Source organism: Capricornis sumatraensis, chromosome 1 (genome assembly GCF_032405125.1).
Source record: "Capricornis sumatraensis isolate serow.1 chromosome 1, serow.2, whole genome shotgun sequence".
Taxonomy (NCBI): Eukaryota; Metazoa; Chordata; class Mammalia; order Artiodactyla; family Bovidae; genus Capricornis; species Capricornis sumatraensis.
In genome coordinates this window covers 60,591,036-60,845,252 of record NC_091069.1, presented here as the reverse complement: position 1 = coordinate 60,845,252, position 254,217 = coordinate 60,591,036, and the positions used below count along the sequence as shown (strand labels likewise).

Genomic DNA, 254,217 nt, shown 5'->3' with positions numbered 1-254,217 from the left:
TTAATATTTTAATACTTACAGTCCCTGTCCTTTTAGCCATAGCATTCTTAACACTAGTCGAACGGAAAGTTTTAGGTTAGATTCATTTTGAAAAGGCCCAAATGTCATAGGACCACATGGTTTACTTCAACCCATTGCCAATGCAGTCAAGCACTTTATTAAAGAACCATTATCACCAGCCACATCTAGCCTAAGTTAGCCCAGACCTTTGGATCTCCTACCTACCTATACCTGACTCTCTCACTGACATAGACTTAGAAGTCCTATTTATACCAGCCACACCAAGTTTAGGCGTGTATTCTACTGTATGATCTGGAAGGGCCTCCAACTCACATATGCACCAACTGGAGCCTTATGAACATAACAGACCGTCTCATATGGAGTAACACTAGCAATCATTCTCCTGTCAGTCTGTCTAATAAATGGGTCCTTGACCCTTTATGCCCTCATCATCACCCAAGAACAACTGTGACTAATTTTTCCATCATGACCCCTAGTCATAATATGACCCATCTCCACTTCACCAGAAACCAGCCGAGCCCCACTTGATCTAATAGAAGGGGAATCCAAACTCGCACCAGGCTTTAATGTAGAATATGCAACAGGCCTATTTGCCTTATTATTTACAGCAGAATATGCAGATACTATTATAGTAGGTATTTTCACAACAGTCTTATTCTTATGAACATTCCACAACCCACATGTGCCAGCATTGCATACAATTTATTCTGTTGTTAGGTCACTATTATTAACAATTTTCCTTCCTATAAATTTGAGCATCTTACCCCCGACTCTGGTATGACCAACTAATACATTTACTCTGAAAAAATTTCCTACCCCTAACACTAGCCCTATGCATATGACATGTTTCATTATCCATTATATTATCAAGTATTCCCTCACAAACATAAGAAATACATCTGATAAAGGAGTTACTTTGATAGAGTAAATAATAGCAGTTTAAATCCTTTTATTTCTAGAGTTACAGGAATTGAACCTACCCCAAAGAATCCAGAATTCTTGGTGCTACCACATTACACTACCTTTTATAAGTAAGGTCAGCTAAATAAGCTATCGGGCCCATACCCCTATTGAAAATGTTGATTTATACTCTTCCTGTACTAATAAATCCCATCATTTCTATTATCATTTTATCAACCATTATTTCAGAAACTATAATCATTATTAGTTTCCACTGACTACTCATCTGAATTGACTTTGAAATAAATATATTGGCCATTATTCCTATTGTGATACAAAATTTTTAACACACAAGTCATAGAAGCTAAAATATTTCTTAACACAACCTGCCAAATCACTATTACTTATCATAGCTGCTATCATTAACTTATTATTCTCCAGTCAATGAACTATTACAAAAATGTTTAACCCAATAGCATGAATAATAACAACAATGGGCCTTATTGGGGCTTCCCAGATGGCACTATTGGTAAAGAACCTGCCTGCCAGTGCAGGAGACTTAAGAGACACGGGTTTGATCTCTGAGTCAGGAAGATTCCCTGGAGAAGGAAATGGCAACCCACTCCAGTATTCTTGCCTGAAGAACCTTGTGGACAAGGGAGTCTGACAGGCTACAGTCCAGGAGATCACATAGAGTCAGACACACACAACTGAAGCAATTTAGCACAACACAATTAGCATTGGGCCGAATTTTATCAACATGACAAAAACTTGCACATATATCCATACTGTGTCAAATCTCACCATCATTAACTTAAGCCTAATAGTAACTGTATCCAAACTATCTATCCTAACTGGGGGCTGAGGAGGGCTAAACCAAACACAGCTATGAAAAAATCATAGCCTATCCATCAATTGCCCATATAGGATGAATAACAGCTATCTTATCACATAATCCCAGTGTAACACTACTAAGCCTAGTCATTTATATTTTAACTTTGACTATATTCATGGTGAAGAAGGGTAAGTGTTGGTGGATCAGTCATATTTGACTATTTGCAACTCAGTGGGCTATAGCCTGCCAGGCTCCTTTGTCCAAGGAATTCTCCAGGCAAGAATACTGGAGTGTGTTGCCATTCCCTTCTCCAGAGGATCTTCTTGACCCAGGGATCGAACCTGAGTCTCTTACATTGCAGGCGGATTCTTTACCATCTGAGCCACCAGGGAATCCCCATATTCACAATACTTACATGCAAGTCAACCACTACCACATTATCATTATCACACAGGAAACAAAATACCCATCATTACAACTCACATCCTCGTTACTTTACTATCAATAGGAGGTCTCCCTGCACCATCAGGATTCGTACCTAAGTGAATAATCATTCAAGAAATAATAAAGAATAATAACATTATATTACCTATACTTATTTACAGCACTAATCAACCTGTATTTCTGTATGTGACTTACATACGCCACAGCACTAACCAGGTTTCCTTCCACAAACAGCATAAAAATAAAATGATGACTTGATCTCACAAAACAAATAATTCTTCTACCAACAATTGTAGTATCTACAATAATCCTACCCCTAACACCAGTTCTCTCAGTACTGGAATAGAAATTTAGGTTAAATAGACCAAGAGCCTTCAAAGCCCTAAGCAAGAGTAATTTACTTAATTTCTGCTTAATAAGGATTGCAAGATTATATCTTACATCAATTGAATGCAAATCAAACACTTTACTTAAGCTAAATCCTCTCTAGATTTGTAGGCTAATTTTCCCACAAATTTTTAGTTAGCAGCTAAATACTCTAGTCAACTGGATTCAATTTACTCCAGCCACAGAAAATTCAAATTCAAAGCTCCTTCTTTCAATTTGCAATTCAACATGTAAAATTCACCATAGGACTTGGAATAAAGGGGAATAGATCCCTGTCTTTAGATTTACAGTCTAGTGGTTACTCAGTCATTCTACTTATGATCATTAATCACTGATTATTCTCAACTAATCATGAAGATGTAGGTACTTTTCATTTACTATTTGGAGCTTGAGCTGGAATAGTAGACACAGCCCTAAGTTTATTAATCTGTGCCGAGTTAAGCCAACCTGGAACCACACTTGAAGATGGCCAGATCTATAATGTGATTGTAAAAGTACATGCATTTGTAATCATTTTCTTTATAGTAATGCCTATTATACCTGGGTTTTTAGAAAACTGGCTAGTTCTTCCGATAATTGGAGCTTTTGATATAGCCTTTCCCCATGTAAATAACATTTAAGCTTCTGATTACTTCCACCCTCTTTCTTATTTCTGCTTATATCATCTATAGTTGAAGCAGGTACTGGTACAGGGTGAACTGTCTACCCACCTTTGGCTGGAAACTTAGTAGTTTCCACTGAAGCTTCAGTAGACCTTATCACTTTTTACCTATATCTAGCAGGCATTTCTTAAATTTTAGGTGCTATCAACTTTATAACTACAATCATTAATATGAAACCCCTGCAGTATCCCAGTATCAAACACCATTATTTGTATGATCAGTCCTAGTTACTGCCATATACTACTATTATCACTACCTACATGAGTGGCTGGTATGCCTGGCGTGCTGCAGTCCATGGGGTCGCAAAGAGTCAGACACACCTGAGTGACTGAACTGAACTGAACTGACTGATTACTACATAACTAACAGACTAAAACCTAAATACAACTTTCTTTTGATCCTGCAGGAGGAGGTAACCCAATCCCGTACCAACATTTATTTTGATTTTTCAGACACCCTGAAGTGTACATTTCACTTTAACTTGGGTTTGGAATAATTTCACATATTGTAACCTATTATTCAGGGAACAGAGAGCCTCTGGGGTATATAGGGATGGTATGAGCTATGGTATCAATTGGATTCTTAGATTTATCTTATGGCCCCACCATATAGTCACATCAGGAATAGATGCTGACGCCCGAGCACATTTTACATCAGCCACTATGATTGCTGCCATTCTTACACAAGTAAGTGTCCAGCTGACTAGCCGTGTTTCATGGGGATAATATTAAACGTTCTCTGGCCGTGACATGAGCCCTGGGTTTCGCTTTTCTTTTTACAGTAGGAGGACTAACAGGCACTGTCCTGGCTGACTCACCTTTAGATACTGTACTCATGATATGCATTAGGTAGCTGCCCATTTCCACTCTCAATAGGAGCTTTATTTGCCCTTATCAGAGGCTTCATACACTTATTTCCACTCTTCTCAGGATATGCTCTTAACTCCACATGACCAAAAATTCACTTCATGATAATAAGTATCCATGATTATAAAGGACAGACTAGAGCATTAATACTAATATTACCCAATTTATTGGATCAACAAACTTACTAAGATTATTACTTCACTCATTCACACCAACTACCTAACTATCAATAAACTTGGGAATAGCAATTCCCTTATGAGTAGGGACTGTCATTACTGGTTTTTGCAATAAAACAAAAGCATGCTTAACTCACTTTTTACCACAAGGAACATCAGCTCCTCTGATTCCTATATTAATTATCATCGAAACTATTAGCTTTTTTATTCAGCCAATGGCCTTAGCCCGACGACTAACAGCCAATATCACAGCAGGTCACTAACTAATTCATTGATTGGGGGAGCCATTCTGGCACTAATGAGCATCAGCACCCTCATGACCCTCATTACATTTATTATTCTCATTTTTATTATTCTTGAATTTGCTGTTGCCATAATCCACCCCTGTGTGTTTATTAGTAAGACTTTACTTACATCACAATGCATAATGACCCACTAAACCCACACCTATCATATACATATTAAACCCCAGCCCCTGACCCCTCACAGGAGTCCTTTCAGCTCTTTTAATAACATCTGGCCTAGTTATATGATTTCATTTTAATTCAACAGTATTATTACTACTCAATCTACTAACTAATGTCCTCACGATATATCAATGATAACAAGACATCATTGGAGAGAGTACTTCTCAAGGTCACCACACACCAACCAAACAAAAAGGACTTTGGTATGGAATAGTTCTATTCATCATTTCAGAAGTCCTCTTTTTTTTTTACCAGCTCCTTTGGGGCTTCCCAATGACTCACTGGAAAAGACCCTGATGTTGGGAAAGATTGAGGGCAAGAGGAGAAGGGGGCGACAGAGGATGAGATGGCTGGATGGCATCACCAATACAAAGGAAATGAACTTGGGCAAACCTCGGGAGATGGTGAGGGACAGGGAGGCCTGGTGTGCTGCAGTCCACGGGTCTGCAGAGTCAGACACTGACTGAGTGACTGGGCAACAGTGGCTCAGCGGTAGAGAATCTTCCTGCAGTTTGGGAGACACAGGTTCGATCCCTGGGTGGGGAAAATCTCCTGGAGGCGGAAACGACAACCCACTCCTGTATTCTTGCCTGAAATGTCCCATGGACAGAGGAGTCTGAAGGGCTACAGTCCATGGGGTCACAAGGAGTTGGACACAACTGAGTACTGGGCTTTTTACCACTCTCAAGTCTTGCCCCAACACCCAAGCTGGGTGGATGCTGACCACCCACAGGGACCTTCCTTCTTAATCCCTCAGAAGTCCTACTCTTAAATTCTTGTGTATTATTAGCCTCCAGGGTATCTATCACCTGAGCTCATCATAGCTTTATGGAAAGAAACCAGAAACATATACTCGAAGCCCTTCTTATTACAATTGCCTCATGCCTCTGCTTCACACTCCTACAAGCCTCAGAATATTATGAAACGTCATTTACCATTTCAGATGGATTGTCTGGCTCAACCTTCTTTGTGGCCACAGGATTTCATGGGCTTCATGTAATTCTTGAATCTGCCTCTCTTATTGTCCGATTTTTACGTCAATTAAAATACCATTTTACATCCAACCACCTCTTTGGCTTCGAAGCTGCTGCCTCAGCTTTGACCCTAGGATCAGCTCATCTTCCTTTCTCTACAAAATTATTTATAGTAGCCATTACATCTCTTTTCTTTGGTTTAGAAATTGCACTCCTCTTAGCACTCCCTTGAGCATCATGAACATAACTTAAACACTATACTCAATATAGCCCTTTTCCTAATTTTATTCTTAGCAATTAAGCCTAGCCTAAAAATGAACTCAAAAAGGACTAGAATGAGCCAAATATGGTATCTAGTTTAAAATAAACTATTTCAACTCATTAGATTATGGTTAAATTGATAATTATCAAGTGTCTTTACTACATATAAATATTATTGTAGTACAGTATCCCTTATAAGACTATTAATATATCCATTTTGTTTAATATCATTATTATGCTTAGAAGGCACAATATTATCCCTATTTCATTATAGGAACCCTAATAATCCTAAATACAATACTTAAGTTATCCATACTAGTAATAGTATCAAATACTGACTATGTACAAAAATCTCAACTTACCACAACGCTAAAAATCGTTATTCCCACAGGAACATTAATTATATTAATACCCTTAATTCAGTTATCAAACAATAGTATAATCTGGATCAATACTACTACTCACAGCTTATTAACTAGTCTTATAAGCCTACTTCTTAAACAATTCAATGATAATACTCTTAATATTTCATTAGTTTTTTCCTCTGACTCCTTATCTATACCACTACTAATTTTAACGACATAATTATTGCCTCTGATAATAAAAGCTAGCCAATATCACCTATTAAAAGAATCATTAACCCCCAAATTGTATATTACATTAATTATAGTTGACACTATATTAGTTATACCTACAATTATTTCTAATCATAACTATGCACAAAATTTATTGCTACAGAATTAATTCTCTTCTACATCTTATTTGAAGCAACACTAATCCCAACATTTATTATTATTTCTCGATGAGATAATTAAACAGAACATCTTAACTCAGGCCTCTATTTCTTATTTTATATACTAGTAGAATCCCTCCCCCTTGTAGTAACACTGGTCCCTATCCAAAATACCGCAGGGTTCCTGAATTTCTTAATACTTTAATACTGAACCCAAACAATATCCAGCTCTTGATCCAGCGTTTTTGTATGATTAGCATGCATCCTAGCCTTTATGGTAAAAGTATCACTCACTGTCTTCATCTTTGATCACCTAAGCACATGTAGACGCCCCATTGCAGGTTCCACTGTTCTTGCAGCCGTGCTACTAAACCTTGGAAGCTACAGCATATTATGAATTACAATAATACTAAATTCACTAACAGACTTCACAGGATATCCTTTTATTATATTATCTTCTTGAGGTATGATCGTTACTAGCTCAATTTGCTTACGTCAAACAGACCTAAAATCACCCATTGCATATTCTTCTGACAACCATATAGCACTAATAATTGTAGCTAGCCTTATCTAAATACCTTGAAGCTATATATGGGGTGAAAATGAAATCATTAATCACAGCCGTGTCCAACTCTTTGCTACCCCATGGACTGTAACCTGCCAGGCTCCTCTATCCGTGGGATTTCCACGTAAGAATACTGCAGTGGGTTGCCATTTCCTTCTCCAGAGGATCTTTCCAACCAAGGAATCAAACCAGGGTCTCTTGCATTGCAGGCAGATTCTTTACCATCAGAGGCCACAGGGAAGCCGTTATATAGGGGTTACCATTCTAATAACTGCCCACGGCCTTGCATCGTCTATTACTATTCCGTTTGGCAAATTCAAATTATGAACAAATTTACAGCCAAACAATAATTCTAGCCCAAGACCTAGAAATATTTCTCTCATTAATAGCAACATGGTGGGTATTACCAAACCTGGCAAACCTACCTCTCTACCATTAATTTAATTGAATAATTAATTATAGTAGTATCTTTCTCATGATCAAACATTACAATTTTTCTAATATGAGTCAATAGAGTAATTACTGCCTTATACTCCCTATACATATTAATCATAACACAGCAAGTTAAATACACACACCATACCAACAACATCTCATCATCCTTTACATGAGAAAATGACCTCATATCATGCCACATCTTACCCTTCCTACTCCTATCACTAAATCCCAAAATTGTTTTAGGTCCCTATACTGTAAACATAGTTTTTAAAAATGCTAGATTGTGAATCTAGTAACACAAGATTATCCCCTTCCTATTTACCAAAAAAGTCTGCAAGAACTGTTAATCATGCCTCCTTGTCTAATAACATGGCTTTTTCAAACTTTTAAAGGATGGTAGTCATCCATTCGGAGAAGGCAATGGCACCCCACTCCAGTACTCTTGCCTGGAAAATCCCATGGACGGAGAAGCCTTGTGGGCTGCAGTCCATGGGTCACTAAGATTCGGACATGACTGAGTGACTTCTGCTGGAGACGGAATGAAACACCAACACTGCAGAGTGGTTTAAATCTTTATATTTTAACCTTTGCTTCTTACAGCTGCTTGCACAACAACCTACAGGGCAAGCTGCCAAGCACTATGATTCAGAGACTATACAGTGCGCAGGCACAGGGCGAGATAACCTTTACCTTGACTTATTTACTGCAGCTAAGACTTTGTTTGGGGGAACTTCCTTATCAACTTAGAATCCGTTTTGTCCCAGGGTCTGTTCCTTTTGAGTAATCAGAGAAACATCCTTGTGTGCAAGAAATGTTCTTTTCCCACGGGAACAAACAGGATTCTTAGCTGAAGTTCTCGTTTGCAAGAATGTTCAGCTCAGGCTGAGAGTCTCGTTTGCAAGCACTTCTCAACCTTCCTTAAACCTAGTTCCCTACACTGGGCAGAACATCTCATTTGCAAGAATGTTCAGCCCTGGTTGAAAGTCTCGTTTGCAAGCACTTCTCAACCTTCTTTATACCTTGTTCCCTACAGACTTCACTTTCACTTTTCACTTTCATGCATTGAAGAAGGAAATGGCAACCCACTCCAGTGTTCTTGCCTGGAGAATCCCAGGGACGGGGGAGCTTGGTGAAAGGCTGTCTATGGGGTCGCAAAGAGTTGGACACAACTGAAACGACTTAGCAGCAGCAGCAGCAGTCATCCATTGGTCTTAGGAACCGGTGCAACTTCAAATAAAAGTGATAAACTTACTCTCCTCTTTCACACTAGCCACTCTATCTACATTAATTATACCAATCATAATGACAAGTAGCAATATCTATAAAGCTAACATATACCAATCAAATGTAAAAACCACTATTTCATATACCTTAATTATTAGCATAATCTTAACAATAATATTTATTCATACAGGCCAAGAAATAATTATTTCAAACTGATGCTGAATTACTATCCATCCAAACTCTTAAATTATCACTCAGCTTCAAAAAAGATTATTTCTCAATAGTATTCATACTAGAAGCACTATGTGTCACACGATCAATCATAGAATTCTTAATAGGATATATGCACTCAGACTCCAATATCAATCAATTCTTTAAGTATCTTCTCCTTATTACAATGTTAATTCTTGTTACTGCTAAAAACCTCTTCCAGCTTTTCATGGGATGAGTAGGAGTAGGAATTTTATCTTTCCTACTTATCAGATGATGAGAAAGATGAGCAGAGGCAAACACAGCAGCCCTACAAGCAATCTTATATAACTGTATTGGAGATACTGGATTTATCAGAGCACTAGCATGATGCCTAGTCAGCAAAAATTCACGGGATTTGTAAGTTTTTGTGCTTGACTTAAATGACTCCAGTTTACCTCTGCTAGCTGCAACTGGAAAATCCACTCAGTTCGGCCTCCACCCATCACCTTCAGCAGTAGAAGGCACTACCTCAGTCTCAGCCCTCCCCCACTCCAGTCCGCTAGTGGTAGCAGGTCATCTTTTTTACTCATTCATCTTTATCCTTTGACAGAAAATAACAGCTTTACTCAAACAATTATACTATGTTTAAGAGCCATTACCACACTATTTACAGCAATATGTACTCTTACCCAAAATGATATCCAAAAATTGTTGCCTTCTCCACCTCTAGTCGTTCAGGCCTTATAATAGTAACAACTGGCACTAACTAACTTTACCTAGCATTTCTTCATATTTGACTCACACTTTTCTTAAAGTTGTATTACTCATAAGCTCTGAATCTATCATCCACAGCCTGAATCAGAAAAGCAGGACATCTATTTAAGGCAATACCATTTACCAGGATGCAGGAGGTCTGGGTTCAGTTCCCTGGGTCGGGAAGATCCCCTGGAGGAGGGCATCTAACCCACTCCAGTATTCCTGCCTAGAAAATCCCATGGACAGAGGAAAGAGGAGCCTGGTGGGCTAGAGGAAAGAGGAGCCTGGTGGGCTACAGTCCATGGGATTTCAGAGTCGGACATGACTAGGCGACGAACACTTTTACCAGGATAGCCCTCATTATTGGCAGCCCAGCACCAACAGGAGTACCTTTTCTCACTGGATTTTATTCCAAAGACCTAATCATTGAAACCCCCAGCATGTTTTATATTAATGCCTGACCCCTTTTAATAATTCGAATCACTGCCTCCCTCACAGCCATATACAATACACACATTATCTTCTTTGAACCTCTAGGGCAACCTTGATTTTCTGCCTTAGCTATCATTAATGGAAACAACTCCCTCCTAATTAATTCTATTAGATGCCTACTGATTGGAAGTGTTTTCACTGGTTTTATTATTATCAACAACATTCCTCCAACAATTCCACAAATAATTATACCTTCAGTTCAGTTCAGTCGCTCAGTCGTGTCCGACTTTTTGTGACCCCATGAATCACAGCATGCCAGGCCTCCCTGTCCATCACCATCTCCCAGAGTTTACTCAGACTCACGTCCATCGAGTCCGTGATGCCATCCAGCCATCTCATCCTCTGTCGTCCCCTTTTCCTCCTGCCCCCAATTCCTCCCAGCATCAGAGTCTTTTCCAACGAGTCAACTCTTCGCATGAGGTGGCCAAAGTACTAGAGTTTCAGCTTTAGCATCATTCCCTCCAAAGAACACCCAGAACTGATCTCCTTTAGAATAGACTGGCTGGATATCCTTGCAGTCCAAGGACTCTCAAGAGTCTTCTCCAACACCACAGTTCAAAAGCATCAATTCTTTGGCACTCAGCTTTCTTCACAGTCCAACTCTCACATCCATACATGACTACTGGAAAAACCATAGCCTTGACTAGACAGACCTTTGTTGGCAAAGTAATGTCTCTGCTTTTGGATATGCTATCTAGGTTGGTGCTGGGGGCCAGCGTGAGGAACTCCGCCCATGGCAAAAGTCATGAGGAAGGAGGCTTGGCATACACAAAGGCGTGATCAAGCCTCAGGAAACCGCGTGTTCCCGAGCATCTACCCCAAAACCAGAGTCTGTTTTATGCTCTCCCCCATAACCATTTCTCTCGGAGAAGGAGTTAACTTGCAGCCCCAAGTCAATAAAAATTCCTGGGCATGACAAGAGTGTTTCAGCTTAGGGACTCCTCTGAAGGTTATCTAGCCCACCTGTATAGGTTCGTCCAGCCACATGTGATTGTTTACAGCCTCCCAATCTGAGAGGCACGAGATGTTTTAGACTTACTAAAGGCAAATTCTTTCGGGAACTTAGAAATTTTTAGTATAGTGGGTTGGTTAGGAATTATATTGGTGAAGGGTTTTTTTCATTTGTTGTGCCAATAATTGCTGCTAATTCCCTGCCCTGGGTGTGACAAGGTTGTCTTAGGTCAAACCTCTCTGCTGACAGACTAGCTTGTGTGACAGGATTATCCATACTCTTGCCACTACGCACATGATTGTTTACTACCTCTCAACCGTAAACAGCACAGAGAGTTTTGGAGCATTTTGAGAGTCTTAATTAGCATAGGGCTTTTCTCAATGTTGAGTCAATGATTGCCGCCAGGCCTCCATATCCTTAGGCACCTGGGAATATATTAATCAATGTATTTGGAATATAGAAAAGGAAATACAGTAGTTTTTAAGGTTAGCAATACTAGACTTTTTGAGTTAATGAATTTTCTCTTTTGTAATAGATCACTGTACTTTGCTATAAATCACTGTGTCCTTGTTATGTAAAAATGTAACTTTATCACTATCTAAAGACTAAATAGATCTTAAGGGGAACATTGGTGAAAGGATTTTCATTTGTTGGGTTGATGTTTGCTGCTAAATCTCCATGTTCCCTGCCCTGATAATGAATATAACTAGCATATAGGAGAAATAAGCATTAACCTTTAAGCATATAGGAGAAATAAGTATTAACCTTTAAGATTAATCATGTTAACCTTGGGTTAAATAAATTCCTTTCTTGATTGTAACTCACTACACCCTCACCCTATAGGAATGCAACTTTATTTGGAGGGTGGTGCCTGGTTTAAGAAAAAACACCCTTGGAAGAAATAAGTTTTTTGGTTATCAGAAAGAAAGGATCATGAAATGTCAGTCTCATGGCCAGAAGATGATGTAAAATCCCTAAGACCTTTTTATGTGAAGAACCTGATTTTGATAAAGGTCAGGACTGCTGACTCCCATGTGACTCTGTATTCATCCCTATGTGTAACAAAAGGTATATAAGCAAACCCAGAAATAAAGAAATTGGATCAGTTTCCAGAAAGACTGATTCCCCCATGTCACTTCTTTCTTGCTCCACATCTGGAGCATGGATGCTATTCCACGTAAACCAAGTTATTCAGCCTCTTTTTCTCCACTAATTTTCCTACTACACTATTAGTTTCTAATTTCTCTATATATCTGTAATTAAATATGTATTTTTCCAAGGACGCCGACTCCATCCCCACCTTCAAATCACCCTGGAACCAAGTAAGTGTCTTTTAATTTCATGGTTGCAATCACCATCTGCAGTATTTTGGAGCCCCCCAAAATAAAGTCTGACACTGTTTCCACTGTTTCCCCATCGATTTCCCATGAAGTGATGAGACCAGATGCCATGATCTTCATTTTCTGAATGTTGAGCTTTAAGCCAACGTTTTCACTCTTCTCTTTCACTTTCATCAAGAGGCTTTTTAGTTCCTCTTCACTTTCTGCCATAAGGGTGGTGTCATCTGCATATCTGAGGTTATTGAGATTTCTCCCAGCAATCTTGATTCCAGCTTGTGCTTCTTCCAGCCCAGCGTTTCTCATGATGTACTCTGCATAGAAGTTAAATAAGCAGGGTGACAATATACAGCCTTGATGTACTCCTTTTCCTATTTGGAACCCGTCTGTTGTTCCATGTCCAGTTCTAATTGTTGCTTCCTGACCTGCATATAGGTTTCTCAAGAGGCAGTTCAGGTGGTCTGGTATTCCCATCTCTTTCAGAATTTTCCACAGTTTATTGTGAGCCACACAGTCAAAGGCTTTGGCATAGTCAATAAAGCAGAAATAGATGTGTTTCCGGAACTCTCTTGCTTTTTCCATGATCCAGCAGATGTTGGCAATTTGATCTCTGGTTCCTCTGACTTTTCTAAAACCAGCTTGAACATCTGGAAGGTCACAGTTCATGTATTGCTGAAGCCTGGCTTGGAGAATTTTGAGCATTACTTTCCTAGCATGTGAGATGATTGCAATTGTGCAGTAGTTTGAGCATTCTTTGGCATTGTCTTTCTCTGGGCTTGGAACTGTACAAAAAAGATCTTCACAACCAAGATAATCATGATGGTATGATCACTCACTTAGAGCCAGACATCCTGGAATGTAAAGTCAAGTGGACCTTAGAAAGCATCACTATGAACAAAGCTAGTGGAGGAGATGGAATTCCAGTTGAGCTATTTCAAATCCTGAAAGATGATGCTGTGAAAGTGCTGCACTCAATATGCCAGCAAATTTGGAAAACTGGTCAGGAAGCAACAGTTAGAACTGGACATGGAACAACAGATGGGTTCCAAATAGGAAAAGGAGTATGTCAAGGCTGTTTATTGTCACCCTGCTTATTTAACTTCTATGCAGAGTACATCATGAGAAACACTGGGCTGGAAGAAGCACAAGCCGGAATCAAGATTGCCAGAAGAAATCTCAATAACCTCAGATATGCAGATGACACCACCCTTATGGCAGAAAGTGAAGAGGAACTAAAAAGCCTCTTGATGAAATTGAAAGAGAAGAGTGAAAACGTTGGCTTAAAGCTCAACATTCAGAAAACGAAGATCATGGCATCTGGTCTCATCACTTCATGGGAAATCGATGGGGAAACAGTAGAAACAGTGCTGGACTTTATTTTTTGGGGCTCCATAATACTGCAGATGGTGATTGCAACCATGAAATTAAAAGACGCTTACTCCTCGGAAGGTAAGTTATGACCAACCTAGACAGCATATCCAAAAGCAGAGACATTACTTTGCCAACAAAGGTCCATCTAGTCAAGGCTGTGGTTTTTCCAGTAGTCATGTATGGATGTGAGAGTTGGACTGTGAAGAAAGCTGAGCGCCAAAGAATTGATGCTTCTGAACTGTGGTGTTGGAGAAGACTCTTGAGAGTCCCATGGACTGCAAGGAAATCCAACCAGTCCATTCTAAAGGAGATCAGTCCTGGGTGTTCTTTGGAAGGAATGATGCTAAAGCTGAAACTCTAGTACTTTGGCCACCTCACGCGAAGAGTTGACTCGTTGGAAAAGACTCTGATGCTGGGAGGAATTGGGGGCAGGAGGAAAAGGGGATGACAGAGGATGAGATGGCTGGATGGCATCATGGACTCGATGGACGTGAGTTTGGGTGAACTCCAGGTGTTGGAGATGGACAGGGAGGCCTGGCGTGCTTCAATTCATGGGGTCACAAAGAGTTGGACACGACTGAGTGAATGAATTGAACTGAACAGACTGACTGATACTACCTACAATTTCTGTAACCATTCTAGGTTTCACTCCAGCACTTGAAGTTAATAGCATTACATAAAACCTAAAATCAGTTATCCATCAAATACATTTGAGTTCTTCAGTCTCTTAGGATATTTCCCCATCATTATTCACTGCCTTGCACCCTATCTAAATCTATCAACAGCCAAAAATCAGCATTCATCTTTCTAGACTTAATCTGATTATAAAATATTTTACCAAAAGCCACCTCCCTTACTCTAATAAAAATCTCCATGTTAGTATTAGATCAGAAAGGCTTTAATTAAATTATATTTCCTTTCATTCTTCATCACCCTTCTCCTTAGCACGATTCTAATTTATTTCCATGGGTAATTTTCATAATCACCACAACACCAATTAACAATGACTAACCAGTGGCAATCACCAATCATTCCTATAGCTTCTTAACTAAAAAATCCAGAATCCCCTATATCATAAATTACTCAGTCCTCTAAATCATTAAATTTATGCACAATCTCCACCTGCTCATCCTTTAAGGCATAAAAAAACTATTGAAAATCCATAGTTAAACCAGAAAGAAATGCCCCCAGTACAGCCTTACTGGAGACCCAAACCTTACCACTAACATCCCTGCCAAATAAATTAAAAGTGCTATTAAATGTAAAAATAACCCACCAAAATTTAATACAATACTACAACCAGTACTACCACACACAACCAAACCAAGCCCACCATAAATAGGTAGTTTTTAAGAGAAACCCACAAAACCAATCACAAAAATAGTACCTAAAATAAATACAATGTATGTTATCATTGTTCTTATTAATCTAACTATGACCAATAACATGAAAAATCATCATTGTTATTCAACTGCAAGAATACTGATGACCAATTCAAAGATCACACCTGCCAGAAGATAAGGGCTTACTTCACGTGGTAAAGAATCTGCTTCCCAATATAGGAGATTCAGGTTCAATCCCTGAGTCAGGAAGACTCCCTGGAGAAGGGAATGGCTACCCACTCCAATATTCTTGCCTGGATTATCCTATGATCAGAGGAGCCTGGTGAGCTACAGTCCACAGGGTCACAAAGAGTTGGACATGACTGAGCAAATAACACTACTTACTTGCAGAAGACAATGGCATAATAATAGCAAAATAATGAAGGAAAATGATTGTTGACCCAAATTCTAAGCTCAGGTAAACAACAATTCAAAAGAGAGAGCATACTTGGACACTATAAAGGAGAAAGAATTTGCCACTAACTAAACCTCACGACCAAGATAGTCACAATGGTGTAATCACTCACCTAGAGCCAGACATCCTGGAATGTGAAGTCAAGTGAGCCTTAGAAAGCATCACTACGAACAAAGCTAGTGGAGGTGATGGAATTCCAGTTGAACTATTTCAAATCCTGAAAGATGATGCTGTGAAAGTGCTGCACTCAATATGCCAGCAAATTTGGAAAACTCAGCAGTGGCTAAGTTTTCTGCAGCCTACCAGGCTTCTCTGTCCGTGGGATTTTCCAGGCAAGAATACTGGAGTGGGGTTCCTGCCTTCTCCAATACCAAAGAAAGGCAATGCCAAAGAATGTCAAACTACCACACAATTGCACTCATTTCACACGCTAGTAAAGTAATGCTCAAAATTCTCCAAGCCAGGCTTCAGCAATATGTGAACTGTGAACTTCCAGACGTTCAATCTGGTTTTAGAAAAGGCAGAGGAACCAGAGATCAAATTGCCAACATCTGCTGGATCATGGAAAAAGCAAGAGAGTTCCGGAAACACATCTATTTCTGCTTTATTGACTATGCCAAAGCCTTTGACTGTGTGGCTCACAATAAACTGTGGAAAATTCTGAAAGAGATGGGAATACCAGACCACCTGAACTGCCTCTTGAGAAACCTATATGCAGGTCAGGAAGCAACAATTAGAACTGGACATGGAACAACAGATGGGTTCCAAATAGGAAAAGGAGTATGTCAAGGCTGTTTATTGTCACCCTGCTTATTTAACTTCTATGCAGAGTACATCATGAGAAACACTGGGCTGGAAGAAGCACAAGCCGGAATCAAGATTGCCAGAAGAAATCTCAATAACCTCAGATATGCAGATGACACCACCCTTATGGCAGAAAGTGAAGAGGAACTAAAAAGCCTCTTGATGAAATTGAAAGAGAAGAGTGAAAACGTTGGCTTAAAGCTCAACATTCAGAAAACGAAGATCATGGCATCTGGTCTCATCACTTCATGGGAAATCGATGGGGAAACAGTAGAAACAGTGCTGGACTTTATTTTTTGGGGCTCCATAATACTGCAGATGGTGATTGCAACCATGAAATTAAAAGACGCTTACTCCTCGGAAGGTAAGTTATGACCAACCTAGACAGCATATCCAAAAGCAGAGACATTACTTTGCCAACAAAGGTCCATCTAGTCAAGGCTGTGGTTTTTCCAGTAGTCATGTATGGATGTGAGAGTTGGACTGTGAAGAAAGCTGAGCGCCAAAGAATTGATGCTTCTGAACTGTGGTGTTGGAGAAGACTCTTGAGAGTCCCATGGACTGCAAGGAAATCCAACCAGTCCATTCTAAAGGAGATCAGTCCTGGGTGTTCTTTGGAAGGAATGATGCTAAAGCTGAAACTCTAGTACTTTGGCCACCTCACGCGAAGAGTTGACTCGTTGGAAAAGACTCTGATGCTGGGAGGAATTGGGGGCAGGAGGAAAAGGGGATGACAGAGGATGAGATGGCTGGATGGCATCATGGACTCGATGGACGTGAGTTTGGGTGAACTCCAGGTGTTGGAGATGGACAGGGAGGCCTGGCGTGCTTCAATTCATGGGGTCACAAAGAGTTGGACACGACTGAGTGAATGAATTGAACTGAACAGACTGACTGATACTACCTACAATTTCTGTAACCATTCTAGGTTTCACTCCAGCACTTGAAGTTAATAGCATTACATAAAACCTAAAATCAGTTATCCATCAAATACATTTGAGTTCTTCAGTCTCTTAGGATATTTCCCCATCATTATTCACTGCCTTGCACCCTATCTAAATCTATCAACAGCCAAAAATCAGCATTCATCTTTCTAGACTTAATCTGATTATAAAATATTTTACCAAAAGCCACCTCCCTTACTCTAATAAAAATCTCCATGTTAGTATTAGATCAGAAAGGCTTTAATTAAATTATATTTCCTTTCATTCTTCATCACCCTTCTCCTTAGCACGATTCTAATTTATTTCCATGGGTAATTTTCATAATCACCACAACACCAATTAACAATGACTAACCAGTGGCAATCACCAATCATTCCTATAGCTTCTTAACTAAAAAATCCAGAATCCCCTATATCATAAATTACTCAGTCCTCTAAATCATTAAATTTATGCACAATCTCCACCTGCTCATCCTTTAAGGCATAAAAAAACTATTGAAAATCCATAGTTAAACCAGAAAGAAATGCCCCCAGTACAGCCTTACTGGAGACCCAAACCTTACCACTAACATCCCTGCCAAATAAATTAAAAGTGCTATTAAATGTAAAAATAACCCACCAAAATTTAATACAATACTACAACCAGTACTACCACACACAACCAAACCAAGCCCACCATAAATAGGTAGTTTTTAAGAGAAACCCACAAAACCAATCACAAAAATAGTACCTAAAATAAATACAATGTATGTTATCATTGTTCTTATTAATCTAACTATGACCAATAACATGAAAAATCATCATTGTTATTCAACTGCAAGAATACTGATGACCAATTCAAAGATCACACCTGCCAGAAGATAAGGGCTTACTTCACGTGGTAAAGAATCTGCTTCCCAATATAGGAGATTCAGGTTCAATCCCTGAGTCAGGAAGACTCCCTGGAGAAGGGAATGGCTACCCACTCCAATATTCTTGCCTGGATTATCCTATGATCAGAGGAGCCTGGTGAGCTACAGTCCACAGGGTCACAAAGAGTTGGACATGACTGAGCAAATAACACTACTTACTTGCAGAAGACAATGGCATAATAATAGCAAAATAATGAAGGAAAATGATTGTTGACCCAAATTCTAAGCTCAGGTAAACAACAATTCAAAAGAGAGAGCATACTTGGACACTATAAAGGAGAAAGAATTTGCCACTAACTAAACCTCACGACCAAGATAGTCACAATGGTGTAATCACTCACCTAGAGCCAGACATCCTGGAATGTGAAGTCAAGTGAGCCTTAGAAAGCATCACTACGAACAAAGCTAGTGGAGGTGATGGAATTCCAGTTGAACTATTTCAAATCCTGAAAGATGATGCTGTGAAAGTGCTGCACTCAATATGCCAGCAAATTTGGAAAACTCAGCAGTGGCTAAGTTTTCTGCAGCCTACCAGGCTTCTCTGTCCGTGGGATTTTCCAGGCAAGAATACTGGAGTGGGGTTCCTGCCTTCTCCAATACCAAAGAAAGGCAATGCCAAAGAATGTCAAACTACCACACAATTGCACTCATTTCACACGCTAGTAAAGTAATGCTCAAAATTCTCCAAGCCAGGCTTCAGCAATATGTGAACTGTGAACTTCCAGACGTTCAATCTGGTTTTAGAAAAGGCAGAGGAACCAGAGATCAAATTGCCAACATCTGCTGGATCATGGAAAAAGCAAGAGAGTTCCGGAAACACATCTATTTCTGCTTTATTGACTATGCCAAAGCCTTTGACTGTGTGGCTCACAATAAACTGTGGAAAATTCTGAAAGAGATGGGAATACCAGACCACCTGAACTGCCTCTTGAGAAACCTATATGCAGGTCAGGAAGCAACAATTAGAACTGGACATGGAACAACAGACGGGTTCCAAATAGGAAAAGGAGTACATCAAGGCTGTATATTGTCACCCTGCTTATTTAACTTCTATGCAGAGTACATCATGAGAAACGCTGGGCTGGAAGAAGCACAAGCTGGAATCAAGATTGCTGGGAGAAATCTCAATAACCTCAGATATGCAGATGACACCACCCTTATGGCAGAAAGTGAAGAGGAACTAAAAAGCCTCTTGATGAAAGTGAAAGGGAGAGTGAAAAAGTTGGCTTAAAGCTCAACATTCAGAAAACAAAGATCATGGCATTTGGTCCCATCACTTCATAGGAAACCGATGGGGAAACAGTGGAAACAGTGTCAGACTTTATTTTTGGGGGCTCCAAAGTCACTGCAGATGGTGATTGCAGCCATGAAATTAAAGGACGCTTACTCCTTGGAAGGAAAGTTATGACCAACCTAGACAGCATATCCAAAAGCAGAGACATTACTTTGCCAACAAAGGTCCATCTAGTCAAGGCTATGGTTTTTCCAGTGGTCATGTATGGATGTGAGAGTTGGACTGTGAAGAAAGCTGAGCACCAAAGAATTGATGCTTTTGGACTGTGGTACTGGAGAAGACTCCTGAGAGTCCCTTGGACTGCAAGGAGATCCAGCCAGTCCGTTCTAAAGGAGATCAGTCCTGGGTGTTTTTTGGAAGGACTGATGCTAAAGCCAAAACTCCAATACTTTGGCCACCTCATGCGAAGAGTTGACTCATTGGAAAAGACTCTGATGCTGGGAGGGATTGGGGGCAGGGGGAGAAGGGGACAACAGAGGAAGAGATGGCTGGATGGCATCACCAACTCGATGGACATGAGTTTGGGTGAACTCCGGGAGTTGGCGATGGACAGGGAGGCCTGGCGTGCTGCAATTCATGGAGTCGCAAATAGTCAGACATGACTGAGTGACTGAACTGAACTGAATTGAAACCTCACTAGAAAAATTACTAAAGGATAAACTCCAGAAAGAAGGAATTTCAACTCAGAAGGAACAAATAAGACCAAAAAATAAAAGTAAAAAAGAAAAGAGTTGACCAAATAAATCAGTAAATATGTGAACTGATCTAACTATAATCAGTTGTATAAACTGATAATAACGCCTTGAAGAGTTTGAAAACAAATTGGAAATACAATAACATAAAAAAAGAAAATCACACCCGCTACTAAAAATTATTAATAATACATTTATTGACCTCCTAGCTCCATCAAACATCTCATCACGATGGAATTTTGATTCTCTGCTAGATATCTGTTTAATTTTATAAATCTTAACAGGGGTACCTAGCAAAATGCTACACATCAGATAAAATAATCACCTCATCAATCACACACATTTGCTAAAACGTAAATTACAGATAAATTAGCCAATATATACGTGTAAACAGGGCTCCCGTTTTCTTTATCTGCCTGTTCATCCAGGTAAGACGGCCTATACTATGCCTTCTTAGAAACGTGAAACATTGGGGCTATTCTATTAATACTCGTCACAGTCATAGCAACAGCCTTTATAGGCTATGTACTACCTGGAGTACAAATATCATTCTGAGGAGCAATAGTAGTTGCTAATCTCCTTTCAGCAATCCCATGTATTGGCACAGATCTTGTTGCGGGAATCTGAGGTGAGTTTTCAGTAGATAAAGCAACTCTCACCCAATTCTTCCTTTGCCTTTCACTTTATTTTTCTATTTGTTATTGCAGCACTAGCTGTCATCCATTTAACTATCCCTCCATGAAACAGGATCCAATAATCCAAAAGGAATTTCATCTGACATAGACAAGAAACCATTTCACCCATATTATACAATTAAAGCTATTTTAGGTGCCTTGTTACTAGTCCTGATATTAATAATAGTAGCCCTATTTTCACCTGACTTATGAGGAGACCCTGATAACTATACCCCAGCAAACACCCTCAATACACTACCCCATATTAAACATGAATGGTATTTCCTATTCATATATTCAATCCTTCGATCGATCCCTAAAAAACTAGGAAGGGTTTTAGCCCTTATCTTTTCTATCCTGATCAGTACTAATATCATTGCTTCATACATCTAAACAATGAAGCATAACATTCTGACCCCTTGTGCTTAGTTGCTCAGTCACGTCTGACTCTTTGTGACCCCATGGTCTGTAGCCTGCCAGACCCCTCTGTCCATGGGATTCTTCAGGCAATAATATTGGAGTCAGTTGCCATGACCTCCTCCAGAGAATCTTCCCCACCCAGGAACTGAACCCACATCTCCTTTGTTTTCTGCGTTGCAGGTGGATTCTTTACCTGACCCCTTATCCCATATCTATTCTAAATTCTAATAGCAGACCTATTAACACTAACAGAAATTGGAGGACAAGCAGTAGAACAGGGTCATCATTACGATCAGACAGTTAGCATCAATCCTGTATTTTTCCCTAATTCTAGTACTAACACCAGTAACTAGTATCATGGAAAACAGTCTCCTAAAACGAAGAGTCTTCATAGTTTATTTATTACCTCAGTCTTGTAAATCAAAAAAGGGGAAAAATAAATCTCCCTGACTTGAGGAAGAAGCTAAAGCTCCATCATCAGCACCAAAGCTGAAATTCTATTTAAACTAGTCCCTGAAATTTTGTTGTAATACATTGTCAAGATTTTTAAGTACTATGTCAGTGTTGAAATAACCTAATTCCTCCAAACCCCTCATGTACTTCATCAATACGTATATCTCTTTCATCTATTATAGCTATATAAAAAAATATAATTATATATTGTATTATATAGGTTAAAGCGTCTGCCTGCAATGCAGGAGACCTGGGTTCAATCCCTGGGTTGGGAAGATCTCCTGGAGAAGGAAATGGCAACCCACTCCAGTATTCTTGCCTGGAGAATCCCATGGACGGAGGAGCCTGGTAGACTACAGTCCACGGGGTTGCAAAGAGTCGGACACGACTGGGCAATTTCACTTCACTTCACTTTACATATATAATTATATTAACTATATATAATTTTATATACTTGTTTTAGCACTCCAGGCTTCCTTGTCTTTATCATCTCCTGGAGCTTACTCAAACTCATGTCCTTTGAGTCAGTGATGCCATCCAAGCATCTCATCCTCTGTCATCCCCTTCTTTCTCCTCCTGCCTTCAAGCTTTATCAGCATTGGGGTCTTTTCTATTATATATTAAATATATATATATAATTATGTTAACTATTTAATATATATTAAATATACATAATTATATTAGCTATGTATAAGTACATTAACTGTAACATCTGCCTCATACATGGGCTGCTTCTTGGTTTCATTTTTTAAATTTCTTAAAAATATAAATTTATTTATTTTAATTGGAGGCTAATTACTTTACAATATTGTATTGGTTTTGCCATACATCAACATGAATCTGCCACGGGTGTACACATGTTCCCCATCCTGAACCCCCTCCCACTTCCCTCCCCATACCATCCCTCTGGGTCATCCCAGTGCACCAGTTTCATATTTAAAGTAATGTTACTTATTTATTTTTGGCGGGGTTGGGTCTTTGTTGCTATGTGGACTTTTCCCTAGGTGTAGAGAGCAAGGGTTTCTCACAGCAGTGGCTTCTCTTGCTGTGGCTCCCAGGCTCTGGAGCACAGGCTCAATAGTTGTGGCACAAGGGCCCGGCTGCTCCACGGTATGTGGGATCTTCTTGGATCAGGGATTGAACCCATGTCTCCTGTACTGGCACGCAGGTTCTTTATCACTGAGCCACCAGGGAAGCCCCTGGTGGTGGCAGCTGTGGTATCTCTGCTCTCTCCCCAGACCAGCTTATATTAGGTGTGATAGGTGCTTGTTTAATGAGAAAAAGGAATGTACATTCCATGGAAAGACAGCTCTTTATAAATCTCAGTTCCCTGGCTTTACGCACCTGTTTCACCCCCCAAATGCTTCAGCCTGATTTGAGAAGCAGATAAATCACCAAACTATTGGGTTGGCCCAAAGGTTCATTTGAGGTTTTCCAGAAGATCTTGTGAAAAAACCCAAACAAACTTTTGGGTCAACCCAAAAGTTAGAAACATTAGAAAATTTTAGAAAAGCACTGGCCTGTTGTAAGCAAGACTCTTCAGCCTTAACTCTTTGCTCTGCAGCGTGAATGAGGTGAATTCCTTTGGCCCTAACATTTCCCCCAGTATCTAGTCTTGCCTGTGCTCCTTTTGTGTGAACACTGTTGCAGTTTTATCCCAGAGAAACGTTTCATCAGTTTCAGAGGGATCAGGTGCCAGGTCCCTTCACAAAGGCTCTGTAGGGGTGGAGGACGGTGTGTTGCCCATGAAGAACGCCAATGGATGTCCATCCCGTGACCTCAAACTGTAAGAGATCTTCATTTGCAAGTGCAGAATTTTCAATAAACAATCTTGACAAAGGTTCGCTTACTCTTTAGGGGGTGCTTTCACTCTGTGAAGCAGCCTATTCCAACTTTGGAATTCTGAGCTAACCTCAGTGTCCCTGAGCATCCAGGCATGGGCTCTGGTTGTGCCCTCGGGCTCTCCAAGGACAAGACTCCTTCTCCATACAGCCTTCAGTTGTTTGTAAATGAGTGACCAGGTCACTCTGGGTGTGACATCCCCAGCAGGGGTCCCCTGAATGACCTGGTCATCCTCTCTCATGTGTCATATGCTTCTTAAAAATATGAGAAGAGTCAACACCTATCCTTCTGAAACTATTCCCAAAACATGCTGAAGAAGGAACATTTCCAAACTCATTCTATGAGGCCATTATCATCCTGGTATCAAAACCAGACAAAGGTAACACACACAAAAAGAAAATTATAGGCCAGCATCACTGATGAGCATAGATACAAAAATACTCAAAAAAATACTAGTAAATCAAATCCAGCAATACATTAAAAGGATCATACACCATGATCAAGTAGGACTTATCACAGGAATGCAAGAATTTTTCAATACCTACAAATTAGTGTGAAACACCACATCAACAAATTGAATAAAAACCACATGATCATCTCAATACTTTTGATAAAAACAGTCAACATCCATTTATGATATCAGCTCTCTAGAAAGCAGGTATGGAGAGAACCTACCTCGACGTGATACAGGCCATGTGTAACAAACCCACAGTTAAAATCATACTTGAAACAATGAAAAGCTAAAAGCACTTTCTCTAAGATCAAGAACAAGACAAGGACGTCCACTCTCGCCACATCTATTTAACATAGTTTAGGAAGTGCTATCTTCAGAAATCAAAGAAAAAGAAATAAAAGGAATCTAAATTGGAAAAGAATTAAAACTGCCACTGTTTGCAAATGACATGATACTATACACAGAAAATCCTACAGATGCCAACTAGAGCTCAGGAATGAATTCAGTAAATTTGCAGGATACAAAGTTAATACACAGAAATCTGGCGCATTTCTATACACTAATGACAAAAGATCAGAAAGAGAAATTAAAGAGATAATCCCATTTACCGTTCCATCAAAAATAATAAACTACCTAGGAATAAACTTACCCAAGGAGACAAAAGATCTATACTCTGAAACCTGTAAGATGCTGATGAAAGAACTCAGAGAAGACACAAACAGATGGAAAGATATACTGTGTTTCTGGATTGGAAGAATCGGTACTGTCAGTACTGTCAGAATGACAGTTCTACCCAAGGCAATACACAGATTCAATACGATCTCTATCAAATGAACAATGGCTTTTTTTTTTTTTTTACAGAACTAGAACAAAATTTTTTAAATTTGTGTGGAAACACAAAAGACTTTGAATAGCCAAAGCAATCTTGAGAAAGAAAAACAGAGCTGGAGGAATCCGGCTCCCTGATTTCAAACTATACTCTGTGTGTGTGTTAGTCACACAATTGTGTTCAACTCTTAGCGACCCCATGGACTGTAACCCACTAGGCTCCTCTGTCCATGGAATTCTCTAGGCAAGGATATTGGAGTGGGTAGCCATCCCCTTCTCCAGGGGATCTTCCCGACCCAGAGATCAGACTATACTACATAGCTACAAAGTAATCAAAACATTATGGTACTGTCATAGAATCAGAAACATGAATCAATGGAACAGGACAGAAAACCCAGAAATAAACTCACACAATCTACAATTGACAAAGGAGGCAAGAATATACAATGGAGAAAAAGTCTCTTCAATAAGTGGCTCTGGGAAAATTGGACATGCAAAAGAATGAAATTAGAACACTTCCTGACACCATACACAAAAATAAACTCAGAATGGATTAAAGACCTAAATGTAAGACTGGATAGTTTATAGAAGACAAAAATCAATATCTTTTTGGATCCATTTCCTAGAGAAATGAAAATAAAAATGGTGGGACCTGATTAAACATAAAAGCTTTTGCACAGCAAAGGAAACTGTAAACAAATGAAAAGACAACTACAGAATGCAAGAAAATATTTGCAAAATCATCATTTGCAAATAATGCCACCACCAAGGGATTAATTTCCAAAATATATAAACAGTTCCATTGCAGAAAAAAAATAAACAACCCAATCAAGAAGTGGGCAGACGATCTAAAGAGACTTTTCTCCAGAGAAGACAAATGAATGGCCAATAGACAACATGAAAATAAGCTCAACATTGCTAATAATTAGAGAAATACAAGTCGAAACTACCATGAGGTATCACCTTACTCCAGTCAGAATGGCCACCATTAAAAAATCTATAAACAACAAATGCTGGAGAGAGCATGGAGATAAGGGAACCCTCCTGCACTATTGATGGGAATGTAAATTAGTGCAGTCACTATGGAAAACAGTACAGAGGTCCTTAAGAAACTAAAAGTAGAGTTGCCACACGATGCAGCAATCTCACTCCTGGGCCTATATCAGAGAAAGCTCTAATTTGAAAAGATATATGAACTTCAATGTTCTTCTATTTACAACAGCCAGGACACGGAAGCAATCTGTATGTCCATATACAGATGAATGGATAAAGAAGATATGGTATATAGATATATACAAGTGAAATATTACTCAGCCATAAAAAGGAATGAAATATGCCATTTGCAGCAACATGGATGGACCCAGAGATGCTCCTACTAAGTGAAGTAAGTCAGAGAAAGACACCTACCATATCACTTATATGTGGAATCTAAAATATGACAAAAATGTACTTATTTACAAAACGGACTCACAGACATAGAGAACAAAACTATGATTACCAAAGGGGAAGGGGGTGGAGGGATAAATTAGGAGTTGGAGATTGACATACACACACTATTATATATAGTATTGATGAGGCTTCCCAGGTGATGCTCATGGTAAAGAACCTGCCTGCCAATCAGGAGATGCCTGAGACAAGCGTTCCATCCCTAGGTCAGGGAAAGTACTGCATTATTTGCTTTTGTGTGTGCATGCTCAGTCGCTAAGTTGTGTCTGACTCTTTGCGACCCCATGGACTGTAGCCTGCCAGGCTCCTCTGTCAACAGGATTTCCCAGCAAGAATACTGGAGTGGGTTGCCATTTCCTCCTCCAGGGAATATTCCCGACCCAGGGATCAAACCTGCGTCTCCTACATTGCAGGCAGTTTCTTTACCGCTGAGCCACCAGGGAAGTCCATTATTTGTTTTTACTAACCCTCAACTCAAATTTAGCTTTTTGTTCATTATAATGGTAGACAACAAACTGCAATAGTATTGGTTCTTACCTGGGAGTTTTTCACCTAGTATACCTGTCACCTGGGTTTGATCCCTGGGTTGGGAAGATTCGCTGGAGGAGGGCATGGCAACCCACTTCAGGTTGTGAAGATCCCCTGGAGGAGGGCATGGCAACCCACTCCAGTATTCTTGCCTGGAGAATCCCCATGGACAGAGGAGCCTGGCAGGCTACAGTCCATGGGGTCACAAAGATTTGGACACGACTGAGCAACTAAGCACGTACTTGTCAGCAGACCTTGTTATTTGTATCATTCAGAAGCACACTTGTTACTATATCACTACTTCATGTTTTAAAGTGTTAATAACTCTTTTAATATAATTGTTTTCATCTGTAATATTGTGCATTTTAGTTTAGGCATTAAAAAGCATTAGTTTTAGAAGAGATTTCCCAGACACACAAAAATGGTGGAGACCATAGGATTTTAAGTGAATGGGCAGGGGACATCACTAGTGGTCCAGTGGTTGAGAATCCGCCTGCCAATGCATAGAACATGGGTTCGATCCCTGGTCCTGAAAGACCCCACATGGCTTGGAGCAGCTGGGCCAGTACACCACAACTACTGAGACGGAACTCTGGAGCCCACACGCTGCTGCTACTGAAGCCCATACGCCTGGAGCCCACGCTCCCCAACAAGAGAAGCCACCGCGATGAGAAGCCCATGCACCACCACTAGAGAGTACCCCCACTTGCTGCAACTAGAGAAAAGCCCGTGCAGCAATGAAGACCCAGTGCAACCAAAAATAAATAAGTATTACTTATTAAAACCTCACCTTCCATTGCAGGGGTTCTCATCTGATCCCTAGTTAGGGAGCTAAGATCCCACATGCCTCAAAAACATAAAACAGAAGGAACATTGTAACAAATTCAATAAAGACTTTAAAAGTAGTCCACATCAAAAAAAATTTTTTTAAGAAATAATCAACCGGGAATCAACCGGGAGTCTCTAGCAGTAGGGCAGATTAGATAACCTGGGCTATCAATGCTCCAATGGGAGCAAATGAAATGCCACATATGATTTTTTTAAATCTTTTTTAAATGCATCTCTTAGAAAGAAGGGATTCCCAACCTCTGGGATCTAATGCCTGATGATCTGAGGTATAGCTGATGTAAAAATAATAGAAACAAAGTACACCATAAATGTAACATACTTGAATTATTCAAATACCAACTCCCCCAAACCCTAGTCTGTGGAAAAACTGTCTTCCAAGAAATCCATCCCCAGTGCCAAAAAGGTTAGGGACACTGTCTGAGATGATAAAAAGTCAGTGATTTGCAGATTCCCAAGATGAACTTGTCTTCCCCGATGGCTCAGCGGTAAAGAATTCACCTGCAATGCCAGAGACACAGGCTCGATCCCTGGGTGGGGAAGATCCCTGCAGGAGCAAATGGCAACCCACTCCGGCACTCTTGCCTGGAGAATCCCATGGACAGAGGAGCCTGGCAGGCGAGAGTCCATGGGGGTTACAAAGTGTCAGACACGACCACGCAAGCATACACATTATTGCCAAGATGAAGGGCACGCAGAATTTGCCTGGAGGAGTCTGCAGAGTCCCACAGAGCCTATTCTTCTCTGAAGTCTGCCCAGCACTTGGGACAGGAGACAAAGGCCCGATTTTATGACCCAGATCAGGCTGAACCACCAGAGGCTCCACCATGATGTGGGGTCAGTGTCAAATCAGTCCATCACACTGAAACGTACAGTGAGGATGCTCTGGGAGGGGTGGACGCATGGGTGGGGAGAGGGCATCAGGAGAACAGGAACCGCAAGGGGAGGGTCTGCAGATACACACGTGGAGTTAATCTACACTGAGGGGTCCCAGTTAGCAGATGCCCACATTCTAGCCCTGGCACCTGCACTCTGGGCCTCAAGCAACAAGAAATCCAAGTGCTGATTGGAAGAGTCCAACTAATTCAGGCTTCGGTTATTCATGAACAAAACAGTTCCAAAAACAATGAGCACGTTATGGATAGAAATCACAGGACATCCAACCAGGTCCAGGAAGCACAGAGAGTTCCAGGCAGGATAAACCCAAGGAGGAACACACAAAGACACATAGTAATCAAACCAACAAAGATTAAAGCCAGAGATAAAATACTAAAAGCAACAAGGAAAAACAACAAATAACATGGAAGGGAACTCCCATCAAGCTATCTATCAGCTGATTTCTCAGCAGAAATTCTACAGGCCAGAAGGGAATGGCATGATATATTTAAAGTGATGAAAGGAAAGAACCTACAACCAAGAATACTCTACCCAGAAAGACTCTCCTTCAGATTTGATGGAGAAATCAGAAGCCTTTCAGGCAAGCAAAAGTTAAGCAAATTCAGCACCACCACCAAACCAGCTGTACAACAAGCGCTAAAGGAACTTCTCTAGGCAGGAAACAAGAGAGGGAAAAGACTTACCTACAGAAAATAAACCCAAAACAATTAAGAAAATGATAATAAGATCATACATATTGATAATTATTTTAAATGTAAATGGATTAAATGCACCAACCATAAGACATAGACTGGCTGTGGACGAAAGCATGTGTGCACTTCTACTTACCACATCACTCTGCTTGACCACCCAAAATTGTATGTAATTATTTTATATTGTTAGGTTAATCATGTTCCCCTTATGGCTTGCAATTGTAATTATCTTTTATTTTTGATCTACCTATTGATTATGAAAACTGATAAACATCTTTCACTGTTGTGATTATGTAACCGTTACTCACTTAATACCATTGTATCATGATTGGTCAACAGAAAAATTACAGAATTCTATATCATCAAAACTACCATTTAATAGAAGAAAACTGTAATCACTTTTTAAAACCCAGATGATATCAGAATTATCTTGGAATTTTTTGAGAAATATAAATGTCTAGGTATTACTTTTATTTCACTAGAGCTCCAGATATGTTTCTAAGGAGCAGCCACGTTTACAAACAACTGGATTATGTGAGGATCTTTTACTTTTGTCTAGTTTGTTTCACTTTTTCTATTTCATATTCAGTGCTGCCATTTTGTTTAGTTTTTGTCTTACAATTTCTCCATCTCTTTTTCTCATGTTCTTTCTTAAGCCTTTATCAAGTATAGTACAAAAGCTCTTGTATACATATATATATAAATAATATCTATTTTAGAAAACTTATGAATTTTTGCCTAACAAAAATTAATGATATTTTGTTTCCACTTGTTTGACTTAGTATGAACACAATGCTAGATTTCTAATTTTAAATAATAGACATGCAACAAGCAAATGTTTAGCACAGGGAACTGCAGTTAATATGTGTAATAATATATAATGGAAAATAATTTCAAAAATAATATATGTGTATATGTACAACTGAATCACAAAATAAAGAATTATGCTTTTTTAAGTTTAGTAATGTTTACCCTTTTGCCAGTTTTACTAAATACTCTATGGATATTTAACAATGTATGAGATACAAAAATTTAAATATATTTGTGTAGGATATAAGATTAATATAAATAGAAATCTGTTATATTTAAATTATTAATGACATAATTCAAGATGCTCCTATTCTTATTTTTTCTGCACTTGATAAAATATTCTCAGAGAAATGTTAAGATGTCACTATATTTTTTCCCCCTTATATTTCTGCTGATTTTTGCTTTATGTATCTTTGGTTTTTTGTTGTTAGGTGTTTATGATGTCTGTCTTCTTTGTGAATTGTACCTTTTATCATTAAAAACATCCATCTTTGTTTCATTTAAAAATAAATAAATTTAATTTAAGAAAAAAAGAAATCACATGACATCAAGAAGGCAGGACACCATGAGTAAGAAGCAGTGGGGCCAGCCGGAATTGACCTGCAAAGACTTCAGAGGCTGGAATCTGCCTGCAATGCAGGGGACCGGGGTTCAATCCCTTGGTAGGGAAGAACCCCCAGAGAATGGAATGGCAACCCACTCCAGTATTCTTGCCAGGAAATCCCATGGACAGAGCAGCCTGGCAGGCTACAGTCCATGGGGTTGCAAAGAGTCAGACACGACTAAGTGACTAACACTTTCATCTCTTTCAAGCATATTTTTAAAAGGGAGCATAGTAAAATTTATAACCTGAATAAAGTTCAGGAAATAATGGAATAGGGGAGAAGTAACATTCAAATGAACAGAATTTTTCCAAATTTGTTGAAAAACAGCAACCCTGAGATGAAGCCCAATAACCCCAAGCAGTACAAATACACAGACATAGATGTAAGTAATCGAGGTGCATCTGTTATATAAAGCAGTGGGGAGGACAAGTGTAGTATAAAAGCTGTTGTATACATATATATGGAAAATATGTATAATATATATATTTCAGAAAACATGAATTTTTGCCTAAGATGACAGGTTATGGTGAAACCCTTCACACAGCAGTGGAGGCCACACAGCTGTAGCATAGTGTCTCCAAAGTGCTGATTAACTCAACCAAAACCCTGACCCAAGCAACACAAGGGAACATGTGGACTTGGGGAGTTGACCATCAAAGGACCCGCACTAAAGGGGTTTTAGAGGATGGTATTAAAGTCAAATGAAGAGGAGCTCAAATGTAGGGTCTGAGTCTCAAGGAGAGATAGTAAGCCATGCTGGATATGACATGTGACATTAAACAAGCCAGTGACTGTAAATGAGGCAAAGGTAACTAACATGGGGCAATAAAGAAGACAAGATTTTTATTTGTTTATTTAGGCCGTGCTAGGGCTTTGTTGCTGCGCACGGGCTTTTCTCTAGTTGAGGCAAGCAGGGGCTACTCTTCATTGCAGTACTCAGGCTTCTCGTTGCAGTGGCTTCTCTTGCGGTGGCTTCTCTTGCTGCAGAGCATAGGCTCTAGGGCACACAGCCTTCAACAGTTGCGGCACGTGAACTCATTACCTGTGGTGCACGGGCTTAGTTGCCCCATGGCACGGGGGATCTTCCTGGACCAGGGATTGAATCCATATCCCCTGCTTTGGAAGGCAAATTCTTAACTACTGAGCCACCAGGGAAGTGCCCAGTAGACTAGATTTTAAATGCTGAGTTATTGGAGCTTATAAATTGGGAGAGGAGATCACAAAATGAAGTATTTGGGGGTCCTTGTATTGTCCAGGAGATGACTGTGGCTATTGACTGCCTATAACTTGTTAAACATGGATTAAATGGGCAAACACTAATAGAACAGATCCAAATAACCTTCAAAGGAAGTGAAAGGAAAAGAAAGATGTAAAGGAAAACCAAAGAGTCCAAATGATGGCAAGACAGGAGGAAAGGGGAGGAGAGGAACAGGTAAAATGGGACAAGTTCAAAGTGTAATGTTATATACAAAAATCACTAATCATACATGTCAATGAACTAAATTCTCCTGTTCAGACCTTAAAAGTTATACCCTATTTTAAAAAAGCAAAAAACAATTTCAGTGATGTACTCTTTACAAAAAACATGCCTAAAGCACACAGGAAGATAAAAAGTCAAACTATGGAAAAGAGAGAACAGGCAATTAGTAGTCAACAGAAGGCAAATATTAATAGCAAAAGAGAATCCAGGCAAAAAGCATTATTAGAAATAAGGCAATGTGATGCATAAATATAAGTAACTCCATTCACTGGAAAAATTTATCATGTCCCATGTGAATATGTATATACATGTTAAGTCACTTCATTCATGTCCAACTCTTTGTGACCTTATGGACTGTAGCCCACCAGGCTCCTCTGTCCATGGGATTCTCCAGACAAGAATACTGGAGTGGGTCACCATGCCCTCCTCCAAGGAATCTTCCAGACCCAGGGATCAAACATGCGTCTCTTACGTCCCCTGCACTGGCAGGCGGGTTCTTTACCACTAGAACCACCTGGGAAGACCATAGCTTTCTATGAAGCCAGATTGACAGAAATTAAACAAAAAACTAGTTAAATCCAACGTTGGATTTCAACATACCTATCAGAGTCAGTAGATCAAATGGACCAAAAATATTAGTAAGAAAATAGAGTATATGAACAATGTCAAAACAGGGCTTGAGCTAATGGATTGACTACATTTGATGTCTGGGAAACACACATTCCTTTCAGGCACACGGGAACCCTTGCTGGGCTGGCACAAGCTCAGATGTAAAGCTGGCCTTGGTATACTTCAAAGAATTAGGATCTGACTACATTAAAAACACACAGACACAATGCAATTAAGTAGGAAAACAAAGCCAATAAGATAATTAGAAAAATTCATTCACTTGGAAATTTAATAACACTTATAATTAACTCATGGGTCAAAGGAGAAATTATAATTGAAATTAGGTGATTTCATCATCTAGATTTTCACATCAAGCTCATGGAATACAGTTCTTGAAGAGGAAACTTAGAATAGTAAGTATTTGCCTTTGGAAAAAAATAAGCCTCAAAACTGAGATAAATCAAAGACCCACAGATGCAGAAGAAAGGAAAATGAGTGAACAGAAATTTGTGACATAGATGTACCAAAGAGCACATCAACAAGGCAAAAACTGAATGTTTGAAAAGATTCATTAAAAACAAAGGCACAAGTGTTTGAAAAGATTTTCTTAAAGGCACAAATGGAATGAAAAACAACCACAGATGCTACAGAGAAATAAAGATTAAAGGATATTAAAAGCAATTCTCAACACACTTCTAAACTTTCATATAATCAATGACTACCTAGACAGATAGAATTTTTCAAAACAAATTCAAGGAAAGAAACAAAATTAGAATAAAATTAAAATAATCCTTAACCTGTAAAATAAATGCATTCAAATAGTCAAAAATTTTATTAATACCATGAAGAAAACACTCCATCCAAATGGCTTTATCAGAATGCTCCCATTTCAGAGAATTCCATCCTTATATGGAGAAATATCAGAAAGTAATTCATTTTAGGAATCCGGTATAAGCCAGACACCCAAACTGATCACAACAGAACCAGAAACAAAACTACAGGCCAATCTTCCTCATGAATATGGATGTAAAAATTCTGAACTAATATTATCCAACCAGATCTGACAATGAAAAAAAGCATCATCAAGTTAGTTTTATTCCACTTCACTGATGACTCAGAAGTAAAGAATCTGCCTGCAATGCAGGAAACTTGAGTTCAATCCCTGGGTCGGGAAGATACCCTGGAGAAGGGAATGGCAACCCATTTCAGTATTCTTGCCTGAAGAATCCCATGGACAGAGGAGCCTGGCCAGCTACAGTCCATGGGGTCACAATTCAATTGCTTAATATTAAAATTCTATTAATTTGTTAATTAACAGATTTTAAAGGATGATTTATCAACAGATAATCTAGGATTCAGCATCCATATGACATTTTAAAATCTTCTTAGCATATTTTTAAAAGAATAGTAACTTTCTTGAGAAAAGGCATCTACCAAAAATGCCCAGCAAGCATAATTTATGGAGAAGCACAGCAACATTTAACATTAGGAATGAAACTAAGACATGCTCTCCATCACTGCCCAGCCCCCTCCCCAACACCGCACTGGGGTTAGAACAGCACCATAGTGGTTAAGAAACAGAAGCAAAAGTCTGAATGTAACTCTATTACAGAGTCCAATCTCGTACCCAAAGGACAGGCCAATAAGTCAAGAGACGACTTGCTGGGGCAAAGAATTGTGACTTTATCCAGAAAGCCAGCAGACGCAGGAGATGGTGGAGTTACACCCCCAGAGAACCATCTTGCCTGAGTTAGCGGCAGGCTCCTTTTATCCTAAGGGGGAGGGACTACAGCCACACATTTCCGGTTCCACCTCCCCATTCCCCCACCAGCAGCCTCTGGAGGCGGCATGTGAATTTCATCTTCCTGTAGACACTCACAGGTGGGCCTAGTCAGGAAGTTTCCTGGGAGGTAAACAAAGGTATTTTAGCTTCATGCTCATTATCTGGGAAGCAGGGGTGCCCAAGATGGGCCATTATATGTAATATAGGCTTAAAGGCAACATCCCTTCAGTGACTAACTTGTACAGAATACAAAAGCTCTTTCCTATTACAACTCTTGGGCTTCCCTGATGGTAAATAGCAAAGACATTACTTTGCTAACAAAGGTCCGTCTAGTCAAGGCTATGGTTTTACCAGCAGTCATATATGGATGTGAGAGTTGGACTATAAAGAAAGCTGAGTGCCAAAAAATTGATGCTTTTGAGCTGTGGTTTTGGAGAAGACTCTTGAGCATCCCCTGGACTGCAAGGAGATCAAACTAGTCAATCCTAAAGGAAATCAGTCCTGAATATTCATTGGAAGGACTGATGCTGAAGCTCCAATAGTTAGGCCACCTGATATGAAGAGCTGATTCATTAGAAAAGATCCTAATGCTGGGAAAGATTGAAGGCAAGAAGAGAGGGGTACAACAGAGGATGAGATGGTTGGATGGTATCACCAACTCAAGTGGACATGAGTTTGAGCAAGCTCTGGGAGTTGGAGATGGACAGCGAAGCCTGGCGTGCTGCAATCCATGGGGTCGCAAAGAATCAGACATGACTGAGCGACTGAACAGCAAATTACAACTCTTTTATATTAAAATATAAAGTAGTACAGCTGATTTGGAAAACAAATGGTGGTTCCTCAAAAAACAAAACAAATTACTTTATGATCCAATAATTCTACTTTTGGGTATGTGCCCCAAAGAACTGAAAGTGGGGACAGAAAGAGGTATTTGCAGACTGTGTTCACAACATTAGTCACACCAGCTGGGAGGTGGAAGGAACCCAGTGTCTGTTGGTAGATAAACAAAGAGTGGTCTGCACACAAAATAGAATATTCCTCAGCCTTAAAAAGGGAAGAAATGCAGTATGCTACAAGGGGGATGAAGCTTGAGGACATAATACTCAGTGAAATATTGAGTTAGTAACAAAAGATGAATACTGTGTGATTCCACTTACAGGAGGTCTCTAGAGGAGTCAAATCCATGCAGACAGAAAGAAGGGGGAGCAGGGCTGGGGACTTATGGTTTCATGCACAGACTACCTATTTGGGGAAGATGAGATGGCTCTGGAGATGGAGATTGGTAAGAGTTGCACAACAATGTGAATGAACTTAATGTACCTGAACTGTGCACCAAAAAATGCTCAAAACGGGAGATTTTATGTTGTGTGTGTTTTACCACCAATTTTTAAAAGTTGTAGGGATTCCAAAGGATTGTCCAGAAACACTGCCCTCCTGAAGGCGGTATCTGCCACCAAGCCCGGGGGTTCATTACCTGCAGCCTGTGAATATCGGGGTGTCTCAGAGATTATGTACAAATCACGTGGCAGTTTTGTGAGAAAGCTTCCAGCAGGCTGTCAGAGGGTCTGTGAGTACAAGAACCATGCTGAGGGCCCCTCCCCTCTGCAGGGGTCACCTCCCCATCTTCCTCCCCTCCCTTCGCCCAACCCCCCTTTTCCATTCACTCAGGTTGTTTAAACACGATGCAAAGGATATTCTTAAATCTTGGATTCATTAGACAAGGTTTAATTTCTTAACGTAAGTGAAGCTCTGAAATCAACCGAACTTTAGTGGTTTTTCTATTACCCATTTTTCCTGCCTAATAATACTAAACAGGTCCAGTTCTGGCTCAGGCCATGGAAGAGCAATCAAACTTGCAAAACCACATCAATGATTAGATCCTCCAAACTGTGTTCTGTGATCTTAAATGATTTCCAATAAATTTTCTTGCTGGGTTTTGCTTGTTTGTTTGCATTTAGTGTGGACTGAATTCTAACACACTGAAGACCCCTGCTCCATCCCATATCTTGGGATGGTAGGGACTCTTTGAAGGGTCACACTTGGTGCCTCTGAGAGGTTGAGAAACATCCAGGGAAGGAAAACTCTCATCAGCTTAAGTTTCATTCAGACTTTCAAACTCAGACTTTTAAACAAAATGCTTTTATTTCTAGTTTTAAATGGAATACAGTGTTAGGAACTTGCATGGACTCTCGAAAGGCCTCTATATTTTCTGTGTTAATGCTTCCTTTCTGGCCATAGAAAGCGAGTAGGGAAGATGGGCCAAGACTAGACATGGCAGACACAGCCCGAGTGCTGAGCAGAGCCCACGGCCTGAACCTGCCCGGAGGGATGGTCAGTAGTCGTCGTAGTTCACGCTGGCTCCGTGCCGGAAGCTGTGGGCGCTCCGGGGGCCGATGGCCGCGTCCTCATCATAGTGGCGCTGGTAGTAATCGTAGTAGTCGTGCCCATTCCGATTTCTGTTCAGCCAATAGCTGATGTCATGCTCAAATTTCTGGAGAAGAGGGTGAGAAAGGATGGGATTAAGGACACCAATTCCCAGAGCACATTTTACTGGTGGTGTTTCTCTGGTGTTTTTCTTCAACAATAAATGACCCCTAATAGAAACTCCTGCAACAAGGTCCTACCGTACAGCACAAGGAGGAACTATATTCAATATCCTGTAGTCACTATAAGGGAAAAGACCCCGAAAAAGAACATATATATGTGCGTGTGTATCTGAAACTAACACAACATTGTAAATCAGCTGTTGCTGCTCAGTCACTAAGTCATGTCCAACTCCCTGTGACCCCGTGACCTGCAGCACGCCAGCTTTTCCTGACCCTCACTATCTCCTGGAGCTTGCTCAAATTCATGTCTATTGAGTCGGTGATGCTGTCTAACCATCTCATCCTCTGTTTCCCCCTTCTCCTCTTGCCCTCAATCTTTCCCAGCATCAGGGTCTTTTCCAGTGAGTCATCAGGTGGCCAAAGTACTGGAGCTTCAGCTTCAGCATCAGTCCTTCCAGTGAATATTTTAGGTTAATTTCCTTTAGGATTGACTGGTTTGATCCCCTTGCAGTTCAAGGGACTTTCAAGCGTACTTCAATAAAAGAGTACTTCTCAACTATACTTCAATAAAAAATAATAAATAGTACTTAAAAAAATAATTACTCCTGGCTACAGCATCCCTGGGCCAGAGGTCAGTTCTAACCAGCAGGAGAGCACTGCTGAAAGCCTAGTCCCCAAAGGCATATGCACCCCTTCCCTTGAACCCCTACCTCTGAGTTCTGAATATACCCCAGACTTCAGCATTCTTCTTTTTTGGTAAAGAAAGTGGACATCTGCCCAATGCAGTAACAACTGGGCCCGCCCCCAGCACTAGGTGTCTAGTGTGGCAGATGCTGACCCCAAGTCCTGCCTGGGCTGCTGCACAGGCTATGGGCTTAGTAAATGGTGGTGAACAGAATCACACTGCAGCCTCAGGGCGTGTCTGGTGGTGACTCTCTCACAACTGTAGTGATGCTCAAACAGGTCTGGTGTGCCGACTCAGGCCGCAAACATTGACTACGTGGGCACAATTCCACCCTCTTCATCTGCTTGGCCTGGGGTTCTGACCTCTACCACCCTCACCACCCCCACCAGTCTCTGCTTTCAAAAGAAGATGGCTTGCTTGACTCACAATACTGCAGTTTGTCACACGGAGTAGTAGCCTCATTCTTTGGTTTTCCTCATTTTATAATCTTGTTTAAGGTTTTGCCTTAAAATGATTTTTTTTTCAAAAAGCTTAAAAAATGTTTTATAAATACAGAAATAATGCAAACTCACCTTTTAAAAAAGCATGGTGGAAGGGAGACAAAGAGAAAGGGGCTATTTCCACTGCCAATCCCTACTGGTGTCTGGGTGCATGTCCTTCTAGTCCCATCTGTGCACATGTTAGAAACTTACTGGATCCTCACATTTACTCACACTCAGATAAAACCGTACAGGTACGGTCAGAGAGTTCCTAAAAAAATCAGACTCTCCCTGAATCTAAGTCCCAGCCTCTCTGGGCAGGGAAGTCTCTGGAATTCTGCTACCAAACCCTGATGGGAGGGATCCCATTGGGCACAGCAGGGTGGAAAATTCCAGCCAACACCCTTACACCTGATGGTCACATGGTCCAGTGCCTGGCAGCTCTGGCTTTGACTTCAGAGCAAATAGCAGAACTTCATTCTCTGCTCATTTCCCTGCATGCCCTCCCACCATCTGGTGGGAATCCAAGCCTCTCCTCCACCCCCAACCCTCATCCTCCCAGGGAGAGCCAGGCCTCTGCCCCCCAACCCTGCCCTGTAGGAAGCCAGCCTCCTTTCCCCACCTCCATCCTCAACCCCCATGGGAATCAGGCCTCTGCACCCCAACCCTCATTTCCCCAGGAAGATCCAGGCTTCTGCCTCTCAACTCCACTCTGCCTTGTAAGAAGCCAGCCCTCTGTCCCACCCACCCCCATGGGATCCAGGCCTCTGCCCCCCAACCCTCATCCCCACCAGGGGAAGCCAGGCCTCTGCACCAGCCCCCACTCTCCCAGGCCCCGCCCCTCCTGCCAAAGGAGCCAAGACACCCACCGCCTCGTCGAAGCCCAGGTACAGGAAGTGCTGGTACCATTGCTGCACCTCTGGCCTCGAGCGGTCCCACAGCTGCCGCTTGGGCCTCCTAAGGCTGCTCAGGAACTCCTTGGCTCTGCTCTCCTGGACAGCCACCGGGGTCGTAGTAGGAGCAGGGGCTGAAACGAGGGGATTCCCCGCCCCCCCACCAAGTACAAAGATGATTTCTTTCCTCACTGGGGTGAATCGCTCTTCCACATCCCCTCCCACCCCACCTGGCAGGAGATGCTCTGTCTGGCACATCCTTCCTGCAGGACGCGGCTACAGTGCGGGCTCCCTCACTAGCTCCCACCCTGGGCTCTGGGGTAGCCAGCCCTGCCCTCTGGGCACTGCCATATCACAGGCCTGGGGTTGGGGCAGGAACCGAATTCAGCTCCTCCTCTGCAGCCCCTGGCTACCCCAGACCCAGGTCCAGCCCTGGATAGGGGCTGGTACTTCCTTGTGGGCTCTGCTGTCAGGAAACCACGGTGGATCCAGTGCTGCCCGGTGGGTGTTCACTGTCCAAGTAAACTAGAGCCCTCTGGGCCTGCTTAGGAGTCCAGGGGAGAGAGAGCTGAACAAGGGGCCCTGGGCAGGCCAGCCGGGTGAGTCCAGCAGGGCTGCGGGGACAAGCGGTGCCACCTGGGGTCCCACTGTGTGACCACCGATGATTGGACTGCCTCTTAATGGGGTGACCCTTGCTTTCCCACGGCTTCCCAGAATGCCTTCTGTTATGGGCTCAGTGCTGAAAGGACCCCACTCCTGCAGATACACTCAGGGAAGCTCTGGGTCCTGGGCTGGCCCTGCTGACCAGCTCTGAGCCCCTGTCCCCTCATCTGTGACGCTGGCTGAATGGTCTTTGTCTTGAGGTTGGCATGGAGGCCGCACAGGAAAAGGAAGTCAAGTGCCCTTGTGTCCTTGCTCACATGGGTAAATACCAGCACGTTTGTATTCTCACCGCCTGCTTGTCTGGGCATTTTCCTCTGGGCCTGTCACACTGTTTCGCACACAGTAGGTGCTCAATATGTGTTTCTTGGCTTGAGCTGGATAAACGCTGAAGGTATACACAGAGGAGTCCTCATTTTCTCGGTCACTTTCTCTCTGGTATCCCTTCCACAGGTAGCCCTGCCAGAACTCCCGTCAGCCCTGGTATCCCTGGGAGATGGCTGCCCTGCCCAGGGAGGGGGCCGTCTGAGGGGCCTGGAGGTCAGGGGTGGACGAGGGCCTCAGGAGCGGCTGGAAGAGCTGGGGAGACGCTGGGAGTCCCTCTCCATACCGAGAGGGGCCACATGTGCTCAGGTGGAGGGGGGGGTCACTGCAGACCCCCTGGGAAGTAGCTGCATGAGCACCGGGGCCCCACAGCGGGGAACAGACTTCAAATTCAACCTCCTGAAGCCCCGTTAACTTAGGGAAAAGAATAAGTGGCAAAAGTTCACCTCAGAAATTTAGTCTCCATTCTAAGGGACAGATAACTTCCTGTTTTCCAGGTGAAGACACATGTTCCGAGGGAGAATGGTGTTGACAGGACCACAGGATGATGGATCCCATTGCAGGGGCCGGGACTCACCTGCATGGCTCCCAGACTGTTCATGTGCTACCACCACTACCTGAGGCATGCTCTTCACAACAGGTGTCAGCAACACAATGGTCTTTCCGGTTAACCCTCTCCCACGGGCCACTCGGGTATGGAGGACGCCCACAAGCCCGCTCTGCGCTGCCCCAGGACTAAGGCTGTGTGTGCTCTAGACTCAGGCATGTGCTCTAAGGGGCATCAGGGCTCTAAAACAGCCTTCCCTGAACACTGCCGCTCCGTTCCTTTTATTTCTGAACCTACACTGACAGCTTTCAGAGAAGCATTAACTGGCACTCATATTTAGCTGATGAAATACCGCTCCACATCTCCACAGAACCAACCCTTCTATCTGCTAACCTTTTAAGGAGTAAACACTTCTCATTTTCCAAACACAAGCCTCCAGTGAACAGATCAACATCCCTGTTTCCCTGCAACCCGCTGAAGAATGCCCCCTTATCCATGTAGGCTGTATTTACCTTCTCGTTTCCGAAGCAGCAACTTGAGTTTATTTCCACTTATGCCGCCTAAAGGAATGAAGACAGAAATCATTTCAGGGTTGTACTGCACCCTTAAATTTCTCACATGCAAAAATCCACATTGGAAAAAACTCACTTCATACCCCTATCCTGCTTTGGCAGCTTGGTATTCAATGCTTGCTGCATTTCCTGTTGTGTAGAAAAGGCCATTCAGGCTGCCTGTTGCTCAAACTGGTGACAAGGACTATGGCTGAGCAGGACACTTTGAGCTACTGGAGACCATCTGAACTGTTCTCCAGGAAAAATAACGTTGTTCTTTGAGCCCTTCTATCATAGTATTCAGGCAGTCACCAGGAGTTAGGGGTATGCATGGCTGAGTCCCTCTGTTGTTCACCTGAAACTATCACAACATTGTTAACTGGCTATGTATACATGCGTGCTCAGTTGTTGAGTCGTGTCCGACTCTTTGTGACCCTATGGACTGTAGCCTACCAGACTCCTCTGTCCATGCAATTCTCTAGACAAGGATACTGGAGTGAGGAGCTGCCATTTCTTCCTCCAGGAGATCTTCCCCACCCAGGGATTGAACCCTGGATCAAATCCTACATTGGCAGGCTGAAACCTTATCACTGAGCCACCTGGGAAGCCCATATTCTAGTATAAAACTTAAAAAAAATTAAATAATATTCAGGCAGCTATCTGTCATATGTACCTGCCTGCAGACTTTACTTTTCATGGTACAGTCTACTGAATAGAGTCCCCCCAAATTCATACCACCCAGAATCTCACCGTGGGAACTTATTTGAAAATAAGGTCTTTGCAGATGTAATGAGTTATGGATCTGGAGGTAACATGATGCTGGGTTTAGGCTGGGCTCTAAATCCAACGACTGACGTCCTTACAAGAAGAGGTGACACCACACAGATGGCAGTCATGAGAAGATGAAGGCAGAAGTGGAGTTTCTCCACCACAAGCCAAGGAACGTGCCTCACTGCTCTCAAAGTTCAGCCCTGTATTGTTACTTGCCCTGACTGTCTTATAATCAGGCATAATTTGTACCATTTACTGTGGTTTGTATTCAGATCTAGAAGTGTTTATAACCTGCCCAATCATTTAATAGGAAATGATGAGTTTGATCACATGGAAGGCCCCTTCTGGCCTGTGAACTGGTTTGAAAACTGTGGAAGCCTCTGGTCTCTAAGTGCTACTTACAGGAATGAGGCTTGTCCTGTGGAGGGGGAACCAGAGACCCTGGGAGAGAGCACAGCCTTGTAAAGACTGAGCAGAGCATCCTTAGGTGTATTAGCCACAGTCTGGCCCAAGGATGGAGATGCTGAGATGGTGGTATCTTCGGCAGGTCCTGCCCTCCCCAACTGTGGACCAATTTGCAACTGCAAAGGTGTGGTCTTCTGGGAATAGGAGCCAGAGCTCTGGCCAGACTTTCAGAAGTGTGTGGGGCCCAAAGAAAACTAAGAAACTCTGCTTTAAGAATTTATTATGTAGCTGGGGAGAAAAAAAACACATTTGTAGCCAAAAGTCACAACCGAACGTGACCAGCAAGTGTGTTTTCTTAGTGTGCCCCATGTTTACAGATTTAGTATTTGAATGTTCCCAGATTCAGGTCACTTGGCAGACCCCAGACACTTTACCTCTCAAGCTCCCCACAGGTGTTTGGATTTGGGTGCCTCCTACCTGCCTTTAGAATAGGGAGCCAGGTTTGGGGGGAACTCTAGGGGTCCCAGCGCAAGACGAGAACACAGTGGGGCCACCCTCATGTCTTCAGAGGAGGGGTGGTGTCTCTGGGCAGTGGGCTAAGTGGGCAGTGGTCTGAATTCGGAATCATCATCTATACTTCCAGTCAGTCTACAGAGATGTGGTTGTTTAAAAAGCAGGTACAATTTTAGGTAGCATAAATAAAAGGAAAGTGTCTTGCAGAAAGGAAATATTTGTCCTGCCTGTGTTTCAGCTTGTCTCTGATCAGCCCACCTCTTTTACTATTTGGTTCAGGTGCTAACATGTGACCTTCAGACAGTCACAGAAAAATAGGAGTTCTGGCGAACGGAAAAAGTTTTAGAAGGAGGAAAAAGTCCAGGAGGAACAAATGGCCTGTGTGTGTGTATGACAAATTAAAGGAATTTAGATCTTAACTGGGGCTTCCCTGGTGCCTCAGACGGTAAAGGATCTGCCTGCCAATGCAGGAGACCCGGGTTTGATCCCTGGGTTGGGAAGATCCCCTGGAGGAGGGCATGGCAACCCACTCCAGTATTCTTGCCTGGAGAATTCCATGGACAGAGGAGCCTGGTGGGCTACAGGGCTGTAGCCCTGTAGAAAGTTGGACATGACTGAGTGACTAACACACACACACACACACACACACACACGCACATAGATGTTTAACTAGAGAAAAGAAACTTCTGGGAGCAGAGTGATGGATGGCTCTAGGATGCCACTGGGCCATAGATTAGGGTGGGCAGCAGGCTGCCAGCACCGGACAGCCACCCAAGGCTGGAGCAAATCACCAGAGAAGCTTCCCATCCAGAGTCGCTAGAGGTATCTGAGCATCACAGGAGGTTCAGTTACACGGAGTGGGACCACTTTCAGTCTGTGCTTCCCTCCCAACCTCAAGAGCCAGCGAAGGAATCTACATTTGCCAACATGGACAGGGCACGAATCTGAGCATATTTTAGTATCTTAATACACGTGCGTCTCCAATGACTCAGAGTAGCCTGCCGAATTAAGTACCACCCCTCTGTCTGTATTCTGTAAGAGCGCTTTAATACTGATGAATCGAAAAGTGAAAAGTATTAGTCGCTCAGTCATGCCCGGCTCTTTGCGTCCCCTTGGACTGGAGCCTGCCAGGCTCCTCTGTCTGTGGAATTCTCCAGGCAAGAATGCTGGAATGAGTTGCCGTGCTCTCCTGCAGGGGATCTTCCTGACCCAGCGATTGAACCTGGCTCTTCTGCGTTGCAGGCAGATTCTTTACCATCTGAGTGGCATTTGTGCTGAAGCTGCAATTTCTCCTAGCAAATCTGTGTCACTACTACCCGAGAAAGGTGAGCCTCATCAGATTCAGCTACACAATTGAAAAGGGTGAACAAGTCCTAAAATGATAAATAGCAGCGGTGCCATGGTGCCAATTACTGCCCACTGAACTGTAAATATCAATGCGTGAACGTGGACAACACGATAACTTTATTTGAAGAAAGGAATAAAGAATGAATGAGCCGCTGTGGGGTTTGTCTTGTAGCATTATGGAGTTCTACCCCAACACCACTGGTCACCATTTCCAGGCCGTGCTCATATGCACTCCTGAGTTGATCAAGTTTAGCTCCCTGGCATTTCATCTCCCAGCAGGTTTGGAATTTCAAGATGCCCCCTTTGAAGCTCATGATAAACTGATCAAGAAAGGGCAATGGTCCCTTTCTCCATTAAATGCTTTTGGGTGTCATAAAATCACCTTGGGGACTTTACATAAAGATTTTTATTTGGTGTCATAAGAACTTTCACATTCCAGCTCAATGACCATAATATTTTAACCAACTCCTATCACTGCAGTCTTGGTATAGATGAAATAAAATACAAGTCCTGAAAAGAATGGGTTTCTAGCTCATGTCCACTTGCTGTATTCAGATGTGGTTCTTAAAATGGGAGGAACGAGTGGGAGGTGATAAATCAGGTGATGGGGAGTGATTGACTGGCCTCCCTTGTGGTCCTAAATTAGAAAAGCAGTCACCCCAGCCCCTCTGTTGTGCTGATGCCCCGCAGGGCTCCCATTGCTCCTCTGGCCCATGTTTGCTATTCCCCACTTGTGCTGACCACCCAAAACACAGAGGTTCAGCAACCAACGGGGTCCTGCCTTTCCACCCACCTTGCTTGGCTGCTTTGTGGTGCAAGAAACTTCAGTCTCAGGCTCTTGAGCAGGTCACCCTACCACCTTCCGGCCCTTGCATCTTCCCAGTAGACCTGGGGTCACCACCCCACCTCTCATACCTGCAAAGGCACCCCTGCCTGCAGGAGGCCACTCCTGAGCCATAAAGGATGGCAAGAGGGAAGAGAGCGCTCAGGGTGAAACCTCCCTAAGGTGGGCTCTGTGGGCTCCCAGGGTTCAGAAGTCCACACCCCACCCACTTCATCTGCAGCCTGTGCGTGAATTCGCGCATTTGCTAGGGAAAGAACTGGGATCCAATCCATTCAAAAGGGCCTCCAAGAAGTAGAGACGTTGAAGAATTTCTCCTTTCAGAGCTTTTCTCCAGCGAGGAGGTGAGGCCCTGCTCCTGCTCGTGCAGGTTTGCAGGCTTGGAACTTAACTGAGCAGAGGCGCCTGGAAGGGAACCCCTGGAAGGGACCGTGGGGATGAAGGCCCTTTGATTCCTCTGAGTTCTGGGTGCCGCCTGCCTACAGCGCCCACTGCGCCTTGCCCCTAGCGTTCTGTCCAAGGCTCCTCCGCCTCTTTTCCCACGGTTGCCGCGAACCGCTGAGACCCTGCCCTTGACCCTGAACTCTGCCGCTTCCCGCCGCGCAAGGGCAGAACCCAAGACCGCTTTCAACTCTTGGTCCTTGCCAGGACTCGGGATGTACGCCTTGGTATCCGCGCCCTCCTCTGGGCGTTAGCGCCGTGAAATCGCCCCCTTACCTGGGCCCACGCACAGCAGCAGCAGCAGCGCCAGTGCGGTCATGACCAGGAAGGCGGGCCGCGCGGAGGAGGGGGCCATGGGTGCAGCGGATGCGCTGGAGAGAGATGAGCGCGCCTTGGCCACTGCGCGGGAAGGATAAGGAAGACGCTTGTTCTGGAGAACCCGGCGCCGGCGGACTGCGCCCTGGAGAACTGCGCTCAAGGGTACTGGACGCGCGGGCGGTCCCCGAGTCCGGGCCGGGGCGGGACCCGACAGGCGGGCGCTGTGCCGACGGGCCGCGGGCCAAGCGTCCGTGCCAAGTCTCCGCGCCCCTCTCTCCGGCCTCGGCTCCTCCAAGGCTGCGGGGCTGCGGGCGCCTGGGCCGCCAAAGACCATGGGCGAAGGGCAAGAGAGGTCCGGCTGCCTCGGGAAGGGACGCGCATCCAGCGGGGGAAGGGCTGGGTGCTGAGGGTCCCCGCTCAGGATCTCGCCGCTACCGGCCCTCCCGACCACAGTCCCCTCCCCTGCGCACCGCGGGCCTTGGTCCCCCCAGCCCTCTCCCTCCCTCCCGCTCAGGCCTTCGGAATGTCCTGGCTTTGCGTCGCAGCTCTGAAGATGCCTTTGGCAGCTCTGTGCTTCGTGCTGTTTAAGTCTCCACGCTCTGGGCTCAGAGCTGCATTCCAGGAAAACAGCTCGCTCCAGAGACTCCAACAGACGAGCCTTTCAGTAATCAGGAGAGAATGAGCCCCGCAAGTGTTCACACGTCTCCATCGTGTGCCCCATCCACGCACACTAAAGAGGCACCTGGCACCCGCGTGAGGCCACGGGAGCTGGAGCCGGCCTCCCCCGTCCCTGACCTGTGCACAGAGGAGGACCCCCGCGGGCGGCGCGGCTTCTGGGAACTAACCCTTCTAGGCCCATCTACACTGCGGCCACCTCTCCTCTAACACCTCAGCACCCTGTACCTGTACCAATAGTTCACCAGGTAAAGAATCCGCTTGCCAGTACAGAAGAGACACGGATTCGATCTCTGGGTTGGGAAGATCCCCTGAAGAAGGAAATGGCAACCGGTTCCAGTATTCTTGTCTGGAGAATCCCATGAACAGAGGAGCCTGGTGGGCTAGAGTCCATGGGGTATAAAAGAGTCGAACAGGACTTAAGGACTAAACAACAACATAATACAGAAAAGTGTGCAGATCAAATATATAACTTCACAATAGAGATGTTGCTACCTTCCCAATTCTGCAGGAGCTGGTGTTCCTCCCAGCTTCTTACCCCCACATGTAGCTTAATAGTTTAGTTTGAGGCAATCCTCTTGTTTTGAGGGGGGAAGATTGTTTAAAGTCTTTACTGAATTTGTTACAATACTGCTCCTGTTTTATGTTTTGGGTTTTTTGGCGTGAATGCATGTGAAATCTTAGCTTCCCAACCAGGGATCGAACCCGCACCACCTGCATTGAAAGGTGAAGTCTTAACCACTGGACTGCCAGGCAGTCCCTTAGGTAATCCTCTTTTAAAAACTTCATTGGTATTTTATTTTCATTTTCTTAAAGAGGAAAAACAACAACAACAACAACCTCAAACACTTTTGGTTACCGGGAGGAAGACACTAATGATTAAAAGGATTAAGAGGATCAGATTCATTACTGTCAATTGAATCCAATTTAATTCATTTAAGTCCTTATCAATATCTGTTTCTCAAGATGCTCAGTGGACATTCCTATAAACAGTCTTCCGGAGTGACATGTCTTTGGCTCCCATGTTCACGTCTGCCTTACATGTTGTCAGTACCGTTTATCAACACGAGTAACAGTACACAGAGCCCTGCATCCTCCTGTCTCTCTGTCTTTTGTCTGTTTCCATCAGTGCCAGGTCTTTGATTGCTTGGGTCCTACTGACTGGGCTTTCTCTCGCTCTTTCTCTTTCTCCTGCACAAACACAGAAGGGTTCCCTTGTAGAGGAGGGCAGGGGAGGGAAGGTGACTTTGATGGCCCTAGGAGCCATAACTGATGCTTCAGTAAGAGGCTCAGGTGTGATGAGTGATGAAATCCCCCATGTTCATTCACAGGGAGACAGCCCTGTGTCAGCAGCAGGACTCTCTCCCCCCCACCACCTTCCTGGGATCTGCCAAGCTCAAGTGCCCAGCTGGAGATACTGTGCCTGTTCCAACATCCACTTTCCTTTCTGTTTACTTCTTCAACTGCTACTGCTGCTGCTAAGTCACTTCAGTCGTGTCCGACTCTGTGCGACCCCAGAGATGACAGCCCACCAGGCTCCCCCATCCCTGGGATTCTCCAGGCAAGAACACTGGAGTGGGTTGCCATTTCCTTCTCCAAGGCATGAAAGTGAAAAGTGAAAGTGGAGTCACTCAGTCGTGTCCGACTCTTCGCAACCCCATGGACTGTAGCCTACCAGGCTCCTCCATGCATGGGATTTTCCAGGCAAGAGTACTGGAGTGGGTTGCCATTGCCTTCTCCTGTTCAACTGCACTTGCTTATAAAATGAAGTGCTTCGAAAAGTCCTTTTCTTCCTATTTACTTAAACCCACCTTCCCCTTCTTCCCTCTACTGAAGCTGGTCTATTCCTCATTCCACTGTTTCTTAGATTGGGTCTAAAAGTCCCAAGGTGCTTGTTAAGGCAGGTTCCTGGGCTACATTCCTTGGAATTCTGATCCACTTTGTCCTGAGTGGAGCTCAGGGGTCTTTGTTTTTCTGGGGGATGCTGATGCAAGCAGTGCTCAGGGCGCTTTCTGGGTCCCCATCCCCACCAAAACCCACTTGCCACCTTCAGCCTCTGCTCCACTGACATGCCTACGTGCGGCCTGTCCAGCATGGGGGCCTTAGGGTAGGTGCGACAGGGAGGCTCAGGGCTCCCAGAGAGAGCATTCTAAGATCAGCTGCTCCAAAAGACAAGAAGAGGAAGCAGCTGACACCTTAGGGGCTTGGCCTGGAAACTGACCTGCGTCAATGCCACCATGCTCTTGATGGGAGCAGTCACAGAGCCCACCACCTGGGGAAATTCTGCGGAGGGTCAAAGGTGCCATTTCTCAGTGGGAGGATGTCAAAGAATGTGTGGCTGTCTTTAATCCACTGCCCTCCCCACTTCTCAAGCCTAAGTTCAGATGCTGCCTCCTCCAGGAAGTCTCTCCTGCTTCCCCCTTGGGGCCAGGCGCATACTGCCCTCTGAGTTCCTCCAGGCCTATTTTCCCCCTCAAAGTTTCTTTCTTCTGCTTTATTTCTCTTTGACCTCTTCAAGTTGTTTATTTTCTTTATTTCCTCATAAAACTGACACCCAGTAAATATTTGGTGAATGAATAAATGTTGCCATCGAGAGGTGAATCTGTAGTTACACAGGTCTTGTATAAATGAGATCGTTTCATATGTTTCTGTCTATTTTAGGTTTACTATTTAAAAAGTACATAATTACGTATAACAAAAGCTCATAGCAGCCCAGGGACAGTATAAGGAAAGCCCCCTGAGTAGAGACCCTCCTCCAAGGCCAGTGTAGAAACTGCCAACACCCCAGAACTGGGGAGTGCAGGGTTAATCTGCATACGCAGTGGTGGGTCTTCAAAACTCCCTTCCTGTTTATTAAGCGAATTCCCACATTGGAATTTTAATAACTTTTGCCATTTCAAATAACTAACCGAAGCCAAAGGCAGGGAATGCAGGAAATGCAGGAGAGTTTCCTTTCAGCCTAAAAAAATACTGAAAGGACAGAGTCTTTATTATGCACAGTTCAGCTCCTGGGAAGGCTCATTGAGCAGGGTTCTGGAGGGGCCAAGGACCCCACAGACAGATGTGATCTTAGCAATGTGTCCCTCAGGAGGACAGGTCCTTAGTGATGGGTTCCCTCAGGAGGACATGGTCTTTAGTGATGGGACCCCTCAGGAGGACGTGGACCTTAGTGATAGGACCCCCTCAGGAGGACATGGTCCTTCATGATGGTGTTCCAAAGGTCACATGGTCCTTAGTGATGGGGCCCCTCAGGAGGATGTGGACCTTAATGATGGTGCCTCATAGACAGACGTGGTCTTTAGTGATGGGGCCACTCAGGCCACGTGGTTCTTAGTGAAGATGAACATAGGCGAATGTGGACCTTAGTGATGGGACCCTTTGGGCCACATGGTCTTTAGTGAAGGTGAACTGAGATCCCCAGCCTTGGTATAAAGACAGTCAATATCTTGAAGAAATGGGCTTCAGATCCCTAAGGGGCCTCTGGTGAAAAAGAGATGACGCTACTAAAACATATTTGCACATTAAATGGAGCCAGTTTCCAGTCTCTTCCTGCATTAAATTTGCAGCATTTTAACCAAAGCTGAGGAGACCCCAGAGACCTGGAGCAGATCACTGAGGTGGAGTGTAGCCCAGCTGCCCACGATGGAGCAAGCCCCCTGCACTTTGCTTGAAGTCCTTTGTCCTGTGGAGAAGGGAGAATGCATGTTCTCAGTATAAAACCAGAGCAGTGGCTCGATGACCTGGATGCAAAGGATGATGTCATTGTGGGGGCATCATGATGGGGGACAGCTGCTCCAGGCAGGAGGGGTCCCAGCCCTGGGCACCAAGACCACAGCCAGAGGCTTGCTCTCTACACCTGGTCCTGGGGTTACCTGGCCTCATAGTGGGTGTCCAGGGACTGGGCACAGATGGGGCAGGGGTCACAGGACCCACAGGGCCATCAACCAGTGTGACATTCCTTAAGGAATGACTCAAAATAGTCTCGTCACTTTCGACAGAGACACCCTGAATCCCAGAGCGGTGGGACAAGATCTTGCTGTGGCCTCGCTCCTGTGGTCAGGCGTCAGCAGTCACTGAGCACTGCTGGGGTCTTTTGGGGGCCCAATTAGAGCATCATCACCACATGGTCCACAGAGTTCCCCCAGGCCGCTGGGGCTCTTCCAGTTTCCTTTTGTTCTTGCTGTTATCTCATTTCATTGTTTGTTGATGCTATGAATTACTGAGCACAGAATTTTAAGTCAGCCGCGTGGGTGCCTTATATGTGTGTGTGTGTTTCATCACTCAGTGTGCCCTACTCTTTGTGACCCCATGGAAGATAAGGTTTCCCAGGCAGCAATACTGGAGTGGGTTGCCGTTTCCTCTGCCAGGGGATGCTCCTGACCCAGGGGTGGAACGTGCATCTCCTGTGTCTCCTGAACTGGCAGGTGGATTCTACGCCACCGAGCCATCAGGGAAGCCCTAGGGCCTTACGGGTAGATTGAAAATGTGATTCAAACAAGCTCCCTCCAGCCCCCTCGTGAGCATCCGGGATCATTCCTTCTGCTAAGGCAGCGTACTTTCAAGATGCTCTGCTCAAATACAAATATTCTTGATTAGGTGACAGCAGTATGATATCCTCCATTCACAGAGATGGAGAAGCAGCCGTGGTACCATCACAGGCAGCCTCTGTCCCCTCCGAGGGTGTAGACACCTGTTAGGCATAAAGGGCCGCCCTTGGAAACCGAACCTACAACTAAACGGTGTTTTCCGATTCCCAAGTCCTTCTCAGGATCTGCGGGGCTTGCAGGAGTGATCTTTCCCCCTTTTACAGATCAGGAACCTGGGTCTCAGAGGCTGTGACTTGCCAGTCAGTCAGTGGGCTGACTCAGCCCGGGCTCTGACACTCCTCTGGTCTCTATGCATCCTCAGATGGCCCAGAGACAAGAGCCCGTGCTGGGTGCCCTGCGTGGGGATGTGTAGGGGCAGATTCAAGTCCTCAGGACACTGTCAGTCTAGCGAGGGAAGCAGGACACACACTGAAGTGTCAGGAGCTGTGGACTGTAGATAGATTTGCAGCTGTTTGAAAGCTATCTCCAAATCGGCATTTTAAGGTCCTCAAACCATGAAGGTTACTATTGTTAGGAACAAGAACGATAAAGCTTTATGTAAGTGATTGATGGTTTATCAACACCTTCACATGGAGTTCTTTATTTTAAACTCGTGATTTGGGGTGAGGATCAAGTCTCTGCCAAATCTTGTCCCTCCATCTTAAGATTCTACTCAAGAATCTTGTCACCTGATAAATTTACGCAGGAAATTTCCTGTTACCTTTGATCGGTATAAACCTGTTTATATCATCTTGGCATGCTAGTTTGAACTCATTTAGCTATTTCCTTTGGGAGATTTGGTCTTTGCTCTATTTTTTTCTCCCCTGTGTGTGTGTGTGTGTGTTGCACGCCAGGAGGGAGGCAGCTTAAAGTCATTTTTGTATTTCATTCGTCAGACCCTCCAAGCTGGGGATGTGTATCCTGAGTCATTGTTTACTGCCCAGCAGGAGCTGGCCCTTGCAGAGCTGCCTGCAGACGCAGGAAGGGGTGGGGTGGCCCCCGGATGCTGGGGTGGCTCAAGGACTGGGGGGAGGGGAAGGGGCTTGTCACAGGGATGGACCCCAGTTACCCTTATTCACTATTCATGTTTCTCCTTGAAGGGCCCTGCCCCACGTGGGAGCAACAACATTCACAAGGCACGGCCGTAAGATGAGCCCCTGCAAGACCATGGTGGGTGTGATCATGCTGTGACCTTCCCTCCATCCGGAAGCCCAGGCACCAGTCAGTGGACATAAAGTGTTTATTAGGGCCCCACTCCCTATCATGCAACCTGAGTTATTCTTAAATATTTTCATTAAAGTACAGCTGACTTACAAAGTTGTGTTAATCTCTGGTGAAAAGCCAAGTGATTCCATCATGCACATACCTCTATCCATTCTTTCTCGTATTCTTTTCCGTTCTGGTTTATTACAAGCTACTGAACATAGTTCCCTGTGCTATACGGTAGGAGCTCGTTGTTTATTTTGCACAGAGCTGTGTATCTGCCATAGCATCATGGGTGGACCTAGAGATGAGCAGGCCAAGTGAACTAAGTCAGAGAAAGACAAACACCTTTTGAGTTACTCACATATAACTTTCCCCTGCTTCCCCTTGAAGAAGGAATTCATAGGCCCTGGACTCCATCTTAGGCCTGTTCGTGCTGATCATGCTCAGCCACCTTTCCAATGGACTCTGAACTCTGTGTTTAGTGCCTATGAAAATAACAACAGAAGGATAAGACCCCTCCAGCCATGGGAACCTTGAAGATTGTATCCAGGTTACTCATCCCCTAAGAGAAAACATACACTAATCAGCCCTTCCTCCAGACAGGCCATACATTTTTCTGTATCAGTTGGAGTGTAACCTCGGGTTTATTGATTATTGGCTAATTGTTTGACTGTTTGAGCACATGAGCACACAGCATGTGAATGATGGGGTTATTGGGATTGTATTTTCCTTGGTTTATGTAAGTCTCAAGGAATTTGGAGTGATTTTCACAAATGCTGTTCGGGGTCTTTGGCTAAGAGGAGACTCTGCCTTGGGCCTGCTGGTGTAATAAACTGCATTCCACTATCTGCATTGTCCTTCTGAGTGAGTTTGTTTCCCGGAATGTGTGGCTACAACACCCTGACTGTCTAAGCCTGAAAACAGAGGCTAATCACATCCATGTTTTCTCCTGACTGCACTAGGGCGAAACTGAAGTCAAAGCAACAGCACACTGTTTAATGTGCAGTTCAAAGGGGTCTGAGGAATGTGTGCAGCTGTGTGTCCAGCACACGTCACTCCAGAACAGACTAACCCGCTGCCCACTCCTAGGTTCACCAGCTGAGGCCTGAGAGCAGGTCACCTCGGAGGGGAGCACACGTGTTTGATTTGAGGGAGGTAGTTTTAACTCCCATGTCAGCCATGTGGAGTTCGTGCCTGCAGCCGTGGAGGGGGACAGGGGTGACACACAGGCCCCCACAGCTCAGCTGGGTCCATGACCTTCCTGGGCCTGTGTGATACCGCACCAGTCCAAGCCCTGGCTGAGTTAGGGCTTAAGACCCAAAGTGGCCCAATGCACAGAAATTTCCAGAGACAGGCTGCTCCTGACTCAACACAGAACCCTCCCACAGAGCGTTCTCTGTCAGGGTTCACGTTGCTACACTTGGGCCAAAACCACTCTGCACTTCCTCTCTTACCCCAACAAGGCTGGCATCTTGGAGGATTCGGATGTTCTGACTCCAGGCAGCTGACAGGGCTGAGGCTGCCAGCCAGGTAATGGAGCCTGTCTCATCAGTGACAGGCAAAAAGCCTTCTCACTGAATAGTGGGGCCTTCATGAAATTTTAACATTAAAGCATTTTGTGCCTCTCTGGGAAGGGGGACATCTTTCTAATAACTGTTTTCCTGCCCCTCACATACCCCCAGACCCCTGTTTCCAAGATTGGACTTATACCCTCAAAACTAACACAACGTTGCAAATCAACTTTACTCCAATAAAATATTTTAAAAATTGGACTTGGCTATAATGATTGGTTCCACCTCTTCTAAGCTCCCAAGGACATGCAGCAGTGGTGATTATACCAAGCATTTATATTAACTGGTTTTTATACAGATCAAATCATATTTTGCACAGCATGAAAGAGGGCCAGAAATATTCCAATACTCTGCAAGAAAATAAAATTCTAGGGGTGAAATGTTTCCTTACAGCTCCAAGCAGCTCAAAGAATGTATAGGTAAAACTGTACATAGTTTTGAGGTCATAGTTTGAAGCTTTTTCAGGGTAGGGGATGGGCTTCCCTGGTGGCTAAGTCAGTAAAGAATTTGCCTGCAATGCAGGAGACCCTGGTTTGATCCCTTGGTCAGAAAGATCCCCTGGAGGAGGAAATGGCAACCCACTCCAGTATTCTTGCCTGGAGAATCCCATGGACAGAGGAGGCTGTTGGAGTCTCAAAAGAGTCAGACACATGATTTTGCAACTAAATCATCAAGGTGGGGAGGATATGTCTGCCTCTGGTATGGAGGGTGACTTAAATAACTTTGGTGAAATTTCAGAGAAAAACACATTGGCCCCAAATTGCTCTGTTTAAAAGAACCTGCTTCAATACCATGAAATCTAATACCTAAACCAACTAGATATTTAGTTGACGCAAGATATATTATCAAATATTTTGGTGAAAAGGACTTCAATTAAATACTACTGATAACGGAATTCAAGTGAAACTAATTATATTTACAAAGCTTAGATGCGCATTTTTTTCTGGGTCAGTTCTTTTTCCTTCATCAAAATTCCTAATGATGGCAAACATGCGAAGATACCCATAGAGAAGATTCAGTCATTCATACTCTGCTCTGCATGTCTCATTACTTCCAACAAGGCAACCCCTCTCACTTCCTCAAGCCCATTAGATGCTCAAACACTCAGGAGATTACTTAAACATCAATGATTAAAGGTATGCAGGCTATGCTTTGCAGATAAACCATCTTCCTGCCTGTAGAAGCAGGAGGATTTAAAGTTTGTTCATTGATAGAATCAACTCCAGATCAAACAAGAATGACAAATTCTTCAGAATGTAAAACAGTCACTTCCAGGACTACTCTTTTTCTGTTGTTTAAATGTTACTCTTTTTTTTTTTTTTTTTTTTTTTTGGCCGAGGGATGTGGGATCTTAATTCTCAGACCAGGACCTGCATCCCTTGCATTGGGAGTGTGGGGTCCTAACCACTGCACCACCAGGGAAGTCCCCCAGGACTACTCTTAAGCTCTCAAATGTACTGTTAAAGGGACCGCTCTCATTCAAGGAAGTCATGTGTCTTTTGGTAAATGCCATGGAGCTGACTGTCCTCTGAATCCATTATCAGGATGAAAAAGGCAGAGATGAAGGAGGAGAAAGAGCCCGTCTGGTGAAGATTAGTCCCTTAGACAACTATTTGGCCCCTTCCAGTGCCGAAATGTTGACCAGACTCATTTCCTTGGGCTTCTTGTCCATTGACCCTATCTGTCCTGTGATGAAACAGCTGGAGGGCCACAGGCTCAGTCACTCTTGATTATCCCTCTTTAGGACCACTGGTTGTCCATGGTGCGATCAGAATTTGAAGGAAATGGCTGGAGAGTAGCTGAGCTTGCCAGGAGCTGGGAAGTCTGTGCAGAAAGGACCTGGCTGGACTTGTTAGGAGCTGTATTAGGAGGGCTGATCCCACCAGGCTGGGGAGCTGATTCTGGTATCCGGCGGGGGCGGAGGTCAAGAAACAAAGGTGTCATGGGAGGAGAGCTTGGATGTGTGGGTGGGGCTCCACATACTCCTCTCCTCTAGGACCAGCTCAGGGGAGAAAAACACAGGAGGACTCATGGTGAAAATCAGTGAATAAATAAACTCAGCCAACCTTGAATCTCATCATCAAGGTAGTGGTTGGGAGCCAAGAGACAAAAACCCACAAAAACAACCAAAGCAGAGACTCAAGAGGAGAAAAGTGGGGACAGGACTATAATGAATAAATAAACATGGGTGGCAGGGTCATCAAAGCTCCAGCTGGGGGTGAACCAAAGCAGTGCTACAAACACGGTGACCTTCACTGCTGCCAACAGAGCCCAAGTGTCGTGGGTGCGGGTGGAGAGGGGGCTTCAGCCAGACTCCTGTTATTACCGGGACTTATTGTAGAAACTGTAGTGCACTTCCACCATGAAGATTCCACTACAAACACACACACACACCCAAAAAGCCCAGAACAACAACAAAAACCTTAACAAGAGACCTCTTTATGGGATGGAAATGAAACCTACAGACTGTGCTAGCAAGTGGACATGGCCTGTGAGAGATGCTCCTCCCATGAGTTTTTTTTTTAAAAAAAAGTATTTCTTTAAAAAAATTATTATATTATTCTTATTGTCATTTTATCTATTTTTATTTTTTGACTGTGCCACACAGCATGTTGGATCTTAGTTCCCTGACCAAGGATTGAGCCTGTGCTCCCTGCATTGGAAGCATGGAGTCCTAACCACTGAGCCACCAGGGAAGTACCCCTCATAAGTCTTCTAAGGAATTTAAAGCAATTGTCATGTTCAGAGATGTCATTCTGCACATTTTCAAGTTCAGTTGTGCACATCACAACTTATCCACTATTGTAAAAGGGGATAAATATATAGAAAATAAGTTTTAAGAATCACTGTGGCTTCACTGGTGGCTCAGATGGTAAAGAATCCACCTGCAATACGGGAGACCTGGATTTGATCCCTGGGTTGGGAAGATCCCCTGGAGGAGGGCATGGCAAGTATTCCTGCCTGGAGAATCCTATGGACAGAGGAGCCTGATGGGCTACTATCCATGGGATTGCAGAGTTGGACAAGACTGAGTGAATAAGCATACAGAGGCTTTTGTGTCTTGAATCCCCTGATGAAGACACAGAAGTCTAATCAGGAAGCCCTGAGCTGTTTCAGGTGAGATATGAGAGAGGTAGACGAGGGTAGTGTTGGGAGGGGCAGAGAGATGTACACAGACCTCAGAATACAGGGTGGAGAATGGACAAGAGTTGGTGATAGGTTGTGGAGGATGAGATGGAGAGAGGGGCAAGAGGGTGAAGTTGAAAGACCTGTGACTGACCCAACAGGAGTGCCTAGTGGGTAGCCAGATCTCCACTGCAGGTGTGGAGCTCAAGAGAGAGCAGGCTGGAGATGGTTCAGGGGCTGTCAGTATACAGGGGTCTCTGACTCCACATAACTGGAGAGATTCACCCAGGGAGGTGGCCTGAAGTGGGAAGGTGAGTGCCTAAGAGAGAACCTACAAAGAAACTGACATTTAAGGGCACTGTGGTACCATAGAAGACTCTTGAGAGTTCCTTGGATGGCAAGATCAAACCAGTCAAAGGTCTGAAAGGAAATCAACCCTGAATATTCACTGGAAGGACTGATGCTGAAGCTGAAGGTCCAGTGCTTTAGCCAGCTGACATGAAGGGCTGACTCATTGGAAGACACCCTGATGCTGGGAAAGATTGAGGGCAGGAGGAAAAGAGGGATGATAGAGGATGAGATGGTTGAATGGCATCACAAACTCAATGGGCATGAGTTTGAGCAAACTCCAGGAGATAGTGAAGGACACGGGAGCCTGGCTTGCTAGGCCATGGGGTCAGAAAGAGTTGGACATGAGTTAGCTACTGAACAAGAACAACCAAAGAGAAACCTAGAAATGAGATGGAGGTGGAGAGGGTTTGGCTATTTCGAAAAATTTAGGTACTCCTGGAAAGGACCAGTTATTAAATTCTCATCCCTTTAATACAAAGTGAAATATCAACTGTTCTTTTTCCTGAGAGGAAAAGGCATGAACACAGCAATCACTAAAATGGAGAAAGACCCATGGAAGGGCTGGAGGGAGAAGTCCCAGTTGCCTGCTACTCATAATGGAACAGTGGCCAACAGTGCTCATCTGTGGAGTGGGGGCCCTGCCAATGCCTGCCCACTCACCCCAGGGCTGTGGAGAGAAAGGGGGATACAGGAAAATCCTACCTGCGAGCTCTGATCCTCTCAGTACTATGTATATTGTGTGTGTGTGTGTGTGTGTGTGTGTGTCCCCCTAGACCTGCTGTAACAAATTACCGCAACTCACTGGCTTAATTTAACACACACTTGCTCTCTTACAGTTCTGGGGGACAGAAGTCTTCAGTTAGTCTCACTGGTTCAATATCAAAGTGTGGGCAGGAACGTGCTCCCCCCAGAGGCTGCGGAGAGAGCCCGGTTCCCAGCCTTTCACAGTGCCCTGAGCTTCGTGCCTTGGATTCCTTGGCTCCGGGCTCAATGTTCCATCTTCTAATCCATTAGCATAGCATCTCACTCTGCGGTCACATCTCTGTGTGATCTTGCCTCTGAGCCCCCCTTGGAAGGACCCTTGAAGTCCCACCGGGCCCACCCCGGGGATCCAGGACAGCAGGCCTCCCCCTCATCTCAAGAGCCCTGAGTTAATCACATAGCACTGTCTCTCTTACCAAATAAGAAAACAGAGGATGCAGAGCTTAGTACATGGGCATCTTCAGGACCATTATTCAGGCAAACACACCACGTGTGCCCTCCGGGGTGCGGGCAGGGGACTGATAACATCTCAGGTCAAATCCAGCCCGATATCCCCTGGCCCCTCTGTGTCCCATGTTCCCGCCTGAATGTGAGACCAGCAGTGCTCCGAGGGTGGTCCCAGGAACTGCAGTATCAGTGTGGGGGAACTTGTTAGGAATGTACCATTTTGACCCCACTCCAGGCCCCTAAGACAGAAGCTCTGAGGTGTTGGACAAGTCCTGCTGAAGGTTGGGATACAGGCTCTTGGTAGCTCAGGTCTGAGCAGGGTCTGGAAGGAGGAGGGAAGCCAGCTTTTCAGCAAAACCACTCAGAGCTTTAAGCAGGTAACATACTAAGATCACGACATCCGGTCCTATCATTTCATGGCAAATAGATGGGGAAAAGATGGAGACAATGATAGACTTTATTTTGGGGGCTCTAAAATCACTGCGGACAGTGACTGCAGTCATGAAATTAAAAGATGCTTGCTTCTTGGAAGGAAAGCTATGACAAACCTAGACAGTGTATTAAAAAGCAGACATATCACTTTGCCAACAAAGGTTTGTCTAGTCAAAGCTATGGTTTTTCCAGTAGTCATGTATGAATGTAAGAGTTGGACCATAAAGGAGGCTGAGTGCTGAAGAATTCATGCTTTCAAATTGTGGTGTTGAAGAAGACTCTTGAGAGTCCCTTGGACTGCAAGGAGATCAAACCAGTCAATCCTAAAGGAAATCAGTCCTGAATATTCACTGGAAGGACTAATGCTGAAGCTAAAGCTCCAATACTTTGGCCACCTGATGGGAAGAGCCTGGAAAAGACCCTGGTGCTGGGGAAAATTGAGGGCTGGAGGAGAAGGAGGTGGTAGAAGATGAGATGGTTGGATGGCATCACTGATTCAGTGGACATGAGTTTGAGCGAACTCTGGGAGATAGCGAAGGACAGGGAAGCCTGGCGTGCTGCAGTCCATGGGGGTTCCTAACAGTTGGACACAACTGAGCACCTGAACAGCAACTACAGATCAGAACCCAAGGGGGAGGCCCTGGTAGGGTGTTAAGTTCCCAAGTGATTCTGAAGTGCACCCACTGCTAGTGCTGGGACCCTGCCATGAAACTTAGCCTTGTAAGGAGGAATCAGGGCTTCTAAATCAGAGCTTCTCAAACTTGAGGAGGGTCAGAATCACTGGCGGGCTTGCTGAGACTCAGATTCTCGCCCCCTCTCCCTCCCAGTGCTGGGCCAGCAGGTCTGGGCAGACCTGGCTATGTGCATTTCTGACCAGTTCCCAGGCAATGTCCATAGCGCTGGTCAGGACCCCACTTGGAGGATCTCTGCACCAGTGTGTGACTGTAACACCATCAGTGCACCCCAAATACACTCCCAGCCCTAGTTAAGACTACCGAGTCTAGAAGCATTAGAAGTAAATTTATGAGATAATTTCCTCTCCCCTTTTTAGGGCAATGCCACTCGAACTTAACTATCAAAATTGTGGTATCTGTGACTTAAAGAAGATGAAAGAAATGGGGTGGAAATGGAGTTTAAGGGGGAAGAGAAGGGAGAAGGACACTGAAAATAGGTGGAGGACTTCCCTGGTGGTCTAGTGGCTAAGACTGCACTTCCAATGCAGGCGGGCTGGGTTTAATCCCTGGTCAGGGAAATAGATTCCACATGCTGCAACTAAGACCCAGAGTCACCAAATAAATAAAGTAAATAAATATTTTTTTCAATGGATGGGATGGAGACTTCCCTAGTGGTCCAATGGCTAAGGTTCCATATTCCCAGTGCAGGGGGATTGGGTTTGATTCCTGGTCAGGGAACTAGATCGCACATGCCACAGTGAAAATCGAAGGTCCTGTGTGCCACAACTATGACCTGGCACAGTCAAATAAATAAATAAAATATTTTAAAAACGCACAAACACAGGCGGGATGGAGGACTAAAACCCCAAATAATTCTAACTGGCTTCTCGAAGTGCCAACGCCTGACTGTGGTGTGTGAGTGTGTGTGTCTGTGTGTGTGTGACAGGCCAGAACACTGAAAACAGTGAATAACCCTCCAATGTTCAGGGACAGTTCTCTGAGCATAACGCATTCAAGATTCCTCCCCCACGTGGTGTGGTTTGAGTGTCTCTTCTCTTTCAATCTCTGAATGCTATTCCACTGTCTGCATGGACCACACTCTCTTTATCCATCTCCTACTAAAGAGCATCTTGCTTGTCCACCAGGTTTGGCAGTTATGAATAAAGTTGCTATAAACGTGTATGCACAGGTTTTGAGTTAAGTTTTCAAATCAGCAGGGTAGATACCTAGGCGTGATTGTAGGATAATGTACTGAGTTTGTCTAGCTTTGTAGAAACTTGTCAGACTGTCTCCTAATGTGGCTGCACCATTTTGCCCCCAGCCCACCAGCCACCTCCCAGCCATGATCAAGGATTCCTGCTGCTCCATATCCTCCCCAGAAGTTACTATTGTCAGTGTTCTGGACCCTGAGGCTGGGAAAGATTGAGGGCAGGAGGAGAAGGGGGTGACAGAGGATGAGATTGTTGGATGGCATCACTGACTCAATGCACATGAGTTTGAGCAAACTCCAGGAGATGGTGAAGGACAGGGAAGCCTGGCGTGCTGCAGTTCATGGGGTCACAAAGAGTTGGACACAACTTAGCAACTGAACAACAACAAAAGAAGTGTGTACCGATATTTCGTTCTTTTTTTTTCAACCCACATTGGAGCATGGCCAATTTGGAACATGGAGCAGTTTTTCCCTGGCCCTGGATTTTGTGTTAATTTTTAAAAATCTGTGATTCGTCGAGGTCAGAGGGCTTAGTGGGAAGCAGCAGCCCTCAGTTCCTCAGCTGAACCTGTGGAGTTTGTATATCGACAGAAGCATCGACTCGTGTTAACGGGGATCTGGGGAGAGATCAGGGGAAAACAGAACACAACCATGTAAAGTAATTATCCTCCAATTAAAAATTAAAATGAAAAAGTTACCCCCTCCTCAAAGTATTGATGACTGCTGCTGCTGCTGCTGCTAAGTCGCTTCAGTTGTGTCCGACTCTGTGCGACTCCATAGACGGCAGCCCACCAGGCTCCCACGTCCCTGGGATTCTCCAGGCAAGAGCACATTCCAAAAAAACAGAAAAAGAAAAGAAAGTGACCACAGTGGAGTGGAACATAGGCAGCTCTGGTCAGGCAGAAGAATGGCTTTAAATACCCCATCAAAATATGTACAGTTAAACAAATAGCTAAAGTGGTAAAAATCTATCACCTTAGGAGGTGGTGGTTGAGAGTGGAGTTCCCAGTGTGTCCCCACTGCTCACATCTGTGTGCACGCAGGGCCAGGAAAAGGGAGGCTAACCCCACAGGTGTGTGACCGGTCTGCACCGGGCATCCTACTGTCTGCACTGGGTCTGACTCTCACGCCTGATGACTTCCCCAGGAGCCCCGCACTGCAGGAGTGAGCGCTTCTATTTCAGCCCAAATCTTCCTGTTTTTCCAGCATCTCTGCCTCCTTGGCTCCCTGATCCTGCCTCACATTTAGCACAGATCTGTTTATGCAACTCTGCTTGTCTCAGAGGCGACTTCACAGCCAGAAAATGCTGGAACATCAGACTCCCGCCTGGAGCCAGCGCCTTCTCCTTCCATCTTCCCTCCCCTCCCCTCCCTCCTCCCATCACTCTGATCCTTGATGGAATCTTTGAAAGTCCTGGAATCACACCCCACAGCTGACGCCAAGATTGCTGATCCGGGGGGAGATGTCGCTGGCCCCTCTGCTGATCTAGAAAATCTCCCTGTTCTCTGGTCTATGCCCTGTATCTAATTTTAAAAGACAGCAATACTTTTCCGTTCCTAAATGATCAATTCCAGTTTTTCGAGTCCATCGACAATGATTTGGCTGATTCTCAAAATACTATGTTATATTGTAATCGAGCTGGACGCTGTGGGACCTTCCCAGAACAGAGCCCCCCTCTATGTCCATGCCTGAGTTTTGTCTGTAGAAAAATTTTAGACAAAGAATACATTTAATCAGAGAAGTGAGAAAATGCAGAAAGGAAAACAAGCAAGACAAAATCATAATATAATAGTTTAGCCATTAAATGAAGTCAAGGACCTTTAGTATGTTATCAGGGACTACAGATAACATCCTGAGCCATGTCCTTTGAGCTGTTTTTCAGATACTGAAACCCTCACCAGGTGGGAGAAGTTGACTCTATTCTGCCTACCAGCATGGAGACCCCAGACCAGTTGGAACCAGAAGAGTCACGATGCTGATTCCTGATGACCTCACCACCAACCTCACTCCCTCACCTCGGCTTTAAAAACCTTTCATTTTAGCACGAGCTCCCTGGATTCCTTTCTTGGCGCCTGCAATAAACACCACGCTTTACTTCACCACAGTCAGCGTAAGTAGACTGGCTTTACTGCAGCTCTGAGGTGTGGAATTTATTTGAACTGAAGGTATCAGTGGTCAGCCATGATTTAGAAATACGTGTTACATCTCTCTCTCCAAAGAAAGAATGGGAAGTAATGATGACCCAGGAGCAAAGTTAGTGCCCAGATTTTAATCTAAGAATGAAAGTGTTAGTTGCTCCGTCATGTCCGACTCTTTGCAACCCTATGGACTGTGGCCTACCAGGCTCCTCTGTCCATGGAAATCTCCTGGCAACCAATGGAGCGGGTTGCCATTTTCTTCTCCAGGGGATCTTCCCGACCCAGAGATCAAACCCAGGTCTACATGCGCTGCAGGCAGATTCCTTACCATCTGAGCCACTAGTCCAAGAATCCCTCTCCATTAAAACCTTGATTCCTTGGCAAAGTGGCTGGTTTGGGCCTGGAGCAGGGGAAACGTGAGATGAGCCTGGAAGCCTCTCAGATCACCAATGACTTGCAGGAGTTTCTCAGTTATCATGTGAGCCCTTCCAGGAACTGACACCAAAGCTGGCCATCCTATCCATCTCCCTCCGTGTTCTCTGTCGTGAACTCTCATTCTGCAGAGTCTGCATATTGGTGTCTCTTTAATTTTGAAATTTTGTCCCAGTTGTCAAAACAAAGCCTTCCTCACCTCGTCTTCTTCTTTACGATAAATAAGTCTTTTGTTTGTTTCTGGCCATACTATGAGGCTTTTGGGGTCTCAGTTCCCTGACCAGGGATCCAACCTGGGCCCCCAGCAGTGAGAGTGCCCCGAGTCCTAACCACTGGACCGCCAGGGAATTCTCCAATAAATAAGGCTTTTAAAAAGCCAGTCACAGTCTGCCAGAGGATCTGGGCTTAGGCTCAGAGCTTGTTTTATGTTGGCAAAGCTTGCAAAGCTTCTCTGTTAAAACCCTCTGTGGATGTCCAGACCAGAGCTGACTTGGGGCAATGTGTCTTTCTGCAGCCTGTCCTTCCTGCCCCAAGAGGTCCCTCCCTTCTTCTTCTCCTGGGAAGGAGCCAATGAGGAGAGAGGGCAGGGGGTAAGGGGAGTGCAAGGAGCTGGAATGGAAAATACACTTTTTTCAATGAATGTTGAACCTGTGATAGAAATGTTTTTGGCAGTGCAAGCTGAATTGCATTCCTGACATGGCCTGGAGGCACCTTACACGTATCAAATGCACAGAATCCAAAAATGCATCCCTCAAGATTTTCCAATGTTCTCAGGAGACTGCTCCCTCTTAAAATAGAGGGGGGTCGGGGTCCTTTCCTCAGTATGGGTGCTCTGTTGTCGCTCACTCATATTTGATTCTTTGTGGCCTTGTGGATTGCAGCACGCCAGGCTTTCCTGTCCATCACCATCTCCTGGAGCATGGTCAAACTCATGTTCATTGAGTTGGTGATGCCATTCAACCATCTCATCCTCGGTTGACCCCCTTTCCTCCTGCCTTCAACCTTTTCCAGCATCAGTGTCTTTCCCATGGGTGCTGTATGGGCATCAGACTTTATCTCCAGACCATTATTTTCAACGTGTATCTGCTCTGGGGTTTTTTCCTGCTCCCTTGGCACATTCATCTCCATCTAATTCACATCTTATTCCCTGTCTTTGTGCTACAAGCATTGTCAGGTGCTGTAAACATTCTGGGGCCCTTGCCAGCTCCCTGGGGTTCCAGGCAGTACTTACAGCTTTCATTTTCAGTCCGATGTGATTCAGGATCATGAACAGCTAGCTCATGGCCAGGAAGCTCCTTGCCAGTAGCTCCTAATTTACCGAGTTTGTGCAAACAACACTGTGACTTGGAAGTGAAGTAAAGCCACTGACATTCTTCCTGCTCTTTCTGGGTCCTCTGGGTCACTGAGCAGCTGAATCAACACTGAGGAGGGCTGTTCCTATCCCCCGAGGCCTGGCAAGGACCCCAAAGCCAGTTTCCATCCCCTGCAGCATGAAGGCCCGAGAGCCCTGCAGAAATGGCCCCTGTTGGACTGCTCACCCTCTTCCAGCCAGCACTTCTCACATGGGCCATTTAAAGGGGGAAGATCACGCACAGTTGAGGGTCCCACTCAAAGGATGCTCTCTGAACAGCACTGCAGGAAAAACAGCATTTCCTTCCCTAAAACTTTTGTGGCAGATTTGCATTTGCAAATTGTTCTATCTGCACATTGTTGTTGTTTAGTCACTAAGTCCTTGTTGTTTAGTCACTAAGTTGTGACTGACTCTTTGTGACCCCATGGACTGCAGCTCACCAGGCTCCTCTGTCCATGGTATTCTCCAGGCAAGAATACTGGAGAGGGTTGCCATTCCCTTCTCCAGGGGATCTTGCCAACCCAGGGATGGAACCCACATCTTCTGCATTGGCAGGTGGATTCTTTACCACTGAGCCACTGGGGAAGCCTTCTATATACAACTGGAGTAATTTAGGGTGTGTCTGCAGCCCTAGCAGCTGGGGAATGGATCGTCTTGTTTTAAGAATTGTTCTTTGAAGAGTTAAGAGGATTACACTCTTACCTCCTCTCTCTGCTTCTGTGTGATGGAATCTCATCAAACCTCTGTTGCCCAGCTAGTCTCTGATCCTCAAAACCATCCCCAGAGTCTGGAGGGGTCCTCTGGGCTTTTCAGTGATGGGGGTGAGGCTCCCCCAGGGTCACAAGAGTGACCACAAGAGGCCAGTCCACATGCATGGCTGTGTCGGAGATCAAAGAGCCAGGGCAGGCAGCAGAGAGAGCCATGGTGTGTCCTGGGGGCAACTTCATGCCATCCATGTCATCCACACCAGACCACCCAGAACAGAGCCAGGCTGCTCCCACCCTATCCAGACCAGAAAGGGAGAGGACAAAGCTGAGCTCTGCCCACTCCCCACCCCTTTGCTGAGCCCTGGAGACACAGGTCAGACCTGCTCCGGAAGAGGAACATTTTGTATCAGGTATGAGAATGCAGTGTTCCCTGGGGACTGAACTATTACAACAGGAAGTGACTTTTCTCAGGTTGTCATTGATGGAGGCATGACCCAGCTGGAGGAAGAGATTTGATATCACATAGCTGTGTGTGTGGAGGGGGTGACTGGAAATTTCAAGGCCCTCACATGTCTGTGCTGACAATGAAAACATCGTGATCATGTACTGAAGGATCAAGTCCATGGGATCTGGTGAACAGACTTACCTGGGCCTCCATGATCTCATGTTCCAGGTGCCCTCGGCCTGGAATGTAGGTCCGTCCCACTTGGTGGGTGGTCACTGCTGGACATGGTCTTGATCAATGACCCTGTCGTCAGCCAGGTGACCCAGGAGCACACTAAGCTCCATGGTTGACCAGAACCAAACGTTGTCTTTTTAGCCACATCAGACACTGGCTTGTCTAGAGTCCTTCCTAGAATCACACTCTCAGTTCTCCCCCCTGCCCCCGCCCTTTTTTTTAACTTCCAAAAAAGTGGCTTTAAGTGAATTACAGACACATTTTTTAAAACTGGGGCATAATTGCCTTATGATGTCGTGTTGGTTTCTGCTGTGCCACATCAGCTCTATACTTGCATATGTCCCCTCCCTCTTGCTTCTCCCCTCTATCCTAACCCCACCCCACTCCTCTAGGTCATCACAGAGCGCTGAACTGAACTCCCTGTGCTAAACAGCAGCTTCCCACCGAGTGAGTGAAAATCGTTCAGTCATGCTGGACTCTGTGACCCCATGGACTGTAGCCTGCCAGGCTCCTCTGTCCATGTGAGTTTCCATGCAAGAATACTGGAGTGGGTTGCCATTCCTTTCTCCAGGGGATCTTCTGGACCTGGGGATCGAACCCAGGTCTCCCTCATTGCAGGCGGATTCTTTACCATCTGAGCCACCAGGGGAGCCCAAATCCGAGCCCCACCCCATCCCTCTAGGTCATCACAGAGCACCGAGGTGAGCTCCCTGTGCCGTACAGCAGCTTTCCACCATGGGCTATCTGTTCTACACACTGCAGTGCGTATATGTCAGGCTACCCTTCCAATCCATCCACCTTCTCCTTCCCTCGCTGTGTCCTCAAGTCCCCTCTCTCTGTCTGTGTCTCCAATGCTGCCCTGTAAATAGGCTCATCCATATCATCTTTCTAGATTCCATATATACACCTTAATATATGATATTTATTTCCCTTATTTGAACATAATACTGCACGACAAAGGCATCCACATTCTCAAACATAAGAGCTGAGCAAACCAGTGTGTGCTTTGTGAGTTAATTCCTGCAGAACAAACCACACATACAGTCACACCCCACCACCCCCAGTCATACTACTGGAACCAAAATAGTGGAGTTTTCAGTGGAGAGGTGGAACTCTAGATGATTTTTCTTCCTTTAAAAAAAAAAATGTGGACAATTTTTTAAAGTTTTTATTGAGCCTGTTACAGTACTGCTTTTGTTTTGACTTTTTGGCCATAAGGCATGTGGGCTTTTAGCTCCCCGACTAGGAACTGAACCTGTACACCCTGCATTGGAAGGTGAAGTCTTAACCACAGGACCACTGGGAAAGTCCCATGCCTTCTTTTTATTAACATATATATTGTCTAATTTTTTATTTAGTGAAAATTTTTTCCAATAAATGGTATTATTTAATGACATTATTCTCATTAGACATGGAGGAGGAACTGGCAATCCACTCCATTATTCTTGCCTGGAAAAAATCTATGGTCAGAGGAGATTGGTGGGGCTACAGTCCATGGGATTGCAAAGAGTCGGACACAACTGAGTGACTGAGTATTTTCCTATTAGAGGAATTTTGTTCCCTTTGCCTTGAAAGAGGAGCAGCATTCAAGTCCAACAGATGGATCCCCACGGGGTCAGCAAACCATCCCCTGCAGTGGACATCAGAGGAGATGGACATTAACCTGAGTTCTGTTAAAGAAGGGTTTAAGACACCCAGCTAATATTTGGCCCAGGGTGCAAAATGCACAATTTTACCACTTCTCTGTGGGTTTGCTTTCTAGGTTTACAGTCATTTCCTGCTGTGAAGTTATGTCTTTACAAGGAAAAATTACATTAAGATAATATTGAAGATTTCAATCCGTCACCTGAAGTGAGCACTGCCTCTTTGTGACATCATAACTGCTCGATGGAGACCCGATTATCATGTCACCAACAGAGGATGAAGCCCGCAGGTAAGGAGGAAGCTGCAGGAGCAGAGGAAGCCCCAGGAAACCAGGATGCCATCTTCATGCAAATGTCAAAGTTAATCAAGGAGAAGCAGGAGAGGGTGGCAATTTCACTTTCATGGTATATCTGTCATCCTCACTGCATGGGCTCACACTATTTTCTATGCTGCTGCCGCTGCAGTTCCACTGATTCCTGGGATGGGATGATCCCCTGGAGGAGGAAATGGCAACCCACTCCAATATTCTTGCCTGGAAAATCCCATGGACAGAGGAGCCTGCAGGGGCAGCAAAACGTCAGACACGACTGAGCTACAGCAAAGCCAACATGCTCTCCAACCTCTCCATCCTTAACGCAGTGATGGAACACACAGGGCCCACATCCTTTCTGGTGCAGGGAGTGATGGTGAGGATGGGAGAGGCAGGGGCAGGGACACAAGCTTGACGAAGCTGTGTATCTTTAAGGCTATTAGTCAATGTTTAAAGATAAAATGTAACCAGCAATATTTAGTTAAGCTACTGTTTCCCCAAGAGAGCTCTACATATTTCCCTGCTGAAAGGAATTTTACTGGTTTTGTTTGTTCTTTTTCCATTATGAAGCATGCCGTTTATTTTCTTCCTGTGTAGTATTTGGATATTGTTGAAAGCACTGCATACAAGGTAAAACCTCAAATAATGACAAGGCTCAGGGTTTAGGCTGTGGGTTCCAGTTAATGAAATATGCTGGCTCACTGAAGATTAAAATCAAAGACTCTTGTTTTTACCTTTAGGGTTGAGAATATTTTTACAAGTGAAGGTTCTGGGTAGATGAGCTCTAGTTAATTGACACTTTATTATATCTGTCCTTTAGATTAGGTCTAAGACATTGTTTTTCATTTAAAAGGTCAGATCTTAACAAGGACAGGAAAGGCATGTGGAATGTGAATACTTCTTTATCGTCCAAAGAGCTGGACCAAATGACACACAAGTTTGCCAGTCACTCATTTCTGAAAGTGTAGGCTTCCTGCAAAGAGCATTTTCATTCATCAAAACTTTGTGCTGCTTCAGAAGGTAATTTCACTGTTGCCCTTTCTGTAAACCTAAATTAGCCTAGCTTAGTAGGAGTGGCGAGCGGCCCAAAGGAGATAACCCACGTCCAAGGTGAGTAGTGGTGGCCATGAGGAGATAGTCCACATCCAAGGTAAGGAGCAGCAGCTGCACTTAGCTAGAGCAGCTGTGAAGAGATACCCAACTTCCAAGGTAAGAGAAACCCCAGCAAGACAGCATGCACTGGGAGAGGGCATCAAAGGGCAGACAGACTGAAACCACAATCACAGAAAACTAACCAGTCTAATCACATGAATTACAGCCTTGTCTAACTCAACGAAACTAAGCTATGCCGTGTGGGGCCACCCAAGACGGACGGGTCATGGTGGAGAGGTCTGACAGATGTGGTCCACTGGAGAAGGGAATGGCAAACCACTTCAGTATTCTTGCCCTGAGAACCCCAGGAACAGTATGAAAAGGCAGAAAGATAGGACACTGAAAGAGGAACTCCCCAGGTCGGTAGGTGCCCAATATGCTACTGGAGAAGAGTGGAGAAATAACTCCAGAAAGAATGAAGAGATGGAACCAAAGTAAAAACAACACCCAGTTGTGGATGTGACTGATGACAGAAGCAAGGTCCTAATCCTAATCCTAACCATAACCCTCTGGAATGTCAGGTCCATGAATCAAGGCAAATTGGAAATGGTCAAATAGGAGATGGCAAGAGTGAACATCTACATTTTAGGAATCCCTGAACTAAAATGGGCTGGAATGGGTGAATTTAACTCAGATGACCATTATGTCTACTACTGTGGGCAAGAATCCCTCAGAAGAAATGGAGTAGCCATCATAGTCAGAAAGAGTCCAAAATGCAGTACTTGGATGCAATCTCAAAAATGACAGAATGATCTCTGTTCGTTTCCAAGGCAAGCCATTCAGTATCATAGTAATCCAAGTCTATGCCCTGACCAGTAACACTGAAAAAGCTGAAGTTGAATGGTTCTGTGAAGACCTACAAGACCTTTTAGAACTAACTCCCAAAAAAGATGTCCTTTTCATTATAGGGGACTGAAACGCAAAAATAGAAGGTCAAGAAACACCTGGAGTAACAGGCAAATTTGGCCTTGGAGTAGAGAATGAAGCAGGGCAAATGCTAATAGAGTTTTGCCAAGAGAACGCACTGGTCATAGCAAACACTTTCTTCCAACAACACAAGAGAAGAATCTACACATGGACGTCACCAGATGGCCAATACCGAGATCATACTGATTATATTCTTTGCAGCCAAAGATGGAGAAGCTCTATACAGTCAGCAAAAACAAGACCGGGAGCGGACTATGGCTCAGATCATGAACTCCTTATTGCCAAATTCAGACTTAAATTGAAGAAAGTAGGGAAAACCGCTAGACCATTCTGGTATGACCTAAATCAAATCCCTTACGATTAAACAGTGGAAGTGAGAAATAGATTTAAGGGCCTAGATCTGATAGACAAAGTGCCTGATGAACTATAGATGGAGGTTCATGACATTGTACAGGAGAAGGGATCAAGACCACCCCCAAGACAAAGAAATGCAAAAAAGCAAAATGGCTGTCTGAGGAGGCCTTACAAATAGCTGTGAAAAGAAGAAAAGTAAAGGAGAAAAGGGAAGATATACCCATTTGAATGGAGAGTTTTGAAGAATAGCAAGGAGAGATAAAGCATTCCTCAGTGATCAGTGCAAAGAAATAGAGGAAAACAATAGAATGGGAAGGACTAGACATCTCTTCAAGAAAATTAGAGATACCAAGGGAACATTTCATGCAAAGATGGGCTTGATAAAGGACAGAAATGGTATGGACCTAACAGAAGCAGAAGATATTAAGAAGAGGTGGCAAGAATACACAGAAGAACTACACAAAAAAGATCTTCACAACCCAGATAATCACAATGGTGTGATCACTCACCTAGAGCCAGACATCCTGGAATGTGAAGTCAAGTGAACCTTAGGAAACATCACTATGAACAAAGCTGGTGAAGGTGATGGAATTTCGGTTGAGCTATTTCAAATCCTAAAAGATGATGCTGTGAAAGTGTTGTATTCAATATGCCAGCAACTTTGGAAAACTCAGCAGTGGCCACAGGACTGGAAAAGGTCAGTTTTCATTCCAATCCCAAAGAAAGGCAATACCAAAGAATGCTCAAACTACCACACAATTGCGCTCATCTCACACGCTAGTAAAGTAATGCTCAAAATTCTCCAAGCCAGGCTTCAGCAATATGTGAACCGTGAACTTCCAGATGTTCAAGCTGGTTTTAGAAAAGGCAGAGGAACCAGAGATCAAATTGCCAACATCCTTTTGATCATCAAAAGAGCAAGAGAGTTCTAGAAAAACATCTATTTCTGCTTTATTGACTATGCCAAAATGTATGAATCACAATAAACTGTGGAAAATTCTTCAAGAGATGGGAATACCAGACCACCTGATCTGCCTTCTGAGAAATCTATATGTAGGTCAGGAAGCAACAGTTAGAACTAGACATGGAACAACAGACTGGTTCCAAATAGGAAAAGGAGTATGTTGAGGCTGTATATTGTCACCCTGCTTATTTAACTTATATGCAGAGTACATCATGAGAAATGCTGGGCTGGAGGAAGCACAAGCCGGAATCAAGATTGCCGGGAGAAATATCAGTAACCTCAGATATGCAGATGACACCACTCTTATGGCAGAAAGTGAAGGAGAACTAAAGAGCCTCTTGATGAAAGTAAAAGAGGAGAGTGAAAAAGTTGGCTTAAAGCTCAACATTCAGGAAACTAAGATCATGGCATCTGGTCCCATCACTTCATGGCAGATAGATGGGGAAACAGTGGAAGCAGTGGCAGACTTCATTTTTGGGGGTTTCAAAATCACTGCAGACAGTGATTGCAGCCATGAAATTAAAAGAGGCTTACTTCTTGGAAGCAAAGTTATGACCAACATAGACAAATATCCAAAAGCAGAGACATTACTTTGCCAACAAAGGTCCATCTAGTCAAGGCTATGGTTTTTCCAGTAGTCATGTATAGATGTGAGAGTTGAACTATAAAGAAAGCTGTGTGCTGAAGAATTGATGCTTTTGAAGAGTGGTGTTGGAGAAGATTCTTAAGAGTCCCTTGGACTGAAAGGAGTTCCAACCAGCCCATCCTAAAGTAGATCAGTCCTGAATATTCATTGGAAGGACTGATGTTGAAGCTGAGACTCCAACACTTTGGCCACCTGATCTGAAGAGCTGACTTATTTGAAAAGACCCTGATGCTGGGAAAGATTGAAGGTTGGAGGAGAAGGGCATGACAGAGGGTGAGATGATTGGATGGCATCACTGACTCAATGGACATGAGTTTGGGTAAACTCCAGAAGTTGGTAATGAACAGGGAGGCCTGATGTGCCATGGGCCATGGGGTCACAAAGAGTCAGACATGACTGAGCTACTGAACTGAACTGAACTGAGGTTCATGACATGGAAATAAACAACTCTAAATCTCAGTGGCTTCAAACTTCAGTGCTCATTTCTGGTTCGTTCAAAGTCTTTTACTGTCCAAAGGCAGGTGTTGCCAAAGTGAGGTTGAGGGATCAAGACTTTATCAGACTTGCAACCCTGCTATCTTCATACAGGGCACTCCCAGCCCCTCCCTGGGAGGCAAGAGATTGAAGAACAGGTGAGCTTTCCAGTCCCCCTCACTTCTGGGTGTGAATCTGTGGCCAGATCTAGACATGGGGCCCCATCCGACTATAAGATGCTGAGAGGTATATTTTTCTGTGTTATCATCAGATAGGGTGTGGAAGCAGACTTTGGGTACCATCTCTTCTGTGTCAGCTGCTTCAGACATTGTAAGAAGAAAATGTCTTTTGCTGAGAAAATCTGAGACCTTGACATTTTATATATATGTTCAGTGCTCGGTTGCCCAGTTGTGTCCGACTCTTCACTACCTGGACTGCCACCTATGAGGCTCCTCTGTGCATGGGATTTCCCAGGCAAGAATACTGGAGTGGGTTGCCATTCCCTTCTCCAGGAGATCTTCCCAACACAGGGTTCAAACCCATGTCTCTTGCATCTCCTGCATTGGCAGGAAGATTCTTTACCACTAGCATCAGCTTGGAAGTCCATATTATATATATAATTATATGTAAATATATACATATTATATAAATAACATAATACATAGTATATGTAATATGAAATATATATTTCAAGGTGTTCCTGAAAAAAGAGGGGGGTTCCACTGCCAAAGAGGCTGAAGAACACTGAATTGTGCCTTTCACAGTTGGTTATTCACAAAACACTCTGATGTATAAGGACCACGACCAAGAGCCTTTAGAAGGAGTTCCAGTTATGGGAGCTCAAAGACGTCCATAGGTCCTCCAGGGAAGAACGTCTGTAAAGCCAAACAAAAGTGTCTGAAATATCCATTTCAAGGTACCAGAAACCAAAGACAGACAAGTTTAGATGCATTCTTGAAAAAAGTGCTAGAGTTTCGAGAAAGGGTCTGTGGTCTTGTCACCCAGGGGTGGGCTGCTCTCTGACTCTCAAAGACAGCTGCTCTGTTGTAAGGATTTACAATTCCTGGGTGGGGTTGGGGAGACTCCTGTGACTGCTGGTGGGAATGTACACACTTTGTGGGCTGGGGGACACCTGTGACTGCTAGTGTGAAGTGGAGGGCTTTGCAGATGAATGAGGAGGGTAGAGACTGTCCTTGACTAGACTCCAGACAGCCTCCCCCAACTCTTCTCCTAACAGGGCCTCATCCTCAGGTCTTGTCCATATCTCAGGCCTGCAGAGCCCAATTTTAGCAAGAAGCCTCCCATGTCAGGTTGGCACAAACCCCCCACCGCCCTTATCTGATCACCCCCAGTATCTGATCAAACTCCTCATTCCCTACCATGTCTGTGGTGATAGCTGATCATTCTGGTTTGTCTTCAGCAAGAAATCTGTTAAGTCAGGTTAGCAGAAATTTCCCCCACCCTGGTCTCTCTCAGTAATTTTCCAGCCACTGAGCCCCATAACCTGCCCCTTTCTCATAAAGCCCTGCCTGTCCTTGCTGCTTTTGGAATCGAGCCCAGTTCTATATCGGGGGCTCCTCCCCCCACCCACCTCACCATTGCAACAGCTCCTGAATAAAATCTATATTTACTGCTTTGACTCCTGTCCAGCTCTGGTTTCTTTAGCAAAGGAAAGCCTGCAGCTTTAATAACCTGAGATCAGAGACCTCAGTTAGGACAAGCAGCAGACCTGTGAGAAATTTAACAAGGAAATTCCAGAAATGGGAGAGCTATAGAAGGGCTGAGGTGAGCCTCTACACACCCCTGAGTGACTGGAAAACTGTTCTGTGCAGAAAAGACTCCAGTGAGCCTGAGGAAAAGTGAAACGTGAGATGTAGCTGTAACTCGTAATGCATTCTCCAGCCCACACACTGGTCCTTCAGAGAGGACTTGAGTCTCACAGAAAGGCAGACCAAAAAAAACAACAACAACAAACCTTAGCAGAGACATCGACTAAGTATCACAGAGGAGGCAATTCCAGGCTTTCAGTCCAGATGAGGAGGAAGAAGAATCACAGTCTGAAGAAGAGTGGAACAGGATATAGAATTATTATAACGCATTGCCTAAAATGTCCAGCTTCAGTGTAAAACTTTAAGAGACTGAGAAGAAAATAGGAAAGTATGATTCATACTCGGGGGGAAAGGCAATATAAGCTGTCTCTGAATGGGCCCAGATTTGGGGTTTGGCAGATAGACTTCAAAGCCCCTTTTATAAATATGTTCAAAGAGTTAAAGGAAAATATAACAATGAATCAAAGAATCTCAATAATGAAGTAGAAACTATGAAAACAGTAAAAATTAATCCTAAAGCTGAAAATATTTTTAAAATGAAAGAAATCACCAGATGGGTCTAGCAGTAGATTTCAGACAGCCAAAAGATGAATCAGTGAATTCAAAGACTGCTTAATAGAAACTATCCAATATGAAGAATAGAATAAAAGAGGTTGAAAAAAAAAAAGAACAGTTTTAGCAATCTGTAAGGCAAAATCAAGTATACTAGGAGAGAAGAGGGAGAAAAAATAATTGCTGAAAACTTCAGAAATTACTTAGAAACAACCTGTAGATTCAAGCTGCTCAATAACCCTCAAATAGGAAAAACAAAGAAATCCCCAACTAGACCTTCAGACTTACCACTCTAGGCAAAGGAAAAAGAGAAAATTTGAAAGCAGAAAAAGAAGACAACATATAATGAACCATTGTTAAGATTAGCATCTGTATTTTCAGACAATGCAAGCCAAAGGCCTTGGAATTGCATATCCAAAGTGCAAAGGTCAGCTGTGGACCAAGAATTCTATGTGCAATGAAATTCTTCACAAATAAAGATGAAATTAAGATTCTCAAATAAACAAAAACTGAGCCCCAATCTACAGGATATTTATAAACAGTCCTTCAGGATGAAAGGAGATTGATATATAGGAATGCATAGAGAATACCAGAAGTGGTAAATATGTGGGCAAGTATAGGAGTGCATAAAGCAGTAATTGTAACATTGGTCTTGTGTTAGGTAAAGCCTTCTCAGATATGACACCAAAAAAAAAAAAAAGGCATGATAAAAAATAAATAAATTGGACTTTCTCAAATTCTAAAACTTGTATGCTTCAATGAACACCCTGAAAAAAAGTGAAAAGACAGAAATAGAATAATAGAAAATATGAAAGAAAAAATGGCCAAAAGATCATGATAAGAATTTCTCCAAAGAATTTATTGCTGTTGTTTATTTGCTAAGTTGTGTCCAACTCTTTGTGACCCCATGGATTGCAACACACCAGGCTTCCCTGTCATTCACTATCTCCCCGAGTTAGCTCAGACTCACATCCACTGAGTCGGTGATGCCATCCAACAATCTCATCCTGTCGCCCCCTTCTTCTCCTGCCTTCAATCTTTCCGAGCATCAGGGTCTTTTCTAGAAATGGCCAATAAGCTCAAGAAAAGATGCTCAACACCATTTGCCATCAGAGAAACTTAACTCAAAATCACACCAAGATACCACTTCACACTTCTTGCTGCTACTGCTAAGTCACTTCAGTCGTGTCCGACTCTGTGCGACCCCATAGACGGCAGCCCACCAGGCTCCCCTGTCCCTGGGATTCTCCAGGGAAGAACACTGGAGTGGGTTGCCATTTCCTTCTCCAGTGCATGAGAGGGAAAAGTGAAAGTGAAGTCGCTCAGTCGTGTCCAACCCTCAGCGACCTCATGCACTGCAGCCTTCCAGGCTCCTCCGTCCATGGGATTTTCCAGGCAAGAGTACTGGAGTGGGGTGCCATTGCCTTCTCCTCACACTTGTTAGAATGGCATAATTAAAAAGACAGTTATAACAAGCACTGACAAGGACATCAGAGATGGGAACCCTCATACACTGTTGACAAGAATGTAAAATGGTGCAGGCATCGTGGAAAATAGTCTGGTAGTTCTGCAAAAGTTTGAACATAGAATTACCACATGGCCCAGCAATTCTACTGCCCAAATTGTTCCCACCTCAGATCGACCCTAAAGGAATGAAAACACATGTCCACACAAAAATGTATACATAAGTACTCATAGCAGAATCATAACAGTGAAGATGACTCAAACTGATGAATGGTTAAGTAAAACATGTTGCATCTACAAAGTAGAATATTATTTAGCAATAAAAAGAATATTATTTAGCAATAAAAAACACTACAGCATGGGTGAAATTTGCAAACACGCTCAGTGAAAGAAACCAGTTACAGAAGACCACATGTGGTATTATTTCCTGGGTATAAAATGTCCACAGCAGGCAAATCCAAAGAGAGAAGGCATGTAGTGATTGCCTGGGCTGGGGAAGGGGGAACTGGGCTGCAATAGGGAGTGATTCTCAGTGGGGCTGCATTTGGGGGTGGGGGGTAAAGAAGACATTGGGGGGCTTCCCAAGTGGCTCGGTGGTAAAGAGTCTGCCTGCCAATGCAGGAGATACAGGAGACAGGGTTTAATCCCTGGGTCGAGAAGGTCTCGTGGAGAAGGAAATGGCAACCAGTATTCTTGCCTGGAGAAATCCCATGGACTGAGGAGCTTGGTGGGCTACAGTCCATGGGGGTCACAGAGAGTCAGACACAGCTGAACACACACGCAGGAAGACATTCTAAAATTGATTGTGATGATTGTCACACAACTCTAAATGCACTAAAAATTATTGCATTGTTAAAAAGAAAAGCCAAGTGAGTGCATAGATGCGGTGTACATTTCACACTCTAGTTGGTGGTATAGGGTCTAAATACCGAGCTCCAGATGTCCACACAGTGCACTAGGAGATGAGGACAGATAGACAGGCTTGTCCTTTGCAGAGCCCAGAGCCGGACTTAGCACATGACAGACAAGCAGTCAAATTGACCGTGGACAATCTCAAAATAGAGAATTTAAAACAGAACAAATCCCGTGCTTTCCTTGTGCTTCATTCTATCTCTTGTCTGTTCACTGATTGATGGAGACCTTTCAGAATCCTTCTGCCCTCTGAAGTTAATTGTATGAACTACATAAAGCCAAGGTTTCCAGGTGCTGGAACCCACATACCACAGGGAACCTGTAATGAGCAAGACCTATGTGTCCAGGTGTGGAGGATTTATTTCAACTCCCCAGGGAGTATTTTGGCTTGGATATGCTGGGTTGCTTTATGCATTTTCCAGATTGCATTGACCATAAATTACCATTGGCTTGGAGCGGTTCCCATTCTTCTTGGCAGGCTGCTGATCTAGATCGTAAATGCGCCAGCCTGACCTGAACTCACCGGCCACTGAAAACACAGCTGCTCACAAATGCACCAACAGCCTGTGGCCCCAGCAGGGGCCAAACCATGGGTCTCATCTCCATCAATTGCTCTTTCCATGTCAGCTTGGAAGATGGTTCCCTCCGATGTGTTCCCTGTTTACCTGACTGCTGCCTGCTTCTTGCATCTAGGAGCCTTGACTAGATCTTCAACAAATCCTCCTTCAATACTCATGCCTTCCTCTCATAAAACTGCAAGGTTCTTTAGGAAGAGATGCCTCCCTTTAGCACTTCCCAGGTAGCTCAAATGGTGAAAAACAAAACAAAACAAAACAAAAAACCCTGCCTGCCAATGCAGGAGATGCAGGTTCAGTCCCTGGGTTAGGAAGATCCCCTGAAGAAAGAAATGGCAATCCATTCCAGTATTCTTGCCAAGACAATCCCATGGACAGAGGAGCCTGGTGGGCTACAGTCTGTGGGGTTGCAGAGAGTCGGAGCTGACTGCAGGTCCCTCGTTACATGTTTCTGTACTGAGACTCACACAGCACTTTCCATACAATGAGCACAGGCAATGTAACTCTTGGTATAGCTACCACCAAGACACTAGTTGGGACTTTAGAAAACAAACTGGACTTTTCCTGCCAACTATATCTGGTAAGGGGCTTCCCCGATGGTTTAGTGGTAAAGAATCTGCCTGCCAAAGCAGGAGACTCGAGTTACATCCCTTGGTCAGGAAGATCCCCTGGAGAAGGAAATGGCAACCCACGCCAGTATTCTTGCCTAGAGAATCCCATGGACAGTGGAGCTTGGCAGGTGAAAAGTCCATGAGGTCGCAAAGAGTCAGACATGACTTAGCGACTGAGTATACACCTTGCTGGTGAAAGTAGATTGTAATAACCAAAAGAACTGTGAGAGGGATTCAAAAAAAAAGGTTTTGTAAAACAAAAACCTTCTGGGATGTGTCCAGGATGAGTAGAAGTGATCCTTACCTTTGGAGAGGAGTGGACATGTGCCACATTTTCGTGAAATTTCACCCCTAGAAACTCATCTTTTAATTGCACTTTTCCTACTGTGAAAATGTAAATTCGCGCAAGATAGAGAGTACACTGAAGTCACATGGTTTTTACTAAAGTAGTGTGGATTAGTTGACTGGTTTCTCATGTGACAGCTCACAACTCCTGAGAATCCGTTTTTGAAGGAGACACAAAGACATGGCCTGCAAGTTTATTGTGGAAGCGGGTGAGCAGACCCAGCTGTGCAGCGATGGTGAAGGTGTAGAGTCCGCAGGTGGGCTGGGGTGCTGGCAACCCGCCGGAGGAAATAAGGGAAACAAGTGTCTCTCAGGAGAGGGGGCAAAGCGAGAAAAGCAGAAAAGCGGGGAGCGGGTGCTGAAAGGAAGGAGGAGGCACCCATCCCATAGCACGTGCGGAGAGGCCCGGGGCTGCTGGAGCACGCGCCCTTTGGGAAACACTCCATTGTATACCTGGCTGGCACAGCTGCTGCCCGGGCCCTGTCCTGCTGAGAGGTTCCTTCTTCAAGCTGTTAGAGTTTCCTTAAAGTCGGCTGATGTGTCCTCCATGTCCCCAACCCTTTCTCCCCGCCAGTCCCTACCTACATAACAGAATTTCGCTTCTCCTCCACATCCACAGCAGCCCGCTCTCAGGACCCCGCCCTTCACTGCCTCCTGCCTCTCCAGCAACCCGTCCCCTAATTAGACCACGAGGGCCTGGTGACAACGCAGTCACCTTCACAGACTCTGTGGCCGGCAGAGAGGAGACCCTCAAAAAATAGTAACAAAAACAAACGAATAGTTTAAGGTACTATGTTTACAAAAATACAGCCATGAATCAGTATTTCTCCAAGTAAATAAACCACTGAACTTGAGAAAATTATTCTCTCTCAAGGGCTTTGCCGCAGATGGGTTCTTCTCAAGGGCAGAGAGTGATTTATGAAAGCAGGGCATTTCCACCAGGGGTAGGATCCCACTCTGTCTCCAAGAATGCTCCAGCAGGTCAAGAGGAAGAAGTGGGGATGTATGTGTTGCCCGGGTGATGGATAAAGCAACTGGAGAAAGGACACTGAAACGTACTCAACACGCACAACCTGACCATGCGGGACCTGGAGTTCTTCACAGAAGCAGCAGAGCCTGGGCAGATGCTCAGCACCTACCAGGACCCACCTGCAACCAGCATCCTCTGGTGATAGGGGCATAGTAGGGTGGGATGCAGAGAACCAGGGGGAGGGGTGATGGAGGGCACACAGAAATTGCACTTTCTGCTGTAAAGGGCCTTGGAAGTGAGATATTCCTGCCCCGCCTCCCCCAGCCTCCCTGCCACCCTTTTCTCCTAGAGAGTTCAGAGTCCCTACACACAGACATTATCAATTTCCAGAGCACTCAAGCAAGACAAAATAGATCTTTCCCGTCTGTAGTTTCATGGACGAATGATTCACGAAGCTGAAAGGCTCTTTGCCCAGCCCTTTGAAGAGGCTCCTTCTGTTCTCTGCCGCACAACTGAAATTAAGGGCAGATCCGCAGCTCCGCCGTGCGCCTCGTGGGTCAGATGATGCTCGGCATTTCGGGCCTCTGGGCCCTTTCCATGTGAAATGGTTCTTGGCTAACAGAGACAGATGAGCTGTGGGCTCGGGGCTTGGTCTGGCAGCACTGTAGTCACAAGGAACAGGGCGCCGAGGCTGAATTCCTCCTGTGTCTTCCCTGTGAGGCAGGGGGGTTCCTCCAGCTGGGAGCCGTGGACCAGTGAGAAGGCCAAACCTCTCCTGAAACCAGGCTCCCCTGGGCTCATGGGGGGCCCTGTCTCTTAGACTAGCCTTTTCTGTAGGGGTTCCCTGCCCTGTCCAGTCTGGGAAAATCAAACCGCACACTAGCAGACTACAGCACTAATACTATAGAGTGAAGGATTTCCAAATCTCCAAGGATAACATCCAATCAGGGATCAGGGATCATGACTAATTCATCCTTTTTCGAAGTGATTTTTAAGCTTGATAACTTAGATTAAAAAAATAGGATGAAATGATATAAAAGCAAATAAATAAATAGGTACACAAACTGGAAAAAGTCATTTTGCATAGGGATTCCAATCCTGCATAAGTTTTGTTTGTTCAGTCACTCAGTTGTGTCTGACTCTGTGACCGCATGGACTACAGCATGCCAGGCTTCCCTGTCCTTTACTATCTGGAGTATGCTCACATCATGTCCATTCAGTCAGTGATAATATCTAACCATCTCATCCTCTGCCACTCTGCTCTCCAATGCACAAACCAGTTTACTAGAACTCTAAACTAGCTAGCATTTTTAATATCCCAATATGTATATATAATCATGTGTCATTAATTTTGGTCTGTCTACATCTTTATCTAAAATGTGACAATGGCTGAATTTCTATAGCCCTCCATTTTAGAAAGCTGGGATTCACTGATAAATTTACCATATAAGCATCTTTTTCTTTCAACTAATCCATTTAAAGATAGCTTATATACATATTTTAAAATAGCATATACATGCCTTTTTTTTTTTTTACAAAATAGCTTATATGTACCCCACTAAGGGAAGTTTGATGGAGACAGCCACGTTTAGAAGGTGTGCAACACCGCAATGCAGTGCTCACACTGAACAGGCAGAGTGAGCACAGACTTCAGATTTCAGAAGACTCTCCCCACTTCAGACACCAGCCACAAGTTCCAGGACTCCCAAGCCCCCACCCTTCTGACCAACAGGCTACAAAGACTCGCAGCCCTCTCAGGTTCAATAACTCCTTGGCACAGCTCACAAAATTTGGGAAAACACGATACCCATGATGCCTGATCATTATAAAGAGCACAAATCAGGACCGGCCATAGGGTAGTCCACGGGGTTGCAAAGAGTCAGACACAACTTAGCAACTGAACAATAATAAACAACCACCCTCCTGGCACACTGATGAATGGTCACCAGTCAGGAAGCTGAACGGAGCTGTGTCCAGAGTACTTATTCTGATTTCATTACATAGGCATGATTGATTAAATGATTGACCCCAATCAGCCCCCTTATCTGAACTGTGATTTCCACTTGAGGAGTATTCCCTGGGGGACAAGCCGGATACCTCACTGGGCCATGTGAAAGATGAGAACATTTACTTTTATCTCATTTTTTCATTTTGGTTTGGTAGTTTTTTTATGGTGTGCAGAATATATCTTTGTAGAGTATATTCACATACGTATAATGGAGCAACACACTCAGACATTTTAAATGATAAAAACTGTGTCCTATATCAGATGAAGAGCACTATTTTAGAGCTGGAGAAAGTAAGATCTCTCCAGGCTAAACTCGTACAGTTGATTCCTTCTAATGAACTCTGATGTATTCTTCTCTGAACAGATGTACTCCAAAACATGTTTGTTTTGTTTTAATGAGGTCCTAAGATATTGAGAATAACATCACGCTTAGCACTCATATCTTAGTGTTTAATGTTCATTCCATACATTTGGAAAAAGTTCTCCCCCCACCCTCGCTGTAGCAGTTTCCATGCTGGTGGATGCAGTCATACCACGCAATCTTTCCAGGAGGGAGGACCAAGATCACTGATCAGGCTAGTCAGCACCTCGCTTTTTTCTCCTCTTGTTTTGGGGGCAGCAGTCAGTGTCTGCACTCTGGGCACCCCAAGGAGATCCCAGAGTTGTTCTCAGGAAGCCGACAGGTGGTGCTGTGGTCCCGTGCTCGGGATGGGGCCTGGGCTGCAGTCAGAGCTTGTTCCCACGGGGAGGATGGAGGACACTGGTCACCCCTCTACCTGTGCACATCAAGAAAGGATGCTCTGCTTCACCGCACAGCAGAAATAACAGCAGTTCTCAAAGGCAGCCTCCAAAGTTAGTGGAGATCAAGAAGACACTTTCATTTCCCCTTCAATGATTGACAGTAGCTTTCTTTTTGACTGGAATGCAGGGTTGGAAGTTACTGAAATTCCTAAGCCTGCAGGGCACAGCTGGCCATGGGGGAGGCCCCAGCTGGTAACTGGTGATGGTTACCTGGAGCTGTGCCTGCCATGATGACCTGATAAATAGTCCAAGGGACACTGGCTGTCCAGACGGCCCTGAGGTCCATCTCATTGGCAGCCCTCCCATCCCAGCCCCTCCCACCCCAGAGACACCACTAGACTCTCTCCTTCCTCCATCCACACACTAAAAATGTACCTTTCCACGGCCTATTTGTCTCCAGTAATTGTGAAGTATTTGAATGAAGACTCCCAGAAACAAATTTTCCATGAAATTGAAAACCTTTGATCAACTTCAGTTTCTCTAAAGCTGAAATGTCTGTTAAGGTGTGTGTGGGGGGCTAGATGGGGGTACCGAAGGGTAGAGGGTACTTGGGCTCCCATAAAACCATTGGTTTTTCCACCCTGGCTACACAGCAGAATCACCTGGGAAGATTTCTATGTCTGATGCCATAGGGACCTGCACCCAGGGCCACATTATGATTTTTGTGGGCCCTGCCTTCATAAAAGTTATTGAAAATCATATTTTCACAACTGTGTTGGTATAAAGACAAATATGTTAATATTTCAGGTTAAAAGCTTTCCTATGATCTAAAAGTTCATTTTTTCTTCTCATTTCAGAAGGAAAAAATGTTTGTAGGTCCCTGGAAGTGCAAGGAGGTCAAACCAGTCAATCCTAAAGGAAATCAATGCTGAATATTCATTGGAAGGACTGATGCTGAAGCTCCGATACTTTGGCCACTTAATGTGAAGAGTCAACATATTGGAAAAGACTCTGATGCTGGGAAAGATTGAAGGCAAGAGGTGAAGGGGATGACAGATGAGACGGTTGAATGGTATCACTGACTCAATAGACACGAGTCTGAGTAAACTCTGGGAGATAGTAAAGGACAGGAAGCCTGGTGTGCTGCAGTCCACGGGGTTGCAAAGAGCTGGACACGACTGAGTGACTGAACAACAACAACAAGTGTCATGGGCCCACGCACAGTGCCATCTGTGCCTAGTGGGTGAGTCAGTCCTGCCGGGAAGCAGACTTTCTCAGGGGAACTAAGGCTACAGTGTTTTCCTAATGTTCCAGCTCTTCCAGGGAGAAGCCAAGGCAGACACTCATTTCCAACCACTGGGGAAGGAATGCCTACTCATTGAATGGGTGACCAAGAGACCAGTTTCCTCTGGTCTCCACAGAACACAGTCAGCCAAGGTCAGCCTGAAATTCTGGCAGAATAAAGCATCACTAACTCCATCATCATCTTGCCTCTGGGATTCTGACCCCACCTGCCTGATCAGACAGCCCCAAATCTTAGAGCAGAAGAGCAGGAAGCCCTGTCCATCCATCTCATTTCCGGATTAGGAACAGCCCTGTTGCTAAAGGCCTGGATCAAAGTCATGGAGCTGCTGGAGCCAGAGCATGCCTCCACATCTACCTGCAGGCCTAGAGGGCAGAATCTGAGCTGCAGACCCAGTGTGCTGAGGATGGAACAGGCCCATCACTGTGCCCCAAGGCTCACTGGACCTGGCATCTCATCACACGTGCCATTTGAGCTGAGTTTGAATAAAGGTTCCTGAGTTGCCATGGAGATGAGTTTGGGGGCTGAGAGGGCACATGCGTGGAATTGGAGGGGAGCTCGTGTCCTGCAGTGCCATTTATTGAAGTGTTTTCCATTAGGAATTAGGGCATTAATTAATTGAAAACATCTAGTCACTTTCTTGGCACCCTTTGTGCAAAGGCAGCCAGGAGGCAGGGCTGAGTGCTTCACAAGTTTTTCCCTTCTGTGTGCACCCCCTGAAAGCCACTTATGGTTATTGTCCACAAGACCTGCATTCCTAGTTTCCTCATAGTCATCAAGTTAAACACAGGTTGGTGCATAGATAAGACAGAGTCGGAAATGGAAACAGCCAAGAAAGTACAGGAAAGGGCTGTGTGGGAAGTAAAGCTTACAAGTTGACGACAATGTATGTTTTCCTTGCTGGGGGTCACTTCTCAGCACTGGAATCAGTACAGCTTGGACCAGCCACTCAGAGCCCAGTACTGTTTGCTGGTTATTATGGTTTCTCACCAAAGCTATGCCCAGCCACATACAGCACAGAAATATTTTAAAAGCCCTTTATCTCTTCGATATCTTGAATTACTATTTTTAATCACTGCTTAGAGGAATATTGAAGAGGAATACACCAAAATGTTAACAGGATTTGTGCTTGAGCGATGGGATTTTTTAACGGTTTCTTTATCTCTCATATTTTCAACTTTTTATGTTGAGTTAGATTCACAAGAAGTTGGAAAAATAATACAGCATATCCTTCACCCAGCCTCCCCCAACAGTTACATCTTACATCGTAACCATAGTTACAGTCACCAAAACCAGAAAGTTAACTACAGATCTTAGAAGATTTCACCAGTTTCTCTAACACATGCCCTTGTGTGTGTGTGTTTCTATGCAAATTCATCACACAGAATTGGGTTCTCTTGTTTTAAAAACTTTTTATAATGAAAAATGTATTTGTCTTGTTATAAAGAGAAAGGTTTTACTTTTAAATCTGTTTTTGGGAATCCCAGGAAAAAAAAACTCAATATGTAAATTGCTAGGCACAAAAATATTTCCTGTTAAATTATTTATAAACAAATTTAAACCACTTACATGTCCAACTTGACATAATTGAATTGATTTAACTGGAGTACATTTGCTTAATGGATATGGTGCAACCATATGCACAGTTTATGAAAAACGATGTGATGACAAGCAGGTGTCTGCTGCTGAAAAGGAGCAGGAGCCTATGAACCTTCCCTCCCATATCCTCTTCCTGCCTTTTTTCTGTAGAAAAACTTAAGCCAAAGAATAAATTTCATCAGAGAAGAAAATACAGAAGCAAAGTAAACCAACAAGCAGGACAAAATAATAATAGTTTAGTCCTTAAACATAGCCAAGGACCTTTAGTTCCTTCTCAAGGGTTATAGATAATATTCTGAGCCATGTCCTGTGAGTTGTCTTACAGATACTGAAACCCTGACCAGATGGGAGAAGCTAACCACGTGACGACCGGATTGCATCCATGACATAAGCTGCCAAAATTCTGAGAGCTGGCCTCAAGGAAGTGGGAACAAGCAGCCTTGGAACTGAAGACTAACTGTACCTAAAGCATTCAAGATGACGTTGATCAGACCACCAACAACCAATTTCAAGATGCCAGTCAGATCTGACTGCTGTTTCTGCCTGGAGCCCCCTCCCTCCACCTATAAAATCTCTTTCCCCTTGCTTGTCAGTGGGGGAGGAGAGTTGGCCTTTGGACAGAGGTCCACCCTCGCCCTCCCACCTCCCTGTACCCCTGGGTTGCCAGCATCCAAAATAAAGCAAATTTTCTTTTCCACCAACTTGGCCTCTTTATTGGCTTTTGAGCGACTAGCAGCTGGACTCCACTTTCGATAACAATGAGGTTGAATGAAAGCAAGATATTAATACAAAACTGTTCAACTGGATTATAACTGTGGAAAGAGATCAATGCACCAGGAGTCGGGGAGGGTGGTGGGTGGGATGGGAGGCCAACATACTAAAATGGTTCCTCTCCATTTTTCTCTATTTTCCAGACTTTCAAATATTACTGTGCCTCACTGGTGACCTTACTAAAATACAGATTCTGATTCAGTTGGCAGGGCCAAGCTGCAAGCATGGCCTAACATATCAGTTTCTAACAAGCTCCCAGGTGATGTTGATCCTGCTGTTCTGTAAGCCACACTGCTCAGTGACTGATTATAAGAAAACAGGCCCTTTAGATATAAAACGCTTATGCTCAAAACTGGCCTCGAATGCCAAAGCATACCAAAAAAAAAAAAAAAATCAATAAAATCTCCAGATTCCACTTGGATTTCAAGTAACAAGTGCAGACATTGCTTTGCCCAACCCTCAATGGTGAGATTATTCTTTGTTCTGAGTTGCCCTTTTTTTTTTTCCTGGCCATGGCATGAAAGATCTTAGTTTCCTGGCCAGTGATCGAACCCGCACCCTCTGCACTGGAATCGCAGCATCTTGACCACTGGACTGCTAGGGAAGCCCCCGAGTTACCATATTTTACTGGAGGTGGGATCAGTTTTTTTTACCTACTCTCAACTGTACATGCTTCAGTCCAGGGCTTGAGCCTTATTGACACACTGCTTCCTTGGGAGACCTTTTCTGTCTCCTTATCATGATGCCAGAGAACCTAGGACCACATACAAAGTGGGAAAATGGGGCTCTCACTCCCCGTTCTTGGGTCCCACAACCACCTGTCTGCTTAAGAAAAGTAACTTGAGGAACCTGGGTGCACTTTATCTCTTGGTGGCCTAAACCACGAAGCACTTTTTTCTTTCAACCTTTCAGCAGAGGCTGTTTGTTCTTTGGTAGCCAAATTAGATTACTGGATAAAACTTTCTATTTTTAGTGATAGAATGCAGCAGAGTTATTTCTTGTGAGTCAATATAGCAATATATGACTCCCTTTCTTTGCTGTTCATAGATTCAAGTGCTCTATGAATAGTACTTGACTTTTGTAATATATTCTTATTACATGCGTGTTCTGTGCAGAATATATGGACTTTTAAAAATATGGGACTTGCCCGGTGGTCCAGTGGTTGAGAATCTGCCTTGTAATGCAGGGCACAGGGTTGACCCCTGATCGAGGCAGATCCCACATGCCTTGGGGCAACTAAGCCCATGTGTGTGCCACAACGACTGAACCTGTGCTCCACAACAAGGGAAACCACCGCAATGAGAACCCTGTGTACCATAACTAGAGAAAGCCTGCACACAGCAGCAAAGACCTAGTAAATAGATTTTTAAAAATGTAATAAGAAAATAAACTGCCCAAGCTTACAGGAGGGTTTTTTGTTTGTTTGTTTTTACTTTGTTTTTAGTTTTGCCTGGATATAACATGCACGACTCTTTCTGAAGTTGTTACCATACGTGTCAAGCTGTGTCATATCTGCTTTATCTTATTTGATCCTCAGCAGCTCCCGGAGGAGCTGGTTGGATGTTACAACTCCAGGTCATCTGATTGGCTCACTTGTGATAGTTATTCCACCATGGACCCAGGGGCTCTTGAAACTGCTCCTTTTCAGCCTGGTCTGTCACCTCTCTGGGGACACTCCCTGAAGACCAGTCACAGCCTAAACTGCTCTACTAATGTACCAACAGAACAGACTAATGCAGGAGGGGCAAGCTGCTCCTAAATATTAGTTGGATGAAATGGAATTTATGGAGCACTCTCATCTTGGAAGGGGTGGCTGCAGTGAACTAGATGGTTTCCATCTGTTACTGAGTCCAAGTTTATTCTGCTCACCACTGACAGGCTAAAAATTTGAGAGATGAATTGTTGGGGCAAGGAACAGTGACTTTATTCTGAAAGCCAGCAGACAAAGAAGATGGTGGACCTGTGTCCCAAAGGACCATCTTGCCTGAGTTAGGATTCAGGCTCCTTTTATCTTAGAGGGGAGGGACTACAGTCAAGCATTTTCGGGTCCCTGTCAGCCTCCAGGGGGAATGTGTGAGCTTCTTCCACCTGTAGCTACTCAGAGCTGGGCCTGGCCAGGAGGTTTCTCTTGTTGTTCTCTGTAGAATACTTTAAAAACACCATCTATCAATTGAGAAGTGTTCATGCCAAACGCACCACCTAATTTTTACGACTTATCACCTATTTATCTAAGGCATTTTGCCCCCAAATCAAGTTTACCGCTGGAATATGTGCAGGGGCCTTGGGATCTGCGTTAGTATAATGTCTGTAAGTCTGATAAATCCTTTCCAAAAATTCAGAGGGGTCTTCACTTTTTGGTGTTTTTTTTTTTTTTTTGCTGACCTCCTGGAATTCTGTTCAAACCCTTTTGCTTTGGTTCCCTTTCCAAAGTCATGCTAAGATGCGCTGATGTATGTGTGCCCAGTCGTTGCTCAGCATGTCCAACTCTGCAACTCCATGGACTATAGCCCGTCAGGCTCCTCTGTCCATGGGATTCTCCCCAAGAATACTGGAGTGGGTTGCCATTTCCTGCTCCATGGGATCTTCCTGACCCAGGGATCGAACCCCGGGTCTCCTGTGTCTCCTGCAATGTCAGGCAGGTATTTTACCACTAGTGCCATCTGGAAAGTATGACGCAGGGAACTCAAACCGGTGCTCTGTAACAATCTAGAGGGGTGGGAAGGGGTGGGAGGTAGGAGGGAGGTTCAAGAAAGAAGGGACATATGTATACCTGCTGCTGATTCGTGCTGATGTACAGCAGGAACCAACACAATGTTGTAAAGCAATTATTCAATTAAAAATAAATGATTTCTAAACAAACAAACAAACAAAACACTGTAAAACCACAGGTAGCAAGGGATCACCTCTAACCATTAAAATGACGACTTTCCGCTTTGGCATCAACCAAACGGGCTGAATTCTAGGGTTTTTGGAGATTGTAGGAACCAAGTGGAACCTTTCTCTTCTCCTCGGGAAGAGAACATCCTGCTCTTGGACAAGAATAGACAGGATTTTCTCTTTTGGTTCCTTTCTTCCATGGGACATCAGGAAAAGTTTTACATATCACAAGGTTGACTTGGCTGTAAATGGAGAAACAGTACCAGACATAATGAAACAAAACAAAAACACCCACGGGACAAATAGAATCCTAAGTAAACCCTCAAGTTTGCTTTGTGGTTCTACATATACCAAGAACACAAGACAGGAGACCACACACCACGTAACTAACACAAGCGGAGCAGCACGTGGTGCACAGGACCCCAGGATGACGCTGCTTGCCTAACCCCTGGTGGGGACCCTTTCAGGACTGTGTCCACACACTGTCACAATAAGACACCATCTCCTCTCACTCACAGGTTTATGGCTGTAAGCAGACTACATATCCAAAATAAGCCTCAGGGGACTTTCTTCAGGGGTAGTTGTAACATTCCCTGTTTCTAAAGACAAACTCAACACAAACGAAGCAAGCTGCCCACAGCAGTGCTAGCAGCCAAAGAAGCAAGGGAAACAACTCCCAAATCAGGTGAAAGTTCAACAACTCTTTCCTCTCTCCAACAGCGTGCCCCATTCAGAGATAAAACAAACTGACTTATTCCAGTGAAAAAGACCCAAATGGAGAGAAATGCAACTCTTTCTATTGGGAGGGCACCCCAAACACGTTGATTTATTCCAGAGAAAAGACCCCAAATGGAGAGGAAGTAAAGTTCCCAGCTGTTAAAAGCCAGGGAGACTTATTCTGTGGGCCCCTCAGCTTCCAAGTGTCGATTTCTTGCTCCAACTGCCATTGGGGTGGCTGGTGTCACTTCTGGGAAATTTGAAGGGCAGACCCTCGGGACAAGTGGTCTTGGGGGCTGCTAGGGCCTTACCAGAAAATTTCTCCAACCAGGGCCACCTGGTCACAAGGCTCCTGGTTTGTTGCACCAAATTCATTAGCAAGTCCAAGCTCACATTGCTTGCCACACGACAGGATAATAAATTGAGATGAATTGTCAGGGTAGAGAATAGTGACTTTATCCAGAAAGCCAGCTGACCAAGAATATGGTGGGCTCATACCCCTCAAAGAACCATCTTGTCTGAGTTAGAATTCAGGCTCCTTCTGTACTATAAGGGAGGGAGTGAAGCCAAGCAGTTCCCAGCAGCCTCTGGAGGGAGTGTGTTACTGTCTACCTCCACTCACAGGTGGGCCTGGTCAGGAGGTCTCCTGGGATCTAAACAAAGGTATTTTAGCTTAATGCTCATTACCACAGAAGCAGCAGTCCCAAAGATGGGCCAGCGTGTAGAATTTAGGCTGACGCTTTTAAAGTGGTTAACTTGCAACAGAATACAAAGCTTCTTCCCTTTAACACACCCAACCTAGAAAATGACACTAATAAGGAGCGTGTTAACACCAAGTCTCTGATAAACCAGCTGTGGTCTTCATACATAGTGAAGTTCTGTGATTTGAGGAGAAGAAATGTTCTCCAGCCACAGGCAACAGTATGAATTGTTGCGTCTGTCAACAGTATGAATTGATGTGTCTGTAAACATAATATTCAGCGAAAGAAGCTGGGCACAAAAAATATATACCCTGCATGGTTGCATTTACATAAAGTGCAAACAGGCAAAAGGAATCCATGGTGTCAGAGGTTGGGAGAGGGGTCCCACTTGGGAGTGTGGTGACTGGGAGTGGGGGGCAGGAGGCAGGATTCTGGAAACCCTGGTAACATCTTTTTTTTTTTTTTGCTGTAGAAAATAGACTTTCTAAAAAACCACTTTATTAAGTTATGATTGGCATGCATAAGTCTTCTTGTATTTAATGTATAAAGCTTGATGAGTTTGGACATAAGTATTCACATGTTTGGGGGCTTCCCACGTGCTCAGTGAGTAAAGAATCTGCCTGCAGTGCAGGAAACACAGGCAGACCTGAGTTTGATCCCTATGAGTTGACTTTTTCAGACTCCATGGTCATGCAGTGTTTGTCTTTCTGTGTCTGACTTATTTTACTTGGTTTAATATTCTCACTGGAAAAGACCCAGATGCTGGCAAAGATTGAGGGCAACAGAGGATGGGATGGTTGGATGGCATCACCAGCTCAATGGACATGAGTTTGAGCAAACTCCAGAAGATAGTGAAGGACAGGGAAGCCTGGCTTGCTGTGGTCCATGGGATCACAAAGAGTCGGACATGACGTAGTGGCAGAACAACAGTGTTTTCCAGGTTCATCCGTGTTATCATAAGTGGCAGGATCTTTTTCTTTTTTCAGGCAGAATAATATTCAACTATACTTCCCTGGGGTAATGGAGGATGCTGCTTGGCCCTGCCCAATGTGAATCCAAGTTGTGGGGGATGCAAGGTCTTCCCAAAGTGCCTGTCTGTGCTGTCCCAAGCCCGACTGCACACAGTGGAAAGAGAAGCCGTCCCATTTCTCAGCCCTGCTCAGTCCACGGGAGTATCACTCTCCTGCTTTTATTCCTTCAGACCTCAAACACCTGAGCCTAACCAGGCAGGGCCAGTGGCAGGCCTAACCATACAGAAGGGAGAGCTGGTGACCATCTGGTAAGAATTTGATTAGCATCCCTCAGAGAGAAAGGAAAGCTGGAGCTGGATGGCAAGTTTTATCCAGATACTGTCATTTTTGCCAGGGACAACAGTGGCTGCTATGGGGATCCAAGTGGGTTCTTCCTGGCCCCTCGGAGGGTGGAGACCTCCCTGCCATCTCCCTGTGTCTCCCCACCCCCTCCACCCACTTGTGGTACCAGGCACTCCAGGGCAAAGCTTCACACTTACTGCCCATGTTCAGAAGGCTGGGAAGTAGTGGCAGCAGAGACACAGCCTCACATCAAACTGTAAACCCAGTGTATGGGATGTATACAGAGCATGAGCCTTGCTGCAAATTACAGCCCAAGGGCAGGTTGTCTGGAAGCCCTCACTCTTTGGGAGGATGCAACTTGTTTGGAACAAATTTTTCCAGGTGGTGTGAAAGAAGTTCTCACTGGAGCGCGAGTGGAGACAGGGATGAATGGGCAGGGCTGTCAGGGGACAGGAGGTGCTTGTCAGCGAGGGGGAGAGTGAAGTCATGAGCCCTGCAACCTCTTCCAAGTCTAACATCCCCTGTTTGTACACTCTGTTATGAGAGGAAATAGGATCAAAAGTTCCAGAGGACAGCTGCTCCTTTACTCATCTGATTCACTGAAGACTGTCTGTGTAGAGGAAAAATTAAAAATGAATAAAGTACGCTGAGACTGTTTAAAGGTAGAGTTGAGCAACCTAAAACCTAAGAAATTGTTTTAGGAGATGAATTCAGACTAAGTAGGAGCTGATGGGCAGAGAAGCCATGCAGAACTAAGAACCCCGAGGGAGGGCAGCCCAAGGACACCAGATGCATAAAGAAGTCAGGGGCAGGGACGCTTGGTGGCTCCACGAATGTGTCAGGATCTGCTCTGTCATGTCAGGAGGGTCCCATCCTCCTGGTCCAGAGGTGGACACTTCAGCCACTTGAGCCACTTCAGCCAACATCTAGGAGGAGAGAAAATGCTGGCCTCATGGAAAGCAATTTCCTGCGAGTCCCTCAGGGAGGTCTGATGGCACCTCATTACCTAGAACATCCATCTGCAGCCTCTGTAGCTGCAGGGCAGGCTGTGATGTGTTTTGGTTGCAGGAATGCAGGTTCTGTTATTTTGAGAGAAAGGAAGAATGGTCATTTTTGTCTGCCACAGAAGTTAATGTAGAAAAGTCCAAGTACACAAAACAGTTAAGGCAGGTGATGATTCTCCCTGCAAGTGACCTGTTTGACCTCCATATCAAAAGCCGCGCCTTCAGCTCTGCATCTGAGACCCTTCCTGACTCCTGTTTCCTGTCTCCTTCTACCCTCGCTGCCCACACTCACCTCTTTGCCGCCCCCTGGGCAGCCCCAAGCTGCTGCTACACGAGGGATCCCCAAGTTCTGAGTCTCTGCTCTCTTTGTCCCAGCTTGAAGTTCAACTCACACATGAGGAGGCATGTAAAACCATTGTGTTGGCCTTCCCTGGTGGCGCAGTGGATAAGAATCTGCTCGCCAATGCAGGAGACGTGGGTTTGAGCCTTGGGGCAGGAAGATCCCACATGTTTTGGAACAACTAAGTCCATTCACCACAACTACTGAGCCTGTGCTCTAGAGCCTGGGAGCTGCAACAAGAGAAGCCACTTCAGTGAGAAGCCAGCACACCATAACTAGAGAGTAACCCCTACACGCTGCATTAGAGAAAAGCCTGTGCAGAAAAGACCCAGCACAGTCACATTAAATAAACAAAGAAAAAATAAAACAGAAAACTGGGAGATCCAGCAGGGAGGAAATCCTAGGCCTTCACGAGATGACAGGAAAAACACTGATTTTCACCAATACAATATCCACATACCATGCAGCTTCATCAAATGCTGTGCCTTTTCAGGCTGCACACATGACCTGGGACTTGATGAAAAAAATGTTAAGTAGACAGTGCGAAAAGCTATTCTCACATCAACAGGCCTGCATCCTTCAAATGTCCACAGCCCAGGAAGAGGTCCCAAAGCTACAGTGAACAACACGTCATGGGAATCAGAAGAGATTTGTTTACTTATAGGACATGATGTTGTTCTTGTGGTCACCCCTAAATATTCAGTGAACACCTGTCTTAAGAAAAACTATCTAAAACTTGGAAATAAGGAGTCGGGGACAGCTGGTCCTGTCAGTGTCATACGGTGGCATTAACAAGCCTGCCCAAGGGGGCTTTGAATCTCCAGGAGAATAAACCTGCCCAATGTTGCTGGCCACGGGTCAGGGCCCAGGCTGGGATGTCACCTTTCCATTTCTCTTCACTGGAGAAGCTCTGATTCTCTCGTCCTGTGGAGCATTAACCACTGTTTACAGACAGGACGGACAATCTTATTCTGTGTTCTGTTCTTCAAAATGTCTATAGATACCCGACTCCTTCGATTGCTTTCTGAACCACCTTTTTTATAACATGTATTCTCTTATCAATGATCTAATACATCTTTGACCCATATTTATTCAAGATTAAGATGACACTGTAGTTTCGACTTTTTGAAGTTACCCTTTATGCTGTGAAAAATGTGCAAGAATATGAATGACATTTTAACATTGCAGGAATATGAATGACATATGAACAACTCCTGCCTTGTCCATGGGGAAGCGCAGAGGAAGCACAGCAGGAAATCAGAAGAGAATAATGACTTAGGGCCAGAAACTTTACTTTTGTTATTCAGTTGCTCAGTCATGTCTGACTTTTTGCGACCTCATGGACTGCAACATGCCAGGCTTCCCCCTCCTCCACTATTTCCCAGAGTTTGCTCAAATTCATGTCCATTGACTTGGTGTTGTCATCCAACCATCTCATCCTCTGTTGCCCCTTCTCCTGTTCCCTTCAATCTTTCCCAGCATCAGGTTCTTTTCCAAAGAGTCAAAACATTCCAGGTCCCTATGCAATATTGTTCTTTACAGCATCAGATTTTACTGTCACCACCAGACACATCCACAACCGGCTGCTGTTTCTGCTTTGGCTCAGACACTTCATTCTTTCTGGAGTTATTAGTAATTGCCCTCTGCTAAATTCTTAAACAGACAGGAATACCAGACCACCTTATCGGCTTCCTGAGAAACCTGTATGCCAGTCAAGAAGCAACAGTGAGAACCGGACATGAACAATAGACTGGTTCCAGATTGGAAAGGGAGTACGTCAAGGCTGTATATTGTCACCCTGCTTATTTAACTTCTATCCAGAGGTCATCATGTGAAATGCCGGGCTAGATAAAACACAAGCTGGAATCAAGATTGCTGCGAGAAATATCAACAACCTCAGATATGCAGATGACACCACCCTTATGGCAGAAAGCAAAAAGGAACTGAAGAGCCTCTTGAAGAAAGTGAAAGAGAAGAGTGAAAAAATTGGCTTAAAACTCAACATTCAAAAAACAAAGATCATGGCATCCGGTCCCATCACTTCATGGGAAATAGGTAGGGAAACAGTGACAGGCTTTATTTTCTTGGTCTCCAAAATCAGTGCAGATGGTAACTACAGCCATGAAATTAAAAGATGTTTGCTCCTTAGAAGAAAAGTTATGGCCAACCTAGACAGCATATTAAAAAGCAGAGACATTACTTTGCCAACAAAGGTCCATCTAGTCAAAGCTATTGTTTTTCCAATAGTCATGTATGGATGTGAGAGTTGGACTATAAAGAAAGCTGAGTGCCAAAGAATTGATGTTTTGAACTGTGGTGTTGGAGAAGACTCTTGAGAGTCCCTCAGAAAGCAAGGAGATTAAACCAGTCAATCCCAAAGGAAATCAGTCCTGAATATTCATTGGAAGGACTGATGCTAAAGCTGAAATTCCAACACTTTGGCCACCTAATGTGAAGAACTGACTCATTGGAAAAGACCCTGATGCTGGGAAAGATTGAAGGCAGCAGGAGAAGGGGACAACAGAGGATGAGATGGTTTGATGGCATCACTGATTCAATGGACGTGAATTTGAGCAATCTCTAGGAGTTGGTGATGGACAGGGAAGCCTGGCATGCTGCAGTCCATGGAGTCACAAAGAGTTGGACATGACTGAGTGATTGAACTGAACTTCCCCAGTAACATATTGGACACCTTCCAACCTGGTGGGCTCATCTTTTGAAGTCATATCTTTTCGCCCTTTCATGCTGTTCATGGAGTTCTTGTGGCAAGAATGCTGGAGTGGTTTGCCATTCCCTTCTCCAGTGGACCACATTTTGTCAGAATTCTCCACCATGACCTGTCCATCTTGAGTGACCCTGCACGGCATGGCTCATAGCTTCATTGAGTTATGCAAGCACCTTTGCATAACTGGACAAGACTGGAAACTTTGGGAACCTTTAAGAAATCAGGAGTGTCCAAAGAGCCTAGGCAGTGGGGAGAGGCAGGGCCATGATCTCCTTGTGCTTTGGGAAATTTTACTCCATCTCTCTTACTTGTGTCTCTTTGTCTTTCTTTTCTTTCTTTTACTTTTTAAATCCCCAGACTCTCTCATCCCTACTCATCCTCTTCTGTTTCCATTTCTTGGCCCCCAATCCCTTTCTTAGGGAGATCAGGCAGCGGCACCTCCCACAGACATGGAGCTGAGCATGGCTTTCAGCAAATTGCCAGTTTTGCTGTCGGAAGCGCTCATTTTAAGGCAAAAGCCCTGAGGTATTAGAGGATGAAAACCAAGGCCAAGGAGCTAGGCGATCTGCATTTATTTAAAATGGTTTCGTGGAGTTGGCTGTTCCCTTTAATAGGCAATTTAAGACAATATCAATATTCATGTGGCATTGCTACAGCTGGGACGAATACCACCGACACTTCCATCCTGAGGCATGGAGGATTATAAAGGCCTTGTGGGTCTGAGCCTTCAGATAAGCTGAGCAAATTGCTCCCTGGAGCTGAGATCATTCTTGCAGGGCATGGGGAGGGCCATATATAGCCCAGAAAGAGGAGCTGTGCTCAGCAGTCCCAAGAGCCCCCAACACCGGCCGCTAACCCATTCAGGCTCAGCATCCCTCCCATCAGCCAGGATCTGGATCAATCAACCAGTCAGAGCACAGTGGTCCCCAGCTGTTCTGTGTTGTTGTTTAGTCACTAAGTCATGTCTGACTCTGCGACCCTATGGACTGCAGCATGCCAGGCTTCCCAGTCAGAAGAAAGGAGCAGAGACCACCCCTTTCATTTCACAGACCCAAGGCGTCTTGCCTGACTGAGTCTATCCAAAAATGGGTGACAGCAATGAGAACCAGGACCCCAGCCTCAACCCAGCTCACACTGCACACACGTGTCAGCTCCTGGGGCCAGAACACAAACTGCAGGCTCCCCTGGGTCCCCACATGTGGACCTGAGCAAAAGGCTTTCTCTCAACAACTCGACTTTCCCGTGGAAGGCACGGCAGCCCTCTCCCACTTGGAAACGCCTCTTGTTAAAATTCCTTTTTCTGGAGAGACTGAAAGCCTAACTCTGTCCACAAGTGGCTCGGTAGAGGGGTTGTGATGTAGACACAGTCGTCCTCTCCAGGTGACAGAGGTTCAGTATCGCCAACTTGCTTCCAGCAACACCAAGAAAGCCTGAGTTGCTTCCAAAAGATGCTGCCTCCGGGACGACAAGACACCCCACTGTCTCTGATCTGCAGGGTCCCTGGGAGCCTCTGATCTGCTGAACACCAGCTCCTGACCTAGTTGGAATCTGCACCCATGGAAACCGTGTGGAGTCTTATAGAATCAGGGTCTGGATAACACGAGTAACAAGCGCTGCTTGGGTCAGGGAGGAGGGCCTTCGCTGTAACCGACACCAGGGCCAGGGACCCCGGCTTTTGTCTGAGGACAATCCTACCAAGGAACCAAGGGGCCTTTTGATGTTTGAAGGCTGGGAATGAGGCTAATTGTAGAGAAAAAGCAAGGAAACAAAAAGAGGAGGAAGAGACTTGGGGAGAGGGGGTCAGAGGGAGGAAGGCTGGGTTGAAAGCAGGATGAGATTTCAGAAGAGGGGCCGCCTGTAGCAGAGGCTGGTCTCTGACAACCTATCTCTCCTCAGGGCTGCAAACCAGCTGCCTATCTGGCCAGAGATGGTTTCTTTGTTGATTAGACCGAGCACGTCAGAATGATCAGGGTCACAGTAGTATCTGGGTTCTGTGCTCCCTCCAGATCAGGATCACCAGGACTCCCGTCTCCCTCTACAATAATCCCTGTGCTTCTGAAGACAGCTTCTCCCTGCCTTCCCTCCTTTGCAAAACGTGAGCAGCCGGAGGCACCCTCAATATACCATGCTTAGTTTAGCCCACCTTTCGGTTCAGCTAGTGGGATGCATACTGAGATGTGCCCACACGGTTGCAAACACAACACTGGTTTATATCAGGGACCTGAGCATCCGCGCATACTCGGGAACAACCGTGCATCTTGACCCTGCTTTTGGGTTGCCCCTTGCACCTCGAGCTTTTGGTTCCCCCTTGAAAATCTTCCCTGGGCCCTGGTAACATTTGGCTTCTGAATGCCGAGCCCTTGAATCATCTCAGCTTCTGCACAGGAGTCCCTGCCCCCTCTGCTGAACTGTCCTTCTGGAAACTGAGGCTCTCCTTGCCTCCCAGCACTCCCTAGTCCGCTGAGCAGAGATGCATCCAGGGCGATGCCTGCAGCTGGTACGGAGGAGGTGGGTATGTCCTCCTGTGTGCATGCTAAGTCACTTCAGTCGTGTCTGACTCTTTTGTGACTCCATGGACTGTAACCCACTAGGCTCCTCTGCCCATGGGATTTTCCAGGTAAGAATACTGGAGTGGGTTGCCATGCCCTCTTCCAGGGGATCTTCCCAAGCCAGGGGTCAAACCCAGGTCTCCTACACTGCAGGTGGCTTCTCAAACACTCACATCTCTCTCCCAACAGGAGAGAAAGTCGAGGTTCACTGGACACCTTGGCATCAAACCCAACAGATACTCTTTCTTCCTTTTTCTCAGGAAAGTGATTCTTAAGTGAGCGTCCATCTCTGTGAAGCAGTCTGTGAAGCTGATCAGGGTGGTTTTAGAGTCACTCTTCCTTTTCCCAAAACTCAGCATTTATTCATGGGGCAGGTCATAGCCAAGGGAAGACGATGAGCAGCAGGGTAACTGTGGAGCCCAAAGTGATGGCGCAAGAGGAAAAGAAAACGGGTCTCGATGCTCTTCCTGTGCAGGAGGATGTCATGCTGTGAGAAGGCAGTCCTCTTCCCTTGGGGCAGCACTGGCCCTGCCCTTGCAGTAAAGCTTAGAAGGACCTCATCTAACCCAACTCTTTTGACCAAAGAGGAGCAGAGTCCTGGTTCTTGGGGCTGATCCCCCTGGATTGTGGAGGACACTGATGGCCAGAGAGGTGAAGTGCCCCACCCAATGACACACGGAGCTTCTGTCCCTCACAACTATTCTTGACCAGTTATGCCTATGGTGCCTATTTGGCAATGTCTTCATGAGTTTTAAATTTTTGGTTTTAGAGCCAACTGAATTGATTGAAAGAAAATTGGTTGAACATCAAGGTTTTCTAACCACTACATAGGTAACTTCTCATGTCACTGTGTGTTATTTTAAAGTGTTTAAAATTCACTTTAAAACATTTTTCTTATCTATGTTTAGAAATTTTAGATACTTAAAAAATCACGGTAAGATACACATTGTGTACACAAGATGAGATTTAGCATTTTAATTATTTCATGTGTAGAGTGCAGGCAGAGGCTCCAGAGAGCAAATAGAAACAGCAAGGCACTCTCAGGCTTGATCTCAGGGTCTGCATAGCATCACTTCAATTCACCAGCCAAAGCAGGTCACATGGCCAACATTTAGGGAGGGAAATGTACTCTTCTTGGGAGAAAACTGTAAATTCACATGGCAAAGATTCAGGCATAGAGGGGCTGAAGAATTGTGGCACCAGCGGTAAAGAATCCACTTGCCATTGTGAGAGACAAAAGAGACTTCAGTTCAATCCCTGGGTCAGGAAGATTCCTGCAGGAGGGCATGGCAACCCACTCCAGTATCCTTGCCTGGGAAATCCCATGGACAGAGGAGCCTGGCAGGCTACAGTCCATAGAGTCCCAAAGAGTCAGACATGACTGAGTGACTGAGGACAGAGTCAGGACAGAGCAATGCATCTTCCAAATCAAGCCACAGAGAAACAGCCAAGAACAACTCGCTCTTCCCAGAGAGGCAGGAGCAGTCAGGTGGCATTCAAATGAGATTGGTCAGCACCTCAGTGAGGGCCCCAGCAGGACGCAGCCAGACCCCAGGGGACGTGAAAGAAAGGCCCACGTTCCTGCTCCTTTCAGGGCACTCTCTGGAGCTACCATCAGCCAAGAGTGCCTTCCCTACTTAGGTGCAAACTCTCAGATTCTCTCCGTAGATTCTCATCCTCAGAACCTTCATTACATGGCAAAACCAGCTTCTGAGTGTTGAAGGCAAAAGGAGAAGGGGGCAACAGAGAAGGAAATGGTTGGATGGCATCAGTGACTCAATGGACATGAGTTTGAGCCAACTCCAGGAGATGGTAAAGGACAGGGAAGCCTGGCATGCTGCAGTCCATGGAGTTGCAAAGAGTTGGACAAAACTGAATGACTGAACAACAACAAACAGTAAACCCTACTCTCTCCAAGAGGAAAAAAAAAAAAAGGTGTAACTTCTGTGCATGTGATTCTTCCATGATGCAAGGGCCGCTGAGGTCAGAAGCTATTTGGATGGCTTTGTTTTCCGGCAGCTGGAGGTAAGCCCCTGGCATGAGCTCAAAAGCAAACAGCAAGGCCCCTCCTGATACTGGTTCTGGATCCAGGTGTGGGGCCGGGTAATTGGAGCAACATTCCTGTGGTTCATCTCCTGTGGCAAGGCAGCTCCCGTCAAAACCAGACACACTGGAACAGAGTACCAGTCAGGCTGGGCACCTTTCAGACGCCAAGTTCTGTGGCCAGGGTATGTCTGGGTGGCCCCAGGTCCCTTGCTGTCTGGGTCTGGTCACAACAGGAAGAGTCAGGGACACAAGAGGCACAGATGCCCAGGGCTCCTCTGCCCAGCTGCTAGTTTCAGAAGGGCCAGCCGAGGGCACTCCTCGCATCCTGAACACTCTCCCCATAGCTCTTCCTTTGTCACCAGTATCCGAGAGACTCTTTACTCAGAGAATGTCTAGGGAGCCAGGGCTCTGGGAGGGAGCGTTTATGTCATAAAGACGATCAAGGTTGGAGGTGACACGATGAAAATGGATGTCGGGGAACAACAGGAGGGAGCCCTCTCTGTGGATCAGTCTAGAAAAGAGACAATAAGTATTTCCATTCCTAATCCCAGGTGGACATGACAACTTTTCCATTTAACCAGAGTGTGTTGCTGAGGACAAACAGATGCTGAAAAATTGGCCCCAAAACTCTTGAAATGTAAAACGAACTCAGACCTTGTGTCCTAGGCTGTGAGGACAATGGGGCCATTTCCCTGCTGACTCTGATGTCCTGGTGAGCACATAGCGTGGTAGCGTGAGGTCTAGGGGGCATGATTCGCACCATCTCAGAAGACAGGAAAGTGGCAGTGAAAAGTCTTGGTGGGGCCCTTGACACGGGCAAGGGAAGCCTTCGGTGGCACAGTGGTGAAGCATCCTCCTGCCAATGCAGGAGACACCAGAGACTCAGGTTCGATCCCTGGGTCAGGATGATCCCCTGGAGAAGGAAATGACAGCCCACTCCAGTACTCTTCCTGGGAAGTCCCATGCACAGAGGAGCCTGGTGGGCTATAGTGCATGGGGTTGCAAAGAGTCGGACATGGCAGAGCATCTGAGCACACACACTCAACACAGGCGAAAAAAGAAGACTTAGGCACAATTTTGAAAGGTTGACAAATGCAAATGAAACCTTCCAGAGGCTGGCCACGAATTTTGGGTGGAGGGAGAAAAAAAAATTTTTTATCAAATACAAGAAACTGGTTGAGAGGAGCAGATGCGTTACTATGAGTTGCCATCATTTCCTGAGGACACCTGAAGCCTCTGCTTATAGGTTAGAGATGCACAGATCGTTGACCTCAGGAGGAAATGCTGATTCAGGGTAGATTCAGTCAAGTTGATTCTGAGTAACTCCAAGAGCCAAGGGCATTTTAAACACCAGACTTGCGTCACTAGCTACTTAACAACTTTCTACCGCCTTTCTAAGTTTTTGAGTGACTTTGTAGCTTCTCACATTTCTGACTTACCTCTATTTTAAGAAAAAATAGTATTTTTAAGATACTCTGTTCTTTCTTATCATCTTAAAAAGATCTTTATTTTTTGCCCCTCCAGGCTGATTTCGTTTCTCTAAGGTCATCAGGAAAAACCCTCTGGATTCTGAAAGCTCACTTTGGAAAGCCAGCTCATGGTACTAGTCCAGTCTCCAGGTGCAAGACCCACACAGCCAGGCAGCGGAAAGGCCAGATGCCCTCACAGCCTCTCTGCTTGACCCTGTGCCTCAGGGGGCCCTTCTCCCCAGTGTCAGTGTGAGGTGAGGATGGTCCATCCTGATGCCTAGCCAGTACCCACAAATGTTCTTGGGCCTGATGAAACTACCTGTGCTTTCCTGAAAGGCAGAGACCAGCTTCCACTCAGGGACCCCAGAGGTGAAGCAGGAGCCTGGTGGGGTGACCTATGTGCAGCATTGTATGCAGACAGCATTTTCCTAGCTTTCTGATTCTAAATAATCCTTATACTATTGAACAAATGATTAGGCATTTTTCACATCTCAGAATATAAAACCAATATTGTTAAATGGGGTCACAAAGAGTCAGACATGACTGAGCAACTGAACTGAACTGAACCGAACAAACTAGTCAATTTAAAAACTATCCTGGGACTTCCTGGTGGTCCAGTGGTTAAGACTTCACCTTCCAGCGCAAGGGGTGCAGGTCTGATCCCTTGCTGGGGAGCTAAGATCCCAATGCCTTAAGGCCAAAAAAACACAAAACATAAAAAAACAGAAGTAATAGCATAACAAATTCAAACAAGACTTGAAAAATGGTCCACATCAAAAATATTTAAGAAAAAATGCCTCTCCTGGAATCTCTAATTTTCTTAGTTTCTTCTTATGGATCCATCACTCCAGAATTTGTCTAGAATTGTTAAAGCAGATGAATCTGTGAGCACATTGCACCTCATAGACAGGCCAGCAGGTATGGATGGAGAAGTGGGGCTGTTCTGTGTTCCCCTGTGCCCCTCGCTCGCCCCGAGTGTTCACCCAAACCCAGGCACCAGCCACGCACGGCCTAGAATCACTACATCCTGCATCTTCTCCTTGTGGGGTGATGGAGACTCCCATTGTCCTCCCAGATCCACAAGTTCTGGAGCGTCTGTCCCCAGGCTGCTCCCTGCAGACCAGAGCAGGAGGTTGGTGCTATGCCTCACCTCCCTTCCCAGAGCATAAGTGTCAGAGTGAAGGAGGTCTGGAGTCTGGGCCTGTCCACGTCGTGTTCTGAGTCCCAGTGCTCAGCCGGGCCAGGCGTTCATTCAGTCAACATTCTAGAGTAGTGTTCAAATGACCTGCCACCCCTTCCCCCACTACTGCTCATCCAGGCGTCTTTCCTGAGCTCCTTAGCACGTCTCCAAGTCCAGGAAATAAAGAACAACTTCTGTATTTCCATTGTCACCAGGTAAATCTGTCTGTCCTTCTGCTCCTCGTCTGAGTCACCTCCATCCTCAAGGTGAGGATGGGCACATCTGGCAACTCTGGAAAGTGAGCCCCCTGGAGCCCCTGAGGCTGGGTCCAATCAAAGCCCACAACTCGGGGTTTCCTAGTTTCTTCGGGACAAATCGGGGTCTGGAAAAGCCCTTCTCATTCTCCTGCCGTCTCTCCAACCTTGACCTTGATCACCAGCTCCAGGGGCTGGTCATCCTTGGCATCTTGTACTTCCTGCTCAGGGTGTTTCCATTCTGTCTTCCAGAATATCCGGCTTTGTTCCTCCCATTTTTGTTTGTTTTGTTTGTTTCATTTTGTGTTTTAAGCGTTCTTGACCTTACCCTTGCTTCCCAGCGACATTCCCATGGAGCCTGTAGATCACACGGTCCCCGGCGACATCAGCGGGTGCCTGGGTCTGTGGGAACCTGGGACACACTGACACCATGGCAGCCCCGGGGAAGCAGGAAGGAGCGCAGAGATGGACACAGCTAGCCTGGAGCAGGAGGAAGGGGAAAGGATGAGACCCGCTTTTCGGGCCGCGTGCTCCTCCAGGATGTAAAGTCAGGAGGGAAGGGAGGTGATGCTCTGGGATGAGGACTGAAAGATGCAGGGGCCAGTCTGGCCCCTCATGTGGGGAGTCACAGGCTTTCCCTCCCTGAAGTGAGCAGGTGGCTGGTTCCCCCCTCTGAGCCCCCCTCCCTGCACCCAGCAAGGCTCTGTTTGCAGAGACAAGGGCCACTGTGAATCCTCAAAGTGAGAATGGAGAGGGGGCCTGAGGATCCTTACTCAACCCGAGGTTTGTGCAGCTCAGCTGTGGATCCAGGCCTTGACCCAACCAGGCAGAGTCGTGCTCATTAAGGTGAGGGGGCAGCTCCTCAACCCCACACTATCAGAAGACAGGAAGTCACAGAATGCTGGATATTGTGTTTAAAAAACCCCATGGAAATAGCGACCTGTCATATCGAAAGTATGAGTGTTTGATGAGAAGATAAGACAGATAGTGGAGGGTGGGGGCCTCAGCTACCATCTCCCTGCTCCACTCAGCCTCTCACCAGTCACCAGAGGGCTGCCCCCCAAAGGCACAGAGCCCCCTTCCAGGGTCCAGCCACGACTTTGACTCATCTAAGTCCACTTCCGCTGAAATAAAGTTTTTTTTTTTTTTTCCAGATGTTAATTTGAGACTTGTCACCTAGCAATCTCTTTAAGACTGTCAGATGGCAGCCGTGATGCTGGGTCGCCCTTGCCTCCTTTTCCTCAGACTCCTTTGAGAATGCTCAAAAAAAACCCCAACAAGAATAAGAGAAAAGTGGTAAATGAGGTGGCGTATGAGCAAAGGGGCCAGCCTGGGGCTGGTATGCCTGGGGCAGAGCAAGCAGGAGGACCAGTCTCCCAGGGCCTTGGGGACCTGACCATGAGCTGTGAATGTTCTCAGCGCTTTGAAGTCCCTGGATGGTGGTGGATCCTGGTGCCTCGGTGAGGAACCAGATCACATAGCAAGTCGAGCTCAGGCTTGTGGGAGCTCAGAACTGTAGGTGCCTGGTTGGGCTTCTCCAGCTGCTTGGACAGCTGGCCTTGTAAAGGGAACACCTTTAAGTCCATCCCATGGCACTTTAGGGCTTCCAAGGTGGCAATGTGGTAAAAAATCCAAATGCCAATGCAGGAGACCCAGGAGACGCAGGTTCGACTCCTGGGTTGGGAGGATCCCCTGGAGGAAGGCATGGTAACCCACTCCAGTATTCTTGCTTAGAAAATCCCGTGGACAGAGGAGCCTGGCTATAGTTCAGGGGGTCGCAGAGTCAGATACGACTGAGCATGCACACATGGTGCTTTCATTCTGGAACACAGAGCAGGAAGGGCTTGTTGGAGGTCTTGCAGCCGGGACCTCACTGCCCAGGTCATGATACCTGCCATCATGCCTGGCCTGATACATACCATCCCACACTGCCTTGCAGTGACTTCTTCTGGATCTTCACATGTTTTTCTCCAGACAGCCCTGGAAGGTTGGGACCTTCTGCTGCAAAAGGGAATCAAGATAAATTGATCAGCAGCTTGGTCTTGTAGGATTTGGGGGGAGGGGTGTCCCAGTGAAAATGACAAACAGCAGTGGGTGGGGAATGGGGAGTGTGGCTGGGTGACCACCCCTCCGCTCGTAAGACCTCCAGCCCCCAGGAGGAGACAGTGAGTGGGAAGAAGGCAGAAATACAGAAGGAGGGGTGGGGGCAGCTCTGATTCTTTTCTCTTATAGGTTATTACAAGATATTGAGCATGGTTCCCTGTGCTGCACAGCAGGTCCTTGTTGGTTATCTATTTCATATATAGTAGTGCATATCTGTTAATCCCAACCTAATTTATCCCTCCCCCCCATCCCCTTTGGCAACCATAAATTCGCTCTCTGTGTTTCTATTTTTGTAAATAAGTTCATCTGTATCATTTTTTTAAGATCCCACATATATATGACATCATATGGTACTTGTCTTTCTCTGACTTACTTCACTTAGTATGATCATCTCTAGGACCATCTGTGTTGCTGTAAGCAGCATTATTTCATTATTTTCTATGGCTGAGTGGTATTCCATTGTATATATGGACCACATCTTCTTGTCCATTTGTCTGCTGATATGCTGCTTCCATCCTTGACTATTGTAAATAATGCTGCTATAAATGCTGAGGAGCATGTATCTTTTAAAATTAGAGCTTTTGTCTTTCCCAGATATGTGCCCAGGAGAAGGATTGCTGGATCACGTGGTAGCTCTGGTTTCAGTTTCTTAAGGAATCTCCTTACTGTTCTCCCTAGTGGCTGAACCAATTTACATTCCCACCAACAGGATAAGAGGATTCCCTTTTCTTCACAGCCTCTTCAACATTTATTGTCTGTTGATTTTTTTGATGATGGCCACTTTGACCAGAGTGCGATGGTACCTCAATGTAGTTTTGACTTCACGGATTTAGATTTTAACATATTCTGGAAACACCCTCACAGACACATCCAGAAATGATGTTTGACCAGCTAGTGAGGCTTCCCCTAATCCAGTCAAGTTGAAACAAAATTAACCATCTCAGAGAGGAAAGTAGAATTAAACTCAATACTTCTGTGGATTAGAGTAAGCCTGGAGCCCGGCTTCCTTTCTCCTGCAAGGGTTGAGCCTGGCAATCCAGGGCTGGGCTGTCTCATCCGGAAACATCACCACCCAAGACCATGGAGCTCTTGGAGTGAGTCTGGTCTGACCTGAGGTGTGTTTGAGGGTCAAATATACCCTGAATTATGAACATAATTTTTACTTAGAAAATTTCAAAAAAAGAAGATATTGAGGATTTCCTTGGTGGTCCAATGGTTAAGACTCTTTGCTTCCAATGCAGGGACTGTGAGTTTGATCCCTGGTCAGAGAACTGAGATTCCACATGCTGCCAAAAAGTAAAATAAAGAAATAAATTAATTAAAAAAATAAAAAGAAACTAGGTTTAAAAAAGTATTTCAATAATAATTTTTTGACTACATGTTGAGATAAAATTTTATTGATCTATTATGTTAAATATATTGGTAAAATTAATGTCAAATACACATGGCTACTCGGAAATTTAAAATGACATCTGTGAATTGCACTGTTGTCTATTAAACTGGCCCTGATCTAGAAGGAAACTGAAGATCCCCATTCACACCTTTTTTGAATCTAAGACTCCAGCAAGGAAAGGCCCTGGGGGGCTTCCAGAGTTTCCGCTGGAAATGTCAGGTCCTCCCAGTTGTCCAGAGTCAGAGACACCCAAGCAGGTGCTCCTCGAATCAAAAATGTGCCTCCCACAGGGGCCCCTCTCAGAAGGGCCTTGGATAAGGCCCCCTCGCAAAGCCCAGAGCCTGCCTTCCGGTGCCTGGTTCTCCTTGTGCTCTGTGGTGAGTCCTGCAAAACCATGCTCGCAAGCTCCGAGGGGGCTTTTCCTGGTGCAGGACCCCTCAGGGCTTTTGTCCATCCACTGTTGTTGCTGTTCAGTCTTTCAGTCGTGTCCAATTCTTTGTGACCGTGTGGACTGCAACACACCAGGCTCCCCTGTCCTTCAGTATCTCCCCGACTTTGCTCAAACTCATGTCCATTGAATCCGTGATGCCATCCAACTATCTCATCCTCTGTCACTCCCTTCTCCTCCTGTCCTCAATCTTTCCCAGCATCAGGGTCTTTTCCAATGAGTCAGCTCTTCACATCAAGTGGCCAAAGTATTGGAGCTTCAGCTTCAGCATCAGTCCTTCCAGTGAATATCCAGGGTTGACTTCCTTTAGGACTGACTGGTTTGATCTCCTTGGTCTCTGAGGTTCTCTCAAGAGTCTTCTCCAGCACCACAGTTTGAAAGCATCAATTCTTGGGTGCTCACCTTCCTTTATGGTCCAACTCTCACATCTGTATATGACTACTGGAAAAACCATAGCTTCGACTATATGGACCTTTGTTAACAAAGTAATGTCTCTGCTTTTTAAAATGCTGCCCAGGTTTGTCATAGTTTTCTTCCAAGTGTCCTTTAATTTCATGGCCACAGCCACTGTCCACAGTGATTTTGGAGCCTAAGAAAATAAAGTCTGTCAGTGTTTCTATTGTTTCCCCATCTATTTGCTGTGAAGTGATGGGACCAGATCTTTGTTTTTTGAATGTTGAGTCTTAAGCCAACTTTTTCACTCTCCTCTTTCACTTTCATCAAGAAGCTCTTTAGTTTCTCTTCTCTTTCTGCCATTAGGGTGGTGTCATCTGCATGTCTGAGGTTGTTAATGTTTCTTCCAGCAAACTTGATTCCAGCTTGAGCTTCATCCAGCCCAGCATTTCACATGATGTACTCTGCATAGAAGTTGAAAAAGCAGGGTGACCATATACAGCCTTGAAGTTCATGATCATGGGAGATCTCAAAAAATATGTGTAATTTGTGTACTGGGAGTATGAGAGGGAGCCTTATAGCAAGATGCTTAATTCATTTAACTCAGGGAAAATAAAATCAATAGGCAGCTTTAAGACTTGGAAAGTGTTGGATTGAGGATCTTACTCAGTAATCATCTGTATTATGTTATATCCGGGCTCTGGGCCTTCCAGAGTTGGGGGGTGGGGGGAGGATAAAATCTGTGGCTGGTGGCAGGGGGCTGCCAGCGGACTGGGGCTGTTCAGCTGGAAGGGAGCCAAGAAGTTCATTTCCTTCCATCCATTTTGCTAACAGTGGCTGCTATGATGTTCCACCCAAGTCCCTCCCCTCCGCACCGCCTACCACTCTGAGATCCCTCCTAAAGGCTTCATTTGGGCTCAGAGATGCTTACACCTTCTGCTTCCAGCTTCTGTCACCAGGATTACACATCTGGCCCATTTTTTCAAAAAACAAATGCCACCGATAGGCTGGCCTTGCCACCCCAGGCATTTTGTTACTCTTAGTTTTTTACTCTCAGCCTTGGTTTCATCATCACTTAACAATCATTTATTAAAAGAGCAGGCACAGTCTGCACCCACTCCAGTGTTCTTGCCTGGAGAATCCCATGGACTGAGGAGCCTGGCGGGCTACAGTCCATGGGGTCACACAGAGTTGGAAACGACTGAAGCGACTTGGCACGCACAATCTGCACCCGCCTTCTGAGATGGCCCACACTATTTGTCTCTAAATAAATCCACTTCTCACCTAAATAAATAAATAAATAAAATAAAAGAACAGGTACATGTGCCAGGCTTAGGGCTAAGAATAGGCCAGGAAGGCAAGCTTCTTCTGGGTCTGCACGTGTGGACAAAATTGGTTGATTTGGATTTTTAATAAAAGCCCTCATTGGTTGAATTCATTGTTCCTTTTTGTTTCTTTCATCTTCATGACAACTGAGTGCAAGTCTGGTCCTAATTCACGCTGGACCTCATCTGCTTCCAGCACCGCATCGCTTTGGAATCTTCCCCCACGGTCCTGAGATGGTGGCACCCGGCCTTGGAGGGTCTGCCCTTCCTTCTCCTTGGTGTCCAGTCCCAGAGCAGGGCCATGGCCAGATACAGCTTCCTCTGCCTCTGAGCAGGCCTGTGACCGTGTGGATACAGCAGAGACCCAGTTTCAGCTGACAGTCTCACTCTGCAGGGCAGGAAACAAAAGAGTGATTCAGTTCTTGAGAAAACCGGCCAGATTTCCACCCAATCGTTTTCCTTCTTGAAATCACTTTTCATGTTTCCATCCCAGAAATGAATTAGAAGGAAAATGAGTTGTTGTGGGTGTGCTTGGCATGGCTGGTCCCCCACAAGTAAGTGCGTTCCTGCGTGAAGCTATTGATTTCTGTTTCTAGAGTTTTTGGATGTAAAACAAATGTTTGATGTATTGTGTATTATCTTCCCTGTTATAATTAAACAGCCTCTCACTGCTTTAATTGGAGAAGTACTTCATGGATTGGTATATATAGGGTCCTTGGGAAGCTGCTTTTATGTAAGTTTGACACAAGAGAAAATGGTCATGAGCCTTTGTTTGGATTTCTTGGTGCCTGCTCCTCCCTGCCTCCAAGTTCCAGTAACTGCTGCTTCTTGCTGGCTTTTAGGTGATGGCCACGTCCAGTGATGGCCCAGTGCGCACGGGCATCAAGATGAGTCTCCAATTTGGATAAAATAGCAGATTTCACTCTGTTAATTGACCAAGAGCCACATATGTACCAGAAGCTGGTCACAGTGTTTAAGATGTGACTTCCTATAATTCTAAATATATCTTCTATCATCCACTTCTTTCTTTTTAACATTTTATTTTATACTGGAGTATAGCAGATGAGGCTTCCCAGGTGGCGCTGGTGGTAAAGAACCTGTCTGCCAAAGCAGGAAACATAAGCAACACTGGTTTGATCCCTGAGTCAGGAAGATCCCCTGAAGGAGGGCATGGCAACCCACTCCAGTATTCTTGCCTGGAGAATCCCATGGACAGAGGAGCCTGGTAGGCTACAGTCTATAGGGTTGCAAAGAGTGGGACATGACTGAAGCTCCTGAGCACTCATGCACGCATAACTGATTTACAATGTTGTGATAGTTTAGGTGGACAGCAAAGGGACTCAGCCATAAACATGTGTACTGATTCTCCCCCAAAGCCCCCTCCCATCCAGCTTCCATATAACACTGAGCAGAGTTCTGTGTGCTATACAGCAGGTCCTTGTTGGTTATCCATTTTAAATACAGCAGAGCGTACATGTCCATCCCAAACTCCCTAACTATCCCTTCCCCACATCATACTCCCATGGCAACCATAAATTCATTCCCTGTGAGTCTGTATCTGTTTTGTAAGTAAGTTCATTTGTATTATTTCTTTTTATATTCCCCATATAAAGGATGTCATATGGCATTTCTCCTTCTGTCTTACTTCACTCAGTATGACTCTCTCTAGGTCCATCCATGGTGCTACAAATGGCATTATTTCATTCCTTTTAATGGCTGAGTAGTATTTCATTTTCTATACGCACCATCCACTTTCTTCTGCAGCAAAGTGGGGATGCTGGATTCCGGCCAGGACTAACCACCTAGAATTCACTCTCACGCAGCTCAGAGGGGCCTAATTCATGCTTTTTGCCCAAATGTTGGTCCGTCCAGGCCCATGTTTACCTGGACCCCAGGTTAGGCCTGAGGTGGGACACCTCTGCGGTCAGCATCCCACTGCTCCTCTGGTCTAGCCTCACCACTCAGCTGTATCTGGACATCGGCTTCTGCCTTTGCTTTCCAAGACAATGCCCACACTGCAGTCATATTCCTCGGGGTCTGCTGCGAGACAGAGCCCGCATGAGCTGGGTGAAGCAAAAGGGTGTTATGACAGGCTGTGAGGTGGCTTTTGGGATGCTAGGGAGAGCAGGAGCAGACTCCAGGAGGAGCAGCTCTCCAGAGCCGCCCAGCAGACCCAGCTGCATCCATGGTGACCAGGTGGGGCTGCAGGGCCCGTGCTCAGCCCACACCCGCTGCTCCCACACCCACTCTCCTCACACAGCCACGCAGGCGTTGTGGCCACATGACTGGTTCTAGATGAAATCTCCCCACTCTGCATCAGAGGCTGGACCCGAAGTGATGCCAGCTTCTGGCCGGATGTGGCCAACAGGAAGCACTGGGGGAGGCAGAAGAAGGAGCCCCAGGCCTGCCTCCAGCAGCAGCATTTTCATCCACTCTGTTATCACCTCCTAGAAGCCTGCCAGGTGAGCGCAGCCCCCTCATTCTGTAACACCTCCTCCTCTTAGATCCCAGATAATGGAATTGTTTCACCAAAAACCTGATGGGATTCACAAAAAAAGCTGTTAGAATTGAGGAGTTTAGAGAAGCTGCAGCATACAAAATCCAGACACAAAAATCTTACATACCTATATCCTAGGAACAAACGATTGGAAATTGAAATGAAAATCAATTTCATTTAATATCACGTCAACTATATTAAGTACTTACCAATACATCTGACTGAAGAAGCAAAAGATCCGTGCCCTTAAAAGTGCAAAACCTTGCTGAGGGAAATTGAAGATTTAAATTGATGGAAATATAGACCTTATTCATAGGCTGGAAGGTTTGGTTATTTTCAATTGATCCATACATTCAAAACAGACCCAATCAAAATCCAAACAAACCTTTTTAATTTTTGTAGAAGTTAACCAGCTGTTTCTAAAATGTAAATGGAAACACAAAGGACCTAGAATAGGTGGAACCACTTAGAGCAAGCTTAGAGAATTAATGCTGCTGTGCTGTGCTTAGTCACTCAGTCATGTCTGACTCTCTGTGACCCCATGGTCTGTAGCCCACCAGGCTCCTCTGTCCATGCGGATTCTCCACGTGAGAATACTGGAGTGGATTGTCATGCCCTCCTCCAGGGGATCTTCCCAAACCAAGGATCGAACCCAGGTCTTCTGCATTGCAGGCAGATTCTTTACTGTCTGAGTCACCAGGGAAGCCCAAGAATGGAGTGGGCAGCCTATCCCTTCTCCAGGGGATCTTCCCAACTCAGAAATCGAACCGGGGTTTCCTGCATTGCAGGTGGATTCTCTACCAGCTGAGCTACCAGGAAAGCCCAGACTAATACTGCCCGGTGTCAATAATTATTACAGAGCTACTAGATCCCCTGGAGGAGGAAACTGCAACCCACTCCAGTACTCTAGCCTGGAGAATTCCATGGCTGGAGGAGCCTGGTGGGCTATAGTTCACGGGGCCACAAAGAGTCAGACATGACTGAGCACAGAGCACAGCACAGCATACTAATTACTATACTAATTATTATAGACAGTGTGTTACTGACATAAACACTAGTAAACAGAATAGAATTCAGAGTAGACTCACCATATATAGACACCTTGTTAATAATCTTCACAAAGGGGCAGAGACAACCTACGTTAATGTGGTTACAAAACCCAGCACGGAAAATGCTGACAAACTTCTTTTGAGAAATGGAAATTCCTTTTTAATGGAGTTGCATTTGTCTACTATTTAAGATTTCCACATTTTACAAATTTTTTTTCCAGTTCAAATTCACAAAAATATTGTTTAAGGCACTCTCTAAAAGCTTTGCCTTTCATATTTTTGTCTTTATTTTGCCTGGGATTGTATCTCCTGTTACAAGAAAGGGAAAGGGGTCTGGGGTGGTGGGCTGGCTGGTCTGTCCCCTTCTTGGATTTGCAGTGCCCCCTCCATCTTCTCTCCAGACGAGAACCTAGCAGCTCTTCTGGACCTAATATCTGCATAATGTGGTAAGACTACTCTATTCTGGGTATTCAGTTTTCAACATTTTCTATCAACTTCCTGTGGCAACAGACCAGCACCCTCTCCTCCATCTCCCTGAACTTGGGGCCTTTTTCCTCCTGTTTTCATAGTTTACTGCTAGTTCCCCTTGTACATCCTATAGTTTCCTTATCTCTTTTCTCCATTCTAGAAGATTTTCTCAAACTACTACCCAATCCCTCTGATAAATTTATTAATAAGGATGGCTCATTTTTTTACTTTCCAGGAGCTTTGTTGTTTTCTCTCCATTCCTGCACTGGAGTACCCTGTCCCTGTTAAGGCCACACTGCACTCCGAAGACAGAATTGTTCAGGAGTGAGAGTGGGGCAGGGGCTGGAAGAAGACAGAGGGACCCAGCTGGGGGACCGGGGGAATTCAGGCAGATAAACAGCCCAGAGCAACTCTGTCCCATAAGATACAACGCGACCCAATTATGTCATTTTAAATTCTTTCATAGATACAGTTTAAGAGGGGAAAAGGAAGAGGTTGGAATTTACTTCAATACAGCATTTTCTTTAACCCACTATATCCAGTACATTTCATTTCAACATATTGTAATATTACCTAGACAGAATTTCAACATATATTATCAGTATGGAAATATATTAATGAGCTTTTTTCCATTTCTCAGTGTGTCTTCACAACTGGGTGTGTAATTTATACTTCAGCACACCTGGACTCGCCACATTTCTTTTGTTTTAAACTTTTTATTTTATATTAGCGTAGAGCTGATTAACAATGTTGTGATAGTTTCAGGTGTACACAAAGGGACTCAGCCATACATATACATGTATCCATTCTCCTCCAAACCCTCCTCCCATCCAGGCTGCTATATAACATTGAGCAGAGCTCCTTGTGGTATACAGTAGGTCCTTGTTGTCACCCATTTAAAATATAGAAGTGTGCACATGTCCATCACAAATTCCCTAGCTATCCCTTCCCTCCATCATTCCCCCTGGGGACCATACGTTCATTCACTACGTCTGTGTAGACTCATCACATTTCCAGTGCCCAGGAGCTGCACAAGGCTAGTGCGGGCCAGGCTGGGCAGCTCAGGTCAGCAGCAGGCTCACTTCAAAGCTGCCCTGGCTCCCCCAGAATGTCGTCCTGTCTTTGTGGAACTTACCCCCAGCTCTGACCACCCTCCTGGACTATCCCAGGAGGGGATTCCCAGATCCCTGTCAGTTGGGCCTGCCAGTCCTGCCTTGGACACCAACTGTATCCGTGCATTTGCTCCGTGTTTAAACCCTTTGAAGGCGCTGGTTCCCCAGGGCTCACCCAGTCGGTCTCTTTACCAGGTCTGGTTCTGACTGTCATCCATGGGTTCCCTGTACACCCCAGGCTCACTGCCCCAGCCTCCAGACCCTGGGCTGCTGCACAGCTGGCCAGTTGCTCAATCTGGCTGGAAATGCTATGGCCTGAAAGTTTCAGGAAAGGCCGGACGGGGCTCAGCCCTAATATCCTGAGCCTGGACCTGGCACGTGACCAGTTCCTGCCCAGCCTCCAACTCTGGTGTGGGGCCTCCCAATTCTGGTCACAACTGGCTCAATAACTAGGGTGGGCTGGAGGCTGTTGTGTCCAGGGCCTGCACTCTGCCCCTCAGTGCTGGTGGAGAGAAGGCAGAGTCTGGAGGAAAGCGGCAGCAGGAGGCGGGAGAGGTGGCCCCAGGCCAGGCATCCAGGAAGCCCCGCCCATCCAAGCTCTGAGGGCGGGGCCAGGCAGGTGTGCCTGGTGACTCAGCCCTGGGCCCCACTGCCCTCTGGATGACTTACAGCTCACACAATAGACTGATTGTGTCGCTGCCTTTAACTGCGACTTCCATTGCTACCCAGGGACTCAGCCCAGGGACCTCAAGGGACAGAGAGATGGCTGTGAGAGAAGCCTTTGTGTAAATCTGTCCTCAGGAAGGACCCGGGGTCATGGAGAGCAGGGAGGCTGGGAGGAAGAGAAGCGGGTCTGACGGCTGGTCTGTGGGTGTCCAAAGTGACCGGGAGAGCTCGTCCAATCGGTGTGGATGGGCTGTACATTTTAACTGGGTTTTCAGACAAAGGACCTTGAAATCTGAAATCTAAGAGGGGTTAGCAAAGTCCCAAGATACTGCAATGATTTTTAACCTAGTGGATAATTTGAATGTATTTCCCATTTCCCCCCCCCAATTGTCATGTGCAAAGACCTACTTGAGACTGCCCCTGGGAAACCCTGTAGGGTCTTGCTCTGTTTTAATTTTTTTCAATTTTTAAAATTTATTTTAAACTTCTAATTTTGTATTGGGATACAGCCGATTAACAATGCTGTGGTAGTTTCAGGTGAACAGCAAAGGGACACAACCATACATATACATGTAACCATTCTCTCCCACACTTTGCTCCCATCCAGGCTGCCACATAACATGGATCAGAGTTCCCTGTGCTGTAAGTAGGTCCTTGTTAGTTATCCATTTTGAATATTTGCTCTGTAGGGTCAAAAAGAGTCGGACATGACTGAGCGACTGAACACAAGCACAAGGTACCAGATGCCCATTTAAGGGTGTGGCCCTGGCAGGACACGTGTGGGAAGAAGCCCCGCAGAACGGGCTACCTTGGAGGTTGGCAGCATCTAATAAGGTGGAAGCCACTACAGGCCTCCTCCAGGAGCAGAGAAACAGCCACTGGGCCCCTGGAGTCCCTAGGAGCTCTGCCTGGAAGGGGACAATGGCACAGCAGAGGCTGAGCTTAGACCCGTCCACCCTGGTGCGGGGGTCTCAGCTGGAACCTAGTTGGTGGATGTCTGGGCTGGGACTTCCCCCATCATAAAAATCCCCCAGTCCAAACGGTGAACCCAGATTCCTCTCAGGAAAGTTATGGCAGCATTCTTGGGGATGACGATTTCTTTTCTTAAGCCTAGGAAGACTTTTGAATTAAATATGTGTATTTGTTTATTTTTATTTATTTTGGCTGTGCTGAGTCTTCATTGCTGCACACAGGCTTTCTCTAGTTGGGTGAGCAGGGACTGCTCTTCATTGCAGTGAATCGAATAGGAATCGAACCTGTGTCTTCTGCACTGGCAGGCTGACTCCCAACCACTGGACCACCAGAGAAGCCCAAATATATAGCCGTTTAATTGAATTAAATTATAGCATTACTATTTTTGAAATAAAATCTGCACATACTGGGTTAATGTATTTATAAAATTTGAGAATTTGACCTGTTGATTTAAAATGTATAATTGATTTTAGACTTTTGAATTTAGGTTGGAGTCAGTAAATATATAAACAGAGCATTTAAGAGAGCTGAGGGCTTAACCATATTTAATTAGATTTTCAAGGATTACTTAAGTACTTGGAAAGGTTTGCTAATTATATAACTTAAGCACTTAGAAAAGGAAATTTAATTAATAAACATAAATGCAATTTGAAATAATTAAAGTTTATTTAATTCAATTTTTTAAATGACAATAGATATTAATCAAAGTAATTAAAAGGAATTGCTCAATGTTGAGTTTGAAAATAGAAAAAGATTTGTAAGTTGGATTTTAAAATTTAAGGAAGAACCAGGATTTGGTAACTATTTTTTTTAACTGAACTAACTTCCTTTTGAATAATCTTTCTTTTCTATATTCAAAAGCCTTAAGAACACAAAAATCTCCCACTGTGAGCCTCATACTTCTTAGCGAGATGGGAGCCACCATGCAGATTTCCTACCGCTATTGGGTCACCAAATCTCTGTACCAGCTGTACCACTGTCCCCTTCTCTTTTCAGGTACCGACAGAGTCTGGTTCCCTCATCTTTGTGCAGTCCCCCTCCCCTGCTCCCTTTGCCCTCTTTCCAGCGGGGGGGCCTTCCCCGCACCACCAGCTCTGCGCTAATCTGCACACAAGCCAGCACAGGGGCCAGCATGCAATAACTGGTAACCTGTATTCTCTGCATTACACCTGTGGATGAAGATACATAGCCATTAATCTTTCGAGGCAGTGTAGTGCTGAGTGTTCTTGTAATTGCCAATGAGGATACGTGGACACTGAAACGTAAGCTTCCACAGATAGTTGTGGATGTGAGACCAAGTTCTAATGGTGTGGCATTTTCTCCAAGCCTTATAAAAGTGTTACAACTGCCATATGGATTAGGATGGCTGCTATCAAGAAAACAGAAAACTACAAGTGTTACGAGAATGTGGAGAAATAGAAAGACTTCTGCCCTGCTGACGAGAATATAAAATGGTACAGCCACTGTGGAAATAGTATGGAGGTTCCCTGCCAATTGAAAATAGAAAACTATCTGACCACATGATCTGACAGTTTCATATCTGGGTATGTGCCCCAGAAAATTAAAAGTGGGATACTGCACACCCATGTTCATAGCAGCACTATTCACAATATACCAAAGGTGGAAGCCACCCAAGTATCCATCAACTGATAAACAAGTAAAATATAGTGTATACACACAGTGGAATATTGTTGCTGTTGCTCAGGTGCTCAGTCGTGTCCGACTCCTTGCGACCCCATGGATTGCAGCACTCCAGGCTTCCCTGTCCTTCACCTCTCTCCTGGAGTTTGCTTAAATTCATGTCCATTCAGTCGGTGATGCTATTATGCAGCCTTCAAAAGGAAGGAATTTCTGATACCTGCTACAAGATCGATGAATTTTGAGGACGTTATGCTGAGCAAAATAAGCTCACAAAAGGACAAATACAGCATGATTTCATTCTTATGAGGTCCCCAGGGGAATCAAATACAAAGAGACAGAAAGTAGACGGTAGGGGCCAGGGGCTGGGGGAGAGTTTCAATTTTATATGAAAAAGAAGTTCTGGAGATGATGGTGGGAATGGCTGTACAACAATGTGAATTTATTTAGTGTCACTGAGCCAAACACTTAAAAATAGTGAGGCCAGTAAAGTTATCAGTATTTTACCACAATTAAAAAAAAAACCTCACAGTGGTCACAGGCCACATTTAGTGCTTAGTTTCAAGGATTTTTCTGGGCTTCTCTGGTGGCTCAGATGCTAAAGAATCTGCCCACAGTGCAGGAGATTTGGGTTCTGTCCCTGGGTTGGGAAGATCCCCTGGAGAAGGGAATGACCAACCCACTCCAGTATTCTTGCCTGGAGAATTCAGTGGACAGAGCCTGGCAGGTGACAGTCCATGGGGTCACAAAGGGTCAGACATGATCGAGTGACTAACACACAAAGAATTTTCCAGAGATTCTGTGGAGATTAGACAGATATGAAATAATAGCTCTACTGAACGAGACCCTGGCTCTTTCCCAGATGACATGTGATCTTATCAGAGATGGAGACACAGGGGCCTGATGGGTCCCATTCAAAGTTTGCATGAAGTCAAAGTACCCCTGGGACCTAGAATACATTCTCTGGCAAGCAAGTGACTGAGCCAAGGCCTCCCTTCGAGTGTTTTTAAGGTGCATTTGGTTTAACTCTCATTACACCAGAGAGAAGGATGTGACCTTTGTATCTTATTCTTGTTGTTCAGTAGCTAAGTACTGTCTGACTCTTTGAGATCCCATGGACTGCAGCATGCCAGGCTTCCCTGTCCTTCACTATCTCCTGGAGTTCGGCTCAATCTCATGTCCATTGTATTTTATAGGTTCTCTTTTTCTGTTGTTAATCAACAGATATTTGCTAAGAACCTATGACATACAAGGAGCACAGTGCTAAGAACTTTGAGAAAAGTTTTTAGGGTGAACCTTAAGACACTGCCAACATTCAACCATTTTGACCCGTGGGGAAGAAAGGCAATTTCATATTGTTCAACCTAAACTAGTCTGATGGAAGAGAACCGATACAGAGACACAGAAAGGCTGGCTAGCAGCCCGCACAGACAAACCCAAGGTCTTCCGAGAGGGGCTTTTTGACGAGGAAACCAGGTGAGCTTGGGACATGGGTCCGATGGGCAGAGTCACTCAAGTTACAAAAAACAGTCGCAGAGGGCGGCAGAGTGCCAGGTACAGGCTGTGTGTGGAATTGTGAGAATGCGTTTTGGATCAGGAGATGCTGAGGAGCAGAGAGTCGGGGGCAGTGGGAGCCCACCTGGATCCAGAGTCCGGACAGCCACGGGTCCACGGGGAGGAGGGAGTGGATGGACCCAGGAGGGCGGTTGAGGGAAGGAATTAGGGAAGTCAGAGAGGCTAGCAGTTCCCACTTAGTGCAGCAGAGCACAGGGGGAATAGGGGGCAGAGCATCATGTACCAAGGGTAGGGGACAAAGAGGTGGTGCGGGCTGGAGTGGGGGTGGCATACTGCCCGAGAAAGGCAGGAGCAAGTGATTCAAGTGAGGAGGAGGAGGATGGGAACTGATGGAGGTAGGGCTGGGTTGTGCTCAGTCACTCAGTCGTGTCCAACTTCTACCACTGAACCACCAATGTCCTCTTTCATTAGGACCATTTAGCAGGTTATACAAAGGTTCTAAGCATTTTACATTATTGTGCAAAGCAGCTCACCTTCTCTACATGAACGATGTTTATCAGTTCTAAGATTGTCCCTAAATGACTGACAGCAGCTCTGCATGCGAGCATCTGAGGCTGTGAATGTGCAAAGATTTCAGGACCTGGCGAAGATCACACCGCTGGAGTGATCTGAGTCAGGCTCAGGCTTACATCCAGTGTGGACACCAAGGTCGCAGGGTTCGAAAAGCAGGGAGGGAGGACCACTGCTTCCTTGGCCTTGAGGCTTCCGCAGGTCCTGACCTGTTCTTGGAGAGCCCCAGGTCCTCAACCATCAACAGAAGCTCAAGTACAAGGCTCTGGTCCTCTGGTTCCCAACTTTGGTTGTAGAACCCAATCCCCAAGCTGAGGTGACTTAGTTACTCAGTTGTGTCTGACTCTTTGCAACTCCATGGACTGTAGCCCATCAGGCTTTTCAAATGCCCATCCCTGGCCAAGGAGGCCATGCATCTTAAGACACTGTCACAGTGAGTCTTTATATTACTGTGGGGTTCATCCATCTTCAGCAGTGACTTACGGTCAAGTCACAGGATCCCTCAAGAAAGGAACACAGACTCTCCAGTTTGCTTGTGAAGCTCAGAGCTGAGCTGGAGAAATGCAAGTGGAGGTGCAGGCAAAGAGGATTTTTTTTTTAAGCTCATTCTCGAGTCCACTGGCTTAATCATGGGCCATGACTTCTGCCAACTGTCCTCACTGGACTGAGCGACATACTGTCGATTTACTTTGTGGGGTTGGGGTTAGGCATCCATCCCAGGGGGTGTATAGGAAAAGCATATCAGAACTTCTATTTTTTAATTACGCAAAAAGAAAAACTTAATTGTACTAATATTTAGTGTTGTTTGCTATTTTTACCAATATTATTCAATATTCTACAATACATATAAATGTGTAAATAAATATATACAGTTAAAAGAAAAAGCCCATTCTAGTCCTGATGATCAGACGTTTCTCTCTAGACCCCAGAAAGGGCAGGCTGTAAGGCAGCAGGTGTGCACACAGGGTCGGAGGTCAGGACAGCACCTGCCCTGCAAGGCCCCACAGCCCAGGAAGGTCCGGGAACCCCTGCCCTCCAGGCTGGAACTTGCGCCCTTGAGAAGCCTGTTCTCCTGGATGGAGCTGTCACCCTCCAGGTCTGAGTCATTATATCTGGCCAGGGGTACTGTCTGCTGGGAGAGGGTGCATCACCCCCACTTTTATGGTGGCTCAGATGGTAAAGAATCTGCCTGCAATGCGGGAGACCCACGTTTGATCCCATGTCAGGGAGATCCTGGAGAAAGAAATGGCAACCCACTCCTGTATTCTTGCATGGAGAATTCCACGGACAGAGGAGCCTCTGGGGGGGCTCCACTCCATGGGGTCGCCAAGAGTTGGACATGAGTGAGCAACTAACACTTTCCACTTTCAAGTTAACATCTACCCCCATGTGATGGTGTCAGGAGGGTGGAGCCCTCATAAGCACCCTCATCAGAACAGCCTAGGAAAAGCTGGCTCTCTCTGCCATTGGAGGGTTCAGGGTGGATGTCTGCAAATGGGCAGGCCCTGGCCACAGCCTGACCACGAGACCTGGTGACCTGACCTCCAGCCTCCAGAACTGTCAGGAATACATCTGACGTTTCTAAGCCGCTCGGCTATAGTATTTTGTCACGGTGACAGGAGCTGAGACTCAGCATAAGTCTTCAGGACGTTGGTTTCAACTTTTGCCTGACCCTCGATGGCTATTGGTGCTATCAGCTCAGCCTGAGGAGGGTGGGGGGCTTCGTTCCACATAACACAGAGAGAACAAAGGGGCTCAGAGAGGTGACTTCCAAGGGTGTGGGCTTGCCAGTCAGCCGAGGTGAGGATGCAGGGTGAGGTCAGGATCAAGCATGGCTCCTGGGCAGGAGGGGCGGTGGCTCCAGGATGCAGAGTCAGCTGGAACCTCCTTGAACACTGGAGGAGGCTGAGTTCTAAGCCGGGGTGGGCTGGCTCCGAAACCACAGAGTGAGGACTACGCTCCAGAGGGCCTCCTGGAGCCAGGGCTCTGGATGGGGCTCCCGAGGAAGCCAAGGTGCATGAGGACGAGGATGGTGTCACGTGGACCACTCGACACAAGGAAGCCTGACTGGCATCTCCCATGGTCCTGCACACATAGGACGATCCTGTCCCGAGTGCCACACCAGTCAACCTTGCACAACCCTGTGAACTACAGAGGTGAAAGCAGCCCTCCTGACTTGTGAGCCAACACTCAGAATGGCTGGATAATGTGCTTGAAGTCACGGGGCCAGTAAGGATGGCCTGGCACTTCCCAGGACAGCAGATGGCACCTGGCCCAGGTGTTAGAGCAGAAATACTAAATACACGAGTCACATACTTGCTGATGAAAAACGCAGGGATTCTAGGGAGCAGTTGGCCAAAACCAGACCTATATTTATTGAAAAGTAGAATTTTAAGAGAAAACTTTCCAACTCTGTTACACTCTCCATCTGAACTTCGGTCTCACTATTTCGGCATCCTGGTGCTGCATGGTAGGAATGGTGAAAGATCAGATCATGAACCCGTCAGCACATGGAAACCAAAGACACAGCGGTACGGCACCACAAATGCTTTGGAAACGGCATATGCTCAGGAGATATCAAGGAAGGGAACTGCAAGACTTGTCCAGTTAAGAGTTTCCTTTGAGAGGCACTTTGGGAGAGCAGATGGGAAGCTTGAGTGCCCAAGAAACATGAGTCTGGAATTCTGCAGAAGCCACGTGTAGGGATCCTGGTGGCTCTAGACTAAGTCACAGGCTCTTCCTGGAAAACGAAGGCACATTTAACGCAAACATATGAGCAGAGACACACAGACCACAAGCCACCAGGTGTTACTGTCCTCCAATGCCTGTGCAAAGAAGGGAACCACAAGACTTGTCCAGGGAACCCCTGGGTGTGCAGAAAGGTGACAGCACAAGTGTACCTGGACGGACTGCTGGTGATCCACACTTCAAACCACACAGGGACCCTGCTGGACACCCCAAACCCCCCTCACGGAACCTCAAGAGGCAAATCCTGATTGACCCCAGGGAGCTAGAGATTCCCCCCTCAGTTGTCTGAGATTAAAAATAATTGTCAGTTACAACCATAAGCATTAAAGAGGTTCCTTAAGCCAAAACGTGTTTGTAATGTGTCCTTTATTTCTTCCCGAATGGCTGTGTGTATCAGTATTTTGGTGTCCAGGCACTCTCAGTATAGAGGGACTCCTGCATGAGGTCAAGGTGGAACTCACGACAGGAAGATCTGAGAGTTGGGAGGAAGTGGGATTTCCGTGACAAAGCCCAGGGTCTACCTGTTTTGTCTAAGATGATGGTTTGCCTCACTCACTATGAGGTCCATTCTTACGTAACTGGGTGACCCTAACCTCAGATTGTTTAGTTCCTAAGTCGTGTCTGACTCTTTTGAGACCCCATGGACTGTAGCCCACCAGGCTCTGTCCACGGGATTTCCCAGGCAAGAATACTGGAGTGGGTTGCCACTCCCTTCTCGAAGGGATCTTCCTGACCCAGGGATCGAACCCACATCCCCTGCATTGGCAGGCAGATTCTTTATCACTGAGTCACCTAAGTCCCATCAATTTCAGGTACCAGATACCAAATTTCTGATTTATCATCAAACGTTTAACAAAGGCAACAACTAAAGATACAATGAACTTGCAAAGAGGAGTGTTGGGGGGGGGTGGGGGGGGAGGTGTGGTCCTGAACCCAGACCCTGGGCTTGCCACCTGCTCCAGGAGGCAGCAGCCACACCCTCATGCAATCATCTGGTGACTCACCTTCTCCGTCTGCGTGATGGGTATGATCACAGGACCACCTCAAGGAGCTGGGACGAGGATGCTGAGTCCAGCAAAGAGGGAGAGATGAGCACACGTCTGCTGCAAGCCAGTGCTCTCTGGCTCTGTATTCCCAGTGCCCAGTGCTCAGAGGGGCTGGACAATGGCTTCCCCAGTGCATGAAAGGCAGGCAGGAGAGGGGAGAGGAAATCCAGAGGAGAGAAGGCTAGCAGATAACAGGCTGGTGACGTACATAATTTGCAGAGTAATTTTAAGACCAAACTTGAGATTCTGGTTTCTCTTGGAGTCATGCTAATTAAAATTTATTATTTCAAGATACAAAAATGTGGTCGTAGAAAAAGAAAACACACAAGTAATAAGTTTATTAGAAGTCCTCCTCAAAGCACTCCCCTGGGGGCAGAGTGCTCAAGCTTATAGGAACCCCTTCCCCACTGCTCAGTCCAGGCTTGGCAAAGGATGAACACAAACAGGGTCTCGTCATAATACTTTTTTATTACAATATCCAAAAAACTGAGTATGCAGTTTAGGAGGTCTCAAGACCCCTTCCTCAACTGTAGGAATGTGCCATCTCAAGACTGTATATTGGAACTATAAAGGAGTTCGGATGTAAAGAGAAAAGAAAATGCAATTTCTTCATAAACATTCTGTGTCTCTTACTACCAACCACATATCCTTTTGTAAACCCTGAAAAATTTCCCTGTAAAGCAAATACTATATATATATATATATATATTTTGTGTGTGCATGTATGTGTGTGTGTGTGTGTGTGTGTGTGAAGTGTGGGTTGCTTCCCTCCCCAAAGATCACCTGTTTTCCTTAATCATCTGCATTAGTGTCAACAAATGGCTACAGGTACATATGACTTTGAGACTTAAATACATCACTGTGAGATTCAAACGAGCCGAAGGGCAAGAGGAAAGAGCACTCTGCTGATGGCACGTCGAGGGGAAATTTCCGAAACCACCGTCTCCCCCAGTCTCTGGCCCCTCTTCTGCAAACCGGCATTCCAGGACCTCTTTTCTTTATTGCAAGCGCAGCCCCAAAGGCACTGGACAGCATCTTCCCTCCTGTCTTGCCCGGTGGTTCCAGTATTGCTAACAACGCCCAGGGTTGTCCCTGGACAGCCTGGGAGCCGTGGGAGCGCAAACGACACGGATGGAGAGCTGCTGGGGTCAGGACTGGGGGTCCCCAGGCAGGTGCCGCCTGCTCTGTGGCTCATGGACATAAGGGCAGCTCTGGTGCATCCACACGGCGCCCGAGGTCTGTAAGGGGGTCTGCTGGCGCGAGCGGTGTGAATGGACTAAGGCTGTCTCCCACGGACGAGGAATAAAGTGAACCGACTCGCTCTGTCCACCTCTCATCATGAAAACCAGCCGGGAGGGCCCGGGATGGCAAAGAGTGGGGCGGTGGCAAATAACCGACCTGGACAAAGAAGGGACCAGGCGGAGAGAACGGGGCCTGCAGGAGAGCCCAGCCAGGGCGCCTTCCCGGGGCATCACTGCAGCGCCCGGACGAGGTAGAGCTTCTCCCCGTGCTCGCTGGTGAAGATGGGGGCCTTCTTGTAGTGCTCCACCAGCTCGTCCATGGTGTGGAAGCGCCGCTGCCCAATGCAGTAGACGTTGTCCACCAGCTGAACCTTGAAATGCTTGTTCTTCCCTGATGCTTTGAGAGACACGGAGAAGTCACTGGGCTGTGGGGGAAAGAGAACACACACAGGTTACCACTGGGCTCCGTGCACCGGCTGGGGAGCCTGGGCTCCGGTCCACACCCAGGGCAGCCACTTCCTGATCTTTAGAACCACCCGGAGGCTGGTGAGATGCTCGTGTTCTGGATCAAAGAAAAGTGACACTGTACTTAGTACTTTTGGTGCAAAATGTACTTTCGCTATTTGAAAACTGGAGACTTGTTCTGAAATGTACAGCACCGATGCTAACCAATACACATTTTTCATTTCCCCAGCTAGTTTTTGGATTTGTAGAAAGTGGTCTGTACATAGGCAGCGGCTAGAAATACATTTCCTCTGGCTTCTATCACTATTAGGAGCTCAGCCAACAGCATGGTGCTGGCCCAAATATAGACACCAAAGTCAATGGAACAGACAGATGAATGAATATAGAAACTGTGGTGTGTGTGTGTGTGTGTGTGTATATATATATATATATATATATATATATATATATATATGCAATTGGAATGTTACTCAGTTATAGAAAAAAAAAAAGAATGCATGCGAATGAGTCCTAATGAGATGGATGAACCTAGAGCCTGTTATACAAAGTGAAGTAAGTCACAAAAAGAAAGACAAATATTGTGTATTAACACATGTGTATGGAATGTAGAAAGATGGTACTCATGACCCTATTTGCAGGGCAGCAGTAGAGACACAGACAGAGAACAGACCTTTGGGCACAGTGGGGGAAGGAGAGAGTGGGACGAACTGAGAGAATAGCATGGAAACATACATATTACCATATGTGTATGAGAGCCAGTGGGAACTTGCTGTATGACACAGGGAGCTCAACCCAGTGCTCTGTGACAAGCTAGAGGGGTGGGATGCAGAGAAAAACAGGACGGGGCTTCAGAAGGGAGGGGACCCATGTATACCTGTGGGTGATTCATGTTGATGTGTGGCAGAGGCCAACACAATATTGTACGGTAGTTATCTTCCGATAATTGTATTCTGTTCTATACTTCTCTATATTGTACAATTATAATCTTTGATTAAAAAAAAAGTCAGTGGAACAGAATAGAGAGCCCAGAAATAAATCCACACTCTCAGGGTCAATTAATCTGTGACAAAGGAGGCAAGAATACACAACAGAAAAAAGGCAGTGCCTTCAATAAGCAGCTAGGAAAGGTGGATAACTACAAGGAATGAGATTGGAACATGATGGCTGACACAGACAATCAATGACAATCAATGAGAGGGAAGGATGTCCCACCCTGCCGTCTCACTGTCACTCCTGTTCTTGCTGTTTCTGAGCCACCCTTTGTTCCTCTCCCTGCTCAACCATTCCTGAGGGGCTCAGAGCGCAGAATGGCCACATGGAGATGCCTCTGCATCCCCAGACTGGATAAGCTCCACTCTCCTTGGCTTTGTTGTTATTGTCACTTAGTTGCTCAGTCGTGTCTGACTCTTCGAGACCCCATGGACTACAGCCCACCAGGCTCCTCTATCCGTGGGATTCTCCAGGCAAGAACACTGGAGTGGGTTGTCATTTCCTTCTCCAGGGAATTGTCCCAACCCAGGGATCAAATCCACGTCTCCCGCACTGGCATGTGGATTCTTTTCCACTGAAACATCTCCTTGGCTGTTGTCCAGCAGAAGACATCCTGACACATCTGTTGGTCAGGGCTGCGTCTAATCCACGGCTGTGTCCACAGAGAGCCCAACAGATGGTGGGAGCTGTATGATCCAGGTCTAAAGTGAATTCTGAGCCCAGACTTTCACCCTTCCCCAAACCAGCAACTCATTGCTGGTGACGACCCACCAACCCAGCCCCTGCTCACATGTCTCCCACCAGGATAAAACCAACAAGCATCCCTTCATTGGTTTTTACACTGACTCTGCAAATGTTTGATCAAAAGTGAACAGATCTTGCAAAATGAGAGACAACTCCATATAAACGAATGACAACTCAGGGAAAGGGGTATCTAGGAGAACCCAGATCTGGGATGGGCCACTGGTCCCCAACAGTCACAACTGTCAGCATCACGATGTTGTAATTATCCTCCAATTTAAATAAATAAATTTTTAAAAAGTATCACAGAGATAGACATATTCAGTTAGTTAGTTAGTAATTGTGTGTCCCTTTGCCCAAAACAGACCAAGTAAATCTTTGAGGGGAAAACCTCATCTTATCTCTATACTAAACCCAGGGCCCAATGCCTTGGGGGAGCCCAGGAAACACTGGGGGAATAAAATTTCAGGAAGAGATGGGAAGATCTAGATCCAGTTAGGCTTTGGGTTGTGTGTTATTTCCAGAATCACAGCCATTCATTAGAGGATTAGGGGTGGATAGGGGTATACAGAACTTGAAAATTATTTTCCCAACTTGATCTCTTATGCCCCTTCCCCAAAAAAGAAATGAGTCATCATGAATGATTCATCGGATCAACCAGCCATCAGCGTGCACACTGCTATATTTAAAACAGGTAACCAATAAGGACATACTGTATAAAACAAGAAACTCTGCTCAGTGTTATGTGGCAGCCTGGAAGGGAGGGGAGTTTGGAGGAAAACAGATACATGTGTATGTATGGCTGAGTCCCTCTGCCATGCACCTGAAACTATCACAACATTCCTAATCGGCCACTGTTGTTTAGTCGCTAAGTCGTGTTCGACTCTTTGTGATCCCAGAGACTGTAGCCTGCCAGGCTCCTCTGTCCACAGGATTCTCCAGTCAAGAACACTGGAGTGGGTTGCCATATCCTCCTCCAGGGGATCTTCTTGACCCAGGGATTGAACTTGAGTCTCCTGCATCTCCTGAATTGGCAGGCAGATTCTTTACCACTGAGGCCACCGGGAAAGCCTCATTAATTGGCCATACTTTAATACAAAAAAGTTAAAATAGTCTAAACGGCACAGAAGGACATTTTAAGTAATCAACTGCACAATTCTCAAATCACTGCTATTTTCACATTTACACAAGACTGATCAAGATGAATGTGAGCTGGCCTCAGTGTTATCAGTATTCTCACCCAAGCTGGATGCTGTGTATGGTTCTGAAAACAGAACAAAGTGAACAGGTACCGCCAGACAAGTGCTTTGCACAGGACGCCCTGAGCATCAGCCCCTTGGCCCCTGTCACGTGGCAGTCAGTTCTGGTGGGTGAAGACGGGAGCAGTCACCATGCCCTGTGTCCAGCAGTATATACATGTTAGGGACTGCTCAGCTCTCTCTTGGGGTTTCCGGTTTTCAAGAAGCAATGTGTAGTTTCAAGATCTGTTCATTTTTAGAAGCATATACGTTCTGTGCCAAAAGCCTGTGCCTTCTGATAAAGATAGAAGGCGACTTCAGTTTTACGTTTAGGACCAGCCGGGCACTGAGCTAGTTTTAGAGACTCTTAATCAGTTCATAGACAAAGTGGCATCGTACGGAGGGAGTGCGTGAGACGGCGTCACTATGTGATAGACTCAATTTTACTTATGCCCCACAATCAGCAGCTGACTTTCTGAATTTGCTTTTAATTTAAGCGCCTTAATTTAGCCTCCTGATATGTCTCCTGTACATATGCATTACGGCAGTAAAACTGGTCACTGTAGCAGAGACAGTAATTTTTAATTCTGTGGACTCCTGAGCAGAAACCTTGAAGTTAAGGACATGGGAGGAATTAAGTTTATACCAAGCAGGGGGTGCCGAACCTTCTGAGAACTCTCATTCCAGCATCTCTGTGCTTCTGATCTATGTGCTAAAATGCACTGTTACATGTCACCAAGTTCTAAAGGAAGCCTGAGGATGAACTGGGCCAAGGGGTCTCAATTTGTGCTCCCAAGTCCAGTAGCATCACCTAGGTGCTTGTCAGAAAAAGCCAATTCTCAGGCCCCACTGCAGACCCCCTGAATGAGGAGCTCAGGGGCAGGGCCGTCCAGGGGCTTCAGATGCAGTTTGAAATGAGGTCTGAGTGAACCACCCACAGTGCTTTCAAGTGTTCAGGGCCATGAGAACAAGACAGGAATGTGATTTACATGCTAAGATGCACCTTGGAGGAGGCGGCTCCGTGACAAAGCCCACCCCCAGGCTGGGGAAGCCTGTCTGACTCTGCCCTGAGGGGTCAGACCTTGCTCTAGATACTCCCTGCAGGGGACCCCCTGGGTGGCACAGCCAGGATTCTCTTCCCTTCTCAAGAAGCCAGCCTCCTGGATCTGACAAGAAAAGGGGCTGCTCCAGAGGTGGGGGGTGGAGGGGGGGGGAGTGGATCCCTGAGAAGTTGGGGCCACCAGTCTTGGTCCTTACAGGCTTGTCTGTCCCAACAGCCTTGGGGAAGTCACGTGAAGGATGGAGCCACATTGGTCTGCACTGGCCGTGGGCACAGGGCAGGAAGGCTCAGCAACCCTCTGAAGCTAAGCATGTCACAGAAACCTGACAGGGGTCTGCTGGCTCAACCACACTGAGAAGAGGACTGAAGCCCACGAGCCCAGCATCTGGGGTGGGACTGACTTGCAGTCACTGGCCCCTAGAGGTCGGTGAGATGCCTCAGACACCATCTCCGGTGGGCAAGTACTTTCCTCGCCCGCATCTTGAGACCAAAATGTAAACACTTCTTGCAGAATTTCTCCTGCAAGTCGAGAAGGAACTGTTTTCAAAGGACAGGTAGTAAAGACTCCTGGCAGTAGAGAGAAGAGGTGGGCTTGCCAGCCTCCAGGAAAGAAATGTTTACGGAGAGCTGAGCAGAGCAGAATGCAAACCTTCCTCCCTCCATCTGGGCTCCTCAGCTCATCTCATCGGACAAGGTGTTTCCCCTTCACTCGCTGAGAAACCACAGAAAAGTGAAGTCATGTCTGATTCTTTGCGACCCCATGGACTGTAACCTGCCAGGTTCCTCTGTCCATGGGATTTTCCAGGCAAGAATACTGGAGTGGGTTGCCATTTCCTTCTCCAGGGGATCTTTCCAACCCAGGGATTGAACCCGAGTCTCTCACACTGCAGGCAGACTCTTTACCATCTGAGCCACCAGGAAAGCCCCCGAGAAACCACAATCAGGGCAGAAAACATTCGCTGGGAGGGCCGGAGTGTGCCTACTGAGGCTGCGGGCCTCCCACCCCTCGCTCTGGGTCTGCCTGTGCTTGTGTGTTGTTAAAAACAAGGGATACAGTTCAAAGAAACCCTAGCAATTTCTATGTTCTTTTCTCCTTGCTAACTGACTGCAGTGGTCAGCAGATTACTGGGAGCAAAGCCTGAATCACCTCTCTTCTGTAAATGAAAATGGAGCCCTCCAGCCTGGGAGACAAGCCTATTCACAGTCCTTCTGCAGTTACAGCTAATAAGAAATGGAGTAGGAAGACAGAAAGGTTTACACTGGTGCTATTAATACATGTGCCAGCTGTGCACACCTTTCTCATATTACAATTTATTAGACTCATTTCTTTTCTTTTTTTTAATACTGACTGATTTGGCTGCTCTGAGTCTTAGTTGCAGCATGCAGGGTCTAGTTCCCTGACCAGGGATTGAACCTGGGTCCCCCACATTGTGAGCTCGGAGTCTTAGCCACTAGACCACTAGGGAAGTCCCAAGATACATTTTTTTTTTTTAAATTTCCACTACAGCTTTTAATTCTTGGGGGGAATCATTTCTAATAGGTACTTGTGAATTTACATGAGAGCAGTATATCCATAAAGAAGGCTGAGCATCAAAGAACTGATGCTTTCAAACACTGGTGCTGGAGAAGACTCTTGAGAGTCCCTTGGACAACAAGGGGAACAAATCAGTGAATCCTAAAGGAAACCATCCCAGAATATTCATTGGAAGGACTGATGCTGAAGCTCCAATACTCTGGGCCCCTGAAGTGAAGAGCTGACTCATTAGAAAAGACCCTGATGCTGGGAAAGATTGAGAAGAGGAGAAGAGGGTGACAGAGGATGAGATGGTTGGATGGCATCATCAGCTCAACAGACACGAGTTTCAGCATGCTCCAGGAGATGGTGAAGGATAGGGAAGCCTGGCATGCTGCAGTCCATGAGGTCGCAAAGAGTCGGACACAACTGAGTGACTAAACAACAACAGCAAGTATGTCAATAAACATTTACATCAAGGGAGCTAATGATCTGGGGGTTTTATGAAAATGTTTCTGACTACTGTTACAGATGAATTATTTGACAGAGTTTTCAGGTGGCTCAGTGGTAAAGAATCAGCCTGCCAATGCAGGAGATGAGATGCAGGTTCGATGCCTGGGTCAGGAAGATCCCCTGGAGTAGGAAATAGCTACCCACTCCAGCACTCTTGCCTGGGAAATTTCACCAGAGAAGCCTGGTGGGCTACAGTCCATGAGGTTGCAAAGAGTTGAACAGGACTGAGCTACTGAGCATGCACACACTCACACCTACACTCTAGTTTGAAAGAACTGTTTTTCAGTTCCCACTCATTTACTGGACACTCATCTGTCTTCATGTTCCACTTGCAGCCTGAAGGGAGGTCTGGACCCCTGGTGGCAGCAATCCTGGGCCAGAGGCCACCAAGTCTGACCTGAGTTCACAAGCCCAGGGGTCAGTGGGCACAGAGGAAGGGCTGGGCATGCTGGCACCTCCTCTGGCTGCTGCTGGCTCCCAGTCACTCTGAATCTACACACTCATGCTGGACAATTGCATCATCAGTGAATGTGGAGAATATTTTCTAAGGTCTCATGCTGTGCTGGGACTCAACGGCCGACAGGATGACACACCATGCACTCCAGTGCTGACCTGGCTGCCATGGGGACAGCACAGCCACGGATGAAGGCAGTTACACTGTGAGCACAGGCCCCATCGTGGGACCCAGGAGCACGGCTCACGGAGGCTTCCCAGGCGGAAAGGAGGAGGAGTGAGGTGTGGACGGCGTGTGTGCCTAGACTGCGCAGGGAGGGGGGTGCTAGGGGGATGGGGGCAGCTGTACTCTACAGTTTTCCAGATGTGTGCGAAGGTCCACAGGAGGAGAGAGCAGAGTCTGGGTAGCATGCAGGAGAGGGCGATGGGAGGGCCACTGAGCCGCCCTTGGCCATGTGACTGGGATTCCCCCAGGGCACCCAGTGGCACAGCCCAGCCGCCTGCACCGCCTCCTTCTGCTCTCGCCACAATTCAGGTTTCAGGTAACAAGCAGCCCTCTGTTCCACTTTCTACAGCATCTCCCTCCAAAAAAGGGGATTCAGCACTCTTCACCTTCTTTTACACATAATACGGCAGAGATAAAACTCCATCCAAAGCCCTTTGCAATAAATGACACAAAAACATAGGGACACAAAATATGGGGAAACAGATGATCTCTTTGGGATCTTCAACATCTTACAGAGAAAAACGGCTTCCTACAACACAGGCTGATGCTTTGCAGACCTCAACCTAGTTTGTAAGCTGTCACTTTCGACAGCAACTGAAAAAATAAAACACTGACAGTTTACAGAGTACACAGAAATTTAGTTACTGGTTATTCTTCACTGTAATACAGTTTCCTAGCCGTATCCACAGAGTAAGTCTGAACAAATACATAAGGATTTACAATGAGCATTAGATGAGAAGGCAGGTAGGAATTTTGAATTTTCTAGATTTAATGAGATATGGATGGAATATAATGATTTAATACGAAGAACTGACACTGTTCCATCTTTAGCTGCTAAAGGTAAATGACAATTAGAGGCGAGGAATGAGAGCAAGAGGTGAGGGGGAGAGAAAACTCGATATTGAGATGCAAGATAGAAAAGGGCCGAAGCAGGGTCATCTGGTCCATTCACTGGCTGATAAACCATGTCTAACACACGCCTTTGAAATACCCACACATCACTGACCCCGGATATCGTAGGATATGCCAATGCTTTGCTTGTTGTTCTGAAATATGTCCACCCCGACCCCCGACCCCCCGTCCAAGCACAGATTTCCCAGAACTCAGATCTTTTTACTTTTCAATACAGAAAAATATGGAATATTTTTACATGCAAAGTATCATGCAAGAATCTTACTCATTTATACTGAGATTGTTCGGGATATTTAAAAAAATGAAACACATCTTGAAGAGGCACTCTAATAAAGTGGCTATGCTTACTGAGGAATCACAGGTCCTGCAGTGACCAAAGGTGAGCCCTGAGCACACAGACCTAGAGGAAGGAAAAGGAAACTGAATGGGGATGCCTGTGGGTCTTGCAGAAACGGGACCCTGAAGCCGGGTCAGGCTGTGGGGCTTCGGGCTCACGCAGCTTTGAACGGTAGGCTCTCACCTTAGAGATGGCAGAGTGAACAGGGAAAAAGACAACAGGCAGAAAGAAGACGGGAAGGTGCAGGCAGGAAGCAGAGCAGTGGAGGCAGAAAATGGATAAGTGATGGACTTGTCCATCTGAACGGCTCCTCGCGGTTGCAGATGACAGGTGGGCAAAGACCTAGTTACGAGCATGAAGACAGTGCAGCCGGCTCGCCCTGCCATCAGGAGAAGAGCAGCAGCACGACTGAGAGGCCCTGAGCATCTCTTTGGCACAAGACAGGCGCACACACAGCAGACAGCGCCACATGTAACAGTGAGTTCCAGCTGGACAAGCAGCCCAGCACACCCTTGGGCCACATGGCAGCCTTCAGGCCGAGCCGGGGCCATGGCAGCGGCAGAGCTAAGCAAGTCCCAGAGAGCCTCTTCCCCACCCCGAGAGCCAGTGGCCCAGCACACGATGAGCTGTCATAGCTCAGTTTTCTAAATTAAAACAGAAGGAACAAAAATGGTTAAAATAACAAGCGATACTTTAGTTATTTAGAAAAGGCCTTCTCCTCTCATAACCCGAGACAAACGTCACACTGCTGCTTCTTCAAGTTCCTGGGAGTGGAGTGTAGATAAGAAAGTTACCCTCCTCTACCTCTAAAAGGACCTGGTCCCAAGGTCTGACAGTGACCACGGCCTGTAGGTGCTTGTCTCATGGACAAATCACAGGTTTTCTCTAAGCCAGTGACACTGTCTGCCTCCTGCTAAAGACTTTCCCCTTCCCCAGCCCCATAGAGAAGAACCTGGGGGCACTGTCTTCACTCTGGGGGGCTACTCTTACCCCTCTCCTTTCTAAGAAGCTTCTTCAAACCCAATGTTCCTAAATCAGGATAAGACTCCTTGACTCTGAATCATCTTTGTCCCTCGATCACCTCCTACTGTGATGGGGTTTCTGGTGCTTTCTTTGAGTTTCTGCTCAGGGGGGTTGCAAGTGCTCTGGAACTGATTCTCTGAAGCCTCCTGATCTGTGCATGGAGCAGACTTCATGTGAGAACAACTTAATGTGATGTCCTGCCAGAAACCACTGACTCTGGACGAGAAAAGCTCATTGCCCAGATTTCAGATGCAGCTACTGTTTAGGTCCCATGTGCTCGCCACCATGAACTGCTGCCACCACTGGGGGGCTGGTTTCCACCCCATCACAGCTGCCCCTCTCTGTCTGAAGGGAAACCACTTTTGTGGGCTTGAACTCCCTCTAGATCAGTCAATAGGAATCTTGACTGTGCACTTAGTAATCGTAGTATCAACCTTTTCAGGGGACAATTACAGTACATAGCACGGGCTGACTAGTCTTACAGGTTGCATTTATACAATTAAACTGAAGTCTATAGGAACCAACAGAAAATGATCATACTGGACTCCATCCTCAGAACATTTGCTTCACTCTGGCAGGTATATTTAAAAGGACTGACAAAACCAGGTTAGTACCTCCACAATGAAAACACAAAAAGGTACCTGGAATGACAGCCCAGTTCTCCCGGACAGACTTGGCCACACACCTGAAACACAGACCCCAAATCTGTGCTGGAAACAGGTATGCTCCAAGTCGAGAGGCCTCATACCGCTGACTCAACTTGTACACACAAACTCCTCTCTTAAAACAATTGCCCTTTTCCTTTTTAGTTCTGTTCCTGAGTGCTTTAAAAGCTTTTCAGAGATAAACTCAGTGGTGCCTGTGGCAGAGACGTACTGAGGATTATACATTTCAAAAAGAAAAAAACACCAACCAACAAAAGATTGTGTCAGAAACAGGGTGTCTGCCTTGCTGAGAACATCTGATGCACCTCAGACCAAGAGAGGAAACAAGTTTGGGTCATCAACACAGGGAAACCCGGGGAGAAAATGATGTTTGGGTCTGCAGGACAGAACAGGGGGGACCCCACTCAAGAGGCAGCAGTCTCCAGAAGCTGAGACACTCCGTACTTGCCATCTCACCTACAAGAACACACCTTGCAGAGCAGAGGTACAGCCAAGGCTGGGCAGTCCAAGTGGATGTCAGCATAAGGTGGGGCTGGGGCCTCAGGACACAGGCTGTATAGAGCATCTGTGTTCATCTTGCTTAACATGAGCCCCACATACCCCTGCTGTCTGAGGCCATTCACACACCTCCACACACTTTCATGCTCTCTGCTTCCTTCCTGTGCACCAGCCACCCACCGAGGGTTCTCTGCTCTGAGAAGGAAGGAAGCCTGTGCATACCCACACATGTGTACACACCTAGATGTGCATTACATGCACACCCAGATGTGCACACACATGCACACCTCTCCACCCACCCCGCCCCACATTCACTGAGCACTCTGTTCTGACAAGGAAGTTGCACACATGCACACACAAGGAGATGCACATCTGTGCACACCCAGACATGTGTACACACCCCTTCACCATCCTGCCCCACACTCATCAATGACTGTCTTGATGAGAAAGTCGCCCTGCACACCTGGTACACACATACAGAGGTGCACACACACATGCACACACACACATACATGTGCATACATGCACACCTCTCCACCCATCCAACCCTGTACTCACTGAGGACTCGCTGTTAGGCAGGAAGAAGTAGCCGTGTACGCCTGGTGCACACACAGAGATGCCCACATATGTGCACACTCGGACACATACACACGCACACCCCTCTGCCCACCCACCCCATCTTGCACTCACCGAGGACTCACTGTCCCGCACAAGGAAGTCGCCCTGAACGCCCCGAGCATTGAGTGCGCACTCGGCCTGGTGTCGAGTCACGTTCCCGTAGTACCACTCGCGGCCTGCGAACCGGCCGGCACGAGCAGGCCCCGCGGGTCCGGAGCCAGCATGCGGGGCCGGGACCTCGCTCAGCACCACCACATAGTTCTTGGGCACCAGGCCGACCTGGCCACGCGCGTTGCGGCAGCGCCACCACTCGGGGTCGTTCTCGGGCTTCTCGATCACCTCCATGGTCTCGCCCTTGTCGAAGTTGAGCTCCTCCTCGGTGACCGAGCTGAAAGGGTACAGCGTCTGCACCACCTGCAGCGCCCGCGCGCCCTGCCCATTGCTGAGCGTGGCACCGGGCCGCAGGCTTGAGCCCCCGGGCGCATCGCCGGCTGCCTCGTCCAGCTCCTCCAGCACATAGTTGGACGGGAACCAGCCCACCTGGCCGTTGTAGCTGCCCCGCCACCAGCCGTCGCTGCACTTTTCCATGACGGTGACGCGCGAGCCCTTCACCAGCGACAGCTCGTCCTCGCGCTCTGCTGCATACGCGAACTTGACCACTGCGGGGATGCTGAGGTCGTAGATGCGGTCGGCACCGCCCCCGTTGGTGGGGAACTCGGCGTCCGTGCTGGGCGTGGGGGAGGCATCGCGTGCGCTCGTCTTCCGACGGGTCCTTCCGAGGCCTGTGGAGAAACAGCAAAGCTCAGCACAGGGACCAGGTTCAGCGGAGTGGGACCCCGCAAGGGCTCCACGCAGGGCCCTAGCCAAAGGGCAGCGCGTGCACACTGATGCAGAAGGGACCTGCCCCCCGGACTTGGCCCCTGGCTGTGACCAGCCAGTCACCAACAGAGCTAACAGTCGCCAAACGCTTGAAAGCTAGGAATTACCATATCTGATCTCTGCTTTCCTACAAAAAAAAAAAGCCAGAGCACCAGCAAACTATGAGGATGCTGCTGCTGCTAAGTCGCTTTAGTTGTGTCCGACTCTGTGGGACCCCATAGACGGCAGCCCACCAGGCTCCCCTGTCCCTGGGATTCTCCAGGCAAGAACACTGGAATGGGTTGCCATTTCCTTCTCCAATGCATGGAAGTGAAAAGTGAAAGGGAAGTCGCTCAGTCGTGTCCGACTCTTAGCGACCCCATGGACTGCAGCCTACCAGGCTCCTCCATCCATGGGATTTTCTAGGCAAGAGTACTGGAGTGAGGTGCCGTTGCCTTCTCTGAACCATGAGGATAAAACAGTGTAATGATGTAACAGTGAAAATGATGAGAGCAGCCATATGCCACTAGGAGGAAAACAAAATAAACAAAAAGGCATCCGTACAAAAATATCTTCTGCATCAGGACAGAGGTATCTTCTGTGTTGTGGGCGGGAAATTGGACCAAAGGACCTTGAAGACCCTCCCTAGCTCTCAGACCCCTCAAGCCTGTCCTGCTCTGCCGGCCACCACCTGTCCTCCACTCTGGGGACACTCAGCACCCTCCCAGGGTGGCAACAGAGCAGCAACCCTGGGTAGAAACCCGTACCCTTCTCCTTCCTTCCCTTCTTTCAAAACTGCACAGATTTCGCACAAGTAGTGATGAGTGACTTAGAAAAAACAGCGCATGCAGTAAATTTAAGGCAGAATTTTTCATATTCCGGTGGCAAACCCACAAGTGGATCAGAAAATCAGTTTAAGGGGGTCTGAGCAGCCTGTATGTATGCACCGTCTTCTTTTTAAAAGGAAACAAAACAGAAGATGTCAGAGTGCATTAAACACAGAACTGCTTCAGTTACATATGTGAGTCAGGGCCAAGCTGCCACGTGAAACATCACTTCCTGTGCATGAGGAATACAGCTTGAAAAGCCCTAGGGTAAAATGATTAACCTGCTTAAAATGCACAGAATTCTGCAACCTTGTAGAAGCGAGCCTAGGGAGGAAGGCACGATGCCCGAGTTGGGGACGTGCCCCTGGACAGCAGGGTTGGCTGTGCTTCTTGGGCTTTCCTGAGAGGTGGCCACTTGCCCACCACGCCTCCGAGCTACACCAGCATGGGAGCTTCCACAGTAGGGAAACTGTGGCCACTGGCAGATCTTTATTTTTTTCCCCAAAAGGACACCAATGCACGTCTATGGATAGCTTGTACTTCTTTCTCCCTTAATTCCCTGCGGTAAAGACAGTTTGGGCTTCCCTGGTGGCTCAGTGGTAAAGAACCCACCTGCCAATGCAGGAGACTTAGGGTTAGATTCCTGGGTTGGGAAGATCCCCTAGAAGAAGAAATGGCAACCCACCCAGTATTCTTCCCTGGGAAATTCCACAGACAGAGGAACCTGGCAGGCTACAGTGCCTGGAGTCGCACAGAGTCAGGCATGGCTGAGGAACTAAACAGCACACAGACAGCTTGGTCCTGAGAATTCCCTTAGTTCCTACTCCCCTGTCCAGTGGGGAGATCAAAGGAATAAAAAGAGGTGTCATGATGGCCTGGACCATGGGGAGCTGGGTGCTGGCTTCCAGAGTGGACCCACCCAGGCTGGCATTCTCTGTCTCAGACACATACTCAGCTCAGCACCACTGTCACTCACTCGCTAGATGCCTTCCCTCCAGAGGAAAACGGGGATTGATCCCTGGATGTGCTCAGACCCATCAGCAACACCACCGGGGGCCCCAGGCCTGCGGCGCACACACCCACCTGCCCAGCGCCCTCTCCCTTTGCCGCTCTCATCGTCCCGGGGCCTGGGGCCTGGCTCAGGCCAGGCATTCAACTAGTGTTTGCCAGGTTCACAAGCTCCATTTTCTATCTCACCATCACAAGTCTGTCTGCCTCATCAGTCCCTGCAGACTGATTTCTCCAGGGATACACACCTGGGATGCCAGGAAAGCTCAAGTTAATTAGGGGCAGCCTGATACCCACCCCTGCCCCCCACCCCCAAGTATGCACTGCTGACCCCTCCATATGCCTTGAGATCCTCCCCTGTCCAGGCACCACATGTCTGTAAGCCAGCAACTCCATGGCCAGGGCGGGAGGCCCTACTCTAGCCAGGCTATGTCCCCAGAACCTGAGGGCACCATTTCCTGATCCACCTGCCTGTGTCCCCACTCTCCCAACTTGCAGTAAACCCAGGAGGTTTTACTTTTTTTATTCCTAGGCATGTGCACCTTAGGCTTACACCTTATCCTGCAATGAAACGTGCTATTATATGCCATATGGAGCCCCAAGTTCAGGGAGGGGACGTCTAGGACCGGAGGGAGGAAGGAGAAATGGATGGCTGTCGGATGAATGGGACTCTCCCATCCCTGTGGCAAACCCACATGGCCTGGGTCAGGCTGACGGGACAAAGGAGCAAGTCACCATCCATGTGCCCAGATGGTCTCCTTTCCTGTGGGCAGACTTGCCAGGAGCTGGCACAGAGGGAGACGTGTCAGGGCAGAGCACACCATCACATGGATCCACGAGTCCAGAGGCAGAACTTCCATTCCTACTCCTAAGAGAGCCCGTTCCCCCATGAGCAGGCAGGCAAATAACATAACTGAATGTGTAAGCCTGAAAAAAAAAAAACACTGGTTCAGAAGTATAGGATTTTCTACCAAATGTGAAAGTCAAATGGTAGCACAGATGCCAGGGAAAAGAATTTTTGAAAGATTTTCATTATAAATTGTAATTAAAAATACATATTTAGTACCTCTCAACACATATACCCGATCCATCAGCAAAAGCATCTCTGAATGTGATGTGCCTGGGGGAGTAGGGAGTGGTTGGGAGGTGGCAAGCATTCACTATGACCTTCTGAAGCATCACTTAGCATCTGTCACTGGCAGAGGCTCACAGAGCAACTTTTTGAGCCCACACCTGCTCGGTAAAATGAAATACAGTAACGAAGAACAGAGTGCACACAGGGTCAACACATTTGTGGGGTAAATGGCTGGCAGACAACTGAACCCCAGTTCTGACCAGGCTCCGAGCTTGGCTCCTGCCCCACTGGCTTGTGGCCTGGCGGTTCTGCACTCTCTCTACTGGGTTTCTGCATCTGTAGCAGGAGGATGTCAGTGGCCCTGCGGGGGTGGGTGGGGCAACCGTGAGGGTCTGAAGCCTGAGGAAAGGACGTGTGCGGTGTCCAGCGCACAGCAAGAGCTGTACAACTGTGACTGTGGTGTTTACTGCTATTATCAGTCCATACGTTGTTTTCCTTTCTGGGTGAGGACAAAGGTCCAGCGGAGAAAACAACAGATGGTGCTTTCTCCAGAGACGTGCATGTGTCTGTTTTTCCCTCAAATGCTCCTGTGGGACTGGGTGGGTGGGGGGTGCACAGCTGACCAGTCCTGCCTGCTGGGTTGGGAGCTGCTGAGACACAAGGGCCCCTCTGAAGTGTCCCAGGAGAAGATGCTCCTCAGTGCAAAGTGGGCCTTCAGGGAGAGAGTAAAAGAGACACCCTATCTCCCAAGGCTCTAGGACCACATGCCACTCTGGATGAGGCATACGCTGGTGACGAGGCACATGCAGGCTCCAAGAGGGGTCTTAAGGGGCTGGGCTCCAGACTGCAATTCCTGCCACCCACCCTGGCCCGGGGCTGCTCCCAGCTGTGCCGTGAAGCACTTTGTTACCCTGGACAAGTATGTCAACCTGCCTGATTGTCACAGAAGAGCTCTGGGCCAGGTCATCTCCAGGCTCTTGCCAGGATTCTACAGAGACACCAAGCTGTCAAATGAACCTCACTTTTCAAACTCAACTGTACACACTAGGCTACAAGAAACAACCACAGAAGAACTGTAAGTGGTCCACCTGGTTCCTACAGCTAACTCTTGTCACTAGAGTTTGGCTGAGCACATGGGCTAATATGATAGGACCATTACCTCACATCAGTGCAGAAAGACACCCCAACCACTTCACCACCAATTCACGCTCCACTATAAATGCCCACTTGTAAATTTCCCAAGTCAGACCCTCAACTGTTTTGCTCCTTAAAAATCAAAAATACAAAATAGATGAAGGTTCCTTGCCAACAGCTACCCCAGGACAGCTGGCTTCCAGGAGGAAACGTAGGCACAGCCCCAGCTTGAACACTCCAGACCTCCAGAGGCTTCCCAGCTGTGAGAACCACTGGGACAATCCAGACGCTCACAGGATCCATGAGTTCAGAAGCAGAGAAAGGAAGCTGAGAGTTGAGAGAAAGCGACAGCAGCCTGGAGAGATCAGGGAATGACTTGGAGACAAAGGTGATGTGAACAAGTGCTCGGTGAGGAGCAAAGGAACATCCAGCCTGCCCCAAATCACTGATGCTTGACAGTCAGACCCTGGCCAGCTCAGGTCAACAGGAGCCCTCCAGATGCCCACTTGCCCTCCTGTGCATAGAGCAGCGGTGGGCAAAGGGTGGGGTGTGGGGTGCAGGAGAGAAGGAGCCTGCTTGGCCAGCAGCCTGAGGGGCTCTGCAGTCAGCTCCATGGCACCCGCCCTGAACAATGTCCCCCGCACCCACACTAGCCCCTGGGGACAGGCGTGAATGTGTAATCGGGGAAAGGAACGTTAGAGACATATGCATGGGGTCTAAAAATGAGCCAGGGCATACGGAGAAGCACAGTTAGAAACACAGCAAGAAGGCTTTACTTAAACTCTCAGCATTTTTAGTCCACGTTCCTTCTAAAACTGAAGGCTCCCACTTGAGTAACTTGAGTCAAGAAAGGGTGTTCTGTAGAAAAATGATCATTTTAATAAGAAGCAACTTAGGTGCCAGTTGCTGGGAAGGAAACTGGGAAATATCTTACCTGCTGTCCTCGTCCTTCCTTGGGGCACAAGAGGCCAGGGGATGATGCATCTGGTTTCATAACCCCGGAGTCACCGCACACCAGCTTCTCCCCGGCTTCTCAAGGGGGCAGCCCCTCCTCCTTCCCATGGCCCCTCCTGGCTTTTCTCCCATTAGCATTCTTCTGAACAATCTGTCTCTATTTTCTCTCTAATTATCCACCCACTGATCTGTTGTGAGTTGTTTTACATTTTTTGTTCTAAATACTTGGACGCTCAGGATATACGGAAACAGATCCAAGTTTATTTTGGGTGCTGGCACCACAGTTTCTGTAGATGTCTCTGCTGTCTGTGGGCACCGCATTTGGCAGGTCGTCTGTACTGTGAATGATCTCGTGAGACAGAGAGCTAGAGAGTTCTAAATTACGGCACGGTGTATGTAATTCAGGTTTGCACAACTGTATAGATTATAGCAGAGACTGAGGAGGTGAACCTCAAGTGTTAAAAGTGGCTCTGCAAACCCAGAGTCCTTGCTATAACATGGTAAAGAGATGACAACTGGAGAAGCTGGATGTTTAATATCAAACTGAGATCTCTCAATATTCTTTACACGCGCTACATAAAAACTTAGGGGGTAGTTTGTTGTTGTCCAGTCCCTCGGTCATGTCTAACTTTTTGTGACCCCATGAACAGAAGCACGCCAGGCTCCCCTGTCCTTCACCATCTCCTGGAGCTTGCTCAAACTCATGTGCATTGAGTCTGTGATGCCATCCAACTATCTCATCCTCTGTCACCCTATTCTCCTTTTGCCTTCTATCTTCCCCAGATTGAGGGTCTTTTCCAATGAGTTGGCTCTTTGCATCAGGTGGCCAAAGTAGTGTAGCTTCAGCATCAGGGGAGTGGTTTGGTTTTGTACTTTTTTGAAATGAAAAAAGAAAAAAAAAAGTACTTTTTTGTACTGGTTCCTTAGACGGTGACTTCACTTAGGAAGTTATGTTTAAGTGACGTGTAGAAAGACAATCAGTAATTTTCTTATCCTTTATGGACATTCAACCTAGAAAACCAAACTACTTATAAGACAAATGTAAAGAATCAGCTTCTCCTCTTAGGTTGTTTATAGAAAATATAAAAATACTGAGCATCCTGACCACTGACCAAGCAAGGAGGCATGGACCAAACCCATATAGTAAACCTCCTTTCCAGCATGTGTTGAAATCAGGCTTCAGCAGAAAGGGCAGATACTTGAGCACCAACTACCTGGTGACAGCCGGTACTGACTCCAGCAGGAAGTCCCCTCCGCAATCTTATTTTGATTCTACGTGTGTACTGAGCAAACAGATGCAAATGCCAACAGTCATTACTTCTGGGTGATAAGATCACAGGTGATTTCTGTTTTATCCTATTTTCCAAAAATTTAAAAAATAAGTATGCCTTCCTTCAATGAACAGTTTGATAAAAGACAGGCATTTCAAAGAGATGACAATTCTGAGCGCTACCCAAGTGCAGAAATCGTGTCATACCAAAAGCCTGTGAATGGCAAAGACAAGAGAATGTGCTTGCTGCCAAAGAGACTGCTGCCAAAATGGAAATCAATTTACAGAAGAGGAAGAGGTGTACTCCTGGGACATTTGGCTTCTCAATCATTTTCATTAACAGCTCCTGCTCCCCTCAACATTAAAGGAACCGGGCGAGTTATTGATAAGTGAGTCCCTCGGGGCCAAGAGTAAAGGATGCTCACGAAGTAGCTAGTCCTCTACAGTCCCAGAGGACAGCACAGGCGGGAGAAAACCAACACAGCCTTGCAGGTGGGGCCAGAAGTGACTGGATGCACCAATGCTTCCAGAAGGATAAAAGAGGAGCCAAGGGGGTACTGTCCAGTCCTTTGCAGTGGCCCACGGGGGACAGCACCAGTGTTCCAATGAGCCCCACGCATCTAGGCCAGGGTTGCTCCTCCGGTCCACCCACGCTCAAGACCCAGGGGCTGAGCGCTACCCTTTCTTCCGTCCCGCTAGGCTCCACTCCTGCCGTGCACAAGGACACGGGGCTGGTCCCACAGCACGTCGACACCCATCTCAAAGCCTTTGGCTATTGTTCCCAGAGGTGACTCAGCAGGAACCAAGGAGCTTAGAGGGACTTCCAAGGGACAGAGAGAGGAAGAGACAACTCCAGCTCAGCCTGAGATAATCACGGACCGCGGCATTCCTCGCCCTGGGCTCATCTGGACAGATCGCCTGCTGCCTGCCTTGCTCAGACCTGCCAAGGATGCTTGTGACCACAGCAGAGACCCACAGACCTGCGGGGCCTGAAAGGGCACCCCAAGGCCCCACAGAGGTGGGACCCCGAGGTGCCTTCTGACCATCTTTCTCTCCCGTCTCTGTTGTAACAAAGACGTGCTTATTGAATTGGCTGAAGCAGCCTGGACTGGTCCAGCAAGAAGCAAGATTCCCTCCCCTGCCTGCTGCAGACCCAGAAAGGACTGCTGGATGATTACAGAAAGTTCTGAGCCACGGCCTGGGGACGTTCTGGGGAAGGTTCAGTTGGCACGTTCACGCCCAGTGGCAGCCTCATGTTCAGGTCTTATCTCAGCAGGTGCTCGGTGATCCTCTGATCTCTGAATGGTGATGGTGGTTTAGTCACTCATTCATGTCCCACTCACTCTCGCGACCCCTGGACTGCAGCCTTCCAGGCTCCTCTGTGCATGGGATTTTCCAGGCAAGAATACTGGAGTGAGCTGCCATTTCCTTCTCCAGGGGATCTTCCGGACCCAGGAATAGAACGTCGGCCACTTGATGTCTGCCCATGTGGTTTAATGTTTGGTAAAGCTGTAAGAACAGCACAAAGGATGTGTTTCCCTGAGCTCTCTGAGAGCAAGCTGCCAGGGTCCTGTCCCATTACCTCAATGCCGGGTGTGCATCTTCACACACGCAGACAGACTCCTCCTCAACACAGCCCTGCCATCGAAACCAGGGCGTTCACTGTCCTACTCACACACCCCTCAAGCTTCACGAATAAAACTCTGGTTTTTCATCTCTAAAATAGAGAACCGCATACCACTAGAATTTCCTTTTAACATCCTAGCTGCTTATCTTTGCTATAAAGTCCTGTCAAACGCCCACCCAGTTAAATCCTGATATTCGAGTTGGTTAAAAACAAGCAAACACACAAGCAAATTTACCTACATACAGCACAGGGAACTCCACTGAATGTTATGTGGCAGGCCGGATGGGAGGAGAGTTAGGAGAATGGATACGTGTATATGCACGACTGGGTCCCACTGCTCTTCACCTGAAACTACCACAACATTGTTAATCTGTTATGCTCCAATAAAAAATAAAGTTAAAAAAAAAAATCCCAAGTTGTCCCATCTGTGCCTTTTCTTGCAGAAGTAAGTTGCTCAGTCAACCCCACATGGATATGCTTTGAGGAACCTGGAGAGTTTCAATCCCAGGACCAGTCCCTCTCCAACCACAAGCCTCAACCCAGACAGCACGAGGTGTACTTCAGAGAGTGAGCAGTGGTCTTTGAGCAGCCTCTCTCTGCTCCCGGGTCTGGCGTGAACTCAGAAAGGTAGAGTCTTGGTGCTAACAGCTGGCAGGTGACTAACTGGCCTCAGGTCAGGTCACATAGAGGCCAAGGCTAAGGAACAGCCCTGGTGGCAGCCCACTGCTGGTTCAAGACACCACGGGAGGCAGTCTGCAGTGGACATGCGGGCCTTGGAGCCAACCCTCCACTGGTGGCTACTAACAGGTTATAATGGAGCCGTGGTTCTCTAGGCAGCCTGGTCAGTACCTGGGCCTAAGGTGACCACTGAGAAGACAGCTAATCTTTGGGGCTGCAGCAGGGTCCAGCTGCTGTCGAGAAGTAGCAAGAAAGATAGCTCTTCGAGGAAATACCTCCCCAGCTAAGAAGATTTGGCACATGGCTTGATAACACCTCACCTGCATGGTTTTATGAGTCAGGTCATGGAAATACCAAGGCCAGGTTGGAGCCCAGGGATGTGCTGAACCTTTAAAATATTACCCGCACTCTGCCAGGAGAAGCAATTCATAAGGACGGCTCCTTGTTATTAGCGGAAAAGTTCTCTTTGACTGTTCATGATAGTGAGCTGAGTATGAGAGATCTATGGTTGCACGTATGCATCAATGCGCTGCCTGTATGCAAAGAAGTGCTCATGTTGTTTTACTTCATTATAAACTATTAAAAGAAAAGAAAGAATGTTATCTGGTTCCTAACAGAGAGCTCTTCGGAGGGAAGGCTCTGCTTTTTGTCTAGGGGCTTCCCAAGTGGCACTATTGGTAAAGAGTCTGCCTGCCAATGAAGGAGACAGAATAGACTCAGGTTTGATCCCTGAGTCGGGAAGATTCCCTGAAGGAGGGCATGGCAACCTAGTGTTCTTGCCTGGAAAATGCCATGGACAGAGGAGCCTGGAGGGCTACAGTCCATGGGGTCACAAAGACTGGACATGACTGAGCATGCCTACACGCACTGCTTTCTGCCCAACAAAGGATGAGAAGTGATTGAATTAAACTGGCGACCAACCTCAACCCAGTGCAGGAATGTAAAAAAGCCAGAGAGGCTCTGTGGATCACCGCTGTCTGCAACTAGAGATGTCACCAGGCATGTGGTACACAGGGACTTTGCTGGGAAGTCTGTGCTGTTTTGTCCCAAGCCAGGTGTCTGCCGGGGAAATCTTAATCTGGCTTTAACCATAGCAGGTGAATCACAAACATGGATGATGTCATAGGTAGCTATTAGAAGGTTCACACATGTGGTGTGGTTTCTGAGCCCGTTTTCACTATTTCTGATACACGGTGGAGAGAAAATCCACTGGCTCCGTAATCCATCTAGGATCACACTGGAATTCCGACAGCACACAGGTCACATCGATTTAAACCAGAAGCCTTGGAAGGCTTAGCTCCAAAGACCAGTGGGAGGCAGGAGAGGATGGGGAAAGTCTTGGCACCTTCCTTCTCAATACTGATGCCATGTCAGGTCTGATGATGGAGAGATAAGTCACTCCACCACGGTGCCTCTTGTCGGGCGCCTCCCTTTTCAGTGACACTGCTTGAGGGGCCAATGGAGGACTCAAGCCAAGACAACAAGGTCTCTTTGTCCACGAAAAGCAAGGCTTTGGGTGAGCAGGGTAAACACATCAAAGCAAGAAAGACCAACCACGAAGGGGGAGTTTCTCCCAGGCGATGAGAATACTGAACCCCATGAGCCTTTAGAGCAGGGGTCCCTCATATCCAGTATCTAACGCCTAATGATCTGAGGTGGAGATGATGTAAGAATGATAGAAATAAAGTGCACAATAAATGTAATGTGTTTGAATCATCCTGGAATCATCCTCTCCCCTCCAGTCTGTGGAAAAATTGTCTTCCAAGAAAACAGTCCCTGGTGCCAAAAAGGTTGAGGACCACTGCTTACTATAAATATTAACTGCTGTGGATTGATATGGGTGTTCAGAACATAACTTTGTTGGTGTTTTTACAGTAGATAACGGTTGGTGCAAACATTTCCAAGGCCTGACGGGGGAGGAAAGGTGGAGAAGGGTGGTCAGTCCCCAGAAAAGAAGCACGGTTCCCCAGCACAGCTCTCAAGTGCCAAGGAGAGCTGCGCGGAGAGAGTTACAGAGGAGCGAATGTTGATTCTATTTAAGGAAGAGCTTTCTAGCAATCTGTGTTCTCCCTAAATGGAACTGGCTGGCTCCATGGAAGGAGACATGAGCCTGCAGAGCTGGGTGGCCATCTGTTGGGGCGGGGGAGAAAGCCTGGCACTCCACACGTGGACAAGCTGGCTGAGTGATGCCCCCTGAGTCCTGGGAGTCCCAGAGACTGACCACAGCTCGTAAAAAATTGAACCTGAGCACAAATGTGCTTTACAGCTCAGCTGTCTTCTTGTTTTAGAAGCTGAAGGGAGGAAGGACAAGCTGTTCAAGGGGATTTGTGGGTAACTTGGAGGGCTACCTTCACCTTATTTCACTCCCCAGCAATCCATCCCATTTCTGGGTGTTTCATTCTTTACTGCACTTCCCCGATGGCTCAGCAGTAAAAAATCCACCTGCAAATGCAGGAGATGCGAGTTTGATCCCTGGGTCGGGAAGATTCCCTGGAAGAGGAAAAGGCAACCCACTCCAGTATTCTTGCCTGGAAAATCTCATGGACAGAGGAACCTGGCAGGCTACAGTCCATGGGGTCACAAAGAGTCAAACACGACTTAGTGACTAAATAACATCATTCTTTACTAGAATCTTGAGAATATATTTTTTAAAAAGGATTAGAAAGAAGACAAAACAAATCAACAATGTTGAGCATCTCCAAAAAAAAGGGACTTGAGTGGATGAGGAAAAGAAGAAATAAAACTAAGTTCAGGGCACTCCTAAAGTATTTACCTAGTCATACTTTCCGAAATTCTAGATCACAGTTAATGGAGAGTTATATGCACAGGACAACAGTGTTTCTTTCAAGTGACAAACTTGGAAAAAAAGACAAATGGGTGTCACTTTCATGGAAAAGAATCAGATTGCTCATGAAAAGCAGAATTTCTCCATCGGGCAGAGTCTACAGTAGCTGATGTGATCCACACGCAGGCCAGTGTCTCATTTCCCTTTCAGAGTCATGGAAATAACCTAACCCATGACACAAAATTACTCTCCAGTGGGTGAAGGCTTCGTATGGTTTCAAAGAAAGTCAGTGGACTCTTCAAGATTGCAGAAAATGAAAGATGAATATTTTGCAACACTCATCACACTCAGAGCTTAATTTTCCTTTCAGTTTCCCTACCTGTTCCCCTCCCTCAAATGAAACTAATTCCCAGGTTAGAAATAAAAAGGAAAACTTCAAGGACATGTAACGTGGGTGATAACACTGACCTATTTCGAGAGCAAACTCTCCCCTGACAGCCAGTGGTCTCAGGGGTCACTGTATAGTGCTCATGGAAGGAGACATCACGGACCTGACCTTCAGGAAGTAACTCTGACTCCCTCTGCAGCCGTGACTACTGCAAGGAAGCCTGATGCCCACACGAAGGCGAGACTGGATACCATCAACTCCAGTGGACGCAGATGGCCTCTCTCATGTCCAGACACCAGGGAAGGGGACAGGCGCATGGGAAGAAAGCCAGGTGCCCAGCTGGCCCCCTGTGAGTCACCCCAGCGGCCTTGGCATCATACCACCCCCTCCGAGTCCCCACCTTAGCTGCCACCGTGTGCAACTGTGGTATGAAATGCTGCCAATTCAACAGGGGGAAACAATTCACCAGGTTCCAGGTGCTTTTCACTATCTCCTCCTCTACTCACAAAAGTCCCATGCACAGGATTTTGTGGGAGAAAAGACTGGATGGAATGACCCGGGTGGAGCTGTGGACGTGCCTGGAGGGGCTAATTCCCATCGCAGGCCCCTCCAGAACACTGATGCCAGGAGATGTGCAGGGCGGGAAGTAGAGGTTCAAAACACATGGAAGGGTCAGCTTACAGAAGCCTCCGAACTTGAACATCTCGAGGAAATGACAAACAGGCATTTCTGCACTGCATCTCAAAGCCCAGAGACTTTTAAGAAAGACGAATAGAAGGATGCCTTTTTTTCTTCAAACACAAATGAAAATGACGACCTCCCCGACCCCCTGCCCTGAGAGTGCCCACCCTCTGCGCTGGGCTAGGGTCCAGCCCAGGGGCCCGCTATGCCCACCACTCACCGAGCGTGTCCTTGATGTTCTTCACCAGCGAGCCCTTCTTCAGGCTGTTTTTCCTCTCCACGTAGTTGGACGGCACATAGCCTGTCCGGTTGGCTGCGTTGCGCACCCGCCACCACGTCTTGGAGTCGTCCAGTAGCCACAGGCGCTCGTTCTTCTTGATGTCCAGCTCCTGATCCTGCTGGGCCGTGTAGTCCCACTTGGCTATGACGATGACCTCCTCTGTCATCTTTCATGGAGTACTTCTGCCAGCAAAACATTTGAAGAGAGTCATTAGAGCCCTGGCCAAACACCGCTGCATCCACTTGGAAAACTACACCCTGACAGCTTTTATTACAGCTTGGCAACCATCAAAAAGAATGAAGCGATGCCATTTGCAGCAACATGGATGGACCCAGAGATCATCATACTGACTGAGGCAAGTCAGACAGAGAAGGGGAACTTGTACGCCATCCCCTATACGTGGAATCTAAAAGGACATGATACAGATGAATCTTACAAAACAGAATGAGACTCAGAGACTTAGAGAACAAACTTATGGTGGCCAGGGGAAAGGCTGGGGGAAGGGATAGTTAGGGAGCGTGGGATGGACATGTACACACTGCTATACTTAAAATGGTTAACCAACAAGGACCTACTGTAGAGCACTGGGAACTCTGCTCAATATCATGTGGCAGCCTGGATGGGAGGGGAGTTTAGGGGAGAATGGACACATGAATATGTATGGCTGAATCCCTTTGTTGTTCACCTGAAACTATCACAACATTGTTAAGCAGCTATACTCCAATACAAAATAAAAGGTTTTAAAAAACAAGTCGGCAACTGGCTGTCTCTGGGGTCTTGAAAAAACCTTAAGATGACCTTCCTTCAACAAGCTTTAGTATTTTGTTTAGAAATGACCAAATGCTTGACCTTTTCAAGCAAATCTTAATTTTGCGCAGTCGGAACTCTGTATGCTTTGCTTAAAACAACAAAAGCTTTCCAAAATCTACATAAAATAACGGTATCATAATTAAATATGTTCAGTTCAGTTCAGTCACTCAGTTGTCTCTGACTCTTTACGACCCCATGGATTGCAGCACGCCAGGCCCCCCGTTCATCGCCAACTTCTGTAGTTTACTCAACCTCATGTCCATTGAGTCAGTGATGCCATCCAACCATCTCATCTTCTGTTCGTCAGTTAAGTAACACCAGATTCTTATAGCTGACATCGTTACATCCATTTTCTCAGGATAAGCTGAATTTTCTGAACATACTTAATGACTGTGACATACTCAAACTGAAATGGTATCCTGGACTGAATCCTCAAATATGAAAACTAGAGAAATCCGAGGGAAGTCTGGGGCTTCCCTGGTGACTCAGAGGTAAAGAATCTGCCTGCCGGTACACGAGGCATGGGTTTGATCCCTGGGTCGAGAAGATCCCCTGGAGGAGGAAATGGCAACCCACTTCAGTATTCTTGCCTGGGAGATTCCATGAACAGAGAAGCCTGGTGGGCTACAGTCCACAGGGTCACAAAGAGTCAGACACGACTGAGTGACTAAATAACAACAGCAACAAAGTGAAGTGAGTCAATAGTTTACCACTAACCAACTCTTACTTCCAACACATGTCCCTTGTCAGGCAAGATGTTAGCACTTAGAAAACTGAGTGGGGGATATTTGGAATGCTTTGCACTATCTTTGCAGCTTTTTCATAAATATAAAGTCATTCCTGGAACCTGAAACACAGATGTTTATAGTGCCTTCATTCATAACTGCCAAGATTTGGGAGTCACCCAGCTGCCCATCAGCAGGTGATGGGTAAATCAACTATGGTCCATCCAAATAATGGAGTATTATTGATTGTTGTTGTTTAGTTCCGGAGTTGTGTCTGACTCACTGAGACCTGCTAGGCTACTCTGTCCATGAGATTTTCCCAGACAAGAATACCAGAATGGGTTGCCATTTCCTTCTCCAGGGGATATTTTCAATCCAAAGACTGAACCTGCGTCTCCTGCACTGGCAGACAGATTCTTTACAACTGAGCCAGCAGGGAAGTGAAGTGAAGTCGCTCAGTCGTGTCCAACTCTTTGTGACCCCATGGACTGTAGCCTACCAGGCTCCTCTATCCATGGGATTTTCCAGGCAATAGTCCTGGAGTGGATTGTCACTTCCTTCTCCAGGGGATCTTCCCAACCCAGGGATCGAACCCGGGTCTCCCGCATTGTAGACAGACGCTTTACTGTCTGAGTCACCAGGGAAGTCTGAGCCAGCAGGAAAGCCCCAGTGAAATATTACTCAGTGATAAAAAGAAATGAGCTGTCAAGCCATGAAAAGACGTGGAGGAACTTCAGATACATATAAGACTATGTGGAAGAAGCCCATCTGAGAAGGCTGCAGACTGTGATTCTCACAAAAACTCTCTCCTTGACCAAACTTGAGTCAGACTCCTCTGAATTCTCTGCGCAGACTAGACATCAACTCTCTGCATTCTAGCAAGAATCCTGCTGAGTTGCTGGACCCTTACAGAGGGGACGCCTCTTCTTAGGAGGTATCTTGTGAGGTCAGTGCAGCCAGAACCCCCTCTCACCTCTGATGCTTCCTCTCATGTGCTCCCCACCCCCTCACTCCTGGACTACAAACTCCCCCCCTCTTCCCTCCTGTAGGTGGATGTAAGCCCAGTCTCTCCCCACTATGGCAAAAATCCTTCAAAGTACTTCCCTGAGTAAAATCAGCTAAACCATGCTTTAAGAAGTGTCATGTTTTCTTCAATAAATCCAAGTATATAACATTCCGGAAATGGCAAAACTACGGAGACATTGCAAAGACCAGAGACAGAAGGAAGGATGACTGGGTGGAACACAGGGATGTTTAGAGCAGTCTGACAATTCTGCACGATACAGTAACAGTGGACACATGTCATGACACATTTGTCAAGAAATACCAAGAGTGAACCGTAACACAAAATTACTGCAAAACCAAAAGTTTATTAAAACAACAAAGAATTCGGTATATTACATACCTCAGTAAGTCAGTTCTCAAAGTAACAAATAGTAAAAGTATATCTGAATGACTACAATAACTACGGCTAGTGTTTAGTTCTTCAGTCATACCCAACTCTTTGTGACCCCCATGAACCACAGCCCACCAGGCTCCTCTGTCCACGGGATTCTCCAGGCAAGAATACTGGAGTGGGTTGCCATTTCTTGTTCCAGGGGATCTTCCCAACTCAAGCATCGAACCCGCATCTCCTGCATTGGCAGGCAGATTTTTACCACTCAGCCACCGGGGAAGCTCCACAATGACTATAGTTATGAGCTATTTCCTAACTTCTCAGGTAGAAGATGGGCCAGTATGTTTGCAACAGAAAAATTCAACATTCAGTCCTTTAAATGATTACACATTTACTCAAAACTAGGAAGACATGAATAATGGAAAGGCTTTTGACCGAAACCCTCTCCTTTTCTGACAGGGAGGAGTTCTCATTATTTACAGGGGCTACACTTCAGGATGACAGAGGGGACCTAGTGCACTGACTCCACAGAAGAATGAATCCCATTTTTAAATAACATGACACTCTCTGCTGCTAGATGCTAAAGACACTTATAAATAATACATGTTCTCCTCCTTCATGAATTAACTTCCAAACTCACAGATAACAAACCTTTGGGGAAGGAGGCGATGATTAATAAACCTTACGCATGATGTACACAATATCCAGGGAGACAGTTTATACAAAGCTCATTTCCAAACTTTAGGCAATACTGTTATCTAGTTTCAGAAAATCTCAAGTCCATGGGTGTCTCCATAGGTACTGAACTCACTGTCAGGTTTGATTTTTGAAGGTCATGGAGGTTGTTTCTCTTTTTTCAGTCATGAGGGGAGGGGCCCAAGCAGTAAAAGGAATGAGGTTCAGACAGTATTTTATTGGGATACCAGGTTTGTGTCTCAAATTACAGTTGTTTTAAAGAGAGATTTTAACAAGAACAGCACATCACTCAAGACCAATCAAAGCAATCTATAAATTTTCTGCACAACTTAACTGCGTGAAAAAGCTGGTAAGTTAGGCTCTGGCTGGCATGGTAGGTTTCAGTGCAGGTTGACAATCACAGGGAAAGGAGCCTAGAACACGCTGTGCCTGGCTCCACCCTCCTCGGGCACCTGGGACCCCTAGGAGCGGGGGCTGAACATCCCAAGCATCTCACAGGCCTCAGGTGACTCCGACAGCCCTCCTTGAAGGTGCTCCTCCTGGGTCTGGAGCAGGGACTGTTGAAGTGAGTGCTTAGTCTAGGGGAGGACACTAGCATGCACACGGTGCTCATTTAAGCTCCAAACACCCACCTCTTGGGAAAGTGCAAATTTTAAAGAGAGAGACAATCAGAGATTCAGTGACTTGCTGAACAACAGAGCCAGAACTTGAGCCCAGGATTGTGGTCCTGTGATCACTTCTTGGGTGAGTGATTAGAGCCCACCATCAACCACCTCCTCACACTAGCAATCACAGCTCTCCATCAACAACCACCTCACCCCAATGACCACACTCCCCCATCAACAACCACAACAATAGCCACACACCCCCATCGACAACCAATCACAGTCAGCGCACAGGTCTACCCACCCCGCCCACCAGCACCCAGGCCACAGACCCCACTTTGCCTTCCCTTGGCCATTCAGGCTGTAGAGACTGCTGGCTGGACGGCCACCCTGGAGGGAGCTGTTGGTAAGGGTAGGGGGGCAAGAGTGGGTGTTCCACCCAAGGTCCTGGGAAACTGCTCCAGGAGGCCAAGAGGAGCCAGTCCTTCCAGTGATGAGAAGTCTGATATGAGTGTAGGATGAACTGTGTAACAAGAAGAGGCTGGCACTGAATTAAGATTATCCCCCAATATAAACCAGATGTACAAACTGACTTAAATTCCTAATACGGAAAAGCCATAACAGAAGAAAGTCTGAGGAAGTACCTTCTAATTGACCTCAGAAATTTTATGTCAGAAATGCGACGCTGATGTGGTCTAGGACTTACCGAGGTCAGATACAAAGCATAGTGTACATTTACCCCTCCAGCTTGGGCAGGTCAGGAAAATCAAATTTTTGCCTTCATTCACTAAGCTAATATTCACCCACCTATAGCCAACAGAAAGAAGAGCCACAAAGTTAATATTCTGCAGCCACGTCATGTTTCATGTCATGCGACCAGTCATACACTTTTAAGAGTCAGTGATACAGATTAGCAAGAAAAACCCTATTTTATACTGAATTAAAGAAACTCAGAAAATCTAACATGCTAAGCTGCTTTTTCAAGTCTTGGGTGGAAGAAGATTAAAAAAAAACAACAAAACCCCAAACAGACTGGAATAGTTATAAAACTTTCTTGGCCCAGCAGTTGTCACTAACTCCTAAAATAATATCAGTCCTATTCTGGGACTCTCTAAAAAAGAGCCTGTTAACTCCAGCTTGCTGTTTTAGGGCTGGATTACATAATTCTCAGAACAACCAACACCCCAAAATGCTCACAGACACTCCCAAAGGGGTCTCGGGGGCCAAGCTGAAACACTCATAACTGCAAACAAAAAACCTAAATAAAGAGTCTGGGGTTCAGGATTTCCTAGGTGGTCCAGTGGCTAAGATTTCTTGCCCACTGTAAAAGGTTTGATCCCTGGATGGGGAGCTAGATCCCATATGCAGCAACCCTGAGTTCACATGCTGCAACTAAAGACCCCGCCTGCTACAATGAAGATCAAAGACCCCACAACTAAGACCCAGTGCAGCCAAGCAAATAAAAATTAACATAAAAAACAATAATCTGGGGTCAGTGCTTAGCTGGGCCTTCTGTGCATCCCCCTGGCCTTCCTCTCATTCTGTAGGACAAGAGAACAGTACCTGCCTCGCTTCAGGAGGTACCCAGACCCCCGGAAGCAGCCCAGTGATGTCGTGATTAAGGGGCGAGGTTTCATGTCATACAGGCCTGGGTTGGAGTCGGCTGTGCACCTCAGCCCAGCTGCCCTTCTGTCATGTGGGGCAAGAAGAACACCTCCTCCAGGAGTTTGTGAAAACAGCTCTGAGCCCCCTGCCCACACACAGACTCAGAACGGGAATCACAGTCAGCATGAAAGCACTGTGCATGGTATAGCACTGATGGTTAGTGCCAGGGGGCCAGGCTGCCAAAATCTCCTGCCCAGTACTCTAGCATGTAAGAGAGGACAGTGGGGGCGCTCAGGCTTTGGGATGAGACCCTTCTCGTCGGTTTGAATCCCGGCTCAGGCACTTTCCAGCCTGTGGACGTGGCAGGTTATCTTACATCTCTAAGCCCCAGTTTCATCATTCATTCAGTGTCTTTGTAGATCCATCGTCCCTGCTTCACAGGGTGACCGCAGAGCTGGGATGAGCTCACAGTTGGGAAGCAGCCCCATGGGCACCAGGGGGATGCTAGCAGCTCCTCCTATGACTGGGCTTCCCTGGTGACTTGGCAGTAAAGAATTCGCCTGCCAAGGCAGGAGACATGGGTTTCAATCCCTGGGTCAGGAAGATCCCCTGGAGGAGGAAATAGCAACCTACTCCACTATTCTTGCCTGGAGAATCCCATGGACAGAGGAGTCTGTCCATGGCGGGCTACGCTGCATGGGGTCACAGAGTTGGACACAATTTAGCAACTAAAAACAACAATCTTTGACCATGTGCCCCTCCCCATGGAGGAAGGCGTGCCAAGCCCGTTCTGTTGTTTATTTTCTCTTTTACATGTAGTGTATTTTTGTGCCTTAGGGAAGCGGTAATACCTTGACTCTCATCATGGCTTAATTAACTTGCGGAGAGCTGGAGCAACATGAGATTCCATATCGTGTCCTACTTGAAGTTGAAGTCTAGCAGCTGTAATTAGTGATACGCTTGCAGAAAGCCACCAACTGGCCTTTCTGTTCCCCTCAGGGCATCACAAGCTCCTGCCAACTCCAGTCAAGTGAGTTGGCATCTGGTAAGTCGTTATCTACCATGCAATCTGAAACTTTAATAAACCTGAAACTTTAATAAAGAATTCATAAGGTCTTTTAAAGTTGCTTCTGACACCGTTTCTCTGAGTGGGTCTCCTTAAAGCAAGTGTACTATTTTAAAGTATTTGCAAAATAAACACAGGGAGGAAAACAGTGTGATAAATGAGAGAAAACAATGAAAGCGTTATTTTTGTTTGGACTGACCGTGGCATGGTTACTCGTGGCATTCTTTTTCCGTGGGCTGCTGTAGGCACTTGCATAGACTTAGTGGCTTGAAACAGCCCAAGTTCATTCCCTTACAGTTCTGTGGGGCAGAAGTCCCAGCTGGGTCTTACTGGGGCTGAGTCAAGGTATGGGCAGGGCCATGTTCCCTCTGGAGGGTCCAGGGAAGAATGGTCCTTACGTCTTCCAGCTTCTGGGCACTGCCCTGGTTCAGGCAGGTTCCTCTCTTATTCTTCGGCCTCCTCTCCTGCTCACAGGGCCTCTGTGGTCACAAAGGCCTGCAAGGGTGTTCCCCCAAGATGAGCTGATCAGTAACCTCCTTTCCCCCGCATTTCCCTACGTAGCCTGACATATTCACAGGTTTCCGAGGAGGAGGATGTGGACATCTTTGGGGGCCAGGCTAATATTCTTCCTACTTGTTTAGTTGCTAAGTCATGTCTGACTTTGTGACCCCATGGACTGTAGCCCTCCAGGCTCCTCTGTCCATGGGATTCTCCAGGAAAGTATACTAGAGTGGGTTGTCATACTGAAAACCTCTATTTGAGTGAATTTCTATAATAATTGGTTGACCACATTGAAGGCATGAGCTCTTATAAAGAAAAAGCCTTAAGACCCATATTGAAGTAGATTACCTTATTGGACTAATTCAGAATGTATGTTGAAAATCAAGGTAAGGATGAATTTTTTCCCCCATGTAGTCAGTCTCTTCTCACCAGTTGCTCTCTAAACCAATTATCTGCTCATAGCTCTATATTTGGATATGTCTATATCTATGTGTGCACACAGGTATTGTTCTCAAATTACAGGTTAATATGCTAGAGGTAAAATATTATATTTGTTTTGTTGGTCCTTTTGTCTCTGTTTTGAAGTCAATAAATCATAGTTCATCCATGTAAGGTTTATATTACACAATGGGACTGGCAACATTTTAAAGCTGTTTATGACCCTGGTCTTCTTTGAGGCTGGCTAGATCAATCATTCTGAAGAAGGGTGATGAGGCAGGTGCATATTAACCTTGAATCATCAGCGTCTTTCCTTGACCTTCCCATTAGGCCGGGCGGCTGCAGCCTCAGCAGACACTGTCAGCATATAACGGGCTCTCCCACACAGTGAACAGATGAACAGGTAACCTCAGGTGACGAAGGTGATCCTGGGGAAGGAAAGCCTCATCTGCGCTGAACGGGGCCCACCCTGCTCTTCATGAAGGAACCCGTCCTGTGGTCACTCCCATTTCTCTTGGCTGGGTCATTCCTTTCTCTCCTGGATTGTCTTTCCTGCCTGCTGACAGCAGACACTGTCCATTAGCCATCGAAGGGCCGCCCTCCGCTCCATTCCCTGGAGCACCCAGCCCTGCTTCACTTCCTCCCCTCCTCTCTTACAGGCCCCTCCTCGTGCTTCCGACCTAGGCTGTCTGGGGGCTTCAACTCCATCCTTTTGGCCCTTCTCTAAACAAGCTGCTCCCAAGTGTGGCCTCCAGCCCTGCCCCCCCAGACGCGGACTCCTCCCCCACCTCTGAGACACCTCCACCTGAACGCTCCACGTGCTCCCCCACACGCGGACTCCTCCCCAACCTGAGACACCTCCACCTGAACGCTCCACGTGCTCCCCCACACGCGGACTCCTCCCCAACCTGAGACACCTCCACCTGAACGCTCCACATGCTCCCCTAGATGCAGACTCCTCCCCCACCTCTGAGACACCTCCACCTGAACGCTCCACGTGCTCCCCCAGATGCAGACTCCTCCCCAACCTGAGACACCTCCACCTGAACGCTTCACGTGCTCCCCTAGATGCAGACTCCTCCCCCTTCTCTGAGACACTCCAACTGTTCTCCAACTCACCCAAACAGAACTCTTCACCATTTACACCAAACCACAGCAAAAGAAAACCAATCAAAGAGTGACCACAAAATCCACCCTCTCTGTCTCCCCAGGCCTCCTCTGAGTCCATGAGCATAAGATGAGCATCCGTCCAGGTGCCCACAAGGCAAAAATCTTAGCACGTCTCTTGCCCCATTCATTTCATCAGCACACTCGTCAGTTCACCTTCAAAATATTTCTCAAATCTTACCCTCGTCGGACCCTCCACTGCCCAGCTCCAAGCCAGCCCCACCTGGGCCCAGACCACACAGTTTTTTCTCCCCCACTGGTCAGTCTCCGCCCTCACGGTCTGCCTCCCTGGAAGGTGGCCTGTGATGCTCCTAAACAGAGGGACGGTAGGTTGTATCTCCTCCGTTCAAGCCTCGCGCCTTCCCATCACAGAAGAACACAATCTGAGGCCAGCTCTTCCTCCAAGCTCACACTCCCTGCTCCTCTTGCCTCCCCTGTCCCTCTCCCCCCTTCCCAAATTCACAGCACCCCCTGATGAAACCAAGTCTCCGACCCCCTCATCTGAAAGAACCGCTGCATCCACAGCTACTCCCCCCCAACACACACACATTTTCCTGCTCTCCTTCCTCTCTCCCTGGCACGTACTGGGACCTCACGTACATTTTTATTGTTTGTTTTTTTGCTGAATAAGATTCCTCGCAAACAAGGACTGTGTCTCCTCATAAACTGAGCACTTAGAAGGGCCTGAGCCTGGGTACCCAGCGAGCACGTGAACAGCAGCACGGGTGCTCTTTGCCAGCAGCTGTGTGGCCTCCACCACCAGACCTCTCATGGACACAAGACACTGAGATGCTGCTTCCTGTGCTCAAGTCCTGACGTGCAGCTGGGTTCACAATTAAGGAACTTTATTTAAAACAATCTCACCTTAGATAGGGACTTCCCTGGTGGCTTGGTGGTAAAGAATCTGCCTGCAATGCAGCAGGCCCAGGTCTGATCCCTGCGTAGGGAAGATCCCCTGGAGAAGGGGATGGCAACCCACTCCAGTATTCTTGCCTGGGAAATCCCATGGACAGAGGAGCCTGGTGGACTACACAGTCCATGGGGTTGCAGAGTCAGACACAACTGAATGATTAACACATACTTTCACATTCACCTTTGATACCGTCATTGTTATTCTACATAAAAAGGGCTCTTCATTCATGAAGGAAGCCATGGAATAATTTCAATTAAAATTTAAAATTTTGTGTCATTCAGCTACTTTGATTGAGTAAAAGGGGAAAAGTACACAGAATATACATAAATATTCATGAAATACAGATCAATAACGAAGGGCAAAATTCTAAATTTTTCTGACAACTGATGAGAGCAGCAAGAGAAAAGGAAAGATGAAAGTGTAGCAAAGCTCATTAAACTCTCGAGGAGGCACTGTCTCAGACCTGGAGATGTGCCTGTCAATAAAATGATTCGAAAACTTTGCATTTATCTTTAACAGTTCCCAAATTTAAAAACAGGATGTTGAACACTGAAGCAACACAAAGCATACACATAATCCTTCCAGCAGAGCTGTAAGAATATAAGACTCCCTTTTATAGGAAAGCACTAAAGTGTATAAATAGTGGTATGCATAGCTGGCACAGTAAAAGATCATTCTAGTTCAAATAAATCTCGATTCTCTAATGGGAATTACCAGTCCTCCCAGGGGTGGCTGCGTGCGTGCCGGAGGGCCTAGAGGAGCTATTCCACGTTCAAGGTCGGGAGGGGCGGTGGTGAGGAGATACCCCTCGTCCAAGTCAAGTAGCAGTGGCTGCGCTTTGCTGGAGTACATCATGAGAAACGCTGGGCTGGAAGAAGCACAAGCTGGAATCAAGATTGCTGGGAGAAATATCAATAACCTCAGATATGCAGATGACACCACCCTTATGGCAGAAAGTGAAGAGGAACTAAAAAGCCTCTTGATGAAAGTGAAAGAGGAGAGTGAAAAAGTTGGCTTAAAGCTCAACATTCAGAAAACGAAGATCATGGCATCTGGTCCTATCACTTCATGGGAAATCGATGGGTAAACAGTGGAAACAGTGTCAGACTTTATTTTTGGGGGGCTCCAAAATCACTGCAGATGGTGACTGAGGCCATGAAATTAAAAGACACTTTACTCCTTGGACTTCCCTGGTGGCTCAGATGGTAAAACGTCTCTACAATGTGGGAGACCCGGGTTCGATCCCTGGGTTGGGAAGATCCCCTGGAGAAGGAAATGACAATCCACTCCAGTACTATTGCCTGGAAAATCCCATGGACAGAGGAGCCTGGTAGGCTACAGTCCATGGGGTCGCAAAGAGTCAGACACGACTAAGCAACTTCACTTCACTTCACTTACTCCTTGGAAGAAAAGTTATGACCAATCTAGATAGCATATTGAAAAGCAGAGACATTATTGTGCCAACAAAGGTCCATCTAGTCAAGGCTATGGTTTTTCCTGTGGTCATGTATGGATGTGAGAGTTGGACTGTGAAGAAAGATGAGTGCCGAAGAATTGATGCTTTTGAACTGTGGTGTTGGAGAAGACTCTTGAGAGCCCCTTGGACTGCAAGGAGATCCAACCAGTCCATTCTGAAGGAGATCAGCCCTGGGATTTCTTTGGAAGGAATGATGCTGAAGCTGAAACTCCAGTACTTTGGGCACCTCATGTGAAGAGTTGACTCATTGGAAAAGACTCTGATGCTGGGAGGGATTGGGGGCAGGAGGGGAAGGGGACGACAGAGGATGAGATGGCTGGATGGCATCACTGACTCGATGGACCTGAGTCTGAGTGAACTCTGGGAGTTGGTGATGGACAGAGAGGCCTGGTGTGCTGTGATTCATGGGGTCACAAAGAGTTGGACACGACTGAGCAACTGAACTGAACTGAATTGAATCCTCCCAGATCAAAATATGATGAAACTGGCAATTTGTATGGAAACACAAAAGATCCTGAACAGCCAAAACAATCTTGAGAAAGAAGAATGGAGCTGGAGGAATCAACCTTCCTGATTCAGACTATACTACAAAGTTACAGTCATCAGTATGTAACATACAGACAGTATGGTACTGGCACAAAAACAGAAATATAGACCAATGGAAGAAGACAGAAAGCCCAGGGATAAACCCACACACCTATGGATACCACCTTATCTTTGGCAAAGGAGGCAAGAATGTATAATGGGGCAAAGATAGCCTCTTCAATAAGTGGTGCTGGGAAAACTGGACTGCTGTTGCTAAGTTGCTTCAGTAGTGTCCGACTCTGTGCGACCCCATAGACGGCAGCCCACCAGGCTCCCCCATCCCCGGGATTCTCCAAGCAAGAACACTGGAGTGGGTTGCTATTTCCTTCCCCAATGCATGAAAGTAAAAAGTGAAAGTGAAGTCGGTCAGCTGTGTCCGACTCTTAGCGACCCCATGGACTACAGCCCACCAGGCTCCTCTGTCCATGGGATTTTCCAGGCAAGAGTGCTGGAGTGGGGTGCCATTGCCTTCTCTGGGAAAACTGGACAGCTACGTATAAAAGAATGAAATTAGAATACTTCTTGACACCATACACAAAGAGAAACTCAAAATGGATTAAAGACCTAAATGTAAGGCCAAAAACTATAAGACTCTTAGAGGAAAATATAGAGCATAAATCACAGCAAGATCCTCCTAGAGCAATGGAAATTATAACAAAAATAAACAAACGGGACCTAATCAAACTTAAAAGCTTTTGCACAGCAAAAGAAACTATAAACAAGGTGAAAAGGCTACCCTCAGAATGGGAGAAAATGATAGCAAATGAAACAACTGACAAAGAATTAGTCTCCAAAATATATAAGCAGCTCATGCAGCTCAATACCAGAAAAAACAAACAACCCAATCAAAAAGTGGGCAGATGATCTAAATAGACATTTCTCCAAAGAAGACCTACAGATGGCTAATGAACACTTGAAAAGATGCTCAACATCATTCATTAGTAGAGAAAAGCAAATCAGAACTACAATGAGGTTATCACTTTGTTCCGGCCAGAATGGCCATCATCAAAAAGATCTACAAATAAACGCTGGAGAGGGTGTGGAGAAAAGGGAACCCTCTTGCACTGTTGGTTGGAATGCAAATTGATACAGCCACTATGGATGTAGATTGGAGGAGATTCCTTAAAAAAACCTAGGAATAAAACTACCATATGACCCAGCAATCCCACTATGGGGCACATACCCTGAGGAAACCATAATTGAAAAAGACACATGTACCTCAGTGTTCACTGAAACACTGTTTACAATAGCTAGGACAAGGAAGCAACCTGATGTCCATCAACAGATGAATGGATAAAGAAGGAGTGGTATGCATATATACAATGCAATATTAGCTATAAAAAGGAACGCATTTGAGTCAATTTTAATGAAGTAGATGAACTGAGAGCCTATTATACAGAGTGAAATAAGTCAGAAAGATTAAAAAATCATATATTAACCCATGTATATGGACTCTAGAAAGATGGCACTGATGAGCCTATTTGCAGGGCAGCAAGGGAGACACAGACAGAGAACAGACTTGTGGACACAGTGGGAGAGGGAGAGGGTGGGACCAACGGAAAGAGTAGCATGGAAATGTATACACCACCACACGTGAAACAGACGCCAGGGGGAATGTGTTGTGTGGCACAGGGAGCTCCACCCAGTGACAATCTAAAGGGCTGGGATGGGGATGGAGGTGGGCAGAGGCTCAAGAGGGAAGGAATAAGTGCATTCCTATGGCTGACGCACACTGATGTGTGGCAGAAAGCAACACAATGTTGTGAAGCAATTATCCCCCAATTAAAAATAAAGAAATAGAAAAAATATGATGAAATTGGGACTTCCTTGATGGTCCAGTGGTTAAGACTTCACTTTCTAATGCAGGGGGTACAGGTTGGATCCCTCGTTGGGGAACTAAGATTCCCACATGCTTCTGAGGCTAAAAAACCAAAACATAAAACAGAAGCAATACTGCAGCAAATTCAATAAAGACCTCAAAGAATGGTCCACATCAAAAAAATATTTAAAAAAATAGGATACCTGTAAAGAAACCAGTACATATAATGACAAAGGACTGGTTCCCAGAATATATAAAGAGTCCTGCCGTTCAAGAAGCAACAGAACAACAACTCAACTGAAAGCAAGTGGAGACAAAGGCATTCATTGTCCAGAAGGACACAGCACAGGTGATGAGTCAACTCAGAAAAGCTCACTGCATCCATGATCCAAGACCACAGGGGGATGCCTTTTAACACTAGATGGACAGAAATGGGCCAGGTCGATGATGTGAGCCTCAGGGAGGCTGGGAGGCAGTGGAGATTCTCCTATTGTGCCAGGACAGGAGGAAGGCAGTTCTGCCTGGGAAGATGATGTGGGGTTGGATGGAAAGCTGGATGCTGACACAGTACCAGCAGGCATCTCCATGCCTCATCCACAGCACAGAAATTGTGCTCCGTCCAGAGCAACCCTGCTTCTGACAGTTAAAGAGGGGCTTTGAAAAAGTGCAAGTGTCAGTCGCTCTGTCGTGTCTGTCTCTTTGCAACCCCATGGACTGAAGCTAGCCAGGCTCCTCTGTCCATAGCATTTTCCAGGCAAGAAAACTGGAGTAGGTAGTCATTCCCTTCTCCAGGGGATCTTCCCGACCCAGGGACTGAACCCGAGTCTCCTGCAATGGCAGACCATTCTTTACTGTCTGAGCCACCAGAGAACCCCACCACACCTGGGGGTGGGTGCCAAATATCCATTTTGATCTTTGATCCCTGTTTTTCTTGGGTTATATGTATTTTTGACACTGAGTTGCTTGTTGCTGTTATTGTTTAGTAATTAAGTCCATGGGGTCACAAAGAGTCAGACACAACAGTCACTTATGTCCATTGAGTTGGTGATGCCATCCAACCATCTCATCCTCTGTTGTCCCCTTCTCCTCCTGCCCCCATCTTTCCCAGCATCAGGGTCTTTTCCAATGAGTCAGCTCCACCTGTCAGGTGACCAAAGTATTAGAGTTTAGCATCAGTCCTTCCAATGAATATTCAGGGTTGATTTCCTGTAGGATTGACTGGTTTGATCTCCTTGCTGACCAAGGGACTCTCAAGAGTCTTCTCCAGAATCACAGTTCAAAAGTGTCAGTTCTTCAGCACTCAGCTTTCTCTATGGCCCAACCCTCACATCTGTACACGACCCCTGGAAAAACCATTAGCTTTGACTATCTAGACCTTTGTTGGCAAACTGTTGTCTCTGTACATGTCACAAAATCTACCGTAAGAACTCAGGTTAAGAGCACAGGCTCTTCGTGCCCAATCCCTCCAACCAAAGCGAGGCTGACGGGGCCAGAGGGGGCCGGTCCTCAGATTCCCTGCATTTCCCACTCATTTCCCGAGTCCTGAACGGCGGGGTTGGGGGTGTAGGGGGGTGCCAGAAAGAAAGCAGCATTCTACAGAAACGCCCTCTGTGGATGAAGCATTCCACTTTTCCAGGTGAGCTGGGGGCTGCCCTGGGCTGCCCCTGACCATGGCCTGCCCACTTGTGCCTGGGGAGGTCTGCACACAGGTGGGAGAGTCAGGGCAGGCCAGAGAGCCTCCACCAACTCCATCAATTCACATGTCAATGTGACTGTCAAAGTCGACTCCAAGAGTCTCAGAAGGCAGATGTCATTTCTCAGTGAGATGCAGGGTTGGCCCCCAGTTGGGGACCAGCAGGTAGACACGGTCACCCCCCTCAGCAAGGACTGAGGGCTACTGGCCTCCATTCAACATTGCTTCTGCTACTGTGTTGCTCGTTAACACAACACCAAAAACCGCTCCCCTTAAACTGATCTTTCATGGTTTCAGTTACTCATACCCTTCATTCATACCTTTCATACCAGTTACTCGATTCATACCATACCACTCAATATGATTTTATAACCGTCTCAACATCTTGGAATCAAACAGTTTCCATAACAGCCAACAGCAAAGTTGATTCTGATCAGCAGAAACCTAAAACTCAAGGTACCTTTCCACTCTGCACTGAGACAAGTCAGCAACAGGAGAAGGTAGGACCCCCAGAGCCACCAGTGACCCTCCAACTGTGTTCCTGGACCACCAGGCTACGCATTGCAGTTTTCTACACTTCAGAAAAAGTGTAGGGGAAAAAAAAAAAAAAAAAAAACCTCCAAACTGGCACACACTGCAGGGGGTCCATACAGGAATTCTCATCCTGCCATGCAGTTCAGCGTTTCTCAGCTTTACTGACGTTCACTTAGAAGTGACACGTATTGAATGTGTATAGATGGATGAGCCTGGACATATGCATACACCCTTGATCCCCAAAACAAGGTAATAAACACATCCATGACCTCCAAAAGATTTACCCATTCGAGGTCTAGTTTGCTTTTGAAAAGCTGACACCACTACCCGGCAACACACACAGACACAGGACGAATATGTTTTTGCTTTTCTGGAGGAAGGATGCCAAGAAAAACTCTTCACCTCTCCTAATTTTGGAACCTCAAGTGCAGCAGCGCTCTATTTAAAGCTCCAAGTGGCTGGAGTGGCCTGTTTCTTAGAATTGTACACACACGGTCCAGGGACACTGAGACCAAGACAGCGTGTGTGTGGTCAGCACCCCCATAGCCCCCATGCAGCCCTGAGTCAGGCGTTACCATCTGCTGGGCTGTCCTGGCAAATAAAGTGAACTCTTCAGGCTCTTTTCCACCTTTTATAAAATGGGGGGAGAGCCACATCACCTGATCTTAGAATTTATATGAAAATTCATTTGCAAATTATAAGGTACAATTCAGAGAGTAGTGAAGACATGACTACAAAGCTATGAATTCATTTCTATAATCTTTCCTAAGGAAAAGAATGGGGGTGGCAGAGGTAAGGGTTTGCTTTTTGTGTTTTTAATTTGGCCACCTTTGATGTGAAGAGCTGACTCACTGGAAATGACCCTGATGATGAGAAAGATGGAGGGCAGGAGGAGAAGGGGACAGCAGAGGAAGAGATGGTTGGATGGCATCACTGACTCAACGGATGTGAGTCTGAGCAAACTCCAGGAGACGGTGGAAGACAGAGAAGCCTGGCAAGATGCAGTCCATGAAGCTGCAAAGAGTCAGATATGATTTAGAGACTGAACAGCAACAATCTGTGTCCAGCCTTTGAACAAGTCACACTGATGGGGCATGCTGGCTGTGACAGAAAAGGGAAACGCTTGCCTAAGCTTTGACCATTGCCTCAACCAGCAGAAAAGGATGATTTCATGGCTGCACAAAGAAACGATCAATCTTGATTTTCTGTGGCTTTGCTCTTGACGCAGGTACTATGGAAAACACAGGGGACACATGGGATGATCACACACATAGGAAGGATAGGAGGTCCCTCTGCCTCCACAAATGACTTCTCTCAGAGGTCAGATGGTCAACTGGGAGTCACTAACACACAGTGACACCTGAGATGGACACAAGTGCAGGTCCGAAGATTACTGAGCTGGCCCTGGGGTCTCGGGAGGAACGAAGCCTCTGTGGGATTCAGGTCTTGGCTCCCACCCTCAACCCCTTCCAAAGGCTTCCTTCATGCATTTCTTGAGATTCCAAAGGGACTGGTTTCCAAATCAACCTTTGTTGCTGGAGATTTTACAAGGGAAAATAAATAAAATTCACTGTCGAGCAAGAATGAAAGGCTTTGGGTCAGAAAGATGTGGGTGCACAGCCCACTTCGTCCTATGAGCACTGGGTTGTGGCCAAGTTGTTTCATCTCTCAGAGTAATGAGGGGTCCCTGGTTTAAGAAGGCACTCTGATACCAGTCTCCAACATGACACTTCTGTGGGATGTGGAAGGAAGCAGAAGGAATACCAGCTTGGAAGCAGTGGACCACGGGCAGGGCAGAACACTGCTGTGTGAGTTCCACTCTGAAACCCTGGGAACCATTTCTGCTCAGTGTCTCTGCCTATGCAATAGGGGGTAATAAGACCTGTATTTCAGCCACAGATAGTGTCCTGGAGGGGCCAAGCCTGAGTCAAGCCCCTGGTAACTGCCTGGTACCTTACATCTGCCTCCACTGATTCACAAGTAGGTTAACTGTGGTAGAATCAATACTACAATCATTTTTTTTTTTAAGCAACATTCAGTACTTACTGGGCAATTATTTAAACCAATTACTGCAGCTCTAGCCAGTACATCTACTAGAACATCAAAGGCTACAGCCAACTCTAGACACTGAGTAACCCCTGATGCTTTCAAATTGTGGTGCTAGAGAAGATTCTTGAGAGTCCCTTGGACTGCAAGGAGATCAAACCAGTCAGTCCTAAAAGAAACCAACCTTGAATATTCATTGAAAGGACTGATGCTGAAGCTGAAGCTCCAATACTTCAGCCCCTATTTCCAAGAGTCAACTCATTGCAAAAGACTGATGCTGGGAAAGATTGAGGGCAACAGGAGGAGGAGGCAACAGAGAATGAGATGGTATCACTGACTCAATGGACATGAATTTGAGCAGACTCTGGGAGATAGTGAAGGACAGAGAAGCTTGGAGTGCTACAGTCCGTGGGGTCACAAAGAGTTGGACATGACTTAGTGACTGAACAACAACAAATATTTCAAGCAAATATTGGAGAAATAGACAACAATACAGTAATAGTAGGGCACGTCAATATACCACTTTCAACAATGGATAAATCATCCGGACAGAAAATCAGTAAGAAAATTTGTACTTAAACTACACACTAGACCAGATGGACTTGACATTGACAAAGCATTTCATCCAACAGGGGCAGGAAGAATACATATTTTTATGAAGCACACATGGAACATTCTCCAGGATACACAGTATCATATGTTAGGCCAGAAACAAGTATTAATAAAATTAAAAATGAAATTACATCTCTTCCCATCACAATAATCAGTTAAAAGAAGAAAATTGGAAAATTCAAGGAGAGGGTGTGGAGAAAAGTGAAACTTCTTACACTGTTGGTGGGAATGCAAACTAGTACAGCTACTATGGAGAACAGTGTGGCGATTCCTTAAAAAACTGGAAATAGAACTGTCTTATGACCCAGCAATCCCACTGCTGGGCATACACACCAAGGAAACCAGAACTGAAAGAGACACGTGTACCCCAATGTTCATCACAGTACTGTTTATAATAGCCAGGACATGGAAGCAACCTAGATGTCCATCAGCAGATGAATGGATAAGCAAGCTGTGGTACATATACACAATGGAGTATTACTCAGCCATTAAAAAAATACATTTGAATCAGTTCTAATGAGGTGGATGAAACTGGAGCTGATTATACAGAGTGAAGTAAGCCAGAAAGAAAAACACCAATACAGTATCAGTCAGTTCAGTCGCTCAGTCGTGTCCGACTCTTTGCAACCCCATGAATTGCAGCACACCAGGCCTCCCTGTCCATCACCAACTCCCGGAGTTCACTCAGACTCATGCCCATCGAGTCAGTGATGCCATCCAGCCATCTCATCCTGGGTCATCCCCTTCTCCTCCTGCCCCCAATCCCTCCCAGCATCAGAGTCTTTTCCAATGAGTCAACTCTTTGCATGAGGTGGCCAAAGTACTGGAGCTTCAGCTTCAGCATCATTCCTTCCAAAGAAATCCCAGGGCTGATCTCCTTCAGAATGGACTGGTTGGATCTCCTTGCAGTCCAAGGGACTCTCAAGAGTCTTCTCCAACACCACAGTTCAAAAGCATCAATTCTTCGGTGCTCAGCCTTCTTCAGAGTCCAACTCTCACATCCACACATGATCACTGGAAAAACCATAGCCTTGACTAGACGGACCTTAGTCGGCAAAGTAATCTCTCTGCTTTTGAATATGCTATCTAGGTTGGTCATAACTTTTCTTCCAAGGAGTAAGCGTCTTTTAATTTCATGGCTGCAATCACCATCCGTAGTGATTTTGGAGCCCCAAAAAAATGAAGTCTGACACTGTTTCCACTGTTTCTCCATCTATTTCCCATGAAGTGATGGGACCAGATGCCATGATCTTCGTTTTCTGAATGTTGAGCTTTAAGCCAACTTTTTCACTCTCCTCTTTCACTTTCATCAAGAGGCTTTTTAGTTCCTCTTCACTTTCTGCCATAAGGGTGGTGTCATCTGCATATCTGAGGTTATTGATATTTCTCCTGGCAATCTTGATTCCAGCTTGTGTTTCTTCCAGTCCAGTGTTTCTCATGATGTACTCTGCATAGAAGTTAAATAAGCAGGGTGACAATATACAGCCTTGACGTACTCCTTTTCCTATTTGGAACCAGTCTGTTGTTCCATGTCCAGTTCTAACTGCTGCTTCTTGACTTGCATACAGATTTCTCAAGAGGCAGGTCAGGCGGTCTGGTATTCCCATATATGGAATTTAGAAAGATGGTAACGATAACCCTGTATGCTAGACAGCAAAAGAGACACAGACGTATAGAACAGTCTTTTGGACTCTGTGGGAGAGGGAGAAGGTGGGATGATTTGGGAGAATGGCATTGAAACATGTATAATATCATATAAGAAACGAATTGCCAGTCTAGGCTGATGCAGGATACAGGATGTTTGGGGTTGGTGCACTGGGATGACCCAGGGGATGGTATGGGGAGGGAGGTGGGAGGGGGGTTCAGGATTGGGAACACGTGTACACCTGTGGCGGATTCATGTTGATGTATGGCAAAACCAATACAATATTGTAAAGTAAAAAATAAAAATAATAATAATAATAAAATAACAACAACAACAACAAAAGAGAAAATTAAATAGCATGTTACTGAACAACCAATGGGTCAAAGAAGAAATAAAAAAATATATGAGACATTAAGAGACACAAACTACCATGAATAAGCAACAAGGATGTATTTTATAGCACAAGAAAATATAGCCATAATTTTGTAATGATTTTAAATGGAGTACAATGTATAAAGGGCTCCCCTGATAGCTCAGTTGGTAAACAATTTGCCTGCAATGCAGGGGACCCTGGTTTGATTCCTGGGTCAGGAAGATCCGCTGTAGAAGGGATAGGCTACCCACTCTAGCATTCTTGGCCTTCCCTTGGGGCTCAGCTGCAATGCAGGAGACCTGGGTTCCATCCCTGGATTGGGAAGATTCCCCTGGAGAAGGGAACGGCTACCCACTCCAATAGTCTGGCCTGGAGAATTCCATGGACTGTACAGTCCATGGGGGTTGCAAAGAGTTGGACCGACTGAGCGACTTTCTCTTTCACCTTCCAATGCATAAAAATCATTGATCACGATGTTGTACGTGTGAAAATAATATAACATTGTAAATCAAGTCTATTTCAATAAAAAAAAAAATCTTGAGACAAATTAAAATGGAAACACAATAGACCAAAACTAATGGGATGCATTAAAAGTAGTTCTAGCAGGGAAGTTCAGAGTGATAAAAACCCACATTAAAAAGAACCAAGATCCAAATAAAGAAAACTTTACACCTCAAGGAACCCGAAAAAGACGACCAAGTGAAGCCCATAGTTAGTAGAAGGAAGGATAGTAATCAGAGAAAAAATAAATGAAATAAAGACTAAAAAGATAACAGAAAAGGTCAGTACAATGATGCCTATGCTAACATTTACACCTCGGGTATTCACATCAGCAACTGCTGCAGCATGAAATCCAGTCTGGATTACCTTTCTGTACCCATACGTCTTGTCATCTTCACACCGTTTTCCCGCATAACACCCACGTCCTTCCACCCATTAGACTGCTCTCCTGAAAAAGTCCTCAAGTAGATTTTCAAACAATCTTCAGCACAGCATATGAACTACTGACATCCTCCATCTCCAGGAAACACCAGCCAGCCTCCGACAACAGTGAGTCACTGTCAATGCTGAGTTATCCAGGGAATAAGGGCAGCCTCTACATTGGTACGTTCACTCCAGTGGAAATGGAAGGGGTTTGTCTCCACGCTCCTCCCATGATCTCCACTCCCCTCAAATCAGGCAACGCCAAGGCCAGGGAGTTCTCAGGACCTGGCTCCTCAATTTCAAAACGGGAGAGATGGTCCGAGGAGAAAAGAATACAGTGCAGGGACTACAGGCCCTGGATACAGGGGGCTTGGGGGCTCCCTCAGGTCACCCAGAGGTGCAGCTGACTTCCTTCCTCAAGACTGCTCCCCTCAGTCCAGCCCCAGGGAAGGCTAGCTGAGACGGCACCAAATTGGGGTGCCCAGTAATGTGGAAATGTTTCCAAGGCTGACTCCTCACTTAGCACCTTACCAGGCTGGCACTGTTTTCTTTCTCTCCAGGACAAGGCAAGTGACAGGCTGACCAAACCATCACCTTTCCCGTGGGCACATCAAAGACCACTGACCCAATAGCATATGCCAGTCCCCACCTGTTACTGCTTAAATGATGTGCAGACTGATTACCATGGGCTTCCCAGGTGGCTCAAGGGTAAAGAATTTGCCTGCCATGTAAGTGGGCTTGATCCTTGAGTCAGAAGACCCCCAGGAGTAGGAAATGGCAACCCACTCCAATATTCTTGCCTGGAGAAGCCCATGGACAGAGGAGCCTGGCAGGCTACAGTCCATGGGGTTGCAAAGAGTCCAGCATGACTTAGCAACTAATCAGCAGCAGCAGCAGTCCTGTGCCTTAAGACCCATGATGCCCCTGCTCCAAGTCCCCTTCTTTAAAATTCACTCAGTTTCCCTGCCTCGGACACTCGAGACTTGTTCTAAGAACCTGACATAGTGGTCATCCGGAAAGCAGAGCTGTCAAGGTCACACCCCATCCCACAAGGCCACGAGAAAAAGACTCTGAAACAACTGTATTCCATCTATTTTTGTAGCTGCTAAAACAGTCACAGCAGGGAACAGTAGCCTAGACTCCAGCTGTGCTCACAGTCAATATTTATTACGTGAAAGGACAGATCTACTGATTTTCCCACCGGACAGTTTTCAAAACCACAAAAGCAATTTTTAATAAGAAAATCATAATTTTGCTGTGTCTGTCATAAACTTAAAAGTCTATTTAAAATTACATGCATACAAATATTTTTGTAAATATCTTTCCATGATAATCTGCATATAACTGTCCACCGGGCATCACCTCTTGTTTGCGTGATGATAACAGACTCTCGCTGGGCACTTATGCAGAACACATCAACACTTCCTCAGTTAAGCCTGTGATTTCCCCCTGACTTATGACCTTCTGGAAGAGGACCCTGATGGTCACTTAGAGTCTGCTAATGTCACCTATGACCGAGCTTCTAAAGAAGTCACGTCAAGACTCCATTACTGATGAATGACTAATGAATTCTGTTGACCAGATTCAAGGATTTACACTAATTTCTAGCTTATATTCGCATGAAATCTAACAAACTGATTGATATATGACTATACTTACAAATGAACAAGTTTTAAGAGGTTTCCCTTCAATGACTATTTAAAAAATTGAGCAGTCATAGCTAAGATTTTTTTATGAAAAGGAAATCTCCCAGGATTGGACATGAAACACCCAATGACATCCACTCACATAACGTCTGGAAGAGAAACCTGGGAGTGACTGTTCACTGCCCAGGAGGACGTAAAGCCAGAGAGAGCCAGCAACGTCTTGTGGGGAAAGGGGAGTCTCGGGGTCACTTAAGGGGACACAGAAAGGAGGAGGGCTTGGATCAGCTGCTGAGATGAGCTCCAGGTTCTCAATTCCAAATCAGGACCTGACCTGGAAATCACAATGGATGTCCCACCTTTTCCCCAAACAGGTGGGAGAGTGTCACTCGCTCCAAGGAAATAGTAAAGCAGAATTCAACTTCTTACTCTAAGAAACACGACATATTGACTCCATGCCCTGCTGCTGGCCACACATCAAAGGGGAACATAACTGAAATCCAGGTGATTCAAAAACAAAAAGGGGGTTGAGGAGAAAAACCTGATTTACAAATAGCAGTTTTAGACCAAATGAAAGAAAATTCTAATTTATATTAAAGTAAGAAATATAACTGAGGTGTTGGAGAAGACTCTTGAGAGTCCCTTGGACTGCAAAGAGAGCCAACCAGTCCATTCTGAAGGAGATCAACCCTGGGATTTCTTTGGAAGGAATGATGCTAAAGCTGAAACTCCAATACTTTGGACACCTCATGCGAAGAGAGTTGACTCATAGGAAAAGACTTTGATGCTGGGAGGGACTGGGGGCAGGAGAAGGGGACGACAGAGGATGAGATGGCTGGATGGCATCATTGACTCGATGGACGTGAGTCTGAGTGAACTCCGGGAGATGGTGATGGACAGGGAGGCCTGGCGTGCTGCGATTCATGGGGTTGCAAAGAGTCGGACACGACTGAGCAACTGAACTGAACTGAATTGAAGAAATATAAAAAACACTCAAACCAAGAGATTTTGTAGTCTAAAGTCACGGGTTCAAGAATAGTTTAAAGCCAAATTTATGATTACCAAAGAGGAAAGGTCAGGGGGAGAAATAAATTAGGAGTTTGGGGTTGACATGAATAAACTACTTAATATAAAAATAGATAATTAACAAGGACCTACTATATAGCACATGGAACTTTACTCAATATTCTGTAATAACCTAAAAAGGAAAAGAATTTGAAAAAGTGTATGTGTGTATTTATATAAGACTGAATCACTTTGCTGTACACCTGAAACACAACATTGCAAATCAATTATATTCTCTAATGTAAAACAAATTTTTTTAAAAAAAGAATAGTATAAAGGAATTTGTGAATAATAGAAGCAAAATAAGACTTGAAAGGAAAGCTCATAAATTGGGTGGTATTCCTCCACAAACCTAGACAGTGTGTTAAAAAGCAGAGACATCAGTTTGCTGACAAAGGTCTGTACTGTCAAAGCTATGGTTTTCCCAGTAGTCATGTATGGATGTGAGCACTGGACCACAGGGAAGGCTGAGCACTGCAGAACTGATGCTTTCAAATTGTGGTGCTGGAGAAGACTCTTGAGAGCCCCTTGAACAGCAAGGAGAATGAAAGCAGTCAATCCTGTTCTGTGCTTATTCACTTCAGTTATGTTCAACTGGAATGGGTTGCCGTGCCCTCCTCCAGGGGATCTTCCCAACCCAAGGATTGAGCCCAGGTCTCCCGCATTGCAGGCAGATTCTTTACCATCTAAGCCACCAGGAAAGCCCAGTCAAGCCTAAAGAAAATCAATTCTGAATATTCACTGGAAGGACTGATGCTGAAGTTTAAACTCCCAATATTTTGGCCTGATGAGAAAAGCCAACTCACTGGAAAAGACTCTGATGCTGGGAAAGATGGAAGGCAAAAGAAGAGGGTGACAAAGGATGAGATGTTGGATGGTATCACCAACTCAATGGACATGAGTTTAAGCAGATTCCAGGAGATGGTGAAAAGACAGGGGAGCCTGGTGTGCTGCAGTCCACGGGGTTGCAAACAGTTGGACACGACTGACTGAGTGAACAACAACAAACCTCCACTTTAGGAGATAACACTGTGAAGGTGAATTGGACCTTCTCATAGAGCACTTTATTGCACAGTCAGAGCCAGGACCCCAGAGGAACTGCCAGCCAGCATCTTGTATCATCTAAATCAAATGGTCCAAAATCATGTTAGGGCTGAGAAATGCCTATTGTAGAGACATTCTTTTGTCCAGTGCCTGTTATTCCAGGAGCCCTGAATCTCAAGCCATATGCTGTGTCACAAATATAATTTTAACACAGGAGAAGATTTCTCATAGGAACATATAAACCCTCCTTCGGAATCCTTATCCATTTGATGTTCTGATGCAACCTTATCTTCCCAGCATCCAAGCTAAGATGAAGCCTCACGAGATGGAGCTCACCCTGAAGACAGCTCCTATATATTCCAGACACCCATCCCACACGACACGGAGAAGGCCAATCTCCTACGGACACAAGACTACCTGTCCAGCCAGGAGCTCAGGCACAGGGCATCTCACAGGTTGGAGGCACCCACGGTCCTGCCTCCCAGCTCACCTGCTGCTAACATGCACCAAAGCAGGAACAGTGAGTCTAATTTCTGAACCGCATCCCTTGGCAACTTACGTTTGACAAGGCTCAACAAATCAGAGCTGCATTCATTGCCGTTTCATTAACGTAAAGCGTACTACCAGCGCAACATGGGCATCTAAGGCGAAAGCAGTCACTCCTTCTGCCTGTCTCAGGTGGAAAGCCACACTCACCTTCAGCACCCAGTTACGAGAGGTGACACACAACAGAGAGCTCCTCAAAGGGTGAGTTCCTCAGCTGACTGCACCTGAAGTCACCAGGCTGCTGGAGTTCTCCAAATTCTCCTATCTAATTCAAATCTCAGCAGAGAGTGGCGATACAGGAAGTTGCTCGAAGAAAAGGAACGTAGGAAATCTGAAAAGAGACAGAAAACACAGTTTACCAGGGTAGCTTGCTTGTTGGATTTTAAGTTACTGCTTGAGAAATAACTGATTATTTGTTTGCCTGAAACCAATACTTTCACTTGTTGTTGTTGTTCAGTCACTCAGTTGTGTCCAACTCCTTGTGACCCCATGGACTGTAGCCTGCTAGGCTCCTCTGTCCATGGGATTTCTCAGGCAAGAATACTGGAGTGGGTTGCCATTTCCTTCTCCAAATATTTTTAATTGACCCCAGGAAAAAATGTGCTTTATATTTACTGACCTCGACCCAAACAAAACCTTCTTTGCCCTGCTCTACTTTCCAGACCCTGGGTCAATGTGGAGGCAGAGGGTAGGTGTGGACCCCCTGGGGGATAACCGAGGGACCCAAGCTCCCAGATCTCTTCCAGCCCCCTCCCTACAACACCGCTGCCCACGCCCTCCAAGCCTGCTGAAAACAAAAGAGCAGCTGCCAAGTGGAAATTCAAAAAGCCCGTCTGGGAGCCTAATTAGGGAGAAGAATTGCAGAGCATGGATATCACGTAGAGATTTCATCTCCTGCGCGGACCATTCACTGAGAAAGGCCCCACCAGACCCACAGCTTCGTCCTTATCGGGATGAACACACACACACTCTCTCTCTCACTACTATATATAAAATAGATAGCTAACAAGGACCTACTGTATAGCACAAGGAACTCTACTCAATACTCTAATGACATATATGGGAAAAGAATCTGAAAAAGAGAGGCTATACTGTATGTATATGTCGTATGCATGACTGAGTCACTTTGCTATACAACGGAAACTAACACAACATTGTACACCAGCTGCTGCTGCTGCTAAATCACTTCAGTCGTGTCCGACTCTGTGTGACCCCACAGCCAGCAGCCCACCAGGCTCCCCCGTCCCTGGGATTCTCCAGGCAAGAACACTGGAGTGGGTTGCCATTTCCTTCTCCAATGCATGAAAGTGAAAAGTGAAAGTGAAGTCACTCAGTCGTGTCTGACTCTTAGCGACCCCATGGACTGCAGCCCACCAGGCTCCTCTGTCCATGGGATTTTCCAGGCAAGAGTACTGGAGTGGGGTGCCTGTACATCAGCTAGACTCCAATAAATTTTTTTAAAAAGAAAATATCGCTACAGGAATCTGAAGACAGCATCCTGAAATTACAGAGGAGGAGCCGACAGAGGGGACTCGCAACCCCCTCCCTCTGGGCCGTGGGACTTGGCCTCATGGCCCCCACATCTGGGTACCTATTTTCAGTCCTGATTTGTCCTTTGAGGGGACCCTGAGGCACCGTGGACTCCAAGGGGGTTCACTGGCATCTTTAATTATGCTTCAAACCCTGAAGGGATCTGTCCTGACCATTCACTTGTACTAGATCTATTAATTCATCAAACCATGATGATGACTCACAACATTATTAAACACCCCATAGAAGAGTCGAGTTCTATTTTAGTCAAATAGAAAAGGATAATTCAGGGAAGGTGTTCATAAAAATGTTATAAGGTAAGTTCATAAATGTTGATTAAAAAATGAATTACACTTATGCATTCTCTGGCATTATTTTAAGGGCTTGAATGATTTGTGTTTTGTTTTGTTTTAATGTATGATTTAACCCAAAGCAAAGGTGCTGGGCTTCTCCCTGGCCCAGACACACCAGGGTTACGAGACCTGGACGAGATCTTAGAGGCGCACCAGGATGGAGGCCTTCTCTTTGCTGAGTGTTTTCAGAAACAAGACAGAAAACAGATGCTTTGCTATCTGGACTCCAGTCCTGACCAAGGATTCTGATTTCTCACTGTGGGCCTGACACATGCCACTTACTGGAGAAACCCACTGACTAAACACAGCAGTGTCTGCAAACACCACCTCTGTATTAGTATTTTCAGGGGTTCTTCTGGACATAAGTTGTAGCTTTAAAGTTTTCATTGAAAAGGGAATGTGCCTGGAGTCAGAGCTCAAGCCAAGGCCCTTGGGCGTCTGGGGGGCTGTCTGAGTTGCCCTCAGTGTGCACGGTGCTCTCAAACTGTATGGATATGTGTGTGTGATTTAATCTTCCCAATAACCTCCTGGGATAGATACTAATATCACTTTGCCACAGGACTTAATGTTCTCAGAGAGGCAGAGATTCTCCTTAGCAGGCTTAGAGTGAGGAACACAAGCCTCCAAAGCTGAACCTACCATACCAGCAGCAAGCCTGGTGCCAGAGAATTTATCTTCCTGCCCAGTTCACCAGCATCATGGCCTGGGTCTGGAAGTCTTGTCCTCTGACAGTCACTGTGGCCATCCAGGTGGATGCCCAGGATCTGAGCCAATGACGGGGTTCCAACCAGAGCCTCCCTGGGAAAGACTGAGGGCAGGAGGAGAAGGGGGTAGCAGAGGATGAGATGTTGGATGGCATCACTGACTCAGTGGACATGAATTTGAGCCAACTCCAGGAGACACTGGAGGAGCCCGCAGTGCTGCAGTCCATGGGGTCGCAAAGAGTCAGGTGCAGCTGAACAGCAAAGATGGCCTGGTCACCTGAGATCTGAGTGTGTGAGATGGGGGGTGGTGTTTTCTTCAAGAAAAGCATCTCACTGACCAAGCGTCAGTGCACGAACCACACACCTTCCTGAGAAGTGAACACAGAGACCAAGCTGCTCCCTTGCTGGGTTTCCATGAAGTCCACCCACTGCCACATTTAACGTGGACTATTCAAAGCCTCTGTTAAGGACAAGCACTTCAGATCAGGTCTTCAGTACAATCTGAATAGATTTCACCAGGAAAGCATACACTTTGTAGAAAACCACCTCTTGAGTGGCAGCACTGCCAGGTTTAAGGTCTCTGGGGCCAAGGTGGTCACTGGAGGACATTTCACAGCCTGCTCAGGCAGGAGGGGACAGTACATGCTTGTCTTCAAAGGCATTTCCCCACAAGCATCACTTGCATCTCCCCATAGGAATTAAAGAGATGAGGACAGAGTAGAAGGAAATTAACACAAATACTAAATGCACCCCTTTCTCCACAATGATCTGGACCCCGATCATTCTATCACAGCAAAACCAAAGGACTATCTGAATTCTCTGCAATACTGAGGTTTTCTTTTTCTCAACTGTGTTTTGAAAAGCCTGGGCCCAACCTGGGGTTCTCCCCAGTCTCGGGGGGGCATTCAGCCAGGGACAGTGCTCAGGTCAGGTGGCTGCCAACCAGCAGCCCTGCCTGTCCCCACAGGCCTGGCCTCCAGAAACCCGAACCAGCTGTCCCAGCCCCACCTGAACTTCCGGTGCCCCACGGAACCTGCCCCAGCTGCTTTTCTGGGCCACCTGGGCGGTTTCCTCCGAATCTCAGTGGACGTGGCCATTCAGGGCTGGTGTCCACCACTGACACTTCCCTGCAGTAGAGTCTTCAGGATTAATGAGAGGCTCATGACCTTCCATTGAGGTCAAAGGCTGGAGCCCCCCGTCTTTGGGCAGGATGGACATGCAGTCCTGCCTACTGCCCAGATGATGTGAATCCCCTAAAGGCTCCGCATGAAGACCAGCACTCCACCTCCCAACCCCCAGAAGCAGAGAAGCGACTGGACAGGGCCCAGCGACACTGTGCTGGTGGCTCCACCGTCACCAAAGCCTCATCCACCCTCACGGCAGCCCAGGAAGACACACCTCATCGTCGGCTCAGGAACCAAACCACCAGACCCTCAGGCCCAGAGCCAGGATTCAAACCCAGGCCCGCCTGACTGCAGAGCCCCACATGGATCACCACTAAAGGGCCAGAACCTCCAGACCTGGGCAAAGGTCATCTGTCACCGCCATCAGTCTGGAGTGTCTGCCACGATGGGAGCCCGGCTTCTGCCTCTCAAATCAGGGGAGGACAGTATCATAGTTTCTAAGACGCAAGTCCATGACCACACACGCCACCTTAATCTGAGAACAAACTTGTGGTTACCAAGGGGTGGGATGGGGGTGGATGGGGAGGTTGGGGTTAGCAGATATAAACTATTATCTATAGGATGGATAAACAACAAGGCCCTACTGTATAACACAGGGAATTATATTCAACATCCTGTGATTCAGACTTCGAGGATGAACTTATAGTTGCTGGAGGGAGGGACGGGAGGAAGTGATAGGTAGGGAGTTTGGGATGGAAATGAACACACTGCCGTATTTAAAATGGAAAACTAACAAGGACCTACTGTATAGTTCAGGAAACTCTGCTCAGTGTTATGTGGTAGCCTGGATGGGAGGGGACTTTGGGGGAGAATGGATACATGTATATGTACGGCTGAGTCCCTTCACTGTTCAACTGAAACTATCACAACATTGTTAATCAGCTCTACTCCAACATAAAGTAAAAAGTTAAAAAAAAAAAACACCCTAAGATAAACCATAATGGAAATGAATATAAAAAATAACGTATATATGTGTATAACTGAGTCACTTTGCTATACAGTAGAAATTAACACAACATTGTTAAAATTAATAAAGTACATACATAAATAAAAACAAAGGCACTATTTCTCTTAGATGTCAATGCAGAAAAAAATTACTGAGTTACACTGTTTGAGTGTTGAATACTGCACATAAATAAGCTCAAGACTCTTGGATTATTCCAGATGAGTATCATGATCAAACCTCATAGTACATGAGTATGAGATAAACATGCAAAACACACCCAGTGAACTGCCCAGACCCCTAATCTGCAGGATAAGCTAAAGGCAATTGTCTTTTTTCTTTTCTTAAAAAGAAAACAACAACACCCCTCTTGCTTCTTAGTACTGTGCTCAGTGCTGACAGCCAGATGTGGGGTCCACATTTCAGAAAGTCCCACCAAATTTGGGCTTTTACTCAAGATAAAACTGTCCTGAAAAGGAAACCGCCAGATTTTTCTGCCATGGGCTGGAATCAATTTAAATGATAACACTGGTTATCAGTGGACTGCATCTGTGTGAGGATCACAAGTTGATTGATGAAAATGGGGCAGAAAGAGCATGAGTTCCTAACTCTGAACAGCCTCAAGGAGATACCACACGTGGCTGGGGAGGTGTGGGGAGCAGGGCCACTGGTCAGATGCTGAGCCCTGAGGGTTCTGCGTTCTGAAATAATGCAGACATCTGCCTTCACGTCTTCTAGAACTGAGAAGAGAACAACACTGCCGGCAGTGGGTTGACCACACACGCCATGACCAAAAGACGTGGCAGGAGCCGTGGGTCCCGGACCCGCTCAGCCCCCACATGCCCCTCCCACCTCAGACCTGTTCCTCCACGTCCTCAGTCGTGACGAGGTCTCGATGCCCCTAATCTGCAGCTGTGAGCTCAGCACACGGGAGTGGATGTGAGAATTACCCAAAATTGATGATGTGGGACCAAAAATGTATTAATACATTTACCTAAAATACCATGACAAGGAAGTCATAAGGGAAATCTTAATATGGACTTAAATTTTACGGTCGCTGCCTCAGAATTCTGGCAGATAGGGATGACATTAGTAACGCCTGTTCTAACGCTGTGTAAGATTCTGTGTATATATTTGATGCTAGCCTCTTTATACAACAGTCCCCATCCTCCAAAAGGCATCATAGGTGTTTCTCTGAAGCTATTTCCACCGACCCAAATCACAGTTTTCAGAATCAGCATACATGTAGGTGTGTGTATACAACCCTATATACGCATACCTGTGTATAGATACACATCTCAATGCCATAACTGGATAGTCCAGTTATACAAAATATTTTGCAAACAGTCACCTGCATTCTTTACGAAGTGTCCACAGGATTTCATTGTTTTCCAGGTAATTACACCACAAGTAAAAAGCATGCTGACCAAGATAAACCTTAAACACGAAAACACACTATTGAATAAAACCTCTTTTGTTGAAAAAGACAGAAGGAAGGAAAGACAGGAAAGAAGAAAGATATAGACACTGAATTCTCATCTGAGATAACTTAGACACACAGGTGATCTAAACGACATTTCTAATTGTATGTGGCTACTGGTTAAAAAAAAAAAAACCCTTCAGAGAACAAACTCATGATCATGCCAATTGAAAATGAATTTTAATATCATTTTTTAAAGTATATTTAGCTGCTTTTGAGTATTCTGAAAATGGTCAACATGGCTCACCCAGATTTTCCCCAAATGCCAGATATTTTCCCACTTTTGTGCCTTTATGTCTATTTCCTCCACCATCAGAAAGAGATTCACACCTGCAGCTTTCCAAAACCACTGTCCAGCCAAAACCAACTCATCGTCCAGGAGGAATGAACCCAAATGTCCCCTCTTCTGGAACATTCTACAGGAACGTCCATTCCTGCAGCGATTGCTCTTTTATAACCAAACTGCCCCCATTCAAAGGCAACACTAGTGCCTCCAGGAAGGGACCTCCACATGCTGCAGCCAGATGTGGCTCAGCCACATGGCAGGCTCTCGACAGAATGACTCTTATCAGACATTCATCATCCAATAAACTTACACTTCCTCAGTGATTTCTATAGAATCTGCCACAATGGTGCAAAAACCTAAGATCATGGCATCCAGTCCCATTACTTCAGGGCAAATAGATGGAGATAAAGTGGAGACAGTGACAGACTACTTTCTTGGGCTCCAAAATCTCTGCAGCCATGAAGACACTTGCTCCTTGGAAATAAAGCTATGACAAACCTAGACAGCGTATTAAAAAGCAGAGACATGACTTTGCCCTCAAAGGTCTGTACAGTCAAAGCTACAGTTTTTCCAATAGTCATGTTCAGATGTGGAAGTTGGACCTTAAAGAAGGCTGAACACCAAAAAAACTGGTGCTTTCAAACTGTGGTGTTGGAGAAGACTCCCTTGGACTACAAGGAAATCAAACCTGTCAAACCTAAAGGAAATCAACCCTGAATATTCATTGGAAGGACTGACACTGAAGCTCCAATACTTTGGTCACCTGATGCAAAGAGCCAAGAGCCAACTCACTGGAAAAGACTCTGATTCTGGGAAATATTGAAGGCAAAAGGAGAAGGGGGCAGCAGAGGATGAGATTGCTGGATGGCATCACCGACTCAACAGACATGAATTTGAGCAAACTCTGGCAGATAGTGAAGGACAGCGAAGCCTGGCGTGCTGCAGTGCATGGGGTTGCAGAGTCAGACATGACTTAGCAACTGAACAACAATGGCACCATTCAGTGCTCCAGGGTTTAGAATCCTCTTCTCCCAAATTTCAAACCAAGAGACCCTGAATTCCTTACACACAGCCTGATCCAGCTCCTGAGTGTCAACACGGAGCCTTCAGCACAGATCAGTGCACCCGTGCCAAAACCGAATGATGGTTCTGCTAACGAACCATCTGTCTTCATTTTATTGCTATAAATTTATTTTTCTTGAGTATGTCATTGATCAAATAAACTAGCAAGAAGCCAATGAGAGAGACTGAATGAATCAAAGAGGACTTCTAAACTTTCAAGCTCAAAAATGTATAGATGGCTTCCCATGGCAACGGCCCAATTAATGCCATCCATAAAGCCATTCATACACTGTGTCTGGGCTGAAATCCAATTAAGTCATTTCTGTCCAAATATCTCCAAAGAGCCTCCTGCTGAGCTCCAAGTGGAAATAAACATAAAACCCAGATTAGCTGTGTAAGCACTTTCAGAGCTAAAACTCGACAAGAGCATGAAAATCTACATGCCCAGCCTTTCAACTGGGCACAGAGGAAACACATTTCAACGGCCACCTGGCAAAAAGAAAACCTACTTCCTCATGCAGCCAGGTTTCCTCCAACAACCCTCATCCACTGTACACATCAAAGAAAGCTGAGATCCATTCACTTACATGCACAGAGAAATGACGAACTGGGCTCCACGATGCCATTCTGTGCAGAGGAAACACTCAGGACATGATTTCAAGCCCTCTCAGAATTCAGCGTTTCCCTGGCCTACTCCATAAGGAGGATGCTTTGAAATCAGTAAATCCTGAAATTCACCACGGTCTCCATGCATGTAACTTGTTCCGTGAAAACGTGAACACAAAGATAGAAGAAAGTTAGGGAACGAGTTAAACCTCCACTGCACCTTGTGATTCATTATCCAAATTTACAGCTCAGCAAAAGACAGTGTAGTGAAAAACAGAGACACCACTTTGCTGACACAAGTCAGTATAGTCAAAGCTATGGTTTTTCCAGTAGTCATGTACAGACGTGAGAACTGAATCATAAAGAAGGCTGAGCACCAACGAATTGATGCTTTTGATCTGTGGTGCTGGAGAAGATTCTTGAAAGTCCCTTGGACAGCAAGGAGATCAAACCAGTCAATCCTAAAGGAAATCAACCCTGAGTAGTCAACAGAAGGACTGATCTTGAAGTTCCAATACTTTGGCCCCTTGATGCCAAGAGTCGACTCATTGGAAAAGACCCTGATGCTAGGAAAGATTGAGGGCAGGATGGCATCACCAACTCAATGGACCATGAATCTGAGCCAACCCTGGGAGAGAGTGGTAGACAGCAAAGCCTGGAGTGCTACAGTATATGGGGCCACAAAAAGTCAGACATGACCTAATGACTGAACAAAAAGACAAAAATTACCTTCGGATGATGTGTAAGGGCTGATAGGAGTGTTCTAACCACACATTTCAGAAATGGAAGGGCACCCCTTCCCTACTGCCTGTTCATTGCACACAGAACCCACTAAGACCTGCTGAATCAGACCACCTGCAGCTGGTTATGACATCAGCCCCAGGTAAGAACAAAGGGATGCAAAGGGAAGAGGAGAAAGTGAGGACAGAATCAAGAACATCCAAACCCTCAGCATCTGAACACCAGGCCTGTCTGAAAGAAGGGGCACCCAGGTGACGAGGCTGGCCACGCCTTCACACTTGACAAAGGACACAAGGACTCTCTTCCAGGGGATGCACAGCCCAGTGTACATCTTAGCAGCTGGGCACTGGGCGTGCGTGCTTAGTCACATCAGTCGTGTCCGATTCTCTGCGACCCCATGGACCACGGCCCGCCAGGCTCCTCTGTCCAAGGGATTCTCCAGGCAAGAATACTGCCATTTCCTTCTCCAGTGATAAAGTATGAAGTGAATGAAGTGAAGCCGCTCAGTAATATCCAACTCTTTGCAGCCCTATGGACTGTAGCCTACCAGGCTCCTCCATCCATGGGATTTTCCAGGCAAGAGTACTGGAGAGGGTTGCCATTTCCTTCTCCAGCTGGGCACTGCAGAGACTGCCATTTAGCCGCAGACATTGGGTTTCCTTGGAGAACCTTGTTGGTATAAATAGATGGAAGTCACACTTATTCAATGGAAATGTGACACATATCTGCTCTGTGCAGACACTGTATGTGAATAAGGCACAACACAGATGCCATCCTTCTTAGGGGATTCAGTCCAGGGAGGGACGGAGGTCAGACATGAGGTGACACGGCAGTACTGCATTATCTGCTGCAAGAAAACTTGCCTGAAAAAAACTCAGTTCAACTTTTCTAGATAACTTCTAAAATAAAATAGATGTTCCCATCCAAAGTACCCATTAGTATCTGCCGCAGAATTTCAAAATCTCTAAAGGAGACAAGTGAGCAGTGTCTTATATGAACATAATAGTTTTACATAAAGGTAGTTTACGATGGACTAGAAAGCAGGTCTCATCTCTCCTTCCTGAGACTAACCTCCCAACAGTGAGGGGAACTGCAAGTTCCTTTAGGGCCTCGTCAGCAAGCAAATCTTTCCTAAGTCAAAAGATGACAAGTTTCCTAAAAGTTCTCTCTTCTGGACAGACTTCAAGACAAATTACTCCGCAAGTACTTCTGAAACCCTCTGAGCACTATGCGGGGTGCTGGACATACAACAGACAAGACAGACATAGGCTTCACCCCCACAAAGCAGACAGACAGAGGAGTGGATGCTAGGGCCCCAAGCGCGGACCTCAGGCCCCTGTGGGTCACCCCACATCATCTCTGCACATGGCATGTGGCCTCAGCAGGGATGTCCACTGCAGAGAGTGGGCATGCCGATGATGCTCCAGACATGACAACACTGGCTGAGACTGCGTCCCCCACAGGCAGCCTTACACCTGCACAGCCCATCTGGCCCCTCACACTACACTTGGCAGGTGGCTTTCTGAGAGGAAGCAGAGGCACGTGCCCCTGGTGACCCTCCTGGTCCACTCTTCCACACCACCTGCAGTCCAGCGCTGCAGGTTCTCAAAAAGTTCTCATTCTGCTTCAGGCCTGGACAACCCGCCCCCCTCCATCCTCTCCTCACTTGCAAACCCCACACACCCGTCTCCAGGCCACCATCCATGCTGTGGTACAGACCATGGCCAAGGGCAGGACGCACCTGACACCTTCCTTGGGGAGAATCAAACTAACAGCCCACACTCTGGGGACACCCATACTCCCATCACTCCCCACAATGGTCCTCCATCCAAAGGGACAGGCACGGCTCCACCGGGAATGCAGGCAGGACGTGTCAAAATGGACAGAAAGGACCGGGCTGAGATGCTATTGGAGAGGAACAGCTTGATTAAACAGCACCAGACACTGAATGACAGGCAAGTCCCAGGTGGTTCAATGGTAAAGAATCTGCCTGCCAATGCATTAGGTGCCGAGAGACACAGGTTCCCTGGGTCGTGAAGATCCCCTGGAGAAGGGAATGGCAACCCCCTCCAGTATTCTTGCCTGGAGAATCCCATGGACAGAGGAGCCTGGTGGGCTACAGTCTATGGGGTCACAAAGAGTCGGATAAGACTGAGTGAACACACGTTGAAAACTATCCACTTGTAAAACAAGACAGATGTCTCTAGGTTCTAAAGAGACAGGACTTCAAACTTACATTCTCAACTCAGAAAAGTAAGGTAAGGACATTTCAGATTCTTTTCCACACATGTATTTATCTATGAAGAACCTTAACTACCATTTTGCTGCCTGGTTAAGCTGCCTGCAATTACTGACCTGCTGTTCACCCTCCTCATGCTGAGATTCATCACCCCAGTGAACTTAACTATGTAGCAGGAACCCTGGCAGGCTCACCACAGGCTCCTCCTTCTAAATACTCCATAAAAATATGTTTTTAACCCAAGCTGCGAAAATCTTTGGGGAACCTCTCTAGCCACCTCTGATGATATAAAGATGAAAGTATTCCACTCTTCATCTTTTCTCTCCTAATCAGTCCCCAGACTCTAAGGTTACTGTTTATTAAATTGAAATGCAATTCACAGACCATAAAAATTCACCAACTAAAGTGTACAATTCAATGACTTTATTTTTTATAAGTAAAGGAGAGATGTCTTTGTATTACAGGAAGAACAAGGGAGGGAAAAAATAAGGAGAAAGTGAAATGACCTGAGTAAAGCTGGTAGTTGGGTATCCCTAGCGGCTCAGATGGTGAACAATCTGTCTGCAATGCAGGAGACCTGGGTTCGATCCCCGGGTCTGGAAGATCCCCTAGAGAAGGGAACGGCAACCCACTCCTGTATTCTTGCCTGGAAAATCCCATGGACAGAGGAGTTGAAGTTAAGCTGGTAGTTAGCTACTTCCAGAACATTGGATGTACACACAAGCACCAGTGGTCCTGCTCCAATGAAGTCATGTGGGTGCCTGAGACAGGAGGAAGGCTTCCCTTGATATTAGGTTTCAGTTGCCTTTTTAAAAAAAATACATGCAGTAAAAATTTTCCAACAAAATAATAACAGTAAGTAGAAGAAAACAAAACAATGAGCTAACTTTTACCCCTTTGTCTTTCACAGAATATGAAAATCCCACAGATACTTAAGTTCAAACATACATCTTCTGGAGGTAGGCGATAATTTAATCCCGGCTCTGAAATAGATGGATTACAACCGTAAATTAGTGAAAATGGGGTTGTAATTGGTTCTCCTAGGAAATGAACTGAATCAGATGAATACAACTAGCCACCCTGCAGTCAGCCCTGACCGAGGGCGATGAAACCACTCGGAAACCTGCAGTAAACGCCAGAACCTTTAGCCAGTTATAAAACCCTAAGCTAACGAGTCCACGCTACAACACTGAAAGGTTTTCAGTGCCAGGTTTCTGAACTGGTTTTCTCTTCTAGAAGCATCCTGCTTCTTTTTTGTCGTGTTGTTCTGCTTTGGTGGGGGGGGCGACTCTTCACTGCGGTGCTCAGGCTTCTCATTTCGGTGGCTCCTCCTGTTGTGGAGCGTGGGCTCCAGGGCACAGTCAGGGGTTGTACAGGCTTAGTTGCTCCACGGCATGTGGGATCCTCTCAGACCAGGGATCAACCCGGAGTCCCCTGCATTGGCAGGCAGATTCTTATCCACTGCACCACCAGGGAAGTCCCAGAAGCATCCTGTTTCTAAGGGAAGGCAGATGCCAGCGGAATTCTGCAGTTTACAGCCCTTTGCTTTGTCTTAACTGATTATGGTTACAAAAGGCTTGGCACTGGCCCATAAGTCTGATCACAGGAGGCTGATGATGAACCCATAATGTCTTCCTTCACTGCTAGGAGATGCCTCCCCCACCACCGGGCAGGAATCCTGCAAGGCCAGGACCACCACCCCTGTCAATCCTGAAGCCCAAGAGGCTGGCTGTCCAGAGCGCGGCCGCCCACACCTGCCCAGGAATGGTTAAGAACTGCCTCCCACCTGTCCCCATCGGAAGGCCACCTGCCGCTAGAGCTGCCTGCTTCTCCTCTTTAGAGAGACATAGAAACCACTTTGCCCTACACCCCGAGTTCAATATCCACCACTCAAAAATAGCACAAACCATTGATTTCTGTGCCTAAAAAATAAAAAAATGAGCCAAGGCTTCAGACCCCTGTCGATATTTAAGGGCTTCCTCCAGAGTTAGTAGAAACACTGAAACAGAAGTGAGCCCTTCAGGTTCTCAGTGTCCAAGGCTTATAAGGCTACCCTTGGGAGGCAGGGGAAATGCTGAACGAGGAGGGGAGGTGGTATAAGACTCCAGTCAAGGGCCTCAGTTTGGTTCAGTTCAGTTGCTCAGTCATGTCCAACTCTTTGAGACCCCATGAATTGCAGCACGCCAGGCCTCCCTGTCCATCACCAACTCCTGGAGTTCACTCAGACTCACGACCATTGAGTCAGTGATGCCATCCAGCCATCTCATCCTCTGTCATCCCCTTCTCCTCCTGCCCCTAATCCCTCCCAGCATCAGTCTTTTCCAATGAGTCAACTCTTCGCATGAGGTGGCCAAAGTACTGGAGTTCAAAGGACAATAAATATTGTGTCTTTGGGCCATGAAGTTAAAATCAAAAGGAATTTTGGTGACTTGGGCTATTTCTGCAGGACCACCCCGTAACCATCACAGGGTACTCTCCATCCCCACGGGTCCTTTCAAAGCAGTCACAAGAGTTGAAGTTCACTGGCAAATGTTTAACAAAACGATCAGATAAACCCAGCTCCCCAGGGCTAAAAACCAATGAGTGGTCACCTTAGCAACTAACTTTCCTAAAGACACCTCTTTCTTCCCACAGAATCAGCCTGTACTGTGCTCTCTTATGCCACAGGCACATGCTGACCAGTGACCTGTGCAGCTGGGTGAGCTGACCTGCTGGAGTGTGGGTGGCACCTGGGGAAGGGCAGTGATGTAGAAACCAGAGGAAGGGCGCCACCCACCTTCCTCCTCCATCACCACAGGCAGAAGGGAGGCTAAGATCTAAGGCCAGCGAGCCCATCACTGGACCAGACACGACTGCCTCCAACACCTGCCTCCAACGCCCTGTGATCACACTCCAGGCACCCTGCTCTGGTGGTGACTGGGGGCAACCAGGCACCTTTCTGATACTCCTCAGGGTCCCCGATGTGAGAAAAGCAGGGAGACCCCATCCACATCACGTTACACCACACAGAGATAGGACCACTCACCCTCTTTGTTAGTTGAAAGTGAGCATCTCATAGGACTCTGGCATGGAAAGTCCAGAGATGGGAAAGTGACCCCCAGAGGAATGCAGAATGTTGTCAATGACAAGAGAATGTCCTAAGAGGCACAGAACTGCCAGCTGCCCACTGCCGCCCACACCCACATGCGCCTCTGAATGGTCATCTTTCTAAGCGGCCAGCACGTCAGGATCCACCGTGAAGCCACAGTGCTGTCAGCACATCACAACCTCAACTTCAAGCACTACTGTCCTACAGGCGGTGATCCATGTGCCTGCACCAAACAAGACGTCCCGTCTTCCTGAGACCCACCCTGAAGCAGAATCAGCTTCCCGCAAAGCACATGGTCGCACACGGGATTTACACCAGACTGAACGGAACAGGGCTTCCTGTGCTGGACTCTCTGCACACGAGGTGGTAAAACACAGTCGCTGGTGTCCTTCTGGCTTGTCTTTGTCAACAGTTTTCCTATACTCCTAGACGTAAAAATCTACTTTTACTGGGAAAGAAGAGAGAAAGGGGAGGAAAAGGAAGAGAGAGGAGGGAAGAGGGAAGGGAGGAGGAAAGGGCAGAGGGACAGAGAGAGGGAGGGAGGGAAGGGGGTGACCCAAGGTCTCGAGGCCCCTTCCATTGTGCAGGGTCTCTGACCAGAGGCAGATACAGGGCTGATACTTCTTGGCTGGGGGAGCTCCCCATTCACTGCAGGAGCTGAGGGCTCCCCGCCTGAAGTTGCAATGATCAAAAACATCCCCAGACATCTGAGATGTTGCCACACGTCCCCTGGGGATGAAATCACTGGGCCGAGACCCACTGAACTAGAATATATGTAAATTAAACAGACCAAGTTTCCTTTTTTCTTTTATTTTTCCAACAGCAAAAACAAGACAGAAATATTCATGTATTTTCTAACTATTAATATTTTGGAATATGATTAGAATGTTCGGGCGGCAGTCGCTGTAATTGTGTATACTCAGTCGGTTAGTCGTGTCCAACTCTTTTTGCGACCCCATGGACTGCAGCCCACCAGGCTCCTCTGTCATGGGATTCTCCAGGCAAGAACACTGGAGTGGGTTACCATTTTATTCTCCAGGGGATCTTTTCCACTCAGGGATCGAACCTGCATCTCTAGTGTCTCCTGCATTGGTAGGCAGATTCTTTACCACTGAGCCACCTGGGAAGCCCTAGTTGCTGTAATTACCCAGTCCAAAATAACTGAATGGACAGGCATACTCAGTTTAACTCAAGGTCATGATTAACTAAGCTACAACTTGCCTCATCATTAGAAGACAATCTTCCAGTTCTAGTTTGGGGTACGTGTGTAGACTGTGCTATTGTTTATCTAAGAAAACATCAAGTATTAAAAATAAACACTATTGATACTATGTATAAAATAAATAACTAATAAGAACCTACTACAGAGCACAGAGCTATCAAGTCTGTGCTCTGTGGTGACCTCAATGAGAAGGAAATTCAGAGGGTTTACATGTATACCCACAGCTGCTTCACTCTGCTGTACACTAGAAACTAACAGAACATTGTAAAGCAACTAAACACCAATAAAAATTTAAAAACAAAAATCTAACTTATGAAGACATGGATGTACTTTGCATTACAAGGCTATAAATAAAAGGAGGGAAAGAAAAATAACCCTTTTAAAAATAGTGATGGAAGGAATAAGAGAAGACAGAAACACAAAGCAGGCCTCTCTGCAGACACCTCTTTGGCTCTGGAACCATGAAAATAGTTTACATAATTATAAACTGATATTAATTTTTTAAGTTCTAAAAATCAAAAGCAAAGTGGAAACAAATTAACCAAATTATATACTGAAGTGGTGGCATGAACACACAGAGGAATTGTTCTGGAAGACTCTGAAACACAGTCATGTGGCTGCAGTTTCCTAGTGGGATAAACCCTGGAGGACAAAAACATCTTCAGCTGTTTTCACTACTCACAGTGTGGGTAAAAATATTGGTGGAGCTATTCTAAACATTTCTATGGGTTGTGTATAAATAAAGTGGGATAATCAAGCAAATAGGTAATTATGTTCGTGTTCCCAGGGACAAAAATTTTCAGCCTAAGAGAAAAGGGATATAAATATAAAATCAAAGAACTAAAACACCTTGTAATTCTAATTCTGAACTAGAAATAGTGTGAATTTACAATAGATTATGTTTAAAAAAAATCAAAACAAACAAGTAAATGAAACCATCTTTGAGAAATTTAAGTATTTCCTGCCATATCAGTAAACCAGGATGTCACAGCCACCAGTGATTCCAGCCCTCCAAATGCGAATTCCTGAGCCTGGAGGGTGCCCAGGAAGGAGGACAATAGCTGCTATCCAGCAGCTACCAGGCTGCAGCCACTCCCTACGAGGAGCTCTAAAGAACTCAGGTTGTGAAAAATGAAGGATGCTGGCCCCAGATAGCTGAGATGCATATGAAAGGAAAGATTTCAGTGAGCCCAGAATCTTACATCCTCCCATACACAGAAAAGCACTAAATTCCTTAACATGAGATACCTGGTTTTCTTTAATTCACAAAAATAGTTTTGATGTTCAGACTACCTGCCCTTTGTTGCAGACTTCTATATAACCTGACTCCTACCCCATTCTCCTTGGAGCATTTCTCTCGGGGTCACTTGAGGTGCTGTCTCCTGAAGTCCTAAAAATTCCCCCCGAGAATAAAACATAACTTTTAGGTTGTGACTATTTTTTAAGTCTACACCTTTAGCCACTGAAAAGGCCCAGATAAAAAGCCCAGCTCAGGAGTACTGAGTGAGCATCCATGTCTCCTAGACTCGGGTCCCCAGATTCCATCTTCTGCTGAAGGGAGCACAGCTAGGAGGGGAGGCACTAGTGGAAGGGGCCTGGGGCCCCTCAACTCCTCCCCCACCAAGCCTGGGGAGAGGGCACTGGCCACGGCTGGGTGCTCCTCATAGTAGCAAGGAGGTCGGCTCCTGAAATCACAGCTCCTGATTTCTCTAAAACCAAACAGAAACCTCGCTCATGACAATACTGGGGAAGCAACACCACTTGTGAACACTGCCAAATAAAGGGCCAACCTCCCTACATAATAGGCCCCTCGACACAGCTTTGTGCTGTCCAGACGGGCTGGTGTGAGTGCATGGGAGTCTGGAGTGAGCACCAGCATCCCATGGGAATAATGAACCATGGATTGAGCCCAGACCGCCACACCTGCCCTCTCCTATATAACCCCTGATACCCAGCAGGACCCTGCGGGACTCCTGGGCAGGAAAGGCTTCTGTGTCCCCTCCTTTCTTGATTCTTGATTACAGGAAATAGGCTTCATTCAGCCTCCATGTCTCCCTGAGTTCCAATGGGCAAGCTCAAACAGTTGCTAATCTGGGAAGGGAGGGGATGCAGAGACAAGGGAGGAGCAGTCAAGAAACAATAGTGCAGCCTTGGGGCAGGTCCTGGTTCCCCTCAAGGGACACACACAACAATACCTTAGAGCTGCTCTGCTGACACTGAAACCCCCACCAGCTGGGAGAGGTTAACTGTCTGCTGCCCACAAGCGAGGAGACCGCAGACCTGTTGGAACCACAAGTCTGAGAATGCTGACTCCCACTTACCTCACCACCAGCTAATCAGAACAATGTCCAGAGCTGCCCATGCCCTCTTAACCAGGATTACAACACTCCTCACTACCTGCTCCAGGGGGACACACAGTTTTGTGCACTTTAGCCTGCTGTGGCCCTCTTTGCCTGGTAAAGCAATAAAGCTATTTTTTCCTACTTCACCCAAAACTCTATCTCCAAGATTTAACTCAGTATCATGGTACAGAGGCCAGATTCAGCTTCACTCCAACAGGAGCACACACAACATTAGAGTCATCTTGCCAAAATCGGCTCTCCATTGTGGCCAGCAGCTTCCAGGACACAAGGGCACACAGGAGAACACTAACCGGGGGCCTCTATGCCAAACCACAGGTAGGAAACCCAAAGTGAGGACAAAAGACCCATTTTCCCCAACCAATCAAGCCACAATTAAAAAAAAAAAAAAAGAGAGAGCGAGGGCAGAGAAATCAATAAATAATTCCACTGTAATGTATGGACATGAACGCCGAAGAATTGATGCTTTTGAATTGTGGTGCTGGCGAAGACTCTTGAGAGTCCTTTGGATAGCAAGATCAGACCAGTCAATCCTAAAGGAAATAAACTCTGAATACTCACTGGAAGGACTGACGCTGAAGCTGAAGCTCCACGAGAAGAGCCAACTCATTGGAAAAGACCTGATGCTGGGAAAGATTGAAGGCAAAAGGAGAAGAGGGCAGCAGAAGATGTGATGGCTGGATGACATCACCAATTCAATGGACATGAACTTCAGCAAATTCCAGAAGACAGCGAGGGGACAGGGAGGCCTGGTGTGCTGCAGTCCGGTTGCAAAGAGTTGGACACAATTTACTGACTGAACAACAATGAAGATTTATAGACCTTATTTGGATCTTGGTTCTGTTACATAGGTAGAACAGGGAAAAGGTGTCCAAAATGGTGGTGGCTACAGACGAGGAAGGGAAAAGCCCGCGAAAATGAAACAAAAGAAGGTCCGAGGACCGGAGTGAGGACCTCAGGTAAAACAAGCAACACTCCTGGCTGGCCCAATTTACATAGGACAGGCCCAGGGAGAGAGAAACATATAAATAGAGGAGCCAGCTCTCTCTCTCTCCCACGCGCTGGGGCGCTCTTCTCGTGTCTTTAGATGGACGTGCCCTCACGCCTTGAAGATGGATTTTCCTGCTATCTTCTAAATAAAATAGAGCTGTAACACTGATTTGTCTAAGAGCTATAACATGGTCCATTTGAGACCTGAGAGCTATAACATGGTCTATCCAAGACCCGAGAGCTGTGACACGCCGAGGGGGCTTTAATGTCCGTCACTCCAAATCTTTGTTGTGGCGAGACAGAGAATCGAGGAACATATACTCGCGTGACAGTTTCATCAAGTAAATTCTCAATAAAATATTTAAGATAGCTAGAAAATGAACACCAACTGCCTATTTGGTATGATTAAGGAATTTTTGCTAGTGGAATATTTGCTATATTTTCAGATGAAAGGATATCTGGGGTCTGCTTTAAATAAAAGTCACTGGAGAGGGTGGCAGTTTAGATGAAAGGAGACTAGCCATTAACTGATGAGTCCTGAAGCTGACATATTCATGATTCCCTCTTTGATTCTACCTTCAGAAAATGACACTGAATTGATTATCCTGTTAACTAAGAAATATCATGCTGCAATGAGAGAGAATCTAGAGAATCTGAAAATGCGAGAGCTTGAAGGGCCTTCAGAAACTTCCAGGCTACTCTCTATACACGAAGGCCCTCAAAGCTCTGTGACAGAGTGTGCTGCTGGTGGGGCCACAAGGGGAACCTCCTCTCCCTCCAGGTGTCAAGGCCTCACTGGGTAGAGGAAGAGGCTGAGGAGGCTGCAGAGGAATCTCAGAGCCCTGCACACACTCGGAAGCTTGCTGTTTACAGTCAACTGCTAAGACACTAAGGCCTGTCTGCTGCTGAACATACTTTCAAAAAAAAACGTCTTTTTAACAGGTTGAACCCCCGCCCAAAGTGAAATTAGTTCATTCAACAGCCTTAAGAATTTACTCAAAGGTTGAATATACAATTAAAACATCTAGTTAACAGGACATGGGAACAACCTAGATGTCCATCGACAGAGGAATGGATAAAGAAGTTGTGGTACATATACGCAATGGAATAGTTCTCAGCCATAAAAAGAATAAATCTGAGTTAGTTCTAGTGAGGTGAATGAACCTAGAGCCCGTTATGCAGAGTGAAGTAAGTCAAAAAGAGAAAAACAAATATCATATGTCAACACATGTATGTGGAGTCTAGAAAAAAGGTACATATGAACCCATCTGCAGAGCAGCAACAGAGACACAGCCATGTAGACACAGTAAGGGAAGGAGTGTGTATGTGTGTTAGTGTGTGTCCAACTCTTTATGACCCCATGGACTGTAGCCTGCCAGGCTCTTCTGTCTGTGGATTCTGTCTATGAATTCTCCAGGCAAGAATGCTGGAGTGGGTTGCCATTCCCTTCTCCAAGGGATCTTCCCAACCCAGGGATCAAACCCCCGTCTCCTGCGTTGCAGACAGATTCTTTCCCACTGAGCCACCAGGGAAGCCCAGAGGAAGGAGAGGCTGCGACAAGTTGAGGGGGTCTCACTGAAACGTATAGGCTACCATATGTAAATTAGATGGGCTTCCCTCATGGCTCAGGGAAGTTAAAGTGTCTGCCTGGAAGGCCGGAGACCCGGGTTCGACCTCCCGGGAAGGGAAGATCCCCTGGAGAAGGAACTGGCAACCCACTCCAGTACTCTTGCCTGGAGAATCCCATGGAGGGAGGAGCCTGGTGGGCTACAGTCAACTCAACCTGGTGTTCTGTGACAACCTAGAGGGGTGGGATGGGATAGGAAGTGGGAGGGAGGTTCAAGAGGGAGGGAACATACGTGCACCTATGGCTGATTCATGTTGATGTATGGCAGAAACCAACACAACACTGGAAAGCAATTACCCTCCAATTAAAAACAGTTTTTTTTTAAACACTTAGTGTCCTATGAAAACAGTGACTAACAGCAGCTGTGTCACATTCACACCGATCAGACTCTGCACGCTCCTCCCAGTCACAGGCTGCAGGAAGGATGCCAGGCACTGATTTCTCCGAATCATAAAATTATAAAGATGAAAACCTACATGAAGCCCTTCCTTACAGAGGTCACTGTGATCAGCTCAGACATTAAGTGAACCAATCACACATGCTCCTTACTCTGGAGACATTCATCTTATAAAACAAAGCGATATAAACATGCGATAAACAACACACATGATCGTACAAGTAAAGTGTGAGGACATCCCAGGGACTCAAGATACCACTGCTGGAAGCGCTGGCTGGTAAAGACATGAGAAGGATAAAGTGCATTCTCTAAGCCCACACTCCACACACCCTCAACTCCTGCCGGTCCCTCAGGACAGGCATCCTGAAGTCCACATAGCTCGCTACTAGTCCAGGGTGCGAAGGCAGACGAGGTTACAGGGAGGAGAGGAAAAATGGCCAATTCCTTACAGTGTGGCTGTAACTGACATTACTTCCCCAGGCTCCTCCAGACGAAGTCAACGTTCTCTTACAAATTGCGCATGTGTGTGTGCTCAGTCCTGTCTGACTCTTTGTGACCCCATGGACTGTGGCCCACCAGGCTCCTCTATTCATGGGATTTCCCAGGCAAGAATACTGCAGTAGGTTGCCATTTCTTCCTCCGGGGATCTTCCTGACCCAGGGATGGAATCAGTGTCTCTTGCATGTCCTGCATTGACAGGTGAATTCTTTACCACTGAGCCATCACTCTTACAAATTACTAGATTTAAATCCTAAAGGAAAGAATGAAAACTCTTCTGCTCTAAGCCTTTCTTTTAACCCAGGAGAAAAGGTAGGTGCAGGACAGGTGAGCCCCAGGCCACCAGGTTTCAGGGTGGCTCACACGGTATCAAGCACCTTCCAATTATGGTCACTTTAGTCCAGTATATTTCCAGAGCCCCAGGGTGTCCTGAGCTGGAGGGGCAGCACCAAGGCAGAGTCCTTCACCTCCTGCCAAGCTCCAGTGACAAGAGAACCATCCTCAGGTTCATCTCTCTGTTGATACAAAAGCAGGACTGTTGGGTTCTACCTGATTCTTTGTGAATCCCTGTGAACACACAGGCATGAGCTAGCTGGCTAGACCCCTCCTGGGGCACAACTCAAGAGGCCAAAGCTGAAGGGCCAATCCTCCAACTACGCCCTGACTGCATACCAGCTGGCAGCACCAGCCACCTGGACTTACAGAAAGGGGGCAAGCAGCTGAAGACAAACTCCACCTGGCTCCACCTCCATCAGCTGCGCCCAGAACAGAGGCCAAAGGTGCCTGCAGCCTACCTGATGCTGAGCTGTCCCCTAAGAGTGAAGACAGGCTGGGGGGCAGCAAGACCCCCATCAATGGTGAGACACTCCATGCAGCAGTGCCCTGAAACAGGGGCCCCAGAGGGCTCCTCTGGGTGGCAGCCTGGGTTGGGGGGAGCAATAAGGGGCCAGTGGAAGTGGTGGGGCTCCCAGGCCCCCTGCCCAAAGATCCACTTTCTAGCAGGCCACCTCGCCTGCGCCAGCCCCCGGCCTCACCCACCTAAGAGCCCAGTCCCCTGCAGACAGGGCACTGAGAGGCACAGTCTGGCATCGGTTTTCATTTTGAGTCAGCAATGCCACTAAAAATAGGAGGTGAGCAATTATACAAGCTGCAGGAAGTGAGGAGACAAGTGCCTGTCACTGTCATAGGATCAACCAGTTTTCATGACAGAGCAGTTTCCTAATGGCTACTTTTATCAATCCATGCAGGCCCTCCTGTGGGCTCCAAGGAAGGAGAACTGGGTGCCATGATTTAGCCCAAAAATCAACTCTTAACTCCTCCCACTGCACCAACAGGAGATAACACTTCACGCAGCAAAAGCAATAAATGCCGAGGTGTCTGAAGGCCAGCCAGCTCTGTTTCTGTGCATTCAAGGGACACCTGAGGACGTTATGATTTAGACTCCGAGCAGACACTCCCCTCATCAGAGCAGGGAGAAGGCAGAGCCGACGGCCACCTGTGCAAAGTTGGCTCTTCCTCCTCATCTAGGGGTTCCACCCACGCCCTGACCAGTAGCAGCAGCAGCAGCATCACCTGGGAGCTTCTTAGAAATGCAAATAACTGGGGCCACTCTGGACTCCTGAGACAGAAACCAAGTGGGGTGGGGGTTGGGGGGTGGCTTTCTGTCTTAAAAAGCTCTCTGGTTAAACTGGAACAAATTTAAGAACCTCAGAGCCTGATCCTCAGAAGAGACTGATGGGCAATAATGGTTTACTCATTGTTTCTCAGACCTTTCTACTGGCCATATTAATAGGATGGTATTAATAAATTCTGGCAGGAGAATCATCTTCATCAGCCTGACCCTGGGAAACTTCTTCAGTGGAAAAGAACTCTCTTATCTGAATTGAAAGAAATATTAATAGGCTAATTTTTTTAATGAAAGAAGTTATTGAACACTTGGGACCAAGTGCACCCTTGGCTTGGTCATCACCCCATAGAGGGTAGGGGGGGGAGGGGGGTCCCGATCAATCAGCTGATGAAGGGGGACAATTTCAATCCCTGGACCAGCCCAAGCACAGGAGCCTGAAGGCCTGCAGGAGGAGCAGATGGGCAGAGAACATGCATTAAATAGCTCACATATATTGTATACTAAGTAGGAATTTGTCTGTATCCACTGAGAATTCTGAAATGATGAAATGCAACTTGAACACACTTTTAAGAACACAAACCAGTAACCAAGAGATCCATGAGCTCCCCCGCTCCTCCTCCTCCGTCCAACAGACACAGAATTAGTACAGATGGTTTTTGTCTCAAAGCACAAAGCACTGAATGGCAATGGTTTATGACTGATGTAAGCTACTTTAGAATAAAGAGGAAATGGGAAACTAGTGGGGGGAAAGTATGCATTTTATGGGAAAAGAATATCGAAAGACAGACTTAGCTGGTGGTCTAGTGGTTAAGACTTTGCCTTCCTTTGCGGGGGTATGGATTCAATCCCTGGTTGGGGAGCTAAGTTCCCACATGCCTCGGGGCCCAAAAAAACCCCAAAATAAAACAGAATTAATATTGTAACAAATTCAGTAAAGACTTTAAAAATGACCCATGTCAAAAAATATCTTAAAAAAAAAAAAAGAACATTGAAAGACAACCAAAAAAAGAAAAGTCCTAGGAGAAGACACTGGGGGAGGTTAGCAGGCTCTGCACTGGTCAGCAGAAGAGTCTGATGCAAGCTACACACACTGTGGTACAGGCTGCAGCTATTTCAATACACAGAAATGTGAGCCAGTATGTTCCTGCTCTTACTCGACAAGAGATGAGGACGAGCAATGGTAGTCTCATCCTTTTAAGGGTAGTTTCATCCCTGTTAAGGAGAAAAGTTAATCCAGGGAGAGAGCATGCACAGGGCAGCAGGCAGGTGCCAGGTGCTTTGCAAGGTTTAATGAACTTTCACTAAACTTACCTGAGCAGGAGGAACCCCTGAGAACCTCATGTCCAGAGAGGAGCAGGAATGGCCCGCCGTCAGAGAAGCTCTGCTGGCTTCCACATCACCAGTGCTATGGCCAGTCTGACCTCTCCCCTGCGCTGGGCAGGAAAAGCCACTTGGGTCTGTGCGGAGCATGAGCAAAAACTAAAGCCCAGCTCTCCACCAGCTGCCTTTGGACTTGAGTCCCTTCCATCTTTTGGGATAATAGGAATTACACCGCCTATGTCTCTCCCCATGACCACACCGTGACTGCTTTCTCCCAGGACATCTCAGGAGAAAAAAACTTCTCATCTGGGAAGCAGAAGCTGGAAGGGGCCAGGAGGGATCGACGGCCCGAAAGGTCACAGAGGGAGTGCTAGCACAGTTTCCCTTGTCTTCAGACACCTAGTGTGCGGTACAGTTTCCAAGGTCCTAGGAAAATGATACAGTTAGTATCTGGGAACTCAGGGATACCTCCAAGATCAGACTGTGGCCATCCTTCTGAAAGGCTCCAGCCTTGGGACTTCCCTGCCAGTCCAGTGGTTAAGGCTCCACCTTCCAATGGAGGGCGTATGGGCTTGATCCCTGGTTGGGGAGCTAAATCCCACATGCCTCACAGACAAAAAACATGAAACAGAAACGGTACTGTAACAAATTCAAAAAGACTTTAAAAATGGTCCACATTAAATTAAAAAAAAAAAACACAAAACCTTCAGTTCAGTTGCTTGGTCATGTCCAACTCTTTGCAACCCCATGGACCGCAGCACGTCAGGCTTCCCTGTCCATCACCAACTCCTGGAGCTTGCTCAAACTCATGTCCATTGAGTCAGTGATGTCATCCAACCATCTCATCCTCTGTCACCTCCTTCTCCTCCTGCCTTCAATCTTTCCCAACATCAGGGTCTCTTCTAATAAATCAGTACTTTGTATCAGGTGGCCAAAGTATTGGAGCTTCAGCTTCAGTCCTTCAAATGAATATTCAGGGCTCATTTCCTTTAGGATGGACTGGCTGGATCCCCTTGCAGTCCAAGGGATTCTCAAGAGTCTTCAACACCCCAGTTCAAAAGCATCAATTCTTTGTCGCTCAGCTTTCTTCACAGTCCAACTCTCACATCCATACGTGACTACTGGAAAAACCACAGTTTTGACTAGACGGACCTCTGTCAGCAAAGTAATAACTCTGCTTTTCAATATGCTGTCTAGGTTGGTCACAGCTTTTCTTCCAAGGTGCAGGTGTCCTTTAATTTCATGGCTGCAGTCACCATCTGCAGTGATATTGGAGCCCAAGAAAATAAAGTCTCTCACTGTTTCCATTATTCCCCCATCCATTTGCCATGAAGTGATGTGACCGATTGCCAAGATCTTAGTTTTTTGAATGCAAGTTTTAAGCCAGCTTTTTCACTCTCCTCTTTCACTTTCATCAAGAGGCACTTTAGCTCTTTGCTTTCTGCTATCAGGGTGGTGTCATCTGCATATCTGAGGTGATTGATATTTCTCCTGGCAATCTTGATTCCAGTTTGTGCTTTATCCAGCCCAGTGTTTCTCATGATGTACTCTGCATATAAGTTAAATAAGCAGGGTGACAATATACAGTCTTGACATACTCCTTCCCAATTTGGAACCAGTCTGTTGTTCCATGTTCAGTTCTAACTCTTGCTTCTTGACCTGTACACAGATTTCTCAGGAGGCAGGTCAGGTGGTCTGGTATTCCCAACTCTTTCAGATTTTTCCACAGTTTGTTGTGATCCACACAGTCAAAGGCTTTAGAGTAGTCAATGAGGCAGATGATTTTCTGCACCTCTCTTGCTTTTTCTATGATTCAATGGATGTTGGCAACTTGATCTCTGGTTCCTCCAGCTTTTCTAAGTCCAGCTTGAAGATCTGGAAGTTAATGGTTCACATACTGTTGAAGCATGGCTTGGAGAATATTTGAGCATTACTTTGCTAGCGGGTGAGATGAGAATAGTTGTGTGGTAGCTTGAACATTCTTTGGCATTGCTTTTCTTTGGGACTGGAATGAAAACTGACCTCTTCCAGTCCTGTGGCCACTGCTGAGTTTTCCAAATTTGCTGGCCTATTGAATATAGCACTTTCACAGCATCATCTTTTAGGATTTGAAATAGCTCAGCTGGAATCTTTTATGGACTTTCCTGGTGGCTCAGATGTATATATTTACTTTAAATAAAACAAATTTTAATAAATTTTACGTATTTTAAATAAATAGATTGTGGAATTCCAGGCTCGATGGCTGACACCCCACAATCTAGTGGCACAACTGAGTCGCACCAAGGAGCCAAATTCAATAAAGAACCAAATGATTTTCTCTCCAAGTCTAATAATTTGAGGGCTCTGAATGGCTGTAAGGGACTTCCCTGGTGGTCCAGTGGTTTAAGAATCTGCCTTATAATGCAGGTGACTCGGGTTTGACCCCTGGTTGGGAAACTAAGATCCCACATGCCTTGGAGCAACTAAGTCTGTGCTGCAAGGAAATATCCCAAGTGACAGAACTAAGACTGGAAGCAGCCAAATAAATAAATAGTGTTAAAAAAAAAAAATGGCTGTAAAGCCATACATAAAACACGAAGCATTCTCTTTTAGAGATGGATCAAAAAAATTAAAAACACCTGGGACCAGACAGCGCTCTCAAATATCCAAGGAAAGAAAAACACTGCAATAACCACTCAACTCAGTGACCACAAAACAAAGCTCTTTGGAATTTATAATGCTCTGAGGCAACACCAAAAGAAGTGTTTGATCATTCACTCCCACAAAATAAAAGCTTTAATAGGAGTGAGTCCAGAAAAGCACCTCCAGGGCATACGCATGAAAAACCAGATATCAACACTGACCAAACAGTAACGTTGCCAGGACCAGCAGTTACTAACCTGCATCTTTTTACACACACAGCAGACAGAAAACAAAGCACTTCACGGATTACGAAGCACCCTTCAGAAGTGATCAGGTTTCAGGCAAACCCCACGCCCCCGCGGTCCTGGACTGCCATCAGCCAACAGCATCACAGGGGACGCTGTATTCTTCCCCTTCCTGCCCGAGCCATCTCCACCCACCTGTGGGAGAAGAGATGCCCGCGGGGAGGGAGACATCCCAGGATGATGCGGATCTTATTTTACCATCTCCTTCTGCCTCCATCCTTGGAAGACAGAAACGTACCCGCAGGTGCCTCCTCGTTAAACAGTAACAAGATGTTCCCATAAAACACAAACTCAGGCTCTTAGCTTAGAAAGGATCTGAGTCCCTGGGCGGTTGATCCCTGCAGTGACCATTGGCATTTCTGAGCACAGCCTCCCTGGAGCAGGGGCTGACCAGGAGCTGGAGACGCTGTATGCCATGCCATCCATGCCCCTGGACTTGGGACATCCTTGTTCGTTCACAACAAACCCACTCGCAAGAAGGGACTTAGGGAAGCCTCCTCCAATGAGTGACAAAGCACAGGCTCCCCGGGGGGGTGGAGGGGCAGGAACTGGGGGCCAGCCAGGCTCAGGCAGCTGACAGAAAACGCTGGAGGCTTCTAAATAGCACTCGACACACTCTCGACACCCTGCTTGCTCTTTCTCAAAGAACATAGTTGAAAGAGAGCCCAGGACTTCTCTGGGGTGCAGTGGTTTAGAATCCACATGCCAGGGCAGGAGACACGGGTTCAGTCTCTGGTCTGGGAAGATCCCACCTGCCATGGGGCAACTAAGCCCACGGACAACTGCTGAACCTGTGCTCCCCCAGCAAGAGCAGCCACCACAGAGAGGAGCCTGCACACGCAGCGAGAACAGCCCCCCACGGACAGCTGCTGAGCCTGTGCTCCCCCAGCAAGAGCAGCCGCCACAGTGAGAAGCCTGCACACCGCAGCGAGAGCAGCCCCCGCTCATCGTGCCTAGAGAGAGCCAGTGCCCAGCAACGAGAACCCAGGGCACCCAAAAATAAATAAATAAAAATTATAAAAAATTTAAGGAACAAAGGGAGCCCAACATGAAGACTTGCTGCTGTCTTTTGGGTCCAAGTTCAGCAGCCACCGAGACCCAGGCTTATCCTTCCTAGGGTGTGTCGGGGAAGATCCCAGAAGGGTGACAACTACCTCTCAGGGTTCCGCCTTCCACTGACCCTCACTGGCCAACAAGACTCAGGAAGGCAGCTTCCCATCCATGGATCAGAGGCACCCACCACAGGGCCTGCCCTGGAGCAGCTCGCTGCCTGTGCTCATGGATCAGTTGCAAGTGGGGCTTGTTATGCCTTGAAATAAAGGGGCAGCTTACACCCCACCCATGGATGCAGCACAGCGGTCAGCATTACTGCCCCATCTCCCGCGGAAAACAGCCTTCCAATCAGGAATGTCAGGGATGCTGTGTTAGCCCAGGTGACCTGAGGTCAGCTCTGGGGACTCCTGCTCTGTGGCCACTAGTGCTGAAAAGAGGCATAACTTGTAGACCCCTCAACCCCCACCAACCCCGAGCCCTGGCTTCTCCACAGACAGGACAGCTGCAGCCAGACAATTTCAACGGGCAGGATCCTCCAACGCTAAGAAGTTACCAGGTTTTAACATTAGACATCATATGAGTTGAGCTGAAATGGGCGTGAAAATGAAACTATTCTAAGGAAGTAAAAAGAAAGAGAAGTATGGAAAGCAGACACTACCTACTAATAAAGTCAGGAGTGGGCAGACAGGAACATGGGATGTTACGTGCAGCAGGCACTCCCTAGGAAGATTTTGAGGAGGATTTGCACTAAGTTCAATAGTTAGGAAAAGACTGCTTTTTTCTTCCGGAGTCCTCAAGAAGCCTTCTTTCCAACCATCACCTGAGCGGGAGGCACCAGGAACCCGGGTGGCAGAGGAACTGGCCCCTCCTGGCTGTGCCTGGGGAGCCGAGCAGCAGGGCCCAGCACAGGCGCCCAGGTGCGTCCAGCCTGCCTGCCCACGACCAGCGCAGGAAGGCAACCTTCCCACTCAGACTATCCCAAACCGGCGATGCGTCACTGGATCCCTGTGGTGCACACCTGACACTACCCAACACTGTAAACCAACTGTCCTCCAATTTTTCAAATTAAATTTGTAAGAAATGCCGATGAGGGAGGCAGAGGAAGAGACCATCAAGTGGGATCCCCACAGCAGCCCATCCCCAGCTCACAGCTCACTCTCTACATCGGATGAGGCTCCTCCTTACAAGCCAGTCATGCCACTGGCTGGCATGTGGTCATCCTTCCCTGCCCCTCCCACTCCTGCCCCCAGCTTCCAGGACACAGGACATAAGGAGAAGGGGACAGACGTCCAACCTGGGAAAGCAGCTCTGTCTCGTCAGAAACCCTCCCTCCACTCAAGGGATCAGGTGGCCTCAAGTCTTCAGGTCACTCAGATATGCTCACATCCATAACTGTACGTGTGTAATCTCAACTCAAGGTATTTGCAGTAAGAAACAAACAGGGAATAATATACATGTATGTATGTATATATATGTGTATATATGTATATATATGTATATATATGTGTATATATCTGTGTGTATATATATATGTATATATATATGGGGCTTCCCAGGTGGCACCTGGGAAAGAACCTGCACTCCCTAGGAAGATTTTGAGGAGGATTTGCATTAAGTTCAATAGTTAGGAAAAGACTGCTTTTTTCTTCCTGAGTCCTCAAGAAGCCTTCTTTCCAACCATCACCTGAGCGGGAGGCACCAGGAACCCGGGTGGCAATGCAGGAGATAAGGGTTTGAATCCTGGGTCAAAAACATCCCCTGGAGGAGGAAATGGCAACCCACTCCAGTATTCTTGCCTGGGAAATCCCATGGACAGAGGAGCCTGGTGGGCTACAGTCCATGGTGTCTCAAAACAGACACGACTGAGTGATGAAACTATATACATATATACATGCACACTCACAAAGTGACTCAGCAAAGCCTTCGAGCCTGATGATGCTCCCAGAGTCCCTACACTCACACAGACAGCAGCTGGAGAAACACGTATGTAGGACGAGCACTGTAGAGAGGGCACGGCCACCGCTGGCCACGGACAGCACCAACTGCAGGGTTGCTACCTGCCGAGCAGCAGGCTCTCTGAGGCCCTGCTCTGTATAAACCTCACAACTATCCCAGGAACTAACTACTACTATTGTCCCCCTTTCTCAGATGAGAATACTGAGGCACTAAGAGCCTTACCAGCCCAAAGTCAGTGCCAAGAGGAGGGTCAGGATCCAGGTCAGGGGACCAGGCTCTCAGCACACCGGTGCCCACTTCCCAGGAGATGGAGTGGGGGAATTAGGAGCTGACGTGTATTAACGGGAGAAGGAAGGCCCGGGGATCATGCAGAGCCTTCGAAGGGGAGATGCCATTTTAGGCCCACAAGGAGGCAGTGGAGGTGGGCAAGGCGTCGGGAACTGCACCTGCAGAGGTTGGGGTGGGCAGGCGCTTCCTGGCTGGGAATGACCGCTGTGGAACCCCACGATACAGGGGCTACGCGGTGGACAATGAGGCAGAATCAGATGTGTAAGGAGCCCCTTGACTTGGGGAACAGCAAAGAAAGCGTATGTATCAGAAGGTTGACCCCAGTGAAGAGGCTGATGAGAGGGAGAAAGGTCTGGAGCAGGAAGACACGAGCACACAGCGGGCAAGAGACAGAGGCCCCGCGTGGATGACGGAAGGGAGCGCCGGCAGCTCAAGACTCTGGTGCCCTCAGCCACCTCTGCTCCGTGGCTGCAGGCTCAGCACCTTCCACTCTCAAAGGGGCCCCCATGTAGACAGAAAGATGGTCATCTTATCCATCCCATCTGGACAGGTTGAGGGGCACAGGAGAAGCAGGATTTGTGGGTGGACATAGGAATTTAAAGCCAGAGACCAAATGAAAATAAGGGTGTGTGTGCACGCATGTGTGTGCGCGCCATCCTTTACATAAATTCACACATATGAAGCCAAAGTACAAAACCATGGTGACGGATATCTACATGTTTATGGCATCAGGCCCCAACTTATCCTAGAGGTTGAGAAGCAAAGGTTTAAATACTGAAAATTTCACTTCTGAAACTTACCAACATTCTACAGTAAAACTCATTCTTGATTAATCATGCAATCAGAACATTTTTTCTATTAAAAAACATATACCTCAAAAAAAAAGTACGCCTCATTTCTCATGCATTCAAAACATGCTTGGTTAAAATAACGTCATGTCATATAGGAAAGGCAAAAGTAAATAAACAGGAGGAGGAGTCCCTTATGAAAGTCAGAGTAGAACTGAATTAAATCATTTCAGGATAGCAAACACACAAAGCCCAGAGAGTTCTAAAGCACCAAGTGTGTGGGTACACGTGTGATATGAGGAGGCAAGGGGGGGGTCTGATCACACACGGTCCCCTGGACAGTAGTTCTCACGTGCTGTTTTTCTCACATCAGTTCCTCATTTTCAACAGCAAAGAAAATTAACCCCATCATACAGACATGCGAGCTCCCCGAAATCAACATTCTGCCCAGGATGTGTGTGTGTATGAGTGTGTGTTTTAGTTCATGGACTCATCAAGAGATCTGGAGCCAAAGCTGGTTCACGCTCATGCTCACTCAGTCGTGTCTGACTCTGTGGCCCCACAGACTACAGCCCTCCAGGCTCCTCTGTCCATGGGATTTCCCAGGCGAGAATACCAGAATGGTGGCCATTGCCTTCTCCAGGGGACCTTTTCAATCCAGTGATTGAACCCAAGTCTGCTGCACTGGCAGGCGGGTTCTCTACTGCTGAGCCAGCAGGGAAGCCCATCAAACCTGGTTAGTAAAATAAATCAGAGTCCTCCGCCTTCTTCCTCCTGCATCCCCCCTCCCCTGTGGTGGGGATAAGATCCTGCCTCTCCCACCCCCACCCCACCTCCACCTCCTCCACTGCGAGCTGGGTGACAGCTCAGAGTGTGTCCTCCACAGCATCTGGACTTTGGGACGGAACTCTGTCCAGGATGCCCAGTTGGGCTGTCACGCTGCATCCTCCCCTGGCAGGGGGTAGAGGGGATGCTGCCACACTCTGACAAAGGACGATACAGTGATTAGAAGAGAACTATCCTAAAGTAGGTTCCTCTGGTGGCTCAGCAGTAAAGAATCCAGCTGCCAATGCAGGAAAGGAGGGTTCAGTCCCTGGGCTGAGAAAATTCCCTGGAGAAGGAAATGGCAACCTACTCTCTTACTCTTGCCTGGAGAATCCCTTGGACAGAGGAGCCTGGCAGGCTATGGTCCATAGGGTCACAAAAAGTCAGACATGACTGAAGCAACTTAGCACTAGCAAAGATGAGAAAGTCCTGAATGCTGGCATTTTTGTCTCTTCAGGAGGTATTCTTATAAACACTAACTGTTCCTAATAAAATTATTCTCAAAAATGGCTCAATTCAAATATTCTAAAACTAGACTTCCACATTTAGAAGACTATATCCTTAGAGCATATTCTTAAAGCTCTTTTAAAAATAATCTTTATCCCAGTTTATGTGTAACCAGTTACAAGGGCACCCTTCCCTCCCATCCAGCAGCAGGGTACAAGGACTTCAGCCGAGCATGCAGACTCCACCAGGAGGCTGCCCGAGCCCATGCTGCCGCCTGGCCTGGGCTGCTCTTCTCCCCATCCTCTGCACATGGTTATGACCTGGGCAACCATCTGGTCAGACTGCACATCCCCCTGAGGGGATAGTCTGCTGACTGCCCTGCCTAAGAGGCAGGCTTCAGAGCAGGGTCAATGCCAGACATGCACCCTTCGTGGCCAGCAGAGGCCACTTACCACCATGCACACTGAGAGGGGGACCGAGGAAGGGTCTCTACTTTGCCCCTACAAGCCCTGCCCTGCATCAGGTCCCCTGCCAACATCCCTTCACAAGACACCTGCCCCCTGACAACTTCCTGTCTTGCTCAGGGAGCTGGAGAAGGCAGCTGTCATCTCCCTGAGCTTGCTGGGGAAGACAGCGGTACAGGTACCCATGAGCTGGGAGCCTCACAGAGTCTGGCCTGAAATGAGCCAGCTCCTCAGGTCAGAGGGGACCTAGAGGTGGATGGATGAGGAAAGCACTCTGCCCTGGTTTGATTCTCATGACCCCTCACCCCAACCCCTTCCCTTCACTGAGAACTGGGGACTCAGCATCCTCTGGGCACCTGAAGCTGTTTCCTGTCTGTCGCGGGTGAACTGTCTGCACCAGGGCTTCAGAGACAAGCTTGTCCCTCTACCCATCATGTGACATGCCAGGGGAACCAAAGGCCCCCGAGTCCTCACTTGGCACCCGGATGAGAAACATGCACACCAGTGCCCACGACCTGCTCCAAAGCCCAGCCACACTGGAGCAGCGTGTAGTCACCTACACGTGTAGTCAGCCCAGGCCGGCTGTGCCAGCCCTGCTTTGGCTCACTAGTCCACACCAGCCAGTGAGCAGGGTCTGCAGATGAGTGGACCCTCCACCATCTCTGCTGACCCCATAGGGGAAACACATGGCAGCCGACACCCTCGCCCAGCACAGGCAGGTGGCTCACTCGGTCCACCCACACCTCGAGTGTCCCCCCAGCCACGCATGGCCTGCTGGTGTCAGGATGCAGGTATCGGCCACATTCTGTGATGCCAGGAAAGAAAACCAGAAACCTGTGCTCCCCAGACCCCTGCCAGCCAGATTCTGGTTAGTTCTGCAGGACAGCAGCCCTGGTGCAACTCGGCCAAAGGAAGGGCACGTTTGCCGTCCCCACCCCCCTGCCACTTAGGGAGGCTCCAGCTGCTTCCAGGGCTGGGGGCGTGGGGGCTGGGTGGCCCACAGCTCTGCTTCCTGCTCGGTGACCCAGGGTAGGGGTCCTGGACTTGCTCCCAGACCAGGGACAGCAGCAGCTTCTGGTTTCCATCTCTGGGTGACTCTTCCTGCCCCGGGGCTGCTGCGGTCCTTTATACATCCCCCATCCAAAATACCCAAGAGATTCCCGTTTCCTAGGAGAACCCCCAAGGAAGAACCCCATGGCCTGGCTAGAGCAGAGGTCACCTGGAAAAGGGAGACAGCAGTGGTGACTCCCAGTGGAGCTGAAACAGAAAGAGACCAGGAAGGTGTGTCACTCTGCACCTGTCACCTGTGATCTGATGGTTAAGATCCTTGGAAACTGGGAAAAGCTGATGTCGCCCTGCAGAACAGGGGTGCCAGAACCAGCTTGGGCAGCAGAGGGGGCCTGCAGGAAGGGCCATGAGAGGGAAGCAGGCAAACTGCATCAGTCACTCAGTGGCCAAATGTGGAGAAAATTCGCAAGTTCTCTTTCCTAGTCAAGTTCCAAGCATCAAAGTTCCCTCTCTGGGCCAGAGGACAGCAAGGACAACCACATGAGCTGTGGGTGGGGAAGAGAGGGGAGGCGCAGGGAGCAGCCGGCGACCACAGCTGGGTGGCCCTGCCCTGGCCATAGGAATGGCCCACGGGCCAAATGCCCAGTGAAGTGACAGAAGATCCTGACCCACCCCCAAAATTTCTTTGGCTGTTTCCAGAGGATGTTGAAATTGCAAGATATTTGGAATGCTTACAGAAAGCAGGGAAAACAGTAGGAAGGGAGTTTGTTACAGAAAATCCAGGAGGTGTGGCCGTTATAGCTGGGACAGAAGCAGGGCGTCTCCCACTCCCACCCAGGACAGGAAGGGGAAGTGAGAGCTATGAGTGACACCAGGCAACAGTGCAGACCCTGGGCTCCCAGGGGAGGTGGGCCACGTGTGGCCTCCTCCCCCACACCCTCCATGCCTGGGGTGGGGGACACCCACAGTGCTGTGCCAAACAGGCCAAAGCGTAACACCACAGGCCCACTCTGCTCAAACTACGTCCTGGGTGGGTGTCATCCACTCCCTAAGCAACGTGGGGTGGGGGTGGAGGGGAATCATGCCTCATACTGGTTTTTGTTGTTGTAATCACAAAACCAAATGGGAACTTTGACAACCAGTTAGCCCACCTCATTCACCGAGGAGGAGATTATGAGCATGACAAGCGTACAAAGAAAAAACATTCACATTAGAGAGTCCCAGTGAATCAGTGCAGTTCATGAAGCTCATATATGGGGAGGGGGTGGTGCTCTGGTTAGGCCAACCAGGCATGGGGGTCACAGAGGGACAAGAACTAATTTTCAACAGGGTATAATTAACTGATTATTCTTCAGTTGAAAGGTAGCCTGAGATAGACAGCTCCTTTGTCTACAGAAGAAGCTATTTAAATTAAGCCATAAACCCATAAATAACGTTTAAAACCCAAAGGAGACAATGAAGAACATGATATAAAGGGACCATTCTGAAATGTGAGAAAAATAAACAAGTGGGAGGAAACAGAATCAATTTCAAACAAATCAACTTGAAATTAAAAATTACAGTCTGGCTTAAAACGTATCAAGAAACGATATGTGCCTGGAGTCCACTTTAGAATAAAGTAATAGGAGCATGATGGTGGGCAGGAGCAGGAGGTGGCACAGATGGGACCAGAGTGGCCCCCAGAAGGTGACCACTGGGGCTGAGTGACTGCTGGGATTCACCGCTCTCTGTAGTTCAAAACTATCTCTTAGGAATCTAAAAACCTACCAAATTCTCGTCAACTGTGTACCCCTGTAGCACACACAGCACAAATCACTTAGTGCAGGATGGCACATACACACTCCTACCCTGCACCTGAACACCGCTGATTAATACTTTGCACGAAATATAGTTAAGTCAAACTCAGACCACAGGGTATTGGGACAGTGGCACACTACTTAATTTCTAAACGTTCCATCTGGTAGCAATTTTAGAAAGTACTTTTTTCAGTTACACATCATATAAAACTTTGCAACCATGTTACATTAGATAATCACACAATTCCAAAGAAAAGTTGCTTTACTGATGATATACTGTGTATCAATCATGGGGGTTCCAGGCTGACTCAGCCTGAAAGAATCCACCTGCAATGCTGCAGACTTGGGATCAATCCCTGGGTAGGAAAGATCTCCCGGAGAAGGAAATGGCCACCCACTCCAGTATTCCTGCTTGGAGAATTCCATGGACAGAGGAGCCTGGCAGGCTGTTGTCCACGGGCGTCACAGAGTTGGACTCAACTGAGCAACTAAACATACACACACAGGATCAAATCAGTAAAGTGCTTGGCTTGTACCCGGCATTTAGCAAGCACTCAATACATTCTAGGGATTCCCTGGTGGCTCACAGGGTAAAGTGTCTACCTGCATCACAGGAGACCTGAGTTTGATTCCTGGACTGCAAAGATCCCCTGGAGAAGGAAATAGCAACTCACTCCAGTACTCTTGCCTGGAAAACCCCATGGACAGAGGTGCATGGTAAGCCCCAGCCCATGGGGTTGCAAAAAGTGCGACATGACTGAGCGACTTCACTTTCACTTTCAATACATCCTACCCAGACAGGCCACCAGATTCTGATTCATCATCAGCCTTATGTTTGGTCAAACAAAAAAGACTGAGCGTCAGTCAGAACATCACCACACAGGGCAGACGGAGGTCTGCTGTTGGGAGGACCCCACACCTGAAGCTTCCTTCATGCAGACACCTGTCAGTTAGGGTTCCTGGACATGGGGTTCATTTCAGGTCTCTGATACTTTTCTTATGATACAAGTTCAGTTCAGTTCAGTTGCTCAGTCATGTCCGACTCTTTGCAACCCCATGAATCACAGCACGCCAGGCCTCCCTGTCCATCACCAACTCCCGGCGTTCACTCAGATTCACGTCCATCGAGTCAGTGATGCCATCCAGCCATCTCATCCTCTGTCATCCCCTTCTCCTCCTGCCCCCAATCCCTCCCAGCATCAAAGTCTTTTCCAATGAGTCAACTCTTCACATGAGGTCGCCAAACTACTGGAGTTTCAGCTCTAGCATCATTCCTTCCAAAGAAATCCCAGGGCTGATCTCCTTCAGAATGGACTGGTTGGATCTCCTTGCAGTCCAAGGGACTCTCAAGAGTCTTCTCCAACACCACAGTTCAAAAGCATCAATTCTTCGGTGCTCAGCCTTCTTCAGAGTCCAACTCTCACATCCATACATGACCACTGGAAAAACCATAGCCTTGACTAGACGGACCTTAGTCGGCAAGGTAATGGCTCTGCTTTTGAATATGCTATCTAGGTCGGTAATAACTTTTCTTCCAAGGAGTAAGCGTCTTTTAATTTCATGGCTGCAGTCACCATCTGCAGTGATTTTGGAGCCCAGAAAAATAAAGTCTGACCCTGTTTCTACTGTTTCCCCATCTATTTCCCATGAAGTGATGGGACCGGATGCCATGATCTTCGTTTTCTGAATGTTAAGCTTCAAGCCAACTTTTTCACTCTCCTCTTTCACTTTGATACAAATCAGGATTCTTTTTCCTAAACAAACTGAACTAGTTAAACAAATGATCATCGAACTACCCAGAGAAGCCCACAACACCACCCACCCTCGGAGGAGCCGGGCGTGGGCCTGGGGAGCAGAGCATCTCCTCCCCTTACAGGACACCAGAGCCTAGAACAGTGCCCAGCAGAGGGCAGATGCGCACATGCGTGTCCAACAGGAGACTGAAGCATGAAATCTTTCAAGGGAGAGATAACCACATGCTCAGAAGCCACAGTATACGATTCATGAACCCTGATGTGCCCCCCAAACTCCTGTGCAGAATTCCTGACCCTCAAGATGACAGGACTTGGTGGGGGGCTCTGGGGGATAATCAGGTGGTGAGCATGGAGCCTCATGAAGGGGTTTAGTGCCTAAAAAGAAGGCCCCAAGGGCTGCCGACACCTGCCACCAAGTGGACGCAGGGCGAGGCCCTTGCTGACCAGCTGGCCCCGGGATCTCAGATGTGCAGCCCCTAGGACTGTGAGAAGTAAATGCCCATGTTTATAAGCACCCAGTGTGTGGCATCTCATGATACCTGCATGAGCTGAGCCCAGACGCTGTGGTTGGGGTGCTATTAAAGGACCAGGAAGCAGGGGGAGCTGTACGTGTGACAGGGCACAGATCTTTCCATTGAACCTGGCTGCACACACCTGCTCTGCAGGCTGCACACACATCACAGGGGGTCATGAGCAGAGCACCAGAGACGAGGGGCAGCCGTCCGAGGAGGGCTGGGATGAGTGAAGCAGGATGGGCCCTGGCCATTCCCCAGACGTGGGGGATGCAAGGACCGAGTGCATCCCTGGAGAAGGACATGCCAGAATGAAAGCTGTTTCAGGGGGTCTGGGGGCCCGGAGATGGAGGTGCAGAGAAGGGAGGCTGCGCCCCCAAGATGACCTCTCTGGACCATGGGAGAGGCCAAGGAGCTGACTCCAGAAAGGAGGACTCAGACAGCAAAACTCAGAGGCCCCACAGCTGTGTCGTCTCCTGCCGTGTCCTCTGCAGGGAGGACCCCAAGTGGAGCCCCCAGCGATATGTCCAGGCTCAGGGTGGCCAGGCATCCAAACATGAGCGGGGGTGGGTGGTCCACGCCTGGATATCAGGCCCTTCTGGAAAGTTTGGGATGGATGGCTGACTGCATGACAGATACAAGTGAGAACACGACGCCGCCCACACTCACGGGAGAGAGCAGGACACCTTCCTGTTTCTAGGCTTCACACTCACCGACCACGGACAGATGGGTGAGACACAGTTGTGTTCGTGTCAACAGACCAAAGGCTCTCTCTGGGGACTAAGCAGAGTGTTTGCTGGGCCTTCAGAACATTAAAATCAACAGTCTCACTCAAGGTTCTCCAACCTGGAGCCAGAAAAGACCAGCATCTCCAACAGGCTGAGGAGAAACTGCTCTATAAGCCCCATTAGCATTCCCAGCAGGACACCTCCCCACCAGACACCTGCTGCAGGTGAGCAGGGCTTCCAGGCGAGGCTTCAAACAGGATGGTGCACCTGCTTGATCTCCCCAAGGCTTCAAGCTGAAGTCCTGGATGCTTCTGCAGCAGAGGGTATCTAGAGGGTGGCAGGGAGGGGATGGAAAATCAGGCCCTCCAGCTGCCCCAGGAAGGAGCAAGTCTGCCAGATACCCTGGCAGCAGCTGCAGGGGAGGCACAGAGTTGAGAGAGGGGGTGGGCCTCACAGGAGAAGGGCGTCTCTGACAGCAGAAGGCCTTTCACTTGAGATGGAAGAAAGTAACGTTAGGAGCAGTGGCAAACTGTGTTAAACCAAGTGTGTAAAGTATTAGTCACTCAGTCGTATCTGACTCTTTGTGACCTCATGGACTGTAGCCCACCAGGCTCCTCTGCCCGTGGAATTTGCCAGACAAGAATACTGGAGTGGGTGGCCATTTCCTTCTCCAGGGGATCTTCCTGACCCAGGGATCGAAGCTGAGTCTCTCACATTGCAGGCAGATTCTTTACCATCTGAGCCATGTCTGGCTTTTGTTAAACCAAGGCCCATGCTTTTTGTAGAAAGGGTTATCAAGTCACAGCAAGTCTCAGTAGCTCCTGTTAAGAATGAATGTTTGTGTCTCCACAAAATGCAAACACTGAAGACCTAAGCACCAGGGTGATGGTGTATGGAGGTGATTCCAGGTCTAGCTGAGGTCATGAGCGGGAGGGCCCTGATGGGATAAATGTTCTCAGAGGAAGGGGACAAGGCCAAAGCCCTCCCTCCACCTTAGAAGGACACAGCAAGAAGGAAGCGACTACCCTGGTGGCTCAGGCAGTAAAGTATTTGCCGGCAATGCAGGAGATGCGGGTTTGATCCCAGCTGGTGGAGGTGACGGAATTCCAGTTGAGCTATTTCAAATCCTGAAAGATGATGCTGTGAAAGTGCTGCACTCAATATGCCAGCAAATTTGGAAAACTCAGCAGTGGCCACAGGACTGGAAAAAGTCAGTTTTCATTCCAATCCCAAAGAAAAACAATGTCAAAGAATGTTCAAACTACCGCACAATTGCACTCATCTCATACACTAGCAAGGTAATGTTCCAAATTCTCCAAGCCAGGCTTCAAGAGTGAACCAAGGACTTCCAGATATTCAAGCTGGATTTAGAAAAGGCAGAGGAACCAGAGCTCAAATTGCCAACATCCACTCAATCATAGGAAAAGCAAGAAAATTCCAGAAAAATATCTACTTCTGCTTTATTGATGATGCCAAAGCCTTTGACTGTGTGGGTGACAACAAACTGCAGAAGACTCTGAAAGAGATGGGAATACCAGACCACCTTGCTGCCTCCCGATAAACCTGCATGCAGGTCAGGGAGCAACAGCTAGAACCGGATGTGGAACAGACTGGTTCCAAATTGGGAAAGGAGTACGTCAAGGCTGTGTATTGTCACTCTGCTTATTTAACTTATATGCAGAGTACACGATGTGAAATGCCGGACTGGATGAAGCTCAAGCTGGAAACAAGGTTGCCGGGAGAAATATCAATAACCTCAGATATGCAGATGACACCACCCTTATGTCAGAAAGTGAAGAGGAACTAAAAAGCCTCTTGATGAAAGTGAAAGAGGACAGTGAAAAAGCTGGCTTAAAATTCAACATTCAAAAACCTAAGATCATGGCATCTGGTCCCATCACTTCATGGCAAATAGATGGGGAAACAGTGGAAAACGTTGACAGACTATTTTGGGCTCCAAAATCACTGCAGATGGTGACCTCAGCCATGAGATTAAAAGACGCTTGCTCCTTGGAAGATAAGCTATGACCAACCTACACAGCATATTAAAAAGCAGAAATATTACTTTGCCAGTAAAGGTCCATATAGTCAAAGCTATGGTTTTTCCAGTAGTTATTTATGGATGTGAGAGTTGGGCCATAAAGAAAGCTGAGTGCCAAAGAATTGATGCTTTTGAACTGTGGTATTGGAGAAGACTCTTGAGAGTCCCTTGGACTGCAAGAAGATCCAACCAGTCAATCCTAAAGGAAATCAGTCCTGAATATTCATTGGAAGGACTGATGCTGGAGCTGAAGCTCCAGAACTTTGGCCACCTGACAGGGAAAGATTGAAGGCAGGAGGAGAAGGGGGTGACAGAGGTGAGATGGTTGGATGACATCAGCAACTCAATGGACATGAGTTTGAGCACACTCAGGGAGTGGATGATGGACAGGGAAGCCTGGCGTGCTGCAGTCCATGGGGCTGCAAAGAGTCGGACACAACTGTGCAACTGAACTGAACTGTGTCAAGAAGATCTCCTAGAGGAGGAAATGGCAACCCACTCCAGTGTTCTTGCTGGGAGAATCGCCATGGACAGAGGAGCCTGGCAGGCTACAGTCCATTGGGTTGTAAACAGTTGAACAGGACTTAGCAACGAACACTTTCACTTTTCACAGACTAGGAAGTGGGCCCCACCAGGAGTTAAATCAGCTGTTCCCTTGACTGTGGTTCCTAGTCTCCTTCCAGAAGGGTAAGAAACAAGGGTCTGCTGCTTAAGCACCCCCCAACCCCCAATCTGTGGTATTTTGTAATAGCTGTTCCAGCTAAGACAGCCTCTGTTTAAGAAACACTAGCTTTTAAAAAATTTATCCTTGCCTCACAAGAAAATAACATTTAAAATAAATCACTGAGGCCATGTGATGAGAAAGAATGGGAAACTGCTCTTAAAATATCCGCCCAAAATATAACTCAGTTTTGTGTTTCTTCCTATAGAGTCAGAACGAAAACTGTGGAGGAGGATAGAGACAGTGGTATTAACAGCAGGACTGTCAACACAGAAAACCCAAATCATCAGCCGTCTAAAAATCTACTTAAGGCACTATGGTTTTGCTGTTGTTGTTCAGTCCTGAAGTCATGTCTGATTCTTTGCGACCCCATGGATTGCAGCACGCCAGGCTTCCCTGTCCTTCACTACCTCCCAGAGTTTGCTGAAATTCAAGTCCATTGAGTCAGTGTTGCCCTCCAACCATCTGGTGCTTCAGACAGTAAAGAACCCGCCTGCAATGCAGGAGGCACAGGGTCAATCCCTGGCTTGGGAAGATCCCCTGGAGAAGCAAAAGGCAATGCACTCCAGTATTCTTGCCTGGAGAAGCTCATGGACAGAGGAGCCAGCTGGGCTGTGGGGTGGCAAAGGGTCAGACATGACTGAGTGATGAGCACTATAGCCTACTTCCCCAAAATGACTTTCTTGAATATCTGAACAAATAAAAAGGCTAAGAATATGTTCTTCAAACGTATTTTTCTTGACCTGTTAAAAGTAAGATGTCTGAATGTAAAATAATGAACTCAGACCCCTAAATATCAACATCCATATCCTAGGCAGGCAGCCCTCTGTGACGTGACAGACGATTCCAGCACTAAAGCAGGCCTTCCTCATTTTACCAATCAGCAGCTCCTGTTTCTGGAGCACACTCTTTGGAAATAATAGACATTCTGTAGCCTTCTATCAATAAGGAAATTATTTTAGATGTGATTTTGATCACACACATACATTTTACAGTTTCAGTTCTTCTTAGCTATGGAAAAACACTGTATTTGATCACTAATGTAGCTGTAACTCTCAGAAAAATAAAAGCCAGATACAAATACCACTCTTTAAAGATCTTCAACATTAGAGCTTAGGACTAGGTCCACTTCTAACTCAAGCTCCAATAACAGAAATGTTAATCATGCCCTTAAGGTTTTAGGAATTTCACCCAAGTCACATGTAAAATATTACATTTTTTTTAGTGCTGATTCTTAGAAATTTCTTTAGCAATTGTGTTCAACTCACACAGCTCCTGGACTTCTGCTTTTACTCATTTCGCCTCATTTTCATCTCCACAACAACCCATTTTCCAGTGCAGGCAACAGAGGCTTCCAGAGGCAAGACCACAGGCCTGAGACATGGTTCTCCCAGGAGACCAAGATATGAACTATTTCCCAAATCCTGGATTTAAAAACCTTAAGGAAGAGCTAAGAAGTAAACATTAAGAATGCAGACACATCACACAAGGAAGGCAGACTACGTGAGGAATAAAAATCCCAGCTTTCCTCTGCTTTTCCTCCTAAACCAGTTTTCCTGGCAGTGCCTCTGTGCACATGGTCCTCCCACCCAGGGAGGAGCCTGACTGCCCGGCTCCTGGGACGGGAGCTGCCCGGACTGAGATCTAATTGACCCCGGGGTTGCACACACAGCGGATGGCGTGGCAGCTTTTCCATACCTCCCATGTCTCAGAAAACCTGCAGCCACAGCCTCACTAGTTTAATGATTCTTCTTCAAGTTATTAGGAGCAGAGTCACAATTTCTGTGCTGTACTTACCTCTGAGCTTCCCTAGAAATGTTACTATATTTTTTCTTACATCTGCTTCCTGAGAACCAAGAACAGGGGGACTGAGAGGCACGGTTAGTCCAGAGGGTGGAGAGGAACGTGACATAAGCCATGCCAGCTGCTCCACAGAGGAGGGGTGTTCTCCACGGGGGCACGGCCCCAGGCAGGAGGGACGGGAGGCGGTGCCGGGCATCCTCACGTCCCTCAAACACATGCGCAGCCTGGTCCCAGCACAGAGCCCCTGAAGGTGGGCATGTCCTCAGTCATGGGGGTGTCTCTGGTTACTGGGAACCAGCTCCTATGCCACACCCAAGCTGATGCTAATGAAGTGGCCCAAGGCTGCCCTCTCCCACCACCCATAGTTGAGCATGGGGCCTGGCCAGGAAAAAAGCAACCTTGAGATTGGAAGGTGGGACACCAGAGTAAGGAGGCAGCTGGAGACTGGGCTATGAATACTCCAGAACCAGATCTAGGTGCCCATGAGTTGGCCAACACCCTGATGTGCTGGGAGGGCTGTGTGCCCAGAGAGGGTGCCTACACTCTGCCTCACCATTGCTGACCCCCCACCCCCACCCAGCACCACAACACTTGGCTCTGTGCCCCTCTTCCCTCCGGCTGCTACTGAGATGTGTTTTTGCAATAAACCATTGATAATAAAGTGCCTCCCTGACCCTGTGTCATCATAATAAATTCTCAAACCTGAAGAGGAAGGTCGTGGGAACCCCGAAATTATAGCTAGTGGGTCAGAAGCATAGCAGGGTCCAGACTCAACACCTGGCATCTACTAAGCCCTTCATCTATAGGGTCGACCTATAAATTGAAGAAAGTAGGGAAAACCACTAGATCATTCAGATACGACCTAAATCAAATCCCTTACAATTATACAGTGTAAATGACAGATAGATTCAAGGGATTAGATCTGATAGAGTGCCTGAAGAACTATGGATGGAGGTTTGTACAAGAGGCCAAGATCAAAACCATTCCCAAGATAAAGAAATGCAAAATGATGGTCTGAGGAGGCCTTACAAATAGCTGAGAAAGAAGATGAGCTAAAGGCTAAGGAGCAAAGGAAAGATATACCCGTGTGAGTGCAGAGCTCCAAAGAACAACAAGACGAGGTAAGAAAGGCTTCCTCAGTGATGAGCGAAAAGAAATAGAGGAAAACAAGAGAATGGGAAAGACTAGAGATCTATTCAAAAAAATTAGAGACACCGAGGGAACATTTCATGCAAAGATGGGCACAATAAAGGACAGAATCGGTATGGACCTAACAGAAGCAGAAGAGATTAAGAAGAGGTGGCAAAAATACACAGAACTATACAAAAAAGATTACTGACCCAGACAACCATGATGGTACAATCACTCGCCTAAGGCATACATCCTGGAGTGTGAGGTCAAGTGGGCCTTAGGAAGCATCACTACGCACAAAGCTAGTGGAGGTGATGGAATTCCAGTTGAATGATTTCAAATCCTAAAAGATGATACTGTGAAAGTGCTGCACTCAATATGCCAGCAAATTTGGAAAACTCAGAAGAGGCCACAGGACTGGAAAAGGTCAATTTTCATTCCAATCCCAAAGAAAAGCAGTGCCAAAGCATGTTCAAACTACCGCACAACTACACTCATCTCACATGCTAGCAAGGTAATGCTCAAAATTCTCTGAGCTAGCTTTCAACAGAGCATGAACCAAGAATTTCCAGATGTTCAAGATGGATTTAGAAAAGGCAGAATAACCAGAGATCAAATTGCCAACATCCACTGGATCATAGAAAAAGCAAGAAAATTCCAGAAAAACATCTCTTTCTCCTTCGCTGACTATGTTAAGGGCTTTGACTGTGGATCACCACAAACTGTGGAAAATTCTTCAAGAGATGGGAATACCAGACCACCTTACCTGCCTCCTGAGAAATCTGTATGCAGGTCAAGAAGCAACAGTTAGAACTGAACATGGAACGACAGACATGGAACAACAGACTGGTTTCAAATTGGGAAAGGAGTACATCAAGGCTGTATACTGTCATCCTGTTTATTTAACTTATATGCAGAGTACATGATGTGAAATGCCGGGCTGGATGAAGCACAAGCTGGAATCAAGGTTGCCGGGAGAAATATCAATAACCTCAGATATGCAGATGACACCACCCTTATGGCATAGAGCTAAGAAGAACTAAAGAGCCTCTTGATGAAAGTGAAAGAGGAGAGTGAAAAAGCTGGCTTAAAACTCAACATTCAAAAACTAAGATCATGGCATCCATCTATCACTTCATGGCAAATAGATGGGGAAACAATAGAAACAGTGACACACTTTACTTTCTTGGGCTCCAAAATCACTGCAAATGGTGAGTGCAGCCATGAAATTAAAAGACGCTTACTCCCTGGAAGAAAAGCTATGACCAACATAGACAGCATATTAAAGAGCAGAAACATTACTTTTCCAGCAAAGGTCCATATAGTCAAAGCTATGGTTTTTCCAGTAATCATGTATGGATGTGAGAGTTGGACCATAAAGAAAGCTGAGTGCCGAAGAATTGATGCTTTTGAACTGTGGTGTTGGAGAAGACTCTTGAGAGTCCCTTGGACTGCAAGGAGATCCAACCAGTCCATCCTAAAGGAAATCACTCCTGAATATTCATTGGAATGTTGAAGCTGAAGCTCCAGTACTTTGGCCACCTGATGTGAAGAACTGACTCACTGGAAAAGACCCTGATGCTGGGAAAAATTGAAGGCAGGAGGAGAGGGGGCGACAGAGGATGAGATGGTTGGATGGAATCACCGACGTGACGGACATGAGTTTGAGCAAGCTCCAGGAGTTGGTTGGTGATGGACAGAGAAGCCTGGCATGCTATAGTTCATGGGATCGCAGAGTCAGACACGACTGAGTGACTGAACTGAACTGATAGCACCAACCTCTATTAGCTGGTATTAGAATTCAACTAAATTACAGGACACACAGCTGGTGTCAGAAAACATGAGACCCATCCATTCTCTAGCCTCTGGCCATATGGCTACTGAACACTAAGATGCAGTCAGTCTGCCGTGTCCTGCTCTAGGGACTCACCAGGTCCCAAAGACAGACTGAAAAGAAAAAAAAACACACATACGCACACAAAAATGTAAAAATCACCAATCCCGTTAGTCATTTTTATAAGCTAAAATGATACTGTGCTAGCTAAATTAATACATTACAAAAATTAATCTCTTTCTGCTTTCTTAATGGAATTACTAAAAATTTAAAGTTCCCAGGTGGCACAGTCGTAAAGAACCCACTTTCCAATGCAGGAGATGCAAGAGACCTGAGTTCCATTCCTGAGTTAGGAATATCCCCAAGAGGAGGAAATGGCAACCCACTCCAGTATTCTTGCCTGGAAAATCCCATGGACAGAGGAGCCTGGTGGGCTACAGTCCATGCGATCGCAAAGAGTCAGACATGACTGAGCACAGGTATTTAGCTCGTGTTTGCAGCTTATATTACAGTTCTAGTGAGTGAGTGAGTGAGTGTGTGTGTGTGTGGGGGGGGGGGTGCTATTTTTAAATGCCTTCATTTCTGAAAATTCAGGGCCTGGAATCCTCTGGGCATCTCCAGTCTTCACATGCAGAAAGAAAGTGGCTACCAGGATGGGAGGCTCTGGGTAACACAGGGAGAGGAGCTGATACAGACTCAGTGTTTATAGGGGATGTGCTGGAACCCCTCAGGCTTGTGGAGCAGTCTCACCCCAACCCCACTTTCCCAACCCCTCCACCTCCCCAGTGACAAGCATCCATGTCTCTTATCACATGAAAAAGCGCTGGGCTCCTACCAGCAAAGTGACAGAGGAAGACCTCCGATCTTAACCTCGCCTCCCTGTCTCCCTGTACACAGGGTAGGTGGGCTTTTTCTGGAAAAGGACCAGATAAATATCTCAGGCTTTGGGAGTTAGTTTCTAAGGCAATGAAAGCCCTGTCTGGAATCAGGAAGACAACCACAGACCACGTGTAAATGGCCGAGCCCAGGCAGGTCCTAATGTGACCACTCACAAGACCGGGTAGGGAGTGGGTTTGGCGCCAGGGCCAGAGTTTGCCAACCCCTGATCTATGCTGTTAAAAACAAGAGCATGGCCCTGAAGTGGAATCACCTAGTATAAGCCCCACATCACCAAGCAGAGACTTACTACAGTTTCCACTCTCCCAGAAACAGAATCTGAACTCAATCCATCAGGGATCATGTGACCAGCACTGGTGAGGTCACCTGCCTGGCAGACCCCTGCTGTCCATCCCCCACAGGAAAGTGACCTTAATAACCAACCCACTCTGTCCAAATTGACCACCTGGTCTCTGCTCCCTTCTGCCCATAAAGTCCTTCATTCTGTCCAGCTCCCCAGGACTCCTCTGTCTGCTGATGGAAAGCTGCCTGACACATGAATCAGTGAATAAAGCCAATAGGATCATTAACACTTGTTGCTGTTGTTTATCATGTCCAATTCTTTGCGACTCCATGGACCGACACACGCCAGACTCCCCTGTCCTTCACTATCTCCCAAAATGTTTTCAAACTCATGTCCATTGTGTAGATGATGCCATCATCCAACCATCTCATCTTCTGTCACCCTCTTCTCCTACCCTCAGTCTTTCCCAGCAACAGGGTCTTTTCCAGAGTCAGCTCTTCACATCAGGTAGCCAAAGTATTGGGGCTTCAGCTTCTGTCCTTCCAATGAACATTCAGGGTTGATTTCCTTTAGGGTTGACTGTTTTGATTTTCTTACAGTCCAAGGGAGGGTAAGAGTCTTCTCCAGCACCACAGTTTGGAAGCATCAATTCTTCGGCACTTCGCTATTATGGTCCAACTTTTACATTTGTACATTCATACACGACTAAACAGACCTTTGTTGGCCAAGTGATGTGTCTGATTTTTAATACACCATCTAGGTTTGCCATAACTTTCCTTCCAAGGAGCAAGTGTCTTTTAATTTCATGGCTGCAGTCACCATCTGCAGGGATTTTGCAGCCCAAGAAATGCAGGGGCCTGGGTTCAATTCCTGGTCAGGGAACTAGATCCCATATACTGCAACTAAAGAGCAGTGCAACCGTGATGATACTGCAACCGTGATCATCCAGCTCCCAGGGAGGGGGCAGCCAGGAGCTGGAGGCACAGCAGGATGGCACCCTCGGGGATGCAGTCCTGGCAGCCCACAGCCCACCAAGCCCTGGGGTGTCTGCCCCCCACTCACCTGCCCAGCAAAGACACCCAGCCAGCCACCGCCAAGGGTCACCACACACGAGTTCAAGTGTAACACACCCAGATAGGAAAATGCTCCAGAGAGTCTGCCAGGACTGCACTCAGATAAATTCCCTGTTTACACAGGGATGAGGCAGCTTGCAGGGGCGCAGAGAAGATCAGATCAGATGCAGCAGATGAAACGTTAGGTAAATATCAGTGGTTGTCACTGCCTTGTTCAGGCTTGAGGAAGGTTGCTCCACACCACCCAGCAGCTGGCATTTACAGCTCCATGCTCCAACTCTTTTCCCCAACTGTTTCTAATTTTGTAACATGAAAGTTAAAGTGTTCAGTGCACAGTCATGTTCCACTCTTTGCAACTCTATGGGCTGTAGCCTACAGAATCCTCTGTCCATGGAATTCTTCAGGCAAGAATACTGGAGTAAGTATCCATTCCCTTCTTCAGAGGATCTTCCCAACCCAGAAATGAACCTGGGTCTCCTGCATTGCAGGCAGATTCCTTCCTGTCTGAGCCACCAGAGAAGCCCAAACTTTTCCCAAACTATTTCTAATTTTATAATATATTTCTTCTAAATACGAGGTCAAAAACTCCAAGGACCATTTTGCTGTAACCCCTGAGAACCAGAAAGTCCAACTCTTTCATGCAAGAGATTTTTAAAAGTCACTGACATTTTCCTGATACCAGAAGTTACTACAAATCCTTAAGTCCCAAATCCACAATCTAAACACTAGAATAGTAAATCAAACACAAATCTCACAACACTAGTTACTTTAGCTTTTTTAGATAATAAACTGATATATACCTTCCCATTATAACGATTTAAATAAATTTACAAAAGCAACAATTAGGCTTTTTATTGAATTTAAAATTATTTTTGGATTTTTCTTATAGGCAATGGATTTTATGACATGCACTGGGGGGGAGATCGAACCCGCATCTCCTGCATTGCAGGCAGATTCTAGATACGCACTGCATGACTAGAGGGAGTTCCATGAGGCAGTAAAATTAAATTACATTCTACGATGCCTGTGTGGACCATCTCGGGCCCAAGGCCTGGGTCCCAGTAGTTCCAACATCAGACAAGACAGCACCCAAGACCCATCAGCCTGGCCCCTCCCCTTACCACACACCCCGTTCCCACATCAGGAGGGGAGGCTCGGGCCCTCCTTCTCAGGATGCTTTGAAATGGTTTTCATTTTATGCAACCGTATTAAAAGACAGTTACTGAAATATTATTTAAAAGAAGAACTGGAGACATAGAAACACATGTGTGTGGGCTTAGTCGCGTCTGACTCTTTGCAACCCCACGGACCGTAGCCCACCAGGCTCCTCTGTTCATGGGATTCTCCAGGCAAGAATACTGGAGTGGGTTGTCATCCCCTTCTCCAGGATATCTTCCCAACCCAGTATCAAACCTGCATCTCCTGCATTGCAGGCAGATTCTTTACCACTGAGTCACTGGGAAAGCCCTTATAGTAACATGTGCTCCTTTATTAATACACTGACCCAGAGGGTCTGGCAGGTGTAATAAAGGACAATGAGAACAGCCTGAATCCCAACCTGTCTGCACCTACCACAAGCTGATAGAAAAGCCCCAGTTATTTCTCAGAAGGCCGTGAACTGAGGTTGTGCTGTGAACAATCCCAATGGAAGGAAACACAATTGCAGCTAATAGCTGAAGATAGACATGTGAGTTTTTCACCCCAAGGTCATAGGCTTCCTGAAGTCCATCCTCTCTGGGCAGGGCCCCTGGATTAAGAACGCCTTTGGAGAACCACTCAGAATATCACAGGATGTCATGAACTGGGGCCGTCAGATTCAACAAATTCCTAGATTTCAGACTCAGGTGGGGCTGCAGGGGGACCCATCAGAGCAGAGGCCTCTGTGCTGCTGTAACAGGAGGCGCGGAGGCAGCTGGACCAGCCCCCTGGGGCCGATGCTCTCCACCCACCTGCTGCCTGCTTCCGGAATCTGGCAAGGATTCTTCCACCAAGCGGAAGAGATCACCTTGTGTACCCCTGCTCTTACACAGGAAGGATGCTTCCAGCAGACTTGCCAGGAAGAAAACCAAGACAGCCAGTTCCTTACATGTTTCCAACAAAGTGGGAGCGCTCACGGTCATGATTCTTCTGCGCACAGATGCCGACACTCACAGAAACAACGTCGGTCAAAGCAAAAACTCAGCAAAAGGGTTTTACAATTTTTCAGAAACCCACAGGTCAAAATGGAAATTGTAAATTATACTTTAACACAGAAGCATGGGCTTAAAGAAAATAACACCCAAAAAGTCACTGTAGATGCTTATTTGCAGTCAATTTTAATGAACAAAATGCACCAATACAAGTTATATTTGTGTGAATAAATGTAAGTGATTCTCTCTAGTCAGAGTAGCTCTAGGGAGGTCAGAACGGTAAGTAGAGTCCCCACAAGGGGCCTTCCACCACCCCTCCCCAGAATCATACCATCACTAAAGGGCAGGGGAGGGGCAAACAGGAAAGTGAAATAGGCTGCTGCCTTTAACCCTGATCTGTTCTGTACCCAAGAGAAAGGTCATTCCCCTGATCAGCCCTCCCCAAGCCAGCTCCCAGGACCACACCTACTGGCAGGCACACTTGGAGCTGTGCCAGGGCAACTGGGCAGGTGGTAGGGGCCACCTGAGAGGCTGAGTCCACAGAGGAAGCACACCTGCTCTGGGCTGAGACCTCGGTGGGAGCTCCACCACCACAGAGCACTTCCTCCCCTGGAAGAATGATCTCAGGCCCCCATCCCACCAGGAGTCCGCCTGAGCGCAGGATGGACCCAAAGGACCCAAGAGTCCGTCTCAGAGCACCAAGGATCGGGCGTGTGCCGAAACCAGGAAGATCTGCTGGTTTTTATTTGCCCAAATTGGACAAAGTCCACAGACACTCTGTCACACACACTCTCACTTGCTCTTACACATGTGCAGGGAGCCCAGCCTGGTGTTCTGTGATAACCTAGAGGGGGTGGGATGGGGGAACGGAGGGTGCTCGAGAGGGAGGGGATGTGTGTTTAATTATGGCTGGTTCATATTGTCATACGGCAGAAACCACTACAACATTGTAAAGTAATTTTCCTCTAATAATAAAAAAGAAAATATCTATTACAATAACATGGGAAAAAAAAACATTTCAGATGAACCTGGCCCCAAGGACCTCCCCGCTCTGGTCCTGACTGACATATCCAGGGCAGGGTTCATGGATGTGACCCCACTTCCCTCCACCGGACCTCCGAGGGCATCAGGCTTCCTTCCCAAGACTTCAATATAGACAGGGGAGTACCCGATCACCCCTCAGAGGACCCACAGTAGACAGCCTGGCAGACACAACCTCAGGGTCAGTGGGGATAAGCCTTGATGATGCCATGCACCCTGATAGGATGCAATAGCCCATAGCCCAGTCCAATCATGCGAAAAACACTGGATAGACCCCAGCTGAGGAGCATTCCACAAAACACCTGACTGGTCCTCCTCAACACTGAAAAGGCCATCAGAACAAGCAAAATCTAGAAACTGTCACAGCCAAGGGAGCCTCAGGACACACCACGAGTAAAAGCAGTGTGGTTTCCACGATGGGATTCTGGGGCACAACAGAACATTAAGGAAAAATTAAGAAAATCCAAAAGTCTATAATTTTTCTATAAATCTAAGTCTTTTCTAAAAGTAAAGGTTTATTTTTAAATATATATGTACTGTACATATTATTGGAGAAGGAAATGGCAACCCACTCCAGTATCCTTGCCTGGAAAATCCCCTGGACAGAGGAGCCTGGCAGGCTACAGTCCATGGGGTTGTAAACAGTCAGACACGACTGAGCGACTAAACAACAACTATACACACTATATATAAATCCATACATGCAAAGCGTAACACGAACACCTTCGAACAATTACAAAGTGTACTTTGGAAAAGTTAACAAAAACTGTACTCAACAGAAGGAGATAAGCACACTTGCTGCTGCTGCTGCTGCTGCTAAGTCACTTCAGTCGTGTCCGACTCTGTGCGACCCCATAGACGGCAGCCCAACAGGCTCCTCTGTCCCTGAGATTCTCCAGGCAAGAACACTGGAGTGGGGTGCCATTTCCGTCTCCAGTGCATGAAAGTGAAAAGTGAAAGTGAAGTCGCTGAGTCATGTCCAACTCTTAGCGACCCCATGGACTCCTCCGTCCATAGGATTTTCCAGGCAGGAGTACTGGAGTGGGGTGCCATTGCCTTCTCCGTAAACACACTTACTGATTAGCTTAACACAATAGAATAATTATATGGTTGAATTTTTGTACAACTCTTGTTCTTCAGAGAATACCTTGTGTGTACTTCTATAAATAAAACACTAAATGTACTACAAAGTGTAAAATAATAAATACACAAACTGATAAACAAAAGATCTTGCTCCCTTGAACAAGACCCAAAAAAAATTATTTGGCATGCATTAAATTCTCTCCTGTTAAGGTCTCTGAGAGCCAGGAATCAATATATTCCAATCAATTTTTAAAATTGCAACATAAAATGTGTATTGCAAATTAAATTCTTGTTATTCTCAAATTATATTTATTTAAACAAGCATTAATTACAGTGTATCACAAATTAATTACAGTATATCACAAAAACTAGTTTACACTAATCCACGTCATCAAAAGCGAAAGGAACTGTAAACGGGTTCAGTGTGAAACAAAAAGGACAAATCACTAATTATGACTTGAACTGCTTTGAATGCTAAGGATTCAATTATTTCCAGATGCTAAACAGACACACAGAAACTGGTCCACCACCTTACTGTCAACAGGGCACAACAATCTGGTACCAGATGTAGCAGAGGTCAACAAACAAAACACTGCATTTGAAAAAGATTAAAAAAACACATCTATAAGGAAGTAAAATACAGTTTACATTTCAAAAGAAACAAACTAAAGAAACACTTTGAACAGACTATCAGGATAAAAAACCAACCTGCAAAATGCCTGATCCGGGCTGACTTACAGTATCCATCACGAATCCGGGCAAAGGAGTTATTTGACTAAATAAATCTTTCCTAGGTTAAAATGTAATGGCATACTGCATTTACAACATTATCAACTTAAAAAAGGGAATCAGAAGTATCAGTGGGCTTCCTGACCCCAGCATTCCACTAAAAGCAGCAATAAGTAATTTCGCTATTTTCTTAAGATAAAAGTCTTCAGCAAATAAATCACATGTAAGCAGAGTTTATATAATCTGCAAATTATGGACTAGTTGACTCCAAAGCCATCTGTTTATCCTAAGTAAACCGACCGCATGGCCGCAAGCAGCCTCTGGATGACAGCACTATCCTAGGAAGGGGGGATGGAGGTGGGGGTGGAGGACTGGGTGCTGACCAGCTACAGCAACCACAGAGCTTTACCACTGGCAAGTGAGACAATCCCTGCTCAGCAGACACCCTATGGTCTCAGGGCTGTCTCACTCCCCCTGAAATAGTTCATGTTTTATTTTTAAAAAAATTTTTTTTAATTTTTCTGCTGCGCTTTGAGATATGTGAGGTCTTAGTTCCCCTACCGTTGACCGAACCCACAGTCCTTACAGTGGAAGCATGGAGCCTTAACCACGGGACCACCAGGGAAATCCCTCCCTGGGGTATCTGAAATGAATTCTAACTGGCCTGGGGACTTTGCATGGGTCTTCCTCGCACCTCCCACAGAACCCCACACAGAGGCATGACACTCATCTTGGATACGTGTTAACTGAGATGAGAGTCAATCATGAACGGGTAAAGTTACCCGGGCTGGCTGACAAGCTCCCTGAGGGCAGGTCTATCTGGTCACCCTGTGTGTTTCTGCAGCTTCTGCCATAGCTCCTCTCAAGCTGCCACTCAACAACTTAGTGACAACAAACTGGAGGGTAATCTGATCTGTGAGTCAGCTCAGGATGCAGAAGGCAGCTTTGTCCTCGACACGCGCGGTCCTCCAGCCAGATTCACAAAAAGGAAACAGCATCTTCAGTTTACCACGCAGGCTGGCTGCTCTGAAGACCCTTCTTGAAAAAGGAACTGCACAGTTGCCAATTCCTAAACAGGGTATGCAGACACACAGACACACACACAGACAGACAGACAGACACACACACACAGACACACACACACCCCTGCCCGCCCCCAGAACTAAGCTTCTGCTTCCCAGAACACAAAACAGAGGTGGAGAGAAGTTAGAAATGAGCTGTGCACCTTGGAAAAGCTAGCAGTGGGGGGGGGGGGGGGGGGGGGCGGGGGGGGGGCGAGGCGGCTCCGCTGATGGTTCAGTGGTTAAGTATTTGAGGGGACAGGGGTTCAATCCCTGGTGGAGGAAGTAAGATCCCACATGCCGAGGGGTACCAAAGCCCATGCAGCACCACAGCTAGGGTCTGTGCACCACAATGAAAGATCCTGAGTCCACAACTGAGACCCGATGCAGCCAAATAAATTAAAAAAAAAAAAAGAAAACTACCAGCAGGTGGAGAAGAGCATGCGTACCTCTACTGCTCACAGGAAGCCAGACCTTTCAAGCTCACACTTAGACCAGCTATTTATGAAGTTCAGGATGAGGCTGTTTTAATCCAGCCCCTGTTATAATTGGGCTTCCCAGGTGGTGCTAGTGGTAAAGAACCGGCCCGCCAAAGCAGGAGACCTAGGAGACACAGGTTTGATCCCTGGGTCAGGAAAATCCCCTGGAGGAGGGCGTGGCAACCCACTCCAGTATGCTTGTCTGGAGAATCCCAAGGACAGAGAAGCCTGGTGGGCTACAGTCCACAGAGTCGGATACCACTAAAGCGACTTGGCACACACTGTTATAATTAAAAGTCAAGACATTACTGCATTCAGGCAAATGGTTTATTTTGAGGAAGGAGGGGATTTCAATACTGTAAATGCAAAGCCCTACAAAAGTCCTGCATCTGTAGTTCCAGAGCTGGGGCATCACCTGACGCAGGGCTCCTGCAGCTCATCCCTGTGCCCCTCAGCTGCCCCTCTCCACGGTGGCCAAGTAACACTTGCTCCCTCCACCAGTGTTGGAACTGAATGACACAATGACACACAACAATTAGATACACACAGTGTTACCCAGCCAGCACACCACTGCAAAATTTCCAAGCTGTCCAAAGACTTATTACTATGACTGTCTAAGAGGTCTTTCCAAACAGTTACTATGACTCTCTCAGAGGTCTTTCTCTGTGCCGGCAAGGATGGGAGGCTAAGGAAAGAAAAGACTGATTGTACTTTTAACCATCTTTACCAAGCAAAGTTCAAAAACGCCCTGAGTGCTGATTCTGTGTTTATCCTGGTAACAGAACAGGAAGAGAGCAGATAAGAGGCGACCAAGCAAAAGGGAAGAGCAAGGCAACAGGAAATGATTTACAGAAAACAGATCAAGATTAAGCCAAAAAAACTTCTAACTGGCCGCCCTCTGGATATCTAGGCTTCTCTGACTTTCTCAAGTCAGGACTTGTTCATAAGCGAAAAAAAGAAAATGTACACAGAATATCACAGTCCAGACAAGGCAGCTAACAAGCAGCTCTGCCCTGAGCCAGACCCTGAGACTCAGAAACTAACAGCCAAATTATCATTTTCCCCTTCCTTTTCCCTGGATAACGTCTAATTTGTGATATTTTCGTTCTCTCTCCCCTGAAGAGTTTATTTTAGACCTTACAAAAAAGGAAATAAAGCATTCAAAAGCTAACAGATGTGACTCGTTCAAGGAAGAGTAGGCTGAACCTAGAACCTAATAAACTTTAGTAATAACAAAAGAATTTTTTTTCTGTAGACCATCACCAATTGTAAGGATGCTGAGCCTAAGTAAATAGATATATTTCACCAAAACAAACTCTGAAAATCAACTACTTACTACAAGCAATTGATAAGGGACCCCATTACTTTCCTGTTAGTGGATATTCTAAGGAGAACGCATTGTCACCACAGTTCAGCTAGACTTCCTAATACATCCTACCAAATCAGCATTTCATATTTCTATGGTCCAAATGGAAGTAGAAAATTTAAAAAACAACACATGCCCTACTTTTCCACCAACAGATAAACCATGATATGTCAAAGTTTCTCCTTTTTATATTTAACTGCAGAGATGCATAAATACTTTTCAGCTTTCTATTGTTGTTGTTGTTCAGTTGCTAAGTTGTGTCTGACTCTTTGCGACCCCGTAAACTGCAGCACGCCAGGCTTCCCTGTCCTTCATCATCTCCCAGCGTTTGCTCAAATTCATGTCTGTTGAGTCAACAATGCTATCTATCCATCTCTTCTTCTGCTGCCCCCTTCTCCTTTTGCCTTCGGCTTTCTAAATAGGCATTATTTTTCATGTTTATAAAAATTCCAGGGATGGCGGGATAGGGATGATTTCCAAGAGGGCAACTGTATGAAAGAATACATGGGCCATTAACTGAAAGGTTTAAGCCAAGTACAGCAGTACTCACTTAAAATAAGGCTGCTGAAATACTGACATCTTTGGGCAGTTAACCCTTTGAAGTCGGGACTATAATGTACATTGCCAAGATGGGCCAGTATCCCTGGCCTTGACCCACTGGACACCAGGACCACTCTCAAGTCTGGACAACTGGAAAATGTCCCCAGACACTGCCAATTGTCCAGAAGGGCAGAACCACCCCCAGCTGAGAACCACTAATTTATATACAAGAGTAGTGGGTCAAGTCTCAAATTTCTTTAATATCAACATTTGAAAAGGTATTTTTATTTTGTATTTGCAAAAGTGAATCACTTATTTCTCAATCCAAACCTAACAGCTAGGAAAATCCAAACACAGATGGGAATTTGCACCATGCTGCACTATGGGAAAATGCACTATGTTGAAAACATTTTCTGCTCTTGATGATAACAACCCTCTCTGATCTGAGACATGAAGAAAAAGAGGATCTCCTTCCTCCAGAAAGCGGGGCACCCTTCCCTCTCCTCCCTCCACTCAGCCCTGAGCTGTGGGTGCAAGGCACAGACAAGTTCAAGCAGCAACAATTAAACACCAGAGTCCTCACCTGGGATCCTCAGCAGAGCCTCAGTTCCATGCAGGCCCCCCCTCAGCATGACAATGACAACAGCAGAGGGTCTGCTGTCCTTCCCCTACTTTTTTTTTTTTAAGAGGATAATTTCTTTATAGTCACTTCTGAGTCTTACCTCCTGAACCACATGAAACAGACCTATGAAGGAGACTCCAAGAAGGGAAATGAAGCAGTAGATGGCTGAATAAAGGGAGGAGAGCTTGTACATACAAGCCAGGCTGGTCCATGGACGGCGGTAACTGTACTCCTGAAGAAAAACCATCTGAGTGCAGGTAAGGAAGGCAGGTGGCTGAAGTCGCACCATCAGGGTGGGGAAGTCATACACAAACATGAAATACACAGAAAAGAATCGAAAGAAAGGAAAAGTCTTTTTTTTATATCTGTCTTGCTAGATTCTGTTCCTAAATATGTTCCTTAAAAAAAAGCAGTTTGATGAAAACTCACTATTCACCTAGATCCAATGTCCAGAAACTGTTTCTAAAGTAACTCCCTGAATCCCTTGGTATTTCTTGGTCTCTTAAAAATACTCAAGCAGCTTGTGGTTTTTAACACCCATGTCTCCAAGCTGATTCCCGTCACTCAGAGCAACAAGAGAGCTCTTCATCACCAATCCGGCGTGTCCCTGCCCCCAACACACACACATATTTGAAAACAGGGACATGATCTTTTAAAGAGACTGTCCTTAAAATGAACACAGCTGGTGTTCTAATGAAGCATAATATATATTTTATTAGAAACACTTTTCTAATGAAAATGAATACTTTTCATCTATCATATTTTATAATTAGTTACATAACTGGTAGGCTATTTATTTGTATAACTTAGGTCTGTATCCAGTGACCTTATTGAACTCTTGTATTAATCCTTAAAAAAAAAAAAAAAAAAATTCCAACAACAACAGAAACAAACCCAGCTGGAAAGAGGGATGGAGAACTCTTCTTTTCTTCTTTGGCCAGGCTCACAAGTAACATCATTAAAATACCTGTTGATTTGCAGACATCCTTAAATGCTCAGCCAAAACTCACAGGCTTACAAAACTATGGCACATCCTTTAAGGAAGATGGATGCAGATGCTGAAGGGCTTGTCCAAGGAGTCAGCCACTGGCGGCTTACTAAGCATCTCACACTCATCTCTCCTTCTTGGAAGGTTCCTCCCCAGCTGGCCGCCCCCACTGCAGCTGGGAGAATTATTAAGCTTGTTTAAGTAAATAAATCTTTGCTGCTACTCCTCCTGGAACATGCCACAGGAGCAGCAGCTGGACTGCAAATCTAAGCCCGTGAATTAAGAGCACCTGCCTGCCTTACAGCCCATTGGAGACCACGGCCTTTCTGACCTGCGAACACACAAAGAACCAGACTCTCAGTTATACCTCAGTTCCATCTGCCCTGAGGGGAGGCTGCCCAGCACAGAGGGCCACAAGGGTCCTCCGACAACAGAAGAGAAAGTTTAGGATGGTCTGGTACTACAAGCCTCGCCTAAGATGGCAGTCAATGTCAAGGTTCCTACCAAGACCTTGGAACAGCAGTCTTCCAAAACTCCAGAGCACCTGAGAACTCATGAGAAAAGCAAATTCTCAGGCCCCCCTGAAGACACTCTGGGGGGTGGGTATAGCCATCTGAGTTGGAAGCTTTCTGGAGTGGGCGGGGGACGGCGGAACAGCTGAGACCCAGCTCTGAGCTGGGTCCGTCTGGGGCTCCCTGGCCTGTGGTGCTCGGGAGGCAGGCTGGGGGAGGAGCAGCAAGGCCGGGGATGCTCTCCACTGCACCACCTCCAGAGCACACCCGCCAGGACCGCTGGAGCAGCCGAGGTTGCTCGTGTGTCCTTCCAGAGTCCAGGGCTGATAAGAGGTCCAGAATGAGTGACATCCGAGCCCTACCCACTGTTGTGATTCTCCATGATGTTTCCCCATTATTACACCATCATAAAAGTTTACAGCTCTGTTTATGTCTTTTCTTTTAATGAAGAGATGGTGGCCTGGCTTAGGGGATAAAAGCAGAGCCTTAGCAGTCAGACAGGGTGCGTTTGAATTCCAGATCTGCTGACCAGCTCTGGAACCTTATGCAGCCTAACCTGCTAGGTCTCTCTACTCTCATCTCTGAAGAGAAACACAGCAACCAACCACACTCAACTTCCGTGAGCAATGAATGAGCTAATACTGTGTGTAACATGGTTAGTACCATCACTACAATGTGTGTGATGTGTGTGTGTCAGGGAAGAACCCAATGATCCCTAAAGTACTATGATTTTAGGACGTCCCTGGTGGCTCAGTGGTGAAGAGTCCACCTGCCAATGCAGGAGACATGGGTTCAATCTCTGGTCTGGGAAGATCCCACATGTCTCGGAACTAAGCCCATGAACCACAACTACTGAGCCTGTGCGCTAGAGCCCGGGAACTGCAATTACTGAGCCCATGTGCTGAGAGCCCTAAGAGCCCGTGCTTTGCAACAAGAGAAGCTGCCGCAGTGAGAAACCCTTGCACCAAAGACAGAGAAAGCTGGAAAAGTAACAAAGACCCAGGACAGCCAAAAGTAAATATATAAATAAATATTAAACAAAAAACTAGGACTTTAGATTCTGTACTTAGAAATTAAGTACTTGACATATATCAGAAGTACATTGAAAACTAACACCCAAAAACAGTTATTTCACATTGGTAATTTAACCTCTAGAATTCAAAATACATTTTAAAACGTTTGTAAAATATACAAGCATTCTGATTACAGGTAAGCAAATCAGGTTCTAGTATTCTAAACGTGCGTGAGTACATGGAATATTACAGTCTTCCTTAGCACGACAGAGATTATACCTTTCCGCTAAAGAATAATAATTACCATGATTATGATTCCAGGTTGCTCTCACTATGTCTTCTTAGCTATCTCAACTTAGGAAAACACAGACTACATGGAGCTTGAATCATGAAAGCGTACAGACCTGTGCTCTCCTACACAGAGTCACCGGTCTCAAGGGGCCAGTAAACACCCCAGCGTGGGGAGGGAAGAGGCATGCCACGGATGAAGAATGCACACCGGTGTCACAGGCTGCACATGAACAGAACAATGTGCACCGTCTCATTAAGAGGGTTTTACGTTGAACACTGGGAATAAAAGTATTGTGGCTCTGCTGGGTAAAAGAATACATTGTGAAAATTAATTTTGCTTGTTTCTTCTTGCATCTTTAACGAGGTTACTGCTGTTGTTGTTTATTCACTCATTCACGTCCCACTCTTTACAATCCCGTGGACTGTCGTCCCAGGCTCCTCTGTCCATGGGATTCTCTAGGCAAGAATACTGGAGTGGGTTGCTGTTTCCTTCTCCATGGGATCTTCCCAACCCAGGGATCCAAACCCTCTCTCCTGTAGTGGCAGGCAGATTCTTTCCCACTGAACCACCAGGGGAGTCCAATGTGGCTACCAGACATTTAAAATCCCATCTGTGACTCACATGTGTATATTTGAAGGGGACAGCACTGCTCTTAACAATTGATTTCTTCAACGGGTGTTTGCAGGAAATACTCCATGTTAAAAAAGACATAGCATTTTTGGCACCAGCTTCTCCTCCTTCCTTAAGGGTCCAGCACAGTTTTGGGGTACAAAGCTGCAGTGTGTCATGAGGCTGTTATTACAAGGGTAGCAATGAATCAGCCCCGAAGTACACATGTCTTTAAAAATAAGCTGACGATAAACGCTGGTATTCTGTTATCACAACGAGCAGGCTTTGACTCAGTGTGTACAGGCTGGGAGGTGTACATAGAGGCTGGGGGAGCAGGGAGGAGCCCATGGTGCAGGCCCTTGCTGGGCACCGGCGACACTGACCTGAGGGCAATGGAGAGCCAATGCTGGGACCACAGCCAGGTGTGGGTACCAGGGCACAGTGATCAGGCGAGTGTGGTAACAGAGGGGTCTGCCAGAGCCAGTGAGAGAGGAGTTAAGTACCTCAGGCGCAGATGGAAGAGATCTTCAGGGGTAAAACTGATAAGATGTGGCATCGGGGAGGTGAGAGAGAATCCGGGATGACACAGTGAGGCAATGCTGGGTACATTAACCCAAAGGCAGGCAGGTCAGGAGATAGTACTCCCAGCCGAGAGGTTCAGAGTTTCCGGGGGAAACGAGCTGGGAGAAGTCGTGTGATTCACTTGAATGACCGAGTGAGTCACGAATGGACAGGTTTGCAGTTGTGGTCACACAGGTGACCACCTGGAACAGCTCATGCTGGCCCTGGCCAGAAACACACATGTGATCAGGGTGGACATTACCAAACCCACCTGCACCTGCCTGGCTCCCGGTGAACCCACAGTCACAGGGCAGTCTCAGTGATGCTCCCAGCCGTGGGTTCCATCCACAGGAAATGCCTTCGTCTCCACACAAAATTCAACACTTGCATATAGCTCCTATCTGATGCTGATCCTGGTCCCAAAACCATGCTGCAGCTGAGCCAACACGGCCTAAGGGGAAATGTCCACAAAAGGCATCGGTCAGGGCTGTCCTCTCTCCTCAAGACCTGAAGCATCTGGGCCCAGCACCCACCTACCACAGCAGCATGAGGCTTTGTGAGGGAAACTGAGCTGTCACCCCTCCCCTCCTGTCCCAGTGGTGTTTTCAAGCACTTGGGAGACAGAAGCCATGAGATGCCCTAAAATCATCAGCCTGGTTTTGAAGAGTGACAGTCGTGGACAGAACTGTTTGTCCCCGTACTCAAGTGCTGACGCTCTCACCACCCAAGTGACTCATCTGGAGACAGAACCTCTGTAGCAACTGAAGTTTAACAAGGTCAGAAGGGTGGGGCCCTAACCCAAGAGGAGCAGCGACCTCCTAGGAAGAGGGACAAACACACAGGGCACCTGAGGACACAAGTGAAGGCAGCCAGCGGAGCCTGGAAGAGAGCCTCACTGAGAACCTAGTCTGCCCGCACCTTGATGACCACTTTGCAGCCTCCAGAAGGGCGAGAAATCAGTTTCCTTTTGATGCTCAGTCTGGATCTGTGAGGACAGTCTGAGTGGACGTGCATACGCTAAACCAGGGCAAGCGCCCTTCAGCCCATAGAGAACATCCAGGCCGACGAGGCTCAGACACTGAAACCGGGACATGAGGTCACCTACTGACCCTGGTCCCACCAACAGCCAGGCAGGGGCCGCACGCTTGGTCCCATTGGGACCTGGCAGCAGATCCACAGCCTCCCCAGGACCACCTCACCCAGCACCTTTGAGGTCACCTCCTCCTCCTGAGCAGGGCAGGGGGCTCTGTCACCCTGCCACTGTCTCTGGGCTCCGGGGTCCTCACACTGATGTCAAGGCCAGACCCCAGGTCCCCACGTTCTCTTTATGGTGGCGAATGGGAAAGTAATTGGTAAATTGTAATCTAATATCGGAACACGAGCATCTATTATTTTTATCCGACTTTGGCATTTCAGATCTACGTTAATCACTGACCAGCAAAAACACCCCACTTTTCAAAACTGTCTCAAAAAGAGAAACTGCAGTATTTCCCTTCTGAGTGCACTTGAAGCTTCTTTTCTTAAAAACATTTTAAAACACAAATGGTATACAAAGAAGTAAAAGGACACTAAATGACCAGCTTCCCGCAGTCAGGATAACAAATGCTCTGCCCAGAGTTTCCAGTTCAGGTTAACATGCACAGACACTCTACTGAAAAGTTAAATATTCAGTCATCCCACCAGGGGGTTATGCAGTTGGGTTTGTTTTTCATCTTGCCTTTTCTCTCTTTTTTTTTTTTTTTTTTTTAGTTTTAGGTTCAGGACTATAAATGATTCATTAGACAGATAACTTCTCAAACAGAGAGGCCACCAGACCAAATCCCTCCATTGTCTGGACCTGGATGCACTGCAGACAAAACCTTATGAACCTAGAGCCTTTATGACTGACAGAATTCAACATTCACGTGCTCAATCAGTATTTTCTCGAAAGAACACAAAGAATCCACAGGGCCAACTGTGACAAATGTCTGTGTGTGTGTTGTTAGGGAGAGGGAAGCAGTTATAATTGACGAATGTCGATTACACCTTCAGAAACTGACATACTTTGAGATCCATTCAAAACGAAATGCAGAAGAAAACAGTCTAATTTTCAAAACAATGCCACTAAAATGGCCTAAAGAAATAAACTATTTTTACTTCGGCTGCATACTTTCAAAACTGTTAAAAGGCTGTCCTGTCCTTCTAAGCTGCCTTAACTCAAGCATTTAACAATATCATCACAGTATCACTTTGAGCCTCTGAAAACATGGGGTTTCCATCACTCATTTGAGGAAAGAGAAACCATTTGGAAGTGCCATTTGCCACTCATCTGGATGGGAAAATTAATTTCGCAAGCCTTGGGGTTGAGCTGTGGGGAGTTTCCTGTCCATTTTTGAAAAGTCAGCTTACTAGACTTCCAAACATGGTCCACTACCCTGCCATGCAGTTCTAGGGAGCAGCCTTCAGTTCCATTCTTCGTGTGGGACAAACACGTGTGGCCCTCGCCCTCAGTTCACACTGCTGGCCATGCTGGGTAGTTACAAGCATGCATATCCTGGAGAATTGTGCAACACAGCCTCATCCAGTTGGGGCAACTGAAGTGACCAAGGAAGAGGATCTGGTCATTCCAGACAATCAAGAAGACTTTAGGGTATTTTAAAAGGTTATCCAGGGCTTCCCTGGTGGCTCAGAGGTGAAGAGTCTGCCTGCCAATGTAGGAAACACAGGTTTGATCCCTGGTTCAGGAAGATCCTACATGCCGTGGAGCAACTAAGCTCATGTGCCACAACTACTGAGCCTGTGCTCTACAGCCCAGGAGAGGCAACTACTGAGCCCACATACAGTAACTACCAAAGCCTGTGTGCCTAGAGCCCATGCTCCGCAACAAGAGGAAGCAGTGGGTGGCAAGAGAGGCCCAGAGCAATGAGAAGTAAAAAAATTAAAAAGTTATTCAGTTTGTATACACACAAGAAAGATTTTGGGTATGTTTAACATGGATAATAGCGCACTTCTCAAATACCGTGTACATATGATGCATTTGCTGGAAAATCTCAGTCATCGCTTGATGCAAACAACAGAGGCTGGGAAACATCACAGCTTCCAAGAGAGGCGGGATGGAGAGACCTGAAGTGCAAGGCACGTGATAAAGAAAACCTCAAAGTCTGACAAGTGAGCACAGCTACTTGAAATCACCTTAATCAGGCCCCACATTAAGTGGGGAGAGAAGGTACTGGGTCAGTCTGTTCTCTGGACTCAATTCACCACCCGACTTCATCCCATGTTCCAGGAGCAATCCCGCAGCGTGTCTAGGGAGCAGCTGAGAAGCCTGGAGCCCAGATGAGGCCTCTTTGTTACCACCAGCTTACCACCGCTTTAAGCTTCCAGTTTCAGCCTCAGCTAGCTGCAGCCAGAGGACCACTAAAATCTGGCCACTTTCTTCAATCAATACTGCTGCTACTGCTGCTAAGTCGCTTCAGTCGTGTCTGACTGTGCAACCCCATAGACGGCAGCCCACCAGGCTCCTCTGTCCCTGGGATTCTCCAGGCAAGAGTATTGGAGTGGGTTGCCATTTGCATTCTCCGTCAATCAACACTACATCTAATCAACCTGGAGAGGAGAAACATCAATGTAGGATTTTCCCTCCCGGTCACTGCTTCAGAATCATGGTTAACACTCACATCTGGGGAAATCCCTGTTCCGACCACCTAAAAACCTACATGGACAGCTCAGTCTCGCAGTTGAACCCACTTCATCTCCTCCTGTTCACCACTGCCCTCCTATTTACCAAACCCTTGGCCCAGGCTTGATTCCTGTTATTAATTTACCCGTTTATTAATATCTGGGGACACCTGGTAAGTGAATTACGGGCAGTGTTTGGAAATAAAGTTTAGGTCTGCTGTGATAATTCAAAGCACCCAGAGTGATTTCATTTTCAGTCTCTTTTAGCCTTGAAAAGCCCTGTTGCCAACGATACCTGATGCAGAGGGACAAAACACGCCTCAAATTACTCTCATTCCTACTAAATCCCTTCGGCGAAGCCGAGGAGGAAGCCAGGAGGAAGCCGGGCCGGGACCAGGCGGGACTCTGCTACCTCTGGGTTCCCCACCCCCAGGCCACACCCCGTAGCCTCTCGGGGGTTCACTTTCTTTGGGGTCAAGGGCAGGAGTGGGCCTGCGCGGGCCCAGCGCTGAGGCCTGCTCATCCCCTGCGCATACCCAAACTTGCCAGGCTCAGCCCCAAACCTGTTGGCAAAATAAACAAAGGCAAACACAGGGGACCCGACCTAGCCTGAGTGCCAGAGGTCGCCCCGCGCCGGCTCCAGCTTTGTCCCCACGCGGACGAGCTGCCAGTGAGCCCAGAGCCCCGGCACACGCGCAGCCCTTTCAGGGCGACCGCCACGGTCCACACACGAAAGCGCTTTGCAATCACGCCCCCCACTCGCTCCACGCCGAATGCGCTCACGAGGGAGTTACCATCCACGCCTACAATCACACACCGAATTCTTCCAGAACCGCTGGGTGGTTCGATCGCCCAGAATAAGCTACCAGGGCAGCGCGATCGTGAGAAACTTTGTTTCCGGGGCCGGCGATCCCCGGTCGGACGCGGAGCCCGGCACGAAGCGCCTAGGGGCCGCGGGAAGCCTCCCGGACGCCAAGTGACAGCAGCTCCGCGCGGGGTCGCCAACAGTCCCGATCCCAGAAGTTGTGCGGGCCGCGCTCGCCTCCCGGTCCTGCCTGCGCGGGGCCGGCGATCCACGCGGTCCTCACCGGCGGCGCGCCCGGCCTCCCCGGTCCCCGCTCCGGGACCACCGCGCAGGCCTGCCCCGCCCGCCCGACTCGGGGAGGGGGCGAGCCGGAGGTGCCCGCAGCCTCGAGGCCAGGCCGCGCAAGCAACCGGGCCCCCAGCCCCGGCTCCGGCCCCGGCGCGCCCCGCCCCGGCTGCCCCGCAACTCCGCGAGCCGCCCAAGTTGGCGGCCTCCGCCCGGGCCACAGCCCCCGGGCCCCGACCCTCGGGCCCCAGCCCCCGGCCCCCGCTTACCTCGCGCGCCGCCCGCCGAGGCCGGGGCAGCGGCGCGGGTCCCGGGCGGCGGCCGCCCTGCGCCCGCCCAGGCGCCGCTCTTTGTCTGCGCCGCTCGCTGCTCCCGCCGCTCGGCCGACGCTCCGGCCCGGGCGGACCCCGCGGGCCCGGCCGACCCCCGCCGCCGAGCCCCGCGCCCGCCGGCCCGCTCGGCTCCGGCCTCGCTCCCGCCGCGGCGCCCCCGCCCCTCCCGGCTGCGCCCGCCGCGCGCCCTTCCTCCTCCTCCTCGTCCTCCTCCGCTCCGCCCAGTGACGCCGCCGGGGCCGCCCAGGCCCGCGCGCCCGCCGCCCGGGACCCACCTGGGCGCGCACGGCGGCCCGGCTCGGGCGGCGCCGGGGCTGGCTCGAGGCTCAAACGCGGGCGCCGCCCGGCCCGGAGGACCCTGCGCGGGGCCGGGCCGGGCCGGGCCGGGCGCCGAGGGGAGGGGAGGCCCAGCTCCGACCCTGCGCGTCCGGGAGCGAATAGGAAGACGGGAGAGGCGAGAACAGCAGCAGCCCGGCCTCGAAGGACCGACGGGGGGGTCTGTCCATCCCCTTTTTGTTTGATTTTCTTATCAGGACGCGTTGGGGCTTGGCCACCGCCCCCTCTCCCGGAAGCCTTCCCACGGCACCCTCGGCGGAGCAGGCCTGCGGTCCATCAGAAAAGTGACTTACAGAAAAATGTCACTTCCTCTGTGTAGTTGCTTCTGGGCATTTTTATTTATTTGCGTCGTATCTATTTACTTTCCCAACCAGACACTTTTTGACTCCCTCGTTATTGTCGGAAGCAGTTCTTAAAAGCAGAAGAGGAAACCACAATGTCTGTTCCACCCTCTGTGTCCAGCTCGAACCCGCCCACAGGGCGAAATCCTGGGTGGAACTGCAGGAATGTAGGTCCCAGGAGTTGTCACTGGTGGTGGGACCGTCCGGCCTCCTGGCCACATGCTTACCTATAAACACACTTGGAAGACTGAAACCCAAGAGGAGGGGCAAGACACAGGGTTCCTTAAACAGGCACATGTATCCAGATGTCTGTCATCAATCTCCCCCCACGTGGCTTCCCCAAAGGAAATCCTACTATTCAAATGATTCTGATATCCTGGTGGAATAGCCCGGATCCGTGTTAATGAGGGTCTTCCTTAGGCTCCTGGCCTCTCATTATATTAAAGCAATCGTAGTTTACCCCAGGTGACAAGATGATGTCACTGAATGAATGCCTCTTCCCCAACACAAGTACCCAAGGAGGGTCCTGGAGCCAGTATATCTTTGAAGTCCCAGTTGAGTGTTTGACTGTCTGGTTCTTCAACTGTGGAACAAGAGTTTCTTACCCTATCTAAAATCTATCCAACATGGAGATAATATTTGCCCAGCTCCTCTGGAAGTCCCTGGCATACTTCCAGGCAGTAGGAAGCACTCAATGGTCAGTGGCTGGAGGGGATCAGGACACTGAGCCACCATCAGTCCAAGGTCAGGGAGTCAGAGACAGCCACCTGTTCTACATCCTTGAGAAAGAAGCTTTCTCAGTCTGTTTTGTGAAAACTTTGTCTTCCTAAGAAGGAAAGCAGAGTTTACAGTAAATGGTCTGGCCCAGTTCTAAATTAGTTTACTCAAAATAGGTATAACAATATTGACCCAGTTTTTTGCTACTCCTCTGCTTTGTAACCTTCACTGAATGGAGAGTTGAACTCCTCTTCCTTCTCTGGGTCTTTGTAAACTCACCAAGGACATTCTCTGTCTGAAACCCAACATCTCTTACTCAGTCTTTATCTGGTGCAGTTTTCTGTGCACATGGCATTTCTGCTGTTTCCTAAAATGCAGTCATCTATCTGTTCATTTATCTAACGTCACTACCTTTCTAACTTATCCATGTTTGTCCTTATCTGGCATGTTCTAACCTCCAACAGTTATATACCCAAAACAATATTGGCCCATTTGTTTTCATTAATATGTACCTTTCTTTTTTAGAGAGGCTCAATCATTTTTTTGTATATTTCCGGTCTGATTTTCGGGGATTAACTTTCAAACCTGCAGCCTTAGGGAGCTCCCAGCTCATCTGCCATTCCTCTAGGCAACTGATAATCTCTTGAGTTTCATCAGGTTCAGAATGAAACTTCCCAACTGAGCTCCTCCTCCAGTGATCACAGGCAGGGCCAAGAGGCCATCAGGCATCTCAGCTCCAGAGAGAAACCTTGTTGAAATTCGACTTCTTCCTTCCCTCTCCCCAAGCTTGGCCTTGGCAGGACCCAGCATGGGCTCTGTCCTCCGGGTTCTAAGCTCCAGAGCAGCAGGAATTAAGTGTGGGCATCATCGTGATGGTGGGATAACTCATTTGGTGCCTTTGCCAAAAAATGCTGAGCTGTCAGAAGTTTACAACACTTTTTAAATTTTTTAAAAAAATAAAAATAGAAGTTTGGAACACTTAGAAAGGTAATAACTCAAACTGGGATGGTGTGACTGGATAGGAACAGGTCTAGGAAAGTTGAGAGGAGACGCTCAAAAGGAACGGACAGGACTGGATGTGGGGACAGAAGAGAACAGACTTCCAGTGTCGCCGAGGGATTTGGATGTATCGGCAAAGAAAAAGTGCCCATATCAGAAACATAAAAGTTGGGTAAATTGGTTTGTGTGGGATAAACAATTCTATTTTTGGTCATTCGGTTACATTTAATTAATATTTATTGTTGACTTACTAAATGGGAGAGTGCTCCACAGGAAGCCAGAAATGAGCAAGTCATAGTATTTGCCCTCAAGTGACTTTTGGCTATAAAACTAGCATTAGTGCTATAGGTCTTCCACCTGTATAATGAGCTTTATTGCCCTTGCATTGTGTCGTCTATCTTGGCGCAGATGTAAACAGCCTGAGGGCAGGACCAGGTCAGATTCTCTTCTGTGGCTCCAGCACCTTTTCCCATGGACCCAAGACAAGACGGACACTTAATACATCTTTAATGATGGATGGAAACTCCAAACCTTTATGAGTTTGCCAAGGAGAACAGAGGGCTGTGAGCATTAGCAAAGAGGACTGAAAAGAAGCCTTTATATCAATAACCTCAGATATGCAGATGACATCACCCTTATGGCAGAAAGTGAAAAAGAACTAAAGAGCCTCTTGAAGAAAGTGAAAGAGGAGAGTGAAAAAGTTGGCTTAAAGCTCAACATTCAGAAAATGAAGATCATGGCATCCGGTCCCATCACTTCATGGCAAATAGGTGGGGAAACAGTGGGAACAGTGCTAGACTTTATTTTGGGGGGCTCCAAAATCATTGCAGATGGTGACTGCAGCCATGAAATTAAAAGATGCTTACTCCTTGGAAGGAAAGTTATGACCAACCTAGACAGCATATTAAAAAGCAGAGACATTACTTTGTCGACAACGGTCTGTTTAGTCAAGGCTATGGTTTTTGCAGTAGTCATGCTTGGACGTGAGAGCTAGACTATAAAGAAAGAAAGCTGAGCACCGAAGAATTGATGCTTTTGAACTGTGGTGTCGGAGAAGACTCTTGAGAGTCCCCTGGACTGCAAGCAGATCCAACCAGTCCATTCTAAAGGAGATCAGTCCTGGGTGTTCATTGGAAGGACTGATGTTGAAGTTGAAACTCCAATATTTTGGCCACCTGATGTGAAGATCTGACTCGTTTGAAAAGACCCTGATGCTGGGAAAGATTGAGGGCAGGAGGAGAAGGGGACGACAGAGGATGAGATGGTTGGATGGCATCACCGACTTGATAGACATGGGTTTGAGTAGACTCCAGGAGTTGGTAACGGACAGAGAGGCCTGGCATGCTGCAGTTCATGGGGTCACAAAGAGTCAGACACGACTGAGTGACTGAACTGGAACTAGATGAACTCACTATCAGAATTTCAGGAACTTCCCTGGTCATCTGGTGATTAAGACTTGCCTTCCAGTGCAAGGGGTGTGAGTTCAATCCCTGGTCATCCCTGGCTGGAGAGCCAAGGTCCCACATGCCTCCTGGCCAATAAACCAAAGCAGAAGCAACATTGTAACAAATTCAATAAAGAGGTTTTTTTTTTAATGATCCAGATCAAAAAAATCTTTAAAAAAAAAAGAGTTTCAAAATAAATGCAGATGGAATTTCAGATTTCAGTGCTTCATTTTATCCACATTTTGTCTATTTCTCACCAAAACTCCCAAGTACGTCTCCATTACCTCTTCAGATTCGAGAAAGAATTGGCTGGAAACCCATGAAATCCATCTCTTAGGGACAGACAGGATTAAGCTTTAAAGACACACACACAAATACAGAGTCAATTTCATACAAACCAAATAAAGTAAGCTGAATTCCCCATCTGATCAATATAATTCTCCTGCTTCTAGCTTTGAATGATGATCAGGACTTCAGGAAACAGATATGCATTATATAATTGTTTAAAGAAAAACAGATAAAACAACATCATAAAGTAGACTGCAATTTAGGGTGAAAATAAATTAGAGGAAAATTAGTGTGCTGTGCGATCTTTTTTTTGATTTTTTACCATAATTTATGTACAATGTTGTGTTAGTTTCAGGTGTACAGTGAAGTGAATCAGTTGTACATATATATATATCCACTCCTTTTTAGATTCTTTCTCCACATAGGTCATTACAAAACATTGTGCAGTGTTGCTTGTGCTGTACAGTAGGTTTCTATTAGTTATCTGTTTTATATAGAGTAGTGTGTCGAGCCCAATCTCCCAATTTATCCCTCCCCTTTTCCCTGCCTGGTAACCATAAGGTTATTTTCTACATCCGTGATCCTATGTCTGTTTTATACACAAGTTCATTTGTACCATTTTTTCAGATTCTACGTATAAGTGATTGTCAAATGATATTTGTCCTTCTCTGACTTCACCCTGTATGGTGATCTCTGGGTCCATCCATGTTGCTGTAAATGGCGTTGTATTTTATGACTGAGCAGTATTCCTTTGTGTATACGTACCGAATCTTCTTTTTTTTTTTTTTTTTCATTTTATTTATTTTTTTATTTTTTATTTTTTATTTATTTTTTTTTTATTAAATTTTAAAATCTTTAATTCTTACATGTGTTCCCAAACATGAAACCCCCTCCCACCTCCCTCCCCATAACATCTCTGTGGGTCATCCCCATGCACCAGCCCCAAGCATGCTGTATCCTGCGTCAGACATAGACTGGCGATTCAATTCTTACATGATAGTATACATGATAGAATGCCATTCTCCCAAATCATCCCGCCCTCTCCCTCTCTCTCTGAGTCCAAAAGTCCGTTATACACAGCTGTGTCTTTTTTCCTGTCTTGCATACAGGGTCGTCATTGCCATCTTTCTAAATTCCATATATATGTGTTAGTATACTGTATTGGTGTTTTTCTTTCTGGCTTACTTCACTCTGTATAATCGGCTCCAGTTTCATCCATCTCATCAGAACTGATTCAAATGAATTCTTTTTAACGGCTGAGTAATACTCCATTGTGTACATGTACCAAAGCTTTCTTATCCATTCATCTGCTGATGGACATCTAGGTTGTTTCCATGTCCTGGCTATTATAAACAGTGCTGCGATGAACATTGGGGTACATGTGTCTCTTTCAATTCTGGTTTCCTCGGTGTGTATACCCAGCAGTGGGATTGCTGGGTCATAAGCGTACCGAATCTTCTTTATGCATTCCTCCGTCAACGGATGTGTTTTGCCAAGGAATACTTCCTGTGGTTATAAACACACAGATCAGAACTTTAATTCTTGAAGCATCCTTTCTTTGAGGTAGAAAAAAGATCAAACTTCAAAAAACATTTTTTGTGTTATTAGCAGCAGAGTGGAATTAATTTTAGATAGGAAAAATTTTAATAGGAGCTCCATAACTTTAGAAAAACTAAGAGGATTTTACTGACATTTCCATTTTGAAATCTGCCTTTAGGTGAACGAACATCACACATGAAGCATTTCTGTGTTTCATAATAAAACCTCAGTTAATCAGGGTGCCTCAGGAATAGGGCTGTTCTGCTAAATTAAATTTTCATTTTGGGTAAGGATTAACCAGAAAGCCCCTTTAGCTGGAACATAAGTTGAAATTAAAAGAAAAATATATTGCAAGTTTATATCTCATCTTTAAAATGCACTATAAATGAAGGGGCTTCCTGGTGGCTCAGATGGTAAATAATCCACCTGCAAAGCAGGAGACGGAGTTAGCGACTCAGTAACTGAACAACAAATTTGGAAATAGTGTTTTTAAAATGTAATGTATGTTTAGCTATTTATATTGCTTAAGTTATTTTTGACGCTGTAGTTGCTCATTCATTGTATTCTTATCACCTGCCAAGTCCTTTGTCTGATCCTCACAACCCACTGAGGGAAGCCCAGTGGATGCACGTCTAAGGCAGTGCCGTGGGAGGCCATTCAGGGCCCTCCTCACATGGCCCCCTTTGAGACCGAGGCTTGCTTTCACCCAGGAGTCACTGTGGTGGGTCCCTGACCAGCGTGCTCTCTCCACCTACCATCTGAGAAAACTCCCCTCTTGCACAGACATTATTACCTGCTATTTTTCAAATACATGCAGATGCCATCATGAGGAAGAAAGCACAAATTTTGTGATATTATTGAATTCACTGTAGCTTTTAGTCCCATAGTTGGCTAATCATATTTAAACTACTGTCATTAACACTTGAAGATATTTGAAAAGAAATATGTTTATGTTTAAAGGGATCCTCCCACTCAAAGTTTTGGAGTCACTGTTCTAATCTGTAACAGAAAGACAGTTCTGACTCAGCCGAAGCTCTGTGGACAGGGACTCAGGAGACTGAGTCTGTCATTTGCTTCCTGCTCACAGCCCTTCATCCTCTGAGGGGTCCCTTCAACTGGATTCACACCCAGGGTTCTTTGCTCTGTTCTTCTTGGCCTCTGCTTCTCTATCTTGCTCTCTTCTTCTGCCTATGTTTTATTTTTAAATTAATTTTTATTGGAGTATAATTGCTTTACAATGTTGTGTTAGTTTCTGCTGTTCAGCAAAGTGAATCGGTTATACATATGCAGGTATCACTTTTTTTTTTTTTCATTTCCTTCCCGTTTAGGTCACCGCAGAGCAGTGAGTAGAGTTCTCTGTGCTATACAGTAGGTTGTCATTGGTTCAGTCGCTAAGTCATATCTGACTTTTGCCACCCCACGGACTACAGCCCACCAGGCTCCTCTGTCCATGGGATTTCCCAGGCAAGAATACTGGCATAGGTTGCCATTTTCTTCTCCGGGGGATCTTCCTGACCCAGGGATCGAATCTGGGTCTCCTGCATTGCAGGTGGTCTGCTCCTTTGAAGGTGGATTCTTTACCGACCGAGCCACCAGGGAAACCACTAGGGTCTCATTAGTTATCTATTTTACACATAGTATTAATACTGTATACGTGTAATCTCAGTCTCCCAATTCATCCCACTCCTCCTACCTGTATTTTTCATTATTTTCAGGTGGGCCTTCCCTCCTCACCTTGATCAGCACTTGCTGTATTCTTTAATCCTTTCCTGTAATCACCATCTACCACTCTCCCTATCAGATTTGAGGAACTTACCCCAATGCAGAGATGGAGGGTTAGACTAGAGAAGATGCAACATGGGTGCGTACTATCCATGAAGGCAGGCTGCGCTGAGGGTAGCAGACACAGCTGGCATCCACTCACATCCAGGAAAGCGCCCTTTCCCTGCCCGTGGACCCTGCTTCTGCAGCCAGCGGCACGGTGCTCCAGGCTCGCTCTGGCTCAGAGTCTGTTCTCTCCAAGTGAAGCTTAGAGGTACTAGGACAGCACACCTCCCAGAGTCCTCCAGCCACTGACTGATGGAAACTGTCTGCCAAACAGACCAGCTCCGTCTTCCCTTGGGTGGGGTAGCCAGAGTGTGTGATCCACTGGCTCCCAGGTTCCCAGTGCGAGGACCCTCCAGGTGTCCGCAGTAGTAACTTGCTTCATAAAAAACCTTCTGTCATCCCTTCCTTCTGCTGCCCCCCTGATAATGTTTCCTGGGCTCCCTTCCCAAATAGCCTTGGGCTGTAATCCCAATCTCAGACCTTGCTGATGGGGAATTCCAAGTTAAGTCCTTTGTCCCTAATAAAGGGAAGTCCTTTGCCCTCTTACCTTTTAAACAATTTGTTTCTAAAATTTAAAACAAGAGTACCGCTGTCATCTAGTACTGCTTAGATTTATATTAATTATTCCATTACCTGGATTGACACTTATACAGTTGTGACCAAACAAGCCGCTTAACTTCATGCCTCAGCTCCCTTATTGTATTGTATTGGTTTGGCCAAAAAGTTAATCCAGGTTTTTCCGTAAGATGTTGTGGAATAAGGGTCCGAACTGGAGAAGTGATTCTCAAAGTGCAGAATTCCCCTGCTGTACTTTAAAAATTCTCCAGATCTCCAGACAAAACTGAAATGTGAATACAAAAAGGTGCCCTCAGAGTCATTCAAATTAAATGACAGAAATATCAGGAGAAGAACTCACTGGCTGTTGGGCACTGGGGGGTGATTATGAGTCTCTCGTGTTTCTGCTCATCCCGCAACCAGAGGCTCTGACCACTTTTATTCCAGACTGTCCTTTCAAAGATGTTGTGTGGCAAAGAGCCTTGGGAACCACAGGTAGTATCTTCTAACAAGCCAGTGGACAGGTCTATTTACTGTCTGATGTAACAAGGACTATGCTTCCCTCCAGGGCAGTGCGTGAGCAGATTTGATGGCTTGCTGCCCATAGTAAGAAGCTCAAGTTCCCTGAACTCTAGGTTTTTCAGTGCAGATATAAGCCTACACCTCTTGCTATCTGGGAGCACTAAACCCTTTGTCTCTGACCCAAGAATCTTGTATCTCCTGGAGGCATTCTTGAGTCTATGCAAGGTAACTTTTTACCTCACAGGTCAGGTAAAGTCTCAGACTCTTTGCAGTACTTAACTTTTGGGAAGAAAAAAAGAAAATGCTGCTGAATCCTGTACTATGGTGTTAGTAATGAGATTCAGGCTGGATCGTAGAGGGTTTGTACCGTAAGGTGACTATCACTGTCCGAGGACAGGGTCTAAAGTAGAACCTAAGAACACACGCAGGTCCAAGGTTCTGAAGCCATTGGCTTGAAGAGTGAGACAAGTAAAATCTTTGTATTGCGAATAGGCAAGTGTATGGATGTTGGTGGCTTCTCCATTTTTATGGTTTTGTATGTGTTCTTGCAGCAAACAAGAAGCTATTTATCATTTTATTAAACACTCACCACTGACATTTTAGGAGAAGGAAGCTGTAACTGCTTAGAACACAAATAACACACCACAGATAACCTTATGCAAATGTGACAGTGTCTGTGTAATGAGTGACAGTAGTGGTGGGAAACTGCTCATATAAAAGTTATTGCCAATATATGTGCTAGTGTTTGTATAACAGGCCCTGGTTGTTACCAAGAAAGCAACTTTGTTTTTTAGGTATTGGATAGCATCATACAAATTGACAGCTTTTATTAAAGGATTGTCTTCCCACTGTGAGCTTCTCAGGTATTTATGGTGATAAATGTGGTGAACTGCAGAATTTTGTCTTCATACTGAAGTCACGGGTTACACTGAGAGGCACCATTACTGTTATGTAACAGGAGTATCTTTAGCTACAATCCTCAAACCTAGCAGGCCTATGCTGTTTGCACATCTTGCTGATATTTTTAAAGAACTAAATTTGGCAACTGAGGGCCCCCTATGCTAGCATGCCTTAAATTATAGTTACAATGTCAGGATTGAAACTGAGAGCTTAAGTTTGGACTCAGCATGCAAAACAAAACAGATCATGGTATTTAGAAACTTCAAATGACCATCTGACAAAGAACTCTGCATTTCTGTCTGAATTTTTTCAAATTAATATAATTTTATATTGTTCAAGGTTACATTTGAAAAGTATTTCCTTCCCAGTGATCCTTAACATGAGCTCAAGTGTTTGATCAGTTCAGTTCAGTTCAGTCACTCAGTCGTGTCCGACTCTTTGCGACCCCATGAATCCCAGCATGCCAGGATTCCCTGTCCATCACCAACTCCCGGAGTTCACTCAGACTCACGTCCATCGAGTCAGTGATGCCATCCAGCCATCTCATCCTCGGTCGTCCCCTTCTCCTCCTGCCCCCAATCCCTCCCAGCATCAGAGTTTTTCCAATGAGTCAACTCTTCGCATGAGGTGGCCAAAGTACTGGAGCTTCAGCTTCAGCATCATTCCTTCCAAAGAAATCCCAGGGCTGATCTCCTTCAGAATGGACTGGTTGGATCTCCTTACAGTCCAAGGGACTCTCAAGAGTCTTCTCCAACACCACAGTTCAAAATCATCAGCTCTTCAGTACTCAGCCTCCTTCACAGTCCAACTCTCACATCCATACATGACCACTGGAAAAACCATAGCCTTGACTAGATGGCCTTAGTTGGCAAAGTAACGTCTCTGCTTTTGAATATACTATCTAGGTTGGTCATAACTTTTCTTCCAAGGAGTAAGCGTCTTTTAATTTCATGGCCGCAGTCACCATCTGCAGTGATTTTGGAGCCCCAAAATTATAGTCTGACACTGTTTCTACTGTTTCCCCATCTATTTCCCATGAAGTGATGGGACCAGATGCCATGATCTTAGTTTTCTGAATGTTGAGCTTTAAGCCAACTTTTTCACTCTCCTCTTTCACTTTCATCAAGAGGCTTTTTAGCTCCTCTTCACTTTCTGCCATAAGGGTGGTGTCATCTGCATATCTGAGGTTATTGATATTTCTCCCGGCAATCTTGATTCCAGCTTGTGTTTCTTCCAGTCCAGCATTTCTCGTGATGTACTCTGCATAGAAGTTAAATAAGCAAGGTGACAGTATACAGCCTTGGTGTACTCTTTTTCCTATTTGGAACCAGTCTGTTGTTCCATGTCCAGTTCTAACTGTTGCTTCCTGACCTGCATACATATTTCTCAAGAGGCAGGTCAGGTGGGCTGGTATTCCCATCTCTTGAAGAATTTTCCACAGTTTATTGTGGTCCACACAGTCAAAGGCTTTGGCATAGTCAATAAAGCAGAAATAGATGTTTTTCTGGAACTCTCTTGCTTTTTCCATGATCCAGCGGATGTTGGCAATTTGATCTCTGGTTCCTCTGCCTTCTCTAAAACCAGCTTGAACATCAGGGAGTTCACGGTGCACGTATTGCTGAAGCCTGGCTTGGAGAATTTTGAGCATTACTTTGCTATCATGTGAGATGAACGCAAATGTGCAGTAGTTTGAGCATTCTTTGGCATTGCCTTTCTTTGGGATTGGAATGAAAACTGACCTTTTCCAGTCCTGTGGCCACTGCTGAGTTTTCCAAATTTGCTGGCATATTGAGTGCAGCACTTTCACAGCATCATCTTGCAGGATTTGAAACAGCTCAACTGGAATTCTATCACCTCCACTAGCTTTGTTCGTAGTGATGCTTTCTAAGGCCCACTTGACTTCACATTCCAAGATGTCTGGCTCTAGATTAGTGATCACACCATTGTGATTATCTGGGTCGTGAAGATCTTTTTTGTACAGTTCTTCCGCGTATTCTTGCCACCTCTTGTTAATATCTTCTGCTTCTGTTAGGTCCATACCATTTCTGTCCTTTATCGAGCCCATCTTTGCATGAAATGTTCCCTTGGTATCTCTAATTTTCTTGAAGAGATCTCTAGTCTTTCCCATTCTGTTGTTTTCCTCTATTTCTTTGCATTGATCGCTGAGGAAGGCTTTCTTATCTCTTCTTGCTATTCTCTGGAACTCTGCATTCAGATGCTTATATCTTTCCTTTGCTCCTTTGCTTTTCGCCTCTCTTCTTTTCACAGCTATTT

The 254,217-nt window shown here is 46.4% G+C and overlaps 2 protein-coding genes across 2 annotated transcripts; both read right to left on the bottom strand.

Moving 5' to 3' along the window:
• Positions 1 to 37,028: 37,028 nt before the first annotated feature.
• On the bottom strand, positions 37,029 to 46,392 carry ECRG4 (ECRG4 augurin precursor). Its single transcript, XM_068982368.1, has 4 exons — positions 46,141 to 46,392; positions 41,508 to 41,555; positions 39,441 to 39,598; positions 37,029 to 37,352 (listed from the first exon to the last, which is right to left on the bottom strand). The coding sequence occupies exons 1-4, from the start codon at positions 46,217 to 46,219 to the stop codon at positions 37,194 to 37,196; spliced, it is 444 nt and encodes a 147-aa protein (XP_068838469.1). The 5' UTR covers positions 46,220 to 46,392; the 3' UTR covers positions 37,029 to 37,193.
• Positions 46,393 to 124,310: 77,918 nt separating this feature from the next.
• On the bottom strand, positions 124,311 to 242,447 carry NCK2 (NCK adaptor protein 2). The gene is made up of 5 exons (XM_068970828.1): positions 242,412 to 242,447; positions 175,935 to 176,115; positions 149,797 to 150,038; positions 136,364 to 137,073; positions 124,311 to 125,464 (listed from the first exon to the last, which is right to left on the bottom strand). The coding sequence occupies exons 3-5, from the start codon at positions 150,020 to 150,022 to the stop codon at positions 125,270 to 125,272; spliced, it is 1,131 nt and encodes a 376-aa protein (XP_068826929.1). The 5' UTR covers positions 150,023 to 150,038; positions 175,935 to 176,115; positions 242,412 to 242,447; the 3' UTR covers positions 124,311 to 125,269.
• Between the last annotated feature and the right edge of the window lie 11,770 nt (positions 242,448 to 254,217).

Excerpts from the sequence above, each read along its gene's own strand:
- ECRG4 (XM_068982368.1), bottom strand. The coding sequence starts at position 46,219 with ATGGCCCCCTCCTCCGCGCGGCCCGCCTTCCTGGTCATGACCGCACTG. Across the intron at positions 41,556-46,140 it reads GCTGCTGTGCGTGGGCCCAG|GCGGCATAAGTGGAAATAAA; the intron begins GTAAGGGGGCGA and ends TCATTCCTTTAG. Across the intron at positions 37,353-39,440 it reads ACCTGGGCTTCGACGAGGCG|AAATTTGAGCATGACATCAG; the intron begins GTGGGTGTCTTG and ends CCTCTTCTCCAG.
- NCK2 (XM_068970828.1), bottom strand. The coding sequence starts at position 150,022 with ATGACAGAGGAGGTCATCGTCATAGCCAAGTGGGACTACACGGCCCAG. Across the intron at positions 137,074-149,796 it reads GAACATCAAGGACACGCTCG|GCCTCGGAAGGACCCGTCGG; the intron begins GTGAGTGGTGGG and ends GTTTCTCCACAG. Across the intron at positions 125,465-136,363 it reads TGCGGGACAGTGAGTCCTCG|CCCAGTGACTTCTCCGTGTC; the intron begins GTGAGTGCAAGA and ends TTTCCCCCACAG.